The 272,669-nt window shown below is 44.4% G+C and overlaps 3 protein-coding genes across 4 annotated transcripts; 2 read left to right on the top strand and 1 right to left on the bottom strand.

Moving 5' to 3' along the window:
- Positions 1 to 7,185: 7,185 nt before the first annotated feature.
- On the bottom strand, positions 7,186 to 182,744 carry LOC117354599. The gene is given in 11 exon segments (XM_033932385.1): positions 7,186 to 9,621; positions 9,623 to 9,855; positions 28,623 to 28,985; positions 47,990 to 49,279; positions 68,242 to 68,601; positions 69,898 to 70,743; positions 121,554 to 124,547; positions 149,906 to 150,277; positions 154,186 to 154,296; positions 177,224 to 177,344; positions 182,459 to 182,744. Coding segments are annotated over 11 exon segments (8,544 nt in total). The 5' UTR covers positions 182,483 to 182,744; the 3' UTR covers positions 7,186 to 7,791.
- A 42,750-nt stretch (positions 182,745 to 225,494) lies between these two features.
- Positions 225,495 to 241,829, top strand: LOC117355660 (gastrula zinc finger protein XlCGF26.1-like). Of its 2 annotated transcripts, XR_004538427.1 has the most exons (5): positions 225,495 to 225,558; positions 225,768 to 225,888; positions 231,099 to 231,218; positions 239,472 to 241,679; positions 241,773 to 241,829. XR_004538427.1 is itself a non-coding variant. In XM_033934558.1 (4 exons), the coding sequence occupies exon 4, from the start codon at positions 239,744 to 239,746 to the stop codon at positions 241,217 to 241,219; it is 1,476 nt and encodes a 491-aa protein (XP_033790449.1). In that variant the 5' UTR covers positions 225,495 to 225,558; positions 225,768 to 225,888; positions 231,099 to 231,218; positions 239,472 to 239,743; the 3' UTR covers positions 241,220 to 241,825. The 2 variants fall into 2 exon arrangements, 1 of the variants encoding a protein (XP_033790449.1); XM_033934558.1 differs by having other exon boundaries at positions 239,472 to 241,825.
- Positions 241,830 to 256,624: 14,795 nt separating this feature from the next.
- Positions 256,625 to 267,124, top strand: LOC117354600 (gastrula zinc finger protein XlCGF26.1-like). The gene is made up of 3 exons (XM_033932386.1): positions 256,625 to 256,813; positions 260,876 to 260,996; positions 265,391 to 267,124. Exons 1-3 carry the CDS (start codon positions 256,790 to 256,792, stop codon positions 267,010 to 267,012), a joined length of 1,767 nt encoding a protein of 588 aa, XP_033788277.1. The 5' UTR covers positions 256,625 to 256,789; the 3' UTR covers positions 267,013 to 267,124.
- The last annotated feature ends 5,545 nt before the right edge of the window (positions 267,125 to 272,669 follow it).

Consider the following 272,669-nt stretch of genomic DNA (forward strand, 5'->3'; position numbering starts at 1 on the left):
ATGGACGATTTAGCGGCTTGGACGATCAGATCAACAGGACATAGACGATTTTCAAAACAAAAAAAAATTTGGACGTATTTTTTGAAAATGTGTCCTAAGCTGTTTTTCACTTTGGACAACTTGCAACTTAGACGAAAATGGACTTAGACTTTCCTTTCGATTATGTCCCTCCACAAGTATAGAAATGAGCTAGGGGTGGGAGAGAGGGTAAGGAGTCTAAGCCAACCTTGCTCTGCCTGCCAGAAACTCTCTCTATCAGCAGGTTCAAGCTTACATAACTGTAGAACTATAAAAGGCTGTTATCCTATGGAGACTAGCTAAGTAAAGTTTGTTCTTTTAACATCTAAACTGTCTTTAGAAGGGAACCTACAATTGAACTTTTCTCCCCAAACCTATCAAAGCTCAGCCAAATAATGTATACTTCCCCAAAGATATGTCTTCTACTGTTCTTCTCTCAGAAAGAGAATGTCCTCTTCCCTCCTCTCTTAAAAATCCAATAAAATTCTGGATAGAGAATGACATGGTAGCGGTTACCCGCGGCTAGCCGCGTTTAGCTGCGGGTAACCCGCCAAAATGGTGACCAAAAAAAATGGTCACCGCAAGTTCGGGGACAAGGCAGTGGGGCAGTGAATGGTAGCACGGGGCGGTGAACCATCTGGAATGCGCGGTGAACGAGCGGCAGCCCACTCTCTCCCGCCGGCCGGCCGACCATGCATTTCCCTCCCTCCCTTCTTTTCCCTTACCTTTTCTTGTTAAAACGCGCGTTTTCTATAAGGCTAGGAGCTGTATTACAGCCGGAGCCTTGAAGTCAAGTCGCTTTGCACACTGGAAAATGTCTCCTCTGACGCAACTTCCTGTTTCGGGTTGCATCGGAGGAGACTTTTCTAGCCGACTTCAAGGCTCCGGCTGTAATACAGCTCGTATCCTTATAGAAAACGCGCGTTTTAACAAGAAAAGGTAAGGGAAAAGAAGGGAGGGAGGGAAATGCACGGCAGGCAAGTGGGAGGGAGCTGCTGGACTGCGTGAAGGGTGCTGGGGGTGGGGGGATGGAGAGGAGAAGACGCTGAAGACGGGGATGGGGCCGGGGTGGTGAAAGACAACGGGCGGTGATGGGGACGGCAGAGACGGGGACGAGGCAGTGACATAATTTTTCGCCGTGTCATTCTCTAATTCTGGAATCTCTTCAGGGCACACCACTGTGCTGTGGAACACAGTTTGAGACACACTGTAATAGATGATGCAGCCATCCATTCTGAATTTGTTCATTTTTTTCAAGACTTATACTAGCAGTCTGACTTGTTGCTCTCAGAAGATACGATTGCACATTTCCTTCATGAAGCCCTGTTGCCCTCTATTAGTGACTCTGAGGCACAAACACTGTCTAGAACAACCTATTTCTAGCACTGAAATTTTATTAATCATCAAGGACTTGCCTTTGGGCAAGGCACCTGGACTTGATAGATGCAAAATTAAATTTTATGAGACTTTTGGAAACTATCTGGCAAGGGTACATGACATAACAGCTAGCACCGTTTTACCACATTCTTGGCGGTTGGTGGGGTCTCCTTGATTTTGAAACCTGGGAAGGACCCCACGCGCTACTCTTCTTATCGACCCATATCACTTTTGGGGACAGAGTACAAACATTTTACCAAACTATTAGCTAATCGCCTACAAACTGTGCTTCCTCGCTTAGTACATAGTGATCAATCAGGATTTATTTTAGGCAGGCAAACCCAAGATAATATTAAGCGAATTTTACATTATATCCGAAGTGGGTGATTCCAAATAATCTGCTGTGCTACTTGCAGTAGATGCGGAAAAAGCTTTTGACAAGGTTGGCTTGTCCTCCTAGGTAAGTAGGTTGGTTCCAATCTCTTTATAATCGCCCTTTGGCTTGTCTCTTGGTTAATGGTAGTTATACATCTGAATTGTTTTGGGGGGCCGGACAAGGCTGTGTTTTCTCCCCTCTGCTGCTTGCTTTATCTATACAACTTTTGGCAAAGCGGGTGCACTCTCATTCCGAGATTTCTGGTATAAGGTATGGTGGTATCCAGCGCAAAATCATGCTATTTGCAGACGATATACTGCTCACACTCATCCAGCCCGAAACATCCTTGCAACATTTACTCTCTCTTCCTTAGCCATATGGGGACATATCAGGATTTAAGGTCAACATGCTTAGATCTGAAAATTTGAATTTAACACTATCCTCGAATGAAGTGATACAATTAAAACAGAATTACCCATTCACTTGGGTAAAGGAGACAATTTGTTACCTTGGGATTAATATCCCTAAAAGTATAGATCAGTTATATGACTGCAATTTTCTAGGGTGCCTCTGAGATCTTTTTTCACTTCTTGAGGAATGGGCTCTCTTTTGCAATCCAGGCAAGGGTGAATAGCCGCCATAAAGATGGTGATGCTACCGAAGCATCTCTATTTGTTTATGTCCCTCCCTAAAGATTTACCATGCTCCTTTTTTTCATGATTTAAATAGGAAAGCTTTTCATTACATTTGGTGGGAGAAAACCCCACCAAGAGTAAAGCGTCAAAATTGCATGTTCTGCTGGCTTGGATAAATAGGGTGCCTAAACCAGACATGGGCAACTCCTGTTCTTGAGGGCCAGAATCCAGTCGGGTTTTCAGGATTTCCCCAATGAATATGCATTGAAAGCAGTGCTTGCAAATAGATCTCATGCATATTCATTGGGGAAATCCTGAAAACCCGACTGGATTCCGGCCCTCGAGAACCAGAGTTGCCCATGTCTAGCCTAAACTCTGAGCACAAATGGAACAGTGCCTATTGCCCTCGGTGCCCCTGTTGGCCATCCCGGGACTGCCTTACAAACAGCTACATCCTATATAATAAAACCCTAGCTGTGCATGCGCACTCCTACCTGCGTATTCCATTTTCCCTGTTCTGTGAGATGTAGGTCCGTGGTGGCAGGAGTGCGCATGCGTGGGTCCCCAGCCTTACAGCACCTAACTACACTCGCCGGCAGGACTGGCTGTCAGCGCTGAACTCCCTGCTCTGGTAAAAGTAAGTTCTTAGCCTTGCCCCCCCTTCTCTTCCCTTCCCGCAGTCCTGACTCCAAACCTGCCGACTCCAGCAGCGTCTGCATCACTCTACACATGCTGCTTCGAAGCAGCGTGTGTAGAGTGATGCAGACACTGCTGGAGTCGGCAGGTTTGGAGTCGGGACCGCGGAAAGGGAAGGGGGGGCGGCGGCAAGGGACTACGAGAGCTGACCAGACTTCTAGCACCCGTTAATGTAACGGGCTAAAATACTAGTTCTTTAATAACTAGGGCCATTCTGCTCCTCCGATATCCTCTGAGGACCTGGTATTTGGTTCGCCGACAGTGGTTTCCTGAACGCCAATATTTTGGTCTCACAGCTATCTTAATATACTCCAGGACTGGCTGGTCTTTTTGTGTTGGGCAAAGGCCTCTTTATGTATATTAGGCCAACTCTGGAATGATCAAGGGATAACTGCGTGTGCTATTTTTCAAACGGAATATGGATTGCTTACTTCTGAATCCTTTTATTATACTCAACTCAAGAGATCAACATAGTAGATGACAGCGGATAAAGACCCAAATGGACCATCTAGTCTGCCCAACCTGATTCAATCTAAAAATTTGTTGGGCTTTTTTTCTTCTCCTCCTGATGTACAAAAAGGCCATAGAGGAACTTTCACTCCCCCTCTACACACCTAGAGCAGGCTTTACAAAAGCCTCCGCAGCACGGATCGATCTCTCTTTTGTATCGCGCGTTGTTGCAGCCTTCACACTGTGCATTAGCCCGGAAGGAGTTTTGGCTATGAATCACAAATTTTAATTATTTTATATAACGTTGTTCTTTCGTATGATACATAGGATATCTCGGACCCCTGAAGAAGGAGAGTTTCTCCGAAACACGGACCATGTTGGGTCCGTACTCCATGTAAATGAGAGCCATGTTTTTGGATTACAATATCGTATAGACTTTTAATAAACATTCCTTTACCTTGTACATTCCTCACTGCAGACCCGTTCTTTGTTTTTGCGCACTCACCCAACAACATATTATACAACCGGATGGGAGCAAGAAATGGGAGAGGTTATGCCCTCTAAAGCATGGAACTACAGTTTTAAAGCTTTATTGAAAACCTCTTAGCTAGTAATATGAATGAAAATGGGCATAGCATACTCTATAGATGGTATTATACACCTCAGCCCTTGAATAGAATTGATAGAACGGCCAGCTCTTTATATTGGAGGGATCTTAATGAGGTGGGCGATTTGTACCATATTTGGTAGACATGCATTAATATTGGGAGAATTATGCCTCAGCACCCTAAATATTGTATGTTGCACAAGAGGCCTTCACCTATTCCCAAACACAAACATATATTGGCACGTTACATGTTTGCAGCTGGTAAAACGCTGATAGCAGCTCACTGGATCACCTTCATTGATTCAATCATGACTATTTGTTAGATGATGAAACTTTCAGCCCTGAAGCATGGCCGACTACATCTTTTCCATAAGGTATGGGACATTTATTTGCAATGGAGAGAGACCTCACCATCATCCTCATTGTGAGTTAAGAATGGACATTTTATATTTTTATATATATTGGTTTAGTGCTGCTGTTTCAAGGTCTTTAAGAGGCCGGTCCACAATACCAAGACTATATTAGAGTGCAGAAAATGCCAGTTGATTAATAGCCTGTAAACTTATTCTGTGATGTTAAAGTAATACTACTATTTATCATTTCTATAGTGCTGAGAGGTGTACATTTAACATTCAATAAACGGTCTCTGCTCAGAAGAGCTTACAATCTAATTTGGACAGACATGATATTTTGGAGTTGGGGAGATTCTGGTCGAAGGAAATACTCAGGCATGGAAGCCGTGTAACAATCAAATTCATGTTTATTAGTGCCATTCATGTCTGGGGAGAGAAATGTACATTTTATCCTTCTTCCTTTCTCTGAAAAGAAGGGCTCTAAGCTTTAGAAGAAGAAAAGTTTTTTATTGAGTTTAAACAGCGTAAAATACAAAAGAATGCAATCATCAGGCAATAGTAGCAATATGAACCCCCAAACCCACCCACCCCCAATCCATAGTTTCATAGTGTATTTAAATTTTGATTAAACGCTTATCCAAAGGTACAAAGCGTTGTACATAATAATTTAAAACAGCTGGGGAACAAATGTTTTAGATAATAAACATGAACAAACATTACAACATACTAGTAACATGAAAACATTGGGGGGAAAAATAGGAAAGCTACAATTTAAAAAAAAGAATGCAAATAAGGAAAATACAATAGGGAAGGGAAATGATTTAATTCATGAGAAAATAGGTGTGTACGGAAGTAAGATCAGTTAAAAGCGTCTTTAAAAAGCAAGCATTTTAGGCTACTTTTACATTTCTGCAAGTTTTGTTCGGCTCTGAGGAACAGGGGGAGAGAATTCCAGATTAGTGGGGCAGTGACTGAAAAAACGAGAGTACGACGAGTACCAATTATCTTTACGGATGGAACGTTGAGGGAGTGTTGTGAGGCAGATCTTAAGATTCTGGGAGAGTCATACGGAATTAATAATCTATCTAGGAATGCAGGAATATTAGTCTGTTTAATGTTAAAAGTCAAAAGTGCAATTTTGTAGGTGATCCGCTGCACAACAGGCAACCAATGAGCTTTTTGTAATAAAGGGGTGACGTGATCAAATTTTCTGGAACCTGAAATAACTTTAATAGCAGTATTTTGTACGAGTTGAAGACGTTTTATGTCTTTTAGACACAGACCTTTATATAGTGAGTTGCAATAATCCATTTGAGATATAACAAGAGAATGAGTTAACACTGTAAAAGAATTTACATCAAGAAGAGGGACCAGGGATAAGCAATCCAAAGAGGAGAAAAAAAATAGAAAAATCATAGAGCTGAAAACCCAAAACTGTGGCTATACTCCCCCAAGGTATCATAGATTAAATTTGTTAAGCATCAGACTGCAAGACTTGGAGGGGAGTGCATGGACCGAGTTTCTTTCTTTTAAAAGTGAGACAGGCATCTCTAGCTTCCCAAGTCAATAAGCAATGGACCATGTTTCTCCACTGCCAATAAAATGGAGACTGATCTTGCACCCCCATGAGTAATATACCATTCCATACCTTTTGGAGAAAAAGACGACACTCCTTGAAATTAGCTCCTCCCACTCGAAAGCCCCCGGAGAAGGACATCTTTAGGAGTAGGGATTAACCTTCTCCCTACCAAGGAACCCATATAATGGAAGAGTTGGCCCCAAAAAGTGCACTTCTGAACAAAACTACATAGCATGTGTAAAAATGTTAATTGATGTGCTACATTTGGTACAGTTGAGATTGAGATATATATGCCCTAAGTATATGATAGTCACATTCTCTGTAATGTGTTATGTATCAGATGTGATATCCTCCGCAGACTACCACGTTCAATTCAGATGTCCAAATAGCTGCTATCTGACTATAATCATGTTTTGGGTGAAGGAGTAGTCCCAGTCTGAGGGCAGCAGCGTCGATGTTATTATGAATGCTATGTTTAAAGAGCAATGGTGCCTCAGCAAGTCCTTGGTACAATAGCGTACCAATCACTGGGTAAAACACCCGGAGTGTGCGTGAAATCAGGAAGGGCTCTAAACTTTAAACAACAAAACTGGTCACTCTTTCTAGACTGAAACAGCCCGCAAACGAGCATTTCATATCTAGATTATGGCACATCCACCCCTTCTCCCCCCTCCATTAGATCACTAGACAGACTATGGAACTTCAGGAAGGCCGTGAAAACCTTTCTCTTTACTAGCACAGCGCCTCAGTACCTCCACTACCTGACTGATGAGACTCAAATGCAACTCCTAATATAACTTACTGGGCTTCCTACTGTAACTCAAATGCCATTCCCAGGGCAACTTAAATAGCTACCTAACTTAATGGACACTCCTAGTACAACTTAAGTGTGCTACCCACGCAGATGCTATACTATCAGCCATGTTTAAGCCTGTAACGTAGAAGCTGTACTATTCAGAACCAATGCTAGGAAGTTCTTCTTCACCCAAAGGGTGGTGGATACCTGGAATGCGCTTCCAGAGGGTGTGATAGAACAGAGTATGGTTTGGGGGTTCAAGAAAGGTTTAGATAATTTCCTGAAGGAAAAGGGGATAGAAGGGTATAGATAGAGGATTACTATAAAGGTCCTGGACCTGATGGGCCGCCGCGCGAGCGGACTGCTGGGCGTAATGGACCTCTGGTCTGACCCAGCAGAGGCACTCTTATGTTCTTATGTCTGTAGTGGAAATGCTGCATTATCAACTATGCTATGTCCGTAAAGACTGTATTATCACTTATGTTCTATCTATATTGTGAATGTACTCTTGTAACCCGTTCTAGGCTCCTTTTGGGAAGACAGGCTAAATAAATAAATAAGTAAACCTTTATACCTAATATGACATCATTGTAATAGTTAACGTGATGTCAATATCATTTTTAGGCTAGTCTCAGTTAGGTCACTGGTCTTTGACCTAAGGGCTTCTGTGGGAGTGGATTGCTGGGCACGATGGACCACTGCTCTGACCCAGGAGCGGCAATTCTTATGTTCTTATTTTCTGTCAGCAATTTCTCAGTAGTTCCTGCCACCATTCCTAGATGTTCATATACACAATCTTCCTGTATCTCCTGCATGAATCTTCTTGTGTATCTTTAAATGTGATCTCCTTTGTTAAAGCTGACTCCACATACAATCTTTTACCACATTCTGGACATGAACATGGTTACTCTTGGGGGAAATTATTCCCCATATGAATCCTCTCGTGCAGTTTTAAATGTGATTGCAGATTTTTACCACATTCTGGTCAGGAATATGGTTTCTCTCCAGTATGAATCCTCTTGTGTAGTGTTAAATGTGAGTGTTGATTAAAGCTTTTCCCACATTCTGGACAGGCATATGGTTTTTCTCCAGTATGAATCCTCTTGTGCATTTTTAAACCTGAAGGATCACTATATCTTTTCCCACATTCTGTACAGGTATATGGTTTTTCTCCAGTATGAATTCTCTTGTGTACTTTTAAACATAATTGCCGATTAAAACTTTTCCCACATTCGGGACAGGTATATGGTTTCTCTCCAGTATGAATCCTCTTGTGCCGCTTTAAGTCTGCTAGCCGATTAAAGCTTTTACTACATTCTGGACAGGTATATGGTTTCTCTCCAGTATGAATCCTCTTGTGGAGCTTTAAATGTGATTGCCGATTAAAGTTTTTCCCACATTCTGGGCAGGTATATGGTTTCTCTCCAGTATGAATCCTCTTGTGTAGCGTTAAATTTGATTGCCAAGTAAATCTTTTACCACATTCTGAACAGGTATATGGTTTCTCTCCAGTATGAATCCTCTTGTGCTTTTTGAAATCCGAGGAATCACGATATCTTTTCCCACATTCTGGACAGGTAAATGGTTTCTCTCCAGTATGAATCCTCTTGTGTAGTGTTAAATGTGAGTGTTGATTAAAGCTTTTCCCACATTCTGGACAGGCATATGGTTTTTCTCCAGTATGAATCCTCTTGTGCATTTTTAAACCTGAAGGATCACTATATCTTTTCCCACATTCTGTACAGGTATATGGTTTTTCTCCAGTATGAATTCTCTTGTGTACTTTTAAACATAATTGCCGATTAAAACTTTTCCCACATTCGGGACAGGTATATGGTTTCTCTCCAGTATGAATCCTCTTGTGCCGCTTTAAGTCTTCTAGCCGATTAAAGCTTTTACTACATTCTGGACAGGTATATGGTTTCTCTCCAGTATGAATCCTCTTGTGGAGTGTTAAATGAGATTGCCGAGTAAAGTTTTTCCCACATTCTGGGCAGGTATATGGTTTCTCTCCAGTATGAATCCTCTTGTGTAGCGTTAAATTTGATTGCTGAGTAAATCTTTTACCACATTCTGGACAGGCATATGGTTTCTCTCCAGTATGAATCCTCTTGTGTAGTGTTAAATGTGATTGCTGAATAAAGCTTTTATCACATTCTGGACAGGTATATGGTTTCTCTCCAGTATGAATCCTCTGGTGCAGCTCTAACTTTGATTGCTGATTAAATCTTTTACTACATTCTGGACAGGCATATGGCTTCTCTCCGGTATGAATCTTCTTGTGCATTGTTAAATGTGAGTGTTGATTAAACCGTTTACCACATTCTGGACAAGTATATGGTTTCTCTCCAGTATGAATCCTTGTGTGTACTTTTAAACATAATTGCCGAATAAAACTTTTCCCACATTCTGGACAAATATATGGTTTCTCTCCAGTATGAACCCTCTTGTGCGTTTTGAAAGCTGAGGACTGACGATATCTTTTCCCACATTCTTGACAGGTATACGGTTTCTCTCCAGTATGAATCCTCTTGTGTAGTTTTAAATGTGGTAGCTGAGTAAAGTTTTTCCTACATACTGAACAGGTATATGGTTTCTCTCCAGTATGAATTCTATTGTGCAGTTTTAATTTTGTTTGCTGATTAAAGCTTTTCCCACATTCTGGACAGGTATACGGTTTCTCTCCAGTATGAATCTTTTTGTGTATTGTTAAATGTGCTTGCTGAATAAAGCTTTTCCCCACATTCTGGACAAGTATACGGTTTCTCTCCAGTATGAATCCTCTTGTGTAGTGTTAAATGTGATTGCTGATTAAAGCTTTTACCACATTCTGGACAGGTATACGGCTTCTCTCCAGTATGAATCCTCTTGTGTGTTCTTAATTTTGATTGCTGATGAAAACATTTGTCACATTCTGGACATGTAAATGGCCTCTCATTTTCATGGATCCTCTGAAGAGATTTTATACCTGTTTGAAGATAAAAAGTTTTATCATAATATAAACATGTAGAATGTTTCCCATTTAGATTATTTTGTGTATTTTTAGATATGATAAAAAGGAAACGTATCACAGTCTTTATAATGAGTTTTATTCTTGTTTATATAAAGAGATTATGTACTTACCCTGGTAAGCTATTTTCCAGTAGATAGGTGAGACATTCTAAACAAGTAGGTAGTGTCCCCATGGCCGTGTACTTCACTGATCTCCTTAGCTCCACCTACAATTAGTACCCAAGCACCAAGGGCCACCAAACCAACGTGAAGTAGAGATACCTAGAACAATCAAGGTCCAAAATAACTGTTCTGCTCAAAGTAGTAACTTCACAATATCAGCTGCAAACAGCCAGCAAAAATCTCAAGGGAGTTTAGAAACTATTCCCACAGAAAAATGGAACATACGTACATTGTCATACAGTATACTCCCCAGCTTCCAAGAGCTGTCTGGCATCCAATTTACAACTTGGAGACGCATAAAATAAACTGAGACAGCAGTTAGGTGCAGGAAGGACAGGGCGGGAGTCTAGAATGTCTCACCTATCTACTGGAAGAGAGCTTACCAGGGTAAGTACATAGTCTCCTTTTCCAGTGCAATATGTGAGACATTCTAGGCAACTGGGAAATAAAAAAGCAGCCCCCAAAAAGCTAGGGCAGACTTACTGCGCCAATCTTCAAGACTAAGGACCCAAAGGCAGAGTTCTGTCTTGCCACCATAACCACTTTGTAAAACTTGGCAAACGTGTAGAGAGGACCACGTTGTTGCCATGCAAATCTCCTCAGGGGAGACAGCTCTAGTTTTGGCCCACAAAGAAGTCATACATTTATAAGAATGTGCTTCGACAAAAACAGGACACTTTCCCAGAAAAAATGTAGGCTGACAAAAGGGCCTCATAGATCCATCCGGAAATCATGGCCTTAGAAGTGGGAGCGCTTGACAGAATGAGTCAGCATAAACAAATGGTCAGAAAGACAAAACCCACTGGTGACTACCAGACAATAAAGAAGCACTCCGTGCATAACTAGGTTCCTCAAAACAGAAGCCTGTGTTTTTGAACTAGCTGAGCCCAGAGAGCAGGGCAGGCAGTAGCAGAGAGTCGGGAGGCAGGAGAGAGGCAGGAGGCAAGAGGGGAAAAGAGTTGGAGGAGGCAGGAGAGAGTGAGGGGCAATGGCAAGAGGTAGCTCCGCCCACTCTTGACATCAGCGAAGCACCGATTCGGAAACGAAAATTAGGATAGAAACATAGAAAGATGACGGCAGATAAGGGCTACAGCCCATCAAGTCTGCCCATACCATTGACCCCCTTTTAAGTCTACTGGCCCCCTTAACTCTACTGACCTGCTCTATTAAGTCTATATCTTAGCGACCCTATTCATTGGTATGACTCTCGCAGTGATCCCACATAGGTATCCCATTTATTCTTGAAGTCTGGGATACTGCGGGCCTCGATCACCTGTATTGGAAGCTTGTTCCAATGCTCTATCACTCGTTCCGTGAAGAAGTACTTCCTGATGTCTCCACGAAACTTCCCTCCCCTGAGTTTGAGCGGATGTCCTCTTGTGTTCGAGGGTCCTTTGAGAAGAAAGATATCATCTTCCACCTCGACCCGTCCCGTGATGTACTTAAATGTCTCAATCATGTCTCCCCTCTCCCTACGCTCCTTGAGAGTATAGAGCTGCAATTTGTTCAGTCTTTCTTCGTACAAGAGACCCTTTAGCCCCGAGACCATCCTGGTGGCCATCCGCTGAACCGACTCAATTCTGAGCACATCTTTACGGTAATGTGGCCTCCAAAATTGCACACAGTATTCTAGATCACAGTTCTTCAACCGCCGGTCCGCGGACCGGTGCCGGTCCACAGAAAATTCCTGCCGGTCCGCACAGGGCCAGCAAGATGGACGCTGTTAAATTTCCTGCCCCGGTGGTGTTCGCGGAAATCTTCTGTTCCTTCCAGCCTCGGGCGATCAAGACAGGCTGCTGACATCAGGCATTCACTCTGTGAGTCTCGCCTATGCGGAAACAGGAAGTTGAAACAAAATAGGCGGGACTCAGAGAGGGAATGCCCGACGTCGGCAGCCTGTCTTGATCGCTGTCCCTGCCGAGTCGCCGAAGAGGGCCCCGGGGAAGGTGCAGGTAGAAGGGAGATGGTCAGCGTGCGCGGGGGGGTCAGCGTGTGGATTGGGGCCATCAGCAGCGTCTGTGCTGAGAGTCTGCTCACGTGCAGGATGCGGCAGGTAGAATGCCTCCGGCTCGTCTTGGGCGGCAGGGCCTGCAGTGCAAAGCTGTTTTTGCCGGCTTGGGGGGGTCGCGAATGTGCAGGGCACAACAGGAGTAAGATCATAGGGAGCCTTCAACAGTGGCTGTCTCCTTTCCTAGCAGCTCTGTACTTACCAGGGCAGTGATTCACTTTGGCAACTTCCCCTTTCCTCAGAGGCTGCAACGGACCCAAGGCTGCCTAAGGAAATCACTGCTGCAGGCAAGTACTGAGAGCTGCTGGAAGGAGAGGAAGCTACTGTTGGAGGCTGGGAAGCTGCTGGTAAAGGGAGAGCTGCTACTGCACCTGGAGGGAGGTAGAAAGAGAGATGCTGCTGGGAGGGGAAGAGGGAAAGGGATGGGAAGAGAGCTACTGTTGGATAGGGGGAAGGAGGGAAGGGAGAAGGAAAAAAGGAAGGAAACAGCTGGCAGGGAGATTAGAGGAGGGAAAGGGGAGAGAAAGGAATGAGAAAGTAGAGAGAGATTGATGCTGGAAAGGGGGTCAGCAGAGAAATGAGAGGGATAAAGATGCTAGATCTGGTGTAGGAGAGATAAAAATGAAGAAAGCAGTGAAGCTGGAATGAATGATGTAAAAAGGAGAGAGGAGACACAGGCTGGATGGAAAGGGGAGAGGGGCATAGAAAGAAATCAGATATATATGGAAGGGGGAGAGGCCATACAGTGGATGGAAAGGGCAGACGCTGGAAGGAAGAGTGGAAAGAAGATGAAAGCAGAGACCACAAAAGGTAGAAAAAAATCATTTATTTCTATTTTATCATTACAATATATCAGATTTGAAATATATATCCTGCTAGAGACATAACTGGGGACTGCAAAGCCTAACACTATTCCTATCATGTGTGACTGCAGTATTCTGTTAGCATGATATTTCTGTGTAGCATTCTGTAATAATTTGGCTTGTTCAGTTTTCTTGATAGTAGAGGGGATATATGTGAAGGGGAGGGGAGACAGGGGTTTTGTTGGTCCTTGCTCTGAATATTTATTGTATTTATTTAATGACAATTGTACAGAATATTATTTCTTTTATACTTTAATAAAATACGTTCAATATAAAATCATAACTGAGGCTTGTGCAGATGGGATCAGATGGTTTGTGGGGACCGAGCTTGCAGAGACGGGGCGAAAATGTGTTTTTTTAAATTTCGGTCTTAGTAGTTTGCCGGTCCACAAAATAATTCTTTTATTTCTGCCGGTCCACGGGTGTAAAAAGGTTGAAGAACACTGTTCTAGATGAGGTCTCACCATGGCTCTGTATAATGGCATCATGACCTCAGGCTTCCTGTTGACAAAACTTCTCTTGATACAACCCATCATCTGCCGTGCCTTAGATGAAGCCTTCTCCACTTGAGTAGCAGTCTTCATGTCTGCACTGATGATCACTCCCAAGTCTCGTTCTGCCGTAGTCTTGGTTAAAGTTTCTCCATTCAAGGTGTAAGTTCTGCATGGATTTCCATTTCCGAGATGCATGACCTTACATTTCTTGGCGTTGAAGCCCAGCTGCCAGACAGAGGACCAACTTTCTAAAGTACGGAGGTCATGTTCCATAGTATCTTGCAGATTGTAGCCGTTTATGATATTGCATAGTTTGGCATCATCAGCGAATAAGGTTACCTTACCTTGAAGCCCTTGAGTCAAATCCCTAATGAATATGTTGAAGAGGAGTGGACCCAGGACTGAGCCCTGCGGCACTCCGCTGGTCACTTCCGACGTTTTGGAGAGGGTACCGTTAACCATCACCCTCTGAAGTCTGCCACTTAGCCAATCTTTAACCCATGCAGTTAGTGTTACTCCTAACCCCATCGATTCCATCTTGTTCAGCAGTCTGCGGTGTGGGACGCTGTCAAAAGCCTTGCTGAAGTCAAGGTATACGATGTCTAAGGACTCTCCCGAGTCCAGCCTTCTTGTTACCCAGTCAAAGAAGCTGATAAGATTGGACTGGCAGGACCTACCCTTGGTGAATCCATGTTGACTGGGGTCCCGGAGATTCCCCTCTTTCAAGACCGTATCTAATTTATGCTTAATTAGTGTTTCCATGAGTTTACACACTATTGAAGTGAGACTCACCGGTCTATAGTTCGCAGCCTCAGCCTTGCAACCCTTTTTATGCAGAGGAACGACATTGGCTGTTTTCCAGTCCAACGGAACTTTCCCCGTGCTTAGTGAGAGATTGAAGAGCACGGCCAACGGTTCCACCAGAACATCTCTCAATTCTCTAAGCACTCTTGGGTATAAATTGTCCAGTCCCATGGCCTTGTTCTACTTGAGCCTTGTCAGTTCGCTGTAGACATCTTCAGGTGTGAACTCAAAATTCTGAAACGGGTCTTCTGCAATTTGTTTTGCCATCAACTGTGGTCCGTGTCCCGGTGCCTCACAGGTGAAGACTGAGCAGAAATATTCATTTAGTATTTCGGCTTTTTCAGAATCTGCCACTGCGTAGTTTCCGTCCGGTCTTCTAAAGCGTACTATGCCGTCTGTGTTCCTTTTCCTATCACTAATATACCTGAAGAAAGATTTGTCCCCTTTTTTAATGTTTTTTCCCAAAGTTTCTTCCACTCGAAATTTGGACTCCCTAACTGCTGTTTTGACCGCTGCAGACCAGTTTCCTTATGGGCCAAAATTCCAGGGACCAAAGGAATGGAAACAAAGATCGGCATCTACTACCAACCCCCAGGGTAGTCCGAAGAAATTGATGGAGAAATGACGGATGAGATTAAACGCAAATGCAAGGGAGGCAACATGGTTATTATGGGTGACTTCAATTATCCAGGGATAGACTGGAACCTAGGCACCTCCGGCTGAGATAGGGAGGCCAAGTTCCTAGATGCTGTAGGCGATTGCTTCCTGGAACAACTTGTCAAGGAAAATACAAGAGGAAATGCAATTCTGGACTTAATTCTAAATGGACTACAAGGACCGGCGCAAGGTGTAGAAGTCGAAGGGACACGAGGAAGCAGTGATCACAATATGATCCCCTTCAACCTGGACAGAGGGGCAAAACATCGATTCAAAACGACCGCCAAGGAACTGAACTTCCGAAAAGGGAATTACGAATGGATGAGACTCATGTTGGGGAAGAAGATTAAGAAAAGGATAAGCACTGTAAAAACACTAGAGCAAGCATCGTCCCTTTATAAGGACACGGTCAACGAGGCACAAAATCTATACATATCGCATATCACCAAGGGATCCAAGAGGAAAAAGGACAGGGAACTGTCATGGCCCACTGTAGCAGTAAAGCAAGCGATCAGAGACAAGAAGACCTCGTTTAAGGAACGGAAAAGGTAAAAAAACGGACGAAAACTGGTAAAAGCACATACAACATCAAAGCAGGTGCCACAAGATGTTAAGAAGGGCCAAAAAAGACTATGAGGAAAAAATAGCAAAGGAGGCGAAAAACTTCAAGCCGTTCTTTCGATATGTTAAGGGGAAATAACTGGTGAAGGGAGCAGTGGGGCCATTGGATGACCATGCAATAAAGGGAGCGCTAATGGAGGACAAAGCCATTGCCGACAAACTGAACACATTTTTTGCGTCTGTCTTTACCGACGAGGATATACGCAACATACCGGAAGCCGACAGGCTATATGCAGGAAACGAGGATGGGAAACTGACAGGGATAAGAACATAAGAATTGCCGCTGCTGGGTCAGACCAGTGTCCATCTTGCTCACACGGCGGCCCGCAGGTCAAAGACCAGTGCTATAAAATGAGTCCAGCCTCACCTGTGTACATCCCAGTTTAGCAGGAACTTGTCCAGCTTAGTCTTGAAACTCTAGAGGGTGTTTTCCCCTACAACAGACTCCGGAAGAGTGTTCCAGCTCTCCACTACTCTCTGCGTGAAGAAGAACTTCCTTACGTTTGTACGGAATCTATCCCCTTTCAACTTTAGAGAGTGCCCTCTCATTCTCCCTACCTTGGAGAGGGTGAACAGTCTGTCTTTCTCTACTAAGTCTATTCCCTTCAGTATTTTGAATGTTTTGATCATGTCTCCTCTCAGTCTCCTCTTTTCAAGGGAGAAGAGGCCCAGTTTCTCTAATCTCTCACTGTACAGCAACTCCTCCAGCCCCTTTACCATTTTAGTTGCTCTTCTCTGGACCCTTTTGAGTAGTACCATGTCCTTCTTCATGTACGGCAACCAGTGATGGACGCAAGATTCCAGGTGAGGGCGTACCATGGCCTGTTACAGTGGCATGATAACATTCTCCGATCTGTTCATGATCCCCTTCTTAATCATTCCTATCATTCTGTTCGCCCTTTTCGCCACCACCGCACATTGCGCGGACGGCTTCATCGACTTGTCGATCAGAATTCCCAAGCTCTTTCCTGGGAGGTCTCTCCAAGTACCACCCTGGACATCCTGTATTCAAGCATGAGATTTTTGTTACCGACATGCACCACTTTGCACTTATCCACATTGAACCTCATTTGCCACGTCGCTGCCCATTTCTCGAGCTTGATTATGTCACTTTGTAGATCTTCGCAATCCCCCTGTGTCTTTACTATTCTGAATAACTTCGTATCATCCGCAAACTTAATCACCTCACTTGTCGTACCTATGTCCAGATCATTTATAAAGATGTTAAAGAGCACGGGTCCAAGCACCGAGCCCTGCGGCACCCCGCTAGTGATACTCTTCCAGTCCGAATATTGTCCATTTACCCTCACTCTGTTTCCTATGCTCCAGCCAGTTTTTAATCCACGTGTGTATTTCACCCTCATTCCATGGCTCTCATTTTTCCGAAGTAGTCGTTCATGCGGAACCTTGTCGAACGCCTTCTGAAAATCCAGCTATACAATGTCGACCAGGTCGCCCTTGTCTAACTGCCTGTTTACTCCCTCAAAGAAGTGCAGCAAGTTCATCAAGCAAGATCTGCCTTTGCTGAAACCGTACTGGCTGGTCCTAAGCAAGGGACATCGACGCCTCTTTGAAAGCTTCGGTTTGAACATAATAACACATGCAAAATGACACCAGCGCAAGGTTTTCAAAATGATAATTAAGATTTATTGAATTATTGTTTCTATTTTTCCATTATGAGATCAAAAGACATAATTGCTTAACAGTTGCGCTAATGGGAGATCATTATAGATGCCAAATGCTGGCCTTCTAATAACGGTCTCGTCTTCATATCTCATTTCATTCTATTATATAACTTTTGGCTCAGTGACATCATCAAGTTTGACAACCAATAACATTTCACCAAAGAGGTGGTCCTAAAAGTTGGACAAAAATTCTTCCACATTTAAAAGTTAGACAATTTTAGTAAATTACTTTTAATTTTTGAATTAACATTATAACATATTCAAGAGAATCTACAATTATTAACATGGTGCTGAGAAATTCTCAGCCTTTCCATGCTGACAAGTTCTTAGCCTTAAAGGAAAAAACTCTCGGGCTGCCTGAGCTGACAGTCTCGCACACAAAGAGCAAGAGTTTCTGACTTAATTACTTCCAGATGCTGTTTTAGGATTTCTTTAGGTTGCAAAGATATATAAATATGTTTTTTCAAAATTCATCCTTTTGTTTAAATACACAGTCATACATAAATCACTCCAATCACACAAATCACTCCAGGGGCCCCATTCATTCATAACTCAGTCATTCATACTTAATGCATTTTATCTCTTAGTTTAGGACACGTTATTTTCCCGGCCAATCTAAAGCAAGCACATGTGGTATTAATTAACACCACGCTGCTGGTAACAAAGACCTGGACACACAAAATGGATTCCAGGAACCCAAAATGGATTCCTCCACATGTGAAGGTATAGCAGACACAGAGAACTCAAAATGGATTCCATGTAATCATGATTTTCACCATGATTTGGCTCAACAGCAAAGTACATAAACAGATATTATTATGCTTTCCCTTATATTAATCTGTGGTGTGTTTTTTTCTGGCCTTAGCTACATATTATTCAGATTTTTATTCAGCCGTTTTTCCGTATGCTTCTATTTGGGCGTGGTCCTTAACTGACACCGATGTTTGTCTAACTAGAATTACCCAGAATCATACGAAAAACTCCACAAAAAATACTGCACTTATCATGTTCTGACATCCATTCCATTACCGTCCCATACACATCACCCCCTGCTGGCCACGAGCCACTACTCCTCAGTCCTCATTAAGCCGTGTCCATCAAAGTGATCAATGATGCGGTCAGTCTAGAAGAGTTATGCAGGCAGATTGATAGGCTTAAAAACGATAAATCCCTGGGACCGGGTGATCAGGGAACTGAAAGGGGCTATAGCTGAACTGTTTCAACTAATAGCCAATCTGTCAATCAAATCGGGAAGGATTCTGGAAGACTGGAAAGTGGCGAATGTCACGCCGATCTTCAAGAAAGGCTCGAGGAGAGATCTGGGAAACTACAGACCGGTGAGTCTGACCTCAGTACCGGGAAATATGGTAGAGGCGCTGATAAAGGACCGCATCATTGATCACCTTGATGGACACGAGCTGATGAGGACCAGCCAGCACGGCTTCATCAAGGGAAGATCTTGCTTGATGAACTTGCTGCACTTTTTCGAGGGAGTAAGCAGGCAGATAGACAAGGGCAAGCTGGTCGACATTGTATATCTGGATTTACAATGCTCAAGCATAGGTAGGTCAGGATGGATGCATCAGATCCACATACCATGGCCTGCGAGGCTAGTCTGGAGTATGACACTGCCTGGTTGGACTGTGATCCGCCAAAAGACTGGGCCTAGCACGGGACAGGGAGGAAAGACATACAGGAGGATTTCCTGAGGCCATGGCTGCACCAGAGCATCAAAACCCTCGCTTCCAAGCATCGACTGAAGAAGCGATCTGCTTTCATGTTCTTTGCGGTGGCCAGAAGGTCAAAGCGGGGCCGATCCCAGTGCCGCACAATGGCTTGGAACGCTGTCGAGGCCAGCACCTAGTCACCCTGATCTAAGGGCTGTCTGCTGAGGAAGTCGGCCAGAACAATGTCGACTCCTGCCACATGCACTGCTGAGAGCACCTGGAGGTGGTGTTCTGCCCAGATAAAGAGAAGACGGGCCTCTGGAGCCAGAGAGTTGCTCCTGGCACCTCCCTGGCCATTGACATAGTCTACTGCCGTTGAATTATGGAGAAGATTCTGACCACGGGCCCTCCAGAGTCTTCTGCAAGAGGGTCATTCCATGTCAAGTGATCAGATTCTTGGAAAGTGCCCTGCATGACCATCAGGGATTTCGCATTTATTACTCAATTATTGTGGGAGCTAAGTAATGTCAAACTTTTACTTTTTTTGGAGCACTAATTTTTTCGGCCAAGTTTACTGTAATTCAGCCATTCACTCAGTGCTCGACAAAAATTATTATTGGTAGCACTGATAGAGCTCCAAAAGTTGTGCAGGGTAGCTAAGTTTCAGTTTTTTTGGAAACATAGCTCGTGAGATATTGTGTCTCAAAGTTGTCAGAATGTCACTGTCGTACTGTATGTCATTGCAGTATGGGGTCAAACAAATGGCTATATCTCCACGAATATTCCACAGGCGAAACTAAAACTTTACCAAAGTTTGTTTGAGACATGGTGGACTCTGCATATGAAGTTTCATCAAAATCCGTGATGGTCATGCAGGGAGCCCTTGATCACTTGACATGGAATAACCCAAGAGTACTTTAACTTGCTTTTACTTTAGCTACTGATATTGAAGAACTAAGGCCAGTACTGGGCAGACTTGCAAGGTCTGTGTCTGTATATGTCCTTTTGGTTGAGAATGGGCTGGGGAGAGCTTCAGCGGCTGGGAGGGTGTAGATGGGCTGGAGTGAGCTTTACGGAGACTTCAGCAGTTGGAACCCAAGCATAGTACTGGGTAGAGCTTTGGATTCTTGCCCAAGAAGAAAAAAATTTAAATTGAATCAGGTTGGGCAGACTGGATGGACCATTCGGGTCTTTATCTGCCGTCATCTACTATGTTATGTTACTATGAGAGAGTGTTTTACCTGTTATGTTTTCTAGGATTGCTGCTTTCCTTTCAAGACCCAATTGCTAATAGCGATCACATGACCGCTGATTTGAGTAAGCACTTCCGTTGCTACTACAATATAACCATTCATCATAGCAGCGTCCATGCTGAGGCAGTTATGCTCCTTGGGGCAAGCTCTTTGTCAACTAAACTCACACTTTTTAAAATCTCACTTTGATTCTTCCAGTTTACATTTTAAAGGTACGTGGAAGGATATTTCAATTTTTGTATTTTTATTTCTGGTGCTATTTACGATATCATCACCAGTCTTTTTTGTACTTTTTACAGATTCCATGGCTAGTTTGAATTCTTTCCACCATATTCCTAAGATTATTGGCCATAGACATCTAGCATCATTTCATTTAGCATCAGGTATTTCATTTTCAAATTTGATTACTCTTGATTGCCGTCCTCAATCTCTAAATTCATCATCCCTGGTATTTATTTAGATTTCTATCCCATTCTCCTGTGAGCTCAGAACGGGTTACAAAAGCACGTACACAGTAGATTACAGTAGATCTTTGAAAACTAAGTGCTCCTTTTACGAAGGTGCGCTAGGGCCTTAATGCGTGGAATATCGCGCGCTAAATTGCCGTGTGCGCTAGCCGCTACCGCCTCCTTTTAAGCAGGCGGTAATAATTTTGCTAGGGCGCGCTATAGCGCACGGTAATTTTGTGCGTGCGCTAAAACCGCTAGAGCACCTTAGTAAAAGGAGCCCTAAAATGTCTTGTCTTAAAGACACTATTATAACATCTCATGTTTAAATACTGGGGTTAACAGAAACCTGGATTAGACATGGGGAAGAATCATATACGTATTGTTCCACATCACGATTGTCTAAAAGAGGGGGAGGGGATTGGCATTATTATATAATTCCTTTTTCTCACTTGTTGAACTTTCAACAAATATGTTTCAATATAAAGAGCTGCTGTTAATGGTGACCTTAGAAGCCCTTTGGGATCTGGTAGCAAATTTTGGGAAGGTAATTAGTCCTAATTTCCAACAGATTGAAAATAAACTTATTCATCATTCAGAAGATTTAGAAAAATTAAAATTGGACATGACTTCTTCTAATAACTTACTTCAAAAGACCCAGCAGGATATGGCCTCAGTAAAACAACTCCAGGAAACTATAATTAAAGATAATTTGAATCTTAGAAGAAAAGTGGAGTCACTAGAGAATCAGGCGCGTAACAATAACTTGAGATTGATAAACTTTCCAAGAACAACTATGGTTACACTTAGAGATATGCTCAGGAGATATTTATTAGAAATTTTAGAAGTTCCGGAAGGTAATCGTCCACCATTTTCTCAAGTTTATTATCTCCCCAGTAAAACTCCGCATCAACAGCAACCTGAGCCTACTGAAGGACAAGCATTGAATATTACTGAGATTTTGGAGAAGTCAGACAAGGAAGTGGTAACACCTGCAACATTAGTAGCTACATTGGCTCTTTCTATCGATAAATCTTGGTTATTAAAACTATTTCTAAAGAACAAACAGAAGCAATTTCTTGGTTGTAAAATTCAAATGTTCCCTGATGTTTCAAGGGAAACTCAAAAACGTAGACATGACTTTCTTCTTTTTAAAACCGGGGGGGGGGGGTCATCTCATTGGGGGCTATTTTTTACTTAAGACATCCTTGTAAATGCATTGTCTGTTATCACTCAATTAAATATGTATTCTTTGAGTCCCAACATTTGACTAATTTTCTGGCGATGTCCCGCCTGGACAAGGAGAAAATTCAAGCTTGAGCTTCCCGATCTATAGGTATACCATTACTTCTTTAGGTTGTTTTTCTTATTTTTCTTGCAATTAAATTCTTGGATCTAAAAAGGACTTGAGCTAATTTTACCATAATAGTTTTTCTTGTAATCTGCTTAAGTATGGATTTATATGATTGTAATATGCTTGGTTAAATTTGCTTTCTGTACAAGTTTACTTGATATTATATTGAAATCAATAAAAATACTTAGATATTAAAAAAAGAGCTGCTGTTAGTTAGATTTAATTTTAAAATTCCTCTTTATCTTGCTTTAATATATTGTGCTCCCATCTTAATCTTTAGAAATTTGGGATAAGATTTATCTGACTTTAGCACAAATATATCTTAACTTTCCAAATGTAATTATCTTGAGTGACTTTAATGTTCACTTTGATTTGGCTAATCCTCAGACTCACTATTTTAATCAGTTCTTATCTGATCTAGATATGCTATCCTGGGTTTCTTTTCCTACACATTCTTTAGGACATGTAATTGACCAAGGGCTAGATTCACTAAGGCCATTGATCGTGTTTGCGATCATGTATCGACCCGATTTTCCTCCGACCCGATTCACTAACCTCATGGCTGATCAACCTCCGATCCGATTCCACCTGCGCATGCAAATGAGGGGAAACGGCATGCAAAGTAGGAAGGCATTCACTAAACAAAATCAGGAACACCAACTGGGCTGGCCAATCCGAAAAGAAACGACTGCTGAGGACCAGTCGCTCATGTCCTTGCCAATTGTCCTGCTCGTTGCCATCCTGAAGTCACAGCCCTGCAGCCCTGATCTCCCCTATACTGCCCTATTCTCTGCCTCTCCGCTCTTTGACCTTTTCAACGAGTCTCTAGAGTTGGGAGTGGTACCAGAGGACTAGAGAAGGGCGGATGTGGAAGTAAGGAAGAAGTAGGGAATTACAGGCCGGTAAGTCTGACTTCTGTGGTAAGCAAATTAATGGAAATGCTTACCACAGAAAATTTGCTTACCACAGAAGTCAGACTTACCGGCCTGTAATTCCCTACTTCTTCCTTACTTCCACTTTTGTGGAGAGAGACCACATCCGCTCTTCTCTAGTCCTCCGGTACGACTCCCGACTCTAGAGACTCACTGAAAATGCCAATCAGTGGAGCCACCAGAACTTCCCTAAGTTCAGATGTACACCAACCAGCCCCATTGCTTTGTCTACCTTTATTTTACCTAGCTCCTCACAAACAAAACCCTCTGAAAATCGATCACTCCTCCATCCCTATTCACGTTTGTCTTCTGCAGTCCCGCTCCCAGCGCTTCAGCAATTTGGTCTTTTCTTTATCAGATTCTACATATTCTTCCCCTTCACCTTTGAGTCTCACAATGCCACTTTTGCACTTCTTCCTATCACTAATATATCTAAAAAATGTCTTGTCTCCACGTTTTACCGTGTCAGCTATTTTTTCTTCCATTTGCATCTTTGCTTTCCTGACTACTCGACCAGCCTCTCTTAACTTTTCCAGATATTTTTGCCTGTCTTCCTCTTTCTGCGATCTTTTGTAGTTTACCTTCTCATCTACTCCTTTTGAGAACCAAAGCGGCCTTCTTTTCCTCTTACTTTTACTTACTTGCCTCACAAAAAGGTTTGTCGCCCTTACAATCGCTCCTTTCAGTTTTGCCCACCGCATTTCCACCCCTTTCTGATGTTCCCATTCAGACAATAATTCCTTGTAGTAAACCCCCATCCGAACAAAGTTAGTTTTTTAAAAGTTTAGAACCTTTGATCTTGAATGAGCCCTCTCTATACCCATCTTAATATTAAACTGTATCATGCAGTGATCACTGGATGCCAGATGATCACCCACTGTAACATCAGAAACACTTTCCCCGTTTGTAAGCACTAAGTCCAGTATGACACCATCCCGCGGGGGTTCCATTACCAACTTCTGGAACAGTTCTCCTTGTAGAGAATCCAGGATCACTCTTTTATAGGGATACCCCAATCAACATCCGGCATGTTAGCAAGACTTCCCCTTTTTTAGAGATATTCTGAATGTCTACTATTAAATCTCTATCCAATTCTTCCGTCTGTGAAGGAGGCCTGTATATCACACCAATGTAAATATATTCACCATTCCCTCTTTCCAAATTGATCCACAGTGCCTCTTCCTTGCCCTGCAGATCCTGCAATTGTGTGGCTTTAATATGATCTTTAACATATAACGCTGCTGCTGCTACTCCTCCTCCTTTTCTTCCTACCCTGTCTTTCCTGAAAAGATTATAGCCCGGTATAACTACATCCCAGTCATGGTTCTCTGTGAACTATGCTCTGTGATTGTCACTATATCCAGCTCCTCTTCTCCCATCACAGCTTCTAGATCCAGAATCTTGTTTCCCATACTTCGAGCATTAGTATACACTGCTTTCCAGACATTGCCCCCTACTACTCTGAGTCATAAGATCATCCAGCCCTTTCCCAAAGAAAAATTGCCCTTAGAAAGTCCGCTCATTGTCTGGTCTGGGTATTCTGCGGACTGAGAATGAATAAGCTGAAGCCTTGTTCATGATTCCAATGATGTCATACAGAGTATCTGCTCCAGAATCCACTCCTGCCATAAGGAGCTGGGGCACAGGCTTGGCTCTTTTGCATTCAAGAGTCTGGAACCTGATATGGCAGGCACGAGACACCAAGGATTCCGCAGTGGTCTCTACATCAAATTCTGGGGAAAAGCTGGACTAGGCAGTGCTGGGTCTCTATGGGATGACTCCAGCTTGTGTCTCTTGGTCTCCACATGATTCCAAGTAGGACAACCGCTGTTCCGGTGGCCAGAAAGAAAAATGGCCCCAAAGGGCTTCCCGCCTATTTCTTGGCCCTAGAGCACATAGTGAAGGCAAAGCTACGGAGGCCTAACAGCCTGTGCTCAAGTCCCTGCAAGCAGTAGGTCAGTAAGCAACCGAGGTCGGCCCTGAGCTTCAGAAAAATCTTCAGCAGGCTGGCTAAGAGGTACCACAAGGGATTGGCCTGTCAGCTGCATACCACAGTCTGCTTCTTTTCCACACAGGTAAAGCTAAACCCTCAAATAGGGAAGCTTCAAGCACTGAAAGAAGACGAAACGCTGAAAAAAATTAAAAAAAAAGATTAAAATAAAGAAATAAGCAGAGCAGATCAGAAACACTCATTTAGGCTCGCGAGCAGAAGGAAAAAACTGTAGGGGGCGGCAGCGCCCTCTGTGAAGTAGGAGGGATTCAGAAAAAATCCAGAGTGGATTCCTCCTGCAAAGCTCAAAGCTACGAGGAAATTACCCGTCTGTCCAGAATAACACACCTATTGCACTAGAACAGTGTCTTACAAACTTGATGATAAACATAATGGCTGTGGCTCGAGGCATCAGGAACAGTTAGGATTTCACCTTGATGCACATGAGCGAAGGCCCTCCAGATGGACACTGAGCCGCCAGTGGGGGATGGCTGCAGGGAAGAGGACCGGAGAGGAGAGGCAATGCTTCTCACCGCTAGAGGCACGTCCTGTAACCAGTCAGCCAGCGCCTCTCCTACTCCCCAGTGTGTCGCAGCACAACTGAAATCTTAGGAGGCACAGTTTGCGACACACTGCACTAGAATAACGAATAAGTGCCAACAAGGGCCCAAACTGATCAGATGATCACTGGCGGGATGAAGGCATGATCCCTTCCCCACTCCCCTCCTACCCCCTAAAAATGTAATTCAAAACAGTATATCCTGTCTGTACGACAGCTTCAGATGTTATGGCCCGTCCTATTAGACCAACAAGCAGGTGTTTGGAGTAGCCGGGTGGTCAGTTGCAGTGGACTCCAGAGAAGGGGACCCAGGCCCATTACCCACTGTCACTAGTACACTTGTGGTGGAAAGTGTGAGCCAACAAAACCCTACTGTACTGATATATAGGTGATACCTGTAAGCAAAAGGGCTATTAGGGTCGTATACAGTTGTTGTGGCTGAGTTTTGGAGGGCTTAACAAACAAATGGACGAAGGGGCCCCTATAGACATCGTATATTTGGATTTCCAAAAAGCCTTCGACAAGGTACCCATGAATGCCTACTACGGAAACTGAAGAACCATGGGGTTGAAGGAGATGTACATAGATGGATCAAAAATTTGTTGGCGGGTAGGAAGCAAAGGGTAGGAGTGAAGGGCCACTACTTGGACTGGAGAAGGGTCACGAGTGGTGCTCCACAGGGGTCGGTACTCGGACCGCAGCTGTTCAATGTATTTATTAATGACCTAGAAACAGGGATGAAGTGCGAGGTTATAAAATTAGCAGATGACACAAAACATTTTAGTGGGTTTAGGACTAAAGAAGACTGTGAAGATTTATAAAGGGACCTGAACAAACTGGGAGAGTGGGCAAATAAATGGCAGATGAACTTTAATGTAGAGAAATGTAAAGTCTTGCATATAGGGAACAGAAACCCGATGTACAGCTATACGATGGGAGGGCTGGTAATGGGTGAAAGTAGCCTAGAGAAGGACTTAGGGGTACTAGTAGATAAAACCATGAAGCCTTCAGCACAGTGCGCAGCGGCCTCAAAGAAGGTGAACAGAATGCCAGGTATTATCAAGAAAGGTATTAAAACCAAAACAAAGGATGTTATCCTGCCGTTGTATCGGGCAATGGTGTGCCCACATCTGGAGTACTGCGTCCAATATTGGTCGCCATACCTTAAGAAGGATATGGCGATAATCAAGAGGGTTCAGAGGAGAGCGACACGACTGATAAAAGGGATGGAAACCCTTTCATATGCTGAAAGATTAGAGAAACTGGGGCTCTTTTCCCTGGAGAAGTGGAGGCTTAGAGGGGACATGATAGAGACTTACAAGATCATGAAGGGCATAGAGAAATTGGAGAGGGACAGATTCTTCAAACCCTCGAAAACTACAAGAACGAGAGGGCATTCGGAAAAATTGAGAGGGGACAGATTCAGAACCAATGCTAGGAAGTTCTTCTTCACCCAAAGGGTGGTGGACACCTGGAATGCGCTTCCAGAGGGTGTGATAGGACAGAGTACGCTACTGGGTTTCAAGAAGAGATTAGATGATTTCCTGAAGGAAAAGGGGATTGAAGGGTATAGATAGAGAATTACTGTACAGGTCCTGGACCTGATGGGCTGTCTCGTGAGCAGACTGCTGGGCGCGATGGACCTCTGGTCTTACTCAGCAGAGGCATTGCTTATGTTCTTATGATTAAGGTGATATGTGTTTCTGGGACCCTTTATGTGAAGTTCACTGCAGTGCCCCCTAGGATGCCCTAATGCTCTGCTAGGATATCTATGTGGCCTGTCCTTCATCCCAATGGCTTGTTTTGCGGGTTTTTCATTTGGAAATATTTAGAAGTCATTTCAAAAATGGCTCTCTATATCACTATGATACAGTCGCTCCTAATCTAATTCCTAGAACGCATTGCCAGAGGTTGTGGTAAGAGCGGATAGCGTAGCTAGTTTTAAGAAAGGTCTGGACAAGTTCCTGGAGGAAAAGTCCATAGTCTGTTATTGACAAAGACAGGGAGGAAGCCACTGCTTGTCCTGGATCGGTAGCATGGAATATTGCTACTCCTTAGATTTTGGCAAGATACTAGTGACCTGGATTGGCCACCATGAAAATGGGCTACTGGGCTTCATGGACCATTGGTCTGATCAAGTAAGGCTATTTTTATGTTCTTTGCAACGCTGCACAGATACCATAGCCCAATGACTCCGAAATAACCATTTGCTCCTCAATCCTGAAAAGACGGTAACATACTGGATCTAAAATCACATTCTGCTTCCATCTGTAGTTCCCACTGTTGACTTGCGTGTAACTGTTGACTTGCGTATAAACGTTTCAGAACACGCTTCCTCTGTACAGCGGTTGGGTTTTTTCATTTTACGTCAACTTCACTGTATCCATCCTTTTCTTACTACAAAGACCCTGCACACCTTATACCATGCCTTCGTAACATCTCGCTTAGATTATTGTAACGTAGCGTAAGTAGGTCTTCCAAAATTAGCACTCAAATAGCTATAATCCCTTCAAAATACTGCAGCATGTTTTCTATGCAGAGCTAGCAGGTATGATCATGTGATCCCATTATTCTCCCAATTACACTGGCTGCCTATCGCCTACAGAATACATTTCAAGATCCTGATTCTGATCTTCAGAGCACTTAATAGAGGGGATCTCAGAATATCTGGTGAAGAAAATTATACCCTACCTGCCCTCAATGACCATCAGTTGGCCATCCCATCGCTCGCTTTTTTCTTTCATGTCCCCACTTTGTGGAATGCTTTGCCCCCGGGGCTTCTTTCTGAACTCTCATTAGGTCAATTCAGTGTTATCCTTAAGGATAATTTGTTTTTGAAAGCTTTAAGGACAGCTGGAGCACGGCAGCAATCGCTAGTTACATCTGGTGTATTCTGGTTTGCCATTGTACACGTGTGACCCTTTGGAGAACCATCAGAAATAGTGTCCCTTTTTTCATAACAGTGTGCCCTATTTCCAAATAGTTCACACTCTTGGTGATATTGCTCTTGAAACAAAAATGAAGATGAACTAAAATAAAACAAGAAATGAAACAAAACTTTTGGGGCTGTCCATCCCTAGGAATTTCATTCAATACATGAAAAAGTTTCACTTCAGCATGTCTTCTCTGTTGTATTTCAGGTTCACCTTTCATTTGAAACCTTTTCTACACTGAAAACATGAAAAGTGAGGTGGATTCTCTTGGGCAATAATAAATGATATATCTTACCAAGGCTTTTTCCACAGGTGTCACTTAGAATGGATTTCTTCCCTTTCTTCTCTCCCTGGTGGAGTTGGTCACTGGTTTTATTTCGTAAGGGTCTCTCTTCTTTCAGCTGTCTCTGTAGCTCAGGGATGTTTGTGATTTCCCTTTCACTTTTCTCACCCTCAGTGACTGCATCCAGGGAGTCTCTTGCAGGGTCTATCGGTTCCTTCTCCAATTCCTGTTGATAATTCTTCGTGTTTGTACTCTCATTCCTCTGGGAAATATTCTCACTGACATTTCCTGATTGTCTTGGGATGTGTTCAATTTCTAGAAGACATTTTTCTTGATTCTCTTCCCTCTTCGTCTCCTGCATTACCTCAATATCTGCTGGATAGAAACAAAAGACGGTAATCATGTATTACTAACTATGCGCTACTAACAATGAAGAAACACGACTACACGGGATTTCTGATGTTCAGAAATTCTATGAATTAGCACGTAAGTCTTCAAACCTCTCTCTTTTTTCAATTAAGTTATGAAGCTAATTTTCAAATAGCAACAAAGGCAAAAATAACAATCAAAGAAAGGTATAAGAGCAGCAAATACAGCCCACAAAGATAGCCAAAGTCTTGTTCCTGCCTATAACCACCTCTGATCGCATGATCCCTCTCTAAGAAAATTTTGGGCTTATATGGGATCCAAAAATATATAAATACACTCTGTTCTAAAAGCAAGTCAAAAAGTTATAAGATCATTTCAAAGAAAGAACCCAAAACATAAGAAAAAGAAAAGATTTAAATCTAAACATATTATTGCCAGGCTGTTTTTAATTCTTTTCTAATATTGATTAATTATACTTGATTAATTGCCCTTCTGTTAGGGACCAAACAGCACAGTTTATAACAGTGGCGTACCAAGGGGGGGGGGGGGGGGGGGGGGCGGTCCGCCCCGGGTGCCAGCCCTGAGGGGGTGCTCCCGGCCTTGCCGTTCAGTCCCCCACCACCACCCCCGAAGGACCGCTTGCCCCACTGACCTTCCTGCACCACCTGTGAAGCAGCCCGCAGCAGGATTGCGACTTCAGCGATCCCTGAGCTGCTTGGGTGCTGCTTCCTGCGCCGCGGTCCTGCCCCTCCTCTGACATCAGAGGAGGGGCGGGACCGCGGCGCAGGAAGCAGCGCCTAAGCAGCGCAGGGATCGCTGACGTAGTGATCCTGCTGCGGCTGCTTCATAGGTGGTGCAGGAAGGTCAGTGGGGCGAGCGGTCCTTCGGGGGTGGTGGGGGGGACTGAACGGCAAGGCCGGGAGCATAGGTAGTGCTGCTTCATAGGTGGTGCGGGGAGGCCAGGGGGGCGAGCGGTCCTTCGGGGTGGGGCGGGCAGGCAGGCAGGCTTTCAAGGGGGGACAGGCCTTCAAGGGGGGGGGAGACAGGCAGGCCTTCAAGGGGGGGGGACAGGCCTTCGGGGGGGTATGCAGACCTTCAAGGGGGGGCAGGCAGGCCTTCAAGGGGGGGACAGGTCTACAAGGGGGTGGGACAGGCCTACAAGGGGGTGGGACAGGCCTTCAAGGGGGGAACAGGCCTTCGGGGGGGTGCAGGCCTTCAAGGGGGTGCAGGCCTTCAAGGGGGGGGACAGGCCGGCAGGCCTTCAAGGGGGGGGGGGACAGGCCTACAAGGGGGTGGGACAGGCCTTCAAGGGGGGTGCAGGCCTTCTGGGGGGTTCAGGCCTTCGGGGGGTGCAGACCTTCAAGGGGGTGCAGGCCTTCAAGGGGGGGGACAGGCCTTCAGGGGGGGACAGGCCTTCGGGGGGGGGGTGCAGGCCTTCGGGGGGGGGGTGCAGACCTTCAAGGGGGTGCAGGCCTTCAAGGGGGGGACAGGAAGGCAGGCCTACAAGGGGGGGACAGGCCTACAAGGGGGTGGGACAGGCCTTCAAGGGGGGGGGGTGCAGACCTTCAAGGGGGGGGGACAGGCCTACAAGGGGGGGGGACAGGCCTTCAAGGGGGGGACAAGCCTACAAGGGGGTGGGACAGGCCTTCAAGGGGGGTGCAGGCCTTCAAGGGGGGACAGGCAGACCTTTAAGGGGGGACAGGCCTTTGGGGGGACCCTGGTTTAGAAGTACACGGAGGGAAGGGGGTGTTCAAAGAGACGTGCATATGCCAAACTTTGAGGGGGAAGAAGAAATAATGGGTCTGAAAATAGAGGAGAGGGAGAGAGATGATGGACCATGGGATTTAGGGAGGGATGGAACAGAAAGGGAGAGAAAATGGACACAAGGGATGGTATGGAGGAGGGATAGAGATACTGGATAGGAGGGTAATTAGGAAAAGAAAGGGAGAGATGGTGGACTCTGGGGTGGTGGGGAAGGAGGGAGAGATGCCAGATGAAAGGGTAGTTAAGAAAAGGTGGATCTGTGGAGGGAGATGAAAAAAAGGAAAGATACCAGACTTCCTGGGGAGGGAAGGGAAATGGAAAGGGAGGACAGAGTTGGCAGATGGATGGTTAGCATGCAGAAAGAAGGAGACCCTGGCAAGCAAGTTATCAGAAGAAAACCAGAGCCTTGGACCAACAAGATTTGAAATATAACCAGACAACAAAAGGTAGAAAAATTAATTTTATTTTCTGTTTTGTGATTATAATATGTCAGAATTGAAATGTGTATCCTGCCAGAGCTGGTGTTGGACTACAAACGTGAGCTAGGATTTAACAGAGAGAGGAAAAGTCCTTTTTGTTTCTTTATTTTATTTACACCACAGCGCCAGTGTGGTTAGGAGAAGCCAAAGGGGGTGAAAAAGCTATAAAACCCACCAGGAGTTTTGAAAAAAAATCACCCAACTGGGCAGGAAAATCGAATTGAAAAACCAATTCAATAGGCTGAATCGAATCGAAATTTTTTTTCCTGAATCTGGCAACATTAGTTTGCGCTACTGTCTTAGACTTTAGGACCTGGGATTGGGGAGAGATGGCATCCTCAGTACTTTATAATGCAAGTGAAATGAGGATTTGGTCAGACATTTGAAGGGTCTGCAGAAAAAAAATATTGTATAGGCCGGAGACATGAGACAGCAGGAAATGGGAACTTTTCTTCCTTCTATTTTTTGTGAATGGAAAGGCTGAGGATGTCAGAGAGTTCAGTTAAAATATGTGCTTTCTGCAGGGGGAGATTGTGCTTAACTAACTTATTGCACTTCTTCGAAGGAATCAACAAACGGACGGATAAAGGAGACCCCATAGACATCGTATACCTAGATTTCCAAAAAGCCTTTGACAAGGTGCCTCACGAGCGTCTACTCCGGAAACTGAAGAACCATGGGGTGGACGGAGATGTGCATAGATGGATCAGAAACTGGTTGGCGGGTAGGAAACAGAGGGTAGGGGTGAAGGGCCACTACTCGGACTGGAAGAGGGTCACAAGTGGTGTTCCGCAGGGCTCGGTGCTCGGGCCACTACTATTTAATATATTCATAAATGATCTAGAAATAGGGACGACGTGTGAGATAATAAAATTTGCAGACGACACCAAACTATTCAGTGGAGCTCGGACTAAAGAGGACTGCGAAGAATTACAAAGGGACCTGAATAAACTAGGGGAATGGGCGACGAGATGGCAGATGAAGTTCAACGTTGAGAAATGTAAAGTACTGCATGTGGGAAGCAGAAACCTGAGGTACAACTATACGATGGGAGGGATGTTATTGAATGAGAGTACCCAGGAAAGGGACTTAGGGGTAATGGTGGACATGACAATGAAGCCGACGGCACAGTGCGCAGCGGCCGCTAAGAGAGCGAATAGAATGCTGGGTATAATCAAGAAGGGTATTACAACCAGGACGAGAGAAGTTATTCTGCCGTTGTATCGGGCGATGGTGCGCCCGCATCTGGAATACTGCGTCCAATATTGGTCGCCGTACCTTAAGAAGGATATGGCGATACTCGAGAGGGTTCAGAGGAGAGCGACACGTCTGATAAAAGGGATGGAAAACCTTCCATATGCTGAGAGATTGGAGAAACTGGGTCTCTTTTCCCTGGAGAAGAGGAGACTTAGAGGGGATATGATAGAGACTTATAAGATCATGAAGGGCATAGAGAGAGTAGAGAGGGACAGATTCTTCACACTTTCAAAAAATAAAAGAACAAGAGGGCATCTGGAAAAGTTGAAAGGGGACAGATTCAAAACAAATGCTAGGAAGTTCTTCTTTACCCAACGTGTGGTGGACACCTGGAATGCGCTTCCAGAGAATGTAATAGGGCAGAGTACGGTACTGGGATTTAAGAAAGGATTGGACGGTTTCCTGCTGGAAAAGAGGATAGAGGGGTATAAATAGAGGATTTCTGCACAGGTCCTGGACCTGTTGGGCCGCCGCGTGAGCGGACTGCTGGGCATGATGGACCTCAGGTCTGACCCAGCAGAGGCATTGCTTATGTTCTTATGTTATAATAATGTGTTTTATAAAGTTTATAGCATAGCTGGCCTACTCAGTGAGGTGTTCCTAGTGGTGGTGGTGGCAGTGTGTCAATGTGTTGAGAGGAAGAGGTGATCTGGGAAATTCTGCTGAGCAAACTCCGGGCCCATTTCCACCCCCCAGTTAGTCCACTCCACTCAACTGGTTCACACACTGAGTGGGTCTTTGGGTGTTGTTTTGGGATCTCTTCCAGTGGTTTATCAGTATCTCCTTCTGGTCCAAGGAAGGAAACTTTGTTATCCTTAGCATTGACTTACAGAATATGTTTGTAACAGCGCTGCTTGTGTGGCATTAGGCTATGTAGTGATCGAAAGAAAAAAAACAGACCTTTGCACATTTTTGCACTATATGGTGGGTGTATGAGGAGATTCACATTTCCTGCACAGCTAAGTCCATGTGAAGTTACCTTGTGCTGTATTTGACATCTAGCAAGGTCTCTGTTTGAAAGGAAAGATCTAAACTTAAAAATGAAGTGGCCAGAAGTTATGGTAAAAGCAGATAGTGTAGCTGGTTTTAAGAAAGATTTGGACAAATTCCTGGAGGAAAAGTCCATAATCTGTTATTAAGACATGGGGGAAGTGTCTGCTTGCCCTGGATCGGTAGCATGGAATGTTGCTACTCTTTGGGTTTTGACCAGGTATTAGTGTCCTGAATTGGCTACCATGAGAATGGGCTACTGGGCATGATGGACCATTGGTCTGACCCAGTTAGGCTATTCTTATGTTATGTTCTCATCTGTAGGGGCCTTTGTTTTCACTTCTTATTTTAATGTATTTTTTTTCTGGGAACTTATCAGTGTTTTTTATAATGGGAACAAAAATGGAAGAGAATTAATGTGTGTGGGATGAGGGGGTAACTAATTTCTTCAGCTAAATAATTCAATCCACTTCAAACAGACATAGGAGAACTCACGCACCATTCACACACCCTCCAACCAAAAACGTCAAAAGAAAAAAAACTGTTTGACAACCTCCTAGCCATTCGAGCTGCAACACTCGACCCCCAACTCTACAACCAATTGACATCGACCACAGACTGCAAAACCTTCAAAAAGAAATAACAACCCTTCTATTCAAAAAACACATAAAACTGAACTAACACAATCAGTCCCAAGCATCACCTGCAACTACTCCATATGTACTTCTGATGTCATGACAATTCAGACATAATTTATGTTATGTTATGTTTGGAATATAAGAAAATTTTCACTGCCTGTTTCTATTCTGACCATTTATTCCGTTTCATGGTCATTACAAAAATATTTTTTTACATGGGGGGGGGGGGTGTCAAAAAATGATGGGCCCCGGGTGCCACATACCCTAGGTACGCCACTGGTTTATAATAATAGTTTAATACAATATAATTAATAACATAAAAGACAAAGCAACCATGATACAGGAAACAAGAGGGATGCAGGATGGAGGTTGAGAATTATAGACCGGTGAGTCTCACATCGATAGTGAGTAAACTTATGGAAACACTAATCAAACGCCAATTGGATATGATCCTGAACGAGGAGAATCTACGAGATCCCCATCAACATGGTTTTACGAAGGGAAGGTTCTGCCAATCAAATCTGATCAGCTTCTTTGACTGGGTAACAAGAAAGCTGGATATAGGGGAGTCCCTGGACATCGTGTACTTGGACTTTAGCAAAGCGTTTGATAGCGTCCCACATCGCAGGTTATTGAGCAAGATGGGTTCGATGGGATTGGGTGAAACATTAACCGCATGGGTTAGGGACTGGCTTCAGAGGGTAGTGGTAAACTGTACCCTCTCCGATACGATGGAGGTGATCTGCGGAGTGCCGCAGGGCTCGGTCTTGGGCCGGATCCTATTTAACATCTTTGTAAGAGACTTGGCTGAGGGGCTTCGAGGTAAAATTACATTTTTCGCCGATGACGCCAAACTATGCAACATGGTAGGCAACCGCACAACAGATGAAAGCACAGTGCCCGACAAAAGCTCAATGCCCGATAGTATGACACAGGACCTACTCCTGCTGGAGCATTGGTCAAAGACTTGGCAACTAAGTTTCAATGCCAAAAAATGCAAGGTCATGCACCTTGGCAGCAAAAATCCATGCAGGACTTACACCTTAAATGGTGAGATCCTAGCAAGGACTGTAGCAGAACGTGACTTGGGGGTGATCATTAGCGAAGACATGAAGACTGCCAATCAAGTGGAGAAAGCTTCATCCAGGGCTAGACAAATCATGGGCTGTATCCGTAGAAGTTTCGTCAGCCGTAAGCCCAAGGTCATAATGCCGTTGTACCGATCCATGGTGAGACCCCATCTGGAATACTGTGTACAATTCTGGAGGCCGCATTATCAAAAAGATGTGCGGAGAGTTGAGTCGGTTCAGCGAATTGCCACCAGGATGGTCTCAGGACTCAAGGATCTCCCGTATGAGGAACGATTGGGTAAGTTGCAGCTGTACTCACTCGAGGAACGCAGAGAGAGGGGAGACATGATTGAGACATTCAAATATCACAGGCCGTATCGAGGTGGAAGAGGATCTCTTTTTCCTTAAAGGACCTACGGCAACAAGAGGGCATCTGTTGAAAATCAGGGGTGGGAAATTTCATGGCGACACCAGAAAATATTTCTTCACCGAAAGGGTGGTTGATCGCTGGAATAATCTTCCACAACAGGTAATTGAGGCCAGCAGCATGCCAGATTTTAAGAAAAGATGGAATTGGCATGTGGGATCTCTTCAAGGAGGTAGTTAGGGGGTGGGCCATTAGTGTGGGCAGACTAGATGGGCCGTGGCCCTTTTCTGCCATCATGTTCTATGTTTCTATCCCACAGTTATCAATAAAACTCTACCGTAATATTAGAGTCCCCAAAACGCTAAATAATAAAAGCGAGTTCAATCTAAATGGGATTCTTTTTTTTAAATACTTTTTATTGATAAAGCAGCCAAAGCCATAAAAAGAAAACAGAGGCTATGTTACAAAAGCAATCACAAACAATATGATACAATCTGTCCAGGAATGGCAACAAAAATAATGATGAGACGTCAGCCAGAAAGTGCCAGCAAATGGGATTCTAACCGTAAATGCTGGGGCTGAGAATTCCACATGGCTGATGGCCTATAAAAGAAAGACAATTCTGTACTAGGATCCAATTTTGCTCAACAGACACAGGATAAGACGGTTCTGGTTCTAAGATCTTAAAGTGGGATGGGGTAAGGGATCAATAAGTTACCCACGTACTGCGAGAAATCTCAGCAAAAAGTTCTGTGTCAGACCCAACATCTTAAATTTGGCTTGATAAAAGTATAGTAGCCAAAGGGCTTCCTTCAGAAGTGGAACAACATGGTGTGATGCATGTCCGTCGTTCGGCTGAGTCACCAGGATCCGCTCTGATCACCTCCAGCTCACTCTGGTCGTTGTAGTCGTCTCCGGTCATCTCTGTCTCATTGTGATCAGGCCAATTGGCCATTACCCATCACTTCTCCATCCCCAGGCATTTCTGGTCTTTCTTCCTTCCTCTCTGAGCACACTACCAAAACACGTATCCACACCCTCATCACCTCACGCTTAGACTACTGCAACTCGCTACTCTCAGGCCTTTCGCTTAGCCTTCTCATTTCCAAGTTTCAAGTTCAGGTTTTAAGTTTTGTGGTGTTTAATATACCGACCAACAACATGTACCTGGCCGGTTTACAATGCTAAAAAAAAAGATAGAAAGTAAAATAATAATTGTATATATATGGGGAGGAGTGAACATTAAAAGACAATAGACAAGGACTTACTTGAATTTGAGAGTATTAAGGTGATGGAAAGGTCAATAAATACATTATTAAAATGAAAGTTAAAAGAAGGGAAGAGGGGGGGGGGGAGGATATAACATCAGGGATAGGGTTGCTCCATAAAAGCGGTTGAGATGATTTTACTGGTTTTGGGGAAGGAAGTATTTAGAGATTATGATATGCATCTTGAAAAAGAAAAAGAAATGTTCCCCTCCAATCCATCCAGAATTCAGCTGCACAAATATTTCAGGAGAGTCACTAAACTCAAGTTACCCCTCTCCTAAAGTCACTTCATTGGATTTCCATCCATTTCAGACTACAATTCAAACTCCTCTTAATGGCCTACAAATGCATTCACTCAGCTGCCCCTCACTATCTCTCTTCACTTATCTCCTCCTATGATCTCTCATGTTAAGTCCCTCCTTTCTGTGTCCTTCTCTTTTGCTGCCAACTCCAGACTCCGTCCTTTCTGCCTTCCTGTACCATTTGCTTGGAACAAGCTACCCGAATCCCTATGGCGGGCTCCATCTCATGCAGTGTTCAAGGCCTAGTTAAAAGCCCACCATTTAAAAAATTGGATCTGCATGGGGGAGGATATGTTGTGGACGTATCGACGTTTGTTCTTTTTTCCTGCACCCTTGATTGTTGTATATGATGTCTTTCTTGTATGGTCACAATTTGTATTTTCTCGTATGCATTGATCCTTTAATAAACATATTTTCAAAAAAAAAAAAGCCCACCTTTTTGAGAGTGCTTTTGACTCCTAACTCCTCTCACCTTGGGTTCTGCATCCCCAGCCCTAAATGTCAGGTGTGTCTGTAAATTGCACGGCGTCCATCCTGATATGCAAACAAGGGACACACCCAAGTGTGGCTTCTCGGGGACAGGTGATTGCCCCCCTTGCTAGTTCCCACTCAGGTTCTGCTAGAAGGATGCTAGGTTGCATAGGGAGAGGTGAAGCCAGTAGGAAAAAGGAGGTATTGAAGCCCCTGTATAAGACTTTGGTGAGACCTCATTTAGAATATTGTGTACAATTCTGGAGACCACATCTTCAAAAATATATAAAAAGGATGGCATCGGTCCAGAGGAAGGTTACTAAAATGTGTGTGGTCTTCATCATAAGGTGTATGAGTACAGAGCAGCTTTAAAGATCTCAATCTGTATACTTTGGATGGAAAGGCGTGAGGGGAAGTTATGATAGAGACGTTTAAATACCTACAAGGTGTAAATATGCATGTGGCAAGTCTCTTTCATTTGAAAGGACGCTCTGGAATGAGAGGGCACAGGATGAAGTTAAGAGGTGATAGGCTCCAAAGTAATCTAAGGAAATACTTTTTTACAGAAAGGGTGACAGATGCATGGAACAATCTCCCAGAAAAGGTGGTGGAGACAGAGACTGTCTGAATTCAAAAGGGCCTGGGATAGGCACATGGGATCTTTCTGGAGAGAGAAAGAGATAATGGTTACTGTGGATGGGCAGACTACATGGGCCACTTGGCCTTTATCTGCCATGTTTCTAAACAGATATTACAGATATATTAGAGATTTCAGATAAACAATTAGCCAGCAACTTTGTTAGTTAGTCACCTTGCTATCTGACAAGAACTGGATTATGAAACTATTCATTCAGAATAGGCAAAGAATTTCTAGGTTTGAAAATCCAAATATTCTCTGATGTTTCTAGAGAAACTCCAAAGCGAAGACTTCAATTCTTATTGTTGAAGCCTGGAGTTGCATCAATTGGGGGGGGTCTTTTTTTAGGTTTCCCTGTAAATGTATAATTAAGTATGGTATACATAAATATGTTTTCTTTGAGCTTACTCAACTAACTAGTTTTCTGATTTTGATATGGCTTGAAAAAGAAGGAATAATGACTTGAGGGAGTAGTTTATGTTTCCTGGACCTTACCAAGAGATACTTAGTTTCAATGTTTTCTAGTTTAAATTTGATTTTTTAAATCGCTTATTTAAATCTTGGATCATATATTGAGGACTTGAGATTTGTTTAAGTTAAACTATATCAGTGTTCTCCCCAGAAATTTTTTCCAGCTGGGTGGCATGAAAAAGTAGCTGGGCGGGGCGGGGAAATTTGGTAGTGGGGAAAATTAAATGTATACTATTTTTATTAGTTAATTATTATTATTTTCCAATGCTCGATTCCTTTTTTAAGGTTTGTCACTTGTGCCAGAATATTTTTACTAAATTTAAGAAGTATCCATTATCCCAGGACAAGCAGGCATGATATTCTCACATGTGGGTGACGTCATCTACGGAGCCCCAGCGCGGACAGCTTTTCAAGCAAACTTGATAGAAGTTTCAAGTTTGCACACTGCACCACGTATAGAAGTTTAAAAAAGGGAAATGCGTTAATGAAGTCATTAGGTTCAATCTAACCATTTATTTCTGCATGAATTTAAACAACTAAAAAAAAAAGATAAATATAGCTCATCCAGTCATACAAGAAATAGCTGTACAACACCTCTAATAATGTTTTGATCACTAGGTTCCTTCCTGAGGTCTCACTGAGGATATGAAATAGATGCTATCCCCACTTCCAGACCTCTTCCACATAATTTATGGAGAGGTGTTACTGAGCCTTGAAGGATACCTGTGTGATTGATCTTTATCTGCTTCTTTTTTATTTTGCTATAGTGCAAAGTAAGAGCTAGGGCAAAACAGTATAGGTAAAGATGCAGGAAATAATTAGCAATGTATTAAAAATATTTTATTTTTATTTGCTTATAATGTCATTTGAAAGCTGCTTGATGATAAAGCACAGTTACTTACCGTAACAGGTGTTATCCAGGGACAGCAGGCATATATTCTCACATGTGGGTGACGTCATCTACGGAGCCCCGATGCGGAAGCATTTTCAAGCAAACTTGATTGAAGATTTAAGTTTGCTCTGCTGCTCCACGCATGCGTGCCTTCCTGCTCCACTAGGGGGTGCATCCCCTCGTGGTCTCCAGTTCATTTAACTAGCCAAGAAGCCAACCTCGGGGAGGTGGGTGGGTTGTGAGAATATATGCCTGCTGCCCCTGGATAACACCTGTTACGGTAAGTAACTGTGCTTTATCCCAGGACAAGCAGGCATGATATTCTCACATGTGGGTGACCTCCAAGCTTACTGCAGAGGGATGGAGGGAAGTTGGCAATTTAAGCAAATAGATTTCGCAACACCGATTGGCCGAATCGGCCATCGCTTCTGGACAGGGAGTCCAGACAGTAGTGGGAGGTGAAGGTATGAACCGAAGACCATGTGGCAGCCTTGCAGATTTCCTCAATAGGTGTTGACCTGAGGAAGGCTACGGAGGCTGCCATCGCTCGGACTTTGTGTCCCGTTACTCGACCATTCAGCGCGAGACCAGCCTGAGCGTAGCAAAAGGAGATGCAATCGGCCAACCAGTTGGACAAGGTGCGTTTGGAAACTGGGTGACCTAACCGGTTTGGGTCGAAGGACAAAAACAGTTGTGGGACTTTCCGGTGTGGCTGAGTGCGTTGGAGGTAAAAGGCCAACGCTCTTTTGCAGTCAAGAGTGTGGAGCGCCACTTCTCCGGGGTGAGAGTGGGGCTTGGGGAAAAACACGGGTAAGACAATGGACTGATTTAGATGGAAATCAGACACTACTTTAGGTAGGAACTTTGGATGTGTGCGGAGTACCACCTTGTCGTGATGGAATACCGTGAAGGGTGGGTCCGCTACCAGGGCTTGTAGCTCACTAACCCGCCGTGCGGACGTGAGTGCAAGTAGGAAAATTACCTTCCAAGTGAGGAATTTTGGATGGCATTTGTCTAGGGGCTCAAATGGAGGTTTCATTAGTTGAGCCAGAACCACGTTAAGGTCCCAAACCACCGGGGGAGGTTTGAGAGGGGGGTGGACGTTCAGCAGGCCCTTCATGAAGCGAGTGACTAAGGGATGGAGCGAGAGGGCTTTCCCTTCCAGGGGCTGATGAAAGGCCGCAATCGCACTGAGGTGTACTCGAATGGAGTTGGTCTTTAGGCCGGAATGAGATAGTTGAAGTAGATAGTCAAGGACCAGGGGGACGGGGACCGACACCGGGTCCTGGCTGTGGGAGGAGCACCAGGTTGAGAATCTGGTCCACTTTTGGGAGTAGCAGGTTCTCGTCGAGGTTTTTCTAGAGGCCTCCAATATCTCCTTGACTGATTGAGACACGGGGAGAGCAGTCAGGGGGAGAGAAACCAAGCATTCAGATGAAGAGATTGAAGATTGGGATGTAACAGTGAACCCTGACCCTGTGACAGTAGAGAGGGAAACAGAGGCAGAGGCAGTGGATCTCTGACACTGAGTTGAAGTAGAAGGGAAAACCACGGCTGGCGTGGCCAGCGAGGGGCAATCAGGATCAGGGTGGCTTGTACCGTTTTCAGGTGGACAAGCGTCCGCAGTATCAGAGGGAACGGCGGGAACGCGTACAGGAACCTTCCCTCCCAATCGAGGAGGAAGGCGTCGGCCTCGAGCCGGTCCGGGGAGTATATCCGGGAGCAGAAGAGAGGCAGCTTGTGGTTGTGAGGGGACGCGAACAAGTCTATTTGAGGCGTCCCCCACCGTTCGAACACTCCTCGTAGGGCCTGAGAGTGTAGTGACCACTCGTGTGGCTGGAGGAGGCGGCTGAGTCTGTCCGCCAGGCAGTTTTGTTCTCCTTGTATGTACACCGCTCGAAGGAAGGTGTTGTTGGAGATTGCCCATTTCCAGAGGCGCAGGGCTTCCCGGCAAAGGGGCCAAGATCCTGTGCCCCCTTGTTTGTTTACGTAGTACATCGCTACTTGATTGTCGGTTCGGATGAGAACCACTCGGTCGCGGAGCAGGTGTTGGAAGGCTACTGCTGCGAGGTAGATGGCCCGAAGTTCTAGCACGTTGATGTGGCAGCGGCGATCTTGTGCTGACCACATTCCTTGGGTGCGCAGGCCGTCCAGATGGGCTCCCCAAGCGTACTCCGACGAGTCCGTGGTGAGTACCTTGCTGTGGGGTGGGGTGAGGAAGAGCAAACCTTTGGAAAGATTTGAAGAGTCGGCCCACCAGCGGAGCGATCGTTGCAATGAAGGAGTCACTGAGTGGTCGATCGGGTCCCGGTCTTGACGCCATTGAGACGCCAGGGTCCATTGAGGGATTCTCAGATGGAGGCGGGCGAAGGGTGTGACATGGACGGTGGAGGCCATGTGGCCCAGGAGGATCATCATCTGTCGGGCTGATACTGAGGTCAGCCGAGAGATCCTTCGGCTCAGACTTACTAACGCCTCCAGGCGCAGAGGGGGGAGGAAGGAACGGAGGCGAACCGTGTCCAGCGTGGCCCCGATGAACTGTAGGGATTGTGAGGGGCGTAGTTGAGATTTTGGGAAGTTTATTTCGAACCCCAGACTTTGTAGATAGGTAATAGTCTGTTGGGTCGCTGAGATAGCCCCTTCTTTGGACGGGGCTTTGATTAGCCAGTCGTCCAGGTAGGGGAATACCTGGAGGCCCTGGGAGCGTAAGGTTGCTGCTACCACCACGAGGCACTTGGTGAAGACCCGAGGTGATGATGCTAGTCCGAAGGGGAGGACTCGGTATTGTAGGTGCCAGTCCCCTACTTGGAAACGCAAAAACTTGCGGTGAGCGGGGTGCACTGGGACATGTGTGTACGCCTCCTTGAGATCGAGGGAGCAGAGCCAGTCGCCCTCGTCGATCAGGGGGTAGAGTGTTGGTAGTGAGAGCATCCGAAACTTTTCCCGTACCAGGAATTTGTTGAGGCGTCTCAAGTCTAGTATTGGGCGTAGGTCTCCCGTTTTTTTCGGTACCAGAAAGTAACGGGAGTAGAAGCCCTTCCCCGTTGGTCGGGGGGGACCTTCTCCACTGCTCTCAGGCGAAGCAGGTCTCGAGCTTCGGAGAGGAGTAGAGGTAGCTGAGTCCTGTTGGGAGGGCAATTCCTTGGGGGGTTGTCCGGGGGAATGGCCCGAAAGTTGAGAGAGTACCCTGATGAGATCACGCCAAGGACCCATGCGTCCGTCGTGAGTTGTTCCCAGCGAGGGTAAAAGGCTTTGAGTCGACCTCCGATGGGAAGGTGGTCTGGGACTATGGCGGAGGGGGCCCGCCCCCTTCCGCGTGTCCCGTCAAAAGGACGGGGATGGTTTGGTGGTCGCGGGCGGTTGGGACTTGGGCATGGCCCTGTGATGGGCTTGCGGACGTCTGGGTGGGGGCCGCGAGAAAGCAGGGGTGGACTTTTGTGGGTAGCGGCGCGGAGGGGCCCTGTATGGCCTGGGCGCTGGCGGTTTGGGCTTTTGCCGGACAAGGGAGGCAAATGAGCGTTCATGTTCGGAGAGGCGTTTTGTCGCCGCCTCGATAGTGTCATCGAACAATTCCTTTCCCACGCAGGGGAGGTTTGCTAACCGGTCCTGTAAGTTGGGGTCCATGTCGACCAGGCGCAGCCAAGCTAGTCGGCGCATGGCGATAGCGAAGGCTGCTTCTCTGGAGGAGAGTTCGAAGCCATCGTAGGCCGCGTGGAATAGATGAAGGCGCAGGTTGGAGAGGGACTCTAAAAGCAGGCCGAACGTTTCTTGTCGGGAGGCCGGTAGGTCAGTCTCAAAGGCTCTCAATAGTCCAATGAGGTGTTTGAGGTATGATGTGAAGGTGAAAGTGTAGCTTTGCACCCTAGAGGCCATCATTGCGTTTTGGTATAGTCTCCTGCCGAACTTGTCCAGGGTTCGGCCTTCCCGGCCTGGGGGTACCGCTGCTGAGACACGGGACGGGTGAGCCTTTTTCAAGGAGGATTCCACCAGCAGCGATTGGTGGGAGAGCTGTGGTTGCTCGAATCCCGGATAAGGTACTGTGCGGTACTTGGCCTCCATTTTGGAGGGTACGGCCGTGACCATGTAGGGGGTCTCGAGGTTCCTGAAGAAGGCCTGTTGGAGTACCGGGTTAGGTGGTAAGCGGAGGGACTCTCTGGGCAGTGATGGCATATCCAGCTCCGCCAGGTACTCCTTAGAGTATCTGGAGTCGGACTGGAGATCTAAGTCCAATGCTTGGCCCATGTCTTGGACAAAGCGAGTGAAGGATGGGCGAGATGTCCCCGGAGCCCCGTGCGGGGTCAGGGAACGAGACCTTCGCCGGGTGGAGAAGGATAAGGAGGCTTCCCTCGAGTATCGAGGTTCATGCTCTGATCCATGCTCCGAGGTTGGGGAAGCACTGTGAGAGTGTTCCGGGGTTGTCGATCTTCGGCGTCTCGAGGAGCCCCTCGGAGACGATGCCGGGGTTAGGGGTACCGATCGATGTCGGGTTGGTGACCTCGATCCGGACTCCCTCGGAGAATGCGTCCGAGGGGGAGTTCGGAGGATACGTGGGTTGGAGAGTGATAACTCAGCCACCCTTAGTGGTCCTGTACGAGGTGTGGGGGAACGGCCTCGTAGGGTTGGTGAACCTCGGGCCTTCTTGGAGGTACGGCGGTTCGAGGTTTCTGTCGTTCTAGCCCGACGTTTTGCCCCTCGGCGGTCCGCAGAGGGGGAATGTCTCGGGCGTCTCGGCGAGGAGTCCGAGGAGGATGGGATGCGGCGAGGATTGCGCACCTTTCCTCGAGGTTGTTCGGTGTGAGGCTCAGGTTGGTCTGGCGCATTCGAGGTCGAGGCCGATTGAAACTGGGCTATTGCAGCGGACAGCTCCGACGTGATCATCGCTCGGAGTAGGTCCTGGAAGACGGGCACGGACAGCATCGAAGAAATGTCCCCTGCCTCTGTGCGCTCCACCGGGGGCGACCTCGTATCAGAGTATTCCCGTGTGGTGGAGGCACGGCCCGAAGGCTTGGAGGGCTTAGACGGGGCTGTAAGCATGGGGCTTCCGCCATGCGTCGCCGTTGTCCCCGAGGCTGGCTTCTTCGCTGTTACAGAACCTGAAGAGGGAAGAGGGGACTTACCCGGAGCCGAGGCTTTCTGTTGTCCCGAGGACTTCGGGGTCGAGTCTCGAGGCGATGCCGAGGTTTCCGGGGCCGAGGTCAAGGCCGGGGCCGAGGCCAGGGCCGACCTCGAGGCCGAAGTGGGGGGTTGGTCCGGGGTGAAGAGATCCGCCATGCGGGCTTTTCTTCGGCGGAGGGCCCGGTTTTGGAAAATAGCGCACTGGGGGCAGGAGTCGGTTGGATGAGTCGCCCCCAGACAAAGGATGCACCGGCGATGCGGGTCTGTGAGAGAAAGAAGCCGCTCGCACCGGGTGCACTTTTTAAAGCCGATCAAAGGCCGGGACATTAAATCGAAAGTAGCCGCGGCTCGATTAGCCACGCAGCCACGGGGACCCGGAAGCCTCCGGGTCGTTGAAAACGAAGCAGGAATCAAGTAAAAAGGTAAGGAATTCGCGCACAGCGACTTAATCGTGAAAAAACAAGAAAAAATCGCGGTGCTAGAAGGCAGTTGGGGCAGAGCCTGAAAAACACGTCTTCTAGGCTTGCGGAAAATTTTGAACTGGAGACCACGAGGGGATGCACCCCCTAGTGGAGCAGGAAGGCACGCATGCGTGGAGCAGCAGAGCAAACTTAAATCTTCAATCAAGTTTGCTTGAAAATGCTTCCGCATCGGGGCTCCGTAGATGACGTCACCCACATGTGAGAATATCATGCCTGCTTGTCCTGGGATAATACAACTTTAATTTAATTCTTTATAATGTATGTGTTGGGGGGGGGGGGACAATACCTACGTCAACAGTAAAGTTAGAATAGGGTCATTAAATCCAGTGGTGTACCTAGTATATATGACAGCCAGTGCTAATCATTTTTTTAACAACCCCCTCCTCTATATAAAAAATATATATTTTTAGTAATAATCCATGAGTCACACAATAAGGGTGCATCTAGGAAAAGGCAGCATCTTAAACACTGCAGTGAGCACTAGAACACCAACACACGACTTGTAAAACTAAACAAACCAGATCCTACACAGTCAATTGATCCTGTAGTCGATGCTAACAGAAAGCCATGTCCTTTTCATACACACAGACAGATATACCCTCGCCCAATATGGAATAATCACAAACTAAAAATAGAACTATGTAGACAAAAGTTAAACTGAACCAAGAAACCAGACTCTGCATACAATGCAACACCACAGAAACAGTGACACATGTCCCCTTATACTGTGTAAAATATAAAGACAGTAGATGTAAATTTGAAAAAAAACTTCTACATAACAGTCACCACTTTACAAATTAACAAATAGAAATAAAATAATGAGAAATATGAAAATTCTATTTTATTGGATTAATCCATTTTTCAATTAGCTTTCAGAGGCCAAATCTTTCTTCAAGACAGTACAGTATACAGCTGTTATGGTATCCTGTCCTGACCTGAGGAAAGTGTTTATTCCCCCCAAAAATTGCCTTATTTCCATTTCCTATTGATAAATTTTAATCAATACAGTTACAATACTACTTGATTCTACCTAAAGCAACAAAAATATTTTTTTCTACCTTTTGTTTCTGCTTTAGTCATCTTCTCTTCACTCTCTTCTTTCTATTCAGCATTTGTCCTCGCTCCCTTCCATGCAACATCTGTCCTCTCTCTTTGCCCCTTCCACCCAGCCTCTACCCTCTCTCTACCCCTTCCATCTACTGTCCACCCTATCTCTGCCCCTTGCATCCACTGTACCCCCTTTCTGCCTTTTCCATCCAGTGTCTGCCCTCTCTCTGTTCCATATGGTATCTTCCCTCTTTCTATGTCCCTTCAATAAACTCTATATCCTGTGCCCGTTCTCTCCTTTGTACATGATTTATTTCAGCTTCAACCCCTCTCCATTTTTTGTCTCCACCCCTCCCCTATGCTCTGGCATCTCTCTCTTCTCCTTTCCTTCCTTGCCACTCCATCCCATGGTCTGACATCTCTATCTCCTTCCCTTCTCTCCCCCCTCTCCAGTATCTGCTTCTCTCTTTCTCTCCGTCTTTCTTCTGTGAGGAGATCATGTTGATCTTGAACACTGAATAATTCTTCCATATTCCCCATATCACTGTACTGTAGTCTGGTCCAGCAGACTGTTTTGGCACTATTACATGGGTAATAATAAATTCATTATGCATCAGCTTTCCACACAGAATGCCACAAGTCTCTATTTCTTGTGCTGTGTTTACATCTGCCAGCAGCAGAAACTTGTGAGACAGATCCCTTGGCAATACTACACTTCGGAGCCCTTTGACCATCTGGTTCTGTATGGCTGCAGGCTTTAAAGTTCTGTTTAATGGAGGAGACTGTCCAGCATACATAGTTGCATCACTCTTAAGGATCTGATCAGAGATTACATTAGACAAGGTGGTATTTTTAGGCATAGAAAAACAGGACATGTTCTCTTCAATCTGCTCTGATGCCTTCAAATGCCCTTTAATGTTCGTTTGATCTCGGGCTAAATCTTGCCTCCTGAGCTGATCTTCAAAGGAGAGCGGAGTGAGAGCCATATCGGCAGTGAAATCCGTTTTGGGCCGCATGTTGTGTAGGGCTGGACTAAGGCAAGTTGTAAGCTTCCTTCCTTCGCTGACCTATCTTCCATAAGTCAGCAACGGAGGGAAGCTTACAACTCGCTGCTCTTGCTTTCTTCGGGCCTTCCTCGTTGCCGGGTCTTGCCTTCATGAAAACAGAAAGTAGGCAGGACCCGGCAGCGAGGAAAGCCCGAAGCAAGCAAGAGCAAGTTGTAAGCTGACCTGTCTCCAATAGCGAACCCATGCTCCGGGGCGTGTGCATGCCCGACTTCCCTTCTCTTCCCCCCTCGGGACGTGACTTCCGGTTTCGGAGAGAAGCGGCATGCACATGTTAGAGCCCCAGAGCATGGGTTCAAGTCGCTTGCTGGCGTTAAAAACTTAAAAAAAAAAAAGTCAGGCTCTTGCGATTCAGGCTGTGCCGAGTCAGCACGGTAAATCTCCAAGCCGGTGAGAAGGGTTTTTTAAAAAATGTTGAGCAGAAGGCGGCAGCAGCAGCAGGATTGCGATCGAGATTACAGCTGGGCGCTCATCTAAATTAGCTGGGCGGAGCGCCCGGCTGAAAGGCCCTGGGGAGAACACTGTATATAATGCTTTATATTAAGGAATTACCTGTATAATTACACTTAATCAAAACTTTTCTATAAAAGATGGTTTAATGCTTGATAAAATGTTTAAATTCATAAATTAATTTTAAAAAATGTGATTGCTGATTAAGTTTTTTACCTTATTCTGGACAGATTTATGGTTTCTTACCAGTATGAATCCTCTTGTGCTTTTTAAATGTTGAGGGATCGCTGTATGTTTTACCACATTCGGGACAGGTGTATGGTTTCTCTCCGGTATGAATCCTCTTATGTAGTGTTAAATGTGATTGTTGAGTAAAGTTTTTACCACATTCTGGACAGGTGTATGGTTTCTCTCCAGTATGAATCCTCTTGTGCTTTTTAAATGTTGAGGGATCACTATATCTTTTACCACATTCTTCACATGTATATGGTTTCTCTCCAGTATGAATCCTCTCATGTATTTTTAAAGCTGAGGACTTACGATAACTCTTCCCACATTCTGAACAGGCATATGGCTTCTCTCCAGTATGAATCCTCTTATGTAGTGTTAAATGTGATTGTTGAGTAAAGTTTTTCCCACATTCTGGACAGGTATATAGTTGCTCTCCAGTATGAATCTTCTTGTGTAGTGTTAAATGTGATTGACTATTAAAGCTTTTAACACATTCTGAACACTTATATGGTTTCTCTCCAGTATGAATTCTCTTGTGCTTTTTAAATTTTGAGGGATCACTATATTTTTTACCACATTCTAGACATGTATATGGTTTTTCTCCAGTATGAATCCTCTTGTGTAGTTTAAAATGTGATTCTTGAGTAAAGTTTTTACCACATTCTGGACAGGTGTATGGTTTCTCTCCAGTATGAATCCTCTCGTGCACCTTTAATTTTGCTTGCTGATTAAAGCTTTTCCCACATTCTGGACAGGTATATGGTTTCTCTCCAGTATGAATCCTCTTATGTATTTTTAAAGCTGAGGACACACGAAATCTCTTCCCACATTCTGAACACATATATGGTTTCTCTCCAGTATGAATTCTCTTGTGTAGTATTAAATGTGATTGCTGATTAAAGCTTTTACCACATTCTGAACAGGTGTATGGTTTCTCTCCAGTATGAATCCTCTCGTGCACCTTTAATTTTGATTGCTGATTAAAGCTCTTCCCACATTCTGGACAGGTATATGGTTTCTCTCCAGTATGAATCCTTTTATGTATTTTTAAAGCTGAGGACTCACGAAATCTCTTCCCACATTCTGAACACATATATGGTTTCTCTCCAGTATGAATCCTCTTGTGTAGTGTTAAATGTGATTGCTGATTAAAGCTTTTACCACATTCTGGACAGGTATATGGTTTCTCTCCAGTATGAATCCTTTTGTGTGTTCTTAAGTTTGATTGGTGAGAAAAACATTTGCCACATTCTGGACATCTAAATGGCCTCTCGCTTTCATGGGTCCTCGGAAGACATTTTAAACCTGTTTGAACATAAAAAAATTTTATGCTTTCTCCCATTTGGATTATGTTGTGTATTCTTAGATATCATAAAAAGAAACTTATCACAGGTTGGTTTTTTTTTAATACATAATGAGTTTTATTCCTGCTTTAATTAATTGTTTAATTGTTATGGATCAATATTTAGCATTTTCTATAAAACTTTTAACTAGATTAGTCCCAGATGGTCAATGCTGTGCCATATCCAAGCACGAGTATTTAAATCTAATTCATGGGTGATAGTTGGAAGTTATGTGGGTACAGCTTGTATTCAGTGCAGTACCCACAGCTAACTAGGCACAGTTAGGACTGGTATTTAAGTGGTCTTAGTTGCCCAGTTAGCCATCCAGGTACCGGCACTGAATATTGCCACTGTTCATCCACATAATTTCAGGGTCTGACCAGACTCCACCACTACCTGGATCGTGCTGGGATGGTCAGCACTGCGACTGCTGCTTATATGGTTGACTATTTACTAGCGATTGCTGTTCTGCTCTGCTCTTTTTCAGTCTTGAATGTTGCCAAACAGACTTTCCCGAGTACGGGTCATGTGAGCCAAATGTGTCATCTCAACTCGCCAAAGCAATTATAAAATTGAATCAGGAACTGCAGCCTCCTTGGCCAAGCTCCTTGGACTGAAGTGAACTCCTGAGGGCAAACTCTCAGGAGGGACTGGAACCTTTGCCCACTATGGTTGTTTATCTTCCCAATACCCTGGGGTCTGATCACTTTCTGATTCTCTCTTATTTATCTATCGCTTCTGACAATGAATATTATTCTAGATGTCTCTCGCAAGTAGATCCTCTTTGACTAATAATAATAAACTTTTATTAATGGGCGTGGCTTGGAACACGCAAGGAATGGAGGCTTAACCGCAGAGCTCCTCAAAGCCAGGCAACGAACTGAAAGATAACAGTGATTTTGCTTCGCTCACCAGACTTAAAAATAACAAAAAACAGCATCGGAAATGGCTGCTACAAGGCAGGGGAAATTGGAGAAGCCCTGCACATCCGGTGTATCAGCAAAAAGATCAAAAGTCACTCCGGTATCACCGTCGAGTGTGCCAATCCCACTGGAAACTGAGGAATTTTCTGACAAAGCGGATATTATGGCAGAACTGTTTAAAATTAAACTAATGCTGACTGACAATGCAAGTAAAATATCTGAAGTCAAAGAGGAAGTACTCAGTCTAAAGCAAGAGATCCAGACTGACAGGCAAAGGATGTCAGTGATTGAAGAGAGAGTTAAGCAGCTGGAAGCTATCACACAAAACTGTGAAGAGGAAAGGAAAGATGTAGTGAGTTTAAAAAATCAACTGGTGGACTTGGAAAATCGGGGAAAGAGAAAGAACATAAGAGTGCTTGGTTTAGCTGAAAATCTTGAAGGGGGAGACGCTATACAGTTTCTAGAGAACCTTTTACCTAAGCTGTTACAGTTAAATTCTAAGTGGCCGTTAGAAATAGAACATGCACACAGAATCCCTTCAAAAAGACCAGTAAACCAGGCTGGCCCTAGACCCTTGATTTTTAAAGTTTTAAGGTATCAGCAAGCTTTGGAAATCTTAAAGGTGTCAAAAGCAAATAAAAACTTGAATTATAAGGGGTCTAAATTGATGTTGGTCCCAGACTTTGCTAAATACACTGCAAATATAAGGAAACAGTTTCTCACGTTCAGGCAGCAATTAAAAGAAAAAGGCTACATGTATGGCTTATACTATCCATCGACAATGAGAGTGTCTAATGGGAATAAGTCCATGTATTTTCAAGATCCTGCAAAACTTAAAGAATTTCTAGCACAAGTGGAACCAATGTCTATATGAAAAGAAACAGAGAAAATAGGAAAGATTCATCTGAAGAAAGAAGAAATAAAAATGGGATATAAAATGAACAAGAAGAAGATGGATAAGAAGAAAGAAGAGGACAATGACTAATGATTGAACAGAATATTTTTAATGCATTTGAAAGTTTTTGTTTATTGTATTATTATAATATATTGAATGCTATGAAATAATTTTAATCTACTAAGAAATCAATTTATTTATGGCAGTTATTACATTCATATTTATTTATGCTAATATTAATTGAGAAGAATGATAAGAATTTAAAGGATATAAAGATAGGGGAATGGATATTTAAGTGGGAGATAATTAATAAAGAAGAAATTAATTTTAGACTATTTATTAATTGATATGGAAATTTCTACTCTATTCAAATGCTTATTCATATTAAATTTATTATGAATTATGATATGTGAGAATGTTTAAATTGATTGTATTAATACTATTATTAACTTAGATAAATTGTATGAATGGGTATATATAATTTAAACAATGAATATTTATATACATGGAATTATAGCTAAAATTGATTTGTTAAAAGTATATTGAAGGGGATAATATATTATTTTAAATTGAGGATATGTTTATAATTTTATGACTTAATTACATATTGATCTTATTATAATTATAAATTCACGTAGATATTAATTGAAATGAATTACAAAAATTATTAAATAAAGGGCTAAATATATAGAATTGGTACCTTTAAAGATGGGATAATTAATTAATGAGCAGGTAAGGAAATATGGTAATCTAATTAAAATATATGACTATTATTACTATATTTAATAGATAATTATATTGAATTTCATATAGATACTTTTATATAAGAATATGGAAATGAATATTAAATGAATGAGTATATATAGATAAGTAATTAAAGATTTATATATAAGGGGGGAAAATATTGTTGAATTTTTGGGATATATTAAGTAATATGGAAAGATATTAGTTGCCTGGGGGAGGGGATTTAGGTTTTGCTTACCAATGTGTATTCCAGGTCAGACAATGATTATGGGAGGGAGGGGAGGGAAAATAGAGGGAGGGAGAGGGGATCAGAGGACTGATATATTTATGAGAAATGAAAATGGAAGTACAGTAAAATTTGAATTGTCTTTATATAATTTTATCTTTTGGGGGGGGAAGGGTTGGGGGAATTGGGAAAAGGAGATATATATAATAAATGTGCTGAGATCTGGTCATGTATATTATCATAGAATATTGGTTAAAATTTGATTATAAAATAGATGGATATAAAAATTTATTCTATTAATGTCAATGGTTTAAATCATTCTATCAAGAAGAAGAAAGTATTATCGTTCCTTAAGAATCAAAATGCGGACATTTATTTCATTCAAGAGACGCATCTCTCTGAAATTGAATCTAAAAAGTTATCTGGGGGTTGGATTTAGAAAATTGGTCCTTTATCTGGCAGCTGGGCTTCAATGCCAAGAAATGTAAGGTCATGCATCTCGGTAACGGAAATCCTTGCAGAACTTACACCCTGAATGGAGAAACTTTAGCCAGGACTACGGCAGCACGAGACTTAGGAGTAATCATCAGTGCTGACATGAAAGCAGCCACTCAAGTGGAGAAGGCTTCATCTAAAGCACGGCAAATGATAGGTTGTATCAAGAGAAGCTTTGTCAACAGGAAACCTGAAGTCATGATGCCATTGTACAGAGCCATGGTGAGACCGCATCTGGAATACTGTGTGCAATTCTGGAGGCCACATTACCGTAAGGATGTGCTCAGAGTTGAATCGGTTCAGCGGATGGCCACCAGGATGGTCTCGGGGCTAAAGGGTATCCCGTACGAGGAAAGACTGAGCAAATTGCAGCTCTACACTCTCAAGGAGCGTAGGGAGAGGGGAGACATGATTGAGACATTTAAGTACATCACGGGACGGGTCGAGGTGGAAGATGATATCTTTCTTCTCAAGGGACCCTCGACCACAAGAGGACATCCACTCAAGCTCAGGGGAGGGAAGTTTCGTGGAGACGCCAGGAAGTACTTCTTCACGGAGAGAGTGATTGAGCACTGGAACAAGCTTCCAGTGCAGGTGGTCGAGGCACGCAGCATCCCAGACTTCAAGAACAAATGGGATACCTATGTGGGATCCCTGCGAGGTCATGCCAAGGGATAGGGTCACTAGGACTGAATGAGTGGGTCAGTAGAGTGACAGTATAATCACAATTATACTTTCAGGGGTCAGTAGACTTAAGAGGGTAGGTAAATAGTGTGGGCAGACTTGATGGGCTATGGCCCTTATCTGCCGTCATGGTTCTATGTTTCTATGATTTCTAAATGTTTATTTGCACCGGCTATAGGGAAAAAAGCTGGGGTGGCTGTTCTGATAAATAAGAAATGTAATGCGGATTTTAAATTAATAAATTATGACCCTTTAGGTAGATGGGTGCATATCAAAATGGTTCTGAGAAATACAACCCTGGATTTATTCAATTTATATGCTCCTAATTCGAATCAAATGGAGTTTTTCAAACAAGTTCAACAATTACTGTTACCACTGGCTGCTTCTAATTTAATAGTAGCAGGGGATTTCAATGCTGTAATGGATCCGATTTTGGATAAGAGACCAAGTAGAATTATGAAATCGTTAGGTTTAGATAATTTGATTCAATCTTGTGATTTAGTTGATATATGGCGTATTCTTCATTTTAATGATCAGGAATTTTCTTTTTGTTCTCAGGTCCACAAATCCTTTTCACGAATTGATTATATATTTGTTTCCAATAACATAGTGCAGCGTGTATTAAAAGCAGTTATTGATCCCATTATAATTTCAGATCATGCTGGTGTGTGGATTGACCTTCAGAATTATGATATTGAACACTTTAATTCAATTTGGAGATTTAATAATGCTTTACTAGCGGATTCGAACTTCCTGGAAGATCTTAAATTAAAAATGCAAGAATTTTTTCAAATTAATAATTCGAATAATATTAATGCTGAGATCTTGTGGGACGCTTTTAAAGCAACAATGAGAGGAAATATTATTTCATATTCAGCATTTATTAAAAAACAACTTAAAAAACAATTTGTTGATATGGAAAAACAAATTAAATTATTAGAAAATAAATTAATTGAGAAATGGGAAAATAATACACTACAAGAGTTATTAAAAGTAAAAGTTAAATATAATGAGATTTCTTCTCAATTGGTGAGGAAAGATATATTCTATAGACAAGTTCAATTCTATGGTAATTCAAATAAAGCTGGAAGATTATTAGCAAATTTTCTTAAAGCAAAGAAAATAAAATCTAAGATTATTGCAATTAAAGATATACAAGGTAATACACACACTAACACTAAAGACATTTTAACACATTTTCTTGATTTTTACAAAGATTTATATTCTTCTGAATCTTATGAAAATAAAGAACAAGATGGATTAAATTTCTTAAATTCATTTATTGGGCCAAATGTTCCGGATCATACAAAAAGAAGTTTAGAAGAGCCTATATCTTTAAAAGAAATATAATCAGCATTGAAGTCTCTTAAGAGTTGGATCCGCTCCGGGTGGTGATGGTTATACTGTTGAATTTTATAAATCATTTCAAAACATTATTTTACCATATCTATTAAATTTGTATCAGTATCAAATGAATAATGGAAATATATCAGGTACTATGGCTGATTCAGTAATTATTGTCTTACCAAAACCAAACAGGGATCCTACTTTGGTTTCAAATTACAGGCCTATCTCTTTATTAAATGTGGATGGTAAAGTGATTGCTAAAGTATTAGCAATAAGATTGGCAAAAGCTCTTCCTTTTATTATTGATGTACACCAAACAGGATTTATTGCTAAAAGACATTCATCAAATAATACTAGACTAGCATTTCACTCATTAAATTTAGCAAAAAATATTAATGATCCAGCTTTTCTAGTATCTTTAGATGCAGAAAAAGCTTTTGATAGAGTGGAATGGAGTTTTATGTATCAAGCTTTAGAATGGTTTGGTATAGGCCCCGGTTTTATTAAAATGATTCAGACATTGTATAACTCTCCTGGTGCAAGATTATATATTAATAATAATTTATCAGATAGATTTAACTTGCGTAGGGGAGTTAGACAAGGATGTCCTTTGTCCCCCTTACTTTTTGATGTTGTTCTGGAACCCTTATTAATTGCAATTAATCAAACTAAGGAGATAAAAGGAATCCCATTCTCCAACTGGGAATTTAAACTTTCTGCTTATGCAGATTATATTTTATTATATTTAAGAGAACCGGGGAATACTATTCCATGTTTGCTTAATCTGTTAGAGAAATTCGGTAAATTTTCTGGATATAAAATTAATTGGAGTAAATCTGAAGTTCTTCCAATTAATGTTCATTGTACCAAAGGATTATTTGATTCATATTCATTTATCTGGAAAGATGATGGTTTAAAATACTTAGGAATTATTATCAAAAATACTATTGAAGATACAGTCAAAGAAAATGAAAAACTTTTATTAAGAAAAATAACAGAAATGTGTGAGCAATGGAATCCTTTACATCTTTCTTGGTGGGGAAGAGTTCAAACAATTAAAATGATGATATTGCCTGTGGTTTGCTACCAAATGAGTATGATACCAATATTTTTTCAGGGGTCATTTTATAAAAAATTAAACAATCTTCTTACAAAATTTGTTTGGTTTGGGAAAAGACCCAGAATTGTTTTAGTATCATTACAAAGACCAATTGTGGAGGGAGGGGTAAATTTTCCAAATTTTTATAGGTACCATCAAGCCTATATTCTAAGACAGGGTATGTATTGGATCCTCCCAGATCTCATGGAGAATGTACCAGATTGGTTATATTTAGAATGGCGGCTCCTGTTCCCATTACATTTAGAACATTTAATTAGTATAACTATGCCTAGAAGATACAAAGATAACAGAATTTTATTAGATACTTGGAAAACATTAAGATATATCAGTAATCTATCACCAGAACCAATAGCTAAATCACTAAATCAATCTATTTGGGTAAACTCCAGGATCAAGATTGGCGGATTTAAGATCGTCTGGAAACAATGGATAATTGCAGGTATACGGACATTGAATGATGTCATTTCAGAAGGATCAATGCTTAGTTTTTCACAATTGCAAAATAAATTCGGTTTAAATAAAACACAATATTTTAAATGGATGCAATTGAAGCAGGCCATTCAGGCAGGGTTCCCTGATTGGAAAGATCTTAATACTCAATATAGTCTGCAGGTTTTATGTTTCCAGGCGGATTTTTTGGGTCACCAAGCCGCAAAATGGTATAAATTGTTATATGGATTTTTAAATAAAAAAAAGAAAACTGGACTTAGGGATATTTGGAGTATTGAGATTGGACAGACAATTTCTGCTTCTCAATGGCCACGATTTTGGTCCTGGAGATTAAGGTCTACAAGGTCAGCATCTATGAATCAAACATGGATGTTCTTGTTACATAGTGTTATGGACTCCTACGCGCCTGCAAAAGATAGATAGTACTAGATCCAATAGATGCTGGCATTGTAGAATAGAAGTAGGGACGTTAGATCATTTAATTTTTTTCTGTCCCTATGTAAATGCCTTTTGGAATTTAATTTGGCCCCAAATTAATAAGTTATTAGAAAATCATGTAGGACTCTCATATGACACCATACTATTTGGCACTGCAATGAGAACTCAGAGTCCGATCTCAGCAAATAATAATAAGCTGCTATTAATATTGACAGGAGTCACCATGCAACAAATAACTCAAAATTGGAAGGACTATACCAAATTAAATTATACATTCTGGTGGAACTCTGTCTCATATATACAAAATGGAAAAAGTAATAGCGTTACAACAAGAGAATCTTCATAATTTTAAGAAAATATGGCAACCATTGACTAATTATTCTACTGATAAGATTTCTTAGCACATTGGTAGTAGATATATAGGATTGGGGAGGGATTTGTATAATTTTTGGAAATAAGAATTGAAAAAAGGGGAGGGATTTATTATTTATGATATGATGTATTGATTGTAATTACAAATGTTATGTAATAATTAATTATATTATATGTGAATTAATTGCTGTAAGAATGGAAAATTAATAAATTAAAAATTAAAAAAAAAAATAAATAAACGTTTATTAATAATGACAGGAGTTGCCATTCAGCATATTACTAGAAATTGGAAAGATTATACCAGACTCAATTACACCTTCTGGTGGAACTTATTATGCCATATATACAAAATGGAAAGGACAATTGCCATGCAAAAAGGAAATTATAACAATTTCAAAAAAATTTGGGGACCACTGATAACATATTGTAATGAGTAGGCACCTTTATACACTAAAGTATAATTAGAATAATGGGGAAGGGGGGATATATTGATTCATTATTGGTTTATTATTATTTTGAACACATTACATGTATGATACGTTTGATTTGCATTATTTGTGGAGAGGGTGGGTGTGGGAGGGATTTAAAATATGTATTGAAATAATAATATGAAATAATTTTCAAGTGATGTATAGGAATTAAATGATGTAATATTGTTCACTTGGTGTAAGATGAAAAAATGAATAAAGAATTTGAAAAAAAAAACAAAACTAGATCCCCTTTGGCAGGGTCCTCCTGACACTTTTTTTCCCAGAAAGCCTTTCTATTCTTTCAAGTAGAAGCTTGGTCCTCTAATGAAACACTTCTATAACTAATTTTCTGCATCAGATAGCGATCCCTTCAATCCCTTCCACCTCTCAGCGAGCATCACCTTGGTATCATCAAGGCCTTCAGAATAGACAGTTGCAAGTGGACAGAAATCAAACCTGTCTGTCCCCACTGGCTTCGAATCCATCTCCGTCCATCCCTGCAAGTAATCTCTTCCATCCCTGCCTGTTCCCATTGAAACTCTGTGCCTGTGTGCTTCCGTGCCTCCGCATGCGCAGAATAATCTCGACTTCTGCCGCTGATAACCCGTGCCGGTGTCAGCTGATTTCCTGCCTTCTGTCCTGATCGCCGACGCCAGCTGACTTCCTGCCTTCTGCCAGGACTCCTCTTCTTCTCACGGCTGGACCAGCTGTGGCAGCTCAGGGCTGTGGAGTCGAGGAGTCGGAGGAAATTTTGGGTACCTGGAGTCGGAGTCGGAGTCAGAAGTACAAAAAACTGAGGAGTCTGAGTCGGAACATTTATCGACCAATTCCATTTTTGAACTTGGCATACCAATCACGAGCGATTCTTTCAGCTATAGCACCCACTATATACACAGCACAAATGTTGCGAGCAGCTTCTGCGGCCTTAGAACCTTGATTAAAAGCAAAAAGAAGGTGGTGTCGAAAATGCTCATTTCTCTCAACTGACATTCCATTTTAACGATCTGAAAATTAGCCAGTGCTGTGGAGTCGGAGTCGGAGGAAATTTTGGGTACCTAGAGTTGGAGGCTGAAGTACAAAAAACTGAGGAGTCGGAGTCGGAGTATTTATCTACCGACTCCATAGCCCTGATTTTAACTTAGTCACACAAGATGCCTTTTTACACTGAAAGTATAATTATAATTATGGGAAGGGGGTGGTATATAGTTATAACACAGGTTTAATCAATATTTATGAGTATAACACATGTATGATTTTTTTTTATTACAATATTTGTGAGAAGGGTGGGTGGGGGAGGGAGGGATATAATTTATGTATTTAAGATGATAATAGAATGAATTTCAAGTGATGTGTATGGTTTAATTGATGTATTATTGTATACTTGATGTAAGATGAAAAATGAATAAAGAATTGGAAAAAAAAAACAAACCTTAGTCACACAGCTGCTGCTAGCTTTAGTTTAGATTTAACCACGGTTTTATCAAGCAGCCACAGGGCCTTTACTAGGACGACCCCACTAGCAAAAGCCCCGAGGCTGCATGATTAAACTCCGGCTAAAGCTAAACTAAAGCTAGCAGATGTTGGACAGGGGGAGCAGGGAAGGGAGAAGGGGTACTGCTTAACAGGGGGGAGGTAAAAGGAAGGGAGAAGGGCTACTGTCGGACAGGGGGAGCAGGGAAGGGGTACTTCTGGACAGGGGGAGCAGGGAAGGGAGAAGTGGTACTGCTGGACAGAGGGAAGGTAAAAGGAAGGGAGAAGGGCTACTGTTGGACAGGGGGGAGGTAAAAGGAAGGGAGAAGGGGTAATGCCAGACAGGGGGAGCAGGGAAGGGGTACTGCTGGATAGGGGGAGGTAAAAGGAAGGGAGAAGAGGTGCTGCTGGACCTGGCAGAATTGGAGGGAAAGGAAAGGTGCTACACACTGGAGGCGAGGGTGAGATGGTGCATGGGGAGAGAGCATGTTGTGTTGGGGGGTGGGTAAGAGGGATGCCACTGAGGGAAGAGGCAATGACAGAGAGAGAAAGTGTGCAGGAGGCAGAAAGTGTTGGACATGGAGAGGGTGAGATGGATGGGGAGGGCAGAAAGGGAGGAAGGAGAAATGTTACACTGAGGAAAGGGGAGAGGGCAGAGAGTGAAAAGTTGGTCTCATGGAGGGAGGGAGGGAGAGATGTTGGTTGGGGGAGGGAAGGAGGACCAGAGGAGAAGCATGCAGGAGACCTTGGAAACATAGTTAAAAGCACAGAAAAATAAAGTCACCAGACAACAAAGGTAGGGAAAATGATTTTATTTTCAATATAGTGAATGAAATGTGTCAGTTTTGAGAAAGGAAAGATGTTAAACTTTAACTGTGAGGGCTGCAGAAAAAATAGTTAATATCTTATTAAAGAAATTACAATTTTACATGAGTACAAGAAGTACTTTCACCGAAAGAGTGGTGGATCAGTGGAACAAACTCCCACTGCAGGTTGTTGAAGCCAGCAGCGTGAAGGATTTTAAGAGTAAATGGGATGCTCACGTGGGATCTTTAAGGGAGTAAATTCGGGAGCGAATACTTTGGAATGGGCAGACTTGGTGGGCTATAGCCCTTTTCTGCCACTATGTTTCTAATCCCTCTCTATTCCCTTGGAGGCTGAATCCAAAAAATCCAAAGCATTTCTCGATGCACTGGATTTTGACCAGCCTCCAAGGGAATTTCTAAAATTGCCTCTCCATGATATACTACGAGAGACTTTCTACAAAAATCTAGAGACACCTTTGACCGTCCCAGGAGCTCCCCGCAAACTGGACTCCTTGTATAAGGTCATACCTATTCCGGGCTTCACACATCTCTTTAAGAAAAGCGGTGAAAGAGGTTGCATCAGGCTTAGAGGATGGATCTAAAAGAGAAGGATCCTCGTCCCCCGATGAACACTCACCCTCAGAGAGAAGAGGCTCCTCCGAGTCACCCCACAGGTCAGGGTCCCTTACTTGAAAGCTGCGGTCCCGGGACTCCGGTGTGGAGGGTTCTAGGTGTCGAGTTTTGCGAATCGACTTACCAGACCTCTGGGAAACGGTACCGGGAGATGTGATAGGCTGTGTCGGTGCTGAAGTTTGCACAGCCTGGTGTAAGGACCTGGGTTCCGGCGCTAAGATCGGCATGGATACTGATGAAGCCGAATGCATCGGTACCGACAGAGTGGATGCCGATAAAAGAGGCTGTTCCACTGCCGGTACCGGTGGCTCAGACCGGACTGGTACTGGAAGGCTCGGTTGCAAAAGAGCAGGAAGGAGCTGCTGTAACTGCTCCTTGAGCTGAGCCTGCAGGACGGCGGCAATTCGCTCGTCCAGGGAAGGCACAGGTACCGCTTTTTTCTTCTGCGGTACCTTCGGTGCCGCTCTACACTCCGAAGAGGAACCCGAGGTCGAGGGGCTCACCTCAATCGGAGCGGAGCGCTTCCGCGGGTGCCTCAAGGTCGGCAGGACTGGGCTCGCTGCTACTGAGACCGGAGGACGCTCCAGCGGGGAAGGCTTCTTAGCCGGCTTACCTGAGGAATGCGACGCCGGCGCGGTGTCGATGAGGTAGGTGCCGACTGGGTCGGTGCCGAAGTCGGAGCCGGTGCCGCTAAATCCGACATATCGGTACCAAATAATAACCGCTGCTGGATCTGTCGGTTTTTTAAGGTTCTCTTTTTGAGAGTGGCACAGTGGGTGCAGGTGGACGCTCGATGGTCAGGACCCAGGCACTGTAAACACCAGTTGTGTGGGTCAGTGAGAGAAATGGGCCTCGCGCACCGCTGGCACTTCTTAAATCCGGGTTGGGGGGGCATGAACGTAAAGACGGCTTCTGCCAAATCGAAGGCCGAGGCCTCGATGGTGGCAGCAGGCCCCGCTGGGGCGAACCCGAAAAAAGAAGAAAAAAAAAAAGGGGAAATATCAATTTCCAAAACGGTTTACGCGAGCGGGAAGGCGAAAAGAGAAAAAGGTTTCAACAGCCGTTGAAATTGCGTCTTCTTAGCTCCGCGGAAACTAAGAAACTGGGGACCGTGCGCCTCCGTCGGGCGGGAAGGCACTCGCGCGTGCGCGGTGCGGCCTGCTAGAACTTTCCAAGTTCTTAGAGTGCAATCACTCTAAAATTGTCCGTACCGGGGCTCCGTCGGTGCCGTCACCCATCAGTCAAGAATATGCTGCCTGCTTGTCCTGGGATAAAGAGTTTTACCTCATGCAAAATTGTCATCGATCATAATAAAACCTAAGTGAAGGTTGATGGGGAAAGGGGAAATAGAGAGGGAGTTCTATGGAGGTGAGGGACAGAGAAAAGGGACAGATTTTTAAGTTGGTGAAAAAAGGTGGAAATAGGGAAGGTAAAAGGGGAAATGGGAGCCTGAATATGGGGATAAGACATAAGAAGAATCAGACTAATCTATTCTAGCACCCGTTAATGTAACGGGCTTAAACACTAGTTCATAAATAAGAAGGCTACAGCATGGACCGGTGGTCTTATGATGACACTGGACTTTGGGCAGATAATGCAGAACACTTCTGTATGCGAGAAAGAAATCTGCTTGGTAACAAGGATTTCATTGGTCAAAGATACCATTTTGGTGGAGGGTAAGAAGAAAGGAAGAATGTGAGCAGTCTCGAGGGGTTGGTCGTGAGAGGTGGAGAAGTTAACTTCAAGTGTGCGCAGAAGAGGAGATTGGGGTGTTGGTGTGAAGAGACTAAGGCCTACATTCACTAACCTGGCCGAGTCAGTCCGCTCCGTGTCCGATCCGACGCAGGCCGACTGATTTTGCACAACAGGCCTGTATTCAAATGAGGGCGATCGGAGAACGCCCCCCCCCCCCCCCACCGACCTCATGGACCACTCTCTAGCGAACCAGACGCAGGCACAGACCATCTACTTTGCCTGTTTGGTGGTTTGTTGTTTTGTGCACTGTATTCTGAAAATGTTATCTCAGCTGCTTTCTTGGTTTGTACTTTGTCGTTCAATAAACTTTTTTGAGAGAAATAAAAACCTCCACGGGCTTGAGTAGGGGCAGGAGAATCGGGGCAGAGAACAAGGCTGGAAGATCGGGGCAGAGAGCAAGGCTGGAAGATCGGGGCAGAGAAGGGCAGCAATGGAATAGGAGAGTCGGCAGGAACGTGTGCGACTGGTCTCCAGCAATTGCTTCTTCTGTTGATCGGCCAGCCCAGTCGGTGTCCCAGATTTGTTCAGTGAATCGCGTCCCTGTCTACTTTGCAAGCCGTTTCCCCTTATTTGTTTCCGTCTGTGCGCTTCTGAAAGATAGACACTGCCATCTGCTGTGTTGAACAAGTCACGCAGCTATTCCAGGGACTGGGCAAAGACAAATGGCTCTTTCTGCGATTTAGTATCCAATCCAGGCTCCCCAGAACTCGGATCACCCGAGACACTGTTTGCCAACTTTTGGCTAATGAAGAAGCCCCGATTAGCCAGTCTTCCAGATATAAATAAAGCTGTAAATCCACCTTTCACAGACGGGCTGCCACTACCACTATCACTTTGGTTAATGTGCAAGGAACAGTTGCTATGCCAAAGGGAAAGGCTGAGAACTGATAATGGTTTACCAAAACCTGAAACATGTGGTTAGGGTATATGAGAATATGCACAGAGGCTTCTGTCAGATTCAGGGTGGCTAGGTATTCCCCCAGAGCCACCACTGTAATGACAGTACAGAACTTTAAACGCTACATCGACATGATTAAGGACCAAAAATGGGTCACCAATCATCTGAGCCTTTCTTTGGCACAATAAACTATATGGAGTATCTATGCAAGCCCGAGACTTTGGGTGGTACAGGCCTGAGTGACCAGCAGCCTCTGCACAATGGCCTCCACATTAACCGCTTCGTCTGGGCGCCCTGCAGAGAAGTCTATAAACCAATCTGCTAAAGGCCAGGCAAATTCCAGTTTGCAACCCAGTCCTGCAGAAAGTCCAACCACTCTGGGCCTGGCATCCTATTTTGTTGGAGGATGTTGCAGGACAGGAATCAAAGGCCTGATTGGGTCTAGCTCTTAAAAAACCTCTGTCTGTATCTTTGAAAGGTTCTTTGGGAAGTGGCTCCTGAATACTGACGAAACTGCCATGAGCCACGAAAATGAGTGTGCCCTGAGGATCATGAGGTTCTGGGTGTGCTATCGAGAAAAAAAACTGCGGATAACGATCTACTACATTGAGTCATAAGACTGTCTAGCCCTTTTCCAAAGAACAATTATAACATAAGAATAGCCTTACTGGGTCAGACCAATGGTCCATCAAGCCCAGTAACCCGTTCTCACGGTGACCAATCCAGGTTACTAGTACCTGGCCAAAACCCAAGGAGTAGAAATATTCCATGGTACAGATCCAGGGCAAGCAGTGGCTTCCCCCATGTCTTTCTCAATAGCAGACTATGGACTTTTCCTCCAGGAACTTGTCCAAACCTTTCTTAAAACCAGCTACACTATCCGCTCTTACCACATCCTCTGGCAACGCGTTCCAGAGCTTAACTATTCTCTGAGTGAAAAAATATTTCCTCCTGTTGGTTTTAAAAGTACAGTGGAACTTCGGTTTGCGAGTGTTTTGCAATACGAGCAAAACACTCCCATAAACCTTAACTCGTAAAACAAGCACTGTCCCGCTAAACGAGCAGCCCCTCCGCGAGAACCGCATCACATCCCCGTGCTGGAAGTGGCATCCTCCCGCGCGCCCACCCAAACACGCTCCTTACCCCATCTGCTGCGTGCCGGTGCCAGTTAAGGAAAGATCCCGCCTCTTGCCTGGGCTGGGCCTTGAGCTCAAGGCCTTCTGGTTCTCGTTCTCTCCGAGATCTCACCAAGGATGCCGCAGCGGTCACTTAGAAGCCTAAAGCCAAAGCCTCGAAGAGCCTCTTGAGGATCACATCTACTTCGCAATCCTGCATATCCTCGTCGGGGAGTGCACTTTTTAACCTGCGCAACCAAGGCATCCACCTTGGGCTGAGCAAAAGTTAAGCCATGGTCTTCGCTGCGTTAATGGACTCCTATGGAGTATCCCAATGATCCATGACTAAAACCATAAAGCCAGGATGCCAGGAGAACAAAGGAGACTGAGTTCTCACTCCACTCATGATAGAGGAGGATACAGAAGTGACCTGTTGGGAATCCATGATCAGGTCCAAAAGAGCTGAGGGTTTAAACAAGCATAGAATGTGGGCACATTCCTCGGATCAAGAGCTGTCATGGACTCCAAAGCTCCTGACTGTGACCTTTCATCCCCCCGACAAGGTTAGGGGGGGATCCTGTCTGTAAGCAAAAAAATTTGAGGAGAAAAAAGTTAGAGATTAAAGGTGTCCTTGAATAAAAAAATGTTATCCCAGGACAAGTAGGTAGCCTATTCTCACATATGGGTGACGTCGAGACAACCTTGGTACTCCCTTCTACTTCAACTCAGCGGCAGGGAGCCATACCGTCTATCAGTTTTTCCTTCTCTGCTTACACAGAGCCAAGGATCTCTGCTTCATCCCAATCTGCAGTCTCTACACCTGACAGCTTGGTACCTCTCAACATGACTCCTCTGCAGTTTTCTCAACCTGTCAGAGATATTTTAGAGGCTTCAAGGAAACCTAGTACTAGACAATGCTATCTCCAAAAATGGACTAGATTTTCTACGTGGTATTTTTCTCATGATAAGGAGCCCCAACATTCTTCCTTATCTTCTGTTTTGGATTATCTTTTGCACTTATCGATTTCTGGCCTCAAGTCTACATCAATATGAGTCCATCTCAGTGCAATTGCAGCTTTCCATCAGCGTATCGAAGGGAAACCCCTCTCTGCTCATCCGGTGGTTTCCAGATTCATGAAAGGACTTTTGAATGTCAAACCTCCTCTCAATCCGCCTCCTGTGGTTTGGGACCTCAATGTTGTCCTTGCTTAACTGATGAAACCTCCCTTTGAACCAATTGACCAGGCTCATCTGAAGTATCTCACTTGGAAAGTGGTGTTTCTCATTGCCCTCACTTCTGCTCGAAGAGTCAGTGAGCTACAAGCTTTAGTTGCTGATCCACCTTTCACGGTGTTCCATCATGACAAGGTGGTTCTTCATACTCATCCTAAATTCCTCCTTAAAGTGGTATCAGAATTTCATCTCAACCAATCCATTGTTCTTCCAGTGTTCTTTCCAAAGCCTCATTCTCATCCTGGAGAAGTAGCTCTTCATACTCTGGACTGTAAACGTGCTTTGGCCTTCTATTTGGAACGCACCAAACCACACAGAACTGCTCCTCAACTTTTTATCTCCTTCGATCCAAATAAGTTGGGACATCCCATTTCTAAGCGTACCATCTCCAACTGGATGGCTGCTTGTATTTACTTCTGCTATGCCCAGGCTGAATTACAACTACAGGGTAGAGTCACAGCTCATAAAGTCAGAGCAATGGCAGCTTCAGTAGCTTTCCTCAGATCTACACCTATTGAGGAAATTTGCAAGGCTGCTACTTGGTCCTTGGTTCATACTTTCACTTCTCACTATTGTCTGGATGTTTTCTCCAGATGGGATGGACAGTTTGGCCAAACAGTATTAAAAAATTTATTCTCCTAAATTGCCAATGCTCCCATCATCCCATTCTGGTTTGCATGGAGGTCACCCATATGTGAGAATAGGCTGCCTGCTTGTCCTGAGATAAAGCACAGTTACTTACCGTAACAGGTGTTATCCAGGGACAGCAGGCAGCTATTCTCACAACCCACCCATCTCCCCTGGTTGGCTTCTCTGCTAGCTATCTGAACTGAGGAGACGCACCCTCCGCTGGGCGGGAAGGCACTCTAATGCTCGGTGCGGTCAACTCGAAACTTCTAGTTTCTTCAAGCAAGTCTGCTTGTGAGGTGTCCGCATCCGGGCTCCGCTGATGACGTCACCCATATCTGAGAATAGCTGCCTGCTGTCCCTGGATAACACCTGTAACGGTAAGTAACTGTGTTTTTTTAACTTGCCTTTGGAACATTCTAATGTTGCTTCTTCCCATAATTCAAGGGGCACTGCGTTCCAAAATGTTGGTGCTGTGACCGAGAAAATTGCTGTTTGTGTTATTCTTAGAAGACGTATTAAGAGGCGTTGGGAATGTGATCTGAGAGTTATAGACGGAATATAAGGGATTAGGACACCATTCAAGAATTCTTTGAGGTTAGAATTACGTATTTTGAATGTCAGGAATAAAATTTTATAAGTTATTCTGTGGGTTATGTGCTTTTATTATGAGGGGTGTGAAATGATCAAATTTTATAACATTTTCAATGATTGAAACAGTACATACCTATCTGTATGAAAGCTTCAGATGTTATGGCCAGTCCTATTAGAGCAATAAGCAGGTGTCCGGAGAAGCCTGATGGTCATTTGCAGTGGATTCCAGAGAAGGGGACCCAGGCTCATATCCCACTGTAACTAGTACACTTGTGGTGGAAATTGTGAGCCCACCAAAACCCTACTAGACCGATATATAGGTGATACCTTTAAGCATAAGGACTATTAGGGTTGTATACAGTTGGGTACAATATGTTGTAGGTGTTTTGGAGGGCTTACCATACAACGTAAAGGATTATGGTGATATGTGTTTCCAGGACCCTTTATGTGAAGTTCACTGCAGTGCCCCCTAGGGTGCCCTAATGCTCTGCTAGGATATCTGTGTGGCCCCTCCTACATCCCAATGGCTTGTTTTGTGAGTTTTCATTTGGACTTATTTAGAAGTCATATCAAAAATGGATCTCTGTATCACTATGATCCAGTCGCTCCTAATCTAATTCCTTTATCACACTGCACAGGTGCCATAACCCGATGACTCCGAGATAACCATTTGCTGGATCTCGAATCACATTCTGCTTCCATCTGTAGTTCCCACTGTTGACTTGCATGTAAACGTTTCAGAACACGCTTCCTCTGTATAGCGGTTGGGCTTTTTCATTTTACGTCAACATCCTTTTCTTACTACAAAGACCCTGCACACCTTATACCATGCCTTCGTAACATCTCGCTTAGATTATTGTAATGTAATGTAAGCAGGTCTTCAATTTGCACTCAAATAGCTACAATCTCTTCAAAATACTGCAGCATGTTTTCTATGCAGAGCTAGCAGGTATGATCATGTGATCCCATTAGTCTCCCAATTACACTGGCTGCCTATTGCCTACAGAATACATTTCAAGATCCTGATTCTGATCTTCAGAGCACTTAATAGAGGGGATCTCAGAATATCTGGTGAAGAAAATTATACCCTACCTGCCCTCAATGACCATCAGTTGGCCATCCCATCGCTCGCTTTTTTCTTTCATGTCCCCACTTTGTGGAATGCTTTGCCCCCGGGGCTTCTTTCTGAACTCTCATTAGGTCAATTCAATGTTATCCTTAAGGATTATTTGTTTTTGAAAGCTTTAAGGACAGCTGGAGTACGGCAGCAATCGCTAGTTACATCTGGTGTATTCTGGTTTGCCATTGTACACGTGTGACCCTTTGGAGAACCATCAGAAATAGTGTCCCTTTTTTCATAACAGCATGCCCTATTTCCAAATAGTTCACACTCTTGGTGATATTGCTCTTGAAACAAAAATGAAGATGAACTAAAATAAAACAAGAAATGAAACAAAACTTTTGGGGCTGTCCATCCCTAGGAATTACATTCAATACATGAAAAAGTTTCACTTCAGCATGTCTTCTCTGTTGTATTTTAGGTTCACCTTTCATTTGAAACCTTTTCTACACTGAAAACATGAAAAGTGAGGTGGATTCTCTTGGGCAATAATAAATGATATATCTTACCAAGGCTTTTTCCACAGGTGTCACTTAGAATGGATTTCTTCCCTTTCTTCTCTCCCTGGTGGAGTTGGTCACTGGTTTTATTTCGTAAGGGTCTCTCTTCTTTCAGCTGTCTCTGGAGCTCAGGGATGTTTGTGATTTCCCTGTCACTTTTCTCACACTCAGTGACAGCATCCAGGGAGTCTCTTGCAGGATCTCTCGGCTCCTTCTCCAATTCCTGTTGATAATTCTTCGTGTTTCTACTCTCATTCCTCTGTGAAATATTCTCACTGACATTTCCTGATTGTCTTGGGATGGGTTCAATTTCTAGAAGACATTTTTCTTGATTCTCCTCCCTCTTCGTCTCCTGCATTTCCTCAGTATCTGTGGGATAGAAACAAAAAACGGTAATCATGTATTACTAACTATGCGCTATTAACAATCAAGAAACACAGTTTTCTGGGCTCACACGACTACACGGGATTTCTGATGTTAAGAAATTCTGCGACTTAGCACAAGTCTTCAAATCTTTGTTTCCAAATAGCAACAAAGGCAAAAATAATAATCAAAGAAAGGCATAACAGCAGCAAATACAGCCCACAAAGACAAAACTCAGCCACTTACAACTACAGCCAAAGTCTTGTTCCTGCCTATAACCACCTCTGATCGCATGATCCCTCTCTAAGAAAATTCTGGGCTTATATGGGATCCAAAAATATATAAATACACTCTGTTCTGAAAGCAAGTTGAAAAGTTATAAGATCATTTCAAAGAAAGAACCCAAAACATAAGAAAAAGAAAAGATTTAAATCTAAACATATTATTGCCAAGCTGTTTTTAATTCTTTTCTAATATTGATTAATTATACTTGACATTCTTGCCCTTCTGTTAGGGACCAAACAGCACAGTTTATAATAACAGTTTAATAAATATAATGAATAACACAAAAGACAAATCAACAATGATACAGGAAACAAGAGGGTTGATCCCACAGTTATCCATAAAACTCTACCGTAATATTAGAGTCCCCAAAACGCTAAAGAATAAAAATGAGTTCAATCTAAATGGGTTTCTAACCGTAAATGCTGGGGCTGAGAATTCCACATGGCTGATGGCCTATAAAAGAAAGACAATTCTGTACTAGGATCCAATTTTGCTCAACAGACACAGGATAAGACGGTTCTGGTTCTAAGATCTTAAAGTGGGATGGGGTAAGGGAGGAGAGCAGAGAGCCTTCCTGCCGCCGATCTGCACCAGAGACCCATTCGGGCTTTCTCTCTGCCACCGGAGTCCTTGCTTCGATGTAAATTCCAGTTGGAAGCAAGGACTCCGGTGGCAGAGAGAAAGCCCGAATGGGTCTCTGGTGCAGATCGAGGCAGCAAGGCTCTCTCCTTTCCTCTCTGGCCAGGCAAAAGCGGCGGTAGCAAGTGGGACAACAAATCGGTAAGTCTGATTTTCTTCAATAACAAACCGATTTGAATCGATTCACCCAAAGTGAATTGGAGAATCGATTCGAATCACGAATCGGGCAGCACTACTCTCCAGTATGAATCTTTTTGTGCAGGTTCAAATTTGTTTGCTGTTTAAAGCTTTTACAACATTCTACACAGGGATATAGGTTTTTTTCAGTATGAATCCTCTTGTGTAGTCTAAATTGTGATTGCTGAGTAAAGTTTTTACCACATTCTGGACAGGTGTATGGTTTCTCTCCAGTGTGAATCCTCTTGTGCACCTTTAATTTTGTTTGCTGAGTAAGGCTTTTCCCACATTTTGGACAGGTATATGGTTTCTCTCCAGAATGAATCCTCTTGTGTAGTGTTAAATGTGATGGCTGATTAAAGCTTTTCCCACATTCTGGACAGGTATATGGTTTCACTCCAGTATGAATCCTCTTGTGTAGTGTTAAAGCTGAGGACTCACGAAATCTCTTCCCACATTCTGAACACATATATGGTTTCTCTCCAGTATGAATCCTCTTGTGTAATGTTAAATGTGATGGTTGATTAAAGCTTTTCCCACATTCTGGACAGGTATATGGTTTCTCTCCAGTGTGAATCCTCTTGTGTATTTTTAAAGCTGAGGACTCACGAAATCTCTTCCCACATTCTGAACACACATATGGTTTCTCTCCAGTATGAATCCTCTTGTGTAATGTTAAATGTGATTGCTGATTAAAGCTTTTTCCACATTCTGGACAGGTATATGGTTTCTCTCCATTGTGAATCCTCTCGTGCACCTTTAATTTTGTTTGCTGTTTAAAGCTTTTTCCACATTCTGGACAGGTATATGGTTTCTCTCCAGTATGAATCCTCTTGTGTATTTTTAAAGCTGAGGACTCACGAAATCTCTTCCCACATTCTGAACACGTATATGGTTTCTCTCCAGTATGAATTCTCTTGTGTACGCTTAAATGTGATTGCTGAGTAAAGCTTTTACCACATTCTGGACAGGTATATGGTTTCTCTCCAGTATGCATCCTTTTGTGTGTTCTTAAGTTTGATTGGTGATGAAAACATTTGCCACATTCTGGACATGTAAACGGCCTCTCACTTTCATGGGTCCTCTGAAGACATTTTAAACCTGTTTGAACATAAAAATAGTTTTAAGCTTTTCTCCCATTTGGATTATGTTGTGTATTCTTAGATATGATAAAAAATAATCTTTTATCACAGTTTTATCACGTAATGAGTTTTATTCCTGTTTTTAATTGTTGAATTGTTATGGATCAATATTCAGCCAGGGGCACTGAGCATTTTCTATAAAGCTTTTAACTGCTAACTAGATTAGTCCCAGATGGTCAATGCTGTGCCATATCCAAGCACGAGTATTTAAATCTAATTCATGGGGGATAGTTGGAAGTTATGTGGGTACAGCTGGTATTCAGTGCAGTACCCACAGCTAACTAGGCACAGTTAGGACTGGTATTTAAGTGGTCTTAGTTGCCCAGTTAGCCATCCAGGTACCGGCACTGAATATCGCCACTGTCCATCCACATAATTTCAGGGTCTGACCAGACTCCACCACTACCCGAATCGTGCTAAGATGGTCAGCACTGCGACTACTTCTTGTATGGTTGACTATTTACTAGCGATTGCTGCTCTGCTCCTCTTTTTCAGTCTTGAATGTTGCCAAACAGACTTTCCCGAGTACGGGTCATGTGAGCCAAATGTGTCACCTCAACTCGCCAAAGCAATTATAAAATTGAATCAGGAACTGCAGCCTCCTTGGCCAAGCTCCTTGGACTGAAGTGAACTCCTGAGGGCAAACTCTCAGGAGGGACTGGGACCTTTGCCCACTATGGTTGTTTGTCTTTCCAATACCCTGGGGTCTGATTACTTTCTGATTCTCTCTTAGTAACATATAGTAACATAGTAGATGACGGCAGATAAAGACCCGAATGGTCCATCCAGTCTGCCCAACCTGATTCAATTTAAAATTATTTTTTTTTTTTTTCTTAGCTATTTCTGGGCAAGAATCCAAAGCTTTACCCAGTACTATGCTTGGGTTCCACCTGCCGAAATCTCTGTTAAGACTTACTCCAGCCCATCTACAGCCTCCCAGCCATTGAAGCCCTCCCCTGCCCATCCTCTACCAAACGGCCATACACAGACACAGACCGTGCAATTCTGCCCAGTAACTGGCCTTAGTTCAATATTTAATATTATTTTCTGATTCTAAATCTTCTGTGTTCATCCCACGCTTCTTTGAACTCAGTCACAGTTTTACTCTCCACCACCTCTCTCGGGAGCGCATTCCAGGCATCCACTACCCTCTCAGTAAAGTAGAATTTCCTAACATTGCCCCTGAATCTACCATCCCTCAACCTCAAATTATGTCCTCTGGTTTTACCATTTTCCTTTCTCTGGAAAAGATTTTGTTCTACGTTAATACCCTTTAAGTATTTGAACGTCTGAATCATATCTCCCCTGTCTCTCCTTTCCTCTAGGGTATACATATTCAGGGCTTCCAGTCTCTCCTCATATGTCTTCTGGCGCAAGCCTCCTATCATTTTCGTCGCCCTCCTCTGGACCGCCTCAAGTCTTCTTACGTCTTTCGCCAGATACGGTCTCCAAAACTGAACACAATACTCCAAATGGGGCCTCACCTGTACAGGGGCATCAACACCTTCTTCCTTCTACTGACTACGCCTCTCTTTATACAGCCCAGAATCCTTCTGGCAGCAGCCACTGCCTTGTCACACTGTTTTTTCGCTTTTAGATCTTCGGACACTATCACCCCAAGGTCCCTCTCCCCGTCCATGCATATCAGCTTCTCTCCTCCCAGCATATACGGTTCCTTCCTATTATTAATCCCCAAATGCATTACTCTGCATTTCTTTGCATTGAATTTTAGTTGCCAGGCATTAGACCATTCCTCTAACTTTTGCAGATCCTTTTTCATATTCTCCACTCCCTCTTCGGTGTCTACTCTGTTACAAATCTTGGTATCATCTGCAAAAAGGCACACTTTTCCTTCTAACCCTTCAGCAATGTCACTTACATACATATTGAACAGGATTGGCCCCAGCACCGAACCCTGAGAGACTCCACTAGTCACCTTTCCTTCCTTCGAGCGACTTCCATTAACCACCACCCTCTGGCGTCTGTCCGACAGCCAGTTTCTGACCCAGTTCACCACTTTGGGTCCTAACTTCAGCCCTTCAAGTTTGTTCAACAGCCTCCAATGAGGAACTGTATCAAAGGCTTTGCTGAAATCCAAGTAAATTACATCTAGCATATGTCCTCGATCCAGCTCTCTGGTTACCCAATCAAAAAATTCAATCAGGTTCATTTGGCACGATTTACCTTTTGTAAAGCCATGTTGCCTCGGATCCTGTAACCCATTAGATTCAAGGAAATACACTATCCTTTCTTTCAGCAACACTTCCATTATTTTTCCAACAACTGAAGTGAGGCTCACCGGCCTGTAGTTTCCTGCTTCATCCCTGTGACCACTTTTATGAATAGGGACCACATCCGCTCTCCTCCAATCCCCAGGAATCACTCCCGTCTCCAGAGATTTGTTGAACAAGTCTTTAATAGGACTCGCCAGAACCTCTCTGAGCTCCCTTAGTATCCTGGGATGGATCCCGTCTGGTCCCATCGCTTTGTCCACCTTCAGTTTTTCAAGTTGCTCATAAACACCCTCCTCCGTGAACGGCGCAGAATCTACTCCATTTTCTCATGTAACTTTGCTGGACAATCTCGGTCCTTCTCCAGGATTTTCTTCTGTGAACACAGAACAGAAGTATTTGTTTAGCACATTTGCTTTCTCCTCATCACTCTCCACATATTTGTTCCCAGCATCTTTTAGCCTAGCAATTCCATTTTTTATCTTCCTCCTTTCACTAATATATCTGAAAAAATTTTTATCTCCCTTTTTTACATTTTTAGCCATTTGTTCTTCCGCCTGTGCCTTCGCCAAACGTATCTCTCTCTTGGCTTCTTTCAGTTTCACCCTGTAGTCCTTTCTGCTCTCCTCTTCTTGGGTTTTTTTATATTTCATGAACGCCAACTCTTTCGCCTTTATTTTCTCAGCCACTAGGTTGGACAACCATATCGGCTTCCTTTTTCTCTTGTTTTTATTGATTTTCTTCACATAAAGGTCCGTAGCCATTTTTATCACTCTTTTCAGCTTAGACCACTGTCTTTCCACTTCTCTTATGTCCTCCCATCCTAACAGCTCTTTCTTCAGGTACTTTCCCATTGCATTAAAGTCCGTACGTTTGAAATCTAGGACTTTAAGTATCGTGCGGCCGCTCTCCACTTTAGCCGTTATATCAAACCAAACCGTTTTATGATCGCTACTACCCAGGTGAGCACCCACTCGAACATTAGAGATACTCTCTCCATTTGTGAGGACCAGATCCAATATCGCTTTTTCCCTTGTGGGTTCCATCACCATTTGTCTGAGCAGAGCCTCTTGAAAGGCATCCACAATCTCCCTACTTCTTTCCGATTCCGCAGACGGAACATTCCAGTCCACATCCGGCAGGTTGAAATCTCCCAACAGCAGAACCTCCTCTTTCCTTCCAAACTTTTGGATATCCACAATCAGATCCTTATCAATTTGCTGCGATTGAGTCGGAGGTCTGTAGACTACACCCACGTAGATAGAAGTTCCATCTTCTCTTTTCAGAGCAATCCATATCGCTTCTTCCTCTCCCCAGGTCCCTTGCATTTCAGTCGCTTGGATATTGATCTTTACATAGAGAGCTACTCCTCCACCTTTATGACCATCTCTGTCCTTCCTAAAAAGATTATATCCCGGTATGTTTGCATCCCATCCATGTGATTCACTGAACCATGTCTCTGTGATAGCAACAATATCTAGATCTGCCTCTAATATCAGGGCTTGCAGATCATGAACTTTGTTGCTTAGACTGCGAGCATTTGTGGTCATCGCTTTCCAACTATTTTTCAGCGATAATCTCCTTTTTTGTATGGATTTTTGTGTCGTTTCACTTTCCGTTGCAATACTAAGAAATGAGTTGCTGATATTGCTTATGTTGCAGCCTTTACTACTATCACATCTTTTCTTTTGCCAGGGGTGGTCTCTATAATTGTCCTTCGTACATACACCACCCCCACCTTCTAGTTTAAATGCCTAGAAAAATATTGTCTAAATTTCTCTGCAAGGTTTCTTTTTCCTGCTGTAGTAATATGTAGCCCATCAGTGCAATATAGCTTCTTGTCCTTCCATGTATTTCCCCATCCTCCTATGTACCTGAAGCCTTCTTGATGACACCAGGCTCTGAGCCATCTATTAAAGTCCTCTGTGTTTTTCACTCTTTGCTCTCCTTTTCCATATGCAGGCAGTATCTCAGAAAAAGCTAAAGTCTTTACAAAAGGTTTCACGCCCTCACCAAGCTCCCGAAAAGCTTTCTGTGCTGCAAGTGTGGAGTTGTTGACCAGGTCATTTGTTCCCAGATGGATAACAACATCAGTGTTAAAATCCTTAGTTTCTTCCTTAATTATAGTCAGTATTTGCCTGGAACTCCTGGTAGCTGAGGATCCTGGAAGACATCTCACTATTTTGGTCTCCTCGCCCTGTGTTCCAAGGTTAATGCCTCTGATGATGGAATCCCCCAACAGTAATAGTTTTCTGTTTTTGGCTTTTTTATTTGTACTTAGGGTGCGCTTGTTCTCTTGAGTTACCTTCATTGGTTCCAGTCCCACCTTAGTTATCTATCGCTTTGACAACTGTTCCGTCTGACAATGGATATTATTCTAGATGTCTTTCACAAGTAGAAAACCTTTCTACTCTTTCAAATTGAAGCTTGGTCCTCTAATGAAACAGTTCCAACTAATTTTCTGCATCAGATAGCGCTTCTTTCAATATGTTTCCACCTCTCAGCAAGCATCACCTTGGCATCATCAAGGCCTTCAGAATAGACAGTTGCACGTGGACAGAAATCAAACCTGTCTATCCCCGCTGGCTTCGAATCCATCTCCGTCCATCCCTGCAAGTAATCTCTTCCATCCCTGCCTGTTCCCATTGAAACTCTGTGCCTGTGTGCTTCCGTGCCTCCGCATGCGCTGTAGAATAATCTTGCGTTCTATTGCCGATCATCCGTGCTGGCATCAGCTGATTTCCTGCCTTCTGCCCCGATTGCCGATACCAGCTGACTTCCTGTCTTCTGCTGGCTATACGTTGCCAGGACTCCTCTTCTTCTCACTGATGGACCAGCTTAGTCACACAGCTGCCGCTAGAACATAAGCAATGCCTCTGCTGGGTCAGACCTGAGGTCCATCGTGCCCAGAAGTCCACTCACGTGGCGGACCAACAGGTCCAGGACCTATGCAGTAATCCTCTATCTATACCCCTAGCTTTAGTTTAGATTTAGCCACGGTTTAGATTAACCACGGTCTCATCAAGCAGCTACAAGGTGCAAGGTGGCCCGGCCTAGCAAAAGCCCCGAGGCTGCCTGATTAAACTCCGGCTAAAGCTAAACTAAAGTAGTGGATGTTGGACAGGGGGAGCAGGGAAGGGAGATGGGATACTGCTGGATGGGGGGGAGGTAAAAGGAAGGGAGAAAAGGTGCTACTGGACAGGGGGAGTAGGGAAGGGAGAAGGGGTACTGCTGGACAGGGGGAGGTAAAAGGAAGGGAGAAGAGGTGCTACTGGACAGGGGGAGCAGGGAAGGGGTACTGCTGGATAGGGGGGAGGTAAAAGGAAGGGAGAAGAGGTGCTGCTGGACCTGGCAGAATTGGAAGGAAAGGAAAGGTGCTACACACTGGAGGTGAGGGTGAGATGGTGCATGGGGAGAGAGCATGTTGTGTTAGGGGGTGAGAAAGGGATGCCACTGAGGGAAGAGGCAATGACAGAGAGAGAAAGTGTGCAGGAGGCAGAAAGTGTTAGACGTGGAGAGGGTGAGATGGATGGGGAGGGCAGAAAGGAGGGAAGGAGAAATGTAACACTGAGGAAGGGGGAGAGTGCAGAGAATGAAAAGTTGGACTCATGGAGGGAGGGAGGGAGGGAGGGAGGGAGAGATGTTGGTTGGGGGAGGAAAGGAGAACCAGAAGAGAAGCATGCAGGAGGCCCTGGAAACATACTTAAAAGCACAGAAAAATAAAGTCACCAGATAACAAAGATAGCAAAAATGATATTATTTTTCATATAGTGATTGAAATAAGAACATAAGAAACGTCTTCAACGGATCAGACCTTAGGTCCATCTAGTCCGGCGAACCGCACACGCGGAGGCCAAGCTAGGTGTTCCTTGATGGAGACCTTGTTAACCCGTATCCCTCAATGTGATTTGCAAGAAGGTGTGCATCCAACTTGCGCTTGAATCCCAGAATGGTAGTCTCTGTCACAACCTCCTCCGGGAGAGTATTCCAAGCGTCCACCACTCGCTGTGTGAAACAGAACTTCCTGACATTTGTCCTGGGCCTGCTGCCCCTCAGTTTCAGTCCATGACTGTTATTCCATTTGACAATGTGAATAACAATGTTTCTTGCTCTATTTTGTCAAACCCTTTTAGTATTTTAAAAGTCTCTATCATATCCCCTCGCAGTCTCCTCTTTTCGAGGGTGAACAGTCCCAGTTTTCCGAGGCGTTCTTTGTAGCTCAAATTCTCGATACCTTTAACTAGCTTCGTGGCTCGTCTTTGCACCCTTTCCAGCAGGGTTATATCCTTCTTTAGGTATGGAGACCAGTGTTGGATACAGTATTCCAAGTGTGGTCTGACCATTGCTCTGTAAAGCGGCATTATGACGCCCACTGATCTACTCGTGATCCCCTTCTTTAACATGCCCAACATCCTGTTTGCTTTCTTTGCCGCCACTGCGCATTGAGCCAACGGCTTCAGGTTCCTGTCTATCAGTACCCCCAGGTCCCTTTCTTGTTCGCTCTTGCCCAATGTTACACCTAACATTTTATATTCATGTTCCTTGTTTTTCCTACCCAGGTGCAACACTTTGCATTTTTCTATGTTAAACTTCATCTGCCACTTTTCTGCCCATTTCTCCAGCTGGTTCAGATCCTTCTGGAGATCCTCGCTGTCAGTTTTGAGAAAGGAAGATGTTAAACTTTAACTGTGAGGGCCGCATTAAAAATAGTTAATGTCTTATTAAAGAAATGACAATTTTGCACGAGGTAAAATCTCTTTATAGTTTATAAATCTTTTCTTTAACAGTTAATGGAAAGATTTATAAACTATAAAGAGTTTTACCTCATGCAAAATTGCCATCGATCATAATAAAACCTAAGTGAAGGTTGATGGGGAAAGGGGAAATGGAGAGGGAATTCTATGGAGGTGAAGGACAGAGAAAAGGGACAGATTTTTAAGTTGGTTGCCTGTAGATGCGCTGCACATGCGTTTGATGTCCATGTTTTAAAAACATTTTTTATTACATTTTACTGGCAAGCCTGTGGTTTTAACCCGCGGGTTTAAAGCGGGTTAAAACCACGAGCTCCCTTATCTCTTACATTGGGATGGGAAGCAGCGGTTGGGTCCTGGGGCTCATAGCTGTCTGGTTCGCCCGCTGCGCAGGGCCTGGCGATGTGTGTTGTGGCATGCGGCCTTTTGTCCCGGTGTTATGCCTATGGCCAGGGGGTAACTGAAACTCAGCATATTACGTGACATGTCTCCTCAAGTCTGTGACCTGGGTGTTGCCAAAACAAAGAACTAAAGAACAGTATCAGGTGTGCCTGAGTCGTAGTGAAGGCTGGTTACTGCAGGATCTCAGCCTGTATAATTATGAACTCAGCAGTTTTCACCCTATATAAAGCACAGTTACTTACCGTAACAGGTGTTATCCAGGGACAGCAGGCATATATTCTCACACATGGGTGACGTCATCTATGGAACCCCGGCGCGGACAGCTTTTCAAGCAAACTTGCTAGAAGTTTCAAGTTTGCACACTGCACCACGCATGTGCTAGCCTTCTTGCCCACTAGAGGGCGCATCCTCACCTCGTGGTCCTCAGTTCCATATCAAGCAAAGAAGCCATCCCAGGGGAGGTGGGCGGGTTGTGAGAATATATGCCTGCTGTCCCTGGATAACACCTGTTACGGTAAGTAACTGTGCTTTATCCCAGGACAAGCAGGCATGATATTCTCACACATGGGTGACCTCCAAGCCAACCAAAAAAGGGCAGGTGGGAGGATGGCAATTCATGAAAACAGGTTACATAACACCGACTGGCCAAACCGGCCGTCGCTTCTGGACAAAGTGTCCAGACAGTAGTGGGAGGTGAACGTATGAACCGAAGACCAGGTGGCAGCTTTACATATGTCCTCCATAGGAGTGGATCGGAGGAAAGCAACCGAAGCCGCCATCGCCCGGACCTTATGCCCCGTGACTCGACCCGAGAGCGGGAGACCAGCCTGAGCGTAGCAAAAAGAAATACAAGCAGCTAACCAGTTGGACAAGGTGCGCTTGGAAACCGGATGTCCTACCCGATTAGGATCAAAGGACAAAAACAATTGAGGAACCTTCCGATGAGACTTAGTACGTTGGAGATAAAAAGCCAACGCCCTCTTACAGTCAAGCGTGTGAAGCGCCGCCTCACCAGGATGAGAGTGGGGCTTCGGGAAAAATACCGGAAGAACAATGGACTGATTGAGGTGGAAATCAGACACAACCTTAGGCAAAAATTTGGGATGGGTGCGAAGAACCACCTTGTCATGATGAAACACCGTGAAAGGCGGATCCGCAACCAAAGCTTGCAACTCACTAATCCTACGGGCGGACGTGAGTGCAATCAAAAAGACCACTTTCCAAGTGAGAAACTTAAGAAGAGACTTGTCGATAGGCTCAAAAGGCGGTTTCATCAGGCGAGCCAAGACCACATTAAGATCCCACACAACAGGAGGAGGTTTCAGAGGAGGATGAACATTCCCAAGACCCCTCATGAAACGAGACACCAGAGGATGCAAAGAGAGGGAACGCCCCTCGAGATGCCGATGGAACGCTGCAATGGCACTAAGATGCACCCTAACGGAAGACGTCTTCAGACCAGAATTCGACAGATGCAACAGATATTCCAGCACCGAAGACACGGGAACCGAAGTCGGGTCCAGGTGGTTCGAGAAGCACCAGGATGAAAATCTGGTCCACTTCTGGGAATAACACAGCCTAGTCGAGACCTTCCGAGAGGCCTCCAAAATTTCCCACACCGGCTGAGAAACCGGAACCGAATTCAAGGGGAAAGGAACCAAGCCGTCAGATGTAAGGACTGAAGATTGGGATGTAACAGCGAACCCCGACTCTGAGAAAGCAGAGAGGGAAAGACCGGCAGAAGCAGAGGTTCCCTGACACTGAGTTGAAGCAGCAGGGAAAACCAGTGTTGTCTGGGCCAACGAGGAGCAATGAGAATCATAGTGGCTCCTTTCAATTTGAGATGCACCAGCGTTCTCAAGATCAGAGGAAAAGGAGGGAACGCATAAAGGAACCTCCCTTCCCAGTCGAGAAGAAAGGCATCGGCCTCGAGACGGTCCCGGGAGTACATCCGAGAACAGTAGAGAGGTAGTTTGTGTGTCTCGGGTGAGGCGAAAAGATCCACCTGAGGAGTCCCCCAGCGGTCGAAGACCTCGCGCAGCACCCGGGAGTTCAGCGACCACTCGTGCGGTTGGAGAAGACGACTGAGTTTGTCTGCCAGACAATTCATCTCTCCTTGAATGTAAACCGCACGCAAGAATATGTTCTGAGAAACGGCCCATGTCCAAAGGCGCATGGCCTCCTGGCACAGAGGCCAAGAGCCCGTCCCCCCTTGCTTGTTTACATAATACAAGGCCACCTGGTTGTCTGTCCTGACGAGCACTACTTGATCGCGCAGGAGATGACAGAAGGCTCGAGCAGCCAGAAAAATGGCACGAAGCTCCAACACATTGATGTGACAGCGACGATCCGCAGCCGACCATAGGCCCTGCGTTCGAAGACCGTCGAGATGAGCCCCCCACGCATACTCCGAAGAGTCCGTTGTCAGGACCTTGCGATGCGGAGGAACGCGAAAGAGCAAACCCCCGGACAGATTGGTAGAGTTGGTCCACCAACGGAGCGAGCGTCTGAAAGACGGAGTCACAATCAAGTGGCGAGAGACTGGGTCGCGATCCTGACGCCATTGCGAGGCCAACGTCCACTGAGGTATCCTCAGATGCAAACGGGCGAACGGCGTCACTTGGACCGTAGATGCCATGTGACCCAAAAGCACCATCATGCGCTGAGCCGACACTACATGCAGCTGCGAAACCTGACGACCCAATCGAAGCAGTGCCTCCAGCCGAGGAGAGGGAAGGAAGGCTCGGAGGAGAACAGTGTCCAGCACGGCTCCTATAAACTGGAGGGATTGAGTCGGGCGCAAGTGAGACTTGGGAAAGTTCACCTCGAACCCTAGACCCTGAAGAAGCGAGATAGTCTGTTGGGTCGCTGAAATAACTCCCTCCCTGGTCGGGGCCTTGATCAGCCAATCGTCCAGATAGGGAAAGACCTGCAACCCCCGGGAGCGCAGGGCAGTCGCGACCACCACCATACACTTCGTGAACACCCGAGGGGACGAAGCCAGACCGAAGGGGAGGACCCGGTACTGGAGGTGCAACTCCCCGACTTGAAATCTTAAAAACTTGCGAAAGTCGGGATGCACCGGAACATGGGTATACGCTTCCTTCAAATCCAGGGAGCACATCCAATCCCCCTCGTCCAAGAGAGGATACAGAATCGGAAGCGATAACATACGGAACTTCTCCCGGACCAGGAACTTGTTGAGCTTCCGGAGGTCCAAAATGGGGCGCAAGTCCCCGGTCTTCTTTGGGACCAAAAAGTAACGGGAGTAAAACCCCCGGCCCTTCTGATCGTGAGGTACCAATTCGACTGCCCGGAGGCTCAACAAGGCCCTGGCTTCTTCTTGGAGAAGGGCCAACTGGCTCCGATTGGGCGGGCAAGCCCCGGGAGGCATGTCTGGAGGCTGCCTGGAGAAGTTGGGCGAATAGCCCTCTGAAACGGTCCGGAGCACCCATGCGTCTGACGTAATCTCTGACCAAGCCCAGGCAAAGGCCGTGAGCCGACCCCCGATGGGGAGGGGGTTGGGCGACATCGCGGCGGGGGCCAGCCCCCAGCCGCCCATCCCGTCAAAAGGACGGCGCTGGCTTGGATGCCCCTTGCGCAGCGGGCTTGGAAGGACCTCCCCTACCCTGTTGGGGTGGCCGTCGGGGTGGGGGTCTCGAAAAGGCCGGCGTCGATTTCTGGGGATACCGCCTAGGGGGCTGTCTAAATGCCCTTTGAGGCGTGGGCTTAGGCTTAGGGCGCACCAATGAGGCTAGAGAGCGTTCCTGGTCAGAAAGCCTCTTGGTAGCCGCCTCTAAGGAGTCGTCGAATAACTCCGACCCCACGCAGGGTAGATTAGCCAATCGCTCCTGCAGGTTGGGGTCCATCTCGAGGGTACGCAGCCACGCCAGCCGGCGCATCGCTACCGAACATGCCGATACCCTCGAGGCAAGCTCAAATGCGTCGTAGACCGCATGAAACAGATACAGACGCAGTTGGGACAGGTTCGACATAAATGTGGCAAACCTGTCCCTGTGTGAATCCGGGATCACCCCCTGGAATTCTGGAAGGTCCTTCACCATTGTTCTGAGGTAGGAAGAATAGGAGAAGGCATAATTGAGGACCCTCGTCGCCATCTGAGAATTTGCATACAGTCGACGGCCAAATTTATCGAGGGTCTGACCCTCTCTCCCAGGGGGGACCGCAGCGGAGACCCTAGAAGGCTGTGATCGCTTGAGCGCCGACTCCACCAGGAGCGACTGATGGGAGAGCTGCCCCTTGTCAAAACCTTTAGGGGGAATCGTCCGGTATTTAGATTCCATCTTGGTGGGCACCACCGCGACTGTAAGAGGGGTCTCGAGGTTCCGAAGCAAGGTCTGAAGGAGGACCTTGTTTAGCGGAAGGCGGGGGGACTCCCGTGGGGGGGCAGGAAGATCCTGCTCCTCCAAAAATTCTTTAGTATAGTGGGACCCCGCTAACAGGTCCACCCCCAGAGCCCTCGCCATGTCATGGACAAACTTTGAAAAAGATGCAGTCCGTGCGGGCGGAGAGGGTGTCCGAGACTTCCCAGTGGAGCCGAAAGGAGAGGCTTGGCGAGAGTACCTCAACTCCATACCGGATCCCGATCCCCACGAGGCACGGTCCCGTGACCTCGAAGGGGTCGGGGACCGATCCCGCCTGAAAGACCCCCTGGGGGAACCCCGGGGTGCGGGGTATGGAGGCCCTTCCCTTCCGCCCCGGCGAGGAGGCACGGGAACTCTCCCGGATCGGGGACCGCAAGAGATCGGGGTTGTCGAGGCGGAGTTCCTCGACCCGTAAAGCCCCGCCCTCGGGCGGCGTCGACCAACCGCGCCTAAGAGGCGAGGCCCGAGACCGTTTGGCCTTTTTCAGGCGGTGCTTCGCCCGAGGCTTGCTCGAGGGCGAGGAACCCCGGGAAGACCTCGAAGACGAGGTCGAGGAAATCCGGCGCACCCGGCGCTGCTTGTCCCGGGACCGTACACTACCCTCAGGCTGTCTCATCGAGGTCGGGTCCGAGGGGAGAGCCGAGGTCGAGGCCGAAGGTGCTTCGGCCGCTGAAGCCCCGGTGCCCGAGGCCGAGGTCGCCATCTGCGTGGCCGCCGAGACCGAAGCAGTCGAGGCCGAAGCCTGCTGCAGGTTCTCAATGGCCCCGGACAGCTCCGAGGAAATTAACGCTCGGAGCAAGTCCTGGAATGCCGGGATCGTCAGCCCCGGCGGCAACACCTGTCGATGCTCCTCAGAGGGCGACCTCGGTCTCGAGTATTCCCTTGGGGCTATCGACTTAGACACCTTGGGCTGGGCAGAGGTCGACGTCCCCGCCGACGAAGAGCCCGAGGATGGCTTCCTGGTTGATCCTGGAGCTGAGGAAGGAAGTGGAGACTTACCCAAGGCTTGTTTTTGCGAGGCAACCGGCTTCGAGGTTAGCGAAGGAGTAGCAGGGGGACCCGATGTTGAGGTCGAGGCCGAGGCCGAAGCCGAACTCGAGGCCTTCCCCGTCGGGGTCTCGACGGCGAACAGATCCGCCATACGGGCCTTGCGGCGTGTAAGGGCCCATTTCTGGAAGGTGGCACACTTAGCACACGATGCTGTCGGGTGTTGGGGCCCCAAGCACCTTAAGCAGCACCTGTGAGGGTCTGTGATCGACAAAAGCCGGTCACACCTACCACACTTCTTAAATCCCGTTACGGGCCGGGACATGGGCCCAAAACGAGGCCGGGAACAGACGAGGTTCCTCGGCCACGGCTACCAGGAGCCCCCGGAGCGAACGGAACAAAATCCTTTTTTTTTTTTTTTTTTTTTGAAAAATGAAGAAAACAAAGAAAGAAAAAACAGAAAACGCAGCGACCGCGTCGAAATTCCGCACACAGCCGCAGCGACAGAAGGCAAACACGAGCACAATTTTCCACAGGGCTTCTGGCTCCGCGGATGAAATTGAACTGAGGACCACGAGGTGAGGATGCGCCCTCTAGTGGACAAGAAGGCTAGCACATGCGTGGTGCAGTGTGCAAACTTGAAACTTCTAGCAAGTTTGCTTGAAAAGCTGTCCGCGCCGGGGCTCCGTAGATGACGTCACCCATGTGTGAGAATATCATGCCTGCTTGTCCTGGGATAAAAACTGGGACTTTCCCCCAGAATCAGAATCCATCTTGTTGAAACTACAGGAAAGTCCTGCGTTCCACCCCATCTATCAATCGAAAGGGATTCCCGATTGTGAAGAAGGGTGATGCCTGTGATTACGGTGAAGTTATTCTATTATTATTAAATTCATATATACATCTAATATAATAAAATGGTAAGCCGCGCATGCGCACTTCCTAAGCGTGCGTCCATTTTCCGTGAGCTGTAGCACACATAGGAAGTGCGTATGCGCGGCTTACGGTCTGGCCTCACAAGGCAAGACAAGTTGATGTCGGCCGCGGTGGCTGCTGGCCGCCCCAAGCTCGCTCTCTCTCTGGCGGCCCGAGGCGGATGTCGGCCACGGCGGCTGCTGGCCGCCCGAAGCTCACTCTCTCTCTTCCTCCCCCCCCCAGGCAGATGTCGGCCGCGGCGGCTGCTGTCGGCGGCTGCAGGCCGTTAACATAAGTAGGCCATGGAGTTCAGCAGGAAGGTATGAGGGGGAGGAAAATACTACACAGGGAAGTGGGGTGGGAGGGAAATGCTGTAACACACGGAAATGGAGGGGCAGAAAAGGGGTTGATGGATAGGGGAACAGGTGCTGAGGAACAGGGAGGGGGCAGAAAAATGAAGACAGGAGGAACAGGAAGGAGGTGATGATGGACAGGGGGAGGTAAAACAAAGGGAGAAGGGCTTCTGCTGGATAAGGTGAGCAGTGATGGGGTGGTGGAGGACACAGGAGAGGTAAAGGGAAGGGAGAATGGACAGGGGGAGCAGGCAAGGAGTGGTAGTGGACAGCCAAGCATAAAAAAAAAAAGACAGACAGAAATACAGAAAGCGGCTAAGGAGAGAGAAAAAAAACATAAAGACAGACACACACATATATTCTAGCACCCGTTAATAACAGGGGAGGTAAAAGGAAGGGAGAATGGACAGGGGGAGCAGGCAAGGGGTGGTAGTGGACAGCCAAGGAAAAAAAAAAAAATGACAGACAGAAATACAGAAAGCGGCTAAGGAGAGAGAAAAAAAACATAAAGACAGACACACACACATATATTCTAGCACCCGTTAATGTAACGGGCTATAAGACTAGTAAGTATAATAAAGGGTTAGTGTTTATGCATTTATAGGGTCTGTGTGCTTTTCTGAGTGTCACTGATCATCCCATCTGACAGAAATAAGTGGCGGAACACCCGGTCAGGATAATGTTGGTTTTAAACAATGGGCGCAAAAAGGGCTCTGTAATCTGGGGCATTTCCTTCAGGCGGATGGGAGTCCTAGTCCTTTTCCTGTTCTCTGAGTGTTCTAGATCATTTTGCGTACCAGCAGCTCTCTCATTAAGTTGCATGTTTTTCTGATCACTTTGTGGGATTTCTTTTTTGATGATGACTGGGATTGGCTCTCGGTGTCCCAATACCATCGCTGGCTGGTGGCTCTGCAGCCGCGCAGGGACTATTCTCAGCTTCTGTCTCTGTGGACTCGGGACTTGGGCTGCCACCTTCGGGTGTCATCCTTGTCTCCTCTGGTGCAGCAAATCCCTCAGGTGGTGCAAAGTGTTGAGCTTCAGGAATGTCAACTTTGGGTCCTTCATCGGGGTTATATTTCTCAGACACAGGTTTTTCATTTTGAGTGTGCCTCTACCCCTATCTGTTTGAAATACCACCGGGTGAATAATTCTCTAGTACATGATCTTTGGTCTTGTACAGTTATTGCTACCTTTTGGTCGGAGGTCCATTGTTACTTGCAGACCCTGATGGGCTATGCCTTTCCCTCTCAGGTTGAGGGGATTCTCTTTTTACCTAAGGGATTTTTGGGTGGGCTCTCTGCCGGTGATTCTTTACTTATCCGCAAGGGGTACATCGAAGGTAAGAAATGTATTTTAAATCATTGGCTCCAGGACTCCCCACCCAACATTTGGTATTGGCGCAACAAATTCCATCTTTCTGCTCGGTTTTCTCGTCATCGTAGTAAGCTTTATCCATTTGGGCGTCTTATTTGGATACTTTACCCCCTCTGATTAAAAGCCAAGTACTCAACCGGCTGCGGAAGCCAGTGGCACCTGTGCTGCCAGTGGGTGGGGTGGGCCGGTTCTGTAGGGTGGGGCTTGGATGAGTCCGAGTATAAGAACCCAACCTGGGCTCTGACTGTCCCCGCCTGTTTGGTGATTTGTTGTTTTGTGCACTGTATTCTGAAAATGTTATCTCAGCTACTTTCTTGGTTTGTACTTTGTTGTTCAATAAACTGTTTTGAGAGAAAAAAAAACCTCCACAGGCTCGAGTAGGGGCAGGAGAATCAGAGCAGAGATCGGGGTAGGAGATTCGGAGCAGAGATCGGGGCACGAGAGTCGGGGCAGAGATCAAGGCTGGAAACATAGAAATAGACGGCAGATAAGGGCCACGGCCCATCAAGTCTGCCCACTCTACTGTCCCTCCCCTCCCTTTGCCCTGTGAATAGATCCCATGTGTCGATCCCATTTGGCTTTAAAATCAGGCACGCTACTAGCCTCAATCACCTGCAGTGGAAGACTATTCCAGCGATCAACCACCCATTAAGTGAAAAAGAATTTCCTGGTGTCACCTCGTAGTTTTCCACCTCTGATTTTCCACGGATGCCCTCTTGTTGTTGTGGGACCCCTGAAAAAGAAGATATCTTCTTCAGTCTCGATGCGGCCCGTGAGATACTTGAACGTCTCGATCATGTCCCCCCTCTCCCTGCGCCCCTCGAGCGAGTACAGCCGCAATTTGTCTAGCCGTTCCTCGTACGGGAGATCCTTGAGTCCCGAGACCATCTGGGTGGCCATTCTCTGAACCGACTCCAGTCTCAGCACATCCTTGCGATAATGCGGCCTCCAGAATTGCACACAGTATTCCAGGTGGGGTCTCACCATGGATCTGTACAATGGCATAATGACTTCCGGCTTGCGGCTGACGAAACCCCTGCGTATGCAACCTATGATTTGTCTTGCCTTGGATGAAGCTTGCTCCACTTGATTGGCAGCCTTCATGTCCTCACCGACGATCACCCCCAAGTCTCGTTCTGCTACCGTTCTTGCTAGGATCTCGCCATTAAGGGTATAGATCTTGCATGGATTTTGGCTGCCCAGGTGCATAACTTTGCATTTTTTGGCATTGAAGCTGAGCTGCCAGGTCCTAGACCAGCGCTCCAGTAGGAGTAGGTCGTGTATCATGTTGTCGGGTGTCGAATCTTCATCCGTTGTGCATTTGCCCACTACATTACTTAGTTTGGCGTCATCGGCGAATAAAGTTATTTTCCCTCAAAGCCCTTCTGTCAAGTCCCTTATAAAGATGTTGAATAGGATCGGGCCCAAGACCGAGCCCTGTGGCACTCCACTGATCACCTCCGTCATTTCGGAGGGGGTGCCATTCACCACTACGCTTTGAAGCCTACCTCCAAGCCAGTTCCCAACCCATTTCGTCAATGTGTCTTCTAATCCTATAGAACTCAAGATCGGGGCAGAGGGAAGAGCGGCAATGGAGTAGGAGAGTCGGCATGGACAGGTGCGACTGGTCCCCAGTAGTTGCTTCTTCTGCAGATTTGTTCAGTGAATCGCATCCCTGTCTACTTTGCATGCCATTTCCCCTTATTTGAATGCATGGATCGGAATTGGATCTGCACAGAGGTTAGTGAATTGGGTCAGAGGAAAATCAGGTCGCAAACCGATCGGTACACGATCGGTTTGTTTAGTGAATCTAGCCCTAAGACAGCCTGGACCAGAGCCAATGCATAGGCTGCCTAAAATCAAGTTACTGGGACCAGTCTCTTTGTGTCTCACTAGAAAGAGACCCAGTCTGAGATTGTTCCCTGCTAGAGTGACTGCACCTCTGGTCATTAAAGGATTCGCAGCTGTCGGTAGCTGCTTGTATCCTTCCCAGAACACAGCCCTGCGACAGGTCGTAAACCATCTGACACCCTGCAGAGCAGAAAAGGCTGGCTCACTGCCCATGAAAGAAAGCCTCACGTTGGAGATGTTCCTGTTTCTCATTGGTGAGCAGGCATACATAGCTGGGGTAGATAGATTCAAGGCTATTCTTCCATGCTTTAGGTAGTTTGATGGGATTGGTGTGTGGTAAATCCTTGCTCAGTGTTCTTTGCTATTAGTTTCTTTGTATCCATCTTCTTCTTTTTCCCCTCCCCACCCATGCACAGCTTTCTTCTCCTCTCTCTCACTGTCTACCATCTCTCATTCCCTCCCATGCTGCAAAGGGAGTGGAGAAAGAGAGAGAGATCCAGGGTGCATCTCTCCTACTCCCTATACTGCCACGTCCAACATTTCCCCCCTCTCTCATCCTTCGGTCGCTCTGCAGTATCTTTCACCTCTGCCCACCCACCCCATGCCCAACATTTCTCCTTCTTATCACTCCTTTCCAGCACCATGCTGCATCTCTCCTTCCATTCCCTCCACCATGTCCAACATTCCTCCCTCTTGCAACCCTTTCCATCCTTCTCTCTCTCCACCACAACATCTAATATTTCTCAAGTTTCAAGTTTATTTAAAAATTTTTATACCGCTCAATCAGGTTTCTGAGTGGTGTACAATAAAAATACAGTTTTTGACAAATAAAACAAGGTTAGAACATGACAATTAAAAACGACAAGGGAATTTAGAAGGATGAAAAACTCAGACAAAAATGAACGGAAACATGTGGAAAAGGGGAAGAACTATGATATTTTGAGAAAAGAGAAATAAGGGAAGAATGATGGGGGTGGGGGAGTTGCATACAGCAGTCAGCAAGTGTTTGGCCCTTACAAGGGCAGTTAGATGTCAAAGACATCTTGGAACAGGAATGTTTTCTCCCTCCCTCCACTCCACCACCATGTCTAACAATTCTCCCTATTTCTTGCTTTCCTCATGTGCACCATCGCTCCTTCCCTCCTGCTCCACGCACCCAAGTGTCTTATCTGTGTCTTCCCTCCCCCACCGGCAACATATTTTTTTCCCTTCCTTCCCAACCCCCTCCAGCCTTTGCAGCATCTCTTTCCCTCCCTATCACCAAGCCTGTTGCAGCATCCTTGTTACCCTCCTTCCTACCCCCAAAGCCCATTGCTTCCCTCCCTCTTACATATGTCTTCAAGGCTATAAAGCCAGTCTCAGAGAAAAGGAAGCCTTGGAACAAGCAAAAATCATAACCAAACTGTATGTCCAAAGAAATATATAGAAGAGGAAAAGGCCTGCTATGAACAATTTTCTATTCAATAAATCCTTCCTTACTGTGAATGAAACAAGTAATTGTCACTGGTCACTTAATCACTTCCAGGCACTTCTGGTCACCAGGTTCTTCCCCACGCTTCACTAACCCACTGCTAAAAACACGACCAGGTTCCTCCAAACACTTCCCTGGTCTCTCTGGGTGCCAAAGATAGCTCCAACCTCCGCCAATCCCTTTGGTCGCCACCGGTTACTTCTGATCTCTCTGGTCATTACCGGTGATCCCTGGATATTCAGGTAGCCAATCCCTTCTGGTCAACACTGTCACTCACTCTGAGGTCACTGCCAGACACTCTGGTTGCTGGCCTCCTGTGTCCCCAATGGTCCTGGACACTACCAGTCTCCTCTGGTTGCTAGCCTCTCTGATCCCTACCGGTCACTGATTCCTCCGCTAGTAACCGCCAGTCTCTCCACCAGCCATTGTCAGCCAGGACTCCACCAGTATACTGGTCCATCCATGGATCCTCTGGTCACAGGTCACTCCCTGAGAACTCTCCCAGTCCCTCATCATTGCAACCACTTTTGTGAATAGGGACCACATGTACTCATCTCTAATACCTAGGAACCTCTCTTCAAAGATTTGTTGAACAAATCTTTACTAGGACCCACCAGGACCTCTCTGAGCCCCCTCAATAGCTTGGATGCATCCTGTCCGGTCTCACTACTTTGTCCACCTTCAATTTTTCAAGTTGTCCATAAACACTTTCTTCATTGAACTGCGCAGTATCTACTCCATTCTCATGTGTAACTTTGCAAATCTCGGTTCTTCTCCATGAACACAGAATAGAAGTATTTGTTTAGCATGTTTGCTTTTTCCTCATCGCTCTCCACATATTGGTTCACAGCATTTTTTAGTCTCACAATTCCATTTTTCATCTTCCTCCTTTCTCTAATATATCTGAAAATATCTATCTCCTTTTTTTACATTTTTAGCCATTTGCTCTTCTGCTTTCGCCAGACATATCTCTCTCTTAACTTCTTTCAGTTTCACCTGGTAGTCCTTTCTGTTCTCCTCTTCTTGAGTTTTTTTTAAATATTTTTAATATTGCCTTTATTTTCTCAGCCATTAGTTTGGAGAACCATTTTGGTTTTCTTTTTCTCTTGTTTTTATTTATTTCTTCACATAAAAGGTCTGTAGCCATTTTTATTGCTCCTTTCAGCATAGACCACTGTTTTTCCACTTTCCTTACATCATCGTATCCTAACAGCTCTTCCTTCAGGTACTCTCTCATTTTACTAAAGTCTGTCTGTTTGAAATGTAGGACTTTGAGTTTTGTGTATACAGTTGGGTACAATAGGTTGGGTACAATTGGAGGTTTAGCACAACAAAGAAAAATGGGGAGACCCAATGATCCACAGTGAAAACAATCCACCGATGAAAACAAAAACAAAAAACTGTGGGTACAGATGTTCTGGAGATAATTTATTATACACAGACAAATAAAAACATGAAAATTCAATTAAAAAGGCACAATGATAAAAAATACAGTGATAAAAATCCTACCAGACCTTACACGGTCCGTGTTTTGGCAAAGGAGGGTCCGGTTAGAATTTTATCACTGTATTTTTTATCATTGTACTTTTTGAATTTAATTTTCATGTTTTTATTTGTCAGTGTATAATAAATTATCTCCAGAACATCTATATCCACAGTTTTTTGTTTTGGAGGTTTACCATACAATGTAAGGGGATTATGGTGATAAGTGTTTCCGGATCCCTTTATGTGAAGTTCACTGCAGTGCCCCCTAGGGTGCCCTAATGCTCTGCTAGGATATCTGTGTGGCCCCTCCTACATCCCAATGGCTTGTTTTGTGAGTTTTCATTTGGAGTTATTTAGAAGTCATATCAAAAATGGCTCTCTGTATCACTATGATCCAGTCGCTCCTAATCTAATTCCTTTATAACACTACACAGGTGCCATAACCCGATGACTCCGAGATAACTATTTGCTGGATCTCGAATCACATTCTGCTTCCATCTGTAGTTCCCACTGTTGACTTGCGTGTAAACGTTTCAGAACACGCTTCCTCTGTATAGCGGTTGGGCTTTTTCATTTTACGTCAACACCCTTTTCTTACTACAAAGACCCTGCACACCTTATACCATGCCTTCGTAACATCTCGCTTAGATTATTGTAATGTAACGTAAGCAGGTCTTCAATTTGCACTCAAATAGCTACAATCCCTTCAAAATACTGCAGCATGTTTTCTATGCAGAGCTAGCAGGTATGATCATGTGATCCCATTATTCTCCCAATTACACAGGCTGCCTATCGCCTACAGTATACATTTCAAGATCCTGATTCTGACCTTCAGAGCACTTAATAGAGAGGATCTCAGAATATCTGGTGAAGGAAATTATACCCTACCTGCCCTCAATGACCATCAGTTGGCCATCCCATCGCTCATTTTTCTTTCATGCCCCCACTTTGTGGAATGCTTTGCCCCCGGGGCTTCTTTCTGAACTCTCATTAGGTCAATTCAATGTTAACCTTAAGGATTATTTGTTTTTGAAAGCTTTAAGGACAGCTGGAGTACGGCAGCAATCGCTAGTTACATCTGGTGTATTCTGGTTTGCCATTGTACACGTGTGACCCTTTGGAGAACCATCAGAAATAGTGTCCCTTTTTTCATAACAGCATGCCCTATTTCCAAATAGTTCACACTCTTGGTGATATTGCTCTTGAAACAAAAATGAAGATGAACTAAAATGAAACAAAACTTTTGGGGCTGTCCATCCCTAGGAATTACATTCAATACATGAAAAAAGTTTTCACTTCAGCTTCACCTTTCGTTTGGAGCCTTTTCTACACTGACAACATGAAAAGTGTCTCACCCTGAGGTGGATTCTCTTGGGCAATAATAAATAATATATCTTACCAAGGCTTTTTCCATAGGTGTCACTTAGAATGGATTTCTTCCCTTTCTTCTCTCTTTGGTCACTGGTTTTATTTCGTAAGGGTCTCTCTTCTCTCAGCTGTCTCTGGAGCTCAGGGATGTTTGTGATTTCCCTTTCACTTTTCTCACCCTCAGTGACTGCATCCAGGGAGTCTCTTACAGGGTCTCTCGACTCCTTCTCCAATTCCTGTTGATAATTCTTCGTGTTTCTACTCTCATTCCTCTGTGAAATATTCTGACCAATATTTCCTGATTGTCTTGGGATGTGTTCAATTTCTAGAAGACATTTTTCTTGATTCTCCTCCCTCTTCGTCTCCTGCATTTCCTCAGTATCTGCTGGATAGAAACAAAAGACGGTAATCAAATATTAGTAAGTATACGCTACTAACAATGAAGAAACACGACTAGATAGGATTTCTGATGTTAGAAATTTTGTAAATTAGCACATAAGTCTTCAGACCTTTCTCTTTTTTTTAAATTAGGTTATGAACTTATTTTCACTACTTGCCCTGTATCGATAGCATGGAATATTGCTACACCTTGGGTTTTGGCCAGGTACTAGAGACCTGGATTGGCCACTGTGAGAATGAGCTACTGGGCTTGATGGACCATTGGTCTGACCCAGTAAGACTATTCTTATGTTTTCCAAATAGCAACAAAGGCAAAAATAACAATTAAAGAAAGGTATAACAGCAACAAATATAGTCCACAAAGATGGAACTCGGCCACCCACAACTACAGCCAAAGTCTTGTTCCTGCCTACAACCACCCCTGATCCCAAGATCCTTCTCTAAGAAAATTCTGGGCTGTAGAGGATCCAAAGATATATCAATAGACTCTTTGTTCTGAAAACAAGTAGAAAAGTTATACAGTAATTCCAAAAAGAAGGATGCTCTCAAAGAAACAACCCAAAACATAAGAAAAAGAAAAGATTTAAATCTAAGCATATTATTGCCAGTCTATTTTTATTCATTTTCTAATATTTATTAATTATACTTGATATTATATTATTATTTTGGTTTATGATAAAAGTTTAGTAGAATATAATGAACAACACAAATGCAAATCAACAACGAGGCAGGAAACAATAGGGTTGAACCCACAGCTATGTATAAATCTCTACCATAATATTAGAGCCCCCCAAAATTCTAAAGAATAAAAGTGAGTTCAATCTAAATGGGATTCTAAATATAAATGCTGGGGCTGAAAATCCTACATGGCTGGTGCCCTACAAAAGATCCCATTTTAATCAAGATTGAGACAGGATAAGACGGTTCTGGGTCTAAGACCTTAAATTGGGAGGGGGTAAGGGATCAATAAGTTACCCACGCATTGCGAGAAATCTCAAGTTCTGTGCCTCAGACCCAGCCTCTTAAACTCTCATTAGGTCAATTCAGTGTTATCCTTAAGGATAATTTGTTTTTGAAAGCTTTAAGGACAGCTGGAGCACGGCAGCAATCGCTAGTTACATCTGGTGTATTCTGGTTTGCCATTGTACACGTGTGACCCTTTGGAGAACCATCAGAAATAGTGTCCCTTTTTTCATAACAGCGTGCCCTATTTCCAAATAGTTCACACTCTTGGTGATATTGCTCTTGAAACAAAAATGAAGATGAACTAAAATAAAACAAGAAATGAAACAAAACTTTTGGGGCTGTCCATCCCTAGGAATTACATTCAATACATGAAAAAAGTTTTCACTTCAGCTTCACCTTTCGTTTGGAGCCTTTTCTACACTGTGTTTTCTTTCGTTTTTCTGAAGAAACTGATCCATATTGATACTGTAATGCAAGTGGTTATATTTTCTGTTACCTGTTTCTATACTCTTGTGCTAAGGTTTTAGTATGTTGGGTAGTGGGGAGGGAGGGTTATTGGCATGAGTGGGGCCCCCATGATGATTTGGTGGTTAGTGGAGTGGACGAGGAGAAGGGGGAGGTTTCCTGGGAGTGGGACTGGATGGATTGGGGGGGAGTGTTGTGTGGCCTGATATTGAAGTGACTGTGTTGTGTGCGAGTGCCTTTTTGGAGGTTACCTGTTGGGGTGAGGCTGGGCACCTTGGCAGGGGATATAGGTTCTTTTGTGTGTTTTTTGACTCTCATTTAGTTCCATGACTCCTAAGAGAGGCCTTCGTTGTATGTCTTGAAATGTATCGGGGATTAATTCTCCAGTTAAACGTGCCAAGATACTTCAATGTCTGGCCCATCAGAAAGCTGACATTGTAGGACTTCAAGAGACTAAACTTTCTGACTTGGAGCGTGGTAAATTGAAGCGCTCTTGGGGTGGGGCAATGTTATTCTGCCTCTTCCTCAAAAGCTAAAGCAGGGGTGGCTCCTCTTATTCATAAATCCACACCTTTCCAGATGACCCATGTTATTTCTGATCCTGAAGGGCGTTATGTGGTGGTGCAGGGTATGTTATATCAGAAAAAGATAGCTCTAGCTTCTATTATGTGCCTAACACTGCGCAGCGCGCCTTTTTGAAAAAACTGGTTGGTATATTGCTCCCCTTATAGGATACTGCATTAGTGCATAAAATTTTTCTGGGTGACTTTAACACTACAATGCATCCTGAGTGGGATTGCTCTGGGGGATCCCTCTCCCCATCTTCATGTTTGGATCAAGGGTTGCCTGCTTTCCTTCAGACTCTTGATCTGGTGGATGTGTGGGGCACCTTGCATCCAGGGGAGCGGGACTATACGCATACCTCCAGGGTTCATCACACTTCCTCGAGGATTGATTATATCTTCCTTTCTAGCTCTTCGTTTCATACGGTTCATTGGAGTCTTAGCTGTTTCAGATCACACTCCAATTTGGCTGGATCTGAATTTGGGGGCTGGAGTTCTTGGGGGAGGGGGAGATGGCATTTCCCTTTTGCATTATAACAGGATCCTGATTTTGCGACTTATTTGGTGCAACAATGGAGGGTTTTTCAAACTATGGGGAACCACAAGTACAAGGGGGCACTCAGTGAAATTGAGAGGGGAAAGGTTTAGAACAAATGCCAGGAAGTTCTTTTTCACCCAGAGGGTGGTGGATACATGGAACGTGCTACCGGAGGATGTGATAAGTAGAAGCACGCTACAGGGCTTCAAAGAAGGTCTGGACAGGTACCTGGAGGACAAAGGGATTGAGGGGTACAGATAAGAGTAGAGGTAAGGTTATAGGGATAGGATTAGAGGTAAATGGTAAAATTAGTCAGAGACCACTGTTCAGGCAGTGGGCCTGATGGGCCGCCGTGAGAGCGGACCACTGGGCGAGATGGACCTCTGGTCTGCCTCAGCGGAGGCAACTTCTTCTTATGTAGATTTTAACCATATTCATGAAGAGGAGGGCATGCTTTTCTGGAATGTTGCTAAAGTGGTACTAAGAGGAACTATAATTGCCTACAGTCACCGGAAGAATAAGCTACTGGAGCTTGAGAAAAAGGTAAAAACTTGTCATGGGATTTTTCTTCGCTCCCCTACCTTGCAGCATAAAAATGATTTTCGCACCGCCCAAGTAGTCTACGCCTGCGCTTTTACAGGACAGGGCGCAAAAATCTCTTTTTTATTATAAATATAAGCTTCATCGTTTCGGAAACTGACCAGGGAGATTACTGGCCCGATTGACTAAAAACTGGACGGGTCCCTCCCCAATACCTTCCTTGCGAAATTCTGTGGGTGAGATTGTTACCCATCAGAACAAGTTGGAAAATTTGTTTGTCCATTATCAGGGACTTTACACAGCTGAGGTGGTGAATCAGGTGATTTTCTAAATTCTTTGGCCATACCACAATTGTCTGCTGCTGATCACATGATACTGAATGTTCCCATTACGCGGGAGGAGATAGTTCAAGTTATCAAAAGGTTGCCCCTTTGCAATTCGCCTGGCCCTGATGGGTTTGGTGGTGAATTTTTCCATTTGCTTGGGGGCTACCTTGTGCAGACCCTTTACGTCGATTTTATCACTGTGCTTTTGCGGAGGGTCAGTTTCCAGCAATCTCTAATCAAGCTTTAATTATAGTTTTACCTAAGCCAGGTAAAGATCCTTTTTTAGTTGAATCCTACCGTCCCATCTCATTAATATATGTTGATTTAAAAATCTTAGCTAAGGTCCTAGCAGATCAGTTGGCTCCTCTTATTCCAAACCTGGTGGGGGATCGACCAAGGGCTCCTTTTATCAAGGTGCGCTACGGGGGTTAGCACGTCGGACATTTCATCACACGCTAACCCTCGCGGCACACCAAAAAACTAACGCCTCATCAATGGAGGCATTAGCGGCTAGCGCGGCAGGTGGTTAACCGCCTACCGCAGCTTGATAAAAGGAGCCCCAAGTTGGTTTTGTAGAGGGTCGTCAGGCAGGGCTTAATATTCGCAAGTTGTTATTGTCAATGGCTCATTGTGATTCTCATCATATAGAAACATAGAAACATAGAAATAGACGGCAGATAAGGGCCCACGGCCCATCCAGTCTGCCCACCTTAATGTCCCTCCCCTACCTTTGCCCTGTGAATAGATCCCATGTGCCGATCCCATTTTGCCTTAAAATCAGGCACGCTGCTGGCCTCAATCACCTGTAGTGGAAGACTATTCCAGCGATCAACCACTCTTTCAGTGAAAAAGAATTTCCTGGTGTCACCTCGTAGTTTCCCGCCCCTGATTTTCAACGGATGCCCTCTTGTTGTCGTGGGACCCTTGAAAAAGAAGATATCTTCCTCCGCCTCGATGCGGCCCGTAAGATACTTGAACGTCTCGATCATGTCCCCCCTCTCTCTGCGCTCCTCGAGCGAGTATAGCTGTAATTTGTCAAGCCGTTTTTCGTATGGTAGATCCTTGAGTCCCGAGACCATCCGGGTGGCCATTCTTTGCACCGACTCCAGTCTCAGCACATCCTTGCGATAATGCGGCCTCCAGAATTGCACACAGTATTCCAGGTGGGGCCTCACCATGGATCTATACAATGGCATAATGACTTCCGCCTTACGACTGACGAAACCCCTTCGTATGCAGCCCATGATTTGTCTTGCCTTGGACGAAGCCTGCTGCACTTGATTGGCAGACTTCATGTCCTCACTGACGATTACCCCCAAGTCTCGTTCTGCTACCGTTTTTGCTAGGATCTCGCCATTAAGGGTATAAGACTTGCATGGATTCTGGCTGCCCAGGTGCATAACTTTGCATTTTTTGGCATTGAAGTTGAGTTGCCATGTCCTAGACCATCGCTCCAGTAGGAGTAGGTCGTGCATCATGTTGTCGGGCACTGAATCTTCGTCTGTTGTGCATTTGCCCACTACATTACTCAGTTTGGCGTCATCGGCGAATAATGTTATTTTACCTCGAAGCCCTTCTGCCAAGTCTCTTATAAAGATGTTGAATAGGATTGGGCCCAAGACTGAGCCCTGTGGTACTCCACTAATCACCTCCGTCATTTCGGAGGGGGTGCCGTTCACCACCACCCTTTGGAGCCTACCTCCAAGCCAGCTCCCAACCCATTTCGTCAATGTGTTACCTAATCCTATAGAACTCATCTTGCTCAGTAACCTGCGGTGTGGTACGCTATCGAATGCTTTGCTAAAGTCCAGGTACACGATGTCCAGGGACTCCCCAATATCCAGCTTCCCCGTCACCCAGTCAAAGAAGCTGATCAGGTTGGATTGGCAGGATCTCCCCTTAGTAAATCCATGTTGTCGGGGATCCCGTAGATTCTCCTCATCCAGGATCTTATCTAATTGGTGTTTGATTAGAGTTTCCATTAGTTTGCCTTGGTCATTAGCTTTGACTCAGAAAAGGCTTTTGACAGGGTCGAGTGGGTCTTTCTTTTTTCTTTGTTGCCTCGTTATAGCATTCTCCAAGCATTACAAGCGCTGTATTCTAATCCTGCGGCTGTGATATTAGCTAATAGACGTGCTTCGAGGGTGTTCCCTTTGGAAAGGGGAACCAGACAGGGATGCTCTTGTTTTCCTCTGTTATATATATTATTTTTGGAACTCTTATTGATACAGATTCAGCACCACTCCGGTCTTAAGGGGGTGGAAGTTCATGATTCCTCGATTCATTGTTTGGCCTTTGCAGATGATGTTATGGTGATTCTAACTCATCCGGAGGTTACTCTGTCTTTGTTATTAGATTTGTTGTCCTGCTTTGGTAAGGTTTCAGGGTTAAAATTGAATATTTCCAAATCAGAAGCTACGGCTATGAATTTTGATGTATCATATATTTGGCCTCAATTTCCTTTGAAGGAGGCTCTTGCACAGGTGAAATATTTGGGTGCATCTATTCCATCATCCCTGGCAAATCTTTATGAGTGCTTGCTTAAAAAGTCTATTAAGTGTATGCACATCTGGGCCAAATATTTCTATATAATATGATGATTGTCCCTCCCTGGTTATACCTGTTACAAACCCTACCCATCTGGCTGAGCAGACGGGATTTGAATATATTATATAGGGAACTTTGTATTTTCCTGGAGGGGGAGGAACGGCCCTGGTTGTCTTCACAGGTGATGATGTTACCTGTGCCCAAGGGGGGGTTGGGGTTCTTGGACCTTTGGGTTTATAATTTAGCATGTGGGTTACGTGTGTTGTGAGACTGGTATCTTGAAACCTCAGTTGCTCTTGATTTTCTGTTTGAAAAATACTTGGTGCTTCTCTCGGGGTTATACCTTCTTCATGCTCCCTCATTGCGCTTGACTGCCCCTTTGAAAGGGAATGTTATCTGGTCTTATATGCATATGGGTTGGAAATTGTTATGTAAGGAATTACAGGTGAATTTTAGCATTTCCCCTTTTCTACCTTTGTAGGGGAACCTGGGATTTAATCCGGGGAGCGAATCCCGTACTTTCAGGGTTTGGTATGATAAAGGTATTAAGCAAGTAGGGGATGTTCTCAGTGACCAATGCCATGTTCTTGCTCCCTTGGAGATCGTTTCTCTCTATAATCTGGATGCTATGGATCCTTTTAGGTATTTACAGCTTAAATACTATGGGGCTCATAATCAAAAAAAAGTGGCCTAAATGAGTACTTGGACGATCAAACAGCCGGATCGTCCAAGTACCCATAACAAAAGCTGGTTTTAGACGTATCTAAAACCAGCATAGGCCTTTCCCCTGCCTCTAAACCAGGGGTGTCCAACCTTTTGGCTTCCATGGGCCGAATTGGTTGAAAAAAAAATTTTGGGGGGGCCGCACAAACACTAACACTAGCCGATGAACAAAAATAAGGTTGAGCAGGTCCCAAATCTGCAATCACTAATATAGAAGATGTATACAGTGGTACCTCGGTTTATGAGTGCACCGGTTTGCGAGTGTTTTGCAAGACGAGCAAAACATTCACAAAATCAGCGCCTCGGAAACTGAGCTTGCCTCAATTTGCGAGTGATGCCCCCACGATCCGGCATCTCCCCCTTTGCGTCGCACCCCCATCTGGCACCGGCACCAACGCACAGGACATGCTGGTGCCAGTGCCCGAAGATCTGCGTCTTCATGTTTGCTGGGCCTTGAGCATCTGCGCATGCTCAAGGCCTTCGAGTTCACGCTCTCTCCAGCAACCAAAACGCAGATCTTCGGGCACTGGCACCGGCATGTCCTGTGCATTGGTGCCGGTGCCAGAGGGGGGTAAGCAGTGTGTTCGGGTAGGTGCTGGGGGATGCCAGATCGCAGCGGGGGGGGGGGGGGGGTGCGCCGCGAGCGGTGGGGGGGGCCTTCGTGAGCGGGGGGAGCAATGCCAGTTCTCAGGGGGGGGGGGTAGAGCAGCGCCGCTGGCCTCGGGGGATGGGGTGGGTGGGAACACATCAAGCGAGTTTTCCTTAGTTCCTATGGAGAAACTCGCTTTGATATACGAGCATTTTGGTTTATGAATTTTGGTTATGCTTCTGGAACGAATTATGCTCGTAAACCAAGGTACCACTGTATATCTAATAATAAACTTCCTTCGTGATCGTTCCTACATTGTCAACACAAACGGCTCCAAATCCGCTTCATGGACACCATCCTATGGTGTTCCACAGGGCTCTCCCCTATCCCCTATTCTCTTCAACATATATATGACCTCCCTGAAGCTCCTTAAACTATCCCCCCTTGAAACAATTTACACATATGCAGACGATATCCTCATCCTCCTCGAAACAGATCCAAACCTTACAAACCTCCCATTTCCCATCTCACTCCTTTCCCAGCCTCCTATTCCTTTCTATCTACTCCCCATTATCATATTTCTACCACTGTACTCACTTCTCTCTCACTTGTCATCTCCCCTTTGACCTCATCCACATGGTTCACCACTTTCAGAATCCCCCTCCCTCTCTCCACTGGTCAGGCTATAATTCCCTGTCCCTTTCTTTCCATCCCTAGCATCATCTTATCCCAGCTCTCTTTCCTCCTGCCCTTCCCTGGTTCCATCTCTCCTCCTCTATCTCCATGGTCCAACATTTTGCTTCCTCTCTTTTCTGTTTTTCTTCTTCTCTCCCCCCTTGATGCTGAACAATGAAATGGAGGGGAAAAAAAGAGAGATGCTGCTTCTCTCTGCCTTCTATCCTCTGCCTTCCATCCACAGGCCTAACATTTCTCCCTCCCTCCCATCCCTAGATCCAACTTCTCTCCCTTTCTCTTTCCAACTGCCCCCCATCCCATCTCTCCCCCTGTCTGCCTGCCTCCCTTCCCCAGGTCCACCATTTCTTCCTTTCTCTTGCCAACAGTTCTCCCTTCAAGTATCTCTTTCCCTCTTCCTCCACACCACCCCAGGTCCAACTTCTCTCCCTTCAGACCATTGCCCACCATCTCTCTCTCTATCCTGTTTCTGGCCCCATAAGCTCTCCCCCCAGGCCCAATCTGGCACTTCTTTTAATACCCTCCCCCCAAAAAACCAACATTCAGGAGGCTTCCTCGGCCCAGGATGTTCTCCCCCTTTTCTTTGCGTCCATGCATCTCTACCTCACTCCTCTCCCCACCACCATGTCCAATAATTTTCTCTCTGTCTGTCCCGCCTCTCTCTGCCCAACAGTTCTCCTTTCTTTATCTCCCCAATTGCACCATCTCTTTCCCTCTCTCAGACACCCAATTCTCCCTTTCTATTATCTCCCTCACCTCTGCATCTCTTTCCCTCACTCCCTCCATTCTTCCATCTTATGCCTCATGCTCCCCTCTATCTTTCTCTTCATTCTGTGTCCTAAGTTCATGCCCCTCCCTCCTTCCTTTCATCATTTTTCCTAAGTTTGTGCTCCTTCCCTCTCAAGTCTTCTCAAGTCTCACACCCATCTCCCTTTCTCCCTTCTGGGCCACGGGTATTTACCTTTTTCCTGCTCCCTCCTCCGTCTTGCAGTGTTCACTCAAAGCCGCGGGCAGCGGCTCCTACGTGCCTCCTGTGGCTGATCTGGAAGCATTCCCTCTGACGCCATGACATCAGAGGGAATGCATCCAGGTCAGCCACAGGAGGCAAGTAGGAGCTGCTGCCCGCGTTTTTGAGTGAACGCTGCGAGAAGGAGGAGGGAGCCGGCAAGACGTTAAACAGCTAGGGGCAGCAGAAGGAAAACACCGCATTGTCCTCGAGTGCGAGTGGGGCCGCACAAAATTCTTCACGGGTACACATGCGGCCCGCAGGCCGAGGGTTGGACACCCCTGCTCTAAGCACATAGAGCGAAAAGAGGCATTTTTAGAGGAGGGGAAAGGGCAAAAGGTGGGCCGACTTACACTTAGTCGTACAGCAGGTATAACCAAACCTTTTGACAGGTTGCCTAGTCGGCAACCTGCGACAGGAGAGATGCTCAATCTCTCCTGCCGCGGTTTGTGGCAGTTTGGGTAGAGGGGTGATCGCCATCGCGGCAGGAGAGATAGCCAATCTCTCCTTCTGCGATGCATCACCCCCCCTCGACAAGATTGGGCAGGAGGGAGCCCAAGCCCTCTTGCCCAGGTGACCCCCCACCCCGCCGGGTTGGGCCCATGTGCCTAAGGAGGGGTTTAAGGCTATTGGGCCGATTCCGGTTGGCTCAGCCTCCTCAGGCCCCACCTGTGGGAGGGGTTTGAGCTGCCTGGGCCAATCAGGCCCTAAGGCCCGGCATTCAACAGATGGCGGGCCTGCCGGATGGACGGGCTTGGGACCCGTCCGTCCGTCCAACTTTTTTTACAGGTAAGGGGAGGGAGTTGGGGGGGTTGAGGGGTCGGCAGGGGGGGTCAGTGGGTGGGGGGCTGATTGGGGGTTCACAGAGGGCAGGAGAGCCTGGGCTGCCCGTATCGTAGTCGGCGGGGTGGGGGTCGTCTGGGCCAGGAGGGCTTGGGCTCCCTCCTGCCCAATCTTGTCGAGGGGGGGTGATGCATCGCAGAAGGAGAGATTGGCTATCTCTCCTGCCGCGATGGCGATCACCCCTCTACCCAAACTGCCACAAACCGCGGCAGGAGAGATTGAGCTCCCTCCTGGCCCGATTGTTGCTGGGATGGGGGGGATTCTGTAACCGGTGTTCTTTTTGACATACACTGGTTACAGAATCCAGCTTTTAGGCGAAGGACTGGCCCCTCCTTCGCCTAAAAGCCCTTGTTTTGGGCATTTGGGACTTAGGCTTTTTTTTAGGTTGATTATATGGTGTAAGTTTAGACGTAGTGGTAGTCTGGGCATTTAAACAGCTGAACATAGAGGCAGGCCATTATCAAAAAAAAAGCCTCCTTTTGGATGTTTTTTTTGATAATGGACATTTTCTCTGCTTCCACTTTCAACGTTTAGGGACTTAGACGTCTTTTTTTTATTATGCCCCTCCACATATCTGGCTTGGATTGCTCTTGTCTGATGGTCTCAATTGTGGAGCAGTTGGGACAATATTTGGCAATGTGGGAAGAGGTGGCTCCCCGGTTGCGTTATTATACTTCTTCCCTTTTGGCTTCAGCCATAAGAACTGCCGCTGCTGGGTCAGACCAGTGGTCCATTGTGCCCAGCAGTCGGCTAATGCGGCGGCCCCCAGGTCAAAGACCAGTGCTCTAAATGAGGCCAGATACACAATCACTCTCCTTAGCATGAGCTTGGAGTGTGGACTTGAATGTTCTTATTGATTCTGCTGCTCTGGCTCGTGGTTTTGGTTATATCGCAGTGGTTCCTTGTAGCATGGTACACAGGGAGCAGGAATATAAATTTCTTCATCGAGCTTTTGTTTCTCCTTGGAGGGCGTGTAGAGCTGGGTTTACAGAGAGAGATCTTTGTCCCAAATGCAGTCAGGGTCATGTTACCCTGGGCCATATGTTTTGGACCTGTCCTAAAATACAACTTTTTTTGGTCTTGGGTATGGAGTTTTCTTAAGGCTTTGTTGCCATCTTTGCCTACATCCTCTTTTCAGATTGCTCTTTTTTATAGTGATTTTGTTACTTTGCCTGGTGGTCACTGACTTTCGGCGTCCAAGGTGCTGCTATTGACAAAAAAGGCGAACCTGGTATACTGGCGAGCTTTGGCTATCCCCTCTATGGTCCAATGGAGACAGTTTCTGTTTGAATTGGCTATGCTTGAGGTGAATGGCTGGGCAAAATTTCTGGAAGGTGTATTAGGACTCTCTCCCTCACAGGGCGAGAGTTTGCTTCTTAACAGGGCGAGGGGGAGGGCAGGAACTATATCAATGTTGTTTTGGTTTTGAAGCATCTGTAGCTCGCACTGGTTGTGAATGGGACTCCCCTTATCAGTGTCACACCCTTGGGGGGGGAAGTTGGGTTGGGAGGGGAGTTATGAGAGGTTTTGGTTTTGACTGAATAGACAAAACAAGAAAAAATGTTGGATTTGAGCACTTGTCGCTATGATATATTGTTTTTGCTTTTGGTGTTTTCTGGTTTCTCTTGCCCAACTACTGTGTTTTTTGTTGTATTTCTATATGCATATATATTCCTGGGCTATATATTTGTTTATGTTCATACTTTTGAGCTTTTGGAGATCGGTGCTTATTCAATACGAGCTCTACAATAATGAAACAACCTTTATTCACACACAATTTATTATTTAATTTGCTGATATTAAGGGTTTCTTCTCTTTTTTTAATTTCATATTTTGTCAATTAACAAACTTAATAGTCCACATCTAAAATGGTTGCCTTTGGACTTTTGCTCAAAGACTAACCAGCTCCCGTGATTTCTAAATATAGGCATAGTTAAGCAAAATGCTCACATATAACATAACATTAGCCGTGCCTCTGCTGGGTCAGACCTGAGGTGCATCCCGGTTTGCTGATTAGACAACTGTAGGACGCCTATAGCTGCCTAAAATCGGGTCACACTTTGTAGAATCAGGGCCTAAATGTTTTTTCAAAAAGTACTAAAAGAAAATATGTAATACAAAGGAACTATTGTATATACTGCTTGATTGGCCCAGACGCCTAGAGCCTGGGCCAATCAGGCCTTAGGCTAAGTGGGGATGGGCTGGGAAGGGGCGGGCCCACCTCATTTCGATGAGGCGGGCTTGGCGGCAACAAGACCTGTCCGGCAGGCCAACAATTAGAGGTTAGTTGGAGGAAGTTAGCATGGGAAGGTCCAAAGGGAGTGCGGCCTTCCGGCAGGAGGGGTTGGGCACCCTCGCGGTGGCTAAATTTATCATGGCAGGAAGATCCCTTGCCTTGATAAGTGTAGCGGCCACGTCTACTCTAACCCGATTCTTTAACCGGCGTCTGTAACATGGATACCGGTTACCAAAAAGTGTATGTATGTGTGTGTGTGTGTGTGTGTATATATATATATATATATATATATATATATATATTGAAATTTCACTCCTTTTCCCCTTCAGTAAAACCAAACCCAGAAAGAGCTAATAGCTGATATTTACTAAACTAAAGTAAACCTTAAGTTTATATACCGCATCATCTCCACGGAAGTAGAGCTTGGCACGGTTTACAAGAACTTAAAAATGAGAAAGGGTAGGAAAAGGTTTACATAAGTTTATAAATCGAGTGGAAAAGTAAGGGAAAAGAAATTACATGTTAGAGAAGAGCCAGGTTTTTAGTTGCTTGCGGAATAAATGGACGGAGCTCAGGTTCCGCAGTGGCTCTGTTTTACTTTGTTACAGTCCAGCCGCATATGCAGGTTTTTTACGGAGTAGGTGAGCAGTAAATTTATTTCTTTACAAACTGGAGAGGTAGAAGTTCTTATGATTTATAGAGTTTAACAGTGGCATGATTTTTTAATGTATAAGATCTTAATGAAAGTAGTATTACACTGAGTAACTTTGGGCCGCTCCATTTTTTGGAGTCATCTGTCATCTTAACAGGAATCAGTTGGTTTCATGAAATGTTTTAGATTACAATTGATTAATCTAACAGTCGATCATATATGCACCATCTATGAATAACCACAGAGTTTTTAATTAGGACGTACGTATATTTTGCCTCTTTTATAAGCATGTACCGCCATACCAAAGACATAGTGTACTCTGGCATCACTTCATTACCACTTTGGTTTATCTGAATGCCTCCATTTGAGAGGTTCTAGTTTTATCCACTAATAATTTTATACAAATTATATCTTCAAAAGTGCATTGTGTACCAAAATTGCACTTGATTTGTTGTTCTTTTTTAAATTAATATATAAAGTAGTCCATAATTAGATAAATATTTTTTAAGGCTAGTACATAAAACAATGATGGCTTTTATTCACAGCAATTTTCATTGGTCTCTGTGGCAATGATCCATCGCGAGTGTTAATGACAGATATCAATTGTGTTCCAAAGTAGTTTTTGAAGCACTATAGTTCTTACTACGATATATACATATATATATATTTAATGATGTGTATACATTTGAACTATTTTTTTTTTTTAAATGAAAGGCTTTTATTGAAAAACACTCCAAACATTACCATTTCACAGGAAATGCAAGAACAGAAAATACATGGAGCAAAGTACCACACTCCAAAATAACCCACACAGTTAATATCAACAATATCATAGACATGTGCAAGTCCTACAAACTAATAAGAACCAGCTAAAATACCCACCAAAACACAGCTAATACCCCCACGCCCACCCCCCAGGGACAAAACTCAATACCTACAGCTCAAAATATGGTTGAGAAACAGTCAATTCCAAACAAAAACCAAAAATTGAAAAGGAATATGGTTATGGGATCCCCCCAAGCATCGCCATCCATTCCAACTCCAAGGCCCACTCAAAGCCCTTGGCCACCCCTGCCACAAATCCCCATGGAAGCCCGAAAACTACGCCAAATATGAGCATAGCCATGTAGTTTACCATGTCGCAAGGCCGTTAAGTGATAAAGGTTCTGCCAATTAAGCAAACGTTGCTCCACCAGGGCCCACGTGGGAGGGAGCGCCTGATTCCACAAAGAGGCAATGGCTAATCGAGCAGCAGTGAATGCCAACTTACAAAACAAAGAGTCACCCCAAGCCAGGTCCAGTTGATGCCAAACAACAAGGCGTGTCGCCAATCGGCCGGTATCTGGACATCCAGGATCCGGGACACCCGAACAAAGACCTCAGTCCAGAATCCACACACCTGCCCACACTGCCACCACATATGAAAGTAGGTACCCACCTCCCCACAACCCCTCCAACATAGAAAACTCGCACCTCCCTGCCAACGAGCCACAACCTGAGGGGTATAGTACCAACGAAAGAGGACCTTGTATCCATTCTCGATCAGCAAAACAGCCACACCCGACGAGGAAATCTCCGACCAGATGTCACCCCTAGTGTCCCAGGAGATAGCAGAACCACAATCACCCTCCCAGGCCCTCATGTAGGGAAGGGGAGCCCACCGACAATTAAGACACCTGTATACCGCAGAAAGAACTCCCTTCCGGAGCACTGGGCCCAATAGCAGCTCAAAGGGCGTCTTACCACACCTCAAGTCCCCCAGAAGGCCCGAAGTCCTGATATAATGGAGAACTTGTAGGTAGGGGAACAGATCCCATACTCCAAACTCAAACTTGCCCCTGAGTTCTGCGAAGGGTCTAATACTGCCCAGAACCGGATCCCACAACTGTCCCACACAGACTAAGCCCCGAGACTCCCAGTCAGCAAACACTCCCCTATCCCTTCCCGGAGGAAAGTCAGGATTATGTCTCAACGGTGTGTACCAGGAATGCCGCCTACGCCACAATAAACTGGCTCGGGTCTGATTCCAAACCCTCAGAGAAGTCGCAACCGAGGATACCTCCCCCCCTAGTCGCACCCTACCAGGCACCCACGGCCGATGCAACAAAGGCACCCCATCACTTAAGCTTTGCTCAATGTCCACCCACTGTTTCGGCGTCTGCATCTGCCACTCTAAAAGGGCGCGCAGCTGAGCAGCCTGATAATATTTTACCACATCAGGGACCCCCAACCCCCCATCCCCTCTCCCCATACATAAGACCTTCCTACTTACTCTGGGCCGCCGACCAGCCCAAATAAAATTAAAGATATGTCTTTGAACCCCCTCCAACGTTCTCCTACCCACCCAAAGAGGCAATACTTGGAATAAGAACAACAGACGAGGCAGAATCATCATCTTCACAATGGCTACCCGACCCAATCAAGAAAAATACAAATCTTTCCAATTGAGCAAATCCTGGCGAATACGCCGAAAGAGCGGAGGAAAATTAAGGTCATATAAATCCACTCCCGGCGGTCCAAAATAAACTCCAAGATATCGCAAAGAGCGCTGAACCCACCGAAACGGATACCGGTCTCGGAGATAGGACACCCGATCAGCAGGCAAGTTAATATTAAGGAGCTCTGATTTGCCAACATTGACCCGGAATCCCGACACCTCACCATACATATCCAGCTCCCGTAATATAGCCGGTAGGGAAGTGGTAGGGTTTTCCACCGTAAACAAAATATCATCCGCAAACAAAGCCAACTTATAATCCCTTCCCGGCACCGTAACCCCCTTGATATCCTGATTCATCCGCACTCGCTGCGCCAGGGGTTCCATCGTCAAAGCGAAAAGGAGCGTGGAAAGAGGACACCCCTGACGTGTTCCCCTTGCCAGAGAGAAAGTCTCCGAATAACCCCCATTCACCTTGATACAACTAAGAGGTCCAGTATATAGAACCCGAATCCAATCCCGCATTCGTGGACCCAAACCCACCAACTCCAGGACCCGAAATAAGAAAGGCCAAGATACCCTATCGAACGCCTTCTCAGCATCGATAGACAAAAACACCGTTTCCCGCACCCCCCCCCTGGCCCGGTCATACAAATCATAAACCCGACGAGTATTATCACCCACTTGTCTGCCCACCACAAAACCCGACTGATCTGGATGGATCAGCCGGGGAATCCAGCTCATCAATCTGTCCGCCAAAATCCGCGTAAAGATCTTAGTATCAACCCCCAACAAGAATATCGGCCTGTAGGAAGCACATTGAAGGGGATCCTTCCCCTCCTTAGCCAACAGTTTGAATGCAGAGCTCCTCTCCCTGGACAATCTGCCTGCTTTTAAATATCAGCAGCAGTGGGAGATCAATTGCTTTTACACCTAAGCAGCAACGGGACCAACCCACCAAAAACCCACAGTCCCGATCCTGCAAAAATATGAGCTCCACCCTCCCTGCAGTCCGCTAGGAAAATCAACTGCTTTTACACCTAAGCAGCAGCAGGACCAGCCACCACTACCAAGAGCCCTTTGCCCCGATCCAGCCAGGCATGTGAGCTCCTCCCTCTGCAGTCCATTGGAGAGATCAATCTACCTGCTCTTAAATATCAGCAACAGTGGGAAATCAACTGCTTTTACACCTCAGCAGCAGCGGAACTATCCGCAACTACCAAGAGCCCACAGACCCGATCCAGCCAAGAGTGTGAGCTCCACCTCCCCTTGCAGTCCACTAGGAAGATCAACTGTTTTTTACACCTAAGCAGCAACAGGACCAGCCACCACTACCGAGAGCCCTTTGCCCTGATCCAGCCAGATAAGTAAGCTCTTCCATAAGAACATAAGAACATAAGAAGCGCCATCTCCGGATCAGACCTTCGGTCCATCAAGTCCGGCGATCCGCTCACGCGGAGGCCCTGCTAGGTATTCACCTGGCTTATTTTATAGCCAACCATATCTTTATATGCCTATCTCAAGGAGATATGCATCTAGTTTGCATTTGAAACCTAGGACTGTCGATTCCGCAATAATCTCCCCTGGGAGAGTATTCCAGATGTCAACCACTCTCTGTGTGAAGCAGAACTTCCTGACATTAGTCCTGAACTTGCCCCCCCTTAGCTTCATTTCATGTCCTCTTGTCCGTGTCAAATTGGACATTGTAAATAATCTTCTCTGCTCTATTTTGTCAATTCCTTTCAGTATTTTGAAGGTCTCGATCATATCCCCACGCAGTCTCCTTTTCTCAAGGGAGAACAATCCCAGTGTTTTAAGTCGATCCTCATATTCCAGTTTCTCCATACCCTTCACTAGTTTAGTTGCTCGTCTCTGCACCCTCTCCAGCAGTTTTATATCCTTCTTTAGGTAGGGAGACCAATGTTGGACGCAGTATTCCAAGTGGGGTCTGACCATTGCCCTATAAAGCGGCATTATAACTTTCTCCGATCTACTCGAGATTCCTTTCTTTATCATGCCCAACATTCTATTTGCCTTATTTGCCGCTGCCACGCATTGTGCCGTTGGAAAAATCAATATGCTTGCTTTTAAATATCATCAGAAGTAGGAGATCAACTGCTTTTACACCTAAGCAGCACCAAGACCAGCCACCACTATCGAGAGCTTTTGTCCCAATCCAGCCAGACGTGTATGCTATTCACCATACAATTTGTTGGAGAGATCAATCTGCCTGCTTTTAAATATCAGCAGCATTGGGAAAACAACTGCTTTTACACCTAAGCAGCAGCGGGTCCATCCGCAACCACCAAGAACCCACAGACCCGAACCTGCCAGGAATGTGAGATCCGCCCCCCCCTACAATCCGATAAGAAGATCAACTGTTTTTACACCTAAGCAGCAATAGGACCAGCCGCCACTACCGGGAACCCTTTGCCACGTTCCAGCCAGACATATAAGATCTTCCCCCAGCATTCCATTGGATAGATCAATCTACCTGCTTTTAAATATCAGCAGCAGTGGGAGAACAACTGCTTTTACACCTAAGCAGTATTGGGACCAACCGCAACTACCAAGAGCCCATAGACCAGATCATGACAGGAGTGTGAGCTCCACACCTCCTGCAGTCTGCTAGGAAGATCAACTGCTTTAACACCTAAGTAGCAGCAAGACCAGCTGCCTATAATAGGAGCCCTTGCCCCGATCCAGCCAGGCATGTGAGCTCCTCCCCCTATATCCCATTTAAGAGATCAATCTACCTGCTTTAAATATCAGCAGAAGTAGAAAAACAACTGCTTTTACATACAAGCAGCAGCGAGACCTACCGCAACCACCAAGAGCCCACAGACCCGATCCTGCCAGGAATGTGAACTCCTCCCCCTGCAGTCCTTTGGAGAGATCAATCTACCTGCTTTTAAATATCAGCAGCAGTGGAGATCAACTGCTTTTACACCTAAGCAGCAACGAGACCAGCCACAACCACCGAGAGCACACAGACCCGATCCTACCAAGAGTGTGAACTCTTCCCCCCATGCAATCCACTAAGAAGATCGACTGTCGGCTCCGGGCGGCTTTCCCACAGAGAAGAGAATCCTGCATTCACCGTGGGCCTCATCTGGGGCAGCCTCCTTGGAGCGGCTGGGGCACGGGCAGTGTGTCTGGGAGGAAATGCATGGATGGGAGAACATCGCAGGGGAGGAGACATAGGCATCTTGGGACTGTCGGCCAAGTCTCTTCCCTGAAGAAGCCCTTTCTGGAAACGTCAATCGCTCCTCCTAAACTTACTTGCTCCACTTCATCACTGACGCTGAAACCGTGGATTGAATACAAAGTTTTATTTTATTTTTCTTTCCAGCTTATGATTTATCTTTAATCTTATCTATTGTTTTGCCTTTTGTCTTTGTTTTGTTCTATTTCTATCATTTAAATTTCTCCAGAATTCTACTGTTCAACGGCTCCCCCTTCTGCTTCTATTCCTTTCTCTCCTCTCTTCTACCTTCCAAAGTATTTAGATCAATGCTGTCTTATTAAAATGTTTATTTTATTTTTACTCTAACTCTACTTTTCACTTCTCTATTACCCTCCAGGTACTTTAGTTAGATTGTGAGCCTTCGGGACAGTAAGGGAATTTTTCAAGTACCTTTCTTATTTCTAATCTTAATGTATATTTTCTGTAAACCGCTTAGAACCTAACAGATGTAGCGGTATATAAGAAATAAATTACATTACATTACAACACTGTCACACCCGCCAAGCGCATGAAATAAGGAAGGGCACCATTCCCTTGTAAAGAGTTAAGAAAACGCAACAGAGGAGGTAGCAACAGATCCTGAAAACGTTTGTAGTACCGAACGGTAAAACCGTCCAACCCAGGTGACCTACCAAGCTTCATAGAACGCAGCGCTCCACGAGCCTCAATCAACGTAAGAGGGCGGTCCAACCGCGCCACATCAGCCTGTGCTATCCGGGGCAACGCTGCAGAGGCTAGATCACGATCACGAATACCCAATTTCTAATAACATAAAAATACTTGGTATCACTCTAGACACTCACCTAACTATGACTGACCACACAAACTCACTAGTGAAAAAATGTTTTTACACACTATGGAGACTAAGGTCCATAAAAAAATACTTTGACCCAACATCATTCAGGTTGCTGGTACAGGCACTGATCTTATCCATTCTTGACTACTGCAACATCATCTACCTGGGCATCCCACAAAAAACAATAAAAAAACTGAGATTAATACAAAACACCGCCGTTCGACTAATCTTCGGACTAAGAAAAAACGACCACATCAGCCCCTACTATAAAAAGCTGCACTGGCTTCCAATTGAAGCGCGAATACTATTCAAATTTGCTTGCACCTGTTTCAAGCAAGTCTGGGGACTAGCACCTTCATACCTACAAACTCACTTCATCCTACACAACCCCACACGAGCGACCAGAAACAAAAACATATTTGCATACCCAAAGATTACGGGCTGCAGATACAAATCATTCCTGGATAGAACCTTTAAGTTCCAAGCGAACAGACAGCAAATTTGGCTGAAAAACTACATAAACGAACCCAACCTGTCTTACAGTGCATTCCGCAAATCGATCAAAACCGCCCTATTCGAAAAATTCACTGACTAAAATCGTCCCCTCCCACACTAGGACTCCCCTCCCTTTAAACGCCTTTCTTTCTTTCTCAAGATGCCCCTCATGTATTCAGATATTCGCTATCCATAGTACTCCAATTCAAATGGAAGTTCTAAAGAAATACTCAGTTACTCTCTACCCATTGAACCCCAATCTGTAACTTTCCCCTCTTCACAATTGTATTATATTTAGACTCATTGTACGACACTGTATTAGACTTATGTATGGTGTTGTCTTCAGACTTATTGTATTGTATTATATTTAGACTCGTTGTATTATACTGTACTGTGTTGTATACACTCATTGTATTGTATTGTATTGTATTGTTTTGTCTTGTATTGTTTGTTGACTTATTGTATTGTATTGTGACCTTGTTATTCGCTGAATGTCCAGCCTTCTTACAGTGTGAACCGCCTAGAAGTCACCTGACTATGGCGGTATAGAAAAATAAAGTTATTATTATTATTATTAGATAAGCGTCCTGGTCCTGTGAGGGCCCCGGTGCTTCCGGAGTATAGAGTTGGGAATAATATTCTACAAAACGGGCACGGATAGCATCCTCAGTCTGTAACAATTCCCCAGAGGCCGCCCGAAGCGAAAAAATCTAGTTACGTGTCTGTCGCACCTTAAGACGATGGGCAACCAGTCGACTAGCTTTGTTAGAAAACTCAAAATATCTCTGTTGGAGAAGCTGTAAGTTATGGTGCAATCTGTCCAAGTCCAAAGCCTGGAGATCCCGACGTGCCTGAAACAAGCGCTCCCGCAGCTCCGCATCCCAAGGACAACGCTTATGCATACACTCCAACCTACCAATCACACCCAACAGGACCGCCGCATCCTCCCGTCGTTTACGCTGCTGGGCCGACGACAGGGCAATCAATCTGCCCCTAAGGGTTGCCTTCAACCCCTCCCAGATCGCTTCCAACGAGGCTCCACACTCCACATTCACACCCAAATATTCTTGTATCCACCCTTCAATCTGTGTGCCCACCTCTGGGTCATCTAGCAGACTATCATTAAAACGCCAGAATTTCTGTCCCGAGCCTCCACCCACCCCCCTGGATCCGCAACCACACCGGGGCATGATCCGACCACGTAAGGGACTCAATCCCCGCGGACTCCACCCTCCGGAGTAGTCCCCGCTCCACAAAAACATAATCAATTCTAGAATATGAGGAATGTATTCCCGAAAAGTAAGTATAGTCCTTAACCGAAGGATGTAGCCACCTCCAGCAATCCACCACATTCAAAGTAGCCAATGCCTCACGCAACAGTTTACGATCCCTTCTCCCATAATGATCCGCCCTCCCTGAGTTATCCAAATGAGGGGTCACTGTGAGATTAAAATCCCCACCAAAAACCAGGGCTCCCCTTTTAAACTTGAGGATCCGAGGGACCAACTCACGAAAGAAGGTCCCCTGACTTTCATTAGGGGCATATACATTTACCAGGGAGTACAAGACCCCCTCAATCAGAGCCTCCAACATAATGTATCTGCCCTGAGGATCCCGCACCACCCTACGTACCTCACAACGAATCCCCTTACGGATAAGAATTCCCACCCCACCCCTCTTAGAAGTGCCCACCCAGGAAGCCCAAAAGACCTGCGGGAACCTATGATCCCCGACCAAGGATTCATGAGACTGTAGTAGATGTGTTTCCTGAACAAAGCAGACATCAGCCCTCAAACGGAGCAATTCCCTATAGAAAGCTCTTCTCTTATTGGGGGAATTGAGACCCCTAATATTATATGAGACCAATCTAAACGCCCCCATATTCCAAATTAAATAAGAACATCACAGACCCAACCCCAGCAGACATGTCCCCCCATCCCTCCCCTCCGCCCCACCTCCCCCAAAGTGAGAGTCCTCAGATCTCCCACCAACATACAAAGTAGTGAACCATCCCCATGGCCTCTGACACATATCCCACAATCAAACATCAACTATCAAGAACAATGTTTATAAGAATCCCCCTTATCCTACCCACCCACCCCCCAAACTCCCACATCGCATTTCACATTCCCCCCTCCCCCATGCTACGATACCCCCCATATAACACAAACACAAAACCTTCAACTTCCCCCTCCCACCACATCCCAAACCTGTCAATGTGTTACCCCCACAAAACACCCTCCCACGGAGCAAGACCCAACAGTCCATTCCCCGGGAGGGGAGTCCAAAGACCCCCCACCGAGACATAAGGAATGACAGTGGAAGGAAAAGAACAGGTACAGTCAATCGGCTCTCAGGGGGGAGCACTCGAAGAAGAAGCAGCGGCCTGAAGAGGGGGTCCGCCCCCTCAGCCACCCCTCCCGCTCCGGGATCCATTCTCCACTCGTTGCCAGCGGGAGGAGGCAGGGCGTCTCGCTTGGCTAGGCATCACACCCCCCGCCGGAGCAGCCTCCTCAGGAATCTCAATACCCGCTTGTTGCAACAGCCCACGAGCCTCTCGAACAGTGGCAACTCTGGTGTGGACTCCATTGATGGTAATAACAACCCCAAAAGGGTAAGTCCAGCGATAGCGTAAATTGCTGCGCTGCAAAGCCTTAGTCACTTCTTTAAACGCCCGATGTTTCTGGAGCGTGCCAGCAGCTAGATCTTGATAGAACTCCAGCCGGTGACCCTCCCAGGTGACCGTTCCCATCTCCCGGGCTCTGCGGAAGATCCGCTCTTTAAGAACAAAGCTTTGGAGGCACAACACTATATCTTTAGGTTGATCCAGTGTCCGGGGTCCCAGAGCGCGATGAGCCCGTTCCAATCCCGGCTCCAGTGTGTCATCCTGCAGGAGCCACCTGATCAGCTTAATTGTGGTAGCACGAACATCTTTAAACTCAGGCAGGTCTGGTAGGCCCCGCACCCTCAAATTATTACGTCGGGTGCGGTTCTCCAGGTCCTCGACCTTATCCAGAAGAGTTTGGTAATCCGCAGACACCGTCTCCAATGATCTCTGCATTCCAGTTACACTGTCCTCACAACTATCCAGGCGCATCTCCACCACCTCGACCCTCGTGCCCACCTCCACCAGGTCAGTGCGCAACTCCTGCACTGCCTCCCGAACCTGCACAGCCACCGCAGAGATTTCAGATTTTACCTCTGCAATCCAGCGCTGCATGTCCGCTTTAGTAAGCGGGTCCAGCGATGCGCTCTCCAGCACCGGGTCCACAACCATGTCTGCCACAGCCGCTAGGGTTCCGCTCAATTTCGCCGCCTCCCCGCTGCTCGTCTCAGGGCCCATGCTGCCACGTGCAGCCCGGCTCAGCGCTTGTTCCAACGTGCGCTGGCCGGGTTTGTTGCCAGGCAACTTTTTCCTCGTTGCCATAGTGTTCACTGTGCCTTCACACACCTCACCAGCCCCCGGGGACAAAAAATTTGCGCCGCTTACACACCGAAATGATAGTTATTTCGCCAGCCCGAACGGAGCTCTCAGTTCAAGCTCCCATCCGCGGCGATGACATCACTTCCTCCTACATTTGAACTATTTTGAGCTTTTTTGATTACTTCAATATTATTTTTTGACAATTTAGGTCTTTGTCTTTTTCTCTTAAAAATATTTTTTCATTTATCCAATGTATTACATTTTTTTATTCAATGGATCATATTTTTAACATTAAGGGCTCCTTTTACAAAGGCATGCTAGGGCCTTAACAAACGGAATAGCGTGCGCTAGCTGCTACCGCCTCCTTTTAAGCAGGCGGTAGATTTTTGGATAGCACACGCTATAGCGCGCGTGCTAATCCGGTACGTGAGGTAAAACCCGTAGCGCACCTTTGTAAAAGAATCCCTAAATGTAGTGAAATGTCTTAAAGCCTTTTTGCTTTCATCAATCTATGCCATTTGAAATGCGGTAATTTTTAAATTGTATTGTTGTCATATATATATTTTAGTCTTACCAATTTAATTAATAGAAATTTGGCAAATGAGGTTACATTTTTCAAAGTTACTTCTTGTCTTCGAATACCTTATCAAATATATATAATTGTAAATGGTTGTCCTGATTTTATTTTAGCTTCTATTCCCAATTGGAAGATTCTTTGCTGTTATATAATGTGCATGCACATATTTCTTTTCTGGTTCTGTATTTTTTTCTTGATCTCTATTTTCTGCATTTATTCTTTCTTCTTATCTTTTCTAGTACTTTCCATGATGAGTAAAAGAGCATTGTGATTCTGTCTATCACGACTTAACTACAAGGTATGATAATGTTAAAAAAAAAATTATTCAAGTTTTCTTATTTATATTTGGATTTAATCAGTTTTTAGCAAATTATTTTATGTATAATTATATATGCTTTTTTGTGTATTAATAAAAATTGATTTTAGTTTATAATATAAGCTCGGGTCATCAGGCAATATTACTCCAATTTGATATCTTCGACTCAGTGGACCACCAACTACTCCTAGCCAAACTCTCAAAAATCAGAATAACAGGGACTGAACTGAAATGGTTCGCCGACTTCCTACAAAACTGCGAATACACAGTCAAAAAGCAAGAAGTATACTCCAACCCTTGGAAGTCATTCTGTGGCATCCCACAAGGCTCCCCATTATCTCCAATCCTATTCAATTTATTTATGAGCTCGCTGGGACACATCAAAATGGAAGACGAAACTGTACTATCCTATGCCAATGACATCTTCCTCCTCATCCCCATAACCAATAACCATCCTAATATTGCCGAAAAAATTTCAAACAATATAGATAAAATCCAAACATGGGCAACGAACAAGTTGAAACTGAACGCCACCAAGACCAAAGCCATTGGTTTCCACACCGCACAACAGAATGTCATATCTAACCTCACTCTTTCATCAAGCATCAGTCTCACAATGGAAAAATCCACCAAGGTATTCGGCTGCATCTTAGATGACACTCTCACAATGGAATAACAAATCTCCAACCTTCGGAAAAAGTCCATCTACACTATGGGCTCCTTTTACGAAGGCGCGTTAGGGCCTTAACACGCAGAATAGCGAGCGCTAGTCGCTACCGCCTCCTCTTGAGCAGGCAGTAGTTTTTTGGCTAGCATGAACTATAGTGCGCGCTAATTCTGTGCGTGCGCTAAAAACACTAACGCACCTTCGTAAAAGGAGCCCTACGTGTCCACTGCATCTCACAAGACCAAACGTCCACCCACATCACTTTGCTTTGATCGTTCAGATGATGATCTTATCTCAACTGGATTATTGCAACTCTGCCTACCTTGGCATCGACACCACTCTTTATCCACAAACTGCAGCTCATCCAGAATACAGCCGTTAAACTAATTTACAAATTAAAGAAATATGATTCAATCACAACCTTCATCAGTCAACTACACTGGCTCCCAATATCATCCCGAATAATTTTAAAACTTCATGTATCCTACCCCAGATTCTGTACGGAAACTCAGCAGCCCCTCTCATCCAACTATTCTCTACTCTTTGGTCAACATCAAGAAGAATCCTTAACAGAATTCTACCGTGAACAGTGTCGGAGGCTGCTTGGGGGTGGCAGCAGGAGGGACTATGCATCCCTCCTGCCAATTGGATATGGAAGGGTGGGGGGGGGTCAACACGGTGGCAGCAGGCGGGACTGGGCATCCCTTTTGCCGCAGACAGTGTCAGGGCAGGGTGTTCCCTGTCACTCAGCTGGTCACTGCAGGGAAATTCCCTTGCCACGATCAGCTGATGGTAAGAGATTAGGTGTGATTCTCTAACCGTTCCTGTGAAATGGGCGCCAGTTAGAGAATCGGGGTGGTTAGGCGGTAACAGACAGATGCAATTCTGTATAGGATGCCATACAGATTCTCAGCAAGACCGGCATTCTATACAGAATATCCCCTTTTATGTTCGTTAATTTATATTCCGCCTTGGATTTATAAATCCAAGGCGGATAACAAAGTAACATAGATAATTACAAATGGACAAAATCACAATATACGGTATAAACCTACGAAGTCCAAAACTTGAAGCCTCAACGGGCCGCTGTCATCAAACAAAATAGAAGTCATTTTGAATTTTTTTTGTCTTTTGATGTAATTATTTCTACATTTCTATTTTTATTATCTTTTATTGTTCTCCGCCGTGGATCAGAGTGGGTTATAAATCTATATGTGATCATTGTCTTGGGAGCAATTTCTCAAGTGGGTTAGTTTTGTACAGACAGACAATTCCTTAAAAGCTGTCACATTTTATTCCAAATGGTCAATTAGAATACAGTGCGACTGCCTTTAAGGAACTGACAAAGATTTCCCCATCCATTATTAATTAGATCTACGTCTTATGAACATTTTAGAAAACTGTTGAAAACTTATTTTTTCTAAATTTCTGTGTTCTGTATATCATATAATTCCTGTTCTTTTTCATAGCATCATTCTTTTGGTAACCACATTGAACAATACGGTCTAGAAATCTGCTGTTATGTTATGTATGTGGAGTACATGATCTCAGTAGCTCAAATTTACCGCTAATGCTCAATGTTGTACTTGCATTGGGCAAAAAGATCTTCTTTCTGGAGTTCATAAAACATAGCACATAAGCAAATGAAGCCGATGAGTTTAGAAGTTCTTTTTGATCAAACCTGTGGCACCCAAACCAATGGGAAATACACTTCTCCCTCCGTTTTCACTGAGATAGGAGATTAACAGAACCGCAAATACAGAAAAAACGCGAATAACTTTTTAATATGTTATTCGCTGTTTTCTATTAAAAACCATCGTGAATATGGCGAAACCGCGAATAACATGGGGGAGACCTGGTCTGTTCCTGAAGGAGAGGCAAAACACGGTGAAGAAAGTGCCGGGAATTAGCGATTTTCTCCGTAAACGCTTGGAATCAGCGATTTCTCTATGCAAACTGATGTAATTTGGGGGGGAGGAGCCAGCATGTTATAAACCGTGAATAATCCAAACTGCAAATGCTGAAACAGAGGGAGAAGTGTATTTCTGTATCTTTCTGCCATAGTCTCAGACTGCATTTTTTGGTACCCAAGAAACTTCCCTCTCTCCACACGATTTACAAAGGAATCGCTTGGGACCACCTCCTCTATAAGTAATGCCATTCTGGTGGTTTTCTCTTTACTACTGCTTTTTATCAGTCAGATGGAGATGTCCAAGGTGATCATTTTTTTTTTATTCCGTTTTCTAGCCCGTCCTCCCAAAAGAACCCCAGAATGGTTTACAAGTTTACATACATAATTAAGGTTAACAACCAGGTTACAAGTTGACATATATGACAGCGGTTAGAGACAATTTCTATAGCATGAGAGATCGAACAGGGACCTAAGTACAGTAGTAAGACAATTGTTAAGGCACTCTAATTTAGATGTGAGCACATGAAGTAGAGAGACACGTCCAAGCATAGCCTAAAACAGAAATAGGCATTGGGACTTAATTGTAACCTATTTCTTTTCCACAATTATCTTGGGGTCATGAGTCCAATGCTTTTCTACAATGATGTTGTAATGTTTACAGAGTTTCCAATGAATGAGACGTGTCACCTTGTTCGTGCAAAAGTTTTATATAGAAATGCACATCAGCACTTTTCAGCCAGCTGTGAGATGAGTAAATGTTTCTAGCAAAAATCTACAGATGTCTGTTGTACCACTTCAGCCCCGGAAGTGAAGGATTTGGGCAGGTTGCTGTGGCAAAAGTGATTGAGGACCCAGTTTGAATATCCTGAGGGGAGGAGTACCCCAGGAGGTTATAAAGATGGAGCAAAAGGCGGCTGACCATCTTTTGGACAATCTCCCCTAATAGATCAAGAGCTGAGAGTACTGGGCCCTATAATAGGAGACTTAACTTTTGACAAATTACATCTATACACTTACTAAATGATGTAAAAAAGTTGGAGTACTCCTGTAACTTGTTGTGCCAATTAAATGTTGCTGAAGTTGGAAGAATAAAGTTCCTGTTGAGTTACAACCAGCGGAATGAACTGAGTTCTTGATCCAAAGTAAACAGGTACAGGAGGGAAGTGACAGCCTGCCAGCTACAGTAAAGAAATTAGTTGTGTAGCGCTCCCTACCCTAACCAGGTGGGACAGGGTCTGTTACATTATCTTTTGCTACCGAAGGATGTTTACCCACCTCCTCTAATCATCGGAATGCTTGTGCATTGGGATCTAATGATGCCATTAGGTAGAGCTGGAGACCGAGATCCATCCCCCCTCCTTCAGATCAAGGGATGTTCAAGCCTAGGCAAACACTGACACTTACAGATGACCTTGTGGGCATGGAGTTTTCTTGCTCATACATCTAGTTTTTCAAGGTCTTTAAGAGGCCAGTCCACAATACCAAGACTATATTAGAGTGATGTTAAAGTACTAATCAATATCAGTTTGAGTCTTCTATAATATTCTTTATTTATATTTTCTGTCAGCCATTTATCAGTGGTTTCTTCCACCATTCCTAAATGTTCATGTACACCATCTTCCTATATCTCCTGCATGAATCTTGTATATCTTTAAATGTGATTGCTGATTAAAGCTTTTACTACACTCTGAACATGTATATATTCTCTTGCATGTATATATTCTTTTACCACATTCTCGTCATGAACTTGGTTGCTCTTGGGAAAATAACTCCCCTTGTGAACCCTCTCATAGTTTTAAATGTGATTACTAATTAAATATGTTTTCTCCCCAGAATGGATCCTCTTGTGCCTTATTAAAGATATATGCTTTCTCTCCGATATGAATCTTCTTTTGTAGTACTAAGTATGATTGCTGAGTAAAGATTTTATCACATTCGGGTCACATACATGGTTTCTCTCTGGTATGAATCCTCGTGTGTAGTGTTAAATGTGATAGCTGAATAAAGTTTTTACCACATTAGGGACAAGTATATGGTTTCTCTTTGGTATGAATCCTCTTGTGCTTTTTAAATGTTGAGGGATCAGTATATCTTTTACCACATTCTAGACATATATATGGTTTATCTCTAGTATGAATCCTCTTATGTATTTTTAAAGACGAGGACTCACGATATTTCTTCCCACATTCTGAACAGATATATGGTTTCTCTCCAGTATGAATCCTCTTATGTATTTTTAAAGACGAGGACTCACGATATTTCTTCCCACATTCTGAACAGATATATGGTTTCTCTCCAGTATGAATCCTCTTGTGTATTGTTAAATGTGATTGCTGAGTAAAATTTTTCCCACATTCTGAACAGGTATATGGCTTTTCTCCAGTATGAATCCTCTTGTGCACTTTTAATTTTGTTTGCTGTGTAAAGCTTTTCCCACATTCTGGACAGGTATACGGTTTCTCTCCAGTATGAATCTTTTTGTGTATTGTTAAATGTGCTTGCTGAATAAAGCTTTTCCCACATTCTGGACAGGTATACGGTTTCTCTCCAGTATGAATCCTCTTGTGTAGTGTTAAATGTGCTTGCTGATTAAAACTTTTACCACATTCTGGACAGGTATACGGCTTCTCTCCAGTATGAATCCTCTTGTGCACTTTTAATTTTGTTTGCTGTGTAAAGCTTTTCCCACATTCTGAACAGGTATATGGCTTCTCTCCAGTATGAAAACTCTTGTGAAGTTTTAAAGCTGAGGAATTGCAATATTTCTTCCCACATTCTAAACAGGTACATGGTTTCTCTCCAGTGTGAATCCTCTCATGTATCTTTAATTTTATTTTCACATTAAAGCTTTTACCACATTCTGGACAGGTATATGGTTTCTCTCCAGTGTGAATCCTCTTGTGCTTTTTAAATGTTGAAGAATCACTAAATCTTTTCCCACATTCTAGACATGCATATGGTTTTTCTCTAGTATGAATTCTCTTGTGTAGTATTAAATGTGATTGCTGATGAAAGCTTTTCCCACATTCTGGACAGGTATATGGTTTCTCTCCGGTATGAGTCCTCCTGTGTAGTGTTAAATGTGATTGCTGATTAAAGCTTTTCCCACATTCTGGACAGATATATGGTTTCTCTCCAGTATGAGTCCTCCTGTGTAGTGTTAAATGTGATTGCTGATTAAAGCTTTTCCCACAGTCTGGACAAGTATATGGTTTCTCTCCAGTATGAATCATCATGTGCTTTTTTAATGTTGAGGGACCACTATATCTTTTACCACATTCGGAACAAGTATATGGTTTCTCTCCGGTATGAATCCTCTTGTGCTTTTTAAATGTTGAGGGATCAGTATATCTTTTACCACATTCTAAACATATATATGGTTTCTCTCCAGTATGAATCCTCTTGTGTATTTTTAAAGCTGAGGACACACGATATTGCTTCCCACATTCTGAACAGATATATGGTTTCTCTCCAGTATGAATCCTCTTGTGTATTGTTAAATGTGATTGCTGAGTAAAATTTTTCCCACATTCTGAACAGGTATATGGCTTTTCTCCAGTATGAATCCTCTTGTGCACTTTTAATTTTGTTTGCTGTGTAAAGCTTTTCCCACATTCTGAACAGGTATATGACTTCTCTCCAGTATGAAATCTCTTGTGTATTTTTAAAGCTGAGGACACACGATATTGCTTCCCACATTCTGAACAGATATATGGTTTCTCTCCAGTATGAATCCTCTTGTGTATTGTTAAATGTGATTGCTGAGTAAAATTTTTCCCACATTCTGAACAGGTATATGGCTTTTCTCCAGTATGAATCCTCTTGTGCACTTTTAATTTTGTTTGCTGTGTAAAGCTTTTCCCACATTCTAAACAGGTATATAACTTCTCTTCAGTATGAAATCTCTTGTGCATTTTTAAAGCTGAGGAATCACGAAATTTCTTCCCACATTCTGAACAGGTACATAGTTTCTCTCCAGTGTGAATCCTCTCATGTATCTTTAATTTTATTTTCAGATTAAAGCTTTTTCCACATTCTGGACAGGTATATGGTTTTTCTCCAGTATGAATCCTCTTGTGCTTTTTAAATGTTGAAGAATCACTAAATCTTTTACCACATTCTAGACATGCATATGGTTTCTCTCCAGTATGAGTCCTCTTGTGTAGTGTTAAATGTGATTGCTGATTAAAGCTTTTCCCACAGTCTGGACAAGTATATGGTTTCTCTCCAGTATGAATCATCATGTGCTTTTTTAAGGTTGAGGGAGCACTATATCTTTTACCACATTCTAGACATGTATATAGTTTCTCTCCAGTATGAATCCTCTTGTGAATTTTTAAAGCTGATGACTCGCAAAATCTCTTTCCACATCCTGAACAAATATATGGTTTTTCTCCGGTATGAATTCTCTTGTGTAGTATTAAATATGATTGCTGATAAAAGCTTTTCCCACATTCTGAACAGATATATGGTTTTTCTCCAGTATGAATCCTCTTGTGCTTTTTAAATGTTGAAGAATCACTAAATCTTTTACCACATTCTAGACATGCATATGGTTTCTCTCCGGTATGAGTCCTCTTGTGTAGTGTTAAATGTGATTTCTGATTAAAGCTTTTTCCACAGTCTGGGCAAGTATACGGTTTCTCTCCAGTATGAATCATCATGTGCTTTTTAAATGTTGAGGGAGCACTATATCTTTTACCACATTCTAGACATGGATATGGTTTCTCTCCAGTATGAATCCTCTTGTGTATTTTTAAAGCTGAGGACTCACGATATTTCTTCCCACATTCTGAACAGGAATATGGTTTCTCTCCAGTATGAATCCTCTTGTGTATTATTAAATGTGATTGCTGAGTAAAGGTTTTCCCACATTCTGAACAGATATATGGTTTCTCTCCAGTATGAATCCTCTTGTGTGTTATTAAGTGTGATTGCTGAGTAAAACTTTTACCACAATCTAGACAGGTACATGGTTTCTCTCCAGGATGAATCCTAGTCTGTTGTGTTAAATGTGATTGCTGATTAAAGCTTTTACCACATTCTGGACAGGTATATGGTTTCTCTCCAGTATGAATCCTTTTTTGTGTTAATTTTGATTGGTGAGGAAAACATTTGCCACATTCTGGACATGTAAATGGCCTCTCACTTTCATGGATCCTCTGAAGACATTTTAAACCTGTTTGAACATAAAAGGGTTTATCATAAAATAAGGTTTGTCTCCCATTTGGATTATGTTGTGTATTCTTAGATATGATAAAAAGAAACTTATTACAGTTTTGTTTTGTTTTATACATAATGAGTTTTATTCCTGCTTTAATTAATTGTTGAATTGTTATGGATCAATATTCAGCCAGGGGCACTGAGCATTTTCTATAAAGCTTTTAACTGCTAACTAGATTAGTCCCAGATGGTCAATGCTGTGCCATATCCAAGCACGAGTATTTAAATCTAATTCATGGGGGATAGTTGGAAGTTATGTGGGTACAGCTGGTATTCAGTGCAGTACCCACAGCTAACTAGGCACAGTTAGGACTGGTATTTAAGTGGTCTTAGTTGCCCAGTTAGCCATCCAGGTACCGGCACTGAATATCGCCACTGTCCATCCACATAATTTCAGGGTCTGACCAGACTCCACCACTACCCGGATCGAGCTAAGATGGTCAGCACTGCGACTACTTCTTGTATGGTTGACTATTTACTAGCGATTGCTGCTCTGCTCTGCTCTTTTTCAGTCTTGAATGTTGCCAAACAGACTTTCCCGAGTACGAGTCATGTGAGCCAAATGTGTCACCTCAACTCGCCAAAGCAATTATAAAATTAAATCAGGAACTGCAGCCTCCTTGGCCAAGCTCCTTGGACTGAAGTGAACTCCTGAGGGCAAACTCTCAGGAGGGACTGGAACCTTTGCCCACTATGATTGTTTATCTTCCCAATACCCCCCTGGGGTCTGATCACTTTCTGATTCTCTCTTATTTATCTATCAATTTTGACTACTGTTCTGGATGACAATGGATATTATTCTAGATGTCTCTCATAAGTAGATCCCCTTTGGCAGTGTTCTCCTGACACTTTTTTTTCAGAAAATCTTTCTACTCTTTCAAGTAGAAGCTTGGTCCTTTAATGAAACACTTTCAACTAATTTTCTGGATCAAGTAGCAATCCCTTCAATATGTTTCCACCTCTCAGCGAGCATCATCTTGGTATCTATCATCAAGGCCTTCAGAATAGACAGTTGCATGAGGACAGAAATCAAACCTCTCCCTGTGCTTCTCCAAAGGAATCGAATGTATCCCATCTGTCCCTGCAAGTAATCTCTTCTATCCCTGCCTATTCCCATAAACTTCAGAAGTAGTATTAGAGAATGACATTGAGAAAAATTGTATTACCGCCTCTTCTCCACCACCTTGGTCCCCGCCAAAAATCTTATCCCATCTGCACAAACCACAAATAGTTTTATACTGAACTTATATTAAAGTATAAAAGGAAACAATACTCTGTACAATTGTCATTTTATAAATCAGAGTTCTGGCTGCCTAGAGGAAGAGATCTTCAGTTGGCAGGGTGTGTTTTTTTAAAAAATATAAACGTTAATCAACTCAGCTACAATACTACTTTATCCTAATGGGGAAAAAAAAAAAGGAAAAGAAATAAAAAAATTTCTACCTTTGTCGTCTGGTTTCTACTTTCCTCATCTTCTCATTATTTTCTTCCTTCCATCCACTGTTTGCCTTCTCTGCCTCTTCCATAATGGCATCTGCTCATTTTGATGCATCTATCAGAAACTGTCTGCTTCTCCCTTCCATCTCTCACTCCATCCCCCATGTGATTTTTCTCTATTCTTCACTTCAGATCTGCTATCTGTCTCTTCCCCCTCCCCAATGTTCTGGTATCTCTCTCTTCTCTCCCTTTCCGCTCTTCCTTCACAATTCGTTTTTCTACCTCTTGTTTACTTTTCATTGTGTATACCTACAGCTTGCCACCTCACTAACTCTATCCTCTTCCCCACAATCCAGCATGTGCTCTTTTTTCTTTATCCCTCTTTCCATCCAGTATGTGCTCCCCTCTCCCTATCTTCCCCCCTTCCATGCATTTGCTCCCCTCTACCTCTCTTCTCCCCTCTTCCATGCGTCTGCTCCCCCCTCTCTCCTCCCCATTTCACTTCAGTGTCTGCTCTTCCCTCTCACACCACTTCCCTTCAGCGTCTGCTGCTCCCTCTCACTCCTCCCCACTTTCATGCGGCTTCTGCTCCTCTCTCCTTTTCCACTTCCTTGCAGCGTCAGCTCCCTCTTCCACATTTCTCTTGGGCGTCTGTTCCTCCCTCCCCTCCCTTTCAGCGCCATTCGACCTCTTCCCCTCATCAGGCCTATCCTTTCAGGATCGAGGATCTCTCTCCGAGAGGCCCAGATGCCACAGAGCCTTCTCACAGGTCACACGCAACTGCCACAAAGTTTCTCCTCTAACGCAACTTCCTGTTCCCGCCTGGGCAGCTCTCCTCAGAGGAAACATTGAGGCAATCGTGCGCAACTTGTGCAAAGGCTCTGGTGTCCAGTCCACTGATAGAGAGAAAACTCTGAAAAGCATAAGGGAAGGTGAGGGGAAGGGAGGGAGATGGCCTGACGAGGGGAAGAGATGCCCGGACCACAGCGATCGGGAGGAGGGAGGGGGTGCTGGACCATGCAATCGCGAGGAAGACTGCTGACCGTAAGAGGTGGGAAGGGAGGCAGATACTTTACTGCGGGGACAAGGCCATTCACAGCTCCACAGGGTGATGAATGGCTTAGTCCCAGAACCTGCAGCTCCAATCTTTTTTTTTTACCCAATTCCTGCAGGTAACAGTCACCATGTTATTCTCTAGTAGTCATTTCATTTAATTATGCTACTGAATTAGAGGCTCTGGCAGAGAACCATTCATAAATAAGAAGGATTCATAAATAAGAGAGGCTCCTGAGAAAATTAAAGAGTCATGGGATAGGTGGCAAAGTTCAGTTGTGGATTAGGAATTGGTTATCAGATAGAAAACAGAGGGTAGGGTTAAATGGTCATTTCTCTCAATGGAAGAGAGTAAACAGTGGAGTGCCGCAGGGGTCTGTACTGGGACCGGTGCTATTTAAATTATTTATAAATGATCTGAAAATTGGAACAAGTGAGGTGATTAAATTTGCAGATGACACTAAACTGTTCAAAGTTGTTAAAACACATGTGGATTGTGAAAAATTGCAGGTGGACCTTAGGAAATTGGAAGACTGGGCGTGCAAGTGGCAGATGAAATTTAATGTGGAAAAATGCAAAGTGGTGCACATTGGGAAGAATAACCTGAATGCAGTTACTTACTGTAACAGTTATTATCCAGGGACAGCAGGCAGCTATTCTCACACGTGGGTAATGTTATCCACGGAGCCCGGATGCGGACAGCCTCACAAGCAGACTTGCTTGGAGAAACGTAGACGTTTCGAATCTGCCACACCGTGTATGCGCGAGTGCCTTCCTGCCCAGCACAGAGCGAGTCTCCTCAGATCAGATAGCTAGCAGAGAAACCAACCAGGGGAGGTGAGAATTGCTGCCTGCTGTCCCTGGATAACTGTGCTTTATCCCAGGACAAGCAGGCAGCCTATTCTGACCTCCAAGCTAACCAGAATGGGATGGTGGGAACGTTGGCAACTTAGAATACATTTTGTAATATTCTCTGGCCAAAATGGCCATCCCGTCTGGAGAAAACATCCAGACATTAGTGAGAGGTGAAAGTATGAACCGAGGACCTGGTGGCAGCTTTGCAAATTTCCTCAATAGGAGTGGATCTGAGGAAAGCTACTGAAGCCGCCATGGCTCTAACTTTGTGGGCTTTGACTTGACTATGTAGATGCAGTCCAGCCTGGGCATAGCAGAAAGAGATACAGTGGTACCTTGGATTACGAGCATAATCCGTTCCAGGAGCATGCTCGTAATCCAAAATGCTCAGGCTTTGATGCATTCCCCCCCCCCCCCCCCCGAGAACCTGCATTGCTCCCCTCGAAGGCCCCCCTGCAATCCAGCACCCCCCCCCCTGCGATCCAGCACCCAAAGATCGGCCTCCTCGTCTGCTGGGCCTTGAGCATCTGAGCATGCTCAAGTCCTGCGAGTTCACGGTCTGAACGTGAACTCGCAGGCCTTGAGCATGCGCAGATGCTCAAGGCCCAGCATATGAGGAGGCCAATCTTCGGGGTGCCCAGATGAGGATAAGAAGCGGCGGGGGGTGCCCAATTGTGTCGGGGGGGGGGGCGCCCAATCGTGGCAGGGGGGGCGCTCATAAATCGAGCCATGCTCGGTTTCCGAGGCACCAATTTTGCAAATGTTTTGCTCGTCTTGCAAAACACTCGTAAACCGAGGTACCACTGTACAAGCAGCCATCCAGTTGGAGATGGTACGCTTAGAGATTATGTCCCAACTTGTTTGGATCGAAGGAGACAAAAAGTTGAGGAGCAGACCTGTGTGGTTTGGTGCGTTCCAAGTAGAAGGCCAAAGCATGTTTACAGTACAGAGTATGAAGAGCTGATTCTCCAGGATGAGAATGAGGACTTGGAAAAAACAATGGAAGTACAATAGATTGGTTGAGATGAAATTCTGAAACCACTTTAGGCAAGAATTTAGGATGAGTACGGAGGACCACCTTGTCATGATGGAAAACTGTGAAAGGCGGATCAGCAACTAATGCTTGCAGCTCACTGACTCTTCGAGCAGATGTGAGGGCAATGAAAAATACCACTTTCCAAGTGATACTTCAGATGAGCCGTAGACATTGGTTTAAATGGAGGTTTCATCAATTGAGCAAGAACAACATTGAGATCCCAAACCACTGGAGGCGGTTTGAGAGGAGGTTTGACATTGAAAAGTCCTTTCATAAATTTGGAAATCACCAGATGAGCAGAGAGGGGTTTCCCTTCAATAGGCTGATGAAAAGTAGCAATTGCCCTAAGATGGACTCGAATGGATGTAGACTTGAGGCCAGAAGTAGACAAGTGCAAAAGATAATCCAAGACAGAAGCCAAGGAGGTATCTCGAGGCTCCATGTCATGAGAGATGCACCATGTGGAAAATCTGGTCCATTTTTGGTGGTAGCATTGTCTAGTGGCAGGCTTTCTAGAAGCCTCTAAAATGTCTCATACAGGTTGAGAAAACTAAAGAGGAGTTATGTTGAGAGGTACCAAGCTGTCAGGTGGAGAGATTGCAGATTGGGATGAAGTAGAGATCCTTGACTCTGTGTAAGCAGAGATGGAAAAACTGGTAGAGGGTATGGCTCCCTGCTGCTGAGTTGAAGTAGAAGGGAGTACCAAGGTTGTCTCGGCCACCAAGGAGCTATCAGAATTATGGTGGCATGATCGTTCTTCAACTCAACAAGAGTTTTGAGAATGAGAGGGAATGGAGGGAATGCATACAGGAAGAGATTCGTCCATTCCAGTAGAAAAGCATCTGTCTCGAGGCGATGAGGAGAATATATCCTGGAGCAGAACTGAGGCAGTTTGTAGTTGTGGGGAGATGCAAAGAGATCTATCTGAGGAGTTCCCCACTGAGAAAAAATGTGATGAAGAGGCAAGGAATTGAGTGTCCATTTGTGAGGTTGCAGAAGACGACTCAATTTGTCCGCCAAACAGATTTTCACCCCTTGGATGTAAATAGCTTTCAGGAAGGTGTTGTGGAGGATTGCCCAGTCCCAAACCTTCAGAGCTTCTTGACAAAGGGAGAGAGATCCCATTCCTCCCTGCTTGTTGACATAGTACATAGCGACTTGGTTGTCCATTCAGATGAGGACTACCTGGTTGTGAAGATGTTGAAAAGCTTTGAGAGCTTTGAAAATCGCTCTGAGTTCCAACAGATTGATATGACACTGACGATCCATGCTGGACCAGTGGCCTTGAGTATGGAAACAGTCAAGATGAGCCCCCCAAGCGTAGGTCGAAGAATCTGTCGTGAGGACCTTCTGATGAGGTGGCGTCTGAAACAGTAATCCTCTGGAGAGATTGGAAGAGAGCATCCACCAGCAGAGAGACTGTCTCAACGAAGGAGTGACTGTAATGTTTCGAGATAGTGGATTGCAAGCCTGCATCCACTGAGATGTCAGGGTCCACTGAGGAATTCGGAGGTGAAGTCTGGCAAAAGGAGTTACATGTACTGTGGAGGCCATGTGACCTAGTAGTACCATCATGTGTCTTGCTGAGAGTGAAAAGCGCGAAGACACTGTGACAGAGCTGAAGAAGAGTATTTAGACGTTGTTGAGGAAGGAATGCTCTGAGCTGGATAGTGTCAAGAACAGCTCCGATAAACTGTAGATTCTGAGAGGGCTGAAGTTGGGATTTGAGAAAGTTGATTTCGAATCCCAAGCTTTGTAGGAACCACATAGTCTGTTGGATCGCTACAATAAACAAAAAAATCTCAGAAAAGGACATACAAAACTCCTAAAACTAATGAATTATGCCCTATTGGAAACCATAAGGGCCCTACCTAGACACTACCAGGTCTACCCACTGCACTCATACAAAGACCCGCTCATTCACTTAACACACAAACAACAAGAAAAAAGGTGGAGAAAAAGCCTCAGTTCATCTTCACATGGCAAAAAACTCCACTTATAAACAACCATTAAGCAAAGTCCAAAATGTATCAGTTCACTAAACACTATAGTAGCCCTCGTAGGAACCACCTCAAAAAAAATATCTAGCATGCCAAATAACAAAACTTCAAAAAATGTGAGTAAAGCAAGCAGCACATATATGAGTCTCAAACACAGTCAATGGTAAGCAGGAAAAAACAAACACTTAGCTGCAGACGGTATCCAGGCTGTCTTCCATGCATCCAAAAAGTGCAAGCCTGCCTGGCCCCGCAGCCACTCTTTTCCAATGAGCTGTGTCAGGGGATGATTCCAGCCTACTCCACCAGCAACTGTAGAGGCTCTCCAAGTGCTCCAACTGCTCACATCCACACACATAGAAGCTGAGGCGTGGGATTCTCCAGCAAGCAGTGTCTAAGACTCCTCCCCTTTCAGTCAGACCAATCTCCAGCCAGCTTCAACCAAAGAACGCCACCCACTCAATTCGGGCATTCAGCCCAGCTGGGTGGACGGTTTGTAGATTGTAGATCAGATGATCTTGTTGTTTGTGTGTTAAGTGAATGAGCGGGTCTTTGTATGAGTGCAGTGGGTAGCCCTGGTAGTGTCTAAGTAGGTCCCTCCTATGATTTCCAATAGGGCATAATTCGCTACAATCACCCCCTGAGATGTTGAATCATTGATGAGCCAGTCGTCTAGGTAGGGAAACACCTGAAGACCATGGTTCCTTAGAGCTGCTGCTACCACTACAAGGCACTTGGTGAACCAGGCCAAAGGGTAGCAATCTGTACTGAGGTACTGACGGGAGGCCGGATGAATGGGGATGTGAGTGTAAGCCTCCTTGAGATCTAGAGAACATAACCAATTGTTCTGATGTAGAAGGGGATAAAGGGATGCCAGGGACAGCATGCAAAATTTTTCTTTGACTAAAAATTTGTTGAGAGCCCTGAGATCCAGGACCGCAGATCGCCCGTCTTCTTCGGAACTAGGAAGTAACGGGCGTAAAATCCCCTGCTCTGCTGTTCCAATGGAACTTCCTCGATGGCACAGAGATGAAGCAGAGCTTGAGCTTCCTGAAGAAGGGCGGTTTGGGATGGATTGGAAGGATACTCTCTTGGAGGAAGCACTGGTGGAATCTGAGTGAAATAGAGTATCTTTCCCTAATTATTGACAACACCCAGAGGTCGGATGTAATAGTCTCCCATCGATGATAAATATGATGGAGACGACCTCCTATGGGGGAAGGGAGGACAGAGGAAAAACGATGGAGGTTACGCTCTATGAGACAGTAAAAAAGGCTGAGCAGCCTTAGGTGCAGCAGAAGGTTGAGGTTTCTGTTGCTTCTGCCCGGCTAATTTAGATGACCGTCTGGCTGTTATCCGATCGCGAATCCTTCTGCTGACGCCGCTGCCCATCATAAAAAAGACCCAACAAACTCTCTCACCGGCTTGGAGATTTTCTGCCTTAGCCCATAGCAAACTCATGCTCCGGGGCCCTCACGGGTGCGTGCCAGCTTCCCTTCTCTTCCCTCCAAAACTGGAAGTTAAGTCCCAGTGGGAGGGGGTGGGGGTAGAGAAGGGAAGCCGGCATGCACATGTTAGAGCTTGAGTTCGCTAAGGGCTAAGGCAGGAGACAGGTCAGTGACAGAGGGAAGCTTACAATTTGCTGCTCTTGCTGCCGGGTCCTGCCTACTTTCTGTTTCCGCGAAGGCAGGACCCAGCAGCACTTCTCTACAACATCGTTTTATTAAGTGGTGCAGTGATGGGCCTTCGGCTGTGGTTACCATGGCCAGCACTTTACATCTTATCACCTCATTCTTTTATTATTTATTTTTTCTCATTTACAGCATGGTTCTTTATTCTAAGCAGCTCTGGCACTAACAGTACTACGGGTGCCTTATGCTACTTTCACTACTACTTGCAGTCAGGTTTGGCATTTTATCATGGTTTGGGGTTTTTTAAATTTAGTTTTTCACCAGTATTTTCATTTATTTATTAAAGCAGCCTTTTCTGATAACCCGATGCCCCTCCCCCTATCAGTGTGCATCCAATCCACTGCCGACACTTTTTTGGCGCCTCTTTCAACGAATCAAATATCATAGCTCCACTGTCGCATGTTCACATTTATTCTGCTTACGAGTTTATCTCATCAGCGCAGAGACCTTTCTGGTAAGTCCATTTTACTCCCCCTTTTTTACTTTCCCAATTGCTGCGGTTTTATTCTTTGGTTTTAATAGAAGCTCATTTGAACAGTAATTTAGATTTTTCCCAGGTTTCACTTTTCATCTACCCGATTGGCTTGTCTTTGAGCTACTATCGGCTTATGTTTTCAAGATACACTGTATTATCAGCTGTTCATTTCCCTACGTTTACTTTTGCCCTGTTTAGGTCTATATAGTCTAGGACAGTGGTCTCAAACTCAAACCCTTTGCAGGGCCACATTTTGGGTTTCTAGGTACTTGGAGGGCCTCAGAAAAAATAGTTAATGTCTTATTAAAGAAATGACAATTTTGCATGACAAAACTCTTTATAATTTATAAATCTTTGCTTTTGGCTAAGTCTTAATAATAATATTGTAATTTATAGCTAAAGAGACATATGATCAAGAACCTGCTTTATTTTACTTTTGTGATTATGATAAACATACCGAGAGCCTCAAAATAGTACCTGGCGGGCCGCATGTGGCCCCCGGGCCGCGTGTTTGAGACAACTGGTCTAGGCATACTGTATGTAACCAGCCATCATTTTAAGTATGTATATGCCATATTTTAGGGGGGGGGGGTTAGTTCTTTTAGCATTTTATTTCATTAATTCTGAGTTCGGTGTTACAATCTGTTGTTCTTGGTTTTTATTTTACACATTATTTATTCTTTTCTATGACATGTTCGCATTGCAATTTTACTCAAAAGTAGAAATAGGTATCCATATTTCTATTCAAGTTTCATCATGGTACTCTGGTTTTGGCTCCAGTATTATCACTTCCGTCCACCAGGTCTGGCTATCTGTTACCCTCTCATATTTTAAAAACTCACTCGTTATAATTAGAAGTGATCCACATGTCTCTTCATAATGGACATGTCCGATTTTAGCATTTGAATCTTAGTACTATGGGTTTGGTCTTTTCTGGTTTCCTTTCTGTACTCTACTTTTTGGCTGGAGTCTTTTAAGTTTAGAATTACATTTTATGACAGTTTTGTGGTTATAATTGTAAGGCATGTCTAAATCAGTTTGTCAATATTAAGGTTACAAAGATCACTTCTCGTGTTATCCATTCTCTTTATTATTTTTTGTCCCTTCATACAGTGGCGTACCAGGGGCAGGGGGTGTGGACCGCCCTGGGTGCCAGCCCAGCAGAAGTAGTCATCGTGGGATCTTGCTGGTTTGTGAAAGACGCTGGCTCTGCCGCCATCTTAGGTTTTGGTGACTGGGGTTTTTCTCAAGAAGGTCTTGTCGCTCTTATGGGCATACCCTGCACCGCAGCACCGCACAATCTGCTCCAGCAAAACACGGGCAATTCACCACCGCAACAGAGGTAAGAAGGGGCAGCAGGAGAAGGCAAAAGCCGAGAAATATAGACGATTTAGCCAGGAGGGAAGCGGAGCTCTCCTCTCCTGCATCCTCTCAGGCAAGCTGCATCACATGACCCCCGGGACCTTGCTGATTTGGAGGGAGAGAGGAGCATAGAAGGGTGGTGGACGGAGAAAAAGGGGGTCAGGGTGGTATGAAAGGGTGGTGGAGGGAGAGGAAGGGGGCAGATGCTAATGGAATTGGTGTGCAGGGAAAGGACAGAGAGACATTAGGGAAAGGATACTGGATGGAATTGGGTTGAGAGAAAGAAAGGGGGCAGATGCTGATGGAAGGGGGGGGAGGAAGAGGAGAGAGTGAAATGCCAGAGCATGGGGGTGTGGGAGAGGGAAGGGAAGAAGAGGAGAGAGATGCCAGACCATTGGAGGAGGGAAAGGAAGAAGATGGATGCCAGACCAATGGGAGTGAAGGGAGAGATAGAAGGGGAGGCATAAAGTTTCTGGAAGGGGAATAGATGGAGGGAAGATGCCATATAGAAAGCACAGAGAGAGGGTAGACAGTAGATGAAAGGAAGAGAGTGACAAGAAGATGAGGAAAGCAGAAACCAGAGAAGATAAGGTAGAAAAAAAAATTATATTTATTTAATTTAGGGGGAGATGCATTGCTGTTTCTGTGGTGTTGCATTGTATGCAGAGTCCAGCTTCTTGGTGGTTCAATTTAACCTTTGTCTAAGTTTTTCTATTTTAACCCCCTTTTTACAAAACTGTACAGCATTTTTTAGCACCGGCCGTGGTGGTAACTGCTCAGAATTCTATGAAAGTCTGAGCTGTTACCACCATGGCTAAAAATCACATTACAGTTTTGTAAAAGGGAGAGGGGTTAGTTTGTGATTACATGTGTTTTATGTGTTCGAAAGATACGGTTTTCTGTTAGGATTGACTATGCAGGATTGATCTGTACTAGTCTGGTTTGTTTAGTTTTACAATGGGTGTATTGATGTTGTACTGCTCACTGAAGTATGCAAGATGCCTTTTCTTAGTACACTCTTGTGTGACGTCTGGATTGTTACTAAAAATCATGTTTTTTCATACAGATGGGGGGTGATGTCAAAAAATGAAGAGCCCTGGGTGTCACATATGCTAGGTACACCACTGCCTTCATAGTTTATATCTAATCCACAAGCCTGCTTTAAGGACCTACAGGGTATGTATCCTCCAGATTCATGACAATTTCACTTCTCATGTTATCTTATTCATTCTTTTTATTATACAACTGCCCAGATAAGCATCATTCTTTGACATGATTGGTCCTTGAAAACTAACGGCAACAGTGTTCTCCCCAGTAATCTTTTCCAGCCACAAAAAACATTTGCTTGTGTGCCGGAGTTAAAAAAATTTTGAGAGATGCTGCTCTATACCATTTGAAAGAGGGCAGATATCTAATTATTCACTTCTAGAATTGGATATTTCTTAAATTTAATAAAAATATTCTGGCACAAGTGTCAAACCTGAAAAAAGAAAGTCATATTGAGCATTGGAAAATAACTAATAATAATTAACTAATAAAAATAGTACACATTTAATTTTCCCCACCACCAAATTTCCCCGTCCCGCCCCACCCGGCTACTTTTTCATGCCACCCAGCTGGAAAAAAATTTCTGGGGAGAACACTGACATATGCATGCATATAACTGAGCTGTGCTTTTCCTGCATACATGTGCCAACTTCCTTTCTGTTGGAAAAAAAACGCATAAAGATAATTGCTTTCAGGACAGTGTGGTCTTTGCCATAAGCAAATAAACAAACTAAAATTTGTTTTCTAGGAGCACTAGATGTGTGCTAAGATTTGTATTATCAGTAACTGCATAGCACTAATCATCCTACACTCACTGCCTTCTATCCCAAATCCATCTCCTTCTTTTTCATCTCTTCATCCCTACACAACATTTCTCCCCCTCTCTCCTCCACCTCCATGTGCAACATGTTTCCCTATCTCTCACTGTCCACCATCCCTCCCTTGCTGCAAAGGGAGTGGAGAAAGAGAGATCCAGGGTGCATCATCCAGGGTTCCACAAGGGTCCCCACTGTCTCCTACTCTCTTCAACCTATATACAGCCTCTCTTGGCGTTTACCTGAACAAACAAGGCCTATTTATTTATTTAGATTTATATCCCATCCTCCCAGTAGCTCAAAACGGTCTACAAGTAAACATACACAATGGAAGTAATTAGACAAATAAGATGTACAATAGGTTTAAATGTTTGGACATACAAGACTGTGCAGTATTTAAATACAGGGGGTATACGGTAAATTAAGAGTAGAGTTTAAGTATAAGCAGTTTAGTTTAGATAAGTCGTTTAGTTTAGTATAAGTAGATTAGTTTAGTACAAGTTATTTGAGTTTAGATACAATTTATCAGAGTACAGACTAAGAGAGGACTAAACTGAAATTTAGGGAGAAGTTAGACAGGGGAGAGAAGAGAGAGTACAGACTAATTTCTCAGAGTACAAACAATTTCTCAGAGTACAGACAATTTATCAGAGTACAGACTAAGAGAGGACTATACTGAAATTTAGGGAGAAGTTAAACAGGGGAGAGAAGAGAGAGGTGGGGTTTAAGGGGGGGTGTAGACTGAGGGAGACCTTTAGTTGAAGGGAAGGAGAAATATTATCCTCTTATAGCTATGCTGATGACATCACCATCCTCATTCCTTTTGACCAACCAATGCTCTTAATGTCAGACACACTACATAGAACTCTAGCTACAGTTATGACTTGGATGGAAGACCACAAACTGAAACTCAACCCAGACAAAACTAAATTCATCCTCCTAGAAAATAACAAAATCCCAACCATAACCAACTTAGAAATCAACTCTATCAACTACCCTTTGCAAACCACCCTAAAACTTCTAGGTATGACTATTGACAGAGGCTGCACCATGCAACCACAAATTAACAAAACAATACAGAAATCTTTTGCAGTTATGAGAAACCTTAGACAAGTCCGAAAATTCTTCGAAAAAACACAATTTCAGCTCCTAGTACAATCTCTAATCCTAAGTATCCTAGACAATTGCAACATCCTCTACCTCCACTGCCCTGCAATAATGATTAAACAACTACAGACAATTCAGAATACAGCTCTGAGACTCGTTCTTCTCCACGCTTCACTGAACCACTAAAAACATGACCAGGTTCCTCCAAACACTTCCCTGGTCTCTCTGGTTGCCAAAGATCGCTCCAGCCTCCGCCAGTCCCTCTGGTCACCACCAGTTATTTCTGATCACTTTGGTCAGTACCGGTCATCCCTGGATATTCAGGTAGCCAGTCCCTTCTGGTCACCACCGGTCACTCACTCTGGGGTCACTGCTGGTCACTCCTGGGTCCCCAAAGGTCCAGAACTACCAGTTCTGTCTGGTTCCAAGCCTCTCTGGTCCATCCCAGTCACTCTGATTCTTCTGCTAGTAAACACAAGTCTCTCCACCAGCCATTGTCAGCCAGGACTCCATCAGTATATTGGGCCCCTACAGATCCTCTGATCACTGGTAACTCCCTGAGGACTCTCCCAGTGCCTCATCTCTGCAACCACTTTTGTGAATAGGAACCACATCTGCTCTTCTCTACTACCTAGGAACCACTCCTGTCTCCAAAGATTTGTTGAACAAATCTTTAATAAGACCCGCCAAGACCTCTCTGAGCTCCCTCAATATCTTGGATGTATCCTGTCTGGTCTCACTGCTTTGTCCATCTTCAATTTTTCACATTGTCCATAAACACTTTCTTCAATGACCGGCGCAATATCTACTCCATTCTCGGTGGCAAGAGCAAGATCTCATGTCCCAGCGAGATTTGCCCTTCTCCGACTTCTCTCACAATGGGACTCATCGCTTCGCCGACTTGTGAGAAGATTCCTGGCAAAAATTGCTCCATCGAAAGCTGCCTAGATGGTATCGAAGGCATCAAGGAGGCTGGTGGCTTCACATTCCCCTTACGTTTACGCAGCATATTTCCAAAGTGGGATAAAATACTGGAGCCTCGAGAATATGTTCTTAGCATCGTCAGCTAGGTGCCACCATCTTGGCCACTCCCCGACGGTATTTTTAAATACCATCCACACCTGGTTTACAGTCCTAACCTTTGCAACTGATCCTTTTAACTTCTTTTTAACTATTTTCCTCATTTTATCATAGTTGCCCTTTTGAAAATTAAACGCCCCTATAGTAGATTTCTTTTGTGATATTACTTCCGGTATCAGCTCAAATTTGATCATGTTATGATCACTGTTTCCTAGCGGACCCAACACAGTTAACTCCTGTACTATGTCTTGCATTCCACTAAGGACCAAATCTAAAATAGCACCCCCCTCTTGACGGTTCTCAGACCAGTTGCTCCAAGAAGCAGTCATTTATGACATCTAGGAATTTTACCTCTCTAGCACTCCCCAATGTAAAATTTAGCCAGTCAATGTTGGGGTAATTGAAATCACTGCAAAATTAACAGGAGAGAGTACGTTCAATCACAAAAAATCCACTATACATACTCTATAATCATTAATATATAGAAGCCCCCCTGCATTCACACATCCAGTTTACTCAATGCATAAAAGGGAAGAATAAAGAGAAGGCCAATCGCACACACAATCATTCAAAAAATAGGAAATCAACATTGAAATCAACATTGAAAAGAAAACAAGTGGAGAAAAAACCTCAAATGAGCTTCATGGGTTCAAAAAAAATCTCCACTTTCTTAAATCATATTCAAACAATCATCCATTTCTTCTTCCAATCAGGTAATGCAAAGAGTCATTTCAATACTTGCAGGGAAAGATTCAATATACCACAAAGGCACAGTTAGTAATCAGCAGCGTGCAGTCAAAAGCGATTGTATGTCGCCAGCCAACAAACCTTCCCCCAACGCCATTTCTGACGTTGGGGGAAGGCTTGTGGGCCGGCAACATGCAATTGCTGCTTGTTGGCCCTTACTTTACCTTCCTTGAATTGCAGCGCAGCAGCAGGGGCAGAGGAGGAAGAATCAGCGACAGGTAGGCAGGCTTTGGCGCGGCAGGGAGGACGAAGGACAAAAGCTGGAAGGCAGTGAGGGGGAGGGTCACAAACTCGGGACATGGGACGAAGGGAATAGAAAGGGACAATTGTTGGGCCTGAGTGAAGAAAGGAAGGGAGACTTGAAATCACCAGACAACAAAGGTAGGAAAAATCATTTTATTTTCAATTTAGTGATCAAAATGTGTCAGTTTTGAGAATTTATATCTGCTGTGTGTATTGTATGTATATGAAAAATGAAAGGAACAGCCTGGCAGGGAGTGAGGGGGGCTAGGTGCAGAGCCTGGTATATAATTAGTACACAATATGGTTCAGAATGGGTTTTTTTCTTGTTTTCCTACTCTAAATCTAGGGTGCGTCTTATGGAGCAAAAAATATGGTAAGTGCTAAACCCAATCTGATGGCACATCTTATAAAGGCTGGTCAGAAAACAGAAATCCAGCTTACCAGTACTTGTAAAGACAGCCTATTGGTGAATCAGCAAGGTATAGGCTGGGTTCCGGAATAAAGTGTGGATTTACAAGAAAGAAGATTAGCAAAGGTAAGAACCTAATCTATCGTTCTAGTACAATCCCAATTTATTCCGAGCCCAGTGGGACATTAAAAGAGCAGTCCTGAAAAGTCAGGGTGAGAATAGAGGAACCAAAAGCAGCATCCTGCTTGGCCTCCACATCAATCTGCTAAAACTTGATAAATGTTATGGTGAGAGGACCAATTAGCGGCCCTGAAAATCTCATCCAGAGAAACAGCTGATGATACTGCCCACAAGGATGAAATGCCTCTGGTAGAATGAGCCTGCACCACGGGGGGGGGGGGAGGTGAGGAGGGGGGTTCCGACCGCCATGTAAGTCACAGAAATTGCTATATGGGATCCACCTGGAAAAGTGGCCTTAGAAGCTGCCCTACACTTGCAGGCAAGACCCACCAGAACAAACAGGTAGTCAGAGAGGCAAAATTTGTTGGCGACCTCAAGATACCATAACGAAATCCTCGAACTAGAGGAAGCAAAAGTAGGAAGCCAGACTACCTCATTCACATGGAAAGTGGAAACCACTTTCTCAAGAAAAGAAAAAACTGAACAGCATCACAGAGGATCCCGACAGGAGAAAGCCTGAAGCTCTGAAACTCTACGGACTGAGGTAATAGCAACCAGGAAGACCGTCTTGATTGCGAGATCTATAAGAGACACCTGCTCCAGAGGCTCATACGGCGGACGAGCCAAAGAACAGAGAAATACTGACTATAATTAAGGAAGAAACTAAGGATTTTAACACTGATGTTGTTATCCATCTGGGAACAAATGCCCTGGCCAACAACTCCACACTTGCAGCACAGAAAGCTTTTCGGGAGCTTGGTGAGGGCGTGAAACCTTTTGTAAAGACTTTAGCTTTTTCTGAAATACTGCCTGCATATGGAAAAGGAGAGCAAAGAGTGAAAAACACAGAGGACTTTAATAAATGGCTCAGACCTCGTGTCATCAAGAAGGCTTCAGATACATAGGAGGATGGGGAAATACATGGAAGGACAAGAAGCTATATTGCACTGATGGGCTACATATTACTACAGCAGGAAAAAGAAACCATAGAAACATAGAAATAGACGGCAGATAAGGGCCCAAGGCCCATCCAGTCTGCCCACCCTAATGTCCCTCCCCTACCTTTGCCCTGTGAATAGATCTCATGTGCCGATCCCATTTGGCCTTAAAATCAGGCACGCTGCTGGCCTCAGTCACCTGTAGTGGAAGACTATTCCAGCGATCAACCACTCTTTCAGTGAAAAAGAATTTCCTGGTGTCACCTCGTAGTTTCCCTCCCCTGATTTTCAACGGATGCCCTCTTGTTGTCGTGGGACCCTTGAAAATGAAGATATCTTCCTCCGCCTCGATTCGGCCCGTAAGATACTTGAACGTCTCGATCATGTCTCCCCTCTCTCTGCGCTCCTCGAGCGAGTATAGCTGTAATTTGTCAAGCCGTTTTTCGTACGGAAGATCCTTGAGTCCCGAGACCATCCGGGTGGCCATTCTTTGCACCGACTCCAGTCTCAGAACATCCTTGCGATAATGCAGCCTCCAGAAATGCACACAGTATTCTAGGTGGGGCCTCACCATGGATCTATACAATGGCATAATGACTTCCGCCTTACGACTGACGAAACCCCTTCGTATGCAGCCCATGATTTGTCTTGCCTTGGTCGAAGCCTGCTCCACTTGATTGGCAGACTTCATGTCCTCACTGACGATTACCCCCAAGTCTCGTTCTGATACCGTTTTTGCTAGGATCTCGCCATTAAGGGTGTAAGACTTGCATGGATTCTGGTTGCCCAGGTGCATAACTTTGCATTTTTTGGCATTGAAGTTGAGTTGCCATGTCTTAGACCATCGCTCCAGTAGGAGTAGGTCGTGCATCATGTTGTCGGGCATTGAATCTTCATCTGTTGTGCATTTGCCCACTACATTACTCAGTTTGGCATCATCGGCGAATAATGTTATTTTACCTCGAAGCCCTTCTGCCAAGTCTCTTATAAAGATGTTGAATAGGATTGGGCCCAAGACTGAGCCCTGTGGTACTCCACTAATCACCTCCGTCATTTCGGAGGGGGTGCCGTTCACCACCACCCTTTGGAGCCTGCCTCCAAGCCAGCTCCCAACCCATTTCGTCAATGTGTCACCTAATCCTATAGAACTCATCTTGCTCAGTAACCTGTGGTGTGGTACGCTATCGAATGCTTTGCTAAAGTCCAGGTACACGATGTCCAGGGACTCCCCAATATCCAGCTTCCCTGTCACCCAGTCAAAGAAGCTGATCAGGTTGGATTGGCAGGATCTCCCCTTAGTAAATCCATGTTGTCGGGGATCCCGTAGATTCTCCTCATCCAGGATCTTATCTAATTGGTGTTTGATTAGAGTTTCCATTAGTTTGCTCACTATCGATGTTAGACTCACTGGTCTGTAGTTTGCTGCCTCCATCTTTGAGCCCTTCTTGTGGAGTGGAATAACGTTAGCCGTCCTCCAGTCCAACGGAACGCTGCCTTTATTAAGGGAGAGGTTGAAGAGCGCGGACAGTGGCTCCGCCAAGACATCACTCAGCTCCCTAAGCACCCTGGGGTGCAGGTTGACCGGCCCCATTGCCTTGCTAACCTTGAGCCTTGACAGCTCACCGTAGACACTGCTGGGGGTAAACTCAAAGTTGCTAAACGGGTCAACTGAGCCAACCCTTGTCTGTAGCTGAGGGCCGAGCCCTGGCGCTTCTCGGGTGAAGACTGAGCAGAAGTATTCATTTAATAGTTGGGCTTTTTCCGAATCTTTTTCCACATAGTCTCCGTCTGGTTTCCTAAGACGTACAATCCCGCCTGAGTTTTTTCTTCTTTCACTGATATACCTGAAGAAGGATTTATCTCCCTTCTGGATGTTTTTTGCTAGAGACTCCTCTATGTGGAATTTAGCCTCCCTGACTGCTGTTTTGACGGCTTTTGATTTGGTTAGGTAGTCTGCTCTAGAGTCCTGCTTCCCCGATTGTTTGTAAGAGATGAATGCTTTTTTCTTCTCCTTGATCAGGTCTGAGATCTCCGCAGTAAACCACTGTGGCTTATTGTTCCTTCGCCGTTTACTTACTGATTTTACATAGCGGTTTGTTGCTTCTTGTATGGTTGCTTTCAAAGCCGACCACATGTCTTCCACGTTATCGGTTTCTTCTTGGCTTTGTAGCGCCTGGTGTACAAAGTCTCCCATTTCTTTGAAATTTGTGTCCTTGAATTTGAGGACTTTGGTTAGTGTAGTAGATTTATTGAAACCTTTCCTGATATTGAACCATACCATGTTGTGGTCACTGGAGGCCCATGTGTCGCCCACCGAGACCTCTGTGACACTTTCTCCATTGGTAAGTATCAGGTCCAGTATTGCCTGATCCCTTGTCGGTTCCAACACCAGTTGCCTGAGGCTTGCTCCTTTCATAGAGTTTAATAGCCTCCTGCTGCTGCCGGAAGCAGAGGTAAGTGTAACCCAATCCACATCGGGCATGTTGAAGTCACCTAGCAATACTGTGTCCCCACGCAAGGTGATATTTTCTATATCTTCGATTATTCCCATATCCAGGTCATCCTGTTGTCTTGGGGGTCTGTAAATTACACCAAGATACAAGCATTTGTCCTTCCCTCTGGCCAAATTAACCCAAAGGGATTCCCCAGTATACTGGACATCTGAGATTCTCGTGACCTTAATGTCATCTTTAGTATATAATGCTACACCCCCTCCCATCCTACCCTCTCTGTCCCGGCGAAGCAAGTTGTAACCCGGTATGACCATGTCCCACCCGTGGGAGTCTGTGAGCCAGGTTTCGGATATCGCCACCACATCCAGGTCGGCATTCCTTATTTCTGTTTCCAATTCCAGGATCTTGTTTCCTAAACTGTGTGCGTTGACGTACATAGCCCTCCATGTTATATTTTTGTTACGTCTCAGTGGGGATATTCCTGCTTGAGCTATTTGAACACCTTTAGCATTGTTTGTGTTATTTGTGCTTTCCTGAGGCCCGGAACCACAATGTGTACTCCCCATATACCCAGAACTACAGTGTGTACTCCCCTTAGACCCGGAATTACAATGTGACCCATAAATATGATGTGACCCTACTCCCAACTCAAAAGTGTGTGCACTCACCCCTGACCCAGACCTAGAATTCCTGTGACTACTTTCCTCAGCCTCAGAAATGTATTGGCATTTTAGTTCGCATGGTATGTTGTTTGCGCCTGTACCCTCCCCCGACTTACCTAGTTTAAAGCCCTGTGGAGTAGGCGGGCTAGGCGGTGTCCAAGGACATTCTTCCCTCTTCTGGTTAGGTGTAGCCCGTCGTGTCCCTGTAGTCCTTGTAATGCTTCTCCATGGTGCAGAAACCCGAAGTTCATCTCCTTGCACCATCCTTGCAGCCAGTCGTTCGCCCTCTGTATTCGATCCTCTCTGGCTCTGCCCTTGCCCCTCACTGGGAGAATCGAGGAGAAGACTACCTGCGCATCCATCCTCCTCAGCTTCTCCCCCAGGGCCCTGAAGTCTTCAGGTATGCTGTCCGGGCTGCTCCTTGCGGTGTCGTTGGTTCCGACGTGGATTAGAACCATGGGGAAGTGGTCTCGGGGCTTGATGAGTCTGTCAATGCAAGCAGTGACATCCTTGCAGAGAAATTTAGACAATATTTTTCTAGGCATTTAAACTAGAAGGTGGGGGTGGTGTATGTACGAAGGACAATTATAGAGACCACCCCCGGCAAAAGAAAAGATGTGATAGTAGTAAAGGCTGCAACATAAGCAATATCAGCAACTCATTTCTTAGTATTGCAACGGAAAGTGAAACGACACAAAAATCCATACGAAAAAGGAGATTATCGCTGGAAAGCGATGACCACAAATGCTCGCAGTCTAAGCAACAAAGTTCATGATCTGCAAGCCCTGATATTAGAGGCAGATCTAGATATTGTTGCTATCACAGAGACATGGTTCAGTGAATCACATGGATGGGATGCAAACATACCGGGATATAATCTTTTTAGGAAGGACAGAGATGGTCATAAAGGTGGAGGAGTAGCTCTCTATGTAAAGATCAATATCCAAGCGACCGAAATGCAAGGGACCTGGGGAGAGGAAGAAGCGATATGGATTGCTCTGAAAAGAGAAGATGGAACTTCTATCTATGTGGGTGTAGTCTACAGACCTCCGACTCAATTGCAGCAAATTGATAAGGATCTGATTGTGGATATCCAAAAGTTTGGAAGGAAAGAGGAGGTTCTGCTGTTGGGAGATTTCAACCTGCCGGATGCGGACTGGAATGTTCCGTCTGCGGAATCGGAAGGAAGTAGGGAGATTGTGGATGTCTTTCAAGAGGCTCTGCTCAGACAAATGGTGACGGAACCCACAAGGGAAAAAGCGATATTGGATCTGGTCCTCACAAATGGAGAGAGTATCTCTAATGTTCGAGTGGGTGCTCACCTGGGTAGTAGCGATCATCAAACGGTTTGGTTTGATATAACGGCTAAAGTGGAGAGCGGTCGCACGATACTTAAAGTCCTAGATTTCAAATGTACGGACTTTAATGCAATGGGAAAGTACCTGAAGAAAGAGCTGTTAGGATGGGAGGACATAAGAGAAGTGGAAAGACAGTGGTCTAAGCTGAAAGGAGCGATAAAAATGGCTACGGACCTTTATGTGAAGAAAATCAATAAAAACAAGAGAAAAAGGAAGCCGATATGGTTCTCCAACCTAGTGGCTGAGAAAATAAAGGCGAAAGAGTTGGCGTTCATGAAATATAAAAAAACCCAAGAAGAGGAGAGCAGAAAGGACTACAGGGTGAAACTGAAAGAAGCCAAGAGAGAGATACGTTTGGCGAAGGCACAGGTGGAAGAACAAATGGCTAAAAATGTAAAAAAGGGAGATAAAAATTTTTTCAGATATATTAGTGAAAGGAGGAAGATAAAAAATGGAATTGCTAGGCTAAAAGATGCTGGGAACAAATATGTGGAGAGTGATGAGGAGAAAGGAAATGTGCTAAACAAATACTTCTGTTCTGTGTTCACAGAAGAAAATCCTGGAGAAGGACCGAGACTGTCTGGCAAAGTTACACGAGAAAATGGAGTAGATTCTGCGCCGTTCACGGAGGAGGGTGTTTATGAGCAACTTGAAAAACTGAAGGTGGACAAAGCGATGGGACCAGACGGGATCCATCCCAGGATACTAAGGGAGCTCAGAGAGGTTCTGGCGAGTCCTATTAAAGACTTGTTCAACAAATCTCTGGAGACGGGAGTGATTCCTGGGGATTGGAGGAGAGCGGATGTGGTCCCTATTCATAAAAGTGGTCACAGGGATGAAGCAGGAAACTACAGGCCGGTGAGCCTCACTTCAGTTGTTGGAAAAATAATGGAAGTGTTGCTGAAAGAAAGGATAGTGTATTTCCTTGAATCTAATGGGTTACAGGATCCGAGGCAACATGGCTTTACAAAAGGTAAATCGTGCCAAACGAACCTGATTGAATTTTTTGATTGGGTGACCAGAGAGCTGGATCGAGGACATATGCTAGATGTAATTTACTTGGATTTCAGCAAAGCCTTTGATACAGTTCCTCATAGGAGGCTGTTGAACAAACTTGAAGGGCTGAAGTTAGGACCCAAAGTGGTGAACTGGGTCAGAAACTGGCTGTCGGACAGACGCCAGAGGATGGTGGTTAATGGAAGTCGCTCGAAGGAAGGAAAGTTGACTAGTGGAGTCCCTCAGGGTTCGGTGCTGGGGCCAATCCTGTTCAATATGTATGTAAGTGACATTGCTGAAGGGTTAGAAGGAAAAGTGTGCCTTTTTGCAGATGATACCAAGATTTGTAACAGAGTAGACACCGAAGAGGGAGTGGAAAATATGAAAAAGGATCTGCAAAAGTTAGAGGAATGGTCTAATGCCTGGCAACTAAAATTCAATGCAAAGAAATGCAGAGTAATGCATTTGGGGATTAATAATAGGAAGGAACCATATATGCTGGGAGGAGAGAAGCTGATATGCACGGACGGGGAGAGGGACCTTGGGTTGATAGTGTCCGAAGATCTGAAGGCGAAAAAACAGTGTGACAAGGCAGTGGCTGCTGCCAGAAGGATTCTGGGCTGTATAAAGAGAGGCGTAGTCAGTAGAAGGAAGAAGGTGTTGATGCCCCTGTACAGGTCATTGGTGAGGCCCCACTTGGAGTATTGTGTTCAGTTTTGGAGACCGTATCTGGCGAAAGACGTAAGAAGACTTGAGGTGGTCCAGAGAAGGGCGACGAAAATGATAGGAGGCTTGCGCCAGAAGACATATGAATGGAAGCCCTGAATATGTATACCCTAGAGGAAAGGAGAGACAGGGGAGATATGATTCAGACGTTCAAATACTTAAAGGGTATTAACGTAGAACAAAATCTTTTCCAGAGAAAGGAAAATGGTAAAACCAGAAGACATAATTTGAGGTTGAGGGGTGGTAGATTCAGGGGCAATGTTAGGAAATTCTACTTTACGGAGAGGGTGGTGGATGCCTGGAATGCGCTCCCGAGAGAGGTGGTGGAGAGTAAAACTGTGACTGAGTTCAAAGAAGCGTGGGATGAACACAGAAGTTTTAGAATCAGAAAATAATATTAAATATTGAACTAGGCCAGTTACTGGGCAGACTTGCACGGTCTGTGTCTGTGTATGGCCGTTTGGTGGAGGATGGGCAGGGGAGGGCTTCAATGGCTGGGAGGGTGTAGATGGGCTGGAGTAAGTCTTAACAGAGATTTCGGTAGTTGGAACCCAAGCATAGTACCGGGTAAAGCTTTGGATTCTTGCCCAGAAATAGCTAAGAAGAAAAAAAAAAAAATTTAAACTGAATCAGGTTGGGCAGACTGGATGGACCATTCGGGTCTTTATCTGCCGTCATCTACTATGTTACTATGTTTAACTAGATTAAGATTCCAAGTTGGACAGGGAAGGTGCAACGGAGGCCTAAGTTGCAGAGCGTCCCATAGGAAATGGAATACGTAGCAAGCTTAGCAAAAACTTTCAAGATGCCATACAAGATGAGAAAATCCAAGTCGCGAAGCACCACAGTTTCAGGATCAGGGCGCAGTTTGGAATGGCATGCCCGAGCCACGAAAGAAGAGGTTGATGCCTCCTTAACAGCAGTTGCCGAATCAAACACACGCTTAGGACAAAATCCACACATCGATCCTGAACATCCTTCAGGACCACTCCCCCGTCACTGGGGAGAGAAGTGCACTTTGTGACCTGCACCACCAAGGAATCCACTGTTGGAGAAGCAAAGCGCTTGTTAAAGGCATCCACCATGGGATAAAGCCACGCCATGGATCAAAGATGAGATTGAAACAGTACATACATTTGGTGTATTTTGGTTTGCCACTATACACATGCGTCCCTTTGGAAAACCATCAAAAATAGTGTACCTTTTATCATAACAGTGTGCCCTATTTCCAAATAGTTCACACTAGAGAATGACATGGTGACTGTTACCCGTGGCAGCCCCCTCCCTCCTTATTGTCAAAGTCCAGGCATCTCCTTCCCTTCCTCTCACCTTTGCTGGCGATTTTCATTGACTCTGAACGGCACGAGCCTTTAAACAAGTCACTTGCGGCTGCCTGAAACTTCTCCTCTGAAGCAACCAGAAACAGGAAGTTGCTTGAGATGTTTCGGCAGACGGACCCAACTTGAGAAAAAGGCTTGGGCGCTCAGAGACAATGAAAATTGCCAATGAAGGTGAGGAGAAGGGAGGGAGAGGGCTACTGGACCACGCAAAGGGCACTGAAGGGAAGTGGAGAGAGAGGAACAGACGCTGAAGGAAAGTGGGTAGGAGAGAGGGAAGCACATACTGGATTGAAGGAGAGGATAAAGGAAAAAGGGAACATGCTGGATTGGGGAGACAGATACCAGATCAGAGGTGAGAAAAGGAGGAGAGAAATGCTAAAAATCACCTAGGGGAGGGAAGGAAAAATGGAAGGGAAGAAGACAGATGCCAGACTATGGGGGGAGCGGAGGGAAGAAGATAGGTGCCAGACCAATGGGAAGAGGATGAAGAGAGAGATGGAAGGGAGAGGCACAGTAACAGAGAAGATGCCATATGGAAGAGGCAGAGAGAAGGCAGACAATGGATGGAAAGAACAGAATGATAAGATGATGAAATCGGAAACCAGACAACAAAGGTAGGAAAACATTTATATTTCTTTTCTTTGCTTTAGGATAAAGTAGTATACTAGTTGTGTTGATAAACATTTATAAACAAAGCCCTGCCAGCTGAAGATATCTTCCTCTAGTTTAGCAGCCAGAACTCTGATTTATAAAATGACAATTGCACAGAATATTGTTTCTTTTTGTACTTTAATAAAATAAGTTCAGTATAAAACTATTTGAGGCTTGTGCAGATGGGATCAGGTGGTTTGCAGGGATCAGACAGAGATGGGGACCAAGCTTACGGGGCGGAGACAAATTTTTTCCCTGCGTCATTCTCTAGTTCACAAAAATTAAGATGAATTAAAATAAAACAAGAAATTAAACAAAACATATTTTTTTGAGATGTTTGTACAGTTATATTTGTTAATTTGTCCCCTCCCCTTTTATATTTTTTTATATTGTAAACTTCTTAGATTATAACTCCGGTTTTATATTTGCGGCATATCAAATAAATTGAAATTGAACAAAAATTTTCACCCTGTCCATCCCTAGGAATTAATGTTTTGTTACATTCAATACATGAAAAAAAGTTTCACTTCAGCATGTGTTCTCTGCTGTATTTCAGGTTCACCTTTTGTTGAAACCTTTTCTACACTGACAATATGAAAAGGGTTTCACCCTGAGGTGGATTATCATGATATATAATAATAAATGATATATCTTACCAAAGCTTTTTCCAGCAGTGTCACGTAGAATGGATTTCTTCCCTTTCCTCTCTCCCTGGTGTAGCTTAAAAGTTATTTGGTCACTGTTTTTACTTAGTAAGGGTCTCTCTTCTCTCAGCTGTCTCTGGAGCTCAGAGATGTTTGTGAGTTCCCTGTCACTTTTCTCACACTCAGTGACTGCATCCAGGAAGTCTCTTACAGGGTCTCTCGACTCCTTCTCCAATTCCTGTTGATAATTCTTCGTGTTTCTACTCTCATTCCTTTGTGAAATATTCTCACTGACATTTCCTGATTGTCTTGAGATATGTTCAATTTCTATAAGACATTTTTCTTGATTCTCCTCCCTCTTCGTCTCCTGCATTTCCTCAGTATCTGTGGGATAGAAACAAAAGACGGTAATTATGTATTACTAACTATGCGCTATTAACAATCAAGAAACACAGTTTTCTGGGCTCACACGACTACACGGGATTTCTGATGTTAAGAAATTCTGCGACATAGCACAAGTCTTCAAATCTTTGTTTTTTTAAATTAGGTTATGAAACTAATTTTCCAAATAGCAACAAATGCAAAAATAACAATCAAAGAAAGGCATAACAGCAACAAATACAGTCCGCAAACACAGCCAAAGTCTTGTTCCTGCCTATAACCACCTCTGATCGCATGTTCCCTCTCTAACAAAATTCTGGAGCTGTATGAGATCCAAAATTACATAAATAAACTTTTTGTTCTGAAAACAAGTACAAAAGTTATACGATAACTCCAAAAAGAAGGATACTCTCAAAGAAACAATCCAAAACATAAGAAAAAGAAAAGATTTCAATCTAGCCCGTCTATTTTTAATCATTTTCTAATATTTATTAATTATACTTGACATTATTGCCCTTCTGTTAGGGACCAAACAGCACAGTTTATGATAGAGACGTTTAAATACCTACGTAATGTAAATGTGCTTGAGTCAAGTCTTTCATTTGAAAGGAAACTCTGCAATGAGAGGGCATAGGATGAAGAGGTGGTGATAGGCTCCAGAGTAATCTGAGGAAATACTTTTTTACAGAAAGGGTGGTAGATGCATGGAACAGACTCCTGCAAGAGGTGGTGGAAAAGCACAGTTACTTACCGTAACAGGTGTTATCCAGGGACAGCAGGCATATATTCTCACATGTGGGTGACGTCATCTACGGAGCCCCGATGCGGACAGCTTTTTCAAGCAAACTTGATTGAAGATTTTAAGTTTGCTCTGCTGTTCCACGCATGCGTGCCTTCCTGCTCCACTAGAGGGCGCATCTACTCCTCGTGGTCTCCAGTTCACATAACCAGCAAAGAAGCCAACCTCGGGGAGGCAGGCGGGTTGTGAGAATATATGCCTGCTGTCCCTGGATAACACCTGTTACGGTAAGTAACTGTGTTTTATCCCAGGACAAGCAGGCATGATATTCTCACATGTGGGTGACCTCCAAGCTAATTGAAAAGGGATGGAGGGAAGTTGGCAATTTAGGCGAATAGATTATGCAATACCGATTGGCCAAAATGGCCATCGCTCCTGGACAATGTATCCAGGCAGTAGTGGGAGGTGAAAGTATGAACCGAAGACCACGTGGCAGCCTTGCAGATTTCCTCAATGGGTGTGGATCAGAGGAAAGCTACGGAGGCTGCCATCGCTCGGACTTTATGTCCCGTTACTCGACCATGCAGCGCGAGACCAGCCTGAGCGTAGCAAAAAGAATTACAAGCAGCCAACCAGTTGTACAAGGTGCGCTTGGAAACTGGGAGACCCAGTCGGTTAGGGTCGAAGGACAAAAACAATTGTGGGGCTGTCCGATGAGACTGAGTTCGTTGGAGGTAAAAAGCCAATGCTTTCTTACAATCAAGCGTGTGTAGCGCCGTCTCTCCGGGGTGAGAGTGGGGCTTGGGGAAAAATACTGGCAAGACGATGGACTGGTTGAGATGAAAATCAGACACCACTTTAGGTAAGAACTTAGGGTTAGTGCGGAGGACCACCTTGTCATGATGGAATACAGTGAAAGGTGGGTCCGCCACCAGCGCCTGTAGCTCGCTAACAAAGTTATCAGTTATCCAAATAGCTTTGGATTTCATAATGTTCAGTTTCAGACGGTGACTCTCAAGCCAATCAGCAATTCTCTGTAAACCAATATTAAATGATGACAAGTCTGGGTAGATGCTAACTGAATATCATCTGCAAAGAAGTGCACAGAAATGCCAAGTTCTAGGGTGAGAAGAGCTAGAGGGCTTGGGAATGGGTTAAATAATAGAGGAGACGACACTGAATCCTGGGGCAAGTTGTAGCTAGAGATTCTCACTTACAAGGACTTGCTTTCCAGGCAGGTAAATTAAATGAATGGTTGGATAACATTATTATGCAATCTTCATCCTATTTTAGTTTTAGAAAATTAGTAAAAACTAATTTGTTTAATTGATTTGTAACCTAAGGATTTACTGTTTTCACTTTTTATGAAGGATGTATGTTATTTGATGATTTTATATTGTATTTTATTCTCTGAATGTCCAGTACTTCTTATTGTAAACCGCCTCAAACTACTATGGGCTTATTATTTTATCCTTTTCCTTTGCAGAAAAACAATTTTTTATACATATAACATGTATTCTGCATGTTCAGCAGGATATAATTTCTCATAATCCCCACTCACCCTCCTTGGGAGCTGCTTCTCTATTAAGCAGTAGACAAAACCGAGGTAGCTCCTGTGTGAAGACACAGAATGGGAAAAATGATGTATTCAAGGTCTGCAGCTCACGAGAGCTCTACAAACTTCTATGGCTTTGCAAACCTTTTAGTATGTTGGGCTCCATCAGATGACATCATGCACTTGTGAGGACTTATATCCTGCTGTCTGTACAGATAAGAAATTGGTTTTACTCAGCTGTATTCAATAACATCTCTTCTTACTCGGTATAGTAGTTATTAATACTCAGCTGTATTCAGTAATATTTCCTCTTACTCGTTATAGTTATTATTACTCAGTTATACTCTATATTATATCTCCTCATACTCTATATATAGTAGTAGCAATTATTACTCACCAGTACTCTGCAATACCTCCTCTTACTCGGTATAATTTATTTTATTCATTCAATTTTCTATCCCGTCCTCCCAAAAGCCCAAAACGGGTTACAAGTTTACATACATAATCAAGGTTAGCAACAAGGTTACAAGTTGACATATATACTAGCGGTTAGGCACATTCTTCATACAGCAGTGAGACAATTTCTATACACAGCTCCTGTGTGAAGACACAGAATGGGAAAAATGATGTATTCAAGGTCTGCAAGCTCACGAGAGCTCTACAAACTTCTATGGCTTTGCAAACCTTTTAGTATGACATCATGCAATTGTGAGGACTTATATCCTGATGTCTGTACAGATAAGAAATTGGTTTTACTCAGCTGTATTCAATAACATCTCTTCTTACTCGGTATAGTAGTTATTAATACTCAGCTGTATTCAGTAATATTTCCTCTTACTCGTTATAGTTATTATTACTCAGTTATACTCTATATTATATCTCCTCATACTCTATATATAGTAGTAGCAATTATTACTCACCAGTACTCTGCAATACCTCCTCTTACTCGGTATAATTAATTTTATTCATTCAATTTTCTATCCCGTCCTCCCAAAAGAGCCCAAAACGGGTTACAAGTTTACATACATAATCAAGGTTAGCAACAAGGTTACAAGTTGACATATATACTAGCGGTTAGGCACATTCTTCATACAGCAGTGAGACAATTTCTATACACAGCATGAGAGATCAAATACACATTTTGGGACCTAAGTACAGTAGTAAGACAATCGTTAAGGCACTCTAACGATGTGAGCACATGAAGTAGAGAGACACATCCAAGCATAGCCTAAAAACAAAAACAGGCATTGGGACTTAATGACAGCCACAATTCGAATGGTAAGGCACCTTCAACGACATGGGCACAACTCTTATGGAAGTAGATTTAGACAACTGGTTTAGGGTTGGGGAGTGTCTTTATGGGCAATAATTAGGTAAAAAAGTGGGTTTTTTACCGCTTTCCTGAAGTTTAATAAACCTGCCAGTGATCCAATAGTATAGTAGTTAATACTCAGCTGTACTAGAGAGTTATTATTACTCAACTGTACTCCAATACCTCTCCTTACTCTGTATAGTAGTTACTACTCACCAGTACACTGTAATACCTCCTCTTACTCTGTATAATAATTATTACTCAGTTGTACTGAACGTCATTCTGTACAGTATTTGGTTACTCACCTGAGTATGAATGTCTAACTTCTCTCTCTCCCGACTCCTGGGGATCCTGGATATTTGGCTCTCCGTCTTGTTTAATCCATGATAATAGATCAGGACTTATCCTTATATAGCCTGTTTCCAGAAAGAAACATGAAAACTGAGTTACACTTCCCTTTTATTCAAAGAAAAATATGCAGCAGGAGTTCCCAAGGGATTGGCAACGCCTTTATGTAGAGATTCACCTCAGGCAAGGTTCAGCAGATACAGCTTGACATAACATCTGAACAATATTACAATAAATAAATACAATAAGTGGAAGAGTCTCTAATGTTCGTGATAAAACCCAAAGGGCTGCTATCACAAAGAAACATGATGGCAGATAAAGGCCAAATGGCCCATCTAGTCTGCCCATCCGCAGTAACCATGATCTCTTTCTCTCTCCGAGAAATCCCACGTGCCTATCCCAGGCCCTTTTGAATTCAGACACAAAAAGGCGAGTCATTCTTTTTAAAAAAAAAACAAAACCCCAAACACACATGCAAATAAGGTTCATTGAGTCGCGGAGGGTCACTAAGGACTAGATCTAAAATAGCTCCCCTTCATTGGTTCCTGGACTAGTTGCTCCAAGAAGCAGTCAGTTAATTACATCTAGGACTTTTACCTCCCTTCCCTTGTACTTCCTGACCTAAAATTTGTCCAGAAATAACTCATATTTATACTGTTGCCCAATTTGCAATATGATTTTATAAGCAAAGGAAGGCAGAGGCTGCATTCACATCATGCTCCTATGATTCAGGCCAAATAATATAAATATTTGTTTTTACACTGGTCAAACTTTTACAAACTTCTGCTCAGTCTAAGATGGGATACCAGTCCTGAGTTTTATTTTCAGTTCTCTTTCCTTCACTCGTAATTATTTTTACTTTTTTGTTTGGATAAAGGCAACCTTTTGCCCCCCTGCACTTTTCAAGCAAGCATCTTTTCTCTCGGAGCTACATCCGCAACAAAAAGCCTCTAGTGAGCTGCATAAATCAGATTTTCAAAGGACACTGGGATCGGAAAATACAAAACATTTGTTATGTCGTCTGCATAGTAGAAATATTTTATTTGTGCGGGATCTAGATTGGTTCCAAAGGATTGAACTAGGAGATTGAACATAGATGGTGAAAACGGGGATCCTTGGGGACTCTGCTGGGAAGGTTCTCCCTGGAAAAGCGGAGACTTAGAGGAGACATGATAGAAACCTTCAAAATCCTGAGGGGCATAGAGAAGGTGGACAGGGACAGATTCTTCAGACTGTGGGGAACCACAAGTACAAGGGGTCACTCGGAGAAATTGAGAGGGGATAGGTTTAGAACAAATGCGAGGAAGTTTTTTTACCCAGAGGGTGGTGGACACATGGAATGCGCTTCTGGAGGTTGTGATAGGCCAAAGCACACTACAGGGTTTCAAGGAAGGTTTAGATAGGTTCCTAAAAGATGAGGGAATTGAGGGTTACAGATAGATGTAGAGGTAGGTTACAGAAATGGTCAGGAACCACTTCACAGGTCACAGACCTGATGGGCCGCCACAGGAGCAGACAGCTGGGCGCGATGGACCTCTGGTCTGACCCAGTGGTGGCAACTTCTTATGTTCTTAAGGTGCGAGCTTATCAGAATGTTTGCCATCCTTATGTACCACTTAGTGTCACATGGTTAGGCAGCTTTGGAACCAGAAGACTGGGCCACTAAATAGAAAATAACTGAAAATCTCGGACATTTCATCAAAGTCTAGGTTCAAGTTTAAGTTTATTTTAATTTGATGAGTCGCTTAATTTAATTTTTACTAAGCGAGTTACAGCATAAAAACAGAAAACCAACAAACAACATTTATTTTAACATAACATTTAAAAATTTTAAAACAATAGTTAAGACCAACAGACTTACAGACCAACCGAGACACTAGGTAAAAAAAAGGGCAGAACTACAATTCAATACTTTTAGAGTGTAGGAAAGAACCATAAGTGGAAAAACATTAGGAGGGGAGAGGTCAAATGCACTGCTTAGGTCAAATTGGATTATGATCACGCTGTGACCCTTGCTCAGTAGTTCTTTAACTTAAGTTACTAGCACTGCGACTACCATCTCTGTGTTGTTTTTTCCTGAATCCCAATTGTGAAGGGTGAAGTATACTGAAACATTGGAAGTAGCATTCCAGTTCTTCTATGACATATCCCTCCATCATTTTGATGAATGGGGATGGAAGCTACTGGTTGATAACTGGTCACATCAGAAGGACTTAGTTTTTTTGGGTTCTTGGGGATGGGCATCAAGATAATTCCACCTCCTGATTTGTGGAAAAGGCCAGTTTTTACATGATAATTGAGTCGCTGGGTTATTTTACCAGCAGTTGCTGGGGTGGCTGCTTTGATCAGAAAAGGCGAGCAGGTGCTGAGTATGCTCTGGAGTATTTTAGGAGGAGCTATTTTGCGTCTTTGAATGTAATCTCTTCCAACATCTGTCTGCTGGCATTTCCATAGGTGGTTTTGTTGCAGTGGGTTTAGCTGGATTGGTAGGGGGGAGCTGCTCTCATAAGGATTGAATCTTTGTTTTAAAATGGTCGGCTGATTCTGGTGCTGTTGCCATTTGGCGATCTTATTTGTGCTGCTTAGGTTATCCAATACTGAGAACAGTTTATTGATTTTAAGCTTATCTTCTGTACTGATCTGTTTAGGGTAGTACTCTTTCTTCTTTTGCATCAATAGTGATTTATATTCTAGGATTTTCTGGCGCCACTTAGGGCTCATAAAACCATAAGAATTGCCGCTGCTGGATCAGACCGGTGGTCCATCATGCCCAGAAGTCCGCTCATGCGGCAGCCTTCTGGTCAAAGACCAGCGCCGTAACTGAGACTAGCCCTACCTGTGTATGTTCTGGTTCAGCAGGAACTTGTCTAATTTTGTCTTGAATCCCTGGAGCGTTCCAGTTTTCTACCACTCTCTGGGTGAAGAAGAACTTCCTTACGTTTCTACGGAATCTATCCCCTTTCAATTTTAGAGAGAGCCCTCTTGTTCTCCCTACCTTGGAGAGGGTGAACAACCTGTCCTTATCTACTAAGTCTATTCCCTTCAGTACCTTCAATGTTTTGATCATGTCCCCTCTCAGTCTCCTCTTTTCAAGGGAGAAGAGGCCCAGTTTCTAATCTCTCACTGTACGGCAATTCCTCCAGCCCCTTAACCATCTTAGTCGCTTTTCTCTGGACCCTTTCGAGTAGTACCGTGTCCTTCTTCATGTATGGCGACCAGTGCTGGACGCAGTACTCCAGGTAAGGACGCACCATGGCCCGGTACAACGGCATGATAACCTTCTCCGATCTGTTCGTGATCCCCTTCTTTATCATTAGGGCATTAACGCGCGGAATAGCACGTGCTGAATTGCCCCGTGCGAGGACAAGTGTTTACACCAGTAATACTCCTATCAGCAAGCTCTTTTTAGGGACATAAGTGCTGAGTCGAGCCACTTCTCTGATGATCTTTGGATTCTTTTGCTACATTTGAACAGGGCTAGTTTGTTTAGGATTTGTTCGTTGATCATTTTCCAGTGGTCCAGTAGGTCCTGGTCAGGGATGGGGAGGGATAGCAATGAGTTATCTATTTTATTCCAGTATGATTCAGGTGCTACTTTGTTTCCATAATAAGAGGCTACTTGGGGGTCAGTTTGGTTATTGTATTTAGTGTATTATGTATTTATTGATTAATTTCCAAAACTTTTATTATTAATTTTCTTCCTAACCTTGGTAGGTCTTCATAAGATTTCTATATATTTTTAATGCTTTCATGTATTTGATCCCATTATTCATTCTTATAGTTTCTTTGTTTTTCTTATGTTTGAGTCTTCCTTTAATCATTAATATAGTTTGCAAATTTCTTTATTTAATCATTAATATAGTTTGTATCAATTTCATTTTTTTTTCTAAGCATGGTTATTCAATAGCCAATGATTTTGTGTTTTTTAATGTATAGTAATAAAGTTTTATAGGTATACAGATATAGTTACATTTCACTGCTTTATTTATATTCTCCACTCCCTCTGGTTATCCTTTGCATTCCATTGTACACATCTGGTATTATTAACTGATGATTGAATAATTGAGTTTATCATAATTTTACAGGCTTTATTTTCTAATGTATATCCATGTATGTTTTAATTTTGTATCATCATATCATCAATGACTTTTAGTTTAGTTTTCTGGCATTTTCAATGTTGTACATGATATGAAGAATTTGATGTCACCATCTACTTTTGATTAGTATCATTTTTCATGTACATTCATTTCTCTTCTCTTTTTATCTGTTTTAATTTATTCTGATTTAAATGTGTAAGTGTATATTTATGATATGATTTGCAAATGTAAAGTTAATTTTTTTAATACTATGTTTTTAGACTCCTGAGGCAGAGCCATTTTGGGCCGAAACACGAGCGTGTCAAGTCTTTTTATTTAACAAATGAGATTGAACACCATTCAGTCACCTTCGTTGTTTTTCTTTTGCTTTCACGTCCTGTGTCTTCTGCGTTCCTTGCATGTCATCATGCATAATTTAGATAGGTCACTCTTTATAATTTTATTTTATTGCAACCATTCTCAAATATCATTCACATGTCTAACAATTAAAAATGTAATTTGCATGGGTTTTCATACTTAAAATTAAAAAAAAGATTACTATACATAGTAACATAGTAGATGACGGCAGATAAAGACCCGAATGGTCCATCAAGTCTGCCCAACCTGATTCAATTTAAATTTTTTCTTCTTAACTATTTCTGGGCAAGAATCCAAAGCTTTACCTGATACTGTGCTTAGGTTCCAACTGCCGAAATCTCTGTTAAGACTTACTCCAGCCCATCTACACTCTCCCAGCCATTGAAGCCCTCCCCTGCCCATCCTCCACCAAACAGCCATACACAGACACAGACCGTGCAAGTCTGCCCAGTAACTGGCCTAGTTCAATATTTAATATTATTTTCTGATTCTAAATCTTCTGTGTTCATCCCACGCTTCTTTGAACTCAATCACAGTTTTACTCTCCACCACCTCTCTCGGGAGCGCATTCTAGGCATCCACTACCCTCTCCGTAAAGTAGAATTTCCTAACATTGCCCCTGAATCTACCACCCCTCAACCTCAAATTATGTCCTCTGGTTTTACCATTTTCCTTTCTCTGGAAAAGATTTTGTTCTATGTTAATACCCTTCAAGTATTTGAACGTCTGAATCATATCTCCCTTGTCTCTCCTTTCCTCTAGGGTATACATATTCAGGGCTTCCAGTCTCTCCTCATATGTCTTCTGGCACAAGCCTCCTACCATTTTCGTCGCCCTCCTCTGGACCGCCTCAAGTCTTCTTACGTATTTCGCCAGATACGATCTCCAAAACTGAACACAATCCAAGTGGGGCCTCACCAATGACCTGTACAGGGGCCATCAACACCTTCTTCCTTTTACTGACTCCGCCTCTCTTTATACAGCCCAGCATCCTTCTGGCAGCAGCCACTGCCTTGTCACACTGTTTTTTCGCCTTTAGATCTTCGGACACTATAACCCCAAGATCCCTCTCCCCGTCCATGCATATCAGCTTCTCTCCTCCCAGCATATACAGTTCCTTCCTATTATTAATCCCAAAATTCATTACTCTGCATTTCTTTGCATTGAATTTTAGTTGCCAGGCATTAAGACCATTCCTCTAACTTTTGCAGATCCTTTTTCATATTTTCCACTCCCTCTTCGGTGTCTACTCTGTTACAAATCTTGGTATCATCTGCAAAAAGGCACACTTTTCCTTCTAACCCTTCAGCAATGTCACTCACAAACATATTGAACAGGATTGGCCCCAGCACCGAACCCTGAGGGACTCCACTAGTCACCTTTCCTTCCTTCGAGCGACTTCCATTAACCACCACCCTCTGGCGTCTGTCCGACAGCCAGTTTCTGACCCAGTTCACCACTTTGGGTCCTAACTTCAGCCCTTCAAGTTTATTCAACAGCCTCCTATGAGGAACTGTATCAAAGGCTTTGCTGAAATCCAAGTAAATTACATCTAGCATATGTCCTCAATCCAGCTCTCTGGTCACCCAATCAAAAAATTCAATCAGGTTCGTTTGGCACGATTTACCTTTTGTAAAGCCATGTTGCCTCGGATCCTGTAACCCATTAGATTCAAGGAAATACACTATCCTTTCCTTCAGCAACACTTCCATTATTTTTCCAACAACTGAAGTGAGGCTCACCGGCCTGTAGTTTCCTGCTTCATCCCTGTGACCACTTTTATGAATAGGGACCACATCCGCTCTCCTCCAATCCCCAGGAATCACTCCCGTCTCCAGAGACAAGTCTTTAATAGGACTCGCCAGAACCTCTCTGAGCTCCCTTAGTATCCTAGGATGGATCCCGTATGGTCCCATCGCTTTGTCCACCTTCAGTTTTTCAAGTTGCTCATAAACACCCTCCTCCGTGAACGGCGCAGAATCTACTCCGTTTTCTCGTGTAACTTTGCCAGACAGTCTCAGTCCTTCTCCAGGATTTTCTTCTGTGAACACAGAACAGAAGTATTTGTTTAGCACATTTGCTTTCTCCTCATCACTCTCCACATATTTGTTCCCAGCATCTTTTAGCCTAGCAATTCCATTTTTTATCTTCCTCCTTTCACTAATATATCTGAAAAAATTTTTATCTCCCTTTTTTACATTTTTAGCCATTTGTTCTTCCGCCTGTGCCTTCGCCAAACGTATCTCTCTCTTGGCTTCTTTCAGTTTCACCCTGTAGTCCTTTCTGCTCTCCTCTTCTTGGGTTTTTTTTATATTTCATGATCGCCAACTCTTTCGCCTTTATTTTCTCAGCTACTAGGTTGGAGAGCAATATCGGCTTCCTTTTTCTCTTGTTTTTATTGATTTTCTTCACATAAAGGTCCGTAGCCATTTTTATCGCTCCTTTCAGCTTAGACCACTGTCTTTCCACTTCTCTTATGTCCTCCCATCCTAACAGCTCTTTCTTCAGGTACTTTCCCATTGCATTAAAGTCCGTACGTTTGAAATCTAGGACTTTAAGTATCGTGCGGCCATTCTCCACTTTAGCCGTTATATCAAACCAAACCGTTTGATGATCGCTACTTCCCAGGTGAGCACCCACTTGAACATTAGAGATACTCTCTCCATTTGTGAGGACCAGATCCAATATCGCTTTTTCCCTTGTGGGTTCCGTCACCATTTGTCTGAGCAGAACCTCTTGAAAGGCATCCACAATCTCCCTACTTCTTTCCGATTCCGCAGACGGAACATTCCAGTCCGCATCCGGCAGGTTGAAATCTCCCAACAGCAGAACCTCCTCTTTCCTTCCAAACTTTTGGATATCCACAATCAGATAAGAACATAAGAACATAAGAAATGCCTCTGCTGGGTCAGACCTGAGGTCCATCGCGCCCAGCAGTCCGCTCACACGGCGGCCCAACAGGTCCAGGACCTGTGCAGTAAATTTCTATCTATACCCCTCTATCCCCCTTTCCAGCAGGAATTTGTCCAATCCTTTCTTAAACCCCAGTACCGTACTCTGCCCTATAACGTCCTCTGGAATTGCATTCCAGGCATCCACCACACGTTGTGTAAAGAAGAACTTCCTAGCATTTGTTCTGAATTTGTCCCCTTTCAACTTTTCCGAATGCCCTCTTGTTTTTTTATTTTCTGAAAGTTTGAAGAATCTGTCTCTCTCTACTCTCTCTATGCCCCTCATGATCTTATAAGTCTCTATCATATCCCCTCTTAATCTCCTCTTTTCCAGGGAGAAAAGTCCTAGTTTTTCCAATCTCTCAGCATATGAAAGGCTTTCCATCCCCTTAATCAGTCGTGTCGCTCTCCTCTGAACTCTCTCGAGTAACGCCATATCCTTCTTAAGGTACGGTGACCAATACTGGACGAAGTACTCAAGATGTGGATGCACCATTGCCCGATACAGCGGCAGGATAACTTCTTTCATTCTGGTTGTAATACCCTTCTTGATTATACCTAGCATTCTATTCGCTCTCTTAGCGGCAGCTGCGCACTGTGCCGTCGGCTTCATTGTCATGTCCACCATCACTCCCAAGTCCCTTTCTTGGGTACTCTCAGTCAATAACATCCCTCCCATCGTATAATTATACCTCGGGTTTTTGCTTCCCACATGCAATACTTTACACTTCTCAACATTGAATTTCATCTGCCATCTCTCTGCCCATTCTCCTAGTATGTCCAAGTCTCTTTGCAATTTTTCGCAGTCCTCCTTTGTCCGAGCTCCACTAAATAGTTTGGTGTCGTCTGCAAATTTTATTATCTCACACTTCGTCCCTGTTTCTAGATCATTTATGAATATGTTAAAAAGCAGCGGCCCGAGCACCGAGCCCTGCGGAACACTACTCGTGACCTTTCTCCAGTCTGAGTAGTGGCCCTTCACCCCTACCCTCTGTTTCCTACCTTCTAACCAGTTTCTGATCCATCTATGCACGTCTCCATCCACCCCATGGTTCCTCAGTTTCCGGAGTAGACGTTCATGAGGCACCTTGTCAAAGGCTTTCTGGAAATCTAGGTATATGATGTCTATGGGGTCTCCTCTGTCCATCTGTTTGTTAATTCCTTCGAAGAAGTGCAATAAGTTAGTCAGGCACGATCTCCCCCTGCAGAAGCCATGTTGGCTGGTTATCAGAAGTTCGTTTCTTTCAAAATGTTCATCGATGTTTTCTTTTATCAGTGCTTCCGCCATTTTCCCCGGAACCGAGGTCAGACTCACCGGTCTGTAGTTTCCCGGGTCACCCCTTGATCTCTTTTTAAAGATGGGCGTAACGTTGGCTATCTTCCAATCCTCCGGAATCACACCTGTTTTCAGAGATAGGTTGCAAATTTGCTGCAGTACTTCTGCTATTTCTTCCTTTAGTTCCTTCAGAACCCTTGGGTGGATTCCATCCGGACCCGGCGATTTGTCAGTTTTTAGTTTTTCTATCTGCCTGCGCACATCACCAAGGCTCACTTCCATGGTAGTTAACTTTTATGCTTGATTTCCATTGAAGATTTGTTCAGGTTCCAGTATGTTGGTTGTGTCTTCGCTTCTGGACAGTGTATCCAGACAGTAGTGAGAGGTGAAAGTATGAACCGAAGACCACGTGGCAGCCTTGCAGATATCCTCAATAGGCGTGGACCTGAGGAAAGCTACCGAAGCTGCCATCGCTCGGACTTTATGTCCCGTAACTCGACCATGCAGTGCGAGACCAGCCTGAGCGTAGCAGAAAGAAATGCAAGCAGCCAACCAGTTGGACAAGGTGCGCTTGGAAACTGGGCGTCCCAACCTATTAGGGTCAAAGGACAAAAACAATTGTGGAACTGTACGATGAGACTGAGTGCGTTGAAGGTAGAAAGCCAACGCCCTCTTGCAGTCAAGAGTGTGGAGCGCCACCTCTCCAGGGTGAGAGTGGGGCTTGGGAAAGAACACAGGCAGAACAATGGACTGGTTGAGATGAAAATCAGATATCATCTTAGGCAAAAACTTAGGGTGAGTGCGGAGGACCACCTTGTCGTGGTGGAATACCGTGAAAGGTGGGTCCGCCACCAAGGCCTGCAGCTCGCTAACCCTCCGAGCAGAAGTGAGAGCGAGTAGGAAGATCACTTTCCAAGTGAGGAACTTAAGATGACACTTATCCATAGGCTCAAATGGAGGTTTCATCAGTTGAGCTAGAACCACATTAAGATCCCAAACCACCGGAGGCGGTTTGAGGGGAGGATGAATATTCAAAAGCCCCTTCATGAAACGGGAAACCAAGGGATGGAGTGAAAGAGCCTTCCCTTCCAGGGGCTGATGAAAGGCAGCAATGGCGCTGAGATGGACTCGAATGGAATTGGTCTTCAGGCCAGAGTGAGATAAATGGAGCAAATAGCACAGGTACCGTAACAGGTGTTATCCAGGGACAGCAGGCATATATTCTCACATGTGGGTGACGTCAACTACGGAGCCCCAGGGCGGACAGCATTTCAAGCAAACTTGATTGAAGTTTCAAGTTTGCTACACTGCACCACGCATGTGCATGCCTTCTTGCCCACTAGAGGGCGCATCCCCACTTCGTGGTCCTTAGTTCCATAACCACCAAAGAAGCCATCCCCGGGGAGGAGGGCGGGTTGTGAGAATATATGCCTGCTGTCCCTGGATAACACCTGTTACGGTAAGTAACTGTGCTTTATCCCAGGACAAGCAGGCATGATATTCTCACATGTGGGTGACCTCCAAGCCAACTAAAAAAGGGCAGGTGGGAGGATGGCAATTTAGGAAAACAGGTTACGTAACACCGACTGGCCAAACCGTCCGTCGCTTCTGGACAAAGTATCCAGACAGTAGTGGGAGGTGAACGTATGAATCGAAGACCAAGTGGCAGCTTTACATATGTCCTCCACAGGAGTAGATCGGAGGAAAGCAACAGAAGCTGCCATCGCCCTGACCTTATGCCCCGTGACTCGACCATGGAGCGCGAGACCAGCCTGAGCGTAGCAAAAAGAAATACAAGCAGCTAGCCAATTGGACAAGGTGCGCTTGGAAATAGGATGTCCCAGCCGATTAGGGTCAAAGAACAAAAACAATTGAGGAACCTTCCGATGAGACTTGGTACGTTGGAGATAAAAGGCCAACGCCCTCTTACAGTCAAGCGTGTGAAGCGCCGCCTCACCAGGATGAGAGTGGGGCTTCGGGAAGAACACCGGAAGAACAATGGACTGATTGAGGTGGAAATCAGACACAACCTTAGGCAAAAATTTAGGATGGGTGCGAAGAACCACCTTGTCATGATGAAACACAGTAAAAGGTGGATCCGCAACCAAAGCCTGAAGCTCACTAATCCGACGAGCGGACGTGAGCGCAAGAAAAAAGACCACCTTCCAAGTGAGAAACTTAAGATGAGATTTGTCGATAGGTTCAAAAGGAGGCTTCATCAGTTGAGCTAAGACCACATTAAGATCCCAAACTACAGGAGGAGGTTTCAGAGGAGGATGAACATTCACGAGACCCCTCATGAAATGAGATACCAGAGGATGAATAGAAAGAGACCGACCCTCGATATGCCGATGGAACGCCGCAATGGCACTGAGATGCACCCGAATGGAAGTTGTCTTCAGCCCAGACTTAGACAAATGCAACAAATATTCCAGCACCGAAGACACTGGAACCGAACTCGGGTCCAGATGGTTCGAGGAGCACCAGGATGAAAATCTGGTCCACTTCTGGAAATAACAAAGCCTAGTCGAGACCTTGTGCGAGGCTTCCAAAATCTCCCTCGCCGACTGAGAAACAGGAACCGAAGTCAAGGGGAAAGGAACCAAGCGGTCAGATGTAAAGACTGAAGATTGGGATGTAACAGCGAACCCCGACTCTGAGACAGCAGAGAGGGAAAAACAGGCAGAAGCAGAGGTTCCCTTACACTGAGTTGAAGAAGCAGGGAGAACCAGTGCTGTCTGGGCCAATGAGGTGCAATGAGAATCATAGTGGCTCTGGTCGATTTGAGATGTACCAACGTTCTCAAGATCAGAGGAAAAGGAGGGAACGCATAAAGGAACCTCCCCTCCCAGTCGAGAAGGAAGGCATCGGCCTCGAGACGGTCCCGGGAGTACATCCGAGAACAATAGAGGGGCAGTTTGTGAGTCTCCGGGGAGGCAAACAGATCCACCTGAGGAGTCCCCCAGCGGTCGAAGACCTCGCGTAGAACCCGGGAGTTCAGCGACCACTCGTGCGGCTGGAGAAGACGACTGAGTTTGTCTGCCAGACAGTTCCTCTCTCCCTGAATGTAAACCGCACGCAGGAATATGTTCTGGGAGACCGCCCATTCCCAAAGGCGCAGGGCTTCCCGGCACAGAGACCAAGAGCTCGTTCCGCCCTGTTTGTTTACATAATACATTGCCACCTGGTTGTCCGTCCGCACGAGGACTACCTGATCGTGTAGCAAGTGGCAGAATGCTCGAGCCGCCAGAAAAATGGCCCGAAGCTCCAACACATTGATGTGACAAAGACGGTCCTCTGCTGACCATAGACCCTGAGTCCGCAAACCGTCGAGATGAGCCCCCCACGCGTACTCCGAGGAGTCCGTGGTCAGGACCTTGCGATGCGGAGGAACGAGAAAGAGCAAACCCCCGGAAAGATTGGAAGAGTTGGTCCACCAACGGAGCGAGCGTCTCAAAGAAGGAGTCACCTTTATTGGACGAGATACTGGGTCGCGATCCTGACGCCACTGCGAGGCCAAGGTCCACTGAGGAAGCCTCAGATGCAAGCGGGCGAACGGAGTAACGTGGACCGTCGATGCCATGTGGCCCAGAAGAACCATCATGCGCTGAGCCGATACTACGGGCATCAGCGAGACCTGATGACTCAATTGAAGTAGGGCCTCCAACCAAGGAGGGGGGAGGAACGAACGAAGGCGAACCGTGTCCAGCAAGGCTCCAATAAACTGAAGGGATTGAGTCGGGCACAACTGAGACTTGGGAAAGTTCACTTCGAACCCCAGACGCTGAAGGAAGATGATAGTCTGTTGGGTCGCTGAGATAACCCCTTCCCTGGTCGACGCTTTGATCAGCCAATCGTCCAGGTAGGGAAAGACCTGTAGCCCCAGAGATCTCAGGGCTGCAGCGACCACCACCATACACTTCGTGAAGACTCGAGGGGATGAAGCCAGTCCGAAGGGGAGGACCCGGTATTGAAGGTGCAACTCCCCCACTTGAAATTGTAAGAATTTGCGGAAGGCGGGATGCACCGGAACATGAGTATATGCTTCCTTTAAGTCTAGGGAGCACATCCAATCCCTTTCCTCCAAAAGAGGATACAACACCGGAAGCGACAACATACTGTGACCAAGCAGATGTAAGCCCGACCCAAGCTTTAGCTGAAATAAAAAACCCCACGGTTAAACTAGAAACCCGGCAGAGAAAGTCCAGGATCTGGGAAGATGAAGGTGAGGAAGATAATAGGAATCACCACCAGGGGAGCTCTAGAGGTCCCTGGTCGTCAGCTGACACTGCTAGGTCAGGACACTCCCCAAGAGTAGAAAAGCCAACAGTGGCTTTCAAACAAGGCAACAGGTTAGGGAGGAAGTTTGTGCCTTGCCTCCCTAGGGTGCTTCCCAAGCCAAACAGGGTCAATGGTCCTGTCCCTATGGAATGGAGTGAAGTTGAGCCAGCAGGGGACTTGTCCAGGCTCAGGGAAGAGCCTATGGATTTTGAAGAAACCTGTGCTGCTGTGGAAGTTGATTACCCTGAAAGAATGCAGGTGGACTTAGCTTGTTGCCACAAACTGTGAGTGGAATTTACAGTGAAATGTTTGGGTAGTGTTTTGTTTTTTTGCCATATAACACACGAGTTGAGAATTACTGTGAAAAGCTTGGAGAGACGGGGAGAGGTTTTGCTTCCAGCTGGGTGGGAATTTTGTAAAGCTGTTTTTTTGCTTTAAATTGCAAACCTAGAGCTATCTCCTTCTTCCTGGCATTTGTCTCAAACCTGCCAGAGGCTTGTTTTTGCTTTGTTTGAAGCACTGTTGTTTTGCAAAGCAGTGCACTGGACTGTGTGTTGTGCTGCTACCCAAATGACTTGAAAGTTTTGGACTGACAAAGAGAAGCTGAGTTTTCAGCCTGAGTTTGTGTTGAACTTTATTTTTCCTTGTTTTGGACATGTTTTGGGACTGTTAGTTTGGCCATTGCCATTGATATCACTGCTGATGAACAACTTACCTGTATATCGATCCAGAGTAAAGCTGAAAGATATTTTCAACCATTTGATTAAGTTTTTTTTTGTTGTTTTGTATTTGAACTCCAATCCAGCCTGCAGGGTGACTCCGGTCCGGGTCACACGCAAAAAGTACTGTGTTTGTAGTCACCTATATCTTGGCCTTGCCTGTGTTAGGCTAAAGTGGTGACCACAATACGGAACTTCTCCCGGACTAGGAACTTGTTGAGCTTCCGGAGGTCCAAAATGGGGCGTAAGTCCCCTGTCTTCTTTGGGACCAAAAAGTAACGGGAGTAAAACCCCGCCCCCGCTGGTCGGGGGGTACAGGTTCCACCGCCCGAAGGCTCAACAAGGCCCTCGCTTCCGCGAGAAGAAGGGGAAGTTGGGTTTGGCTGAATGGGTAAGCAGCCGGCGGATGTTCCGGCGGCGTGATCAAGAAATTTAGCGAGTAGCCCTCGGAGATAATCCGGAGCACCCATGCGTCGGATGTAATCTCGGTCCAAGCCACATAGAAGGACCTGAGTCGACCCCCTATTGGAAGGGGGTCGGGTGATATTGCGGAGGGGGCCCGCCCCCATCCGCCCAGTCCGTCAAAAGGACAGGGCCGGCTGGACGCTCCCTGCGCTGGAGGTTTTGGTTGTCCCCCTCTACCCTGTTGGGGCGGTTGCCGAGCCGGAGGTCTAGAGAAAGCCGGCGTAGACTTCTGCGGGTATCTTCTCGGGGGCGGCCGGAATGATTTTTGCGGTGGGGGCCGAGGTTTCGTCCGGACCAAAGAGGCCAAGGAGCGCTCCTGCTCCGACAAACGTTTGGTTGCCGCCTCCAGGGATTCATCGAATAATTCCGAACCCACACAGGGTAAATTGGCCAGGCGTTCCTGTAGGTTAGGATCCATATCGAGGGTACGGAGCCACGCCAGGCGGCGCATAGCCACCACAAAGGCCGACACCCTCGAAGCAAGCTCAAACGCGTCATATACCGCGTGGAATAGGTAGAGCCGCAATTGGGACAAGTTGGACATGAAGGTAGTAAACCCCTCTCTATGGGAATCAGGCATGACCTCCCGATACTGAGGTAAGTCCTTCACCATGTTACGCAGATAGGATGAAAAGGTAAAGGCGTAATTGAGTACCCTGATCGCCATGAGGGAATTAGAATAGAGGCGACGACCAAACTTGTCCAGAGTGCGACCCTCCCTACCGGGCGGGACCGCCACCGAGACTCTGAAGGGCAGTATTCCCGCTAAGCTGCGCTGGCGTGCGCTGGCGCACAAAATATTAGGTCGCAGCGCACAAGTTTCTCGTCACAGCGCAGGACCGGCAAGATTGACTCATTTGAACTTCTGCAAGATCAGCATCGGAAGCGTGCGCTGGGCCGGAGAGATCTTGGGGAGCCTCCGACAGTGGCTTTCTCCCCTCTCTGCAGCTCTCCTTTACTTCCCAGCGCAGCGATTCACGAAGGCAGCCTCGGGGCTTTTGCTGAGTCGCGGCTGCCTCTGATGATGCAACTTCCTCTTTCCTCAGAGGCGGCGCGACACAACAAAGGACCCGAGGCTGCCTTCGTGAATCGCTGCGCTGGGAAGTAAGAAGAGCTGCTGGGAGGGGAGAAAACCACTATCAGTCTGGGAAGCTGCTGGGCAGGGGAAAAAAGGGACAGCTGCTACTGGAAAGGGAGAAGGAGAGATGCTTCTGGGAGGGGAGGAGGGAAAGGAATCTGGGAAGCTGCTGGGCCAGGAAAAAAAAGGGACAGCTGCTACTGGAGAGGGAGAAGGAGAAGGAGAGATGCATCTGGGAGGGGAGGAGGGAAAGGAATCTGGGAAGCTGCTGGGCCAGGAAAAAAAAGGACAGCTGCTACTGGAGAGGGAGAAGAAGGAGAGATGCTTCTGGGAGGGGAGGAGGGAAAGGAATCTGGGAAGCTGCTGGGCTAGGAAAAAAAGGGACAGCTGCTACTGGAGAGGGAGAAGGAGACGGAGAGATGCTTCTGGGAGGGGAGGAGGGAAAGGAATCTGGGAAGCTGCTGGGCCAGGAAAAAAAAGGACAGCTGCTACTGGAGAGGGAGAAGAAGGAGAGATGCTTCTGGGAGGGGAGGAGGGAAAGGAATCTGGGAAGCTGCTGGGCTAGGAAAAAAAGGAGAGATGCTTCTGGGAGGGGAGGAGGGAAAGGAATCTGGGAAGCTGCTGGGCTAGGAAAAAAAGGGACAGCTGCTACTGGAGAGGGAGAAGGAGACGGAGAGATGCTTCTGGGAGGGGAGGAGGGAAAGGAATCTGGGAAGCTGCTGGGCCAGGAAAAAAAAGGACAGCTGCTACTGGAGAGGGAGAAGAAGGAGAGATGCTTCTGGGAGAGGAGGAGGGAAAGGAATCTGGGAAGCTGCTGGGCAAGGAAAAAAAGGGACAGCTGCTACTGGATAAGGAGAAGAAGGAGAGATGCTTCTGGGAGGGGAGGAGGGAAAGGAATCTGGGAAGCTGCTGGGCTAGGAAAAAAAGGGACAGCTGCTACTGGAGAGGGAGAAGGAGACGGAGAGATGCTTCTGGGAGGGGAGGAGGGAAAGGAATCTGGGAAGCTGCTGGGCAAGGAAAAAAAAGGGACAGCTGCTACTGGAGAGGGAGACGGAGAGATGCTGCTGGGAGGGGAGGAAGGGAAGAGAGTTACTGCTGGACAGGAGGCTGGGAGAAAGAAAGAAAGGGGGCAGGCAGGGAAACAGAAGGAAAGAAGAGAAACAGAAAAAAAGAAAGAAAGGTCAGGGAGAGAGGAAGAAAAAGTTGGGGGAGGGAATGAGGTGTGGAGGAGAGAAAGCATACAGGCTGATAGAAGGGAAGAAAGATTGGATGCACAGTCAGAAGAAGAAAGTGCAACCAGAAATCACCAGACAAGGTAGGAAAAATTATTTTATTTTAAATTTAGCAAAGTGGAGGCAGTATTACCACAGTTTTCAAAGGAATTTGCCCAAATAACTTAATAGTTAACTGGGTAAATTCCCAGAGATGAAAACTTCCCTTCACTTACTATGCACAGTTCTGAATTTATATCTGCTGTCTATATTTTACAATATGGTCCCCTTTTACTAAACCGCAATAGTGGTTTTTAGCGCAGGGAGCCTATGAGCGTCAAGAGCAGTGCTGGGCATTCAGCGCAGCTCCCTGCGCTAAAAACTGCTATTGTGGTTTAATAAAAAGGATGGAGGGTATATTTGTCTATTTTTGTATGCTATAAAAACCAAATACAGAGAGAGACTGAGAGCTGTTGACGAAGAGCTACGTGTGTGTCTTTCTTCCATTCCAGCCAGAATATCAGCTTTGTGTTCAGCCAAACAGGCCCAGGTTTCGCACTGAATAAAGTATTTTATAATTTTTATAATTTTTATTTCATAATAAAGTAATTATAAAATACTTTCTTTGTGTTTATTTGATTCCTATTCAAGAGAATTACTTTATATATAGTCAATATAGGCAGAGAGTTAAATTTTTTAACATTTTCTAATGGTGGTGTGCCTCGTGATTTTTTTCATGAAACAAGTGTGCCTTTGCCCAAAAAAGGTTGAAAAACACTGGTCTAGAAATTGAAAGCATCAAACGTATTGTCTTCTGGACTGTTTTTAATTTACAGTTTACACATATGGATGTAACAGACATAACTACATTTGTTGTAAAACATTTATTAAGATATCATTTCATCCCTACAATTTCTGTGTTCTTAAAAATATTATTTAACGTTATTTAATTTAGCGTGTAGGCCTAAAATTCCTTTGAATACCTCGTCCTCATGTATCAGCAACTTTGACAACATATTTATTTGGCTCATAACTTGCTGGCGCCCGATATTTTTAGCTCACAGTGAAAAAAGTTTGCTCACAACACCCGCCCGCTTAGAGGGAACACTGGGTTGCGTTTTTTTAAGCGCCGACTCCATGAGCAACGACTGGTGTGAGAGTTGCGGTTTATCGAACCCCTTAGATGGAATGGTCCGGTACTTGGTCTCCATCTTAGACGGCACCGCAGTGACTGTAAGAGGGGAGTCCAAGTTTCTAAGGAAGGTTTGTTGTAATACCTTATTCAAAAGAAGGCGAGGAGTTTCCCTCGGAGGAGTGGGAAGGTCCTGTTCCTCGAGGAACTCTTTAGTATATTGGGACCCAGCCATTAAGTCAAGACCCAAAGCTCGTGCCATATCGTGCACGAACCTGGAGAAGGAGGATGTCCTGGCGGGCGGCGAGGGAGTTTGTGACCGCCCCGCCGAACAGAAGGGGTAAGCCTCGCGGGAATACCGCGGTTCCCTGCCAGACCCCGATCCCCAAGAGGCCACCTCTAGGGACCTCGAAGGGGTCGGGGAGCGCCTATGCCCCGAAGAGCCCTTGGGAGAAGCCCCCGGGGTCCGAGGCACCAAGGCACGCCCCATCCGCCTCGGCGAGGAGTCTCTCAAACCCCCTCTCGCGGGGGACCGAAATAGTTGAGGGTTGTCGAGGCGGAGCTCAGAGACCCGCAACGTCTCGTCCCCGAGTGGCGAAGAGCGACCACGTCGTCGAGGAGAACCCCGAGCACGTTTGGGCTTCCTCGGACGACGCCTCGCCCGAGGCCGGCCCGAGGGCGAAGAGCCCCGTGAGGACCTCGAGGAAGAGGACGACGATATTCTCCTCACCCGGCGCACCCTGTCTGGAGGACTAACGCTCCTCTCAGGTTGGGTCCCCGAGGTCGAGGGCAAGGTCGGGGTCGAGGTCGGGGCCGTCCTAGCCCCCGAAGTCGAGGGCACCGAGACCGAGGCCGCCGAGGCCGGTGCAGTCGAGGCCGAAGCCTGCTGCAACTGCTCGATGGCTCCGGACAGCTCCGAAGTAATCAAAGCACGGAGCAAGTCCTGGAAAGCCGGGATCCCCATCATGGCCGGTAGATCCGAGGCCGGGGGGTGCTCCCTGGAGGACGACCTCGGTCTCGAGTATTCCCTCGGGGCACTAGGCTTGGCTACTTTGGCCTGGGCCGCGGACGACCCACCCGCAGTCGAGGAGCCCGAGGATGGCTTCTTCATAGATCCTGGGGCTGAGGACAGAAGCGGGGACTTACCCGAGGCAGGCTTGGTCAGAGCAGCAGGCTTCCATGAAGTCGATGGACGCGGCGAGGTCGAGCATCCCGAGGTTGAGGTCAAGGCCGGGGCCGAAGCCGAGGCCGACGTCGAGGCCTTCCCCGCCGCGAAGTCGACCGCGAAAATCTCCGCCATCCTGGCACGGCGTCGACGGAGCGCTCTGGCCTGGAAAGTCGAGCACCTGTCACAAGAGTCTGTCGGATGCTCGGGCCCTAAACAGAGCAAGCACCACCGGTGAGGATCGGTGATAGAGAGCAACCGATCACACCGGGTGCACTTCTTAAAACCCGTCAAGGGACGGGACACGAAAACCAAAAAGGCCGGATCAAGAACGGCCCGCGGCCGCGGCTCACGGGGGCCCCCGGAGCCGAACCGAAAAAGAAAAATCGCAAATGGTTGTTTTTTTGGGTTTTTTTGAAACAAAAAGCGAAGTAAATAAATCACAGCGACCGAGCAAAAACACTCAGACGCGGTGACAGAAGGCAAGCTATCAGAGCTCAATTTCCACAGGGCTTCTGGCTCCGCGGAAAAAACTGAACTGAGGACCACGAGGTGGGGATGCGCCCTCTAGTGGGCAAGAAGGCATGCACATGCATGGTGCAGTGTAGCAAACTTGAAACTTCAATCAAGTTTGCTTGAAAAGCTGTCCGCGCTGGGGCTCCGTAGATGACATCACCCACATGTGAGAATATCATGCCTGCTTGTCCAGGGATAATCTCCTTTTTCGTATGGATTTTTGTGTCGTTTCACTTTCCGTTGCAATACTAAGAAATGAATTGCTGATATTGCAGCCTTTACTACTATCATATCTTTTCTTTTGCCGGGGGTGGTCTCTATAATTGTCCTTCGTACATACACCAACCCACCTTCTAGTTTAAATGCCTAGAAAAATATTGTCTAAATTTCTCTGCAAGGTTTCTTTTTCCTGCTGTAGTAATATGTAGCCCATCAGTGCAATATAGCTTCTTTGTCCTTCCATGTACCGTATTTTCACATAGATAACGCGCACACGGATATAGCGCGCAAAAAACACAAATTTATGTACAGAAATTTTTATATACCGCGCACACCCGTATACCGCGCATGCTGCCCGACTCTCCCGTCGCCGCCTGACTCTCCTCTGGCCACCCCGACTCTCCTTTCGCCCGCCCGACTCTCCTCTCCCCCTTGAAGTCCTGTCCCCACCCTGAAAGCCTGATGCCCCCCCCGACGTCTGATTCACCCCCCCCCCAGGACCGCTCGCACACACCCGCACCCCCACCCCGAAGGACCGCTCGCACGCACTCCCACTCGCACCCGCACCCCCACCCTGAAGGACCGCGGGTGTGCCGCGGTTGGCTGGGGCAAGAGGGCTTGAGCTCCCTCTTGCCCCGATCGTGTCGGGGGTGCCGCGGTTGGCTGGGGCAAGAGGGCTTGAGCTCCCTCTTGCCCCGATCGTGTCGGGGAGTCGGGACCGCTAAGAGGAAGCAGCAGGACACCGGTAGGAGCTTCTACATGATGGGGGGGGGGTCGGGAGGCTGTGGGGGTGCGAGCGGTCCTTCAGGGTGGGGGTGTGGGTGCGGGTGGGAGTGCGTGCGAGCGGTCCTTCGGGGTGGGGGTGCGGGTCCGTGCGAGCGGTCCTTCGGGGTGGGGGTGCGAGCGGTCCTGCGGGGGGAGTGTGTGAATCAGACGTGGGGGGGGGGGGAACTATGTTAAAAAAAATTTGTACAACGCGCTCACGCGTATAACGCGCAAGGGTGTGCGCGGTACGTAAAAACCACGTATAACGCGCGCGTTATATGCGAGAAAATACGGTATTTCCCCATCCTGCTATGTACCTGAAGCCTTCTTGATGACACCAGGCTTAGAGCCATCTATTAAAGTCCTCTGTGTTTTTCACTCTTTGCTCTCCCTTTCCATATGCAGGCAGTATTTCAGAAAAAGCTAAAGTCTTTACAAAAGGTTTCACACCCTCACCAAGCTCCCGAAAAGCTTTCTGTGCTGCAAGTGTGGAGTTGTTGGCCAGGTCATTTGTTCCCAGATGGATAACAACATCAGTGTTAAAATCCTTAGTTTCTTCCTTAATTATAGTCAGTATTTGCCTGAAACTCCTGGTAGCTGAGGATCCTGGAAGACATTTCACTATTTTGGTCTCCTCGCCCTGTGTTCCAAGGTTAATGCCTCTGATGATGGAATCCCCCAACAGTAATAGTTTTCTGTTTTTGGCTTTTTTATTTGTACTTAGGGTGCGCTTGTTCTCTTGAGTTACCTTCATTGGTTCCAGTCCCACCTCCCTTCTGTTTTCTTGAGTATCGCAGTGCATTAGTGGAGCGAAGGAATTCTGTAGAGGTAATATTAGTGAAGGTGGATGTTTCTGAGTTTCATGTCGCAATCTTCCTAAGCCTACTGTGACCCAGGGTCAAAATCCTTTCTGAGGTATTTAGGAGTCAATTTAATAAACATTACACTTCTCCCTCCGTATCCACGGGAGTTGGGTGTAAAGCCAGACAGCAAAGTGTGAAAAATCGCAAATAACTTCTTGGCTGGCTCTGACCCACCCCCACCTCCCTCCTGCGTCCCAGGAACCTTACCTGGTGGTTTAACGGTGAAGGGGGGCAGAAGCAATCTTCCTATGCTCTTGCCCCGTGCAAAGCCACGTGAGTTCCTGTTGTAGTCTCGAGACTACAATGGGAACTCATGGCAGCCATTCTGATGACGGCTCTGCACAGGGCAGGAGCATAGGAAGATCGCTCTTGCCCTACTTCATCGCTAGACCACCAGGTAAGGTTCCAGGGAGGCTTGGACGGCTTAAAAATAGCCAAAAAATTAAAATAAGATTTTTTTAAAAATCACAAAAAACTGAATCTGCGGATACTGAAAACACAAATTCGGAGTAAGAAATGTAGCTCCTTTATATACAGCTATTCAAAGATATATAGAAGAAGAGCAAGAAAGCAAGACTGATCGTCAATTTTTAAGGGCCTGACTTTATGTTGTTCCCTCTAATATATAGAAGTTGGTTAGGATTTCTTGTATCACTCTTATCATATGGTGATACTGGAGACAATTCTACAGCTTTTGGAGTGTCAGACAGTGCTATAAGCTAAGCAGAGATTGATGACTTACAACACTGTACTTTTCACTGATCTCAAAGACTGCTTCCAGGTACAAGGTAATGTAATGTAATGTAATGTAATTTATTTCTTATATACCGCTACATCTGTTAGGTTCTAAGCGGTTTACAGAAAATATACATTAAGATTAGAAATAAGAAAGGTACTTGAAAAATTCCCTTACTGTCCCGAAGGCTCACAATCTAACTAAAGTACCTGGAGGGTAATAGAGAAGTGAAAAGTAGAGTTAGAGGAAAAATAAAAATAAAATAAACATTTTAACAAGACAGCATTGATCTAAATACTTTGGAAGGTAGAAGAGAGGAGAGAAAGGAATAGAAGCATGATGAAGTGATGAATTGGAGCAAGTAAGTGTAGGAGGAGCGATTGACGTTTCCAGAAAGGGCTTCTTCAGGGAAGAGACTTGGCCGACAGTCCCAGGATGCCTATGTCTCCTCCCCTGAGATGTTCTCCCATCCATGCATTCCCTCCCAGACACACTGCTCGTGCCCCAGCCGCTCCAAGGAGGCTGCCCCAGCCGCTCCAAGGAGGCTGCCCCAGATGAGGCCCACGGTGAATGCAGGATTCTCTCCTCTGCGGGAAAGCCGCCCGGAGCCGACAGTCGATCTTCTTAGCGGATTGCAGGGGGGGAAGAGTTCACACTCTTGGTAGTATCGGGTCTGTGTGCTCTCGGTGGTTGTGGTTGGTCTCGTTGCTGCTTAGGTGTAAAAGCAGTTGATCTCCACTGCTGCTGATAATTAAAAGCAGGCAGATTGATCTCTCCAATGGACTGCAGGGGGAAGATCTTATATGTCTGGCTGGATCGTGGCAAAGGGTTCCCGGTAGTGGCGGCTGGTCCTATTGCTGCTTAGGTGTAAAAAAGTTGATCTTCTTATCGGATTGTAGGTAATCTTCTACAGCCTGGTTCTGACCATTTGAGCTACTCTGTCACTGGGTTTTAGCTCTTCTTCAAAAAAATAGAGTATAATCTGTCTCTGATTTCAAAGGGAGATAACTTGTAGGACATACAAGATGGTCTTATGGTCCCTAACACTGTCAGCTTAAGACAGAGGTTAATACAGAGAGATCCTGGTCACACTTGGAAGTTTCCAGAGCAAAGGAAGTGTAGAAAAATGTCTCGTATTAATTAGTTGAATATTTTAGGCCTTACCTAGGGAGATCAGAGTCTCATAATTCTCCTTCATCACCTCCCTGTAAAGCTCCTTCTGTCCTTCATCTAAATATTCCCACTCCTCCTGGGAGAAAGAGACAGCGATGTCCTCAAACGTCACCTGCATCAGAAACACAAACCAGAATCATCATCGGGCATTATTTAATTTTAAGCAGTGTTTATATACCGCTAAATCATCACACTGGCTTACAAAAACAAATAAAATTTGACTTATACAATGGCCAAAAGTCTAATCAGGTGCTGTAAGTACTGTATTTTTTGCTCCATAAGATGCACTTCCCCCCCCCAAAAAAAAGTGGGTGGAAATAAAAGTGCATTTTATGGAGCGAATATACCCTCTCCCCCCGGTACCTCAAAATTCCGGTGGTTCAGCGGTGTATCAGCAGGAGCGAGCTTTTCGTGCTCCTGCCCCTCCCTTGCTGGATGGCTGCCTCCTCCTGCTGATACACTGCTGGAATTTAAATTTGCCGGGGGGGGGGGGGGGGCTGGAACTGTCTACTACTTAGGCAAGTTAGCATTTAAAGCAGGGATCTCAAAGTCCCTCCTTATGGGCCGCAATCCATTCGGATTTTCAGGATTTTCCCAATGAATATGCACTGAAAGCAGTGCATGCACTTAGATCTCATGTATATTCATTGGGGAAATCCTAAAAACCCGACTGGATTGCGGCCCTCAAAGAGGGCCTTTGAGACCCCTGATTTAGAGCATGGTGCACAATGCTGGAAAACCTAAACGGGATTTGAGCATTTACAGCAGTGGTCTCAAACTCAAACCCTTTGCAGGGCCACATTTTGGATTTGTAGGCACTTGGTGGGCCTCAGAAAAAAATAGTTAATGTCTTATTAAAGAAATGACAATTTTGCATGAGGTAAAACTCTTTATAGTTTATAAATCTTTCCTTTTGGCTAAGTCTTAAGAACAATATTGTAATTTATAGCTAAAGAGACATATGATCAAGAAACTGTTTTATTTGACTTTTGTGATTATGATAAACATACCGAGGGCCTCAGCATGTGCCCGGGCCATGGGTTTGAGACCCCTGATTTACAGGTAGCCAATGAAGCATGCAGTAGTACGCAGAGATGTGGTCGTCTTTTTTATGGTTCAAACTGGGTTTTTTGTGGCAGTAGAAACAAAACAAGAGCAAGTACAATAGCATTTACAGGTTCCCCACACCAACCAAGGACCTGCCACCCCAACTCCCACCCCTTCAAATATCACAAGCATAAACCGTCACAACTCACAAGAAATAATGAGCCCCTCCCACCCACTCCCAAAGCAACAGAAACAACAAAAGCGATATACCTTCCAAGTTATGCAAAAGTAGAATATAACCACCCAGTACCACTATAATTTATTCAGGAATAAACTGCGCCCCCTTGGATGCAACGATTGCAAGTAAGGATCCCAGGTATGCAAAAAGAGAAGTTTGAGTTATCGGGTCCCCCTGACGTAGGGTTATCAGATTTTACTTTAGTAAAATCTGGACCCCCTAGCCCCTTCCACCCATCCCTGCCCTGTTACGTCCCAGTCCCCCTATCCGCTGCCTGTCCGACACGATTTTGAGGAACCTTTACAAAACCTGGACAAAGTGCTGGGGAGGGGGGTTTGAAAAGCCGTCCGGGAAAATCCGAACATCTGGTAACCCTACCCTGGCATCCCTAGCCTCCCAGCTCAACAACTGATGAAGTAAATTGTGCCAGAACACGAGGGGGATCCACCGCCATCCATCTCTGCAGGTACATTTGCATGCTATCAAACACAATTTACGACATCATATTGTGACCTCTATTCATACGTCTAAATGCTGTAGGCACATCTAGTACCAATTGCATCACTGTGCCCCAAATTTCAAAGGGCATGATCAGCGGAATTTTCCATCTAGCCACATTTAAGACAGATCGGAGGCTTTGCTAAAATCTAAATACTGTGCACCACATCTAGCGCACATCCTCTATCCAATTCTCTGGTCACCCAGTCAAAGAAATTGATCAGATTTGTCCGACAAGACCTACCTCTAGTGAATTCATGTTGCCTCCGGTCCTGTAATCCACCAGATTCCAGAAACTTCACCATTCTCTGTTTTAAAAGCGTTTCCATTAATTTGCTTACCACAGAACTCAGACTTACTGGTCTGTAATTTCCTACTTCTTCCTTACTTCCACTTTTGTGTAGAGGGTCCACATCCGTCCTTCTCCAGTCCTCCGGTACCACTCCCGACTATAGAGACTCATTGGAAAGTTCAGTCAGTGGATCCACCAGAACTTCCCTAAGTTCCTTCACCACACACATAGTGCTTTCCAACTTCGGGAGAAGGTGCCACCTTTCCATACACAATATTCTCTTTTTATGAGGAACTCTTTAAAGGACAGTTCCAGTCATATCTAATTCACTAAGGGCTCCTTTTACAAAGGTACGCTAGGGCTGTACGCATGCAATATCGCGCGTTAAATTTCTGAGCGCGCTAGCCACTACTGCCTCCTTTTTAGAAGGCAGTAGATTTTCTGCTACCGCATGCTATAGCACCTGGTAATTTTGTGCGTGCGCTAAAAACCATAGCGCACCTTCGTAAAAGGAGCCCTAAGTTTATTCAGTAGGAGCTTGTTATCAACTCAAATGCAGCTGATATGTCAAAACTACTACTAAAGGATTGACGGTTGTCCTCTACAATATCTGTTTGATATTGGAGGTTAGCGTGAGTAGTAATAACTGTGCTGAAGACTAAAACCATACTGAGAGGGGTGTGAACGTGAGTATTTTTACATACTCATGTTTCCAGAAGTTTGGTAAATAGAGGTATTCCGGCTATGGGTCTAAAATTGGAGGGAGAGGATGTATCAGCCCCTTGACTTTTAGGGCTAGGTCCGAGGTCAATATGAACCAATTGAGCAGGCAGATGGCTTTTTTGTAGTAAGTTAGTAAACAATGTAGTTAACCAGGGGATGAAGACATAAAGGTGTGATGGGCAAATATCCATTGCGCTGCTTTTGAAGGACAGTTTGTTTAGTAGGGGATGCAATTCATCTTGGACGAGTGGTTTGAAAGTGCTCCAGATTTGGTCACCTGTGTAGAGTTCAATGGCCACGAGGTTAGATTGGATGTTTGGATTTAAAGAGAGTGATGTATTACTAATTTCTGCTTGCACGTTCAAATAAGTTTGCTAATTCTTGGGCATTGGGTTAGGTGTTAATGATCACTAAGCATGATCTGGGGGGAAGAAGTTGTATACATTATTTGAAACAGTTGATATCAAAGTTGTAGTTGTCTATCATTGAAACAAAGTCGTTTTTTGGGCTTCAGCTACATGGTGTTTAAAGGATTTCCTTGCTAATTTCCAAGCCTGCTTACAATTCTCAGAGTTGGTTTTTAGCCATTGTCTTTCTAGATAACGCCAGGATTGCTTTTCAGCCTTTACAGTGTCATTAAACCATGGGGACTGTTTGGTTGTCCCGACATTGAGGGGGTTGTAGAGGTGCAAGAGAGTCTAATGTGTGAAGAATAGCTTTGCTCCAGTTGCTTAACTGTATTGTGTTCATGGTCGCTGACTTAAGCAGATGATCAGCTACTTAGCCAAAACTGACAAGGGTCTATTTTACCTCTGCTTTAAGTTTCTTGTTTGTTGACTTGTTAGTAGTGCTACCCATATAGAGGGACAATGTAAAGGAGAGGAGTGAGTGATCAGACCAGAGAACAGTGTTCTCCCCAGAAATTTTTCCAGCTGGGTGGCATGAAAAAATAGCCGGGTGGGACAGGACGGGGAGATCTGGTAGTGGGGAAAATTAAATGTGCACTCTTTTTATTAATTAATTATTTTCCAATGCTCAGGTTTTCTTTTAGCTTCTTGATCACAATTTAGGGGAAGCGTAAAAGGGTGGTTACAGCACAAGTAGAGAATTATGTGCTGACAAAGCAGCATTATCAACATCAGATGTTGATAATGTTGCTTTGTTCAGCACCTTATTCAGTGTGGAGAGGTCCGGAAAGCATGAGGGAGGCGGGGGTGGGTCCGTCGGCCCTAAAATTTGCAATTTTTTCCATATTGGTGGGCAGGTTCTGCTCCTAACTCCAGCAAATATTGAGGGAGAAGTGTACTATGGGATGTATACTAGCTGGTCCAGGTGATTTGCTGCTCTTTAGCCTGTCAAATTGTGGTGTCAGATCAAAAGCGCGCCGGGACAAAGGCGCGAGCAGACAATTGAGCGCAGCGTGGAGGCGCACGCCGAAGAAAATTACTGTTTTTAGGGCTCCAATGGGGGGCGTGACTTTACTTAATACACATCGCGCCGTGTTGTGGGGGGTTTGGGGGGTTGTAACCCCCCACATTTTACTGAAAACTTCACTTTTTCCCTGTTTTTAGGGAAAAAGTTAAGTTTACAGTAAAATGTGGGGGTTACAACCCCCCAAACCCCCCACGCCGGCGCGATTTGTATTAAGTAAACTGGGGGTGCTCCCCAACAAAACCCCCCGTCGGAGCCCCTAAAAACAGTAATTTTCTTTGGGTGCGCCTCCGTCTTGCGCTCAGTTGTCGGCGCATGCCTTTGTCTTCCGCGTTGTTGTCTATGAACCCAAATTGCCTCCAGGCTTTCAGAGATTTGTTTCAGTTCCTATGACTCATCACTTAAGCTTTACCCTGGGAGACAAGAGATTCTTTTTTTCCAACTCTACCCTCCACTCCTTATACCTTATATCAAAATGGGAATCTATTAAAATATTCAGTCCCGCCCCCACCCTATCCACACCCCAATCCCACCCTAGCCCGTGTTGCCTATCGGGGTGGGGCCTGCATTGCCCATCGATGCTGGAGGGGCCCATCGCCGTTTGGAAAAAAAGCAATGTTTGATGCCCTCCTTCATCTGCCCCCCCCCCCCCATTTCGGGCCCTAGGCAAGTGCCTAGGCCTATTGGTTCATCCTGCCCTGCACACTACCGTCTTTTTTTGGTCCCTCAATTAGACGGGGTTTCGGCGGCAATCGTTTGGGCTGCTCCAAGTCGGGCTCCCTTTTTTTTGCCTTGAGCTGGGATGAAAATGTTTTTGTCTGGGGGACTCGGCGGCAAGAAGGGAAGTTTCCGGCCCGCCCCAGGAGGCGCGAAGGGGTCGTCTCCCACGGGGGTGGATGAGCCCTACCGCCAGGGCAAGGAAGTCTGCTGGGGCTGCTTCTGTAACGTCCTGGGTTAGAAGGTGCAGCAGCGCTCGCGGGGGAGGGGAACCTCTTACCTGACCAGAAGCTCCCGCAGCCATTTTGCCAGGCTCTTCCTCTAGCTGTGGGGGAAGGAACAGAACATGGACGACGACGACGACGGCCGTTGGCTGCGGGTGACATCACAAAGAGGCGGAGCTCCGCCGAAGGCCGCGGCCTATTTTCCTGGGCTCCACCCCGCAGCTGCAGAGTCTCTCCTCCTGGGCGGGGCGGAGCTTGTCCGGATTGGAGATCCCCCCCCCCCCTTGGCAACACCAGACAGAAGCTGAACCGGCCAATCGCAAAGCTGCTTCCTCGGGAGGCTGCGCGAGGAGGGAAGAGCCAGGGCCGCAGGCGGTGCTGCGGGAGGACGAAGCTCAAACTCCTCCTCTCCCCGACCCAGGGGACCATTCTGATCAATCAGAAACCAAGAAGAAATGACGTCTCAGCCTTCAGTAGGAAGCTCCGCTTTTCCTTTGTGATGTCATCGGTTTGCGCCCAACAGAAACGTTGTCTTTCGCTCCATCTTTGTTCCGGTCGTTTGCAGATGAGCCAGAGATCTCTCCAGGCTCCAGAGCTCTGTTTCTGCTCTTCCCGGGCCTAAAAAAGAGGCTCCAATTCATGAAAACGCCTGCAGGAGCTTTTGGGCAGAGAAGAAACTGTCCCTATCACCCTGTCATTTTGTGCAAATAGTGCTGCAATTTTCTCATCTGAGACCCCAGGCGGACCTGGGGCTGGAGCACGGCACTTTGGGACCTTTCTGAGAGAGCAGAGGTCCTACAACGGGGGATTTGGGGTCCTAGGTACTTCGTTTAACTCACTGCTGTCTAGTTCAGTGGTTCCCAACCCTGTCCTGGAGGCCAGTCGGGTTTTTGGAATAGCCCTAATGAATATGCATGAGAGAGATTTGCATATAATTGAGGTGAAAGGCATGCAAATTCATTAGGGCTATCCCAAAAACCTGACTGGCCTGGTGGTACTCCAGGACAGGGTTGAGAACCACTGGTATAGTTGCTCTGCTCCTTTTCTGGGACTCTGCATTTTATACCAGTGGTTCCCAACCCTGTCCTGGAGGACCACCAGGCCAATCGGGTTTTCAGGCTGGCCCTAATGAATATGCATGAGAGATTTGCATTTAATAGATGTGACAGGCATGTAAATCTGCTCCTTGCATATTCATTAAGGCTAGCCTGAAAACCTGATTGGCCTGGTGATCCTCCAGGACAGGGTTGGGAACCACTGTTTTATACACACACACACATCTCTCCCTGTTCTGAGCTCCAGCACTGGGAGTCTCCTGAAATAAATATGACCCTACTGTGGGCCTAGGACAATGAATTACTGTATATACAAAGTACACCTAAAAGAAGGGTCCCTGTAGCTCTGCTATGCTCCAGCTCTGGGAGGTCTGACATATAAGACCTATAGACTGTTTTCTACTTTGCCTCTTGCACTGTAACTTATTTAAAATAAAATAAAAAATTTGGAAAGAAAAAGCCTCAGCCCTGCGGTTAATGATTTAGAACTATCAATCAACTTAGAGGGCAATTACTTTTCCGTTTTATGATTGCAATATGTCAGTTTTGAAATGTGTATCCTGCCAGAGCTGGTGTTAGACCGCAAACGTGAGCTAGGATTTAACAGAGAGAGGAAAAATCTTTTTTGTTGTTTATTTTGTTTACACCACAGCACCAGTGTGGTTAGGAGAATAATAATAATAATTTTATTCTTATATACCGCCAAAGCTATGGTAGTTCGAGGCAGTTTACAACAAGAAGAGCTGGACAATCTGTGAAAATAATTACAATGAAGTTGTCAAGTACATGTGGAGAGGGCGGATACAAGTTGAGTGGGAGAAAGTCAGAGTGATAGACACAGTGTAGAGGCATTGAGAACATGTAGGAAGCGTACATGGTAAAGCATTAAGAGTTCTTGGTTACAAATTGGTTGAACAGGTTTGTTTTAACTAGTAACCAGTTCCCGCTAAGCTGCGCTGGCGTGCGCTGGTGCACAAAATATTAGGTCGCAGCGCACAAGTTTCTCGTCACAGCGCAGGACCGGCAAGATTGACTCATTTGAACTTCTGCAAGATCAGCATCGGAAGCGTGCGCTGGGCCGGAGAGATCTTGGGGAGCCTCCGACAGTGGCTTTCTCCCCTCTCTGCAGCTCTCCTTTACTTCCCAGCGCAGCGATTCACGAAGGCAGCCTCGGGGCTTTTGCTGAGTCGCGGCTGCCTCTGATGATGCAACTTCCTCTTTCCTCAGAGGCGGCGCGACACAACAAAGGACCCGAGGCTGCCTTCGTGAATCGCTGCGCTGGGAAGTAAGAAGAGCTGCTGGGAGGGGAGAAAACCACTATCAGTCTGGGAAGCTGCTGGGCAGGGGAAAAAAGGGACAGCTGCTACTGGAAAGGGAGAAGGAGAGATGCTTCTGGGAGGGGAGGAGGGAAAGGAATCTGGGAAGCTGCTGGGCCAGGAAAAAAAAGGGACAGCTGCTACTGGAGAGGGAGAAGGAGAAGGAGAGATGCATCTGGGAGGGGAGGAGGGAAAGGAATCTGGGAAGCTGCTGGGCAAGGAAAAAAAGGGACAGCTGCTACTGGATAAGGAGAAGAAGGAGAGATGCTTCTGGGAGGGGAGGAGGGAAAGGAATCTGGGAAGCTGCTGGGCTAGGAAAAAAAGGGACAGCTGCTACTGGAGAGGGAGAAGGAGACGGAGAGATGCTTCTGGGAGGGGAGGAGGGAAAGGAATCTGGGAAGCTGCTGGGCCAGGAAAAAAAAAGGACAGCTGCTACTGGAGAGGGAGAAGAAGGAGAGATGCTTCTGGGAGGGGAGGAGGGAAAGGAATCTGGGAAGCTGCTGGGCAAGGAAAAAAAGGGACAGCTGCTACTGGATAAGGAGAAGAAGGAGAGATGCTTCTGGGAGGGGAGGAGGGAAAGGAATCTGGGAAGCTGCTGGGCTAGGAAAAAAGGGACAGCTGCTACTGGAGAGGGAGAAGGAGACGGAGAGATGCTTCTGGGAGGGGAGGAGGGAAAGGAATCTGGGAAGCTGCTGGGCAAGGAAAAAAAAAGGGACAGCTGCTACTGGAGAGGGAGACGGAGAGATGCTGCTGGGAGGGGAGGAAGGGAAGAGAGTTACTGCTGGACAGGAGGCTGGGAGAAAGAAAGAAAGGGGGCAGGCAGGGAAACAGAAGGAAAGAAGAGAAAAAGAAAGAAAGGTCAGGGAGAGAGGAAGAAAAAGTTGGGGGAGGGAATGAGGTGTGGAGGAGAGAAAGCATACAGGCTGATAGAAGGGAAGAAAGATTGGATGCACAGTCAGAAGAAGAAAGTGCAACCAGAAATCACCAGACAAGGTAGGAAAAAATGATTTTATTTTAAATTTAGCAAAGTGGAGGCAGTATTACCACAGTTTTCAAAGGAATTTGCCCAAATAACTTAATAGTTAACTGGGTAAATTCCCAGAGATGAAAACTTCCCTTCACTTACTATGCACAGTTCTGAATTTATATCTGCTGTCTATATTTTACAATATGGTCCCCTTTTACTAAACCGCAATAGTGGTTTTTAGCGCAGGGAGCCTATGAGCGTCAAGAGCAGTGCTGGGCATTCAGCGCAGCTCCCTGCGCTAAAAACTGCTATTGTGGTTTAATAAAAAGGATGGAAGGTATATTTGTCTATTTTTGTATGCTATAAAAACCAAATACAGAGAGAGACTGAGAGCTGTTGACGAAGAGCTACGTGTGTGTCTTTCTTCCATTCCAGCCAGAATATCAGCTTTGTGTTCAGCCAAACAGGCCCAGGTTTCGCACTGAATAAAGTATTTTATAATTTTTATAATTTTTATTTCATAATAAAGTAATTATAAAATACTTTCTTTGTGTTTATTTGATTCCTATTCAAGAGAATTACTTTATATATAGTCAATATAGGCAGAGAGTTAAATTTTTTAACATTTTCTAATGGTGGTGTGCCTCGTGATTTTTTTCATGAAACAAGTGTGCCTTTGCCCAAAAAAGGTTGAAAAACACTGGTCTAGAAATTGAAAGCATCAAACGTATTGTCTTCTGGACTGTTTTTAATTTACAGTTTACACATATGGATGTAACAGACATAACTACATTTGTTGTAAAACATTTATTAAGATATCATTTCATCCCTACAATTTCTGTGTTCTTAAAAATATTATTTAACGTTATTTAATTTAGCGTGTAGGCCTAAAATTCCTTTGAATACCTCGTCCTCATGTATCAGCAACTTTGACAACATATTTATTTGGCTCATAACTTGCTGGCGCCCGATATTTTTAGCTCACAGTGAAAAAAGTTTGCTCACAACACCCGCCCGCTTAGAGGGAACACTCATTGAGGAGTGCTTAATGATGTTACCCAGCCAACCATTCTGTTGGCCTGTCTGGAAGGCAAGAGTTCTGCCCAGATATCTTTTGAATTGGCAGGCCTTTAATGTTGGGTGTCTAAACATATGTACTCTTCGTGTAGGCCTGGTGGAACAGTCCAAGTTGAAGTGGGAAACCAGATATATGGGGGCCAAACCTTGAATGGATTTGAAACATAGACAGGCAAATTTGAACAACACTCTTGCTTCTAGGGGCAGCCAGTGAAGTTTTTGGTAGTAGGGGGTTATATGTTCCCATTTTTTTATACCAAAAATCAGTCAAACTGCCGAATTTTGTATGATTAGGAGTCTTTGGATGGTTTTCTTGAAAGACCCTAGATAAATGATGTTGCAATAGTCGAGCAGGCTTAAAATGGAAGATTGCACCAGTAAGCAGAATGATGCTGCATCAAAGTACTTTCTGATGGTTCTTAGTTTCCATAATGTCAAGAAGCCTTTTCTAATCAGTAACTCAGTGTGAACATCTAGAGTGAGGTAGCGGTCCAGAGTCATTGCCAGAATTTTGATGGTGTCAGTAATAGGAAAGATCTGACAGTTCAAGGAAATTCAAGTATCTTTGATTTTGTCATTCAGACTCGCCAGGAAGAATTTGTTTTTTTCTGAGTTGAGTTTGAATTCGGCCATCCATGATTCAATTTGCTTTAAAGTTGATGCCAGGCTTGTTAGGGGAAGAACTATGGTGATGTCGTCAGCATAGATATAAAATTTGATTTTTAAGCTTTCAAGTAAATTCCCCAAAGGGACTAGGTAAATGTTAAACAGAGTAGGGGATAGGAGGGAGCCCTGCGAGACTCCGCATGGGTTTACCCAGCTGGTGGATTGTTTATTATTGCTATAGACTCAGTATGAACGTGTAGTCAAGAAACCTTGAAACCATTTTAACACATTACCTGAGAGACCAATTGACTCCAAACATTCAATTAGGATAACATGATCGACTAAATCGAAGGCACTACTCAAATCTAGCTGCAGGATTAGTGCGCTTGTACCCTGGCTAAATAAATTCAAGAGGGAATCTAGCAATGAAGCAGTAACTGTTTCCTTGCTGAACCCGGATCGAAAACCTGATTGGTTGTCATGTAATGTGTTGTGTTTGTCCAGGTACGTTACTAAGTTCTGGTTTATCAGACCTTCCAGCTTTACAAATAAGGGAATGCTCACATTGGGTCTGTAATTCCATGTTAGCTTGATAGATTCTTTGGGATTTTTTACAATTGGCAAAGGGGGTGAAGAGGCTATAAAATAAACCAACCAAGATGTTTGGGAAAAAACACCCAATTAGGCAGGAAAATCGAATCAAAAAAATTGATTCAATAGGCTGAATCGAATCAAAAATTTTTTTCCTGAATCGGGCAGCACTAATGAAGAGCATATCCCTTCTTTATGATTCACAAAACACAGGTGTTGATGGTAGTGGGTGAGCCGACCTCCTATAGGGTGGGACACAGGTTGAGAAGGCAAAAGGGTGGCTAGGCTTTCTAGAAGCATGTCAAAAGGACTGGGTAGACTTCTGCTGAATAGATGCCTGACACTTTTGAGAATGTTATGTTCTAGGGTGCTTTTGAGCTGGAGTCTTGGAAGACGCTGATGGTACAGACTACCGCCTATTCAAAGAGGCCGTAGAAATGTCTAGAAGCCTGAGGTTTTACATTTTAGAAGTTGAGAGACTAGTCATGCTTTGCTCATGGTGAGTGATTTTCTTCGTGGCTTCTTCTACCTTATCACTGAAGAGTTCATTACCTAAACACCCTTATTCTGTAATTCCCTTGCATCCACTATATAAGCATCCCCTGCATCTACTGTGTAATCATCCCTTAAATGGCAACTTCTTGGCAATGTCCAGCTATCTTATACTGTAATTGTAATTTCCTGGAAATGTCCAGCTACCTTATACTGTTATTTGTAACTTCCTGGAAATGTCCAGTTATGCCTGCAAAGTACAGGCAGAATAGAAGTCACTAATGTAATGTATATTTGCTAAGTGGTCTTGGACATTAAGATCTAGGTCTGAAACTCAAAGCCCTGCTTGACACCGCATTGCTATGGACCAGTGGTCTCAAACTCAAACCCTTTGCAAGGCCACATTTTGGATTTGAAGGTACTAAAGGGCCTCAGAAAAAAATAGTTAATGTCTTATTAAAGAAATGACAATTTGCATGAGGTAAAACTCTTTCCTTTTGGCTTAGTCTTAATAATAATATTGTCATTTATAGCTAAAGAGACATATGATCAAGAAACTCTTATTTTACTTTTATGATTATGATAAACATACCGACGGCCTCAAAATAGTACCTGGCGGGCCGCGAGTTTGAGACCACTGCTATAGACAGAGTTGATGCTTGTGAGGTTACATCAAAAGCATCAAATACTGACCAGGCCGTTAATTTCCTAGTTTGAAGAAGACTATGAGTAGTTTGCTGATAATCCGGCAGTTGGTCTGCAGGGATAAAACTGTTCGAACTAAGAGAAGGTGCTGCACAAGTTGCTTAAAGTAAAAAGTTATAGAGAAATTATAACTCATGATGCGACTGGTGAGCATGGAGTTTCAGAATGGCCTAAGGCCAATCTGTCCAAAGTACGATTGTCTCTGCCTGATTGACTGCTAACTAGATGCTTTTTTGTTGTTGTTGTTGTTGTTGTTAAGAGCAGATTCCACCAAAAGGAACTGATGCTATAATTGGGATTTGTCAATTCCGGGACAGGACTATACCCTCATTTGTTGTGTTTCTGTTTATATTTGGTCATTTTACTATTGTTATATAGTACTCCGCCAATATTCGCAGGGGTTCCGTGCCAGGAACCCCTGCGAATCTTGAAAAACCACAAATACGGTTTTTCGTGGGGGAGACTGGAGAGAGCAGCCGGAAAGCCGGCAAAGTGAAGGAAATCACTCGCTGTATGCTCCCACCGCCTCTTCAAAGCAGCTCCTGATTGTTGAGGCCCGACTTCAGTAAAGGAAGAGGCTGTCAGAGTGATTTCCTTCACTCACCGGCGCTCCAGCTTCTCTCTCCTGCCTCTCCAGCTGTCCTCTCTGGTTGGCAGTTCGCGGTCGGAAAATACTGCGAATGACCGGGACTGCAAACCGCTGACCACGAATTCGCAGGGGAGCACTGTACTATTAACAAAGTTATAAGTTTTAACCATACCTGCTGTATATTGACTTGGGTGAATTTCTTCATAAATGCTGTTAATAAATCCCAATAAACAAACAGAGAATTGTCATACTCTGGTCATCCGATCCTAATATTGCTTTAGGCCCCACATATTCTAGATTATTTGATTTTATGATGGCTTTAACCTTGCATATTATTATTCTTTACTGGAAAAATAATTTAAAAGCTTCATATCACGAATGGTGGAATACGTTATGTGCCTACAGAAAATATGAATCAAGTTAAATATTTTGGTTACTCCATACAGCCAAAAATTACTTTTCTTTTGAAAGAATTAATGAGCCTCAGCCCCACCACTCCACCGCTTCAAATAATTTTCATAGCGGGAGCTTTATGTGGTAATATCCTCATCGGCTCTTTATCTTTTAATCTTATTCTTTTAATTCTATTTGTTGTAAAGTGCACCATGCTTAGTGCTATACAGTGGTGCCTCACACAACGAACTTAATTCGTTCCAGGAGCAAGTTTGTTATGCGAAAAGTTTGTTATGTGAAACGTGTTTTCCCATAACAATACATGTTAAAAAAAATAATTCGTTCTGCAGCATAAAATATGCTAAGATGACATAAAAAAAGATAAATTTGTCAAAATGGTGAAAATGGTGGTCTTGCTGAGGCCAAACTCTTTGACGAGGTCACACTGTTTTACCCCACATTCACTCCTTCTAATTATTTCCCGTTTCATTTCAACAGAAATCACCTTCCTGCTTTTTTTAGAAGCCATGATATATAAAAAATATTGAGTTTATCTTAAAAGGACGACTGTATACAGTGAGAGAGGGCAGTTAAGCGCAGTGACTAACGACTGCCTGCAGTGCCTGCGCGGAAGGATGCAATACATCGGCAGCTCGGGCGACTTCGTTGTGTGAAACGAAGTTCGTTGTGTGAAGTTCGTTATGTGAAACGAAGTTCGTTGTGTGAATCAAGACATGAAGTTCGTTGTGTGCAGCGTTCGTTGTGCGAGGCGTTCGTTATGCGAGGCACCACTGTATTATCTTAATTTCTCTATCAAAGTGTTTAGTGCTTTATCATTTCATACTTAATATATTTCATAAATAGAAACTTCGGTTTGCGAGTAACGTGGTTTGCGAGTGTTTTGCAAGACAAGCAAAACATTTTCACATTAGCATTAACTCAATTTGCAAGTCCCCCTGCCCGTGAACCGGCATTGCCGCCCGCGAACACCACCACCCACTAACCGGCATTGCCCCCCCTTGTGAACGCTCGCTCACCCAAACTGAAACTTTCCCTCATCTGGCACCGGCACACAGCACCAACCCACAGGAGGTTCCGGTGCCCGAAGATCGTGCTGCTTGCCGAACTGGGCCTAAGGCATTCTGGCTCTCGTTCTCTCCAAGAGCAGATGCTCAAGGTCCAGTCCGGCAAGCAGCACGATCTCTGAGCACCGGCCCCTCCTGTGGGTTGGTGCTGAGCAGGGAACTTACCAAACCCTGCCCTTAGTTGCCTGGGAATAATGACAATTGTACAAATATTTTCCAATCGGTTATTTTTTATTAGCGTTATCAAAAACATCTCTCATTAGGCATTTGTACAATGGAGATCCTTCAGGCGTGAAATGTGCACCTTTCCTGAAGCAAGGCATGGTCTCAAAGAGTCTATACTGGTGCATTCCTTTATACCTTCATACTGACCAATATGACATCACTCCTCTTAACCAATCAGCCAACAGAGGCTATCTTAGTTTTTTTGAACAAAGAAATTCCTCTTACATAGTTACAAGCTCAAAATCATATTTTAGTTTACATCAATTTCTGAATGCGCAACACATTATAACATACTAAATAGACACTTTGTCATTCTCAAAAAAGTTTAAATCAAACCAGCCTTCTGTGTTTGCAGAGCCCATGCTTGAAAACTAACAGCTTCATGTTTCACTAAACCACATTCCTAAGTGGGCCACAAGATCCCTCCCTTCACAGCTACAGACTGAAGAGTTTTCATGGTAGGCTAGCTGAAAGGTCAGATAGGTCAAACTACAGATGTGGCTTCTCAGGAGGCATTACTCCTTAAAGTTTCTTGAATCTTATACTGTGTATGTAAAACGTTTGAAATTAAATACAAATCATTCTATCACACATAGGGATCCTTTCACCCATATACACGTCACACTCATATTTCATTCCTAATCAATACTGCATTCAAAACCTATTAAAGAAAAATTTTCTTCAATACCCAGCACTGGAATGCCAGGCACATCTGTTTTCCCTCAGGCCATGAGGTTTCATGACAATCCAGACAAAGAACACTAGCAACCCAGGCCTTTTCTAAGCAGGAAAATTTCAGTATGTTTTACACCAAGAAGAGACACAAAGAAAGACAGAAGCCAACATGGAGGCAGTTTAATACAAAATGGAGTTATTGATACTTCAATACCTCTACCTGGTTTCCTCTATGATGTGGCCTAATCCAGAAAAATACATAAAGAGAATCTTATTATACTTTTCCTTAATATTAATCTGTAGTGTTCTTCTGGCCTTGGCTACAATCCATATTCAGATTTTTATTCACCAACTTTCCGTACGCTTCTATTGGGCTTGGCCTTATCTATTACATGTGCATTGCTAGCTAGATTTACCCAGAACCCCCACGAAAAGCAGGTGTCAAATGTAGAAAAATCCACATTATACTCCACAAACATGTCTTACACACTATCCATTTCATTAACGCATTATAGCGCCCCCCCCCCCCCCACCAGCCAGCGAGCACCATTCTACAGTGCCGGTGCCAGATGGGGATAAGGCTTCAGTTTGGGCAGGCAGGCGTTCACGAGGGGGAGTGATACCAGTTCGTAGGGGGGCGGTGTTTGCGAGCAGGGGGGGTGTCTTTTGGGGATGTGGTAGGGTGGAGCAGCACTGGTGGTCGTGGGGGGGGGAGGAGGTGGAACCAATCGAGTTTCCCTTACTTCCTATGGGGAAACTCGCTTAGATATACGAGTAATTTGGTTTACGAGCATGCTTCTAGAACGAATTTTGCTTGTAAACCAAGGTTCCACTGTACTTTAAGAATTACATTACATTACATTACATTAGTGATTTCTATTCCGCTTGTACCTTGCGGTTCAAAGCGGATTACATAAGAAGAAGCTGGACATTTCCAGGAGGGTACGTGTTGGATGTTAGAATAATTTATAAATATTTAATTCTTTAGTTGATTCTTTAAAAACTTAGCTTATGGTAGTTGTTAGATTCAATTCATTCAGTTCGGTAGGGTTAGACCCGACATGTTTCGCCTACTGCTGTTTCAAAGGTCCTCCCATAACCACTGGTATCAATCCACCTCGCTTTAATTTTCTCAGTCTTGACTTTGAAAATTAAAGTGAGGTGGCCCGGATCCTCCTGCTCCCTGGGCTGCTGCCACGCAATAGCGGCCTTAGGCCCTGTCCCGGCGCATTATCTGATGCATGGGGAGGGGCCTAAGGCACTGATTGGCTGAGGCACACCAGCTCCTCCCAGGGGCCACTATTGCGCAGCGGCAGCCTGGGGAGCAGGAGCAGGACTTTCCTCCTGCTCCCAAAGATTGGCGTAGGAGTAGGAGGGGTCTGGGCACCCCTCTTGCTCCCGAAGATGGGAGCCTTGTGGGAAGGAGCAGGTGGGGTGGGGTGGGATGGGGGGGGTGGGAGGCGCAGGAGAGACTGAGCACCCCTCCTGCTCTCAACTTTTTTTTGGGGGGGTGGGCCGTGCCAGGAGGGGGGTTAGGGTCATGCCGTGCCGAGGGAGGATGAGGGAGAGATCAGAGCAGGGCACGTAGGAGAGATCGGGGCCTGGGAGGGTATGGGGCTAGTGTAGGCTTTCCTGCCTGCCCCGATCTCTCTTGCCTACTCGCCGGACTCTCCTGCTCTCTGCTGCCATTCCCTGCAGTGCAGGTCCGCTATAAAACCACAGGCTTGCACTGGAGGGAACAGCGGCAGAGAGCAGGAGAGTCCGGCGAGCAGGCAAGATAGATCAGGGCAGGCAGGAGAGATTGGGGCTGAGCCCTGACAGCAGTGACAGGAGGCTGCTTCTCCTGTCACTAATGTCAGGGTATGCGCATGAGCGGGGATTGCTCTCTATTGATCCTGGCCGTGGGAAGGGGTAAACAATCGTCCCCATTTGCATGCAGGCCTTTAGTGAATTCGTCGGCCGGCACACAAACAGAAACAGATCACACACGGTTTGGAGGTTTAGTGAATCTAGGCCATAGTCTTTGCCCATCTTTAGGTAGGTCTTCAGCTCAGCTTCCTTAAATTCCCCAGTCCAGGCAAACAAATTCCTTTAACTTCAATTTTCTTTTTAGTCCATTGCAGGGCACTGCCTGAAATGCTACATTGAGTTTTTATATTAAGTAATTAGAAAAACCTGCTCTTAAGATTCCCAATTCGCAGAGCAGAATCAGCAATGAAGCGGACATATCATTGTTATTTTGACACTCAACACTTGTTATAATAGATTAGATGAAAAATCAGTTCTTGGGGAAACTTTTTTTTAAAATAAATCTTAGTCTCCATCGGGGTTTATCCCACAACAATACATGTGTACCCGAGGGCACAGCGTAGGAACTACCCAAAAACATGACATATATTCACCAACAAGTGTCTTTTTTTAACAACTACAGTGCAATGAAAGTGGGAAACTTCTAATATTGAATATTGCTTATTCCCTACTTAAAATGGACCATAAAAATCCACAATAATTGCAAAATCCAAAAAAAGAAAACATGATTATCCGTGGAAACACGCAGCTGCTCGTCTCTTAAAGGAGTGCTATGGCTGATTTCCCTACAGAGTACCCTGTTTCGTGTCCTTCTTCAGGGGCAAACTCAGGAGCACAACCCACTGTTGCTGCTAATCTTTCTTGCTCCCATGAAACAGGATACTCTGTAGTAGAGAAAGACACAGGGAAAAATCTGTCCCTATCACTGGACCACCGCCCCTTCACCGTCCTGTCCCCGCAACATCCACCTTTCCCTCTTGCCACCTCATCACCCTTCAGCGGCCCGAGAATATCCCTCCCTCCCCCTTACCTTTGCGGCGCGTTAGTAAATAATTGAAATTTAAGGGATGGAAGGCGTGCGGTCACCGATCGCACGCGGCCCCCCTCCCTATGGCCAACTCTATCTCCCTCCCTCTTACCTTCACGGCGCTTTCGTAAAAATTTTACTGATGCCGGCAAAGCCTGCCAGCCTGCAGTCTCGTGTGAGTGGGCGGAAGCTTCTCCTCTGACACAACCTTGTCCCCATGCCCGCAGTGAGCACTTCCCCCCCACCACCACCGTTTTGGCGGGTAACTGCCACCGTGTCATTCTCTACTCTGTAGGGCAATCAGCCCTAGCACCCCTTTAAGAGAGACAAGCAGCTGCGTGCTTCCACAGATAAGCGTTTTTCCTTTTTTGGGATTTCGCAAATGTGGATTTTTATGGTCCATTTTAAGTAGGGTATAAGCAATATTCAATAAGTTTCCCACTTTCGTTGCACTTTAGTTGTTTAAAAAGATAGACACTTGTTGGTGAATATATATATGTTTTGGGGTAGTTCCTTCCATTTGCCCTCGAGGACACATATACTGTTGTGGGATAAACCCTGGTGGAGACTTTAAGATATATATTTTATTTTTTTAAGTTTCCCCAAGACTGATTTTTCACCTAATCTATTATAACAAGTGTTGATTGTCAAAATAACTATATGTTCGCTTCATTGCTGATTGTGCTCTGCGAATTGGGAATCTAAGAGTAGGATTTTTCTAATTAATTATCTATTTAACCTCCTCTGATTTTTTTAGGCTTCTTGAATTTTTTTTATATTAAGGCCAAACTCAGTGGCTTTAGGGACCAACCTCCCACAGTGACTGGTTATGGTCCCTCCCCAGATAGGACTTTTTCAGGCTTCAACAAATTAAAGTCCTCTGCAACACTGCTTCCCACAGCAGGCTTAGCACATAAGAGGAAAAAAACTTCATTTGCACTGCCCTTTTAAACTGCTGGATGGTTTCACACACTTCTTGTGCTTTCATCAAATCGCTTGAGTCTTATACTCCTTTCTTATGCAGCTTTTAGCAAAACGTTATCAGACAGACTTTTTAAATTTCCTGTTCTCAAAAGCTAACATAATACTATTCATTTTAATTATTTATTTAAACATTTATATACTGCATACAACCATGCGGTTTCCATACCACATACGTAAAATCTTGTATCCCCTCCGATTATCACAATAACATAGACATGTCTAAACCACATCGTTAATCGTCCCTGTTATAATGGGAATAGAGCACAAATTCAATCAATTCAGACATACAAGCAAGCTTTAAAGCGTTCACTGATGTCAGAAAAATTCTAAAAGACGATAATCAACTGAAATATATCTTAGCATAAAAAGGCATTGGCAAATAATTGAGTTTTCAGCATTTTCTTAAAATTCATCCTCCCCATTCAAAACTGCAGGATGCCAGGCAAGACATTCCATAGTTCCACGCCAGCCACAGACATCATTGATGCTCCGATCCTGGCATGCAGAGTCGACATTCTACCCTCCCAACTTCATTTCATCCCATTTACATCTTGATGCTCTCTTCTCGATCTGGAAGAACTCTTGTAAGATCTTTGGGGAAGCATGATACAGTGTGTGATGTATAATTGCAACAATCTACTTTCCTGAATAGGACTATAATATTTGATGCCAGCACAGCTCTCCACTCTCATTCAATGGCAGTTTCCATTTCAGTCTCAGAAAAATCAGACTTCGCTTCACCAAGTTCCATATGTTCCTCTTGGCATAAAGACTCCCTACTATCAGAAGACTGCCAGAAAATCCTGCATCTCCACTTCTGGGTAATCATATATACATGCTGGTGGTTGTCTGACCTGATTCCTTTGCTGTGCTGTGCTTTTCCTTTCCAAACATAGTTGTGGAACAGGTTTCACCACTTGGGACTGCTCATTGTACCTGCTGCTAATCTGTGTTCCACCCTACTGCCTTCCTTTGCTAGGCTTAAGGGAATGAGAAACGGGTGCAGGCTGTTCCCCAATTACCTGCTTCCTAGTATGAGCTGTGTGTTTCCCAAAAGTGCTTCCCTGCTTACAGCTTGGTGTAAATAGTGTACATGTAAATGGATTCTGCCCTGTGTGGATCACTTGGTGTTTTTTTAGATCTGAAAGCCGAGTGAAACTTTTATTGCACTCACTACATGTATACGGATTGCCACCTTTGTGAATCATTTTATGATTTTTTAGATATGAAAGCCGAGTAAAGCTTTTATTACACTCAGTACATGTATATGGTTTGTCCCCTGTGTGGATCCTCTGGTGATATTTTAGGCCTGAAAGCCGAGTGAAACTTTTATTACACTCAATACATGTATATGGTTTGTACCCTTTGTGGATCATTTTGTGACTTTTTAAATTTGAAAGCCGAGTGAAGCTTTTATTACACTCAGTACATGTATGTGGTTTGTACGCTTTGTGGATAATTTTGTGACTTTTTAAATTTGAAAGCCGAGTGAAGCTTTTATTACACTCAGTACATGTAAATGGTTTGTTCCCTGTGTGGATCTCTTGGTGTCTTTTTAGATCTGAAAGCTGAGTGAAACTTTTATTGCACTCAGTACATGTAAATGGTTTGTATCCTGTGTGGATCACTTGGTGTCTTTTTAGAACTGAAAGCTGAGTGAAACTCTTATTACACTCAGTACATGTAAATGGTTTGTACCCTGTGTGGATCACTTGGTGTCTCTTTAGAACTGAAAGCTGAGTGAAACTTTTATTACACTCAGTACATGTAAATGGTTTGTACCCTTTGTGAATCATTTTGTGACTTTTTAGATATGAAAGCCACGTGAAACTTTTATTACACTCAGTACATGTAAATGGTTTGTACCCTTTGTGGATCATTTTGTGACTTTTTAGATATGAAAGCCAAGAGAAGCTTTTATTGCACTCAGTACATGTAAATGGTTTGTACCCTTTGTGGATCATTTTGTGACTTTTTAGATATGAAAGCCGAGTGAAGTTTTTATTACACTTAGTACATGTATATGGTTTGTACCCTGTGTGGATCATTGTGTGTCTTCTTAGCAGGGAAAGCTGAGTGAAGCTTTTATTACATTCACTGCATATAAATGGTTTGACTGCAGAGTGAGTCTGTTGGTGGGTTTTTAAAGTTGAAAGCCGAGTGAAGCTTTTATTACACTCAGTACATTTATATGGTTTGTACCCTGTGTGGGTCTCTTGGTGTCTTTTTAGACACGAATGCTGAATGAAACTTTTATTACACTCAGTACATGTATATGGTTTGTACCCTGTATGGATCATCTTGTGACTTTTTAGATTTGAAAGCCGACTGAATCTTTTATTACATTCGGTACATGTAAATGGTTTATACCCTATGTGCATCATGTTGTGACTTTTTAGATGTGAAAGCTGAGTGAAGCTTTTATTACACTCAGTACATGCATATGGTTTGTACCCTGTGTGGATCATTGTGTGTCTTTTTAGCAGGGAAAGCTGAGTGAAGCTTTTATTACATTCACTACATATAAATGGTTTCACTGTTGAGTGGGTCCGTTGGTGGGTTTTTAGAGTTGAAAGCTGAGTGAAGCTTTTATTACACTCAGTACACGTAAATGGTTTGTACCTTGTGTGGATCTTTTTGTGGCTCTTTAGATTTGAAAGCCGAGTGAAGCTTTTATTACACTCAGTGCATATAAATGGTTTATATCCTGTATGGATCACTTGGTGTCTTTTTAGATCTGAAAGCTGAGTGAAGCTTTTATTACACTCAGTACATCTATATGGTTTGTCTCCTGTGTGGATCCTCTGGTGATATTTTAGGCCTGAAAGCTGAATGAAGCTTTTATTACACTTAGTACATGTAAATGGTTTGCACCCTGTGTGGGTCATTTTGTGACTTTTTAAATTTGAAAGCCGAGTGAAGCTTTTATTACACTCAGTACATATAAATGGTTTCACTGCTGTGTGGGTCTGTTGGTGGATTTTTAGAGTTGAAAGTTGAGTGAAACTTTTATTACACTCGGCATATGTAAATAGTTTATCATTTTTATGATCCCTTTTGTGCATTTGGCATTCTGTCTGCTGTTTTTTTCCTTTCCTCTTGCCATAGAGGCATTTAGAAGTCACTTTATCACTATTATGAATTTGGAAGGGTCTCTCTGCTAGGTGTATCTTGTCCTCAGGGATGTTACTGAGCTCTCTGTCATTTCTCTCACACTTAGTGACTCCATCCGTTGTGTCTCCTGCAGGGTGTCTCTGTTCCTTTGATTCCTGCTTACAATTATTTGTGTTGATCTTCTCAGGTCTCTGGGAAATATTCTCACAGACATTTTCTGACTGTGTTTGGATTTGTTCCATTGCTACTAGATCTTCTTCTCCTTGATTCTTTATTCTCTTCCATCCGTGCTGGATCTGATGATCTGCTAGATATAAACAGAAGATATTTCTCGTGATTTAGAAAGCAGCAATGGTTTTTAAGATAAGAACATAAGAATAGCTTTACTGGATCAGACCAATGGTCCATCTAGCCCAGTATCCCGTCTTAACGGAGGCCAATCCAAGTCACAAATACCTGGCAAAAACCCAAATAGTAGCAACATTCCTTGCTACTGATCCAGAGCAAGCAGTGACTTCCGCCATGTCTGTCTCTACAGGAGACCATGGACTTTTCCTCTAGGAACTTGTCCAAACTATTTTTAAAATTAGCTATATTAACCGCTCTTACCCCAATCTCTAGCACAATCAAAAGAGCTGTTCAATAATGTTCGCTAGACATTTTGCTCGTTCAACGATAATATTCACTGCTCATTTTGCTCACTCATTTTGCTCACTCGTAAATACTCAAGAACTTTAAAGCTGAATTACAAGTGAGCAAAATGAGTGAGCAAAATGAGCAGTGAATATTATCGTTGAACGAGCAAAATGTCTAGCGAACATTATTGAACAGCTCTTTTGATTGTATGGGATTGGAATCGATTGACTCAAGTGCTACGGTGAATGGACCGTTAGCTTTAACTCTTCAACGAGCACTCTTCATATGAGCGGGATCGATTAATGAGAAGAACTATACAGCCATAATTGGCGAACTTTGAACTTTATCCCGTTCTGGATTTGTTGAGCTAAGTACTTTTCACTGTTTTTTACTTTGCACCACTATTTTCTAGTATTATTATTGACAGGCACATAGGATTTTTGGTATTGTGGTCTGTTGACACAGACTGAGGACATTACATTGCTATTCACTTTCCCTTTTTGATTTTTGACGATTTTTAGTCACCTTTTATATTTTGGTTCTTTCATTTTTTTATTTTCTATTTTTCACATTTTGTGTTTCTTTATATGAGGTTTCAGGGAGATATTCTTTGGGGTGATCTTCTCTCCTGCTGCTTCAATCTGGGGATGATAGTGTTCCTATTCATTTGGTAACAATTATTTATATTTTTCTATATAATTCACATATATTAAAAGGATAATATGATGTACGGGGCAGGGTTTATTTAGAATTATTTCTAAGTGCTTGTCACTGCATAAACACCTGCCCGGGGCCAATGGTTGAAACGAGGGCTCCGGGCCCGTACTGATTGATCCTTTTATTTATTTTGTTTCCTTAATTTTAATTAGGGGAAGTATATTTTTCTTTTTCTTTATCACCCCCAGGGACATTCAAGGAGAGATCATCACCATTAATACCAATTTTTTCGTAATCTACATTGTTGTTGATATTGGTATTCATTTATATTTTGGTATTTTTTTGGCCATTTCTGATATTTAAAAATACCATAGTGGGATCCAAGATGGCTGACGGACCTGTTAGCTGAGTGCCTCGTTTCAAGAGCACTCACTAATAATTGCCAGTTGCATTTCAAAAAACATTTACCTGTAAGAATGACGAAACAGAGGGGCTGTAGTGCTGCTGAAGCCTTGTGGCGTCCAAATCTTGGCAACATCGAGGAGCTCCTGCGTCAAATGCAGGATATCGCTGGGGCGTTGGCACGCCCACTGGAGACGGTCTGTGGCAAGACGGAGGCGGTTTCCCTGGGCCTGGAGACCACCTTGATCCCTGATGCCAGAGCACCTCCCCCTCAGACCACCAGCTCCCCGCAGACAGAGGAGCCACCAGAAGGCAGTGTGCAATTCTCCCTAGAGGCCATCGAAAGCACGGAGGGGAGAATGGAGTTGGACTCCCTGTGTTTGCAGGGGAGTCCTGTGGAGACTGGGGATTTGCCAACTTCGCGAACAGACCGTGAGCAGGAGAGTCACAATCAGGAGAAGATACCGGTTGGTGAAAAGGTTGTTATTAAAAAATGTTCTTCTTTACCAGAGAAACCCCGAGAGGTAACTCTTGAGGCTATAAGGGATCTCGTCACAGATCTAGCTAAATCAATCAAGCCCCAGCTAGTTCAGCTGGAGCATAAAGTAAATACTCAAGAACATAAAGTAAATACTCAAGAACTTTAAAGCTGAATTACAAGAATTAAAAAATTCAACACTGAACTTTTCTCAAGAAATAAAAATTTCTAAACAAATCACAGAAACATTGGTGAGAGATAATATTAATCTGAGAAGAAAATTTGAGTCTTTAGAAAACTTTTCTCGTAATAATAATCTGATTGATTAATTGCCCTAGAGTTGCAACAGTAACTCCTATAGAAATGCTGAAACGTTATATGATGGAAGTGTTAGAAATTTCACTCAAGTGTATTACCTACCTATCAAAAGGGAAGAACAAGTAAAGGAAAATGACCAACACCAGCTTAATATTTCAACGATGTTGGAACTTTCGGATAGGGAAGTGGCAACACCGGCAACACTTCTTCTTACAGTAACCTTAGCACCAGCCAAGAATTGGTCATTAAGATTTTTCTTTAAAAAAAAAACAAAAATAATTTCTTGGGCATAAAATTCTAATGTTTCCAGATCTGGCACGAGACACACAAAAACGTTGATGCAAATTCTTGATTTTAAAGCCAGGTGTTACTGCTCTTGAGGTGACCTTTTTTCTTTGTCACCCGTGTAAATGTGTGATACAGTATAAAATGCAAAAATATGTTTTCTTTGACCCTAGCCAGCTGACGTCCTTGTCAGGGCCCCCCTGAAAGGAGGGGAGATATGAGTACTCTTTGATTTGTTTGATATCCTCTCTCAGCTAATTGAACTACTTGTTTTCCCTTATAATTTAATGTTTCTTATTACTAATATGCTCGCTGATTCTACTTCTTGGATCTTATTTTGAGGATTTGAGTTGAAGTTAAGCTAACATTTTCTTATTATGATGGATTAAATCTGTATAGTTTGTATTGTATTTCATTTTCAGCTTAACTTTACCTTTTCTGTACAAGTAGATACTTGATAAGATATTGAAACATCGAAACAGTGACATTTTTATCGTGGAAGCCCAGACTAGATGTATCCCATGTATTAGCAAAGGTGGAAAGAAGAGGAAACGAGAGCCGGCATGGTTGAAAAGTGAAGTGAAAGAGGAGGCTATTAGAGCCAAAAAAACATCCTTTAAAGAATGGAAAAAGGATCCGAATGAAGAAAATAAGAAGAGACAGAAGCACTGGCAAGTTAGATGCAAAACATTGATAAAGAAAGCTAAGAAAGAATATGAACAGAAACTTGCCAAAGAGGCAAAAACTCATAACAATTTCAGAAGCAGAAAACCAGTGAGAGAATCCATGGGACTGTTGGATGATCAATGAGCAAAATGGGCACTCAGGGAGGATAAAGTCATAGCAAAGAGACTGAATTAATTATTTGCTTCAGTCTTTACGGAAGAAGATGTAAGAGATCTACTAAAACTGGAAATGGTATTCAAGGGCGATGATGCGGAGGAACTGAAAGAAATCTCTGTGAATCAGGAAGATGTACTAAGCCAAATCAACAAGTTAAAAAGTGATAAATCACCTGGACCAGATGGCATACATCCCAGGGTACTAAAGGAACTCAAACATGAAATTGCTGACCTGCTGTTAGTGATCTGTAACCTGTTGCTAAAATCATCCGTAGTATCTGAAGATTGGAGGGTGGCCAATGTTACGCCGATTTTTAAAAAGGGTTCCAGAGGAGAGCCGGGAAATTACAGATTGGTAAGCTTAACTTCAGTACCAGACAAAATGGTGGAAACAATTATAATAAATAAAATTGTGGAACACATAGACAAACATGATTTAATGAGACAGAGTCAGCATGGGTTCAGCCAAGGGAGATCTTGCTGAGCCGGTTGATATTGTGTATCTAGATTTTCAGAAAGCTTTTAACAAAGTTCCTCATGAGAGGCTTCTGAGAAAATTAAAGAGTCATGGGATAGGAGACAAAGTTCAGTTGTGGATTAGGAATTGCTTACTGAAAAAGTAGACAAAATAATGTCTCACCTTGACTCCACTGTGCAACAGACATCATTCCTCCGCAACTCAGAGAAAATAATTAAAACCACAACTGGGAACCTAACTCACTTCAAAACAGTCTCCCATGACAACATTGGTGAGATACTAGATGCTATTTGCCCTTCCGACTCCAACCTGGACCTATGTCCGCCTCACCTCCTTGTGGTGGTGAAAGATGTCATCTGCCCTCTCATCAACACCTCTCTACAAACAGGGTAGTGCCCACAAACTGGAAGTCAGCGGTAATCAGACCGATCCTGAAAAAACCCAAGCTCAACCCTAATGTGCCTGGCAACTTTAGACCTGTCTCTAACCTACCCTTCATCTCCAAGATCCTGGAAAATACCAGTATTAAACCAATTGCACACCTTCATCGACAAACAAGGAGCCCTATCTGCTTTCCAATCTGGATTCAGGACATACCACAGTACTGAAATCATCCTTCTCAACATCATCAACTGCTAGAAACTCATGGATAAGGGTAATGATGTCCTTCTGGTGCTGCTGGATCTCAGTACGGCACTCAACACTATTGACAATCCTTATATCAATGAATGGCTCTCTGAAATTGGAATCCGCTACAATGGTTCACCTTTTTATTTGTTTATTTATTTAATTTTCTATACCGTTCTCCCAGAAGAGCTCAGAACGGTTTTTCATAACTAATAGATCCCAAAGTGTTCTGCTCAACAACATGCTATTGAAATCAATGAAATATGGTGTTCCATAGGGGGCTCTGCTATATATCTCTATGTTAGACCTGTCTTAGACATAGCCCACAAATATCAAATATAGATTCACTCCTTTGCGGATGACATCCAACTGTACCTACTGCTAGGAGAAGCCTGTGATGCCCAGATTATGAAACTCCTAAACTGCCTCTCAGAAATCAAAAACTGGATGTATGTCAACAAATTACAACTAAACACCTCCAAGATGGAACTCCTTTGGATCTGCAAAGAACGCTGCAACTGTGCCCATCCCTTGCTGTGCTGGGACTTGACTACTATAACTGTAAAAGACCAAGCACACAGCCTAGGAATACTCCTTGACGGCAACCTATCGCTTTCCAACTATATCTCTCAGGTGGTAACTTCCTCATTTTACTACCTGCAACAACTCCGAAAAATAAGGAACTACTTTTTAGAGTCTGACTTCACCCAACTACTCTTTGCCTTAGTACTCTCCCACATGGATTTCTGCAATGCGTTATTCAATGGTCTCAAGGAAAAAAACATACATCTCCAACGTGTTCCAAATGCTTCTAAAAAAATCTCCGTGCCCACGACCCTGTCTCTCAGGCTCTCACGTCAGCTCTCTGGCTGCTCTTAGACAAATGCTGTGTCTTCAAAGGCCTAATGATAGCATTTAAATCCTTGCACGACATGCCGCCAGGCTATGTGATAGCTAAGCTTCCTCCATACGTGCCTAATTGGTCCCTCCGCTCCCAGGATGAAATAACCTCAAAACACACCCTGGTTGTGCCCTTTGATTTCAAACCGTCAAATGACGTTCCTACCAAGCCACTGGAATCAACTGCCCCCACAGTTCAGATCACTTAAAGGCACCTCAACTTTAGGAAAGCAATAAAAAAAAAATACCCTTGACCGATGGATCACAAAGAAATTAATAGTGGTATCAGAACCCGGTATGTGTCATCTAAGGAAACTTGTATTGTGAAATCTTGCACTGTAACTATGGCAAATCCAACCTGTAAATTGTCTGTATGACAGGATAAAACTTGTTCTGGAAAACTTGCATTGTAAGGATAACTATGGTAAACTGTAACCGGTAAACTGTAAGTTATGTATATTAGTATTTGTTATGCCTATGGCCAGGGGGTAACTGAAACTCAGCATACTATGTGACATGTCTCCTCAAGTCTGCTTATCTGCCATCCTGACTGATTGTGACCTGGGTGTTGCCAAAATAAAAAAAAAAAAAACAGGAAAGCTGGTTACTGCAAGAAGTCTGCTTGCTTGCTATCCTAACCCAGGGGTAGGCAATTCCGGTCCTCGAGAGCTGGAGCCAAGTCAGGTTTTCAGGATATCCACAATAAATATGCATGAGACATATTTACATCTCAAGAAGGCAGTGCATGCAAATCCATCTCATACATATTCATTGTGGATATCCTGAAAACCTGATCTGGCTTCAGCTCTCAAGGACCGGAATTGCCTACCCCTGTCCTAACCGAATGTAACCTCGGTGTTGCCAAAACAAAGAACAAAAGAACAGTAACAGGTGTGCCTGAGTCGTAGTGAAGGGAGCTGGTTACTACAGGAACTCAGCTTGTGGAATTATGAACTCAGCAGTTTTCACCCTATATAAGAACCGTGACTTTTTCCCCAGAATCCATATATTGTTGCAACTACGGGGGAGTCCTGTAGCCCACTCATCCATCAATAAAAAAGGGATTCCCGATTGTCAGGACTGGTGTTGGAGGCTATGGTGATGTTTTTCTATTTTTCTGAGTGTCACTGATCATCCCATCTGACAGAAATATGTGGCGGAACATATTGGTACCAGAAGTGGGGTGATCATGTGGTCAAAAAAGCACCAGAAGAAACAAGGGATTGAGGGGCAGCCTCCCAATCCCTCCATTCTGGGTTGGGATGACAGTATATATAAATTAGTGGCCACTGAGTGGTCTGAAGAAGCAGGATTATGTGAATCCTGGACTTTTGGAAGTGGGAATCCGCATGAATTACATGCCTCCTTACAAAAGGTGAAAATCTCAAAAGGAAGAGAGCAAGAAGGAATTTCTAGACGAGGATAGATGATTTTATCAGCACGGAGGAATTTGAATGAAGCTAAACATGAGTTACAATTGAAATTAGGTGAGCTAGAAAAGAAAATGTGTAATCAACAGAATGCCATTACAATGCTGCAATGTCAGAATAAATTGTTAATGAATAAGATGGACACCTATCAAAATGTAGCAGAAAAGGCAGCTGTACGATGCGCACAATATAAATTCAAGAAACGGAAGGGGAAAGTGAGTGCCAGAAAAGTTAGAACCTTACTTTCCCATCTGACAGATGATTGGGATTCAGACAAATGGGATGAGTATATTTGGGATTCAAATTCTAATACCAGTGATGAGGATATATGTGTTGAAGGAGAGCAGGCAGAAAGTTTAGAAGCAAAGCCTGTGAGGAGACGAAGATTACAGGGAAATCTGCAGACAGGAGAAAAGCTGACTAGAAATATTGTCATGGAGGACTTTACTAAACTGGAAGTCATGGATATTATGGCCCGCTTTACACAGCAGCCAGGGGAACCACTAATACAATGGGTAATTCAGCTGCAGGAGCTGGGCGCAGCAGGGATTATGTTGGATGCAAGATACCTCCAAATTTGTTCGAATTAGTCAAGAAGCAGCAGTACAAGATGCATTACGGGAGGATCCCGATCCTATAAATTACAACCAATGGTCTTTATTAGAGGTAATTGGTAAGGGTGTCACGAGGCGAAAGCCACTTGAATCTGATTGGCCCTCAAACGATAAAATTTGGTATACATTAAAAGATGCACAAATGAGAATTAAGGAGGAGGCTATGAAGGTAGCCTTAGTAATAGGTCACGCTGAAACATATATGTCATTAACTTTTACAGTGTCCATGAGAAATAAAATTATCAGGTATGCTGCACCGGCATACAAACAGGTAATTATGACTTTGCTGATCAATCAGACAGGACTATTTTGGAAGTCTTGGAAGTGGTCCGACAGTTAGGGGACTGGGGACCTCAAAATACTTTTGATAAAAAGAGTGAAGGAACTCTGTGTTTGTCTGTTTCTGTTATGTGGTACCTGTGCTGTGTCGTCTGTTTTAGCTTATGGGGGTACCCCAGAAAACATTACAAATTGGCCATTTCCAGAGTTTTGCCATCCTGTCTACTAGTCCAAATGGTACCATGTCCCTTTCCAAAAAGATTCTCTTATGCTCACAATGATTTTATGCTATGGTTCATACAGTCCAATTATAACTTAGTTAGGGATTATATTATAAGATGATATCTTAAAAGGAAAAAAAAATAGAAAGCATTATACTTGGTAAAATGGTGCTCATTGGTATTTGATATATCTAAATAAAAAAAGAAATGGTCTCTCTTTAATTAACCTACCAGGTATGAACAGTGCAGTGCCACATCTCTGACATGTTATTTTGGTATTACCATCAGTACGTGTTTATGGTTTCTCTTAAGTGACATAATAATTGTGTCCAGAACGTTAAAAGTGTATTTTCTGAATGTCCTACTGAATACCTTTAAGTGCATTAGTGTTGTTTCTCTTATCTCAAACAAATACTACCTTAAACACAAGTATCTTGTCACATGTTTCCACATTCTGCACATAAAGTGGTTTTTCTCCTTCTTTTTCCTATCTTCTCTTTTTCTCTCTCTTTCAAGGTATATCTTTAAGCCAAACAGTCATGATGAGATGTTTTCCTTGGAAAATCATGTACTGGGAAGTGTTATTCCATACAGACGTTCATCCCTTTGCGATAGAATTGGTCAGCTCTGCTCTTATTCTTATGATTTGGCTAACATGCTGGGTTAAGAGAAAATTTCACCAGATCAAGAAGAAGATGTCACGCAACCAGACATACAGTGTCGTGCCATGACGCTATTATGTGGCACCAACTTGGGAATAGGAGTGAGCCTATATCCTGTCGCTTTACACTAGGGCTGGCATCCGGGGGTGGTGCACTTGACTCTTACGTGAGTGAAGGCATGTGAGTGGCATAGCAAGCCTACTGAAACTGGAGCATAGCCGGACCCTAACCAAAGCTGCCAACGAAAACTTGATGCAGTGATCAATGGTGAATATGGAGCTACTCTAAATGTATGTAAGCCATGAATAGGAGCACAAATGTAATATTAATTTCCATGACACTTTCAAGTAAAATGCCTCATTAGTAAGAAATATTAGAGAATACAATAATACCAGTTTAGAACATAAGGAAATAATTTATGAATGGAAAATTAATTTTCCTATTTTACCTAAAAGTAGAACCCGAAGATGGTTGGATACATTGTGAGGGGGGGGGCGGGAACTACATTAGGTATTGTAAATACTATTGATTCTGAAATACTGGCTGGCAAACAAGTATCTTTTGGCTCCGGAGTAGCGGATGTATTTAGATGGGAAGGTGAATGAATGCCAAATACTGTATATAATCATGAACTAACCCTATGATACGATTAGTTAATGTTACATGTTGTTAATGATTGGACTATTTGTGAGATTCGTGTTTTGTCTTTTATACAACAAAAAATTACTGTATTTGCCAGCGTATAGGACGACTGGGCGTATAAGACGACCCCCCAACTTTTAGTTAAAAAATAGAGTTTTGTGTTATACTCGCCGTATAAGACTACCCCTTCTTCCGCACACCTTCTCTACCGCCCCGGGTGCAGCACAGCCGGCCAGGTTCCCTTACTTTTGTGGCACTTCCCCGATCAACCGACAACAGCCCCGGTCCGACAAACCTCCCTGCCCTTAACCGCGAATCTAAATTACCTTCTTACAGCTGCTGTAAGAAGGTATTTAGATTCGCGGCTACAGAGCAGGGAGGATTGTCGGACCCGGGCTGTTATCGGTCGGTCGGGGAAGTGCCACAAAAGTAAGGGAACCTGGCCAGCTGTGCTGCAACCGGGGCGGGGCGGCCGCCCCTCTCTCTTGGTAGCCACTCGAACCGCGAGGCTACTCTCCTTCTCCTTACCTGCCATGCCTGCAGCACAGAGCCGAACGGAAGTCTTCCCGACGTCAGCGCTGACGTCGGAGGGAGAGAGGGCTTTGTTTAAGCTTTGTTTAAGCCCTCCTTCCCCTCCGACGTCAGCGCTGACGTCGGGAAGACTTCCGTTCGGCTCTGTGCTGCAAGCAGAGAAGGTAGGGAGAAGAAGAGCCGCGCGACTGAGTACATCCAGCCCCGCAAGTAAGGGCATGTAAACTGTACCCGGCGTATAAGACGACCCCCGACTTTGGGGAGGATTTTAAGGTACTGAAAAGTCGTCTTATACGCCGGCAAATACGGTAACTTTATTCAGCAGTTACAATTTTACATAGAACATGATCTAAGGAACTCTACAATAATGTATCCTTTTAGTGTGATGCCTTTAGTATTGGGACCCCAATTATGGTTTCCCACTTACCAGGGGCAACAAATAGATGAACAGAACAAAACTTGTGTGTTAAAAAATTGTAAATTCTTATGTTAACATTTTTTAATTGTGGGTTTACCTATTGTGTATACAAACAGACTTTCCTTCTATTCGGATGACCTCTTATGCGGAGGTGCAGACTTGATGATCCAGGAGTGGACTGTTATGCCAGGGGGTAACTGAAACTCAGTGTACTACGTGACATGTCTCCTGAAGTCTGCTTATCTGCTATCCTGACCGAATATGACCTGGGTGTTGCCAAAACAAAGGGTCGTAGTTAAGAAAAGCTGGCTACTGCAAGAAGTCTGCTTGCTTGCTATCCAAACCGAATATAACCTGGGTGTTGCCAAAACAAAGAACAGTAACAGGTGTGCCTGAGTCGTAGTGAAGGGAGCTGGTTAGTACAGGAACTCAGCTTGTGGAATCATGAATTCAGCAGTTTTCACCCTATATAAGAACCAGGACTTTTCCCCCAGAATCAGAATCCATATATTGTTGCAACTACAGGGGAGTCCTGTAGCCCACCCATCCATCAATCGAAAGGGATTCCCGATTGCGAGGACTAGTGTCAGAGGCTATGATGATGTTTTTCTATTCATATAATAAAGGGTCTTTGTCTATGCATTTATATTGTCTGTGTGCTTTTCTGAGTGTCACTGATCATCCCATCTGACAGAAATAAGTGGCGGAACAGTATTAGACTCTAGTATGTGTAGCTAGGATAATAACTTGTAATGTAAACTTGTACTAAAATTATGGCAAATGCAGTGCAAATCGTAACATGTTAACTGTACACTATGTAAGTTGAACCTGTAATCCGTTCTGAGCTCTTTGGGGACAATGGGATAGAAAGCGGATTAAATACGTAAATAAATAAAAGTACTCACTCACTTTCTCTCCAAATCATATGCGATGAACATAATCAAAATCGTCTTTATACAGTAATGATGTAAATTTGATCCCTTACCCAGAGAGATCAGGATCTGATAGTTCTCCTCCATCACCTCCCTGTAGAGCTCCTTCTGCTCTTCATCTAAACACTCCCACTCCTCCTGGGAGAAAGAGATAAAGATGTCTTCAAATGTCACCTGCGTCTGAAACACAAACCAGAAAACACACTCGGCATTTTTGCAGAACTTCCAGAAAGAGACCTTCCAGGGTTGGTGCTATTTCCATGGATAACACTTTCCTCCTCGGTGTCATTTTCGACTCCTCTCTCGCCTGCTCTGCTCAGATCCAAGAAACCAGTAAAACTCGTCAGTTCTTCCTCTATAATAGTACCAAAATCCGTCCTCTCCTCTCTGAACACACTACCCAAACCCTTATCCATGCTCTCTCATCACCTCGCGCTTAGACTACTGCAATGGACTTCTCTCGGGTTTCTCGCTCATCCGTCTCTCACCCCTTCTAGCCATTCAAAATGCTGCTGCGTATCTCATGGTCTGTGAAAGCTGCTACGCTCACATTACCCCTCTCAAGTCACTTCATTGGCTCCCCATCTGTTTCTGAATATAGTTCAGTCTCCTCTTACTACTACACAGCGCTGTACATTTTAGCATACAATAGACAGTCCCTGTTCGGAAGAGCTTACAAAGTCATTTAGACAGGACATTTCAGGGTTGGGGAGATAATGGTAGAGGAAATGATACAGTGGGTCTGGGTATCTGACAGCAGTGAGTGGGAGTTAAGAGTTGAAAGCAGTTTAAGAACATAAGAAGTTGCCTCTGCTGGGTCAGACCAGGGGTCCATCGCGCCCAGCAGTCCGCTCCCGCGGCAGCCCATCAGGTCCATGACCTGTAAGTGATCCTTTGTCTAAAACCCTTTAATCCCCATTTTTCTTCTATCTATACCCTTTCATGGTCATATCTCTACCTCTATCTATATCCCTCAATCCCCATATCCTTCAGGAACTTGTCCAATCCCTCTTTGAATCCCCTTAATGTACTCTGTCCTATCACATCCTCCGGAAGCGCATTCCAGGTGTCCAAAAAAAAGTGGGCTTTTAGCTTGGATTTGAATACTGCTAGGGATGAAGCATGACGGATTGATTCATGCAGCTTGTTCCAGGCATACAGTGCTGCAAGAAAGAAGGGACTGAGTCTGGAGTTGGCAGTGGAAGAGAAGTGTGCAGATAAGAGGAGCTTGCCCGATCAAAGAGATCAAAGAGGGGAACATTAGGGGAGATAAGTGAGGAGAGATATTGGGAGGTCTTCAGAGTGAATGCATTTGTAAGTCAGCAAGAGGAGTTTAAACTGTATTCAGAAATGGATGGGGAGCCACTGAAGTGACTTTAGGTGCAGCAGAATTTTGAACGGATTGAAGAGGTGAGAGACGGGTGCGCGGGAGGCCTGAGAGAAGTACGGTGCAGTCGTCTAAGCGTGAGGTGATGAGAGCATGGACAAGGGATTTGGTAGTGTGTTCAGAGAGAAGAGGACGGATTTTGGTAATATAGAGGAGGAAGAAGCGACAGGATTTGGCAGTTTGTTGGATCTGAGCAGAGAAGGAGAGAGAGGAATCAAAGATCACCCCAAGCTGATGAGACAGGGAGGAGGATAGTATTATCCACAGACATAGAGAACAGCAAGAGGGGGGAGATGAGTTTAGGTGGAAAGATAAGGAGTTCAGTTTTAGCTATATTCAGTTTAAGGGAAGTCCTGGCAGAACCATTATCTGTTCTTTTCAATCTTTCCCTAAGCACAGGAAGGGTCCCCTTGGACTGGAAAACCACCAACGTAATCCCACTCCACAAAAAGGGCTGCAGGACAGAGACAGCAAACTACAGACCAGTGAGTCTCACATCTATAGTGTGTAAACTCATGGAAACACTGATCAAACAGAATCTTGACACAAACCTAGACGAAGAAAAACTGCGTGATCCACACCAACACGGGTTCACCCAGGGTAGATCCTGCCAATCTAATCTGATTAGCTTTTTTGACTGGGTTACTAGACAACTGGACGCCGGAGAGTCACTGGACGTGGTATATATGGACTTCAGTAAAGCATTTGATAGCGTCCCTCATCGAAGATTACTGAACAAGCTGAAATCGATAGGATTAGGAGACACTCTAACTACATGGGTTGGGGATTGGCTGAGCAGTAGACTTTAGAAGGTGGTGGTGAACGGTACCCCATCCGAAGCATCGGACGTGATCAGTGGAGTGCTGCAGGGCTCGGTCCTGGGTCCGATTCTATTTAACTTATTCATAAGAGATATGACGCAAGGACTTAGAGGAAGGGTATCACTTTTCGCCGACGACACCAAACTTTGCAACATAGTAGGCAAAAGCTTATTACCTGATAATATGACACACGACCTACTGTTGCTGGAACAATGGTCAACTACTTGGCAGCTAGGCTTCAATGCTAAAAAATGCAAGATAATGCACCTGGGTGAGAGAAACCCGCGTAGAACTTATGTACTAAATGGTGAGACCTTGGTTAGGACCACTGTGGAACGCGACCTAGGGGTGATCATTAGTGAGGACATGAAGGTTGCCAATCAAGTGGAGAAGGCTTCCTCCAGGACAAGACAAATGATGGGGTGTATCCGCAGAGGTTTCGTCAGCAGGAGACCTGAAGTTAAGATGCCGTTGTACAGAGCCATGGTGAGGCCTCACTTGGAGTACTGTGTTCAGTTTTGGAGACCACACTACCGGAAGGACGTGCTGAGGATCGAGTCGGTTCAGCAAACGGCCACCAGGATGGTCTTGGGGCTCAAAGATCTCACGTATGAAGATAGATTAAAAAAATTGCGGCTGTACTCACTTGAGGAAAGAAGAGAACGGGGAGATATGATTAAAACATAAGTACATCACGGAACGCATCGAGTCAGAAGATGATATCTTCTGGCTCATGGGACCCTCGACCACCAGAGGGCATCCGCTGAAAATCAGGGGAGGGAAGTTTCATGGCGACTCCAGGAAGTACTTCTTCACCGAAAGAGTAGTGGATCATTGGAACAGACTCCCACTCCAGGTGATAAAGGCCAGCAGCGTGACGGATTTTAAGAGAAAATGGGATACTCAAGTGGGATCTTTAAGGGAGTAAATTCAGGGGAGGGGATACTTGGAATGGGCAGACTTGGTGGGCTATAGCCCTTTTCTGCTGCTTTTTTCTATGTTTCTATCCAAGCAGCAATGTCGGACAGATAGGCTGAAATTTGGGCCTGAACTCCTGTAGCAATATCTGGTGTGGAGAATTAGATCTGGGAGTCAACAGCATAGAGGTGATATTGAAAACCATGTGAGGAGATCAATGTACCAAAAGACTTTCAAGTGAATTAATTCTGCAGTCCCTCAATATCTCTCCTCACTTATCTCCCCCTATGCTCCCCCCTCCCGTGAACTCCGCTTATTGGGTAAATCCCTCTTATCTGTACCCTTCTCCTCCACCACCAACTCCAGACTCTGTCCCTTCTTTCTTGCCGCACCGTATGCCTGGAAAAGGCTGCCTGAATCAATATGTCATGCTCCGTTTCTAGCAGTATTAAAATCCAAGCTAAAAGCCCACTTTGTTGTTTTTGAATCTTAACTCCCACTCACTGTCAGATACCTACCATCATATCATTCCTGCTAGAAACACACCAAACCTGAGATGTCCTGTTTGTCCAAATTAAACTGTAAGCTCTTCTGAGAAGAGACCATCTATTGAATGTTAAACGTACAGGACTGCATACACCTTTCAGTGCTATAGAAATGATAAATAGTAGCAGTAGTATTGGGGCAGAGAAGAATGTACTGGTGTACATAATTTGCAATGACGTAACACACAGCCCCAGAATAGAGTTATATTTCAGGAGACTGCTCAGTGAGGCAGAGGAAGATGTTTTGGGGGTATATAATTCACAATCACATAACAGACAATCCCAGAGGACCTCTCAGTGCTGGGGCTCAGCAGGGGAGAGTGAAACATTCTTGGGTGTACCGTATTTCCCCACATATAGGCTGCCCCCATGTATAGGCTGCAGAAAAGGGCGACATATGTTTTAAAACCGGAAGATAAGCTGCCCCATGGTATTAGTCATGGCTAATCTTACCGGTACATTAACTGCTGCTGCCTCCTCGAATCTCCAGCGGTGCAGGGCAGCCTGGCCCCGCACCGCTTGCTGATTGGCTGCCGTCAGGACTCGCGAGAACTGACGGCAGCCATTCAGCAAGCGGTGCGGGGCCAGGCTGGATGCCAAAGACATCGCAACTGCCCTGCACCACTGGAGATTCGAGGAGGCAGCCGGCAGCGAGGGTTTTTATAAAAAGGTACTGTAGGGGGGATTTAAAAAGCGGGGATGGGTGGGATGATTTTAAATTTTTAGATAGGCTGCCCCATTTAACTAAGCTGCATCCCATAGACAGGTCTGTAAAACCCATGTGTAGGTCGTGGCCTATATATGGGGAAATACGGTATATAATTTGCAGTCAATAATTCACAGTCCCAGAGCAGGACTATAACAATAGAAACCAGTTACACCCAAAATCTCCCTTTGTGATTCTCCGATCTCTCTCCTTCCCCTCAGGAGGGTCCCAAAGTGCTTTTCCTGAGTCTCAGATCTGCTCAGGGGCCTCACTGCAGTATCCCAGGTCAGAAAGCTGCTGCAACAGTGTTATAACAAAAGGGAGGAAGTTGGGGGAGTCTCCCACCTGGGCAGAAGCTCCTGCAGGCATTTTCCTCTCTGTTTCTGTAGTTTGCAGGATTAGAAATGAACGTGGGGCTCTTTCTCTGGCCGAGGGTTTGTCTCTTGCAGTGTCGGAAGAAGGAACAAAGGGACAGGAAGTGAGATTTGCAGCTCTGAGGTTCGTTTCCTGTTGGGCGCAGGCTGATGACATCACAAAGGGGAGGCGGGGCTTCACACTGACCGAGAGACGCGAGTACTGTACAACACCCAGCGCAGGAAGCATTTCATGGCAGATGGGGGCGGGGCGTTCTCTTTCGTGCGTCACAAGGAAAGCTCATTAGAATACGAAGGCGTTTGCAGAGAAGTTTCTGTGCCCCTGAGGCTGCTTTAAGAGTCTTACTGGGAGGGAATCCTTTGCAGCATCTGGGTCCTGGTGTTTTCTACTCGGCTCCACCCCTTTCAGTGTTGATTGGTCAGAATATTGCTGCGGAAGGGCGGGTTAGAAGGTTCCGCCCACTAGCGCTGGGGAAGAGGAGGAGGAGTTTCAGCTCCTTCTGGCATTCATTGGTCGGAATGATTCCGGGGCGGGGGAGAGAGGGATCAGGAAGCCTCGTGTTTCGTTCTTCCTTTTCGTTTGCACTTTGGGCCTCTTGTCTAGTTGCTCTGCTCCTTTTCTGGGACTGAGAAGGTTAAACACACACAAATCTCTCCCTTTGCTCGAAAATCTATCACTTCAAATAAACATGACCCTACTGTGGGCTTAGGTGTTATGTGACAGTGAATTATTTACAGTTGACTCCACCTAAGTGCACGTCAGTTAAGCGCACCCTACCATCAGGGTCCCATGTTTTGGGGGGTTTTTTTTACATTAAAGTCAATGGATGTAAATTCCGGATATTTGTAATTCGGATAAGCACACAATCCGCGTATGCACACTGATGTCATAGGTCCAATCTCTATTCTTTCAAGTTATGTTCACTCCGGTTAAATGCAATCACGTTCTGACTGGAAATGGCTAGGCTTCGCAAAGCAGCTTAAGTGCTGGGACAGCTGGGAAAGTGAATGCTCCGCTTCCACTCAAGCTGTACAGCATAGCTTTCCTGTACTTTAGGCTCCAGAAGCCCACACACCATATTTAAACTGAGCCGGCTTAGCTACAGCCTACCCCCCACTCCTATTAAGCGCACACTCCATTTAAGCGCACGTGGCAACCCGGTCCAAGGGGCGTGCACTTAAGCAGAGTCTACTGTACACCTAAAAGTATTATCCCTCCATCCCCACTGATCCCCAGATATATCTGATGTATAAAACCTATAGACTCTTTTATACTTTACGTCTTGTACTGTAACTTATTTTTAAAAACAACAACCCCACTAAAGGTTGGAAGGAAAAAGCCTTGGAGCCTGCTGTTAATGATTTAGGAATAGGATCATCAATCACTTAAAGAGTAATCACGTCATTGGCATCAAAAAGAAACCTCCCTTAAAATTCAAATCAAACTCGTGTGCAAGGCAAACAAAAGTAAAAATAGCAAAACTTATCCTGTATTCAAGGTGTGACAAAGCTTCAAAACAAGAATATGGTTCCAACGACAGTGGTCAGCATTTTGCTGCAGTGCTGCATCAGGGAATCATAGGACCAAACTCTTTTCTAATGCAACAGGCACATCATTCCTGAGCCTTCGGGTAGCCCAGTGTATTGCATACTATGTGCTGCCTGAGATTGCAGGTGTGCCGTGAGACACTGGGGAGGAGTAGAAGCATCAGCTGACTGCCTACAGGACATGCCTCTCGTGGCACAGGTTACATCCTGTAGGAAATCAACCAGCGCCTCTCTATGTCCGCACATCTTCCCTGCTGGCACTCCCCCGCTGGTAGCTCAGGGTCCGTATGAAGGACCTTCATGCATGGACGGATGTGATGATGTCACACGTGTGACATAATCGCATTAATGTATGTGAACTTTTGGATGCCTCGAGCTGCAGTCACTATGTTTAGTGTGCCGCAGTTTGACAAAGTTTGCAAGATACTGGGGAAGACAATCTATTCCCATGAGAATTTGTGTACAGAGCCTCAACATAATTTTTTCTCCGTCTTCCATCTCTCTGGGCTGTCCTCCAACTCCCTAGTTGTCTCTCTACACGTGAGATGGTAGGAGCCTATCTCTTCTTCTGTTTATTTTTCCTATTTGATTGTGAGGCTTTCTGTGCTGCAGAGGTCCCAGTTCTGGGACATCTCGGACACTGGAGAGCTCAGACTCTGAAGTCAGACTGCTTTGCAGTGCACCTACTTGGCAGGCCTGCACTAACTGTTCAGGAGCAAAGCTCACCCCAGGTTGAGTGCAAGCTGAGTGGTTCTGTGACAGTTTTATCCAGGATCAGATCCAACTGCATTTCCTCCATGTGCAAGGTTTGGTGGGGGGGTCAAGGTTTCAGACCAGTCATGGGGTCTAAGAGGCAGTCTGAAGAAACAGGCAATCTGGTTTCCAGGACAAGCTTGTTGAGGCAGAAGTTCTCCCAGTAAGCTAACTGCAGCTTCAGTACAGGCAGCTTCCAGCACCCGCATGGCACAGTGAGTACAAGGCTGACATCCTTAAAACTGAAATTGTGGAGGGTGTCTGTAAAATTGGGTTTCTTGGGGAGGGAGTTCCTAGGGCAAGAATCAGGGTCCCCCCCTACCCCTAAATTTGACCCTCAGTGTAGCTCCCAAGGGCGCTAAAATTGGTGCCGCAAAGGCCATCTTGGATTTCCTGATTTGGAGATCAAAGCCTCTGCCTCAAAACACCTCAATTTGGCTCAAAATCAGGTGGGATGGACTCCTCAGGCCAGGATACTTCTGATGTGTTCCAGATTTGCGCTGGATAGTGGCCTGAGGATCATCCTTGTTCTATGTGCCGCGTGAGGGGCGGGTGCAGTTGGTTTAGCCTCTTCTAGTTCCCTTGAGGGTGTAAGTTCCCAGATGACTCGCATTCTAGGGTATAAAGCTCGGAGCAGGGGAAGGGCAATAATTTGTCCCTGGCACACCTGTCACAAAACCCCAGAAAGAGACATGGGAGTAACTGCAAGGGCCCTCTAGACGTCCTGACCTCCTCATATTCAAGATAACCCCCTCTAGAGATCGGAGCCATGGCTCTACCAATCTCCCATCAATGCGCACTGTTGCTCCTACTATACCTCATCTGCATCAGAACTTGTACAGCCAACCCTCGTTATCCAACACCAATACCAATTCACTACACCTCACACCGTGAGGCTAAGCCCAAGTTCCCACCATACAAACCACACGACCACCCAAAGCTAGGTCCACTTCCAACCACTCTTCCCTCCCCCCACACTCCCTCCAAGCCCCGCACTATAAAACAGCGGTCACTAAAAAAACTAGCCTACTCCCACTACCTTCCAAACGAAGTCACCACCCATCAGAACCTATGAGGCTACTACCTCAACATAAGATCGATGAGGAAAAAATCCATCTTGATCAAAGATTGGCTGAACGAAATTAACCCAGACCTTCTGCTACTCACTGAAACTTGGCTACTATCAGACAGCGACATCATTATCAAAGATTGTCTCCCCCCAGGCTTCAAGATTATAACTCTTGCTAGAACCTGGGGAAGGGGAGGAGGTTTAGCAATAATCTACAGAGACCACCTAAATTGCGCTGTTCTTAACTCTGAATCTTCGCCCAACTTAGAGATATTATCAGTATCGCTAACCTCAAAAACCCTAACAGCCTCCCTAACAACTATTCTGTTCATGTCCCACCAAAAAAATGGAACCTAGCCAAGGAGGACTTCACGGAATTCTTGATAACCAACTCTCTAGCAAGCCCATACAACTTACTATGTGGTGATATCAACATTCACCTAGAGCAAACAGACCAACCAGAAATATCAGATTTTTGGTCACTCATCGCTCAATTAGACTACTTCACACCACCCCCAACCAAAACCCATCAAAAAGGTCATCAGTTAGACCTAGTGACTTTCTCCTCTAAAGAACCAATCAACCCCAAACTCTACTGGAAAGAAGATAACTGGTCAGACTCCCTATGGTCTAACCACAGATTATGTTACTTCACTATTGACTGCCAGCAAAGAGCCAACATAAACAATAAAACAAGAACCAATAAAACCCACACTTCCAGAGGTAAGATCGACCCAATAGAATTCTGGTCCCACTATGAGAATATCATTACTCAGAATACAGAAACAGATCAATTCATGTCCTCATGGACTAAAGACAGCACAAACATTCTAAACAAAATTGCCCCCTTAAAAATCCACAGAAAGAGAAGCACAAATCTAGAGGGATGGTATGACTCCGAGCTGCTACTGCTAAAGAGAGACCTAAGAAAATCAGAAAGAGTATGGTCTAAATCTGGTACTCAAGAGCACAGGGCTGAGTGGAGATCAAAAGTAAAATACTACAAAAACCTCACCAAGGAAAAACGAAAAAATTTCTACGCCCAAAAAATAGGAAACGTCACAAACAACAGTAGAAACCTTTTCAACCTGGTCAACGACCTCTACAATCTTGAGACACTCATGAACACCCGGGAGGATTCCACCCTAACAGCTAGCACCCTAGCAGACTTCTTCAATTCCAAAATACAAAAATTAAGATCATCTATAACGCCCCCAGCCAATCCCCATGGGTACTTCCCCATCCTCAATGACACAAACACATCCAACTGTGTTCTAGGATCCAGAACCGACCTAAGTTGGAATCATTTCACACCCACAGACTGGCAATCCTTCAACAAATACTACAACAAATACAATAACTCCTACTGCAGACTAGATACTTGCCCCCCTAATGTCATGAAAACTGCTCCAGCCCACTTCAAAGCCAACATGCTGTCATGGGTCAACGCTCTACTATCCACTGGAACCTTCCCAGCAGAACAAGGCCACATCTTGATAACCCCATTTACAAGAAACTCAAAAGAACCTCCCAACATCCCATCTAATTACAGACCTATCGCCAGCATCCCACTAGTCACCAAAATAACTGAGGGGGCAGTAAATGCTAAACTCACCACATACCTGGACAAATTCGACATCTTACACGACAACCAATCAGGCTTTCGCTCTGGCCACAGCACCGAAACCATCATTGCTTCTCTACTCGACTACCTACACTCGCTCTTCAGCCAGAGCTCCAGCGCCCTAATCTTGCAACTTGACCTAAGCAGTGCTTTCGATCTAGTTGACCACACCATTCTCCTAAACTGCCTTGCACACATCGGCATCTCCGGACAGGTTCTCAGCTGGTTCAACGGGTTTCTAAAAAAATAGATCTTACAGAGTCATCAAGAACGACTCCTACTCCCATAGCTGGGACAACTCTTGTGGTGTCCCCCAGGGCTCGCCACTATCCCCCACCCTATTCAATATCTACCTCGTCTCCCTGGGAAACCTCCTGCACAACTTCAAGCTCAAATTCTTCATTTACGCAGATGACATCACAATAATCATCCCGCTAACTAGTTTCACCCTAGAGTTGCTTGATTCTATATCACACTTACTCAGGCAGATAAAACTCTGGATGCTATCCCATAGACTAAAATTAAACGCTGACAAAACTAAATTCTTCCTGGCCTCCCCCAACGACAAACTCAAAACTACCTCAATCCAAGTGAATGGATCGGACTTCCCCCTAGAACAAACCCTAAAAATACTAGATGTCACCCTAGACAAACACCTTTCCCTTGAGAAGCACACTGATCTTACCGTCAGGAAATGCTTCTCGGTGCTCTGGAAACTCCGCACCATAAAAAAATACTTTGATGACAACTCATTCCGACTGTTAGTACAATCTTCCATTCTCAGCATCCTCGATTATTGCAATATCATTTATCTAGGCTCCATGAAGAAAACCACCAGGAGACTAAAACTGATTCAGAACCCTGCTGTCCGCCTTATATTTGGCCTAAACAAATGGGAACATATCACCCTTTTCTACCATAAACTGCACTGGCTGCCATTTGAATCCAGAGTACTGTTCAAGTTCGCATGCCTCAGCTTCAAAACGGTGTTTGGTCTATCCCCAAGCTACCTCATCCCCCACTTTAAATTAAATCACAACAATAAGAACTCTCGCAGAATTCATCTATTCGCCTTCCCCTCCCTAAAACTATGCCCTCTTAAACGATTCGTTGACAAAACCTTCTCCTTCCAGGCGGCCAAAATAAACTCATGGCTTGCCCAAATTATACTTGACGCCCCCACTTACCTGGACTTCAGAAAAAAACTCAAAACTCACTTATTCCACAGACAGAATCCCTAACACTCCCTCTCGCGACTTCTACTCCCTTCAATACACTTGAACCCCTACCTTCCCCCCCTAGGTTCCCTCCAAACCTATTAACTTCCCGGACACTCATGTATATTCCATGTACTATATTCCCAGTATATTCCTTGTATTTTCCTTGTACCATACTCCTTTTATTCTCCTTGTATATTTCTTGTATATTCCTACTGATGGTATTTTATATCGACTTCATCTTGTTAAATTCCTGTTAACTTCAACGACATGTACATTCCAAAAAATTGTAAATTCCAACGTTATTTTCATGTGTAATCTTATTAACTGCTGTGAACCGCCTAGAACTCTCTGGGTATGGCGGTATACAAAATAAAGTTATTATTATTATTATTTTTCCCCAGAATTCATTAATATGATGTATGAAACATATTTGATCACCAGCAGCCGCATGGAACCATTGGGAGTCGCTTTGATGCTGGTGCCAGGGGTCACACCCCCTAAGAGTGCAAGCCTACCCCAAAAGGGCCATGTGCACGAGATGGGGTTCAGTTGGATAAGGACTGGGATGAGGAAGATTTTGTAAATATGCCTTTACTCTCCCAGTCTGCGTCCTGTATAGCAGGAGATTCTGTAGGGGGGCTGGATCCGGATCAGGTAGAGGGCCCTAGATCTCAGAGAGGACCCAACGGTGCACACACTATTTAAGCCCTCAGCACTTTTGAGGATAATTATGGAGTCTCTCCAAGAATCCCAATATGGATTCAGAAAGCAACACAGCACAGAACTCCTTATCATCACCCTAATCACCAAAGTAAAGCAATTACTAAGAATCGGCCATCGAGCAATACAACTCCAGTTTGATATTTCTGCTACCTTTGACTCGGTAGACCATCATTTCCTCATAACCAAACTATCTGAAATCAGAATTACAGGAGCTGTGTTAGACTGGTTCACAAAATAGAGAGTACACGGTTAAAAAGATGGGAGTATTCTCCAACCCCTGGAAAGCATTCTGCGGAGTTCCGCAAGGCTCCCCATTATCCCCCATCCTTTTCAACCTTTTTATGAGCTCACTTGGAAACATTAAATTAGAAGACGAAACCTTACTATTCTACGCAGACGACATTCTTCTCCTCATCCCTAGTACAACCAAACATAGACAAGAAAATTTCAAACAACTTAAACTAAATGCCAACAAAACCAAAGCCATCTGTTTCCACACCGCTCAGCAGAATGCTCGGCAAGCATTAATTTTCAATCTGGTACCACCCTCGCAAGTAGAGAAATCCTCAAAAGTACTTGGCATCATTCTGGATGACACACTCACAATAGGTCCTCAAATCTCCAGCCTCCGGAAAAAGACCATCTTCACTATGCGCCAACTAAGACTTATTAAGCCATACTTCCGCCAACATCATTTTGCTCTGATTGTCCAGCTGATGGTACTACCCCCAGCTGGACTACTACAGCTCAGCTGGAGATCAACTCCTCACTAGTTCACAAACTGCAGCTCATTCAGAACACAGCTTGTCAGACTTATCTTCAATCTAAAGAAATATGATTCGATCTCAGCCTACCTCAAACAATTACGTACACTGGCTACCAATTTCATCGTGAATATTACAGGAGTTTGTTCCACTCCATACTTACATTCATAGGGGTCAAAACATGTAATAACCTGCCAGAAAAGAAACTAAACATATAACATTCTGGAAAAAAACTGAAAACCTTCCTCTTTGACAGCTGAACCTACTTGACTTCTCAGAAATTAATCTTTCCACCTCTTTCGCTAGATGAGCTCCTAGACAACTATGATTTCTTGCCCCCTCCCCTCCTTTTCAAGGCCCCTTTTAGTCCCTCCTCCTGATCCCCTTTCAACCCCTCTCTGAATGTCGCCTAGAGCCTGAATAGGTATGTGCGACACATAAATAGAAGATTAGATTAGAGTTTTCTCAGACAATGCATTGGCCTATGTCAATCGACAAGAGGGCACCAAGAGTGCCTCTTTTTGGAAGCTCAAATGTTGTTTCAGTGGGTAGAGACCCACCTCAAGGTGCTTTTGGCAGCACTTGTAGGAGGAGTGGACAATTTGCAAGTTAATTTTCTCAGTTGGAAGACTCTGGATCCCAGAGAATAGGAGCTGTCTCTCGAGGTGTTCAGCTGCATTGTGAGCTGGTATGGTTGCCCGACATTTGATTTGATGGCATTGGCGACCAATAAGAAGGCTGCTCGATTCTTCAGTCGAAGATACAAGTCAGGAAGCAAATGCTTGGATGCCCTGATTCAGCTGTGGCCAACAGCAGAACTCCTATATGTGTTCCCTCCATTGCCCATGATAGTAAGAGTCCTAAGGAGAATAATGTTGCACACAGGGCTGGTAGTTTTGGGCGCCAGACTGGCCAAGATGGCCATGGTATGCAGCTCACATCCGTCTATAGAAGGACTGAGGCCTCAGACTTCTGAGTCTCCAGAGATTGCTCATGTAGGACCCTGAAGGATCCAAAACTTTTTGATCTTACGGCACGGCTCTTGAGCACGTAGTCTTGAAGCGCAGAGGCTGCTCAGATGTGGTAATTGCCTCCCTCTTCAGAACCAAGAAAGTCAACCTTGGCCACCTTTGAAAGCCTGGAAGTGCTTCCAGGTCTGGTATTGCGCACAGAGACGTTACGACCCAGTCATAGCCCCAATCTCCATATTGTTAGCATTCCTGCAAGAAGGGCTAGAAAAAGGCATGGCGGTCAGCTCCTTAAAAGTTCAGGTAGTGGGTATTTCATGTTTCCAACCCAAGGTTTATAAAAACACCCTGGCGGTACATCCACATGTGTCTAGATTCCTGAAAGGAGCATTACGTTTGCATCCTTCAGTAAGACAGCCTTTATCTATGTGGAGTCTTAACCTGGTCCTCACAATTAACCTGGTCCTCACAATCAAGACAGTGTTTTTAATAACGATCACTTCGGCTCGACGTGTGTCTAAACTCTAGGCGTTGTCATGCAGAGAACCCTTTCTCAGAATTTCCGAGTCAGAAGTAGTTATGTGTACATTTCCATCTTCCTTGCCTAAGATGTTCTCATCCTTTCACATCAACCAGGAAGTCCGGTTGCTTGCCTTCACATCCTCGGGGTCCAACAAGGTACTGAGATTGCTGGATGTTCGCGGGGTACCACTATTATGTGGAGATAGCAAATGAGTTCCACCTGTCCAATCAGCTCTTTGTGCCTGGCAGGTGCTGCCCAAAAAGACCACCCAGCTTCCAATGCGGCCATTTCCAGATGGCCATTTCTTCTGTCTATATCAGAAGTGGGAAGTGTCCGCCCTTATTTTTTTTCCACCAGAGGTGTGGCTTCCTCTTGAGCAGAGTCTAAAATGGTGTCACCTGAACAAATTTGCAGAGCGGTGACATGGTCCTCCCTTTACACTTTCACAAAGTTTTATAGGGCAGATATAGCAGCCGGGTTGGATTCCGTATTCGAATCATCCATATTTTCAGCAGCTCATCTGCCCTGCTCTGGATTCCGGGGACTGCTCTGATACGTCCCGAAGGCTCAGGAATGATATGTCTGTTGCACTAGAAGGAATAATTAAGTATTTACCTCAATTAATTTTCTTTCTAGTAGACAGGCACATCTTTCCTGAGGCCTGCCCTGTCAGCTGTTCTTTAGCCTTCTTTCTGCCTGAGCCATGCCAGTATGACCTGATATCTCATTTCTTTCCTTTATCCAGTAAGGATATGGATGGGGAAACTTACTACTACTTTAATGTACCCAGGGAATACCCCCTTTATTTCAAAACGGTTAGTACAGGTTGCATTCTGGTAGGTGACTTGTTTATTTTTATGTGTTGTAATAGGTTCATGTGTTTTCAGTTTCAGTCATTATATATTCTTATGATATGAGCAGAACAGACATGTCTCTCGGGGAGTATCCCCATACCCCTCCCTCTTATGTTTTCTCTCTAGGGCTGACCATCTGCTTTGATACGAACTGGGGAGTTGGAGGACAGCCCAGAGAGATGGGAGGTGGAGCGAAGAAAATGCTAATGATGCTCCCTACACAAATTCTCGCAGGAATAGATTGGCTACCTGGAGATTCAGAAATGATGTGCCTGAACTAGAAAGAAGATTATTGAGGTAAGTACTTAATCTTCTGATTTAGCGGCACTCTTTCTCCACTACTTAGCAATTCTCTGAAATATAACCTTGTTCTAGGACTGTGTCTTATTTGATCCTAGATTATATACACTCGTCAAACTTTCCCAAGCACCAGCACTGGAAAGTTGTTTGATGGATGTGATTCAGAAGATGCTGAGAGTGCTTTCTGTTTTGTATTTCAAATGCAGGTCACTTTTGAGGACATCGCAGTTTCTTTCTCCCAAGAGGAGTGGGGATATTTAAATGAAGAGCAGAAGGAACTTTACAGGGAGGTGATAAAGGAGACTTATCAAACCCTGATCTCATTGGGTAAGGGATAATTTTTATATAGCTGTATTGAGACATCCTTATAAAGCTGAAAAGCAAATGGGGAAAGAAGAACAACAACAATAAAATCACACAGCAAAAAAATATACAGTATAATAATGCTCAAAAATAATGTTATGTAGAACCAGCGCTGCCCGATTCGCCAAAGGCCTGCATGTTTCCCCCTTCTCTCTAGCGTTCTCCAGCTTCCTCCCTGGCCTCCCGGTCTCACCTTTAAAGCTAATTACAGTAGCCTGCAGAGGATCGACAGTAGGTAAAATGATTTTATTTTCAATATACATTACATTAGTGATTTCTATTCCGCCATTACCTTGTGGTTCAAGGCGGATTACATAAGGAGTTATTTGGACATTTAGGAATACATAAGGAGTTATGGAGTGGAGCGGGTTGCTATTGGGGATTGAGATGATTCTTCCTGTGTTAGTTTGTCTTTAAGGATTTCTTGAATAGCAAGGTTTTAATTTCTTTTCTGAAGGTTTTGTAGTCTGGGGTCGTGATCAGTAAATTGGAGAATTGCTGCTTGAGTGGCCAGGAGACCAGAGGGCCGCCGCATGAGTGGATTACTGGGCATGATGAACATAATAATTGCCACTGCTGAGTCAGACCATCATGCCTAGCAGTCCGCTCACGCAGCGGCCCTCTGGTCTAAGACCAGCACCCTAACTGAGACTAGCCCTACCAGCGCACGTTCTTGTGCAGCAGAAACTTGTCTAACTTTGCCTTGAATCCTTGGAGGATGTTTTCCCCTATAACAGCCTCTGTAAGAGCGTTCCAGCTTTCTACCACTCTCTGGGTGAAGAAGAACTTCCTTACGTTTATACGGAATCTATCCCCTTTCAACTTTAGAAAGTGCCCTCTTGTTCTCCCTACCTTGGAGAGGGTGAACAACCTGTCCTTATCTACTAAGTCTATCCCCTTCAGTACCTTGAATGTTTCGATCATGTCCCCTCTCAATCTCCTCTGTTCGAGGGAGAAGAGGCCCAGTTTCTCTAATCTTTCGCTGTATGGCAGCTCCTCCAGCCCCTTAACCATCTTAGTCGCTCTTCTCTGGACCCAGCAGCGGCAATTCTTATGTTCTTACATTTTTTTTTCGTTTGACGTTTCTGATTGGAGGGTGCGTGAATGGAGTGTGGGTTCTCCTATGTCTGGTTGTGGTTGTTTGGATTAGTCGGTTGTTCAAGTAGGCTGGGCAGTCTCCGTTTATGGTCTTAAATAGCTGACAGTAGAATTTGAATAGTATTCTTTCTTGTATTGGGAGCCAGTGTGAATCGAGGTAAGCCGCTGTGATGTGGTCATGTTTCCTCAGTGAGTAGATAAGTCTCAGAGCTGTATTTTGTACTGTTTGTAGTTGTTTTATCATGGTTGCGGGGCAGGGGAGACAGAGGATGTTGCAGTAGTCTAGAAGACCCAGGACTAGGGACTGGACCATGAGCTGGAATTGTTTTCTGTTGAAGAATTTTCGAACTTGCCTTAGGTTTCTCATGACTGCGAATGATTTCTGTATTGTTTTGTTGATTTGTGGCCTCTGTCTATCAGCATTCCTAGAAGTTAGAGTAGGTTGAATGGTGTATGTGATTGAGTTTATTACTAGGTTTGTTATGGTTGGGGTTTTGTTATTTTTGAGGAGGATGAATTTTGTTTTGTCAGGATTCAGTTTCAGTTTGTGCTCTTTCATCCATGTTGCTACTGTTTCTAGTGGTCTATGTAGTGTGTCTTGTCATGAAGGGCGCTGGTTGATCAAAAGGAAGGAGAATGGTGATGTTGTCTGCATAGCTATAGGAGGGTAGGCCTAATTTGTCTAGGCAGGTGCCGAGGGATGCTTGTGTACCTTACCTGTGATTCCTATTGAATCTAGTATTAGTAGTAGGATGTCGTGGTCTAGTTGTATAATCAGCATTTTTCTGCCTGTGCTGAGGTGTTGTCTAGCTGTATCCAGGAGGGATCCCAGTAGTGTCTCTGTGCTGAAATTGGTTCTGAAACCAGACTTTGTAGTGTGGAGTAAGTTGTGGTTTTCTAGGTAGTTAGTGAGGAGTTTAGCTATGTGGCCTTCCATTAGCTTGACATAAAGTGGTATTGAGGCTATGGGTCTGTAGTTGGATGGTTGATCTGTTGCTCCTTTGGGGTCTTTGCATAATGAAACTCCAATCTTGGGCCCTCTCTGTACAAATGAAGCTGAATGAGTCCAAAACAAAACCAATCTGGCTTGGCCCAAAATTAGATCAGTTACCCACGCTCATTCCACTACCTTCTGGTCCCACACTGCAGATTGAATTCTCAAGTAAAGAGTCATTATTGACTCTACATTTTCCTTTAATGATCATCTCAACTCTCTGGTAAAAAAATGTTTTTTAGGTTCAAACACAACACCAGGACACCCCAAAGGTGCACAGTACAAATAATGATGCATCATATACAATAATAGAACAATGTACAATAGAAGAGTAACATCAACCAAACTCCCCCCCCCCTTCTTACTCTACATAGGGTGAGTGAGATTAATGAGGGCGGAAAGACACTCCAAGACCCTGGACTCTTATGAGCCCCGAAGATGCCACACCACCCCCTCACCCCACCTAAGCCCACTTATCCTATCCTTGACTAATTGCCAGAACCTTTCAATACCCCACATTTCCCCTCCCCTCCCCTCCCCCCAATGGTACTCTCCACCTCGCCCCACCAGTACTCACCAATACTCTCCCAACCCGACTAACTAAACACCTAAATTAGGACACCCATCTTAAGACCGCACTGCGGCCCTTGGGATGCAAGACTTGCAGATAAGGCTCCCAGATATTCAAGAACAACATTTTTCGCTTCCTAGCCCCTCCAGCATCTCGTGCCTCCCAGATGACCAACTGATGCAATTGGTTCCGCCAATGCCAATAAGTCGGAGGGTCCGGAACCGTCAAGCACTGAAGAATACATTTAGAAACATAGAACATGATGGCAGAAAATGGCCATGGCCCATCTAGTCTGCCCACACTAATGGCCCACCCTCTAACTACCTCCATGAAGAGATCCCACATGCCAATCCCATCTTTTTTTAAAATCTGGCACGCTGCTGGCCTCAATTACCTGTTGTGGAAGATTATTCCAGCGGTCAACCACCTTTTCGGTGCTCTGTCGAGGGATCCCACATAGTGTTTTACTTGATGACATACGAACTGTGCTCCCCAGGTCTCCCCCACCTTTGCTAGCAAATCTGCACATATCAACAGCTCCCCATCATCCCCCAAAATATGTTCTAAACTTGTAACTCCTTTCGCTCCCCAGGACAATTACTTTCTGGATTCCTGTCCTGGTGGAAAGGCCGGGTTACCCCGCAAGGGCAAGAGATCAGTGACTGTCGGATCCCCTCCCAAGGCATGCACAAGCCAATCCCAGGCCACTTGCAATGCGCTAAATAACACACTGGATTGGATAGAAGGAGGACTATGTAGTAACGCGAACACATCATAGGGAGCAAAAAACTCACGTTCCATCAAAAGAGGGGTGTAATTGCTGGTCATATTCACCCAATCTCCCAAATGACGAAGCAAACATGCATAATTATAAATTCGCACATCCGGTAATCCTAATCCCCCCATGCCAATTCCCCAGCAACTGAGACATATGCAATTTCGGTTTCTTGGCCGCCCAACAAAAATGAGTAACCCCTTTATAAAGAATGCATAAATCTTTCTTCAGGGAGCATAACGGCAGAGTCTGCAGAACATACAGCCATTTGGGAAAGATGAACATCTTAACCAAACAAATGCGCCCCATCAGAGAAAGGGGCAATGCCCTCCATGTTTCCAGCAAGAGCTCCATCTGTTGTTGAAGCTTATCCACATTAAGACGACACAAACGGGGAACCTGCATGGTCATCAAAGTCCCCAGTACACAAACTGCACCGACGCCCAAGTCAACGGAAACCCATTCCCCCATAGGGCCTAAACCGCCGCAGAGAGTCTTTACATGTTGAGGAAAGTGAGATCCTGTTTCCGCCAACAACATTTTGCTGTCCTTGTACAATCGATCATTCTTTCCAGACTGGACTATTGTAATTCCATCTATCTAAGTCTAACCAAGAAGAATCTTCAAAGAATTTAGCGGATCCAGAACACTGCGGCTAGGTTGATCTTTGCAAAAAGCAAATTCGATCATGTTTCCCCGCTTCTGTCAAAACTTCACTGGCTTCCAGTGATTTCTAGGATTCACTTTAAATGGACCTGCCTAATTTTCAAGATCCTATATGGCAATCTTCCTCCCCTAATCCCACTATCCTGGAATTCTTCGACGAGACCTGACACTACCAGATCCACCCACATACTCAAACTATCTTTCCCCTCGTTAAAAGGCGTCATGTATGCAGGTAAATTAGGGAAATCCCTTTTCTTCAAATTCACTGAGCTTTGGAATAACCTCCCTGCCCCGCTGCAGAACCTAGGCTCATTCCAATTATTCCGAAAGCATCTGAAAACCTGGCTTTTTTCCCAAAATGTAAAGCTATCTATTTAAAATGTAACACTAGCTATCCTCTTCATAACCTCAAATTTCTTATTATGTCTTTCCCTCATTTATTGAATTACCTGTAAACCGTGCCAAGCTCTATCGTTATGGAGATGATGCGGTATACAAACTTAAGGTTTAGTTTAGTTTTAGGATCGGGGTGACGATGATTTTGCTGAGGTCTTGCTGGAAAAGGCCGTCTTTTCAAGGTTTGTATACATTTTAAGAGGAGGGTGTGGAATAAAGGAACTGAAGGTTTTTAACAGGTATGGTGGGCAGTGGTTGAGGTCACAGGCTGCGTTGCTGTATTTTTTATAGAGTTTGTTAAGGTCTGACCATTGTATAGTGGAGAAGTGGAACCAGGTTCTGTCTGCTGCAACTGATTCTTTTTCTGTGGGGGGGGGCAATGTGATCTCTTCTAGGTGAGTAGGGGTTCCAGAGAATGTAGTCCTGGCAGTTGTGTTTTTGAAGTATTCAGCTAAAAGAGTAGCTGAGAGTGGAGGGGTGTCGTTATTGGCCAGGTAGGGTTTAGTGTCTGTGAGTTCTTTTAGTAATGGGAATAGTTTTTTTAGTGTCTTGGGAATCTCTGCCTATTTGTTTTTGGTGAAATTCTTTAGGCTGGAAATTGTGTTAAGTCTTGAATTTCAGGGAATCCAACACTATATACTTTTGGGAGACCTAATGCGGTTTTCTTTCCCCAGGAACAGGCTCTCCTCCCGTCACTCCTGATATTATATCCCACATTGAACGGGGCGAAGAGCCATACATCAGGGAAGAGCCAGGATCAGAGGAAAGAGAACCTGGGAGAAGCAGCTGCTCAGGTGAGTGTAGTAATAAGACGGACGGGGGTAAAACTGCTGAGATGAAGGGGGGAGTTGTTCCAAACTTGGCTCGTCTTTATCTGAGCATGCGAGAGATACTCGGATCTTTATATGAGGGGCAAAGATCCATTTTATGTGAAGATATGTCCTTTATTTTTATCCCTTCACAGTGACCTCCTACTTCTAGTACAGAAAATTGAACAAGGATCGTCTTCCCCCAAATTCCCATCAGCGCTTAGTCACACATTTAACATATAGTTGCAGGCTCTTTGTGGAAGTTTCTCCCATATTGGCATCCAAATTTTTTCAATGTTCTCCATGTTCTTGGAGATCCCATTTTTTTTTTATCCAGCTGTTCCATTTTATCAGCTAGTAAACCTCATTTCTCCAAAGTGTAATTGAGGGCGACTGTAGCTGTCTCCAATTCTTTAATATAAACTTCTGGGCCAGTACATTGTCTTTATACAGATGGGTATTAGTTCCTTTTCTGGTGCCCAGAGACCAATGTAATATCTGCTTGTAAAGGTAACCTCTTCATCAAAACCACATAGAAATAGGTCAATAGAAACATGATGGCAGATAAAGGCCAAATGGCCCATCCAGTCTGCCCATCCATAGTAACCATTATCTCTTTGCCTCTCCAAGAGATTCTACGTGCCTATCCCAGGCCCTCTTGAATTCAGACACAGTCTCTGTCTCCACCACTCTTCTGGGAGACTGTTCCACGCATCTAACACCCTTTCCGTAAAAAAGTATTTCCTCAGATTACTCCAGAGCCTATCGCCTCTTAACTTCATCCTATGCCCTTTCATCCCAGAGCTTCCTTTCAAATGAAAGAGAATTGACTCATAAGTATTTACAGCACGCAAGTATTTAAATGTCTCTATCATATCTCCCCTCTCCTGCCTTTCCTCCAAAGTATACAGATTGAGACCTTTAAGTCCGTCCCCATACGCCTTATCACGAAGACCACGCACCATTTTAGTAGCCTTCCTCTGGACCGACTCCATCCTTTTTATATCTTTTTGAAGGTGTGGCCTCCAGAATTGTACACAATATTCTAAATGAGGTCTCACCAAAGTCTTATACAGGGGCATCAATACCTCCTTTTTCTTACTGGCCATGCCTCTCCCTATGCAACCTAGCATCCTTCTAGCTTTTGCTTTCACCCTTGAACTGTATGTGTAAACGGATAGGGAGCCAATGAAGTGACTCGAAGAGAGGGGTAAGGACAGGATTACAGTTGGAAAGGCAGGTATAAGGTTGCATGGGCAAACACCAATGTACTTAAAGCAAGCACTGTCAGTGTTTGTGCCTAACAGGAATTTTAAGATCGATAAATGCAGTGTTACAGGTTGAGAAGTATGGAATCAGTTGCCAGGCAGTTTACGTTTGTGGAAAATGTACTGATCAATTTTGTAAAATGCTTAAAACACATTTATTTGTACAGGCTTCCTTTGTTTAATAATTGAAGACTTATTAAAAAAAAAAAAAGTATTACCTCAATTTTACTATTTGAAATTTAACTTTGTGGGTTATTTTTAATTGCTGATTATAGAATAGTATCTGCTGTTATCTGCTATGCGCAAATTTTATGTACACGATTTTTAACTCGCCTTGGTAGTAGGCAGGAGATAAACTTTTAAAATAAATAAATACAGTCAAACTTTGGTTTGCGAGTAGTGCAGTTTGTGAGTGTTTTGCAAGACGAGCAAAACACTCTTGCAAATTGTGCCTTGCGACGTCACCGACACGAATGGTCGGCTAAGGTGGGTGCTCCGCAAACCCCGGCGATAATTTAGCATTTTCCCGGCATTTTCGCTGCGTGTTTTACACCCGAAGTACTTATTTTGGAACCTGTGAGCAACGAGCGATCCCTTACTGAGCTTGATGGCGGGACAGCCGAAAAAAACTTTGCAGGACTACTCTTTTCTCCCGCATGACGGGGGCAGGCTTAAAATGGCGGCTGCGGAGACAGGAAGTGCAGCGGGGCCTATGGAGGTAATCTCTGTTGCGGCTGGAGAGGAGGGGAGGCCCTCGGCAGTGGAGACTTTGGCAGAATTAAAGTTAATGCTTCAGGACATTCATACTGATATCAAATCTGTTCGTACTGAATTATCGACCCTGGCAACAGACCTGAGAGGTGAGATTGCGGAGCTGGGTCATAGGGTGGCTGAGACGGAGGAGGGATTAGAACAACATCAAGAGCATTTGCTGGACTTGGATACTAAAACGAAGGATTTACAGGCGCACCAAACCTTTGTGCTTGATAAGTTGGAGGACTTGGAGAATCGTGGAAGGCGCTCTAACTTGCGGATTCGAGGTGTGCCTGAGCTGGCGGAATATGTTAATAGTGAGAGAGTGGTGCAGCAGGTGGCTAGCATGCTATTGTCAACAGATACGGTGGTCATGGCTCCTGATGAGATTCATTTGGAACGTGCACATAGAGCATTGATGGCGCCAAGGGGGAACAAACCCCGTGACATAATAGCTTGCTTTGTGGACTTTAAAACTAAAGAGGCGGTCATGCGAGCAGCTCGGGCACAGCCTAATTTGAAATTGGACTCTTTCGACATTGAGATATATCAAGATTTGGCGGCTGTGACATTGAGACGTCGAGCGGAGTTGCGTCCAGTACTTCGCTATCTGAAGGAGCGATCTATTAAATATCGTTGGCAATATCCTTTTGCGTTATTGTTCTATTTAGAAGGAAGATTACGCACAGTGCGCTCATTGGAGGATGCAGCTCAAATTTTCCCTTCGGTTCAATTCACTGGAGAGATATCATCATCCAGTAGTCGGCTGGGACAGGCTCCTGTGTTGGGTGAACGTCCCCAGCGACCCCGTTGGCAAAGGGTCGCCCGGATGGGGGGTCGTCTTACGAGAAATTCGCCGGGGGAAGCGGCCAGTTTGGTTGCTGGACCCTGATATTATAACCTGGAGATATGTGTGGGATTTGGTTTTTTTCAGGGGCTCTGTGTATCCAAAATAAGAGGGGTTACTGGGGAGAGTATTTATGTTCTGTTTGGTCGGTTGGGCTGCTGGGAAGGGGTGTGGTTGGGGGGTTATATGGGGTTTTCCCAGGTGTATTGGGTAGGTGGGGATGTGATTTTATTTGGGGAACCTCCTTTTGGGATATGATTGGGGATTGTGTTGTTGCTGGATTGCTATGCTTTTGAGGAAGGGGGTGTTTTGGGAGGGATTTGGATGTGAATGCTTGGGAATGTTGGGAATTTTGGGTTTTATATGAGTGGGGTTTGCGGTAGTTCTTTCTTCTTCCTTGGACCTAGGTCTTTCAGTTGGGGATAGGCCTGGGTATGGAGTTTGGGGGGGTGGAGGGATGGGAGGAGAAGGGGATGGGTTTGGGGTGGGAAGGGATTGTTGGCTGTTGTTTTGTTTTATGGTGGCAGCTGTGGAGTGGGGAGACCTCTGGGGCTAGTGGAGGTGGAGTTCTTTGGCGTTATAAGCAGCTATGGATGTTAATTCGATTGGATGTCTGTTCCAGAGTTTAGACTTCTCACGTTGAATGTGCGAGGCCTAAATACAGCGTATAAGCGACGGCATTTATTTAGGGAGGCTCGAAGATTGAGACCTCAGGTTCTTTTTTTGCAAGAGACGCATCTCCGTTCACGTCATGAACATTTATTGCATAATCCTTTTTTTTCAGGAATTTATTTAGCTTCTAATAAGGCTGATAAGAAAAGTAAGGGGGTGGGGATCTTGATTGCGAGTACGGTTCACACAGTGTGCAAGCGGGTCATTCGGGATGGGGAAGGTCGTTATCTAATTTTGGTAGCTCAAATGGATGGAGACTGGTATACATTGGTCAATGTCTACGCTCCCAATGAACATCAAAGTCGCTTTTTTAGTAGGCTAGAGGCTCGAATTCAGACTTGTGTGGAAGGAACGTTAGTGATGGGGGGGGATTTTAATCTCACTTTGGATCCTTTGGTTGATAATTCTGCCCCTGGTGTGCGTTATGGAAAGATGGAGAGGAAGAGTTTACGATCTCTTTTGTGTCACTGGGATTTATGTGATTTCTGGCGGAAAGCGAATCCCACGGTGAGGGATTATACTTATTTTTCTTCAGTACATAATACGGCCTCTAGGATAGATTTGTGGCTGGGTGAAGAGGGCTTAGTGTCGCGTTTGAGGCGATGTTCTATAGAATCAAGTACATTATCTGATCACTCGCCAGTGCTTTTAATTTTGGAGCGGAGTGGAGAAAGGCGCTCACGTCCGCCTTGGCGTTTTCCTGCTGGGCTTTTGCTAAATCCTGTGAATGTTGAATGGCTGGGCAAGGCTATGATGGAATATTTAGAGTTTAATGATCTGGATGGGATTTCACCGGGGTTATTGTGGGAAGCTTTTAAAGCAGTAATTAGGGGTCAGGTGATAGGTTTGACTGTACGAGAGCGTAGAGTGAAGACGAGTGTGGAATGCTCGCTTCGAGGGGAGATTCAGGTGTTGGAGAGGAGGGAGAAACGTGTGGAATTAACGTCTCAGGAACGAGAGAGGTTGCAGGCATTGCGAATTCAACTTAGGGCGTTGGAATTAGAGGAGATACGGAGTGCTTTGCAAGCGGTCCAGCAAACCTTTTTTGAATTTGGCAATAAATCCAGTCGCATTTTGGCCCATAAACTTAAAAAAAAGGTTTATCGTAATTTTATCCCCGCTATAAGAACTGGTGAGGGTCGTCGGGTTACAGGCTCTATGGACATTGGATATGAGTTTAGGGATTATTATGCCTCTCTCTATGGCCAGGCTGCTGATGTGTCGGTAGGTGAGATTGAGGGATTTCTGGATAAGGTGCAGCTGCCGTCTCTGAATGGTGGAGAGGCCTGTCAGCTTTCCTTACCTATCACCCTTGATGAAGTTCGGGAGGCGATTGAGGCTTTGCCGGTGGGTTCTTCACCGGGATTGGATGGTTTTACAAATGTTTTTTATAAGAGGTTTCAGGGAATTGTTGCCCCAGTACTGGTTCGGGTCTTTAATGCTTTTGAAGAGGAATCTATTTTACCGGCTTCTTGGCGTTTGGCAGCTGTGACATTGTTATTAAAACCAAATAAGGATAGTGAGGATTGTGGTTCTTATCGGCCTATATCATTATTGAATTCTGATTATAAAATCTTTACAAAAATTTTGGCGCAGCGATTACAGCGTGTGATACCGACTTTGATAAAGGTGGAACAGGCAGGCTTTATTTGTAAACGCCAAGTGTTTGATAATATTAAAACTTCCCTCCACTTGATTTGGCATGCAACTCGTTATAATGTTCCAACGATACTGCTTTCTTTGGACGCTGAGAAAGCTTTTGATCGGGTGGCTTGGGGTTTTCTGTTTGGTGTTATGTGTAAGTTAGGGTTTGATGAAAAGTTTCTTTTTTGGCTTCGATTGTTATATAGGGCTCCATTAGCTAGCTTTAAGATCAATGGGTTTTTTACGGACCCTATAGAATTGGGTCGGGGAACAAGGCAGGGTTGCCCTTTATCGCCCTTGCTGTTTGCTTTGGCAATGGAACCTTTTGCATGTTTGATACGGCAGCATGGCCATATTCAGGGGTTGGTAGTGGATGACCAGTCTTATAAGATTTTGCTGTTTGCGGATGATGTTCTTTTGTTTTTGCGGAATCCTATGGATTCCTTACCGTATTTGATTCAGGCTTTGGATGATTATGGGCGGGTTTCTGGATTTCGGGTAAATATGGATAAGTCTGAAATTCTTAATGTTAATCTCTCATCTGTTCAGGTTCAGTTGCTTCAGGATCAATATGCTTTTCGCTGGGCGAAGAAATCTCTTAAATATTTGGGAGTGCAATTGACAGCTTGCCCAGATTCGTTATTTGCGGTTAATTTCCCTCCATTGCAGCAACGACTCTTTCAAGATTTGGATAAATGGGAAGGTATGACTATTGGGTGGATGGGTCGTATAGCAGCTGTTAAGATGATGTTGCTTCCGAAGCTTTTATTTTTATTTATGGCTTTACCAATTGAGATACCGATGGGGTATTTTCGCTTATTGAATCGTAAAGTGTTTGCTTACATTTGGAAACGTAAACCTCCACGGGTACGGAGAGCTCTTTTATATCAGCGTAAACAGCAGGGAGGGATGGGAGTCCCTAATTTCCGCCTTTACTATCAAGCGGCTTTATTACAAGCAGTTGCTGCATGGATTGGCTATGAAGACCGTCTTTGGATGTATTTGGAACAGGCTTGTTTGCCTGATATATCGCTGTGGAGGCTTCCGTGGGCTCCAATTTCCATCTTAAGGGCACATTTGAAAATAGATAACCCTTTTTTGAGAGTAATTTTAAATACTTGGTATCAGTTAAGGCGAAAGATGTTTCCGGAGCGTAGACATTTTTCCTTGTCTCCCATAAGCCTACTGGAGGGTTTTGTTCCAGGGGGTTTGGACCCTATTCGGTATAGGTGGGTTCGAGCAGGATTGCGTACTGTTTGTCAAATTTGGCAGGATGGTGCTTTGCTTCCTTTTGCACAACTACAGGATGAGTATGGGCTTAGTCACACTGATGTGTTACCGTACGCGCAATTAAGCACCTTTCTATATAAACAGGCATATTGGGACTTGCTCTTGGGGGATACAAAATTAGAAGTTGCTTTGCAGAAAGGGATTGGGAGGGGAGGGATTTCTTATTTATATCGGGCTCTATTATTGAGGGAGGATCCGGAGGATAGTTATCGTTCTATTTGGGAGAGGGAAATTGGAAGAGTTTTGGATGATAAGGAGTGGGGGTTATGCTATCGAAGTCTTTTTTCTTTGCCTCTCACTTCTTTACTTTTGGAAAATGGGTATAAACTTTACTATCGTTGGTATCTGACACCAGTAAAATTAGTCTCTTTTGGGGTCTCTCTTTCAGATCTCTGTTGGAGGGGTTGTGGGCAGGTAGGTTCTTTTAGGCATATTTGGTGGTCCTGCCCTGAGGCTCGGGACTATTGGAATATGGTGGGGCAGATATTGGTTCAAATTGTAGGGAAGCATATTCCGTTGTTGCTGGAGTGTTGCTTACTCAATTTGCCTTTTCTGGGGTTTTCTTCCAGGGAACATCGTTTGGCTGTTTTTGTGCTCACCTTAGCAAGGGTGGCTTTAGCGGGTTGTTGGCGTTCCGCTAAGGTTCCTGAGCGAGAATATTTGCTTAATCGTTTGGATACGATTCAGTTAATGTGTAAATTGACTGCTATGCGGCGGATGCGCATGGAGCCTTATAGGACTGTATGGTCTGGTTATGTTGCTTGGAGGTCTTCCTCACTCCACATGAGCCTGGTATTAGATTAGGAGGGAAGGGGGTAGGGGTGGGGTGGGGGGTGGAGGGGATGTATTGAGGTTTGGATTGTTTTACCATATGATGAATAATATGTCTGCTATATTTAGCTAAAGAATTTTTGTTTTGATGAGGAGTTCTGACATTTGGATTTGTGTATTTTCTGATGATATGTTGGTGTTTTCTTTTGTATTTTATATTTTCAAAACCAATAAAAATTTATTTCAAATTGTGCCTTGCAAACCAAGCGTTGACTCAATTTGCGAGCCCCTCCGAGAACCGGCATCGCCTGCCCGCCCAAACCCTTACCGCGATCTGGCACCGGCACGCAGCACCAACCCACAGGACGTGCCGGTTCCAGAAGAGCCTGCCGCTTGCTGCTGATATCTGCTGGGCTGGGCCTTGAGCATCTGCGCATGCTCAAGGCCTTCTGGCTTTCGCACTCTCTTGAGGTTCTAATGAGATTCTCGGAGAGAGCGGGAACCAGAAGACTTTGAGCATGTGCAGATGCTCAAGGCCCAGTCCAGCAGAGATCAGCGGCAAGCTGTTCCGGCACGTCCTGTGGGTAAGGGTTTGGGTGGGCGGGCAATGCCGGTTCTTGGGGGTGGGGTGGAAGCGCGCCAGTGGCCTCGGGGGTGGGGCCTTTTTGGGATGTGGGGTGGAAGCGAGCAGCGCTGCTGGCCTTGTGGGGGGAGGGATGTGGAATGAATCAAGCAAGTTTCCCTTACTTTCTCTGGTGAAACTCGCTTTGATATACGAGCACTTTGATTTACGAGCATCCTTCTGGAATGAATTATGCTCGCAAACCAAGGTTCCACTGTAAATGGTTTGCAATTAAGAAACAGACCAATTCTTAAGCCACATATAGAAACTCCCCAGTGTAAGATAACCCGTCCTCCTTATTATACACACGTAACATCTTAGAACCCGCCACTGTCTTCTAGCACATGATACCTTTTGTTTATATCCAAAAGATCATTGGATCACACACGAAAAGAAGAGAGAAAAGAAGCAAGGAGAAGATTCTGTAGAAATAGAACAAGTCCAGAGACAATCGGAAAATGTCTGTGAGAATGTTTCCCAGGGAACTGAAAGGATTAACACACAGAACCATAACCAGGAATCAAAGAAGCAGGCAGACCCTACAGGAGACTCAAGGGATGGACACCTACAAGAGAGACCCTTCCAAATTAATAATAGTGATAAAGTGACTTCTGAAGTCCACCATGGCAAGAGGAATGGAAAAATGCACCACAAAGAACTTGCATGTATTGTAGATAAGATGAACTTTAGCTTAATTTTTCCTAAAAGTAATAAGAGCTTCCCCTTCTCTTCAGAACTTGAAATGCACAAAAGCAATCATAAAAATGAGAAACCATTTACATTCACTCAGTGTAAAAAAAGCTTCACTCAACTTTCACTTCTAAAAATTCACCAACACACCCCCACAGCGGTCAAACCATTTACCTGTACTGAGTGTGATAAAAGCTTCACTCGTCTTTCAACTCTAAAAACTCATCAGAAGATTCACACAGGAGAAAAACCATTTATATGTTCTGAGTGTAATAAAAGCTTCAATCAGCTTTCCCATCTAAAAAGACACAAAATGATCCACTCAGGGCACAAACCATATACATGTACTGAGTGTAATAAAAGCTTTACTCAGATTTCAAGCCTAAAAGTTCATCAGAAGATCCACATGGGAGACAGACCATTTAGATGTACTGAGTGTAATAAAAGCTTCACTCAACTTTCAGATCTAAACAGTCATCAAAGGATCCACACTGGAGAGAAACCATATACCTGTTCTGAGTGTAATAGAAGCTTTACTCGGCTTTCACATCTAAAAATTCACCAGATGATCAACACAGGAGACAAACCATTTACCTGTACTGAGTGTAATAAAAGCTTTTCTCTGCTTTCCCATCTAAAAAGATACAAAATGATCCACTCAGGGCACAAACCATTTAACTGTACTGAATGCAATAAAAACTTCACTCGTATTTCAAGCCTAAAAACTCACCAGAGGATGCACACTGGAGAGAAACCATATACCTGTTCTAATTGTAATAAAAGCTTTACTCAGCTTTCACATGTAAAAATTCACCAGAGGATCCACACAGGAGATAAACCATTTACCTGTACTGAGTGTAATAAAAGTTTCACCAATATATCAAGTTTAAAAGTTCACCAAAAGATTCATAAAGAGTACAAACCATATACTTGTACTGAATGCAATAAAAACTTCACTCGTATTTCAAGCCTAAAAACTCACCAGAGGATTCACCCAGGAGAGAAACCATATACCTGTTCTGAATGTAATAAAAGCTTTACTCAGCTTTCACATCTAAACATTCACCAGAGGATCCACACAGGAGACAAACCATTTACCTGTACTGAGTGTAATAAAAGCTTCACCCATATATCAAGTTTAAAATTTCACCAAAAGATTCATAAAGAGTACACACCATTTACATGCACTGAGTGTAATAAAAACTTCATTCTGCTTTCAACTCTAAAAGCTCACCAGAAGATTCACACAGGAGGGAAAGCATTTCTATGTACTGAATGTAATAAAAGCTTCACACGGCCTTCACATCTAAAAATTCACCATCGGATCCACACAGGAGTCAAACCATTTACATGTTCTGAGTGTAATAAAAGCTTTACTCGGGTTTCACATCTAATAAGACACCAAATGATCCACACAGGGTACAAATAATTTACATATTCTGAGTGTAAGAAAGCTTCATTCAGCTTTCACATCTAAAAAGTCACAAAATGATCCATACAGTAGATAAACCATTTATATGTATTGAGTGTAATAAAAACTTTATTTGGCTTGCAAGTCTAAAAATATGCCCATCAGCTCTACTTGGGAGACAGACTATTTACATGTGCTGAGTGTAATAAAAGCTTCATGCACCATTCGGAGCTAAAAATTCTTGGATGCCAACAAAGATGGACATGTGAATGTGCTGCTCCTCCTATCCAGGCACTCTTACCGATTTTTTTTTTCCCCAGCTCTACTGTAATTATTTTGACTGAATTTGAACACATTCTGCTTGAAAATGTCTTCAGGAAAACAATTCCATTTGGATTTTCAACCTAAGAGGCAAAAACACGACCCTCCCACACCCTCGAATATCCCCCTTCCTAAGGAAATATCAGAGAAAGGGGAGGTAATGAATCAACCGAAGTTCATTACTTCATTGCTTCAAAGCACTACACGGACTTGCCCCCTAAATATATAACTGACCTTTTTGTCTTCTCAGCCAACAGACACAAGAGAAGCTCACATTCCAACTTCGTTTCCCCCCCAGTGAGAGGTTGTAAACTGAAAAAACACCATGAACATCTTCTCTCGCACCAAGCAGCATCATGGAGTAAAGACCTAGAACAATTGCTTTCGCCCACTACTCATGAGGAATTTAGGAAACGTCTGAAAACACACCTGTTCCTAAAGTATCTAGACAACTGATCCTCTCTTCTCTCTCCTCTCTATAGCGATTAACTTGTTCTATTGATCACTCTCTCCTCAAAAATGGATTTCCTGTCCTATTAACCCTCTTTCTTCCTCCCCTCTTAAAGTCAATCAATTTGTACCTTTGCTTAATCTTTGTAAACCGCATATAACTTCACGGTATTGCGGTATATAAGCTGTTATTATTATTATTATTACTGATTGGCTGGAGAAAATTTCTGTTAAGCTAACTGAAGTTAAAGAGGAAGTGGCAGGACTGTCTAGTCAGCTCCAAATCTCTAATGCTAGATTAGATCAAATAGAGAAAAGGGTGGAAGCTATGGAGGCAGTCCTGAATCAAACTGACAAAAGACTGGAAAGGGACTTGAAAGACAGCAATAACAGATCAAGAAGGAAAAATGTGAGGATTTTAGGACTTCCTGAAAATGTGGAGGGGAAAGATCCCATATCTTTTTTAGAGGAGATGATCCCTAAAATGTTACATATAAAGTTCAAACAACCATTTGAGATTGAATGGGCCCACAAAATTCCTGCTCATGCAGGCAACCATCAGTCGGGGCCTCGGCCGTTGAGCTTTAAAGTGCTAAGATTCCAACAGGGTATGCTGATTTTAAACTCTGCCAAAGAAATAAAAAACATAACATGGCAGGATTCAAAATTACTTTTTCTGCCGGACTTTGCCAAAAATACTGCTAACTTGAGAAAAAGATTTTTAGCCCTGCGTCCAGAACTGAAACAGCTGGGAGCACGATATAGGCTCCGAAACCCTGCCTTGATGCTAGTGATACATCTCAACAAAACCATCCAATATGATGATCCAGATAAGTTAAAAGAGTATATTTTACAATGTGCTGAGCTGATGAATTGAGTAAGAGGCTCAGTAAAGATTTTTGTGTGGGGACTTTTTTGGCTTTGGCGACTCTGGGACTGCAGGCAGCTATTGCCGCCTGGGGTCTTTCCGGTTTTCCTGTGATCAGGTGTGGGGGCATCGTGGCGTGCATCTACTTTTCCTTTAGTGAATCGCCGTCCACAGAGCATTTGATCAAGGAAAAGGGGGAAGTAGAGGCACTGGTGGCAGCGCTAACTCATATTTTGAATACTACCTATTTGGAGCAGTGATTCTTGCTTAACGCTGACACGTGGTTTGTAACGCTAACCCTGTAATGTTCAGTGGAGATGCACAGCATGACATATGCCTGGCGTGGTATGAAAGAGCAGTTTGATGAAGTTATTGTTTAGAATGTGGTTTGTTGAGGGAGGGGGCTGTTTCAGTGTTCATGCATCTGGTCTCGGGGCTGGGGGGCTCCAGGCGATGGCGGTTGTCTGTGGCCTTGGGATTTCTGATGCTGGAGGAGTCCCCACTTATGAGAGAGAGATCCTCATCCAATTTTTGAGATCAGGGATGTAGTGGTTTAAAAGAACTAATTCTGTTAAAAGTTTTGAAACTCTGGCAAAAGATTAAAGTCCAGGCTGAGCAGCGATGGACTGCTTTTCCCGAAGGGCTCAGTGACTGAGAGTCACCTGATTGACTTCCTGTGTTTCGGCTGCTCGCTGATCTCTGCTGGGTAGGAAAAGTCTGGGGCTGGAAGTCATAAAAATCAAATTCTTGGAAGAGTGTTTTTGGTGAATGCATGGGTAAAATCCTTGTACGTTTTTAATTTTGACAATTTAAAGAAAAGAACAGAGCTAAAGGAAAGGAAGACATCATTGGAGAGACGAAGTTATAAAGTGATTGCTGCATATGCCAAGTTATGACATCCGAGAGAGAAACTATGGGCTTGGTTCCAAAATTTTTTTTTCCAAGAATTCTAAATGGGTTACCCATTTGATCTTTTTCATTTGCCAGAACTTCATTTTGTTTCATTTAGTATGCTATAAACCATTAACTTGATTTTAGGTTACTGTTATTCATTATCTATTATCAATTTGTAAGTTTGAAAGTGTGATATTCAAAAAGATCTAATTAATTAATTAATTACATAGATATATGGGAATACATCTGTTTCAATTCATTTTTTTATTGGTGGGTATGGAAATTTAAGGTAATTCTATAGCAGTTCATTTAGCTGAAAGATTCTCTTAGTCTTAACTGCATTATTAATGCTATTTTTTTGATTGGTGGGTATTAAAGCTGGTACTAGACTAAATTATATATACATTGAAGTATATTTGATTGCTTAATGTATAGATAAAAAGATCTGTTACTTAATGATTATAGTGACTCAACTAACTTTGTTAGGAAATTCAAGATTTATCATTCACATCATTACAAATAAGATGTTGGGATAGAATATTACAGTCTTACTTTATATATGCTAATTGTAATTTTTTGAGATTATTTGATCAAATTGATATTTTATTATTAATAAAATACAAGTTTGGATGATAAGGATAAGAATTAGGATGTATTATAGAAGATTTTAATTGACTTTAAGTTATTACTTAGGAAGGATATTTTAAAGATATATAATTAATTGCTAGATATAAGGGATTGGGAAAAGGGAATTTTCAAATAGTTTATTTATCTAATTGATGAGAAATTGATTTATGGATATCCATAGATATTTTATTGATGATTTTATATTCAAATGTTATATTACTATTTCCTAGAAATCGAGTGTTTGGGGGAGGGGAGTTTTACACTAGTCCATATGTTTGCATACAAGTTTTCGTATGAAGGGTTGGGTTAGGAGAGGGAAGGGAGGGTATTCAGGGGGAGGGGTTCTGGATATGCATGATTGTTTAAAATTAGGGTGGGTTGGGGGATGAAGGTATTTTCTATTGGGAACCCTGGATGTGGGGGAAAATTTTAATTAGTCATGTGTTAAGAGGGAAATTAAGAGAACAATTGATTGAATATTTTGTTAAATGGAAAAATGAATTTTAAATTATTCTCCTTAAATGTCAATGGGCTCAACCATCCAATTAAAAGGGGAAAAAAACACTTAATTTTCTAAAATAACAAGATGCGGACATATATTATATCCAGGAAACACACTTATCCACTACGGAATCAAGGAAGTTAGAAGGGGGAGGGTTAAGTATTGTTTTTTTGCTCCAGCTGTGGGTAAGAAGGCTGGGGTGACTATCTTGGTCCATAGGAAATGTTCAGCTGCATTTAATCTGATCTCTGCAGATCCCTCAGGCAGGTGGATTCATATGGATATGAGCTCGGGGAAAGATACGCTGGTGCTCTTCAACATTTATGCTTCTAATTCAAATCAACCTGAATTTTTCAAAACTCTTCAGCAGTTGATACTACCATTGGCTGCTTTTAATGTAGTAGTGACGGGGGACTTTAACGCTGTTATGGACCCATTGGACAAAAAATCCAGTAAAATACTAAAGTCATTAGGGTTAGATAACTTGGTACAATCCTTTGGATTGAAAGATATATGGCGGATCCTTCATTTTGATGCTCGGGAATTTTCTTTTTACTCCCATGTTCATAAATCATTCTCACGAATAGATTATGTTTTTGTTTCAGATCAATTAGTACAGCAGTTAACAAAAGCCACCATAGATCTAATTATTTTGTCAGACCATGGTGGAGTTTGGATTGAATTTAAGTTTGCTGAGCAAGATTGTAGTAGACCTGTGTGGAGATTTAATAATACAATGCTTGTGGACTCAAACTTTCTTGAAGAATTTCAATTAAAAATGAATGAATATTTTCAAATCAATGCCTCAGAGGAAATCTCCTTAGAAATATTGTGGGATGCTTTCAAAGCTACCATGAGGGGGCAAATCATCATATTCGGCACATATTAGGAAACAACTTAAAATGTAATTTTCTAATTTGGAACAAAATATTAAGGATTTGGAGTCAAAATTGGCTGCGAATTGGGAACAAATTACTTTACAGGTCCTCTTAAAAGCTAAATATAAAAATATAATGAGATCTCTTCACAATTGGCCAGGAAAGATTTTGTTTTCTCAACAGGCTCTGTATTATGGAAACTTGAATAAAGTGGGAAGATTATTAGCTAATTACCTTAAAGCTAAAAAAAAGAAAAGTAAAAAAATGTGGCGATTAAAGATAAGGGTGAAACTCATTCTCAAATTGGAAATATTTTTAAACAATTTTTTAACTTTTATAAAGCTTTATATTCTTATGAGCCTTATTCAGATTAAGAGCTTGAAGGTTTAGAGTTTTTAAAGTTGATCAAGGGACCAAAAATTCTCGAGCATTTAAAATGAAATCTTGAGGTGCCTATATCACTGAAAAAATTACATACAGCGTTGAAGTCCCTTAGAGTTGGATCTGCTCCAGGTGGTGATGGTTTCACTGTAGAGTTTTATAAATCATTCCAAATTACCCTATTACCTTATCTTTTTAAATTTATATCAGGCTTAACTAATTAAAGATTGTATTTCAGGTACTATGGCAGAATCTCTAACTATTGTTTTGCCAAAGCCAAATAAAAATCCCATGTTGGTTTCAAATTACAGGCCTATTTCTTTGATTAATGTAGATGGAAAACTGTTGGCTAAGTTATTGGCTTTGCGCTTGGGTAAGGCTCTCCCTTATGTTATCGGTATGTACCAAACGGGTTTCGTGGCTCAAAGACATTCTTCAAATAACACCAAATTGGCTTTTCACATGCTAAATTTAACAAAAACCATGGAAGATCCGGCCTTCTCTGTGTCTTTGGATGCATAAAAGGTCTTTGATTGTGTGGAATGGACCTTTATGTATCAAGCAATGGATTGGTTTGGTATAGGATCCGGCTTTATTCAAATGATCCAAACCTTGTGTAGTTCTCCTTCTGCCAGATGACATATTAATAATACTTTTTCAGAGCGTTTTCGTCTGGAGAGGGGAGTTAGACAAGGGTGTTTGTTATCTCCTTTGCTGTTTGATATTGTTCTGGAACCCTTGCTATTGGCTATTCAACAGGCAAAGGAGATTCAGGGTATTCCTTATGCAGGTCGGGAATATAAGGTCTCTGCTTATACAGATGATATTTTGCTTTATTTGAGGGATCCTGAAACTACCATTCCACATTTACTGGATTTGATTGACAGATTTGGGAAATTTTCAGGATATAAAATAAATTGGAGTAAATCAGAGGTTCTGCCGCTTAATGTACATTGTCCAAAAGGGTTATTTGATTCATTCCCTTTCCTTTGGAAGGAAGAGGGTATAAAATATTTAGGTATTTGGATTTAAAAAACACTGGAAGAAAGTAAATGAAAAATCTTTATTGCTGAAGGTCACAGAAATGTGTGAGCAATGGAACCCTTTACATCTGTCTTAGTGGGGGAGAGTTCATACGGTTAAGATGATGATTTTGCCTGTGGTTTGCTATCAAATGGATATGTTGCCAGTTTATTTTCAGGGGTCTTTCTACAAGTAGTTAAATAGTATTCTTACTAAGGGCTCCTTTTCCTAAGCTGCACTAGAGTTTTTAGCGCACGCAGTAATGTAGCACGTGCTAACTCTGTGCTACATGGTGCATTAGCGTCTAGCACGCGGGGCAATGTAGCGCACTCTAAAACCACTAGTGCAGCTTAGTAACAGCAGCCCTAAATTTATTTGACTGGGTAAAACTGCGAGAAATGCTTTAGTATCTTTACAAAAACCAATTGCGGCGGGTGGGGTAAATTTCCCAAATTTTTATAGGTACCATCAGGCCTATATATTGTGTCAGGGTATGTATTGGATTCTTCCTGAGCTCATGGAACATCTCCCTAATTGGTGTATTTAGAGTGGCAACTTATGTCCCCATTACGATTGTTTCATGTGTTGAGTATCAAGTTACCCAGATATGTTAAGGGCAATAGTATTTTATTTGACACCTGGAAAACATTGAAATTTATTAATAAACTAGTCTTTAAGCCCGTTACATTAACGGGTGCTAGAATAGATGTGTGTGTCTGTCTTTCTTTCTCTCTCTCTCTCCTTGGCTGCTGTCAGTCTGTCTTTCTTTCTGTTTCTCTCTTTCCTCGGCTGTCCACCACCACCCCTTCCCTGCTCCCCCTGTCCAGCAACAGCCCTTCTCCCTTTGTTTTACCTCCCCCCTGTCTAGCAGCACCTCTTCCCTGCTCCCCCTGTCCATCAGTAGCCCTTCTCCCATCCCTGCTCCCTCTGTCCAGCAGCAGCCCTTCTCCCTTCCCTTTACCTCCCCCCTGCCTAACAGCACCTCTTCCCTGCCCCTGTCCAGCAGTAGGCTTTCTCCCTTCCTTTTACCTCTCCCCCTGTCCAACAGCAGCCCTTCTCCCTTCCCTGCTCCCCTGTCCAGCAGCAGCCCTTCTCCCTTCGTTTTACCTCCCCCTGTCTAGCAGCACCTCTTCGCTGCTCCCCCTGTCCAGCAACAGCCCTTCTCCCTTCCTTTTACTTCTCCCCCTATCCAGCAGCACCTCTTCCCTGCTCCCCCTGTTCATCAGTAGCCCTTCTCCCTCCCTTTTACCTCCCCCCTGTCCAGCAGCACCTCTTCCCTGCTCCCCCTGTCCAACAGCAGCCCTTCTCCCTTCGTTTTACCTCCCCTCTATCCAGCAGCACTTCTTACCTGATCCCCCTGTCCAGCAGTAGGCCTTATCCTTTCCCTGCTTCCCCTGTTCAGCATCCTCTAGCCCGGGCAGCCTCGGGGCTTTTGTTGGGCCAGCCCACCTTGCATTATCGAAGTGGGCCGGCCTAGTAAATGCCCCGTGGTTGCTGCGTTTGCTGGTCGGGGGGTGGGAAGAGGTGTCCCGGCAGCGCAGGAGTCAAACCGCTGCTGAAATCGCCGTCGCAACCACCCCCATGCGCCGGAAATAGAATTCGGCATGGAGGACCACAGTACGGTGGCAGGGATCACAAAACCCTAAGTGTGCATGTGCGCTTAGGGTTTTATTATAGAGGATTAACAGATATTCCAATAGAGAAATCCACTTATCAATCATTATGGCTAAACTCCAAGATTCAAATTGGTAAGTTTGAGATCTCCTGGAAGCAATGGATGCAGGCAGGTATATGTACACTAGATGATGTTTTATCAAAAAGGAAATTGCTTGAGTTTTCACGACTGCAACAAACATTTGGTATTTCAAAGTCTCAAAATTATAAGGGCTCTTAATAAATCCCAATAAATAAACAAATAGAGATGGAAAGCAGGTTAAAAAAAGAGTCCCAACCTGAAAGAGCGTTAACTCAGATGGAGTGATTCATTTTTTTGTATCAAACAATAAACCCTGACCAAAATCAATGGGTCAAAGCAGCCAGTATCCATAAGAACATAATAATAGCCTTACTGGGTCAGACCAATGGTCCTCACCCTGGCCAACCCAGGTTCCTAGTACCTGGGCAAAACCCAAAGAGTAGCAAAATTGCAGCATCTCAAAGAATAGCAAGATTCTGGAACCCCAATGAAAGCAACATTCCAGAGCTGAGATTGTGATGTCATAATACCTAATTCCACTGTGCCTCATCGCCAATCTCATCAGTGATGTTAGAATGGCTTGATTGTCCTATACTTGGTACATATAAGAATAGCCTTACTGGGTCAGACCAAAGGTCCATCAAGCCCAGGAGCCCATTCTCACAGTGGCCAATCCAGGTCCCTAGTACCTGGCTAAAACCCAAAGAATAGCAAGATTTCGGAACTCCAATAAGAACATTTCAGAGCTGAGATTGAGATTGTCATAATGCCTCATTCCACAGTGCCTCAGAGCCAGCCTCATCAGTGATGTTATAATGGCTTCATTGTCCTATACTTGGCTCATGTAAGAACATAAGAATAGCCTTACTGGGTCAGACCAAAGGTCTATCAAGCCCAGTAGCCCGTTCTCACGGTGGCCAAGTACCTGGCCAAAACCCAAAGAGTAGCAACATTCCATGCGACCGATCAAGGGCAAGCAGTGCACACACTGCACAGTTCAAACTGCCTCCCCATCTACACTTGGAAGAGTCAGAGCACCCTAACGCTGGTAGAGCCAATTAATTAGACATTCATAGGCATGATAGAACAATTACAGACTGTACAAAACAAGTCCCTCAGACTGATCGATTTACTAAGCAAATGTGATCACATCGCTACCACATACCTAGACACCCACTGGCTCCCAGTGCAAGCACGAATATTATTCATGTTATACTATCTACTATTCAAAGCCCTGAATGGCGCAACCCCTACCATCCGGAACAACTCAACCAGGCCAGGGAAACTCAGACTCCATTTACTCACCCCCCCACCCCCCAATCAAAGGCACACAGCACAAGAAGATGTACGACAAACTACTAGCAACTCAGGCAGCGAAACTAGACCACCGTCTTGCCAACTTACTGATAACAATGCTTGATTACAAAACCCTCCGAAGGGAAATAAAGACCATGCTATTCAGGAACTTTGTCAAGACAAGTTAACGCCGTACCTAAGTATTCTTTATTTCGGACAAATTAGCACCTGATCCTGTAATTCTCCTGGAAATGTTCAGCTTACCTCTTTTGCAAGGGCTTATTTTCGGGGAAACACAGTAACAGAGTAACAATAGTAAATTGATCGAATATAAACAGAAATACAATAAGGCCTCCTTTTATCAAGTCGCATTAGGGTTCTTTTATCGCTGGCCACTGCAGTAAAAACTCCAACGTTCATAGGAATTCTGTGAACATCGGAGCTTTTACCCCGATAAAAAAAAACCCTAACGCAGCTTGATAATAGGTGATGTACTGCAGGTACAATTTAACATAAAACTTATAACTTTGTTACCGTGTTTCCCCGAAAATAAGACACTGTCTTATATTAATTTGGGGTCCAAAAAACGCACTAGGGCTTATTTTGAGGGGCATGTCTTATTTTTATGCATGTACAATGATCATCTCTCCCTTCCTCTCCTCCATCCCAATTCTTCCTCTTTCCTTTCTCTCCCCCACATGTGCATCATCTTTCCTCCCCTCTCACCCATCCCCTTGTGCCTTCCCTCTGAAACATCTTTCTATCCCTCCCTCCCATCCCCCCATGCAGCAGAACCCTTGAGTAGCATCTTTCTATCGCTCCTTCCCATCCCCCCTGTGCAGAACCCCACCGACCCTCCCACCGCGAGACCAACATACTTCCCTCCAAACAGCAGCATCAGCAGCATTCTAAACAGGCTGCTTCATGGCCTTCTCCCGCTGGGGCCTTCCCTGTGCTGTGTCGCTGATGACATCATCAGTGATGTAGCAGAGGGGAAGACCATGAAGCAGCCTGTTTAGAGTGCTGCCAACATTGCTATTTGGAGGGAGGTATGTTGGTCTTGCAGTGGAAGGGTCAGCGGGGTTTGGGGGCGGGGGGAAGCACTGTTGCCAGTGAATCCAGGGATGGAATAGGGGAGTTTTGAGGACATTTGGGAGAAGCTTCAGGGGTCGATCTAACTAGGCCTTATTTTGGAGTAGGACTTATATTAAGACCTACCCCGAAAATCATGCTAGGGCTTATTTTCGGGGAAACACAGTAACAGCGTAATAATAGTAAACTGATCGTATATAAACAGAAATATAATAAGGCCTCCTTTTATCAAGTTGCGTTAGGGTTTTTTTAGTGCTGGCCGCTGCAGTAAAAACTCCAACGTTCATAGGAATTCTGTGAACATCGGAGCTTTTACCCCGATTAAAAAAAAAACCCTAACACAGCTTGATAAAAGGAGGCCTAAATGAGATCAATTTGAAAACAGCAAATTGAACCTGATAAGACTGCCGTGAAACGATATCACAAATGTACACCCTTAAAAACACTGTTTTAATTGCAATTTTAACGCATCTGACCCTTAAGAGGATCACTGTTCATTCTTTTAACCTAACTCGGCAGATTATTTTGATGTCATGTACATCGCCAGTTGTATATCATCGGTAACATAGAAACATAGAAATAGACGGCAGATAAGGGCCACGGCCCATCCAGTCTGCTCACCCTAATGACCCTCCCCTGCCTTTACCCTGTGAATAGATCCCACGTGTTTATCCCATTTGGTCTTATAATCAGGCATGCTGCTGGCCTCAATCACCTGAAGTGGAAGACCATTCCAGCGATCAACCACCCTTTCAGTGAAAAAGAATTTCCTGGTGTCCCCGCGCAGTTTCCCGCCTCTGATTTTCCACGGATGCCCTCTTGTTGCCATGGGACCCTTGAAAAAGAAGATATCCTCCGCTTCGATGCGGCCTTTGAGATACTTGAACGTCTCCATCATGTCTCCCCTCTCTCTGCGCTCCTCAAGCGAGTATAGCTGTAATTGATCTAACCGTTCTTCGTACGGGAGATCCTTCAGTCCTGAGACCATCTGGGTGGCCATTCTCTGGACCGATTCCAGCCTCAGCACATCCTTACGGTAATGCGGCCTCCAGAATTGCACACAGTATTCCAGGTGGGGCCTCACCATGGATCTATACAAAGGCATAATGACCTCAGGCTTACAGCTGACGAAACCCATGCGTATGCAACCTATGATTTGTCTTGCCTTGGATGAAGCTTGCTCCACTTGATTGGCAGCCTTCATGTCCTCACTGACGATCACCCCTAAGTCTCGTTCTGCTACCGTTCTTGTTAGGATCTCGCCATTAAGGGTATAAGTCCTGCATGGATTTTGGCTACCCAGGTGCATAACTTTGCATTTTTTGGCATTGAAGCTGAGCTGCCATGTCTTAGACCAGTTCTCCAGTAAGAGTAGATCGTGCATCATATTGTCGGGCGATAAAAAATTAAATCAAACTTTTTACTCTTTTGCTGCTTTCCAAGTGTTGACTACTCATAATAATCACTGTTGCGTGATGCAGAATTGATGGGCTTAAAGCTTAGTTATCATAAATTTTCAATCTACCTCCCACAGGGATCTAAGATTAATTACCGTATTTTTCGCTCTATAAGACGCACCTGACCATAAGACACACCTACCTGTAGTGGAGGAAAAACTAAGAAAAAAAAATTCTGAACCACATGGTGTACCCTGTCCCCCCTCTGGTGGTCTATTGGCAGGTCGGGACAGGTCAGGCAGGCAGGGCCCCCCCCCCCACCTAGTACCTTTTTTAAATTCCAGCAGTCCAGTGCGAGTCCCAAGAGAACTAATGGCAGCCATTCAGGGAGTGACACGGGGCCAGGCAGGAGTGTGAAAACCTCGTGCCTGCCTTGTGCACCGCTCTGCTGCATGAGATGAGGACTCAGAAGCAGCCGTCCAGCAAGGGAGGAATAGGAGCACGGAAGGCTCCTGCCGATACAGCGCTGGACCGCCAGAATTTAAAAAAAAAGGTACCGGGGGGCAAATTCGCTCCATAAGACACATCTACATTTCCACCCACTTTAGTGGCAGGGGGAAGTGCGTCTTATGGAGCAAAAAATACGGTATTTCTTTAGCTGGCCCAAAATTGTGGAATGCATTGAATGGATCATTAATATTATTAAAAAAACTATTGAAAACCCACTTATTTGTAAAAGCCTTCTATGAATATGGAATTTCTGCTTTAATGTACCTTTTCTAGGATCTTTTTATTTGCTGAACTTATTTTGATTTGCTGAATTAAATTTTTTACTGAGTTTGTATTTTGGTATGTTTTTAGTTAAATTTGTACTTTTTGTAAATCTAATTTTATGTATGTTAATTTGTAATCCGCCTAGTTGATAGGCAGAATATAATTTTTTTAAATTAATTAATTAAAGCCATTTACCAAATGCAACTTTCTCTGCTTCTTACCTTGGTAATAGATCTTGTGAACTTGGACTGGGTGCTGGAGCCACCTTGTTGCCCAAGGTGTGTTTGTTTGGTTTTCAGGTAGCCTTAAGAGTTCTGATCTCTGGTAACCAAGGCTGACATGATATCACAATGCTTCTTTTCCTAGTGCCTCAGCATTGATGTCATAATGCCGGCCATCTACCCAGTACAGTAAAATCAAGAGTAACTCTTAGAATACAGGGTGCCAACAAAAACACTCCTTAATTTTTAAATGGTTACCAAGCCAAAATTTTTTGGAATATTCTTTCACTTCTGAGGCTACTGTTTCATCAACTTATAAAGTTTCATATGGTATCTGTTGATTACATACACTCGATGTGCACCCTCACCTGTTACTCGGCAAACATCGCTGCAATAATCGACCAGACTCTCTGAAGCATATCCAGCGTTCCTGCAGATCATCCATAGTTGCGGGTAGTGGCAATACGTACACTCTGTCTTTCATGTACCCCCAAAGGAAAAAGTCACAAACAGTAAGCGATCTCGGGGGCCATGTGAGGAACACCTACCTGGTCATTTTGTCGCATTTCATTGTCTGAAGGTTGTAACTTCTGCACCAATTGCAGCTTATAAGGGTGAAAGTGCAAGCGATTGAGTAAGATCTTGCTCACCGTGCTTTTTGGGTATTTGCTGTCATCTTATTTATAAACATATTCCAACAAGTTTTGATTTTGTAACCATTTAAAATCAAGGAGTGTCTTTGTGGGCACCCTGTATATCGAAAAGGGATCATGGATTTGACATACCACCTTTCTGTGGTAAGAACATAAGAATTGCCACTGCTGGGTCAGACCAGTGGTCCATCGCGCCCAGCAGTATGCTGTTGCAACAGCCCCCAGGTCAAAGACCAGAGCCCTAACTGATCCAGAGCCCTGCATATGATCCAGTTCAGCAGAAACTTGTCCAACCTTGTCTTGAATCCCTTGAGGGTGTTTTCCCCTATAACAATCTCTGGAAGAGCACTCCAGTTTTCTACCACTTTCTGGGTGAAGAAGAACTTCCTTACGTTTGTACGGAATATATCCCCTTTTAACTTTAGGGAGTGCCCTCTCGTTCTCCCTACCTTGGAGAGGGTGAACAATCTGTCTTTATATACTTTGTCTTGAATCCCTGGAGGGTGTTTTCCCCTATGACAGACTCCAGAAGAGCGTTCCAGTTTTCTACCACTCTCTGGGTGAAGAAGAACTTCCTTACATTCGTACAGAATCTATCCCCTTTCAACTTTAGAGAGTGCCCTCTCGTTCTTCCTACCTTGGAGAGGGTGAACAACCTGTCTTTATATATTTTGTCTTGAATCCCTGGAGTGTGTTTTCCCCTATAACAATCTCTGGAAGAGCACTCCAGTTTTCTACCACTTTCTGGGTGAAGAAGAACTTCCTTACGTTTGTACGGAATCTATCCCCTTTTAACTTTAGGGAGTGCCCTCTCGTTCTCCCTACCTTGGAGAGGGTGAACAACCTATCTTTATCTACTAAGTAAGGAAGAACAGAAAGAAAGGAGCAGAACTCAAAGGAGGGGAGAGGAGAAAGAGGAGAGATGGACCCTAGTAGTGGGGGGGAAGAGGGCCCCATAGTGGAGGGAAGAGGGCCAGGAAAATGCTGGGGGAGAGGGAGAGGAGATGCTGGGCTACAAGAGTGGAGGGTTGGGAGATACTGGACATGGTGGAATCATGTGGAAGAGATCAAGGGGAGAGGCGGCAAGGAGGTGAGTGAGAGGATAAATGTGAGAATGAGGTGTAGATGAAAGGTCGCAAAGAATAGGGGGCTGGGGAAGGAGTGAGATCAGTGGCATAGTAAGGGGTGTGCGTCATAAACCCCAGGTGCCAGCACCTATCCTCTTCTCCGCTCCGCGCTCCTTCCCGCCATGCGTATGCCTTCTCTCCTCTCCTACCTCTAACTCTTCGCCGTCTCAAGCAGCATCTCGAACCTGCTGCTCGCGCTGGCCTCGGTTCTCCTGAAGTCAGATGGAGAGCTGAAGCTGGCTTGGGTGGCTGATTGGTGATGCTGCATGCACTGCCAAAGTTAGAGGTATGGGCAGAAGAGAAACTGGGACCAACATAATGGAAAAACAAGATGTGCAGACAACAAAGTTAGGAAAAAAGGTATTTTATTTTGGAATTTATATTAACTGGAATATTACTACTACTACTTATTTCTTATAAAGCGCTGAAAGGTGTAAGCAGCGCTGTACATTTTGACATTTATAGATGGTGCCTGCCCAGAAGAGCTTACAATCGAACTTGGACAGACAGACCTAACATAGAGGGTAGGGGATGCAGAACCCAAGGTGAGAGGAGTTAGGAGTTGGTAGCACTCTCAAAGAGGTGGGGGCTTTTAAACAGGCCTTCAACACTGCCAGAGACGGAGCCCGCTGTAGCGATTTGGGCAGCTGGTTCCAAGCATATGGTGCAGAAGGGAGAGAGTCTGGAGTTGGCAGTTGAAGAGAAGGGCACAGATAGGAGGGACTTACCAGTTGAGTGGAGCTCACGGGGTGGGGGGGATCATAGGGAGAGGTAAGTGCAGAGAGATAGTGAGGGGCAGTTGAGTGCATTTGTAGGTCAGTAAGACCCACCCCAGGGATTGCAACTCAGATATAGAACAGCATTCATGTGTGTGTCTTTTATAGACTATAAGATTTTGAGAGCTGGCCATTGACCTGGATATATGTTAGCTTTGCATTGTGCAGTGGTGGGGGCAGGGCCTAGGGAAGGATTAATCCTGCCCTGCCAGTCTCCAGAGCAGGATTTGCATTAGCCTTCCCCTCCCCCATTGCTCGGGGGGGGGAGGTCCTGCGAGGCAGCTTAAATCCCTCCTCTCCCCGCCCCAGGATCATTCTGACCAATGAGTGCCAGAAGGAGCTGAAACTCCTCCTCCCCGCCCTCTCAGGGCTAGTGGGCGGAGCTTTCAGCTACTCTTCCGCCCCCATCAATTTTCTGACCAATCAGCAACGCGAGGAAGCGATTGGACAAGTCCTGGGCGTGAAGCTCCGCCTCCCCTTTGTGACGTCGTCAGCCTCTGCTCAAGAGGAAAGGAATCTTTAGCTCGCGACGCTGCGCGAGACAAGCCCTCAGCCAGAGGAGGAGCCCCAGATTCATTTCTGATCGTGCAAACTGCAAAAGCAGAGAGGGAAATGCCTGCAGGAGCTGCTGCCCAGGTGGGTCTTGTTGCAAACACTGCTGCAGCTTTCTGAGCTGGGATCCTGCAGAGAGTGAGGACCCTGGGACTGGGGGGGGGAAGGAGAGAGATCAAAGGGAGGTTTGGGGTGTAACTGGTTCCTACTGCTATGGTCCTGCTTATAAATTGGTAGAAATGTGCAATGGGCTTCCTGATTCTGTCAGATTGATAGGCCAGTTACAAGAATTTCGTAAAGTCCTAAAAACCTTATTATTTGCACAATACTTGAACGGTTTACCTAAAGATTAAGTGAATTGATTGCCCTACAATATAGAGAATGACGCGGTAACCCGCTGAAACAGTGGCGGGGAAAAAGTGTTCCCTGCGGGCACGGGGACAAGGCCATTCACCGCCCCGTGGAGCGGTGAATGGCTTTGTCCCCGCAGTTAAGGGAGGGAAGGCGCGCAGTTGCCTCCCTCCGTACGGCCAAATCTATAGAAACAGAAACATAGAAAGATGACGGCAGATAAGGGCTACAGCCCATCAAGTCTGCCCACGCTATTTACCCACCCTCTTAAGTCTACTGACCCCCTAAAGTATAATTGTAATTATACTGTCACTCTACTGACCCGCTCATTCAAGTCCTAGTGACCCTATCCCTTGGCATGACCCTCGTAGGGATCCCACATAGGTATCCCATTTGTTCTTGAAGTCTGGGATGCTGCGTGCATCGACCACCTGCACTGGAAGCTTGTTCCAATGCTCAATCACTCTCTCCGTGAAGAAGTACTTCCTGGCGTTTCCACGAAACTTCCCTCCCCTGAGTTTGAGTGGATGTCCTCTTGTGGTCGAGGGTCCCTTGAGAAGAAAGATATCATCTTCCACCTCGACCCGTCCTGTGATGTATTTAAATGTCTCAATCATGTCTCCCCTCTCCCTACGCTCTTCGAGAGTGTAGAGCTGCAATTTGCTCAGTCTTTCTTCGTACGGGTGACCCTTTAGCCCCGAGACCATCCTGGTGGCCATCCGCTGAACCGATTCAATTCTGAGCACATCCTTACGGTAATGTGGCCTCCAGAATTGCACACAGTATTCCAGTGCTCTGTACAATGGCTTCAGGCTTCCTGTTGACGAAGCTTCTCTTGATACAACCTATCATCTGCCGTGGTTTAGATGAAGCCTTCTCCATTTGAGTGGCTGCTTCATGTCAGCACTGATGATTACTCCTAAGTCTCGTTCTGCCGTAGTCCTGGTTAAAGTTTCTCCATTCAGGGTGTAAGTTCTGCAAGGATTTCCGTTACCGAGATGCATGACCTTACATTTCTTGGCGTTGAAGCCCAGCTGCCAGATCAAGGACCAACTTTCTAAAGTATCTCCCTCCCTCCCCCTTACCTTCGCAGCGCGTTAGTAAAGAAACTTACTGAAGCCGGCGGAGACTACCTGCCTGCAGTGGCGTGTGTGTGGGCGGAAGTTTCTCCGCTGATGCAACTTCCGGTTGCGTCAGAGAAGAAGCTTCCGCCCACACACATGCGACTCCAGGCAGGTAGTCTCCGCCGGCTTCAGTAAGTTTCTTTACTAACGCGCTTCGAAGATAAGGGGGAGGGAGGGAGATTCTCAGGCCACTGAAGGACGGTTGAGGTGGCGAGAGGGAAGGATGGATGCGACGGGGCGGTGAAGGGGATTGTGGTCCGGTGACGAGGACCGATTTTTTGCCCCGTGTCATTCTCTAATACAATACTTATTTTTCTGGATTGGACACTAGCATATCAAGCGGAGAAGATGGGTTCATAGTCTAAAGCGCGCGAGGACAAAGGCGCGCGGACATCTGAGCACAGGACTTCATCACGCCAAAGAAAACCCGTATTTTAAAGGGCTTCGACGGGGGGTGTTGGTGGGGAACCCCCCACTTTACTTAATAGAGATCGCGCTGGCATTGTGGGGGGTTTGGGGGGTTGTAACCCCCCTCATTATACTGGAAACTTAACTTTTTCCCTGTGTTTTAGGGAAAAAGTTAAGTGTTCAGTATAATGTGGGGAGTTACACCTCGCACACACCCCAACATGGCAGCGTGAGGCAGCGCAATCCCTATTAAGTAGAGTGGGGGGGAGTTCCCCCCCTGCGCTCAGTTGTCGGCGCACCTTTGTCCTCACGCGCTTTTGATCCATCACCGAGAAGATGAACTGGATATGCCCTTTGATTGTCCAATCCTAATCTTATCTCAAATTTAGGAAATTATTGAAAATTTACCTATTCGATAGGCAAGAATGTTAATTTTTAACAGTATAATAACGATGGTGTATTTTAATTAGGAATTCGTGTTTTAATTGAATTGTATTTTTTATTGATGTTGTATGTAAATCAGGAATATGTTGTTGTTTTTTATTGTATTTCTTCACTGAAATAAACTAAACTAAACTAAACCTTAGATTTGTATACCGCATCATCTCAACATTCGCATGTCTTAGTTTCTCTTGTTGTGAACCGCCCAGAACTACTGGTAGGGTAGTATACAAGAAAATAAATTATTATTATTATTATTACTTTCTTCTGTGCTCTTGTTTGCTTTTGCTGGTCTTTAATTACTTGTAAACCAAGTCAAGCTCCTTTGGGAGCTGACCCGGTATATAAATCGAAGATTAGATTAGATTTTTCACTCTGCCCTGCATTTTTCACTCACTCCTGACCTGAAATACATCCTGCTCCCTCCATATCCGCTGTGATAGGGGATTAACAGACCCGTGAATACAGAAAAAACACAAATACCGTATTTGCCGGCGTATAAGACGACTTTTTAGTACCTTAAAATCCTCCCCAAAGTCAGGGGTCGTCTTATACGCCGGGTACTGTTTACATGCCCTTGTTGCATGCACAGCCGGCCAGGTTCCCTTACTTTTGTGGCACTTCCCCGACCGACCGATAACAGCCCGGGTCCGACAAACCTCCCTGCCCTTAACCGCGAATCTAAATTACCTTCTTACAGCTGCTGTAAGAAGGTAATTTAGATTCGCGGCTACAGGGCAGGGAGGATTGTCGGACCCGGGCTGTTATCGGTCGGTCGGGGAAGTGCCACAAAAGTAAGGGAACCTGGCCGGCTGTGCTGCAACCGGGGCGGGGCGACCGCCCCTCTCTCTTGGTACCGCGAGGCTACTCTCCTTCTCCTTATCTGCCCTGCCTGCAGCACAGAGCCGAACGGAAGTCTTCCCGACGTCAGCGCTGACGTCGGAGGGAGGGAGGGCTTTGTTTAAACTTTGTTTAAGCCCTCCCTCCCCTCCGACGTCAGCGCTGACGTCGGGAAGACTTCCGTTCGGCTCTGTGCTGCAAGCAGAGAAGGTAGGGAGAAGAAGAGCCGCGTACATCCAGAAGACTGAGCATCCAGCCCCACAGGAGCCCCGCGACCCTCGGAGGCGTCCCCATGGGATCCCCGCGACCCTAGGGGGCGTCCCCACGGGATCCCCGCGACCCTAGGGGCGTCCCCGTGCAGCTCTCTAATGCTGTTGTCGGTCGGTCGGGGAAGTGCCACAAAAGTAAGGGGACCTGGCCGGCTGTGCTGCACCCGGGGCGGTAGAGAAGGTGTGCGGAAGAAGGGGTAGTCTTATACGGCGAGTATATAACAAAACTCTATATTTTAACTAAAAGTTGGGGGGTCGTCTTATACGCCCAGTCGTCTTATATGCCGGCAAATACGGTAACTTTTTCATATGTTATTTATGGGTTTCTTTTGGAAACCATCATGAACAAGGTGACACCGCGAATAGCATGGTGGGAGACCTGGCCTGTTCCTGAAGGAGAGGCAAAACACGGTGAAGAAAGTGCCGGGAATCGGCGATTTTCTCTGTAAACGCTTGGAATCGGCGATTTATTTATGCAAGCTGATGTAATTTTGGGGGGGGGAGAGAGCCAGCAAACTTAAAAACCGTGAATTAATCGAAACAGTGATAGCTGAAACCACGAATACAGAGGGAGAAAAAAAAAATCATCTTCCTCTATCTCGCTGCAATAGAACCCTATGTTACTGTAAAACATGAACACAAATGTTCCTGCACCTCAACGAGCCCATTTCTGAAAGTGCTAAGTGTGTTTCTGGTTTCTGTTTCGGATGCAGGTGACATTTGAGGATGTCGCTGTCTCTTTCTCCCAGGAGGAGTGGGAGTACTTGGATGAAGAGCAGAAGGAGCTCTACAGGGAGGTGATGGAGGAGAATTATCAGACCCTGATCTCTCTGGGTAAGGGACAAACTGACATATTTATTAGCAGTAGTGGGCCATCATTACAAAGACAAATTTGATTATGTTTCTCTCAAATGATTTGGTGAGAAAGTGAGCGAGTACTGCAGGAGTGCACATGCGAGGATCAGTATTAGAGACTGAGGGGCTGATGGCTGAGTTTGCGACGTTTATCATGAGAATATATTTTATTAAATGCAAGCGCAGTAGTGAATGAGGTGTGCAGAGACTGTGTTTAGTCTTGGGGACTGTCTGCCATTGTGTTCGTTGGCTTTATGCGATTGCAGGGGCTTCAGTTACGCATCGGGTGACTACATTTCCTGAGGAAGGAAGTGCCAGACCAAGGCTCTGTAGAATCAGGGGTTATCGCCTGTTCCAGATTGGTTGGTGTTTTGTTGTTTAATTTCGTACCAGCTATAATTGACGTTGCCACTCAGCCCTGATCTATTGTGACATGCAGAATTTTATTGAGCAGCGTAGTTTTTGGTTTATTGTTTTCACTGCACACCTTTTATTATTTTTTGAGGGGTCCTTGGCCAGCCTAACACTTACATTTATTTGGAACTGAGAAACTGTATGTCTGTACAGATCAGTGTGGAATACCAGATGGTGTAAAGGGAACATTCAAATTAAAGCCTAGATTGTTGGACTTATTTCATTATTCCTAGGGCAAAGGGTACAGTAGGCTCGACAAGCGGGTTTCTTCCCTTCACCCGTGAGAATTACAGGAGGCATCATCTACATTTTTCAGCTCCGCTCCTTGTGTCACTGGACAGAGCCTTAGTTCTTCTGTTTTATTTATTTATTTTTTTCTATACCTTTCTCCCAGGGGAGCTCAGCATGGTTTACATGAATTTATTCAGGTACGCAACTTTTTCCCTGTTTGTCCTTTTGGGTTCACAATCTATCTAATGTACCTGGGGCAATGGGGGGATTAAGTGACCCTGGGTTTGAACCCACAACCTCAGGGTGCTGAGGCTGTAGCTTTAACCACTGTGCCACTCTAGAAATCAAAATGTAGTAAAAGTGAGCCAAGTATAGGACAGTCAAGCCATTGTGACATCACTGATGAGGTTGGCTCTTAGGCATTGATGGAATGAGGCATTGTGATGTCACAATACCAGCTCTGGTTATCAGAGGCTGAAACTGTTCACATTATTTTTTCAATTTTCTATAGTGTTCTCCCAGGGGAGCTCAGAACGGTTTACATGAATTTATTCAGGTACTCAAGCATTTTTCCCTGTCTGTCCTCGCGGGCTCACAATCTATCTAACTTGCCCAAGGTCACAAGGAGCAGCTTGGGTTTGAACCCACAACCTCAGGGTGCTGAGGCTGTAGCTTTAACCACTGCGCCACACTCTTCCCCCTGCTTGCAGTTTATCCTTCTGCAAGCAAGTTAAGTATGTGTCTTTTCTTTTTTTTTTTTGTAATTTATTCTTTATTGAATTTCAATTTTTTATGATAACAACAATAATATTGAAAACAACAGTATCCACAGTAATACATTTCTAATAAAATCCAAAGGCAAATATAATATTTCTATTGTACATTAGTCCACAAAAGCTGGAGAAGGAGTTTACAAAAAGTCAGAGACTATTTTACTTCATCATAATTTAGGAATCGAGAAAAGGCCACCTGAGGTAGACACAAAATTCCTAACCACGAACATTATTCTTGTCTATTGGTAGGGGTACTTGACATCACCACCCCATTATCTACAATAAATCTGGATAACTGTGTAGAGTCAAAGAAAATGTACCTGATTCCTTTGAAATTAACCAAACAATAAAGGTGTCCAGATTCCGAATGGAGATTGTGCGTTTGGTCATAGCCTCACTGGAATTATATATTCCCATTTTCCCAGAAAGCTTCTCAGGTTCCATGTACTGGAGAGGCACTTCCAGTTTTCAGCGCTCCCTTTCGGGTTAGCAACAGCACCTCGCACCTTTACAAAAGTGATGGTGGTAGCTGCAGCATAACTGCCCAAAGCAGAGTCTTCCTTCTATTTGGAGAAGTTATGGCTCTGGTCTGGCATCATTGGGACTTCTTGGTACTAGGTACTGAGCAGAGAGTTGATGCCCGAGGTCGTCTGGAGACCCCAAACCTTTGTCTAGGTCTCTGAGCAGATCGCCTGTAGCCATGAAAGGAACCATGATTCGAAACACTTGGGGATGTGGTCTACTGTCTGGCAATGACTTAGGATGATGATCTGCCACACTAGCATTTGCCCTTTAAAAGGGAGCCTGCTCAGTGTAGCTTTGGAAACAGGATGTAGCTTTAGAATGGGTAAGTGGAGCGATTTTTCACTCTGTCAATTTTTTTTTCACTCAGAGAATAGTTAAGCTCTGGAACACTGCTTGCCCTAGATTGGTAGCATGGAATGTTGCTACTATGGGGTTCCGGAATCTTTTGTTACTCTTTGAGATTCTGTATGGAATGTTGCTATTCCTTGGGTTTTGGCCAGGTACTAGGGACCTGGATTGGCCACTGTGAGAACGGGCTACTGGGCTTGATGGACCATTGGTCTGACCCAGTATGGCAGTGCCAAGTATAGGACCATTAAGTCATTGTAACATCACTGATGAGGTTGGCTCTGAGGCACTGTGGAATGAGGCATTATGACATCACAATCTCAGCTCTGGAATGTTGCTGTCAATGGGGTTCCAGAATCTTGATATTCTTTGAGATCCTGGAATGTTCCTTGGGTTTTGGCCAGGTACTAGGGACCTGGATTGGCCGCCAAGAGAACAGGCAACTTGGCTTGATGGACCATTGGGCTGACCCAGTAAAACTATTCTTACGGTTCATTTGAAACAATCTCGGAAGTCTCTTTCCGCATTAATGGAAGCTTTTGCGGAATTTGGTGACTGTTCAGGTTTTAAATTGATTCTCTCCAAGTCTTTGGCCCTAGCTTCTAGTGATGCGGTCAGAAGGGGGGAGTGGGGTTAATCTTTCCCTCTAAAGTAGGCCACCTCCTTTCTTCAATATCTTGGTATTCAATTATTGATGCAGGTGGATACTTTATATCAGATCAGTGTCCCCCGAATGCTTGATTCCACAAAGAATGTTTTGGCGTGTAAATGTCATGCTAAAACAGCAGTTACATGCCACAACGGAGGAGATAAGGCAGGTGGAATCGTAAATAAGCACCTTAGAGCTATAGCGCATAAGTGTGAGGGGCTGGTGTGGAAATAGGCAATTCCACTCGGAACCTATAGATTACTGTCAAAGAACAAGCATTTACACCTGCTACTGATATGGCTTAAGTGGTTGGCATGTACATGTGGACTTGACGCTAGGATTCTAGAATGGATTTAGCACACAAAATTCCTGTTACAGAATACCAGCTTAGCAGTCCAATTTTTGGCCCTCTTTAGAGAATTGACTCCCTTAACTCTACTCACTGCCATTTCCAAGGAATATCTCACTATCTCACAAACTTGCACTGGGTGGGGATAAGCGCTTCAAAAAAATGCTTTGCAAATAGGAAACTGACCAGTTCTAAACTAAACTAAAGCTTAACTTTGTCTACCGAGTCATCATTCTGAGAAAGCTCGACTCGGTTTACAGCAATTAAATAAACAGGGAATGATTTACAAATGATAAATAGAAGATAATAGCAACATTTCAAAAGAATTCATTTTCAAAATATTTGGCAAATAGAGTAGTTTTTTAAAGATTTACGGAAAAATTGAAATGAACTGGAACTCTTTAAAAAAAAAGGGAGTTTATTCCAGAGTTAAGAGAATTTAAAGACCAAAGATTGACTAAATCCCTTTTAATCCCTTTTTTTACATAGTAACATAGTAGATGACGGCAGATAAAGACCCGAATGGTCCATCCAGTCTGCCCAACCTGATTCAATTTAAATTTTTTTAATTTTTTCTTCTTAGCTATTTCTGGGCAAGAATCCAAAGCTTTACCCTGTACTGTGCTTGGGTTCCAACTGCTGAAATCTCTGTTAAGACTTCCTGCAGCCCATCTACGCCCTCCCAGCCATTGAAGCCCTCCCCTGCCCATCCTCCACCAAACGGCCATACACAGACACAGACCATGCAAGTCTGCCCAGTACTGGCCTTAGTTCAATATTTAATCTTATTTTCTGATTCTAGAAGGGAGAGTTTAAATTGTTGGATACCTCTTGCAAAGGAGAATCGGTAAACGTTCCAAAATAAAGGAATAAGAGAATTAAAGATACCATGTAGAATTTTAAAAGAAATACAAGCACATTTAAGTTGAATTCTAAAATAAACCGGGAGCCAATGAAGACTCTGAAGCAAAAGGGAAAATCCTTGTGTGATGCAACCTATACGTCTTGTTATCATACATAGAGAACAGCAACTGTTTCTAAGATGTAACCTAACTCACAAGTCACATCTTCTGTTTATATGCAGCAGATCTTCAGATCTCACAAGAATGGAAGAGCGTAAAGAATCAAGGAGAAGGTCCTGTAGAAAAAGAAGAAATCCAAACACAATCAGAAAATGTCTGTGAGAATATTTCCCAGAGACCTGAGAGGACTGACACAAAGAACTGTAAGCGGAAATCAAAGGAACAGAGACACCCTGCAGGAGACGCAACTGACAGAGTCACTAAGTGTGAGAGAAATGACAGGGAGCTCAGTCACATCCCTGAGGACAAGAGATACCTAGCAGAGAGACCCTTCCAAAATCATAATAGTGACAAAGTGACTTCTAAGAGGGAAGGAAAAACACACCAGAAAGAACTTACATATATTGAATATAAAAGGAGCATCAACATTAGTTGCCCTAAACATAATGAGAGCTTCACCTTGTTTTCAGAACTGCAAATGCACAAAAGCAGTCATAAAAATGAGAAACCATTTACATGTACTGAGTGTAATAAAAGCTTCACTCAGCTTTCAGGCCTAAAATATCACCAAAGGATCCACACGGGAGAGAAACCTTATACATGTACTGAGTGTAATAAAAGCTTCACTCAGCATTCAGGCTTAAAAATTCACCAGAGGATCCACACAGGAGTCAAACCATTTACATGTACTGAGTGTAATAAAAGCTTCAGTTGGCTTTCAAATCTAAAAAGACACCAAATGTACCACATGGGAGACAAACCCTATACATGTACTGAGTGTAGTAAAAGTTTCACTCAGCTTTCACATCTAAAAAGTCACGAAGTAAAGCACACAGAGTACAAACAATTTACATGTACTGAGTGTAATAAAAGCTTCAGGTGGCTTTCAAATCTAAAAAGACACCAAAGGTTCCACACAGGAGACAAACCATATACATGTACTGAGTGTAATAAAAATTTCACTCAGCTTTCACATCTAAAATTTCACCAGAGGATACACACAGGATATAAACCATATACATGTAGTGAGTGTAATAAAAGCTTCACTCGACTTTCTGAGCTAAAATATCACCAGAAGAGCCACACAGGATATAAACCATATACATGTAATGAGTGTAATAAAAGCTTCACTCGACTTTCTGAGCTAAAATTTCACCAGAGGATCCACACGGGAGAGAAGCCATATAGTTGTACTGAGTGTAATAAAAGTTTCACTCAGCTTTCCCATCTACAAAGTCACAAAGTGATCCACACAGGTTGCAAACCATTTACATGTACTGAGTGTAATAAAAGCTTCACTCAGCTTTCAGGCATAATATATCACCAGAGGATCCACACAGGAGACAAACCATATACATGTATTGAGTGTAATAAAAGCTTCACTCGGCTTTCAGGCCTAAAATATCACCAGAGGATCCACACAGGAGACAAACCATATACATGTATTGAATGTAACAGAAGCTTCACTCAGCTTTCACATCTGAAAAGTCACAAAATAATCCACACAGGGTACAAACCATATACATGTACTGAGTGTAATAAAAGCTTCACTCAGCGTTCAGGCCTAAAATATCACCAGAGGATTCACACAGGAGACAAACCATATACATGTACTGAGTGTAATAAACGCTTCACTCAGCTTTCACATCTAAAACGTCACAAAATGATCCACAGAGGAGACTAATCATATATGTGTACCGTGTGTAAGAAAAGTATCACTAAGCTTTCAACTCTAAAAAGTTACCAAAGAATTCACACAGGTCGATCCTGTGTATGTTTGCTGTTTATTGCTGTGGGGGGTATTGGGTGGGTTGGGTTGGGGATGGGATCTATTTGGACGGGGAGGGTGGGTATGGGAGATTCACGATATATATCTATGTGAAGTTCTTTGGTAATTAGCTATATTGTTTGCTGTTTTGTGAATCTGTTGTATTGGCTGTTTGGATTGCTTTTTGTAATTGACAAAAAAATTTAATAACAATATATTGAACAAAAAAAAATTCACATAGGTCACAAACCATTTATATGTACTGAGTGTAATAAAAGCTTCAATTGACTTTCGATCTAAAAATTCGCCAAAAGCTTCAGACCATTGAATAAGACACTGCCTATAAATCAAAAGCTACTTCCTGCACTCTCAAACAGTTTTGATAATGTAGACTGGCTCCTGCCCATGCTGCCTTGAATCACAAAATTGTCTCTGGTTATCACAGCAGCAATCGCGTTTGACTGCCACTAAAAGTCATGGCAGCCATTTTAACTGGGGATTGCTCTGCCCCAATGTGCCACTAGACCACCAGAGTGGCAATGAGGAGGAAAGAAGGGCTGGCAGTCTGTGGGTGAGCCTGGTGGTGGTGGGGAGCTCCTTATGTTTGGGGAGGGGAAAAGAGAGGGACACCCACAGGCCAGAAACAATATTTCGGTTTCATCAGAAAATGCATCGTCATTTTTCGCTAAAACCAAAACAAGGCTGATTGTGGATTTTGACTTGGTTTTGGGCCAAAGCCAAACTCAGAATTCAGTTGGCCTTTATTATAGGACCTCATCCTGAATAAAAAAAATTTTTTGTGTGCAAATAAAGCCAGAACTAAACCATAATGGATTCTCCTAGAAAGTACTATTATTTATTTTATTTTTTTTTAATCTTTATTGAGTTTTTAAAGCTGCTAAAAAATGCAATACAATAAACATACAAATAATAATCATCATATATGCACTTATAATCAATCAGTATCCATACAGCAATAAACCCCCCCTCCCCACCCAACTAACATTTTCATCAGAGAATAAAATCACACAAAAGATATACCCCCCTCTCCATCCTCCTCCCCCCCCCCCCCGGATGTGTGTGTATTATACCAACAGAAATGAAGATAAAAGACAACTATAATGAATCCACAAAATATGTCAATGGGCCCCAAACTAACTTGAATATCTTAGAATGCCCAAACATATGTAATGTAATGTAATTTATTTCTTATATACCGCTAAACTCCGTTAGGATTCTAAGCGGTTTACAGAAAAATAGACAATAGGGTGCATTAAACTTATAAGTAAAATAGGTACTTAGAAATTCCCTTACTGTCCCGAAGGCTCACAATCTAACTAAAGTACCTGGAAAAATGACAATTTGTAGAGTAATGAAGAAATAAAATAGAGAATAGATGAGAAAAATAAGAAAATAAACATTCTAATAAGACTACAATGATCTAAAGGACTTTGAAAGGTTGAAAAAAGAGGGGAGATAAGAATAGATGCAGAGGGAGAACCGTTGAAGCAATAGAATTCTGGGGAAATTTAAATGAAATTTGAATGATAAAATAAAACAAAATAAGTGGTAAAACAATAAGTGAGATTAAAAAATATATCATAAACTAAAAAGAATTGAAAATAAAATCAAAACAGTCAAAACTGAAGTCCAGCTTGAACGGGCCCCCGAGCCAACCGTTGGTCCGATGGCCGGACTGCAGCCCTCCTCCGTCGGCTCTCCCCTGCTGGAATGGGGGAGGAGCGAAGACAGTGTCGGGTGCCCCGCTGGAACGGGCCCCCAAGCCGACCGTTGGTCCAATGGCCGGACTGCAGCCCTCCTCCGTCGGCTCTCCCCTGCTGGAATGGGGGAGGAGCGAAGACAGAGTCGGGTGCCCCACTGGAACGGGCCCCCGAGCCAACCGTTAGACCGATGGCTGGACTGCAGACCTCCTCCGTCAGTTCTCCCCTGCTGGAATGGAGGAGGAGCGAAGACAATGTCGGGTGCCCCCCTGGAACGGGCCCCCGAGCCGACCGTTGGTCCGATGGCCGGACTGCAGCCCTCCTCCATCAGCTCTCCCCTGCTGGAATGGGGGAGGAGCGAAGACAGAGTTGGGTGCCCCGCTGGAACGGGCCCCCGAGCCGACCGTATCCGCATTCATCTTCTCATACTTATAACTTAAGCATAAATTCGCCCACCAAAACGTAAAACTAAGGCGATCCCAATTTTTCCAATTACGGGTAACCATTTGCATAGCTATCCCGGTCATAATAAGGAAAAGCCGACATTTATATCTATCCAGTGAGGATTTGAGATGCAATATCATCTCGCATATGACTACCTCATATGTCAATGGAATTGATGATTCCAGTATGGTATTAATCTTTCCCCATATTGACTTCCAAAAGTTGAGTATCAAAGGACAATAGAACAACAGATGAACCAGTGTCCCTATGTCTAGATGACAGTGCCAGCATCTATTAGATTTAGAACTGTCTAACTTTTGTAACCTAACAGGGGTCCAAAAAGATCTATGTAACAAGAAAAACCATGTTTGTCTCATAGATGCTGATGCTGTACTTCTCATCCTCCAAGTCCAAATTCGTGGCCATTGAGTTGCAGAAATTTGCTGCTTTAGCTCAATGCTCCAAATATCTTTTAGGCTAGTTTTGATTTTTTATTTAGATATTCAGATATTAATTGATACCACTGGGCGGCCTGATGTCCTAGGAAATCTGTCTGGAAGCACAGGACCTGCAAGCTATAATGATTTTTTTAGATTTCGCCAATCAGGGAACCCCTTCTGAATGGCTTGCTTCAACTACAACCACTTATAATTTTGAGACTTTGAAATACCGAATGATTGTTGCAGTCGTGAAAAATCAAGCATTTTCCCATTTGATAAAACATCATCTAATATATGTATCCCTTAGAGGGTTAAGCCAAGGGAACCTGTCACCAGGAGTGGGATCCCTAGGAGAGTAGACTTGGGGGTGGGTCAGTAGAGTGGGCAGACCTGATGGGCTATGGCCCTTATCTGCCGTCATCTTCTATGTTTCTATGTTTGCCTGCATCCAGTGCTTCCAGAAGATTCCAGACTCGCCAATTTGAATCTAGGAGTTTAGCCATAAGGATTGATAAGTGGATTTCTCTATTAGAATATTTGTTAAGTTGTTAATAAATTTCAAGGTTTTCCAGGTGTCAAATAAAATACTATTGTCCTTAACATATCTGGGTAACTTGATACTCAACACATGAAACAATCGTAATGGGGACATAAGTTGCCACTCTAAATACAACCAATCAGGGAGATGTTCCATGAACTCAGGAAGGATCCAGTACATACCCTGACACAATTTATAGGCCTGATGGTACCTATAAAAATTTGGGAAATTTACCCCACCCACCGCAATTGGTTTTTGTAAAGATGCTAAAGTAATTCTTGCAGTTTTACCCAGCCAAATAAATTTAATAAGAATACTATTTAACTTCTTATAAAAGGACCCCTGGAAATAAACTGGCAACATATCCATTTGATAGCAAACCACAGGCAAAATCATCATCTTAACCATTTGAACGCTCCCCCACTAAGACAGATGTAAAGGGTTCCATTGCTCACACATTTCTGTGACCTTCAGCAATAAAGATTTTTCATTTACTTTCTTCCAGTGTTTTTTTAATCCAAATACCTAAATCTTTTATACCCTCTTCCTTCCAAAGAAAAGGGAATGTATGAAATAATCCTTTTGGACAGTGTACATTTAGCGAAAGAACCTCCGATTTACTCCAATTTATTTTGTATCCAGAAAATTTCCCAAATCGGTCAATCAAATCTAATAAATGTGGAATGGTAGTTTCGGGATTCCTCAAATGAAGCAAAATATCATCTGCCTTATATTCCCGACCTGCATAAGGAATATCCTGAATCTCCTTTGCCTGTTGAATAGCCAAAAGCAAGGGTTCCAGAACAATATCAAACAGCAAAGGAGATAACGAACACCCTTGTCTAACTCCCCTCTCCAGACGAAAACGCAGGGCAATCCGATCCAGGGCAAGGCCGATCCAGGTCAAGCAGAGGCTTCCCCCATGTCTTAATAACAGACTATGGACTTTTCCTCCAGGAATTTGTCCAAAGTTACTTTCTTAAAACCAGCTACGCTATCTGCTCTTACCACAACCTCTGGCGACGCCTTCCAGAGCTCAACTATTCTCTTGAGTGAAAACATATTTCCTCCTATTGGTTTTAAAAGTATTTCCCTGCAGTTTTCCTCCTTCCGGTTAAGTCTTTCATTACACTGGTGCTTGACTGTTTTTGTACAAACTGAGGGGGGAGGAGGCGGAGTTGAAAGATGACTGACAGCATTCCGCAAGCAACTTGTGGGTTCAGATGGATAACCCTTGCATTCAGGTCTACGAAACACATCTAGAAGAAAGAAGATTATCGAGGTAAGAACCTAATCTTTCTTTATGAAGACATTCACCCAAGGTGATGTGTATATATAGTAGGTACAGTTTAACATAAAACTTTATTAACAGCATAACAATAGTAGAATGAGGCAATAAAACAGAAAATTGAGCATGAATAACAAGGTTTACAAGTACAGAGAATGAAACCTGAACAGAAATAAGAAAAGAATACTTGTCACATTGACTTATGGTTGTTTGTATTTCACCACTGTTAATGAAGTATATTTAAAAATACCCCCCCCCTCCCCAGCAAATTGAAACCTAATAATAGGACTACCATGGAACAGTAGCAAAAATATACACGTTTAAGAGCATTGAAATTCAAATAATAGAGATATAATACAATGTCAGCATTGTCACTCCTTGTGGGCTGCCATTGAAAATCTCCATATGGTATGTATATGTGCCAACTTTATTTCAGTAACTTTGAACATTCCAACAAAAATTGCACAACTTGAAATGGGAGCTCAGAAACAGAATGAGAAGATTGGAGAAGTTGAGAAAACTACCAATGAAATAAAAACTGTGATTAAACAGACTATGGATAAGGTTTTGCTTCTGATTATACTCTTTAAGTATTTCCCCTGTCTAACTGTGGTTCCTGGGACAATGGAGGGTTGTGACGTGCCCCCAGAGTCACAAAGGGCAGGCTGGGATTGACTTCTGAACTTTAGGCTACTGAGGCAGCAGTTCTGACCACCTCCACTAGTCTTAAGTCACAGTTTGCGCAGCAAGCTAGTCCAGGTGCAGAATGAGTTTATAGTCAAGCCACGCTCTGTATTTTAGAAAATGACACGGGAACAGATTTTTCCCTGTCCCTGCAGAAACGAATTTTCCCGCCCCGTCGCTGCAAGCTCTATCCTCATCTGCACAAGCAACATTCTAGAGCTCAGATTGTGATGTCATAATGCCTCATTCCACCAATGCCTAAGCTCCGTTCTCATCCCTAGAGGACAAAGGGATTGAGGGGTACAGATAGGAGTAGAGGTAAGGTTATAGGGATAGGATTAGAGGTAAATTACAAAATTAGTCAGAGACCACTGTGCAGGCAGTGGGCCTGATGGGCCGCCGCGGGAGCGGACCGCTGGGCAGGATGGATCTCTGGTCTGCCCCAGCGGAGGCAACTT

Source organism: Geotrypetes seraphini, chromosome 2, assembly GCF_902459505.1.
Source record: "Geotrypetes seraphini chromosome 2, aGeoSer1.1, whole genome shotgun sequence".
In the NCBI taxonomy this organism is placed as follows: Eukaryota; Metazoa; Chordata; class Amphibia; order Gymnophiona; family Dermophiidae; genus Geotrypetes; species Geotrypetes seraphini.

Bases quoted from the DNA above. Each gene is read 5' to 3' on its own strand.
- LOC117355660 (XM_033934558.1), top strand. From the start codon at position 239,744: ATGCACCACAAAGAACTTGCATGTATTGTAGATAAGATGAACTTTAGC.
- LOC117354600 (XM_033932386.1), top strand. From the start codon at position 256,790: ATGCCTGCAGGAGCTGCTGCCCAG. The intron at 256,814-260,875 runs GTGGGTCTTGTT...TTTCGGATGCAG, and splicing joins CTGCAGGAGCTGCTGCCCAG to GTGACATTTGAGGATGTCGC. The intron at 260,997-265,390 runs GTAAGGGACAAA...GTTTATATGCAG, and splicing joins TCAGACCCTGATCTCTCTGG to CAGATCTTCAGATCTCACAA.